This window comes from Suncus etruscus, chromosome 7 (assembly GCF_024139225.1).
Source record: "Suncus etruscus isolate mSunEtr1 chromosome 7, mSunEtr1.pri.cur, whole genome shotgun sequence".
Classification (NCBI taxonomy): domain Eukaryota; kingdom Metazoa; phylum Chordata; class Mammalia; order Eulipotyphla; family Soricidae; genus Suncus; species Suncus etruscus.
The window spans coordinates 21,083,723-21,346,145 of record NC_064854.1 but is presented as its reverse complement, the minus strand read 5'-3'; the positions used below and the strand labels follow the sequence as shown (position 1 = coordinate 21,346,145).

At 45.7% G+C, this 262,423-nt stretch overlaps 7 protein-coding genes, 1 non-coding gene and 1 pseudogene across 9 annotated transcripts; 3 read left to right on the top strand and 6 right to left on the bottom strand.

The window, feature by feature from the left end:
- Nucleotides 1-15,090: 15,090 nt before the first annotated feature.
- Nucleotides 15,091-18,836, bottom strand: MEIG1 (meiosis/spermiogenesis associated 1). The gene is made up of 2 exons (XM_049777835.1): nt 18,699-18,836; nt 15,091-15,219 (listed from the first exon to the last, which is right to left on the bottom strand). The coding sequence occupies exons 1-2, from the start codon at nt 18,834-18,836 to the stop codon at nt 15,091-15,093; spliced, it is 267 nt and encodes an 88-aa protein (XP_049633792.1).
- LOC126014885 (uncharacterized) lies at nt 16,096-16,229 on the bottom strand (annotated as a pseudogene).
- Nucleotides 18,837-19,772: 936 nt separating the features above from the next.
- Nucleotides 19,773-19,879, bottom strand: LOC126015188 (U6 spliceosomal RNA). The gene has a single exon (XR_007498078.1). It is a non-coding gene; the product is annotated as a U6 spliceosomal RNA (small nuclear RNA).
- Nucleotides 19,880-27,204: 7,325 nt separating this feature from the next.
- Nucleotides 27,205-50,822, top strand: DCLRE1C (DNA cross-link repair 1C). The gene is made up of 14 exons (XM_049777776.1): nt 27,205-27,313; nt 30,417-30,468; nt 32,634-32,718; nt 33,923-33,982; nt 37,048-37,103; nt 37,748-37,849; nt 38,603-38,675; nt 38,834-38,974; nt 41,100-41,201; nt 43,255-43,391; nt 44,325-44,379; nt 45,746-45,834; nt 46,914-47,008; nt 49,901-50,822. The coding sequence occupies exons 1-14, from the start codon at nt 27,205-27,207 to the stop codon at nt 50,770-50,772; spliced, it is 2,028 nt and encodes a 675-aa protein (XP_049633733.1). The 3' UTR covers nt 50,773-50,822.
- Nucleotides 50,823-55,377: 4,555 nt separating this feature from the next.
- Nucleotides 55,378-73,753, bottom strand: SUV39H2 (SUV39H2 histone lysine methyltransferase). The gene is made up of 5 exons (XM_049777827.1): nt 73,714-73,753; nt 61,274-61,945; nt 59,131-59,277; nt 56,262-56,391; nt 55,378-56,034 (listed from the first exon to the last, which is right to left on the bottom strand). Exons 2-5 carry the CDS (start codon nt 61,940-61,942, stop codon nt 55,928-55,930), a joined length of 1,053 nt encoding a protein of 350 aa, XP_049633784.1. The 5' UTR covers nt 61,943-61,945; nt 73,714-73,753; the 3' UTR covers nt 55,378-55,927.
- Nucleotides 73,754-78,969: 5,216 nt separating this feature from the next.
- Nucleotides 78,970-101,577, bottom strand: HSPA14 (heat shock protein family A (Hsp70) member 14). Its single transcript, XM_049777795.1, has 14 exons — nt 101,518-101,577; nt 100,681-100,761; nt 100,519-100,601; nt 92,749-92,797; nt 92,521-92,626; nt 91,222-91,312; nt 89,512-89,616; nt 87,117-87,278; nt 85,494-85,649; nt 84,487-84,589; nt 81,894-82,106; nt 81,250-81,423; nt 80,377-80,444; nt 78,970-79,180 (listed from the first exon to the last, which is right to left on the bottom strand). Exons 1-14 carry the CDS (start codon nt 101,572-101,574, stop codon nt 79,102-79,104), a joined length of 1,527 nt encoding a protein of 508 aa, XP_049633752.1. The 5' UTR covers nt 101,575-101,577; the 3' UTR covers nt 78,970-79,101.
- Nucleotides 96,194-100,720, bottom strand: MSANTD7 (Myb/SANT DNA binding domain containing 7). The gene is made up of 4 exons (XM_049777803.1): nt 100,681-100,720; nt 100,519-100,601; nt 97,464-98,222; nt 96,194-97,025 (listed from the first exon to the last, which is right to left on the bottom strand). Exons 3-4 carry the CDS (start codon nt 98,044-98,046, stop codon nt 96,490-96,492), a joined length of 1,119 nt encoding a protein of 372 aa, XP_049633760.1. The 5' UTR covers nt 98,047-98,222; nt 100,519-100,601; nt 100,681-100,720; the 3' UTR covers nt 96,194-96,489.
- A 343-nt stretch (nt 101,578-101,920) lies between the features above and the next one.
- Nucleotides 101,921-117,404, top strand: CDNF (cerebral dopamine neurotrophic factor). Its single transcript, XM_049777831.1, has 4 exons — nt 101,921-102,035; nt 111,605-111,732; nt 113,250-113,391; nt 117,226-117,404. Exons 1-4 carry the CDS (start codon nt 101,921-101,923, stop codon nt 117,402-117,404), a joined length of 564 nt encoding a protein of 187 aa, XP_049633788.1.
- Nucleotides 117,405-135,070: 17,666 nt separating this feature from the next.
- FAM107B (family with sequence similarity 107 member B) lies at nt 135,071-259,891 on the top strand. 2 transcript variants are annotated; one of them, XM_049777812.1, is made up of 7 exons: nt 135,071-135,472; nt 146,146-146,164; nt 190,652-190,678; nt 230,601-230,612; nt 256,752-256,932; nt 257,682-257,832; nt 259,054-259,891. In XM_049777812.1, exons 1-7 carry the CDS (start codon nt 135,071-135,073, stop codon nt 259,168-259,170), a joined length of 909 nt encoding a protein of 302 aa, XP_049633769.1. In that variant the 3' UTR covers nt 259,171-259,891. The 2 variants fall into 2 exon arrangements, with proteins under 2 accessions (XP_049633769.1, XP_049633770.1); XM_049777813.1 differs by lacking the exons at nt 135,071-135,472; nt 146,146-146,164; nt 190,652-190,678; nt 230,601-230,612 and adding an exon at nt 228,004-228,070.
- Nucleotides 259,892-262,423: the final 2,532 nt, after the last annotated feature.

The window sequence follows — 262,423 nt, the reverse complement described above, 5'->3', positions numbered from 1 at the left end:
AATGAAATAAGTTAAAATTATGGAGACTTGTGTAATGTCCATCTAGATCATATAGGAGCATCTTTGGTTTGGTTTCCGTGTTTGGGTCATATCCAACAGTGTGCAAAGCCTGGTTCTGTGCTCAGGGATCACTCCTGGTGAGTTTCAGAGACCCATAAAGGGTGCCAGGGATTGATCCCAGGTTCAGCTTCCTGTAAGGCACATTGTAGGTATTTGCCTGGGGTCTGTGCATTCACAACTTGCTGGTGCCAGCTTTTTGCTAGTCATATTTTCCTGGATATTGGCTTAGATTGTTTATGAAGAAGAAAGGAACAGCTCTGGCTCCTAGAACCCAAACTATATGGAGAGTTAGTATGGTGGGTAAGGAACAAGACCTACCTGGGTTTGATCCCCAGCATCCCATATGGTCCTCTGAGCACCTCCAGGAGTGAATCCTGAGTGCAGCGTCTGAAGTTAGCTTTTTTTTTTTTTTTTGGTTTTGGGCCACACCCGGCAGTGCTCAGGGGTCACTCCTGGCTGTCTGCTCAGAAATAGCTCCTGGCAGGCACGGGGGACCATATGGACACCGGGATTCGAACCAACCACCTTAGGTCCTGGATCGGCTGCTTGCAAGGCAAACACCACTGTGCTATCTCTCCGGGCCCTTTTTTTTTTTTTTTTTTTGGGCCACACCTGGTGATGCTCAGGAGTTACTCCTGGCTATGCGCTCAGAAATCCTAGGGGGACCACATGGGACACCAGGGATCAAACCAGGTCTGTTCTGGATCAGCTGCGTGCAAGGCAAATACCCTACCACTGTGCTATTGCTCCTGTCCCTGAAGCACTGCCAGAACCAAGAATCTGGCCCCCAAATCAAGAATAAATAATACATTAAATTAAATTCAAACTGCCATAAATTATTATCCAATCACATCTGATTCATTCACTAACCCCAAACTCTTAAAGTTAAATTACTTATTGGTCAACTTAGTTGGTATAACTGTTGGATCTTTTAGGAAATTTATTTCTGTGTAGAAATTATTAAAAACAGTACAGTGGGTAAGGTATTTTCTTTTCTTTTTTTAAATCGAAGTAACCTGGGGTAGATTCCTGGCACCTTCTATGATTTCCCTGAGCACTAACTAGAGTAATTCCTGAGCACAGTCAAGAGTAAGTTCTGAGCACCACTGGGTGTGGCTCAAAAACAAAAACAAAAAAGAAAAGAAAGAAAAAAATTAAAATTGTTCTACTCCTGGTGTCAGAGCGGTGGCACAAGTGGTAGGGCATTTGCCTTGCATGTACTAACCTAGGATGGTCCGAGTTTCGATCCCCAAGCCAGGAGCGATTTCTGAATGCATAGCCAGGAGTAACCCCTGAGCATCACCTGGTGTAGCCCCAAAACCAAAAAAAAAAGATTGTTCTAATCCTAACAAATGACAATGTTAACACTATTAAACATGTGACCTCAATTATAGTCATTAAATGTAAAGAAAATATTTGTCCTGAGGGGGCTGTTGGAGGGTAATGGAGTGTTGGAGGGACCAGGAGACAATGGTGGAGGTCGTGGTGGCAGGCATGGGGTTGGTGACAGTATACCTGAAGCACTATTATTAGTAAACAGGTTTGCAAAACACTATTACCTTAAAGAAAACAAATGGAAATAAACTAAAAAATAAGTTCAAAGGATGCCACTCCCTGTTCTAGATAATAGCAAAACACCAAAGTCATAAGACTTACTTTCTTTAGAAATGGGAAAATCAGGGTGGAGATATAGCACAGCTGTTTGGCTTTTGTCTTGCACGCAGCTGGCCCAGTACAGATCTGTGTTTGATTCCTGGCATCCCATATGGTCCCCTGAGCCTGCCGGAAGCTATTTCTAAGCACAGAGCCAGGAAGAAAAGAAAGAAAGAAAGAAAGAAAGAAAGAAAAGAAAGAAAGAAAGAAAGAAAGAAAGAAAGAAAAAGAAAGAAAGAAAGAAAGAAAGAAAGAAGAAAGAAAGAAAGAAAGAAAGAAAGAAAAAAGAAAGAAAGAAAGAAAGAAAGAAAGAAAGAAAGAAAGAAAGAAAGAAAGAAAGAAAGAAAGAAAGAAAGAAAGAAAGAAAGAAAAAAGAAAGAAAGAAAGAAAGAAAGAAAGAAAAAAGAAAGAAAGAAAGAAAGAAAGAAAGAAAGAAAGAAAGAAAGAAAGAAAGAAGAAAGAAAGAAAGAAAGAAAGAAAGAAAGAAAGAAAGAAAGAAAAAGAAAGAGAAATGGGAAAATCCTAGGAGGATTTTTTTGTTCTTTTGTTCTTTGGGTCACTCCTGGTGGTACTCAGGAGTTATTCCTGGCTCTGTACTCAGAAATCACTCTTGGCAGGCTTGGGAGATCATATGGGATGTTAGGAATCAAACCCTGGCTAGCTGTATGCAAGGCAAACACCCTCCCTGGGAGGGATTTTCGAACACCTTTGATTATTGATTACCAAACATTATCATCAATTAGAAACCCATGTTGTGTCTCTGTATTTTCTCTGTATTTGCTGACTGCAAAACTGACCTAAGTCACCATCAACTACCTTCCAGAAGCTCGGATTCATTTGGCCCCACTTGGCAAAATGGATGGAGCCGCCTCCAGCCCAGGGAAAGCAAATCAGTTTGAAAATGGCGTTGGGGATTTGGTATAACAGTTGATAACATCTGTATTCCTAGAAAGAAAATGCACAATCAAGTTAGCATCTGTTCCTGAACTTGAACTCATTCTCTTTCTATCTTTTTTAACAGAAGGACAGATTGTTCAGGTCTGCAGTGATCGTCAGATATGAATGGTCAGGAAAAGTGTTTCATGGAGTGGAAACTTTGATCACTGTTGCCCCAGAGTAAAGGAACGAGAACAGGGAAGAAAAAAATTGAGGGTGGCAGTGATGAAGATGTTTGGAGCCTGTGGCATTATGAATCAGTGGAGGAGTTAATTATTCAAAGCAGAGTCAACAACATAGGAAACAAGAATTTCAAACTCAAACAAGATTTCAAAACTGTCCCTTCAAGGTAACAAGCTGGGGAAAGGTATGAGGTGACCTGGGATCCTTGTGGAGGGAGGGAAGAAGATATGGGTGGAGATAAAAACTGGAAAATGTTTCAGTCTAAAACTGTTTGTCTAAAACCCAACTACAGAGACTTTGGAAATTGTGGAGCTTTAATCAAACTTAAAACAAGAATAAAGGCAAAACAAGCACAAATAAAATGATTTTGCTTGGGCAGTTTAAATATACAAAGTTGAGAGAGAGAAAAAGAGCAAGAAAAAATGAGACAGCTCAGTGGACTGAGCCCAGGCTTTGATGGGTTTGATCCTGGCCTCTCATTATCCCCTAGAGCCACCAACTATGACCCCCAAATTAAATGCCATGTTTTTAGGGATCTCGGCGATATAGTCATGTGTCTCCAGTTAGCACTTGAAATGCTAATTTATTTGTGAATAGAGAATAAAATTCTCATGACATTTGATGCAGTGTAGTAGAGGGTAGGTAGAGGTGTGAAGCTGTGTTCCTTAAATAGCAGGGTTCCACAGAACTGGAAAACAAAAGTAAAATTCTCCAGCTATGCTTTGAGTTATTCTTGACTTACGAGCCTCCACAAGTAAAGATCATGAACACTAAATATTGTCTATTTAGCAACTGAAGACAGAGACAGACAGGTTGTCTCTTGGGGACTGAACGTGCTTTGATTTGGCTCCAGCAAGCAGGAAACAAGGTCAACGTGGGTTGACTCACCTTATGGGTGCCTATCAGGAGCTACTCCTGAACCAGAGCCAGAAGCAAGCACTGGGCACCGCTGGGTGTGGGCCACAGTTAAAAATAAACAAAAAAGGGGGTCAGAGCGATGGTGCAGCAGTAGGTGTTTGCTTTGCAAGAGCTGACCTAGGATGGAGACAGTTCGATCCCCTGGCATCCCAAATGGTCCCCCAAGCCAAGAGAGATTTCTGAGGGCATAGCTGGGAGTAGCTGCTGAGCATCATTGGGTGTGGCCCCAAAACAAAAACAAACAAACAAAAAAAGAAAAAGAAAATTAAAACAATGAACAAAGAAGAAAATGATGTTGACATTTGCCTAAAGTTCCCAGGCAGTTTATTGGCACTCATGTGAGGACAAACTATTGATAAGATGAAATACTCTCTCTCTCACCATGAACAGTTGAGAGGACTGTGAAGTGGCCAGAAGTAGGAATCAACACTAGGAAATATTGGGGGGGTCAGGAGAGATCTGAATCTCTCCTCTACTAATACCAAATGTACCTTCTTTTCTCCTGGTCCTCATAAATGCTCCGGTGAAATTAGGAGCTTTTAACATTGTTCTTGGACATCATCCAGGGTCCCTGGTGCCACCACAATAGCTGACGCTAAAGTCATGATAGCCAGTCCGTTGTGAGACTTGCCTACCCATGGAGGAGGGGAAAATGGGGGAGCACAATGGCTGAGAGACCTTGGGGGGGGCAACTGAGCCACCTACCTGGCTGGCCCAGCTTTGTCTTTTTCCTCCATGCTGTGAAGAAATGGACCTATTCTTGTCAGCCGACTTGGAGTTCAGTCTCTTTTGTCTGGTCCCTTTCTGTTCCACAGCAAACGCGAGAGTTTTCCCGAATGGTTTGACTGTATTTGCTGCTCAAACTCCTGTTCCCAGAAAAAAAGTATCAGGAAGACTGAGAAGTGCTGAATAAATTTGGGGTTCTGTTCCAGAAGACACTCCCACTAACTCAACCTCTGGCCCTTGCCCAGGCTCATGGGCAATCCAAAAATAACATTGACCTGGCATTGGCTTTGATTATTTTTCTTCTTGGTTTTGGGTCACACCCAGCGGCACTCAGGCATTACTCCTGGCTCTGCTCAGAAATCACTCCAAGCAAGCACGGGGGACCAAATAGGATGCCAGGATGGGATTCGAACCACCGTAGGTCCTGAATTGGCTGCATGCAAACTAGATGCCCTACTACTGTGCTCTCTCTCTGGCCCCTTGCATTGGCTTTGCTCACAGCCCACCTGTTTGATCTGCGCATTCCATATGGTCCCCCATGCCCTTGTCAGGACACATTCCTGAGCTCAGAGGCAGAAGTAAGCCCTGAGTACCACCAGGTGTGGCCCCAAATAAAACATGACTGTGATGGTTTTCTAAATAAATGATAGAAGTTGCTATTGTTTCAACCTGGAGGAGGCATTGGAACTTCTGGAGGAGGCCATTACTGTGTCCATGTTCTACTATACACAGAAAATATTCAGAAAGGGGAGGAAGAAACTTGCTCAAAGGTCTGTAGTGTAGAAAGACCCTCATCTCTTTATTGACTAAATAAATTCCTGAAATCCCAAGAGGCTGATGGTATCAAGATCCCAGATCATCCACATGAAACCAGGGAAGGCTCTGTCTCTAGGGCCTCTCCTTACTCCTCTTGGCCCCAGCAAAGAAGAAGCAATCTCTGAAGGGTCATGCATGGCTACCATATATATTCGAGTATAAGCCGAGTTTTTCTGGCACAAATTCGTGGGCACAGAATCAAATGCACGTAGTCTTCAGTCATCTTCTGCCATCTGCTGAGGAGGCGGTGCTTCAGCTCAGTCCACAAGTATTGGCAGAGCTGAAGAAGCAGGTGGCTGAACTGAACTGGATGATGTCACTGAACTATTTAACCCACAATATTCTGCACTTTGTATGAGACCCACAGTAGTGCTAATGATATCTGTGAACTCAGTGATGATGACAATGTCTATGCTGATACCCTCATCAGATACAGCTGAAGCTCTGTTTGGACATACAGATGATCAGGAGGAGGAATCCAGTTTTGAAGGATTTTAACCTTTGTGGGTTAGCTTTACCTGTTAAGCTACAGTTGTCTGCACTTGATTTAAAGTTTGAAAATTATTGTTGCTAGTTTACAGTTTTCCTTTAGCAATAAATGTTGAAAAAACATTTAACCTACTGATTCCTCAATTATTGTAATTGTTTTGGGTATATATTTTATTTTTGAAGCTTACCAGTGGCTACTGCATTTTCCATCTTGGCTTATACTTGAGTCACTAAGTTTTCCCAGTTTTTAGGGTAAAATTAGGGGGTTGGCTTATACTCGGGTCGTCTTATACTCGAGTGTATACACTAGTTGTCTTGCAAGCTGTGGTCATTGAACAGAACTGCAGGAAGCTAGTCACTCATTCACTGGCTTGTGTGAGAGACCTGTTGGTGGCTCCATCAGTGTGGAGAAGTGCAGGTGAAACCGTCTGTACAGCTTTCTGGAAATTCTGTTCAATGACCACAGCCTGCAAGACAACTAACTGGGTATGACCCTTCAGAGGTTGCTTCTTCTTTGTTTACTCCACATGATTGATTACATTCAGGATATAGATCTGGAAGGACTCAGTGTTCTAATCCAGTGTTGCATCATTTATTTCCTTGGGTGAAAATATTGACTATCCTTCAGCCTTTGAAGGCATCTGTTTGATTAATGGCCTCATAGGGGGAGATAGACAGAAGTGGTTTGGTGGAGTCTGTTTAGTTTCACTTTAAGGTAGGCCTGGTATTGCTCAGGAGTTCCATCAGGTTCTGTGTTCAGGGACCATTTCTAGTGGGTTTGGGGGATCATATGAGGTGACCAGGCAGAAAAACAGGTTGGCTGCATGCGAGGATTTGTCTTAATGCCTGACCTCATTCTCTCTCTTTCTCTGTCGCTCTCTCCCTCCCTCTGTCTCCCTCTGTCTCTTTGTCTCTGTCTCTCTGTGTCTCTGTGTCTCTCTGTCTCTGTCTCTCTCTCTCTCCTTCCCTCCCTCCCTCCCTCCCCCCCTGTGAGTAGAGTGAGAATTGAGTAGAAGCAATGTTCACCAGGTAAAGACTTGGTCAATATTTTTTCTTTTTCTTCTTCTTTCTTCTTTCTTTCTTTCTTCTTTCTTTCTTTCTCTTTTCTTCTTTCTTTTTTTCTTTCTTTCTTTCTTTCTTCTTTCTTTCTTCTTTCTTTCTTTCTTTCTCTTTCTTTCTTTCTTTCTTTCTTTCTTCTTTCTCTTTCTTTCTTTCTTCTTTCTTTTTTCTTCTTTCTTTTTCCTTCTCTTCTTTCTTTCTTTCTCTTTCTTTCTTTTCTTTTTTTTTTCTTTCTTTCTTTTTCTTTCTTCTCTTCTTTCTTTCTTTCTTTCTCTTTCTTTCTTTCTTTTCTTTCTTTCTTTCTTTCTTTCTTTCTTCTTTCTTCCTTCCTTCCTTCCTTCCTACCTTCCTTCCTTCCTTCCTTTCATCTTTCCTTCCTTCTGTCCTTCCTTCCTTCCTTCCTTCCTTCCTCACTCTCTCCCTCTTTCTTTCTTTCTTTCTTTTTTTTCTTTCTTCTTTTCTTTCTTTCTTTCTTTCTTTCTTTCTTTCTTTCATCTTTTTTCTTTCTTTTCTTCTTCTTTCTTTCTTTTCTCTTCCTTTCTTCTTTCCTTTTTCTTTCTTTCTTTCTTCCTTCCTCCCTCCTTCCTTCCTTCCTCCCTCCCTCCCTCCTTCCTTCCTTCCTTCGTTTCTCCTTTCTCCCTCCCTCCCTCCCTCCCTTCTTTCTTTCTTTCTTTCTTTCTTTCTTTCTTTCTTTCTTTCTTTCTTTCTTTCTTTCTTTCTTTCTTTCTTTCTTTCTTTCTTTCTTTCTTTCTTTCTTTCTTTCTTTCTTTCTCTTTCTCTCTTTCTCTCACTCTTTCTTTCTTTCTTTCTTTCTTTCTTTCTTTCTTTCTTTCTTTCTTTCTTTCTTTCTTTCTTTCTTTCTTCTTTCTTTTTCTTGTTTTTGGGCCATATCTGGCAATGCTCAGGTATTCTTCCTGACTGTACACAAGAACCACTCCAGGGGGCGTTCAGGAAATCATATGGGATTGAACCTGTGTTAACCATGTGCAAGGCAAGTGCCGTCCCCACTCTAGCCTAACTTGGTGTTTCAGGGAGAGACATAACCCCCACCCACACACAACAAGCAGTTCAATAATGCCCAGCCAATTTCAAGAGAATCCAAAAGAAATGTAGATACAAGCACCTCATCACAAAACCATGTCAAACAAGGCAACAGTATTAAAAGCAGCTATGAGGGCCAGAGAGATAGCACAGTGGTAGGACGTTTGCCTTTCAGGCAGCTAATCCAGGAGAGATGGTGGTTTAAATCCTGACATCCCATATGGTCCCCTGAGCCTGCCAGAAGTGATTTCTGAGCACAGATCTGGGAGTTACCCCTAAGCACCATCAGGTGTGACCCCAAAACCCAAAAAGAAAGAAAGAAAGAAAGAAAGAAAGAAAGAAAGGAAGGAAGGAAGGAAGGAAGGAAGGAAGGAAGGAAGGAAGGAAGGAAGGAAGGAAGGAAGGAAGGAAGGAAGGAAGGAAGGAAGGAAGGAAGGAAGGAAGGAAGGAAGAAAGAAAGAAAGAAAGAAAGAAAGAAAGAAAGAAAGAAAGAAAGAAAGAAAGAAAGAAAGAAAAAAGAAAGAAAGAAAGAAAGAAAGAAAGAAAGTAAAAATAAATTAGTCATGAGCTTTTAAGGTTAAGGATATGAGCAGTCAGGTTGACAGAAAGGTTGAAAGCCAGAAGAAATTCTGAGCATATCTTTAAGGGCTAAATGAAAAAGTGAAGCGATGAAGTCTCCAAACAGCTTCTGAGCACCAGGCCCAGGGCCAGAGAACTTGGCCAGAAGTTATGATCTTTACATTCTGAGCTCTACCAGGTGCTACCCCAATCCATACCCCCCTCCAAAACATACAGCAAAATACAGATATTTTCAGACAAGTGAAAGCTGCTCGGATCAGACTCTTGGAATCTTATGGCCTTGGCACATGTTATGTGAAGGTGAGACTGTGAGACTGAGAAGCTCGAAGCTTTCATGGGTCCTTTCCTTCCTCATAATCTAAAAGGTCAGAGCATTTCCTTCCTCCTTGATAGACAGGGCCTTGCATATACCCACTAGCCCCTTGGCTCTCTCCCCTGCCCCTATTGCTCCTTTGTTTACTTTCTCTTTTTTTTTTTTTTTTTTTTTTGGTTTTTGGGCCACACCCGTTTGACGATGCAGGGGTTCTCCTGGGCTATGTGCTCAGAAATCGCCCCTGGCTTGGGGGGACCATATGGGACACCGGGGGGAGCGACCGCGGTCCCTTCCCTTGGCTAGCGCTTGCAAGGAGACACCTTACCTCCAGCGCCACCCTACCCCGGCCCCTGTTTACTTTCTCTTGAGTCACTTGTGTACAGGGGTAGAGAGGATCTTATTCTTTGAGACTGGCCTATTATTTAGACTTAAGAAGAACAGTGGGTAGAGTGTTTCCCCCTTGCATTGCAGTTGACCCAGGCTTATTCCTTGGCCATCCCATATGGTCTCGAGCCTGCCAGAAATAATATCTGAGCACAGAGCCAGTAGTAACCCATGAGTGCCACCAGGTGTGGCCCCAAAACTAAAAAAAAAAAAAAAAAAAGCTTGCCTTCCAAATAAAAGCATATCCATTTATTCAAAAATAGAAACTTTCATTCAAAGAAGCTGAATAGGATTAGGAACATTTATTCAAGGAACTAAAACTGGGGACAGAAGAAAGCATGTCAATCAGCAGAAGAAAAAAGAAAGTAAAAGCTGAGGGGCCGGGAGAGATAGCAATGGAGGTAAGGCATTTGCCTTCCATGCAGAAGGTTCAGTGGTTCGAAATCCTGGTATTCCATATGGTCCCCAAGTCTGCCAGGGGCAACTTCTGAGCATAAAGCCAGGAGTAACCCCCTGAGCGCTGCTGGGGAACAAAGAAGAAGGAGGAGGAGGAGGAGGAGGAGGAGGAGGAGGAGGAGGACCGACCCAGGACAGACCTGGATTTGATTCCCAGTATCCCATATGGTTCCCTGAGCAACATTAGGCGTGATTTCTGAGTGCAGAGCCAGAAGTAACCCCTGAAGCACTGCCGAGTGTGGCCCCAAAATCAAACTACACTGAAACGAAAATGAAGAGACCTAGTAAACCAAGAGACTTTGATGCTGATGGCTGATTTAAATTTCACAGCATTTTTATCTGCCAGGCAATATAGAATCCAGTGTTGGACCCATGATGAAACTGTTTGACCCACTTCAATTCAACACCCACCTCCCCCACATCTGACCTAGCATTCCCTGGTGGGTCCTCAAAATACCTCCAGGGAGTCCCCACCCAAATGAAGTACCCAACTGCACACTTCAGAAAGGCAATACACCTTTCTATTTTGTGGTTGTTGTTGCTGTTGTTTTTATTTTTTGGCAGTGCTCAGAAGCTTGCACTCAGGATCATACTGGCAGGTTTTGAGAGGATCCACATAGGATGCTGGAAATTTAATCCTGGTTGGTACTACCATGCAGGAAGGCACCCTACCAGCTGACTTACATTTACACTTATACTTATTCCCTCTGAATAGTGCTATTCTCAGGGCACCATAAAGGTGATTTCAGTACTTACCTCCGGGGGGTTCTGGGGTGCAAACTCTGAGATCTTTCTGTAGGTGCCAGGCAAGGTAAGAGAGAAGTAGAGGAGTTCTGAAGAATGAGCTTTAATAACTGCAGAGTCCCAGATGAGGGATGGTGCTTAGTGACGTGAGGCCTTGGAATGGGCCTGACTTATGCTGCAGGGCAATGATGTGAGATGAGCAGCGAGGAAACAGGAGAAGTTCTCTCAGTAGGTGACAGGCAGGAGCCCATCAAGGTTCTGAAACACCTTAGTGAAAGACCAGCTAGATTTGAGCCCAGGTTTCAAGCCAACAGAGTTTGGAGCCTTGGACCCCACTCCCCTTCAGGGGTGGGGTTCTGGGTCTAGACAGAGAAAAGAGTGCTGATATGAGGGTCAATTCCTGTGTGTCTGGGGGGACAAAATCTGTCTCTAAATGACGCAGCTAATAGAGAACGAACTGTGGCTCAGAGCTGAAATCAATGCCTGAAGGGTGGCCTATGTTTGGAAAATGAGGTGATTCCACCCCCAGTTATCAGAAGCTCCTATCTTTTGGGTCCTACCCTTAGAATGAAGGGGTCAGGCCATACTGTTGCTACTTCTAGAAGCTCTGCAGTGTGAAGGCCTCAGACTTAGGCTGTGGAGATAGCCCAGGGATTACGGTGTTGGCCATGAATGTGGCAGACCTGGATTCAGTCCCCGACACCAGAGAGTTCCCAAGTTCCACAAGGAGTGATTCCTGAGTGCAGAGCCAAAAGTAAGCCCTGTGCAAGACCAGGTGACTCCGAAACCAAAAACAACAAATGAAAGGCCATCAGCTAGGACTCAGGGATTGCCTCAGAGCCCCACAGGCCTCTATACCACCTTAGTCATCGTTTGCACTGCCTTCTTCTGAGGGAAGGGGACCCTAACCCTAATCCTAACCCTAACTTCCCAGAGGTACTTGGTTCCAGGCTCTTGCCTGGAAACTAATGTCCAACCCTTTGGACTGTCTTTCTTGTAGCAGGACAGCCCCTGAAGAGGTTGACTGATGGAGGGATGGAGAATGAGGCCCTTTTCTTCCAGCTCGGAGCACGCGTCTGCCACCCTGTCTAGCCCACGGTTCTGAGGTGAAATGGCGGGTAAACAGCTCGCAGACAGTCAGGCTCGTGGAAATATTTGCTTTATTCTGATGGACAAAACTGAAGTCCAAAGACTCAGCTTCAGTTCCAGCCAGCAAAAAAGCCCCTCGCCTTCCACAGACCCTTGCTCTTATACTCCAGAGTCAGGTCCCACCCAATGGTGGGATCAGATACCAACCAATGGTGGAAGCAGAATCAGGTCCTACCCTAGGGTGGGGGCAGAATGCCAGGTCACGCCCTAGGGTAGGGCACAGATTAGGGTGAGCAACATAGTAATCCCCCAAAATATTTACATACACATTGGAAATTTCCAATGAAGTATTTCACTTACAGTTCTGAGGGTCCAGGGTTCAGGTCCCTGTCCGGGCGCCATTATGTAGCAGGACAGCCCCTGAAGAGGTTGACTGATGGAGGGATGGAGAATGAGGCCCTTTTCTTCCAGCTCGGAGCACGCGTCTGCCACCCTGTCTAGCCCACGGTTCTGAGGTGAAACGGCGGGTAAACAGCTCACAGACAGTCAGGCTCGTGGAAATATTTGCTTTATTCTGATGGACAAAACTGAAGTCCAAAGACTCAGCTTCAGTTCCAGCCAGCAAAAAGCCCTCGCCTTCCACAGACCCTTGCTCTTATACTCCAGAGTCAGGTCCCACCCAATGGTGGGATCAGATACCAACCAATGGTGGAAGCAGAATCAGGTCCTACCCTAGGGTGGGGGCAGAATGCCAGGTCACGCCCTAGGGTAGGGCACAGATTAGGGTGAGCAACATAGTAATCCCCCAAAATATTTACATACACAACATTTCTCACCCCTTGGCACTTGATTTTAAAGTAAGGGGGATGGGGAGTACATCGCACAAACAGAACTTAGGCAGTCAAGTAAGAGGCCTGGCCAGTGAGGTTCAGCTAACCTGATTGGCGGCTCAAAGGGAGGGCAGGGCTTCATGCTGCTTGGGTCCTATGGTTTGTGGGACATCTGAACCTCACCCCCCTCACTGTACTGGGGGCCTGCAGATCACCAGGGCGGCATCCAGTGATGCCCAGAGGTCCATATGATACTGGGACTTGAAATACTGAAGTCAAGCCAGGTATCTGCCTTATAGTTGGGGGCAAGTGTATTAAAGTCTGCTGGAATCCCAGTAAAGGAACTTGGGGAAAGGACAGAGCCAGGAGTGGGGAGCAGAGCTAGTAAGGTGGGGGCCAAACTGCTGGCTGGGTGCAGGTCCGGGAGAGGGCAGATTCCACCTCTCTGTGGCCAAGAACAAGATGTCTTTCACGTCTTCTAAGCAACACACATTCCAAGCAGGAATCTCCTGAGGCTTTGAGAATCCAAGCTGCTTTGTGTTCTGCCTGCGTGGTTCTTCCAAAGTTCCCCTGGTTTGACTCCAGAGGCTGCCCAGATGAGCACTGAGGTAGAGAGCTCAGATTGGAAACTGGCTCAGCTGGATAGCACCTGTCTGCACTGTGGAAGGCTGTGGCTTCCATTTCCGGATGAGCGAAGACAGTAAAGTACTTGAACACAGCAAAAACCACTCAACCCTGCCAAAAGTGTGACGGTGAGCAGAGAACAAGTGATGGTTACTGTACCAGGGGCTGGGACTTTGGTAGGGAGGAGCTGCCTCCTTGGTTCTGGGGTCCTATTCTGGGCTGTTTCTGTGCCTTCAATTCTCTCTCCTTGCATTAGGACCAGTCACTGTCCCTGTTTCCAGGGCCCACCTGGAGGAGCCCCCATTTCTAACCTAGGCCACATCACAAGCCAGAGTGAGGATGTCCACGGATCTCCCAGGGGACACAGCCCAGCCTGTCTGGGAGGGGGCTTTCAGAGAGTCCCACAGGGCACTGTGAGAACTTAGCTCTCTGATCAACTCGCTCAACAAGTACAGAAGCAGGCCTGTGACCCAAAGTGAACCAAGTACTCAGGCTTAAAAGAAAAAAAAATATATGTTAGGGGCCTTGAGTAAAGAAGTGCCTCCAAATCCAGGCTGTGGTCTTGCCTATGGATTGGGCCAGGTGTAGACGTTCTAAGGAAGTAATGTGTGGCGGGCTTCTGCACTGCCCCCCACATCATAAAGAAATCTCACATATACTGGGGCCGGAGAGATAGCAGAGTAGGTAGGTTGTTTTCCCTGTATGCGGCTGACCTGGGTTCGATCCCCACCATCCCCAGTGTGCCAGGAGTGATTCCTGAGTACAGAATTGAGAATAACCCTTGAGCATTGCCAGGTGAGGCCCTAAAACAAAAACAAAAACAAAAAAAAAACAAGAATTCTTACATGTCTGTCACTTAGAGCCTGAACTCTACCGGGTACATTTCACTCTATTGTATGAACCATGGATGGAGATTCCAGACAGAAAGAAATGGGCCCTGCTCCCACTTTCCTGGACCTATAAATGGTGAGTTCCTAGCACTCAGGCTGTCATGAATGAACAGAGCTGTTCAGAACTTGCTCTCTGTCCTTCTAAAATCTAGGCACTGAATGAACCATTGGCACCCCACTGGGCTCTTTGAGAATAGTGCTCTGAGGATACTGGAGAAATATTGCAGAAACATGAGACAGCCTGTGAGCCTTGCAGGAAATTACCCCCATTGGGTCTATGAGCATCATGCTGCTGTGCTGGGCCTTAGACTCCGAAGTGCCAGTACAGACACCATCCCATCTTCCACTTCCTGCTAGTTTTCTCCTCCAGGATGAGGGAGAGGACAGATGGGGGGGGCGGGAACAGAACCAGGAGTGGAGAGCAGAGCTGGGAGGGTGGGGGCCAAGCTGCAGGCTGGGTACAAATCCTGGATGGGGCAGATTCAACCTCTCTGTGGCCAAGAACAAGGTGATGGGCAGGGGAGCCAAGCAGAACTTGCCTATGCTTGTTGCCTATCCTTGCATTCCTCCTCATCCAGGGAGCAGCTGTCTGTGATTCCATAGCAGCCCCCAACTCCTGACTTCCAATAGACTGAGAGACTATGCCCAGACACGGCCCCAAGGCCTGAACCAACCGAGTGCAGATGAGCACAGTGTAACTTAGCATTTAAACGCCCACTGTGCACCATCTTCCAAAACAGCCACCTACCCATGAGATCCTGGATGTCCTGACCAGAGCACTAACCAGGAGGGACAAAGCCCAAGGCCAGGGTGTGTGGGGCCTTTCTGCTCATGGGCTCTGCCACCCTTAGCTGACCTTTATTCCAGGCTGGCATCCCTTGGCACGACTGGCCCAGCCCACAAGAGGTAAGAACCCCAAATGCAGGAGAGCCCCAGGCCCTGCAAAGCAGTTCTGGGTGGGTGTAGGTGGGGACAGTCTGTGAGGGGAAACCATTGTGGGGTGCTCATATGGAGGAGCTCGCATGGATACAGGCCTATGAGGAACTCAGTTTCCCCCATGCAGGGAAGTTCCTTGGCCATAGTAAACACAGGGAGAATAGGGTCAGAATGGAAACGACTTTAATGCAACTGCATTGCCCAACAGAGGGAATGGAGGACTGAGACCAAGACGCCCCCTCCCTGCACCCGCCTTCAGAAAAGCCTGTGGCTTGCCTTGTTTTCCTTCAGAGTATTCTGCCTTTCTTTTTTGGGGTGCCACACTTTGGGTCCACTGGAGGTGGCACTCAGGCCCAGGACGGAGCTAATATGCATAGATCTTCACCTTGTGTACTTCTTTATCATCACACTCCCTCTGCTTGTTGTAGTAATAGAACGTGTTGTCCCTTCGCTGAAGTTTTTTCACGTACCCTGTCTCTGGCCAGCGATCTATCTGCACAGTGAAACCCAGAAGACAGAGGCTGTGATGCTGGCTGGACTTGCCTTCAGATCTTGCTGCCAACTAGTGCAAATGCAACATAACATACGTCCCAAAGTTACCGTGAAGGGCTGGAGTGCGAGCACAGAGGGCTAAACAGAGTCTGTGTGTGCAAAGGTCCAGAAGGCACCACCACCAGAAGCCACCCTTCCCTGAGTGGAGAGCTAGGAGTGACCCCTAAGTGCTACTAGGTGGTCCAAGACCAAACCAAAACAGAAAACAAGGTCTTGGACCAGGGATCTGACTCAGCCCAGGGGCCTTAAACATGAGAGGCTCATGTACAAAGTACATGGTTGGTTGGTGGTTCTCCTGGGCTTGATTCCCAGGACTGCAAGTGGGATTCCTGTGGCTAATCTGTGTATCCCCACCCTACTTCCACCAAAAACGGATGTAGCACTATGAAAGGAGGGGGAGTGAGTTCATGCCTGCCTGTCCTTTCCTCCTATTACCATTTCTTGTAGCCGGAAAAGGGACTGTATTCTAGGCTCATTTCTGTTCTCCCTCACAACTAAGTCCACAGTTACTGCCTTCACCTCTATGGCTCTTTCTCTCATTTATCTGTTTGCTTGGCTCTGTGCTTAGGGATTTCAAAAGGACCATATGTAGTGCTAGGGAGCGAACCCCCAGCAGCTGAGTGCATCATAAGTACCCTACCCATTTTACTATTAGTCCAGCCCTTGTTTCTCTTGTATTTTCTGAAGACATCTCCCTTCTCCTAAATTTGGTTTGATCCACACCACAGTGGTGTGGATTGGGTATAGATGGGAAGTTGCCTGGATAATCCCATTGCCTTTACAATTCTGCGACTTTTTTTTTTTAACTTCTATCTTTATTTCAAATTACTCAGTCGAGTTTCCCACATTTGGGGAAATCGCTGGGGTCAGCACATCCGGAGTGCAATGGATAAGCCTCACCCTGGGAAAACCACCTTCGTGATCATGGTATCTCCCCTGCCAGGTATGTCTGGGACTTTTTTTTAAATCCTCACAGTGGCTGGCTGGCTGGCTGGCTGGTTGGTTGGTTGGTTGGTTGGTTGGTTGGTTGGTTAGTTGGCTGGTTGGTTAGTTAGCTGGTTGTTTTGCAGTGCTAGGATAAAATCCAGTTTGCTGCACACTGGCCAGGCATGCTTTCTACCACTATTATTTTCTGTTGTTTTTGTTTTGGGGCCACACCCAGTGGTGCTCAGGGTTTACTCCTGGTTCTGCTCTCAGGAATTACTTCTGGGGGTGCTCTGGGAACCATGTGGGATGCCAGGGTTTAAACCTAGGTCAGCTACATGCAAGGCAAAGATCCCACCTACTGTGCTCTGGCCTGAGTTACATTTTTGATTTACTGTGAAGTGATCAGAGCGTCTCAAGAGCTTAGCAGTGTTGTATGTGTGTGAGATTCTATATTTGGGGTGGTGGAACCCCCAATGTGCTTAGAGATAGCTCCTGGCTCTGCACTCTTGGTGGCTAAAGTGGTCCACAAGGGATGCTGGAGAGCAAACCACAATCAGCTAGGTTCAGGCATCTCTCTGATCTTAATCAGTATTTTTAACTTTTTTCCCCCCTAACCCTATACATGACTGGCTAAGAAATGTGTATCTGCCTCTGATAAATTAATATTAAACCTAAGAGTCGTGTAAATTTTCACTCCCTTCTTTTCTTTTCCTCTCTACTTTTTATAGGAGGGATTCAAGGAAGTTCTGAAAGCACCAAAAGAAGACAAAGAAAGAGTAAACGTCAAACTGAAAACTGAGAAACTCACATATATTAGACACTTGAGGAGAAAGTGAGTTTATGTGACAAATCACATGTGACTTAATAACAAACACTTGTAAGTCCAAACCAAAAAACTAAAATAGCTACAAATATGGCATCACATTCTGATGTTCTTTTTTTTTTTTTTTTTGGTTTTTGGGCCACACCCGGTAACGCTCAGGGGTTACTCCTGGCTATGCGCTCAGAAGTCGCTCCTGGCTTGGGGGACCATATGGGACACCGGGGGATCGAACCGCGGTCCGTCTCCTAGGCTAGCGCAGGTAAGGCAGGCACCTTACCTCCAGCGCCACCACCCGGCCCCCATTCTGAGGTTCTTAAAATACAATTTCCTCATCTCCATTAGATTGTTGAATGTTTAAAAATCACATTATAGGGGTCAGAGTGATAGTAATATAGTGGTAGAGTGTCTGTCTTGCACACTGACGACCCAGGAACTGGGTTTTATCACTGGCATCCCATTTGGTCCCCCGAGTCTGCCAGGAGTGATTTCTGAACGAAGAGCCAGGATTAGCGTTGCTGGGTGTGGCCAAAAAAATCACATTATATAGTGGAGCCTGGGTCTTGGGGCACATCCGCCAGGCAAAGGTTGGAGTACCCAATGATCTGGCTATTGTCTAGGAAACCTGAAATGAACTTAAGTTCAATTCATATCATTTGTGGCCAAAAGTCAAAAGTAAACAGATGGAATAATTACACAGAAAAACTGCATATCCATCATGTAATGGAGCAGAAGCACAATACTTCATGTTTTCCAAGACTTGTTTTCACCCAGCATGTGTGTACAATAAAACCTAGAAAAATATCAGCAATTCCTTACAGTCTTCCCTTGGTATGCCTAAAAATCAGACTAGGGGTAGCTGTCTATGATGGATAAAGTGAGAGATCTGGGGGACCAAGCAAGGAAAACAGTGGGGTTCTCACATATTTGAGGTCCTGATCTGGTCCCCAGGAAATCACAACGACTCCCTGACCTGGCAGCTCTGGCTGTGGCCCTGGTGTCATTCTGAGCTGCCCTTTGAGCAATCTCAAAGAGAATTCTCTTCTGGTTCACTACTTCTTTTCTTTTTTCCTAATTTTTGCTACTTTGTTTTATGAGCAGCGCAAGGGCTTTTTCCAGGCTCTATGTTGATGGTTTACACCTGGCAGAGCCTGGGGTGCTGGAAATTTGAACCAGGATTGATAGTTTGTAAGCCAAGTACCTTCACCTGTTTTATTTCTCCATCTTTGTGTATTTTTTTTTGTATTGGGGGGGTCACACCCGGTGGCTCAAGGGTTACTCCTGGCTCTGCACTCAGAAATTGCTCCTGGCAGGCATGGGGGACCATATGGGATACGAGGATTCAAACCATTGTCTGTCCTGGATCAGCTGCATTCAAGGCAGACATCCTGCTACTGTGCTATCTCTCCGCCCTGCCCCACCCCATGTATTATTTTTAAATTTGCTTTTTTCCAGCCACACATGATGGTTCTCAGGGACTGCTCCTGGCCCTGTGCTTTCTGGGAGGTGGGTATGGGAGAAAATAACTTCTAGTGGAGCTTTACCATAATGCAGTGCCAATGATCAAATTCTGGATTCCTGCATGCAAAACACATTTAGCTATCTCTCTGGTCTGCTTTTATTACATTTTTACCACCTAACTCACATTCAGTCTAGAAAAGGATGTATCTTACCATTGAAACTTGCTTCACTTGTTTGTATTCAATTTCATCCCGATATCCCGCTTGTTGGAATCTATACAGATTTTCTATCTCTTCTGACCATTTTTTGGCACGACTGATCGATTTAGGTTTCACATCACAACTAGCCATGGCTACCGAGATTTTCTTCTGAAAGATGTGAAAACAACAGTCACAGGTCATCCAAGAGTGGAAAATTTGAAAGTCCCTTTAAGAAAAAACAAAACTGGGTGCGGAGTGATAGCATGGCAGGTAGGACATTTGTCTTTAATGCGGCCAAGCTGGGTTCGATCTCTAGCATCCCATATGGTCCCTCGAGCCTGCCAGGAGTGACTTATAAATGGAGAGTTAGGAGTAATGTCTGAGCCCTTTTGGGTGTGAGCCCCCCAAACATAACTGACATGTAAAAAAAAAACTCAGTTTAGAACCCATTAGTGAAAATATAGTCTCAAGATTTAGAAATACTCCATTTCTATGCTGGAAAATACACCAAGAAAGGAATCTATAGAATGAAATTCGGGGAGGGCTTAGTTTCCGGGGGGGGGGGGGGCACACTCAGGAAGCACTGCTGGCAGTGCTTGGTGCCATATGGTATCAGGGATTGAACCTTGGTTGGATGCATGGCAGGCAAGCACATTATCTTCTGTGCTATCTCTTGGGACACTAGAGAATTTCTTCACATAAAAAATTGCCTTCAGAGTTAGAAAGTGATATTCTCCTTTGTAGAGCAGTTCTAGCTAAGGATTTACATCCCCTGACACTTCACACTTATTTCTAACAATTCAGTAGACTGTAAAACCCCCTCAATTTGATATATTCAAAACCACATTTCTCCACTCCCCGCCTAATTATTTGTATGTTTTCTAAAATGACACCAGTCTTTTTTGTTTGTTTGTTTGGAGGGCCACACCCAGCAGTGTTTAGGGGTTACTCCTGGCCCCAACCTCAGAAATCACACCTCTGGCAGGCTCAGAGGGCCATATGGGATGCCAGAAATTGAATCTCGGTTGACTCTGTGCAATGTAAATGCCCTCCTTACTGTGTTGTGAGATGTCTTTTTTTTTTCTTTTATATATGGAATGCTTCACGAATTTGCATGTCACCCTTGTGCAGGGGCCATGCTAATCTTCTCTGTATCATTCAAATTTTAGTATATGTGCTGCCGAAGCAAGCACGTGAAATCTGTCTTATTGCTCTCATCCTTTTCTGCTAGGAAGCAATGGGCTTCTTTTTTTTTTTTTTTTTTTTTTTTTTTTTTTTTTTTTTTTTGGTTTTTGGGCCACACCCTGTGACACTCAGGGGTTACTCCTGGCTATGTGCTCAGAAGTTGCTCCTGGCTTCTTGGGGGACCATATGGGACACCGGGGGATCGAACCGCGGTCCGTCCTAGGCTAGCGCAGGCAAGGCAGGCACCTTACCTCCAGCGCCACCGCCCGGGCCCGCAATGGGCTTCTTTTTGCCTTTTGCAACTGTTTTGGACACCCCAAGCCCTACAGCCCATTGACTCAACTCCCTAGTTGGCACCAGCCTATGTGGTAACCACATCTGAGCCAACAGACCAGCATGACCCGCTGGCATCTACCTTCTCCATCTACCCTTCAAAAACCCCAAGTTCTATAGAGTGAGATGACTTGGAAAGGGAGACAAGCCCTCCTTCTTCTCAGGTCTTGTTTCCTTGCACCAACTCTCTTCTCTAGGACATCATTAGTCTTTGAGAAGCAAGTCACCCTAAGCCAACCCTACTAGATAGATGGTCCATTACCCTTTGTGAGCACAGGTTTCCAAGGCAGTGAAAAGCTGGCACTGGTCTCTAAAATCCTGTCACTTCCCAGAGGTTTTTTTTTGGGGGGGGATGGGGGATTGTCTTCAAGTGAAAAGTCAAAATTGGCCCATAATAGGCATTTGATGGGGTGAGAGTCTGCACCACCACCTTACAGCTCCCAAGCTTAAGTTTTACCTGGCCTTTGTTTCTACTAGGAACTACCAAACTGTGTCTGTCCTTGGGGGCAAAATCTGCCTAAGAAGGGAGAGATGGAGAGAGCTGGGGTTAAGCACCAGAAATGCAGAAAAAGCCTTGCCAGAATGGAGGCCCCCAAAGTTTGGAATAACCGAAAGGCTAAGGAACCGGAAGCAGAAAGACTGTGACCCGAAAGAAAACGGAAGGGGCGGGCCCAGCCGGGTAAGGGGCGGAGCTCGAACTGGGGGCGGAAGTAGCTGAAGGACCAGCGCTGGCTTCTCCAGCATCGCGTCCCATCCCTCGACCTCGGCTCTCAGGGGTTATCCTCACTCGGCTTCCAGCTCAGCCCGGGCGGACCCCGGAACTCGCTGAGAGCGCTGGCTGTGGTGGTAGCGCTCCTTTCGGAGTCCTGAGCGGGAGCAGCCAGACACCCAACTGTCGGCCTTCGGCGCCCCTCAAGTCTCTTAGCAACCACGGCCCGGCCCCGCCCCGCCCCCTGGAGCGGCGCTTTGTGCGCACGCGCGGGGAGAATAAGTGGGCGTGGTCTCAAGGGGCGGGGTCAAAGTTGATCCGCGGAAAGGTCTTGGCCTGGTTTTCTGGACCTCAGGCTTGCTTTGGCCTTGCAGCTTCGGTTCTGGACCGAATTCTGGCTCCTGATTGGAATCACCTCGCGACTGTTCCCCCCCACCCACACCCATACACACACTCCCACCCTCGTCCTCATGTTACTGGAATTAAATACACCAATTGAGGTTAGCCCCTGACACTTTAGTAAGCCGCTAGCTATAGATTTTTATTATTTTTTCCCTACCACTATATATGTATATACATACACACACTTCGTTGGATTTGGAGCCACAATTGGCAGTGCTTGGGCTACCATAAGGTGCCACTATATATGTACACACACACACACACACACACACACACACACACACACACACACACACACAACTTTGTTAGATTTGGAGCCACAATTGGCAGTGCCTGGGCTACCATAAGGTGCCAGCTCAGCAAGGCAAACATCCTGCCCACTGTACTAGCTCTCCTGCCCCTCGTGATGTGTTATTTTGTTTGTTTGGTTGGTTGATTCGTTTTGGTTTTTGGGCCACACTTGGTTGTGCTCAGAGATCATATCTGGTGGTGCTCAGGGGACCAAATGGGATGCCAGAGATAGAACCTGGGTCTGCTGTGTGCAAGGCAAATGCCTTCCCTGTTGTACTATTGTTCAGGGCCCCATTCCTTATTATATCTATTTTTTTCTTTTTTTTTTCTTTTTGGGTCACACCAGTTGTCGTTCAGGGGTTACTCCTGACTATGCGCTCAGAAATCGTTCCTGGTTTGGGGGACCATATGGACTGCTCAGCCCGTTTCCTCAGCTCAGACCTTCTAAACTCTGACTTGTTTTTGTTTTTGTTTTTGGGTCATACCCGGCATTGCTCAGGGGTTACTCCTGGCTCTATGCTCAGAGATCGCTCCTGGCAGGCTCGGGGGACCATATGGGATGCCAGGATTCGAAATTATGACCTTCTGCATGAAAGGAAAACGCCTTACCTCCGTGCTGTCTCTCCGGCCCCTAAACTCTGACTTTTTTATGGTACAAGCCCTTTCTAACCTCAACGTTCTAAGGCTGTATCCCCACAAACCTTCCCCTTTAGTTTCCCTCTTTCAGTAGATGGCCTCTCAGGCCTACTAATTCTCTTGTCCATATTCTCCTATCAGTAAAACTTGTTGGTTTTTATGGCCCCCATCCATCTCTACCTCTGTTATTTACACCCATTCAGGTTATTGCAATAATTCCCAGCAGCTCTTGCTCATCCACTAGGCTCCCTTTACAACACAGTAACTCCAGAGAATCCTTCATAAAGCAGATGACGACAATCCTGCAGTGCTCTCTATCTTCCAGAGTAACCATGACCACAGCCTGCTGAGACTTGGAGACGTCCCTCCACCTTTTGCACCTTTTGTAGCCTGGACTTCTTGCCTTTTTTCATGCAAGAACCTTGGATTCAATTCCTGACACCTTATGGTCCTCTGAGTATTGTGAGCACCACCCAGTGTGGCTTCCAATACAAACAAAACAATCATATTTCACTGTTTGCATCTTAGTATGATTTTATTTCTCATCTGCCTCTGGAGCATGGAATACAGTACATTTGCAAAATAATCATTGATGACAACTTATAAGAATGGGAAAAATTTTAAATGTGGAGTTTTTGTTTGTTTGGGGGCCATCTCTGGCTCTATTCAGGGCTTACTCCTGGCTCTGTGATTCAGGATCAGTCATGATGGAGCTCAGAGGTGCTGAGGATTGAACATAGGTCAGCTATGCAAGGCAAGAACTCTCCCTGCTATCCTATCTCTTCATCCTAAGTTTGTCTTTTTTTTTTTTTTGTATTATTCTGTTTGCAGACCACACTTGGTGTTTTTTTTTTTTCTGGCATACTCTGGCTCTTTGTGCAGAAATCACTCCTGGTGATGCTCAGGGGACCATATGTAGAGCTGGGGATCAAACTGGAGTTGGCCCAAGGCAAGACTCTCCACCTCTGTGCTATCTCTGTGGCCCAAGAAAAGTATAAAGGATAGTAAATTATAGTAATTTCCCAACAAATTCTTTAACTTTGATACAGTAATTAATTTATAAATTTAGCACTTCTTTTGGTCCTTAAGAGAGAAGCAAAGCAAAGACTTGAAGTTCCAAGAGCACTGAATTCCAGGAGAAATATTCCTCAAATCATTGGGCCTGAGGAAGTCGGCCACATCTGAAGTTCCTCACTGGCATTCTCAGGAGGAAATGCCAGGAAATTGGGCTTCTTTTAAAATCTGGCTGTAGGCCTGAGCAATAGGATAGCAGGGAGGATGCTTGCTTTGCACACTGCCAACTCAGGTTTCATCCTTGGCATCCCATAAGATCCCATGAGTCCTCTAGGAGTTATCCCTCAGTGCCAAGAGTCAGTTTTAAGCATTTCTGAGTGTATCCTGTTTCCACTCCTCTCAAAAATCATTTTGTTCTGCAAACAAAAAAACCTGTTTGTATGTACCCTGAGCATTCCACTAGCTATGCTTGTCTTCCTCCAGCAGAGTTTAGTCTTTCCCCACCATCTCAGCATGCCTGTGGCCATGCTTACTGCTTAATTCTTTCACTGTGCTGGTCTCTCTTATGGCTCAGTGCTCTCATGTCTTCCCTCCCTTATAAATAATATCTTATTTGGGGCCAGAGCATTGGCGAAGCAGGGTGGCACAGGAGTAGGACGTTTTCCTTGCTCGGGGCTGACCCAGAATGGATCTCAGTTCAATCCCCTGGCGTCCCATATGGTCCTCTGAGTCAGAAACAATTCTGAGTACACGGCCAGCAGTAACTCCTGAGTGTCACCAGGTGTGGCCCCAAACCCAAAAACAAACAAAACAATAACAACAACAAAACTTTATTTAAGCAGCATGATTACAAACATGTTTTTTTTTTTTTTGTTTTTGTTTTTTTTGTTTTTTGGGCCACACCCTGTGACGCTCAGGGGTTACTCCTGGCTATGCGCTCAGCAGTTGCTCCTGGCTTCTTAGGGGACCATATGGGACGCCGGGGGATCGAACCTCGGTCCGTCCTAGGCTAGCGCAGGCAAGGCAGGCACCTTACCTCCAGCGCCACCGCCCGGCCCCACAAACATGTTTGTAGTTGGGTTTCAGTCATAAAAAGAACACCTCCCTTCACCAGTGCAAAATTCCCACCACCATTGCCCCCCATTTCCCTCCTTCAGCACCCCCTGCCTGTATTCAAGATAGGCATTCTACTTCTCTCACTTATTTACATTGTCATCATAATTGTTAATGTAGTTATTTCTCTAATTGCACTCACCATTCTTTGTGAGCTTCATATCGTGAGCCGGTCCTTCTAGCCTTCATTTCTATTGTCTCTGGGTATTATTACCAAACTGTCTTTTATTTTTCTTAAAACCTTTAGATGAGTAAGACTATTCTGTGCCTCTCTCCCTCTGACTTATTTCACACAATATAATAGTTTCCATGTCCATCCATGTATAGGAAATTTCCATGACTTCATCTCCTGACAACTGCATAATATTCCATTGTGTATATGTACCACAGTTTCTTTAGCCATTCATCTGTTGAAGGGCATCTTGGTTGTTTCCAGAATCTGGCTATTGTAAATAGAGCGGCAATGGATATAGGTGCGAAAAAGGCATTTTTGTATTGTGTTTTTGTGTTCCTAGGGTATATTCCTAGGAGTGGTATAGCTGGATCATATGGTAACACTTCTTCCCTTGATACTTCTGCCTTGCAGCCATTGTGGAAAAAAGAGATCAGTAAGGAACAGATAAGGATGTGGGCATTTGTGCTAAGTTTTCCTAAATTCTTCTAGGGAACACTGGCATCTCCAGATAGCAGGCTGCCTGTGAAGGTAGTCTCTTGGTAGAAAATCTATGCACAGCAAAAAATCTCTTTCCCCTTTATTCTCTGATGGGCCATCCTATGCATACAAATGGGTGGTCCATAGAGCACTTTGCTTAGAGTCATGATACATTTGTCTGGGCTTTCCCCCTCCTTCTTCCCTTCCTCTTCCTCTACCTCCTTTTCTTGCTACTAGGATTTCTTTCTCTTCACCTTTGTTTTCCCACCCTTCTTCTTTTTCTTAACATTTCATTATGATGACATTGATCTTTTTGGGTTTGGTTTGCAGCCATATCTGGTGGTGTTCATGGGGTTATTCCAGGAGTGATCCCTGGCAGCGCTCCAGGAATTGTATGCATACCAGAGATTCGAACCTGGTTTGCCACACCCATATGCAAGGCCAGTAGGTTATTCCTGTCTGTACTAAAGATTTTTCACAGAAGTGAATCCCTTGATTGCAGGAAGCCACTGTTATTCTTTGAGAGTTGCCTGGGTTTTCTGTTTGGTGAGCTGTGCCGGAATTCGAACCCAAGGCCTTCTACATGCAAGGCAGGCACTCCCCTGGCAGGGTGGCCTTCTGATTCCCCATCCCCCTGCTCATAACTCGGTGCTCCTGCTCTTATTCATGTTGTCTGTTTTTTTTTCTTTCCCCAGGAGCCTTATTCATCATATTGTGACCTCCAGATGGACAGAAAAATGCTTGACAGCCACGTCTTAGCTATTTATTTGTACAACTGTTGCAAGTCTTCTGGCTCTTTGCATAATGCAGGATCCAACAAGTTCTTAAATATTTAGGATTAAAACATGGCATTGCCTCTGGAGACTGGCTCAAAGAGGTACTGGCAGTACCCATTGGGCTCTACAAAAGAATGCTGCTCTCCCAGTCAATGGGAAACCATAGGTTTTCTTACTCTGCTACCTGTGGCCCCTGTGGCTTTCCTCTCCGGTATCCTGGAACTACACAGCATGAGGACTGTGTAGACATGTACCAGGATGCATGGAGAATCCCTCCCCTGCAATCACTATGGCTAAGAGTGAGTATTGCCTCTCCAGACCTCCAATATACCCCTATATCCCATCACTACTGCCACAATAGCATAAGACAGAGCCAAAGGGAAAGGAAGAGGAAAGTAAAAACGTTGCTTTGAAGGTTCAGAAATTCCAGGCCCTTGGATGGGAAAGATAAGATAGTAAGGCAGTTGGCTGGTCAACTGTGGTTTGATCCCAGGCACCACATAGGGTATCCTGAATCCTGTCAGAAGGGATCCGTGAGCATACAGCCGGGGTAAACCCTGAGCACAGACAATATATACATATGTTTGCTTGTTTCAGGGCCACACCTGGAGATGCTGAAGAGTTACTCCTGGCTCTGTGCTCAGGAATCACTCTTGGTCGGCTCGGAGGACCCTATATAGTGATGTTTGGAATTGAAACTGGACCAGATGTGTGCAAGGTAAAAGCCCTTCCTGCTCTCCCTGCTGTGCTATCACTCTGGCTGTAGGGGCAATATTTTATAGAAGAAAACACACACACACACACACACACACACACACACACACACACACACACACACACACACACACACACGAATGGAAAGAGTACTGCCAGGGAGGCCCAAGAGGTCCCTCCAAGTCCCCGAAGAGAAATGCAAGCAGAGCCTATATACTTCAGGGCTCTGCAGCTGGGAGTCAGCTACAATCTTCTCCTAACGAATTCCTTGCGATTATCCCGGGAATAAAGATGGGAAAGGGAGGAGGAGGCTGAGCGGGTCGAGTCAGACCTAAGCGAGCTCACAGCTCTGCATCCCGCTCTGCTGGCTGCATGGGTGTTCGGGTCCCGAGTACACGCCTGCAGCAAAGAGCCATCAGTGTGGTTGGTGCCCAGGCCTTCCCGCATCCTTCCCTGCATCCCCGGACCTCCCTCCGCGCCTGCGCTCTCTGAGCATCCCGGCGCTGGGCGGTGCCGAAAGCCGTTCGGCCCCGCCCTCTACACCAGCTCCCCGTCTGTGATTGGAGAAGACCGCGTCCGGCCGGCCAATGGGGAGGCGGCGGTAGTTTTCCGGAAGTGGCAATGTGCATCTCGGTTCCCGGGAGTTTCTGTCTGTCTGTCTGCGGCAGGTTTCGGGGAGCCGGCGCGGGCGCGATGAGCTCTTTCGGCGGCCAGATGGTCGAGTACCCCAACATCTCCATCGACCGCTTCGACAGGGAGAACCTGAGGGCCCGCGCCTACTTCCTGTCGCACTGCCACAAGGGTGAGCCGCGCGGGGTCCGGGGGCCGCAGGACCGAGGGGCACCCACTCCCAGGCGTAGCAGGTGCCGCGCGCGCCTCGGGGGAGCGGGACTGGGGGTGCCGGGGTGCGGGAAGCCGCGTGCGTGCCTGGTCAGGTCGGTGGGGTTGGGAGTCCAGCAGTTTTTGACAGCTTCTTTTTAGCGGGGGGGGGGGCGTCACACCCGGCGGCACTCAGGGGTTACTTCTGGCACTGCGCTCAGAAATCGCCCCTGACATTCTCAGGGGACCATATGGGATGCCGGGATTCGAACCATCATCTTTCTTGGGTTGGCCATTTGCAAGACAAACGCCCTACCTCCATGCTATCTCTCTGCCCCCCTTCCTTTTTTTTGGTTTTTGGGCCACACCCGGTGAAGTTCAGGGGTTATTCCTGGCTCTGCTGCTCAGAAATCGCCCCTGGTTTGGGGGACCATATGGGACGCCGGGGATGGAACCCAGGTCAGCGCGTGCAAGGCAAAAAAAAAAAAAAATAACCGTTGTGTTATTGCCCTGGCCCCCAGGATGCGGAATCTTAAGCTCCAGCTTTGGTCCCCTGATGTCCAGCCCTTTTCCCAGCCCTTATCTCACTTGGTTTTGCTGGGGGTTGGGAAGGAGTCAAGTCTTGCAAGGTGTCACTGGGGGCTGGAGCAGTAGTGGTACAGTTGTTAAGGCACCTAGTGTGCAAGCTGGGTTCAGTCTACAACATTCCATACGGTCCCTCGAGCACCGTGAGTAGTGATTCCTAAGTACAGAGCTCATGTAATTTGGACAGGGGTCTTCCTTGCATGGGATGCAATGAGCACTTGCATTTTAAGCTACCTCCTGGGCCCTGCCAATTAATTAATTAATTAATTAATTTATTTATTTATTTAGGTTTTTTTTGGGCCACACTGGAGGTGCTCAGGGGTTACTTTTGGCTCTGCGCTCAGAAATCGCCCCTGGCTTGGGGGACTGGGACGCCAAGGGATCGAAGCCAGACGTCCATCCTGAGTCAGGATGTGCAAGGCAGAAGCCTTACCCCTTGCGCCATCGCTCCAGCCCCTTTTCACCAGCTTTAAATCGCTGATGTTGGAGGGAAAATACCTGTGCCCTCTTGCTTAGAACTCCCAGTCCTCATTCGAGGCCCATCTGGACCTACCTTGTCTCTGTGTTTGTTCACTGACACTGGAAGGTCCTGGAGCATCTTGATTTTTTCGGTCCAGCTCTGCTGGCAGCCACCCTCAGGCGTGCTCAGGAACTTCTCCCAGCTGAGCTCATGTAGAATTTTTCTAACTGCCTTTTCTGCTACAAAGCGTCCCTCTTAATAGATGGAGCCCTGAGCTATAGAATATCAGTAAGGCGCTTACTTGCATTCAATCAACGCAGCTTGGATTTTTTGCAGCCCATATCGTCCCCCAAACACTGTGGGGAGTAATGCCTGAGCACAGAGCCAGGAGTAACCGCTGAGCACCACCAGGTATGAACTAAAAACTTAAAAAAAAAAAAAAAAAAAGAGGCAGTCTAAACATATGACATGCACAGGCCACCCCAGTTTTATCTCTGGCACCACTTCTGGTCCCCTCAGCAATGGTAGGAGTGGTCCCTGAGTGATCCACACCAAGTGAGGCCCAACACCACTTAGAATTCACCCTTTGCGCTGTCTCCCTAGCATCTATCTCCCCAGCAGGGGCCAAGGATTCCCTTACCCACATCCATGCCAACTCTGGTTATTTAGTTCTTTTTGCTGTGTGCCAGTCTCCCCGATGAGAGGTGGAAAAAAAATCTGTTTTCATTTGCATTTCCCTGAGAGTTAGTTCTGCAGAACATTTTTTCTCGTTCTTACTGACCATCTGTATGTTTCCTTGAGGAAGTTTCTGTTCATCTCGTCTCTGCATTTTTTGGGGGTGGGGTTGATTGTTTTAGTTTCTTGTTCCGGTTTGGTAAGCATTGCCAGTTGATGTTTCTTTTCATGGGTCTCAAGCCCAGAATTCAAGCTTCTTCTTCAGGGCTCAGGGTTCCTGCCCTGGTTGCTCTATTGTAGAAACCTTGACTGACCTCAGCAATTGCTCACTGATACTGGTAGGGGTTCAACTGGTTTTCTCCTCCTGTTCTTTACACGTCACTTCTTCCAAATGTACCAGTGAAAAAAGTGTGACCCTGTTCGGTCCCCATTCTTCATCTCAGCAAAAGAACTCCAGTACTCAAGTGGGCTTTTTCTGCTGCCTCCAACACCCCATTTCCTGTGCAGCCCCAGATGCATATAGGAGCATTCAGGTGCTTAAGTGGGGCATCTGGCTGTCTTAACCCCAAGAGTAGGACTTACCGCTACTTGGAGATTACCATCACCCAAACAGGAAAAGAATCCTGTGGTCAGGGACCTGGTGAAGCCACCTGTTGGTGCCTGTGGTAATTAGGATTAGAAGCCCTGCTGTGAGTAGAGGGCAGTGCTTTCCTCCATTCACTCTTGCCTCCAGTTACACTTGTGTCTACTCACACTTGCCTCAGTCCTCTTCCCTCCAATCATAAGACCCTCCAATCACACACTCTACAGCTTTGTCTTTGGGTGATTTTCTTGCAGCGCTCTCTGATTTCTTTAAATCTTTGGTTGTGCATGGCCTGAATGGCAGCATGACCCACTGGGGCCTAACGGTGGCTGGTCTAGAATTTGAGAAGGCAGTGAAGGAAATTGTTTTGTGCATTTCTGGATGAGAGCCTGACAGTTATTCTGTAGTAACTCTGCCTAAGAGGCTAGGGATGCTTCTCCAAATTGTTGTTGTGGTGTGTGTTGGGGTCATACTTGCAGTGCTTTGGGAGACCATCTGTTTCTGGGACCCTGTGCATGATGGGTACATACTCTGCCCTCTGGGACATCTCTCTGGCCCTTGTGGCTTCTCTTTGTGAGGGACAATCACTTTTCCACCGTGCCTGCCTTCTCTTCTTCAGCCGAATGTAGTGCCACAGTCCAGGTTAATGGTTCCACTTATCAAAGTAAAGTGACTTCCTAAAGTTTCTTTCCAAAAACACTTAAGAAGAACAGATTTCCCAGTTTCCTTGTGCTAAGGAATTCTAAAAAAATAACATTTATGTTATTGATGTACTGTTTTTAGATCATATGAAAGGATTAAGAGCGCCTGCCTTGAAGAGAAGGTTGGAGTGCAGGTATGTTATTCTGGGCTTTGCTGCTGGTGTTGTGTGCAGTGGGGTGGGGGTTGGAAGCTGGAGGGCAGAGACAGCAGTGGTATTGGAGAACACCCTGCCAATAGTTCTCTATCCTGTGTGATTTTGTTTTGTTTTGGTTTGGTTTTGGGCCATATCCAGTGGCACTCAGGGATTACTCCCAGCTCTGCACTTAGAAATAACTCCTGGCAGGCTTGGTGGAACATATGGGATACCAGGGATCAAACTTGAACTCATTGGCCACATGCACGGCAAATGCCCTTCCCACTGTGCTAGCACTCTGCCTCTCCCTTTTTAAATAACCCTGTCAATGAATGAAAACCTTTGTATAGAAAGTAGCTAGAGGGTCAGAGAGAGAGATAGAGTGCAGTGGGAATGGCACTTGCCTTGCATGTGGCTAACCCAGGTTCCATCCTTGGTATCCCATATAGTACCATTAGTGCAGAGTCAGAAGTAAGCTGGGAAAAGAAAAAGTAAGCCAGGAGCACTTCTGGGTGACCTCAAGCCTGCCCCAAACCTAAACGTTCCACCCTCTAAAATAAAACACCTCTAAACCGCACTACCCCTAAAACCGAAAAACCAGAAAAGAGGTGGTATTGCAGGGACCACAACTGTGAAATTCTGAGCCATCCAGATCAGAAGAGGCCAGTATGGGCTTGTGATTCCTTGCATTTGACATTATACTTGAGTCATCTGTGCTGATAACTGCAAGATTAATTTTGTTTTGCTGTGTGTGTGTGTGTGTGTGTGTGTGTGTAGATGGATGTTCTATTAAAACGAATCACATTGCACTGTCACGTTTTTCTGACAGCCGAGCTAGAATGTTCCTACCCATTAGCCATAGCTTAGAACTATTTGCCACTTCTCTTTGTGCGAAGGTTCCACTGATTTGATTTGACTTTGGATTCAGAGGGTGTCAGGCTTCTTGCTACACGAGCCCAGCAGTGCCAATGGGATGGTGGAGTACTGATTAGTACTGATTGAGAGCGCAAATTCTGCCACTGCCAATACCTCAGTCCAGCTGTTTCTTTGAGTGCCCATAGATTTGGGCCTTGGCTGGGAGTGCATTGTAGTAAGTAGCTCAGATGAAAGCCCCTTTGTGCTCAGCCCCCCTACCTCCTCTCAGTATCTGAGAATTTTTGGCATAGATTGTAGTAATGGTTTCTCATTTGCTTGCATACTGAGATGCCAAAAAGGTTAGATTAGTTGGCCAAGTCACGCAGCCTGTCAGGGGAGGACTAAGGAATCTCAGTAGATTTGCCTGATTTTAGAGCCTATGTATCAGTTACTTTGCTGTGTAACAAGTGGTCCCAACTCATAGTGCATAATGCCTTACGTGCCACTAGTCTGGTGTTCTCAAAGTATTTGTGCTTGTGGTGAAGGCGCTGTACCATCTCAACTGCCTGAGAACACTCCAGCTCTTAGGCATAGGGGCACATGGGTCTCTGGGAAGACTCTTCAGTTTGGTAGTTTCAGGAATCACCACGTGTATGTCCTAGGACCTAGGTCACTCGTGTTCTGGGACATGGTCCTCGCTGAGAAGAGGCCATATTGCCCAGAGATGCAGCCCCGTTCCACCCACTCAGGTTGCTGGGGAAGGAGTTTCTGAGGGTTTGCCCAGGTTCACCAGGAGGTTAAAGTAGACCCCTCCTACCCATGGGAGAACTCCCACATCCAGTTTGTACAAAGAGTCTATGTGGGGCGGTGGGGAGGGCCTCGGTCAGTGGGTCTTCCCAGGCACCCACTCTTCCCCACCACGAAATGGTGAGTTTTAAATGTCTCAGGAAAACTATTTCTGCTCCCTGAAAAATGAAGGAAGCAGATGGTAGATGATGGGAAATGGGGGCCTGCCCCCCGACTTCATTCTTCAGAGATAGAGGAGGGTATAGCACCGTATTTCCAGGTGAACTGGCCATATTCAGCCCCCAACAGAACAACACTGAGGGACACAAGGGCAGAGGACTCCCCCTGGCCTGCTTTGTCCCTTCTTCCCACTCCAGAACGTCCGAGCTCACAGGATGTACCTGGGCCCCTCTGTGCCCTCTTTGTCTCTGTGCCACTGACTGCTGCTAGGAGATCCAGTTCCTGGGTCCAATGGCTCATGGGGGCTGTGTGTTTTAGCTCTTACCCTGTATTTTCCTTTCTAGCTTGAAGGTTTACTTATACTGCTCACCGGTTACTAAGGAGTTGTTGCTAACTAGCCCGAAGTACAGATTTTGGGAGAAGCGAATTGTAAGTTTTGTTTTGTGAACAACACTCATTCTCTTTTGGAGTGGGATCTATGTTTGGAGGGAGATGGAAAGTAACCTTGGCATCATGCAAAGCCCAGTTGCTCATGTTAGTTTCTCCTAACCCAGACCCACGCTGGCCTTTAGGTATAGATATGCTGCCTTTTCAGTGTTGCTAATTCAGGTTTCTTGTCCTTTCGCGATCTTGACCCGGGTTCTGTTTGTTTAAGCTCATTGACTCTATTGCTATTAAAATGTTTTGATTTGGGGGCCACACCTAGAATTATTCCTGGCTCTGCTCTCAGGAATTACTCCTGTTGGTGCTTGAAGGACCACAGGGGATGCTGGAGTTCGAACTCGGGTTGGCTACATGCTAGGCAAACAGCCTCCCTACTGTGCTGTCTCTCTGGCCCCTAATTATATTCTTTAAATAGTTATAATATCACCAATAGATCCATCTATATTTGGGGGAAATGAATTGAACTGATGGACTGTCATAAGACAAGAGGAATGCCCAGAATTCTAATTCTAAAATTCTAAAATAATTCATTTATTTTAGAATTCTAAAAGAATCTAATGGAGTAGGGGTTGGAGAGTTGTTCCAAAGGGCCTTGGGCACGGTGTGTCCTCCAAGCACTAAGCTGGTGATGACTTCACAGCATTGACTCAAAAGATACCCCCCTAAAGAAAGGGTAATTCTTTTTTATTGGAGAGTGGGAACAGGGCACACCAGTGGTGCTCAAGCGTTTACTCCTGTCTCTGTGCTCAGGGATCATTCCTGGCAGTGTTTGGTTGACCCCAAGTAGTGCCAGGAATCAAAGTTGTGTCTAACATGTGCAAGACAAACCCCTACCCACTCACTATCTCTTTGGCCCCAGAATGGATCATTTTGAATGTGACAGAATAAAATAGATCTGTTCATTGGCAGCATTTTTTGTGTGGTGCTGAGTTTCACACAAGCAAGCCAAATGCTCTACAGCTGAGCCATAATTGGAAGGTAGATCGTAAAGGAAGAGCAATGCAGGGATGGTTCAGAGAAGACACTAAGGTGGCCCAGGAAAGGCTGTTGGAACTTTGCCATCTTTCCAAGCTGTTGGCACAGTGGTTAGCACTTAGTGAATGGCAGCTAGAACTCAGTTCCTCTCTTTATTTCAGGAAAGTCATGAAGAAGTGATGATTCAGGAGTATCTTTTATTTTATTTTAACAGATATCAATTGAAATTGAAACTCCTACTCAGATATCTTTAATTGATGAAGCATCCGGTGAGGTAACCAAGTATTAAATGCTGTATTTTCCAAAAATATTTACTTAGTACAAAAATGATGATCTTTCTCCTGGACTCTGAGTATTTGTTTTCCTTTGTTCTATTAATTTTCCACTTGAATTTTATTTTCAAAAATATAAATTGATTTTTAACTTAACTTTTATTTGTTGTTGTTGTTTTTTGGTCACATCTGGTTCTGCTCTCAGGAACCACTCCTGGTGGTGCTCGGGGGCCATACAGGATGATGGGGATTGAACCCCAGATGGCCACATGCAAGAATCCTCTCTACTGTACTCTTGCTTTGGCCCCATTTAGTTTATATTTTATTCAAATACATTAATTTTAATTGTACTATTTTACGACATTTTAATTTATGTAACTTTATTTGCTGTCATATTTTACATACTTAGGTTTTACATAATTTTATTATATTAATTCATATATTTAAATTTTATTTATCAAAAATTTTAATTTAGTTATTGAAACTCATTTATTTTATTTTTGGTTTTGGAGGCACATCTGGCAGTGCTCAGAGTTTACTACTGTCAGTGCTCAGGAAACCATATAGGATGCCAGGGATTGAACCCTGGTCAGCCATCTTCAAGGCAAGAGCCCTATTTACTATACTGCCTATTCTGGCCCCTAAAATAAAATAATCCTTAAAATTTAATTTGATCTCTGTATTTCATATAAAATATATTTTCTTTAAAAAGTTATACTTCATTAATTTTATAATTTTATTGGATTTTATTATTGATTTGTTAAGGGCTTTTTTTGTTTGTTTGTTTGTTTGTTTGTTTTTGGGTCATGCCAGGTGTCGCTCAGGGGTTACTCTGGGCTCAGAAATCACTCCTGATAGGCTTGGGGGACCATATGGGATGCTGGGATTCGATCTACCTTCTGTCCTGGATCAGCTGTGTGCAAAGCAAATGCCCTACCGCTCTGCTATCTCTCCGGCCAAGTTATTATTATTTTTTTTTGGTTTTTGGGCCACACCTCGCGGTGCTCAGGGGTTACTCCTGAATGTCTGCTCAGAAATAGCTCCTGGCAGGCACGGGGGACCAAATGGGACACCGGGATTCGAACCAACCACCTTTGGTCCTGAATCGGCTGCTTGCAAGGCAAACGCCGCTGTGCTATCTCTCCGGGTCCTCCGGCCAAGATTTTAATTTTAAAATTAAATTTCATCTTGTATTTTAACTTAATTTTTGTCATTTTTTATTTATTTAATTATATTGAATTATTTAGTTGAATTTATTATTGTACTTTATCATATTGAAATGAGTTAAATTAGTTTGTAATGTTTACTTCATTCCATTCTATATTATTTTCTTTATCATAATTTGTTTAAGTGATCTTTTAATGTATAGGTTTGTTCCTTTTATGTATTTTATTCATTTTACTTTTTTTTTGTTTTGTTTTTTGTTTTTTGGGCCACACCCGTTTGATGCTCAGGGGTTACTCCTGGCTATGTGCTCAGAAATCGCCCCTGGCTTGGGGGGACCATATGGGACGCCGGGGGATCGAACCGCGGTCCTTCCTTGGCTAGCGCTTGCAAGGCAGACACCTTACCTCCAGCGCCACCTACCCGGCCCCTCATTTTACTTTTGAAGTTTATAGCTTCATTTGATTGTGTTTTATATTTAACTTGATTTAATCCACTTTAATCCCATTAATTTGACATCCTATTTAGTTTATAGAATTCATTAATTTTATTTCATTTCTCTTTTTCTTTATTCCCCTGATTCATTTTTACCTGATTCATTTTCTGACCCTGTTCTACTGGCACTCAGGGCCTCCCCAGTTCTTCCTGGCAATGCTGGAGACTGAGTTGGGGTGCCCAGTCCTGGGTCTCCTGCATGCCAAGTTTTCACCCAGGCTCCTGCACTGTCTGTTCATTTTGTTTCATTTTATTTAGCTTAATCTTATGGCTTTTAACTTAATTTGCTTCCTTATTAATTTCTATTTAAAATTCATTTTGTTTAATTATTTCAAAGATTTTAATTTAATTTTACCATTGTGTTTTTTTACCTTAATTTTGTTCATTTTATTTTGATTTTTTTTTTCCTGGTGCAGGGCCGTAATGGACTGTGGTTGGAACTTGCTAGGGTGTCTGACCTCAGCTCCCATCTAGTACATTTCCCGGTCAGTCAGTTGCCGAGCTTCACACAGCGCCCCCCAGTGGTCCTCAGTGCCTCCTACTTGGAATGTTTTCACCTTCCCCAAGAAATCCCACAGCTTTGAGCATTGGTAGTGCCCTGCCGTCGTCAGCCCAAGTTAGCTTCTGTCTTAATGGATTTGCTTCCTTTTTTTTTTTTTTTTTTTTTTTTTTGGTTTTTGGGTCACACCTGGCAGCACTCAGGGGTTACTCCTGGCTCTACGCTCAGAAATCGCTCCTGGCAGGTTCAGGGGATCATATGGGATGCTGGGTTTCGAACCACTGTCCTTCAGCATGCAAGGCAAACACCCTACCTCCATGCTATCTCTCCTACCCCTGTTCTGGAAATTTCTGTCAGGGGAACATTCAGGCTTTGGGCAGGGTCAACCCTTTCCTGGTCTGCCCAGTGCCATGTCTGTGACCCGTCTTCTCCAGTGGCTCATAACGATCCTGTCACTCTTGTTTAGGCTCTTTCTGGTATTTGGCCAGAGCTGTGAACAGTGCCACCAATACTCACCAGATCAGCCCTGCAGATAGATATATTGCCTTGCCTGTCTTTTCCCCAATGCCATTGGAGTTTGATGGCACAAAGTCCTCCCTTTTGCAGGTTAGAGGGAGGCTAAAAGGGAGGAAGACACATCCTACTCATATTACAATTGTATTTGGTGATACAAATACAATATGAGGCAATAATTCCATGGATAAGGCACTTGCCTTGTATGCAGCCTACCCTGGTTTAATCCCCAGCAGCGCATACAGGTTCCTAAAGATCAGGAGTGATCCCTGAACACAGAGTCAGGAGTAAGTTCTGCACACCTCTGGGTATGGCCCTTAAACCAAAACTAAACAACAACAAAAGCATTTTATTTGCTGAGTCCTTGATTACATCTTGTTTTTCTTTTCTTTCCAGAAGGAAGAGGTGGTCGTGACCCTTTTACCAGCTGGTCACTGCCCGGGATCAGTGATGTAAGAGGCTATTTTACCACATTATTATCTCTAAAAGGGTATGAAGGACCTTATTTGTGGAGGAGTCCCTTTTCAGGGGTTAGAAAATATCTAAGGAAGGGCCAGAGCCATAATAGAGTAGAGAGGGCACTTTCCTGGCATGAAGCCAACCTGGAATCCATCCCCAGCTCAAAATGGTCCCCCAAGCAACGCTAGGAGTGATCTCTGAGCACCATTGGAAGTGACCCCGAAAACTGAAAAAGAAAATGTCTACGGACACTTGATTATTTTTCTGGCAATTTCTTTAATCTGTCTCCAAATCATATTTGGGAAATTGAGGCAAGATCATTTGAAATGTGACCTTATTTGGGGGATGGGGGATATGGTGCTGAGGACAAACCTAGCTGTATCTTTTGAGCCCCAGAAAGACTTTTGTCCCCAAAGTCTGTCACAGTGGCTGTCCTGGGCTTTGGCATCTTCCTGTTACCTGGGCTCTCTCTGTCCAGTGTAGTGGGGACTGGTCTCTCCCAGGGCAGCACCCTAGGGGGCACGGGGTACAGCCATTATCCAGGAACCTGTCGACTGGCCGCATGAACGGAAGCATCTAGTGAGGTCCCAGTTCACTTTGAGCCCAGCATGATCACCAAGACACAGTTCCTTTGCAGGTTTCTGTTCCAGGGCAGTCATGGGACCGTCCTGTACACAGGTGACTTCCGACTGGCCAAAGGAGAAGCAGCACGCATGGAGCTTCTGCACTCGGGGGGCAGGTAGGAGGGGTTATACGTGTCAGGCCCAAGTTCAATCCCCAGAGCCATTTGTGGTCCCTGAGCACCACCCATGCTTCCCTGAAGAGGCCCCCTCTCCCACAACTTTCTGGGTGAGCCGGGTAACCAGCGAGTAGAGAACAGCTGCTGCCAGTGAGCAAATTGCCAGGTGTGGGGGAATCCCTTCATAGTCATTCCCCAGATCACCATCTAAAACTGGAAATCAAATTGAGGTGTCATTCAAAACACTCGAAAATGGACATTTTCTTCTTAGAGCCTCTTAGCTGTCTACTACCTAAGGGAGGGATTTATAGGGCTTGGCTGACCTTCATGGAACCATCTTTTGTAATGTTTTACTTTGATTCACTTTTTAGTTTTTGGGCCACACCCAGAGATGTTCAGGTCTTACTCCTGACTGTGCTTAGGGATCATTTCTGGTGGGCTCAGAGGGCCATATGGGATGTCAGGGATTGAACTCAGACACGTACAAGGCAAGCAAATGCTCAATCCACTGCATTATCTCTTAGTAGTCCCCCCAATTTTGATTTTGGTTTTTATTTTTGGTGCCTGGAACCAACCCGACTTTACCACTCAGCTACATCCCTGCCTATAGTTTCCATAGCTTATGAAGCAGAAATCATATCTCGGCAGAGTGGACAGAAACAAAACCTTAAGGAAAATGGAATGCCCCCCAAAAGATCTGACTTAGGGCACTCCGGATGGCATTTATTAATGCCTGTTTCCTCTTGTTTGCAGAGTGAAAGACATCCAGAGTGTATATCTGGATACGACATTCTGTGACCCGAGATTTTATCAGATTCCAAGTCGGGTAGGTGTGTGAGGAGATGGCATGCAGGGCCTGGGCTTGAGTCTATGGAGGTGGCCTTTGGGTCCTCCTGACCCTGCTGGCATTGGTGGCTGAGTCGGAGGAGGGCTTGCAGGGTGCTCTGGGAAGGATGCTTAGGGCCTGGGACTTGCCCTGTACAGGGGGAGTGCCTGAGCGGCATCGTCAAGCTGGTGGGGAGCTGGATCACGCGGAGCCCCTCGCACGTCGTGTGGCTCAACTGCAAGGCCGCCTACGGCTACGAGTATCTGTTCACCAACCTCAGCGAGGAGTTTGGCATGCAGGTACTGCTGGACCACTAACATCTCTGCATTCCCCTTCCAGGACCTGTACGGGCCTTGCTTCCTGTCTCTCTCTCTTTCCATCCATCTCCTCTTCCAGGACCAGTGCGGACCTCTCTTTCCTTCTCTTTCAATCCTCCCCTCCCTGCTGCTGTGTACCCAGCCCCAGAAGCACAAAATGCTGTTTTTTCCAACCAAGGGGCAGGAATTAAGTGCCAGGGGTGAGTCTGAACTAGGAAACACGGATTATGGGTCAGCTCCCACAAAGGGCATCAGACATCCTCGTCCACGCATGTGTCCTGGGTGTTGTGTCACCCACAGTCCCTGCTGGGATTTCTGGTCCAAAATGTGTCAAGATTAATATCTCCGCCAAGGCTTCTGTGGGTCTGCGTGGGCCTGGCTTGGGAAAGCGCTTTCTGCTGCTGGTTCCAGATGGTTCCATCCAGGCTGCCTAGAGCTGGCTTTTTGGGCCTGAAGTAGCATTCCAGAGTGTGTGTGAGGAGGGCTGTCTTGGTGCCCCTTTCCAGAGGGCTCTGTCAACTGGATTTTCTACAAGGTGCTGCTGGGACTGGCTGGCCATTGCAGTTCTCCCTTTTTGGGGGTGTTTTTGGGTTATATCCAGTGGTGCTCAGGAATTATGGCTCTGCACTAAGAAATCACTCCTACATTCAGAAATCACTCCTGGTGGGCTTGGGGGACCATATGGATGCTGGGGTTCGAACCCAGGTTGGCTTTGTGCAAGGCCACTGTGCTATCCCGTTGTGCTATCGCTCCGGCCCCATTTTGTAATTTTTATCATAGATTACCCCTCCCCTCCATGTCCCCACAACAAACTTGTGTCAAGAACTTCAGTTATCTACAACCTCATTTAGTAAATAAAAAGATTTTTCTTTGTATCTGATCTGGGACAAATTCTTTCCCCATCCTTCCCCTCCCTGCTTCCTTTCTTCTGTCTTAATTTTTTGCTTTCTAACCCCTTTCTTTACTCTCTGCCTCCTTTATAAAGTTCAAAAATATTGTATTGTTTGGAGTAAAGCTGCACTTTACTATTTGGTTATGTCATAGCCTCTTGGCAAGATCAAAAGTTACAACCTCTTACTTATTAAACTTTTTATTTTTTTTTTTTTTGGTTTTTGGGCCACACCCGGTGATGCTCAGGGGTTACTCCTGGCTATGCGCTCAGAAGTCGCTCCTGGCTTGGGGGACCATATGGGAAACCGGGGGATCGAACCGTGGTCCATCCAAGGCGAGCACCTTACCTCTAGCGCCACCGCCCGGCCCCAAAACTCTTAATAAAGTTTCATTTATTTTGGGGGTTAGGGGGTGGTTTTTTACCTTACCTGGTAGAATGAAGGGCTCCTGCCTGCCAGGCCTGTACTCCAGCCACATAGGCTCTCTCCCTGATCCAAACAGTGTTTTGTTTTGTTTTGTGGCTATACCAGTGATGCTCAGGGGTTCCTTCTGGCTCTGAGCTCAGGAATCACTCCTGGTAGTGCTGAGGGACCTTGTAAGATACTGGGGTTCAAACTCAGGTTAGCCCCTAACAGAGTGAGAACCCTCCCATTGTACTATCTCTCCAGTCCAGAAGAGAAGTTCTGAGTAAAACTGATGCTCTGGGGCAGGGAACTCGCAGTAAGCCTGCCTAGCAGGGATTTGGGATTCCATCCCTGGCCCTACAGGATACAGCCCTGCTGTCCTGACACTGCGAAGGCTCTTTGCTTAACCACCCTGTTTTGATACATTAAAATGTCTGAACCTTGAAATTGCAGAACAGGCCAGGACTAGAAATTTCTTCCAGGATCCAGATGTTGGGGCTGGAGAGGTACACAGTGGTTAGGCATTTGCCTTGCACGCCAATCCAGTACGAACGGTGATTCAAATCCTGGCATCCCATATAATTCCCTGAGCCTGCCAGGAGTGATTTCTGAGTGCAGAGCCAGGAGTAACACCTGAGCGCTGCTGGGTGTGACTCAAAAACCAAAAAGAAACAAAAACCAAAAAAAAAAAAATGGGATCCAGATGTTGTCTTCTGAGGCAGCAGGACAAGGAAAGGCCTCACTCACCCTGAACCATTACACTGGACTGTTTGTTCCTGGATCCTCATCTCTGTTGGTTGCACCTTCTGCAGGTACACGTGGACAAACTCGATATGTTCCGGAACATGCCTGACATCCTACACCACCTCACCACGGATCCTGGCACCCAGATCCATGCCTGCCGGCACCCGAAGGTACCCGACAGCCAAGATACAAGTGCCAGGCCCACTCTCTGGTGCCCCCAGGATGCCGGGATCCCAGGTAGTGAGGCCCAAGACACAGCTAGCTGCAGATACTAGGCACATTCTGCTCTTAGTAAAATGCATCAGATGCATGAGGTGCAGAATTTTGTTTCTTTCTCTGAGGTATAAGAGTATTTTATTTGTTTGCAATGCTGGAGTATCAAGCCTAGCTCTCATGCATGCATGTGCTCGACCACTGAACCACATTTCCACCCAGTGACAGTCTTGTAAACAATTAAGGCAAGAGTTTGGTTTGGGGTCACAATGGCTCAGGGCTGACTTCTGGCTCTGTGCTTGGGGGACCAAACGTATGCTGTGCTGGGAATTGAGCCTGAGTCACTTGCATTCAAGGCAAGTATTTTATGCCTTTGCCTCCTCAGGAATGTTGTTTTGTTTTGTTTTTTTAAATTTTGATGTGGGTGGGTGAAGTGGGGGTTCCAACAGGGTCAGCAAGTGATTCGAAGCAGGCTTGAGAGTCTCCTAAGCTGTTCATGCAGTACTCAAGGGACAGCGTAGGGCCAGGTATTGAGCCAAGATCAATACCAGATACCAGTATTCTCTTTTCCTGGCTCCCAGAGAGGAATTCTTAGTCACGGCACAGAATGTTTGGCTTGATGTCACTGTGAAAGAAAGGTTATCAAGGGAAGGAACTGTTTTTGATGGTTGGTCAAGTGTAGGGTATAACTTGCACCTAGGAATTTATTCACCACTTTTCATGTGGACATACACATGTGCATTTGAGGAATGTCTGATAGTGTTCAAGTTGACATCCATGTTGGCCCTGAGAGTCAAAGACCACCTCTGATAATGTAAGGTGCAAAAGGGAGTTTATTTGGTTAACCAACGTCCGAGCCTCATTCCACTAGGGGAGTCTTGGCAAGGACCCCGAGTCAAATTTTCAAGCAGTTTATGTAGAAATTACAAGCATTAACAGAACATTAACATTATTTATGTTGATGTCTTAATTAATCACTGATTTTTATGGCTCAACCTTGGTTGTCTAGGGATACTCTTGAACTCATACCTTGGTTGTCAAGGGATAACCTAATACAGAACCTGGTTGTTGTCGGGGGATATTCTGATACAGAACGTGGTTGTCGGGGTGAGGGGATACTCTGATTCAGACCCTGGCTGGCAAGAGTTATTTTGATTCAAACTTTTTTTTTTTTTTTTTTTTTTTTTTTTTATCAATGGAGTCTTTTTCCAAGCTCACCCAACCCCTACTTCCTTACTTTTGGAGGACACCAACTTTGGTTTTATTTCTGAATTAACTCTTGCTCTGCCTTCAGCCAGGAGTGGAAAAGTACTCTTTACTAGGGTTTGGGCTTGTCTTAGTCTAGAGTTCCTTAGGGGGAGAATCTTGGTTCTTACATGGGCTGGTCACAGTTTTGTACTATTAGGAACTCTTTGGTCCTATTTTCTCTGGGGTTTGTAATCTCTCAAGTACTGCAGCCCCTGCCCTCTCCTTGTATTTTAGTGCAGATCAGCCTCAGGCCTCATTTCTTTTTGTTGTGTTTTGGGGCCACACCCAGTGATGCTCAGGGGTGATTCCTGGTAGGAAGGGGAGGGAAGGAGGGTGGCAGGGAGGGAGGAAGGAGAAAGAGAGACTTGAAGGAGGGAGGGGGAGAGGGAGGAAAGGGGAGAGAGCGAGAGAAAGTGAGAGAGAAGGGGCTCAAGAGCCCAGTCCCATCCCAGCATTCCCAAGTGCAGGCTGGAGGTCCCCAAAACACAGAGCATGTAGGGGATACAGCCCCGAGACCCACACAGCCAGACCTTTTGGGTAATGCTGCTTCCTAGGATCTTAGCTCAACCTCCTGAGGACTGCCTGGGAGACCCTCCTCACCAAAAACATCTTTAAAGAGCCGGCACAGGCCGTTGTTCTCTAGAATGTGCCTTGCCCCGGATTCACCAACTGTTCACCAGAGCCGCACGTAGGTGTTTTTGTCCGGGGCCTGCACACAGACAGATGGGAGCACTGATCTGGGCTCCTTGCATCCTTTTTCAGGCGGAGGAGTATTTCCAGTGGAATAAACTCCCCTGCAGCATGACATCCAGAAATAAGACCCTTCTTCACACCATCAGCATTAAGCCTTCCACCATGTGGTTTGGAGAAAGGACAAGAAAAACAAATGTAATTGTGAGGTGAGGAGCCCTTGGGGTGAACCCTGCTTTCAGGTAGATTTATCTGAAGTCGCACTTTGTGGTCTCATTTTATTTAAATGTGCTTTAGCTAAGTTCGAGGATACTGGACTCTTTTGGCTTTTTTTTCTTTTTTGGCTTTTGGTTTTGGGGGTCACACCCGGCAGCCACTCAGGGGTTCCTCCTGACTCTGCGCTCAGAAATCACTCCTGGCAGGCAGGGGGGACCATATGGGATGCCGGGATTCGAACCACCATTCGTCCTGGATCGGCTACGTGCAAGGCAAATGCTCTACCGCTGTGCTGTCTCTCTGGCCCCAGCTTTTGGCTTGATTTTAGTTAAGGGTTACATTGACCATGATCGGGAGGTTTCCAGGCTCTCCGCTCAGGACTCACTCCTGGCCATGCTCAGGGACTATAGGGAACGCCGGGTCGGGGATCCAACCTGAGCAGCCAGGTGCATTTAAACGCCCTCCCAGCTCTGGCCCGAGGAAATACTGTTTAAATGCTGCTAAAAGATGCAGCTTCTGACCTGCTGACTGGTTTCTCCTATGTGGATGGCTAACTGCGAAAGTCTGTCTGCCTTAAGGTCATCACACCCCAGCAATGTTCCTTTCAAGAATGTCTGGCACCTGTGAGGATTCTGCTAAGAAATTCTTTCTGTCCCGAAAAGAATTTTTTGTTGTTGTTTTGTGCCACACCTGGTGATTCTTAGGGGTGACTCCTGGCTCTGCACTCAGAAATCACTCCAGGTGGTATGCAGGGAAGCAAATGGGATGTTGAGGATCAAGACAAGGGCCCTCCCCACTGAACCACTATTATCTCCCCCACTGCATCCCCAAATGTGTGGCAGTTTCCTATGGGAAATGAGAAAGCTGGAAAGAGATAACTTGGTTCTCTGGAACGGCCTCTTGAACATGTTATCCTTTCCCTCTAGGACTGGCGAGAGTTCCTACAGGGCCTGCTTTTCCTTCCACTCCTCCTACAGTGAGGTAAGAAGATGCTTCCATTACCCAGCTAGTCCAGATCCGTCATCTCCCAGGCTGCAGGTTGGTGGTTGGTCCCATTCTGCGGCCTCCAGCGTCTCTTTCCCTGCTGCCATCAGGGAAACATCCCACAGATAACGATGGCTGCAAGGCCACAGGAAACTGCTCTTCCTACACATACTTCTCTGGTTCTAGTCGCTTTGTATGGAAGAATCCCAACTCTGGGCTGGAGAGAGCTCAGTCGTGGGGTGCTTGGATCACATTTGGAAACCCAGACCCCAGTTTCCGGCCCCCACAGTTGACTGCCTGCTGCACAGAGCTGAGCACCGAAGGGGGCCCCCCAGCAGGAAGTACCCCAGGTATACCCCAGGTATAGTCAGTCCATTAGGGCTTGTCTGAAGGCGCTCTTCAAATTTGGATTTTTCCCCAAATTTGTATTATAGCAGTGTTGGAGAACTAGTCTAGAGTGCTTGTTCTGCATGCAGGAACTGAGGGGTTTGATCCCTAGCCCCAGGTCAGGGAGTAGCATCAAGGATACTTTTTTATTTTTTTAATATCTTGACTTTCCCCCCAAAGGGGTATGGGGCAGGACCTCCACAACCATTAAGGTTCCTTGTTTGTTTGTTTGTTTATGTTTTGGGGTAATTCAGTGATGCTCAGGGGTTACTCCTAGCTTTGCACTCAGAAATCGGTTCTGGCTTGGGGGACAATATGGAAGGCAAGGCCCTTCCGCTGAGCTATTGCTCCAGCCCCAAGGTTCTTATTTTTGAGAGCCAGGAGTAGGCCCCGAGCACTCCTCAAATCAACCTCTCCCAGTCCCTTGGGGTTGCTCACTTGGTAGGTCACAAGTACTGCCAGGCTTAGCCTTTCACTTCCTGTAATTGGCTACACTCAGCTGAACTCAAATTAAACAGGATGACCTGTTAAACAGGGGAGTAAAGGTCAGACACTCTTTGAGTCCTGGTTACCAGCGCCCCATCTCTCCGGGCACCTGAAGAATGTTTCAGCATCCTGGTCCCCAGGTCTTAAGCACAGGTCGCCCCTGTTCTCAGTGGCTCCCAGGGATTCTGTGTAAACCCCCTCCTGCTTTTGCTTATTTCCTTTTAACAGATTTATACCTAGATTTTCTTGTTTTCTTTTCTTTTCTTTTTTTTTTTTTTTGTGGTTTTTGGGTCACACCTGGCAGTGCTCAGGGGTTACTCCTGGCTCCATGCTCAGAAATTGCTCCTGGCAGGCATGGGGGACTATATGGGACGCTGGGATTCGAACCGATGACCTCCTGCATGAAAGGCAAACGCCTTACCTCCATGCTATCTCTCCAGCCCTGATTTTCTTGTTTTCTAACCACAGTCAATTCTGCTTTTTCCTCTAGATTAAAGATTTCTTGAGCTACATCTGTCCTGTGAACGTGTTTCCAAATGTCATTCCTTTAGGCAGAACTCTGGATAATGTGAGAGAAATGTGAGTGTTTCCTGCAGCAGGCCAGATGTGTGTGTATGGGGCAGGCAGAACTCTGGATAATGTGAGAGAAAAGTGAGAGGTTCTTGCAGCAGGCCGGTGTGTGTGTGTGTGTGTGTGTGTGTGTGTGTGTGTGTGTGTGTGTGTGTGTGTGTGTGTGTTTGTGTGGCGAGCAGAACTCTGGATAATGTGAGAGAAAAGTGAGAGGTTCTTGCAGCAGGCCGGTGTGTGTGTGTGTGTGTGTGTGTGTGTGTGTGTGTGTGTGTGTGTGTATGGGGGGGGGCAGAACTCTGGATAATGTGAGAGAAAAGTGAGAGGTTCTTGCAGCAGGCCAGTGTGTGTGTGTGTGTGTGTGTGTGTGTATGGGGGGGCCAGAACTCTGGATAATGTGAGAGAAAAGTGAGAGGTTCTTGCAGCAGGCCGGTGTGTATGTGTGTGTGTGTGTGTGTGTGTGTTGGGGGGGCTGACAGTGAGAGGAAAGACCTTCAGATGTGTGTGTGTGTGTGTGTGTGTGTGTGTATTGGGGAGGCTGACAGTGAGAGGAAAGACCTTCAAATCTTCATGGAACTCAACTTGCAGTTGCTAGAAAGACACCAATTTGGTAAGATTCTTGCAAGAGACAGAGCCGAGTGATAGCACAGTTGGGTGAGCATTTGAGCTTACCTGGGTTCAATCCCCAGCATCCCATAGGGTCCCCAGAGCCTGTCAAGAGTGATTTCTGAGTGCAGAGCCAGGAGTAACCTGAGTGCCACTGGGTGTAGCTCTAAACCAAAAAATTAAAAATTAAAATAAATGAGACAAGCTAGTTCCAATGGATGGAGAAGGGGAAGCAACCATGATGTGGCCCCTGTGGCCCACAGGCCTTGGCACTGTGGCTTTGCCTTTTCTCCATCCTTAGGTAGCACCTACTCCAGACTATTTTGGTGCTTTTGTTTAGGACCATTCTAATGAAATAAGCAAAACATTGCTTTCCTGGTTTGAAATGCCATTGTAGAATCTCTTTGGGATAGTTTGTATTTCTAGAAGAGATGCCACCCCATTTTCACCCCATGGAGAAACAAAATTATCTTACGTCATTTCAGCTTGAAGCCATTATGCCGATCTCCACAAAGTATCACGCCCAAGTACAGGCCACTCGGGAAGCTGAAGAGAGCCAGAACCACCTGCCCAGACTCAGGTGAGCACACCATAGTTTCCAGGGCCCGACGTCCCTACAGGCCTGCCCTCCTGTGAGCAGTTACTGGTGAAACCTGTCCCCACTCTTGCTCAGGCTTGTTACAGTCAATGGGAAGTGCCAGCTGGTACCAGATAAAACAGATAAAACCAGAAGAATTTTCTGAAAACGAGGCAATTTCAGCTAGCCTGCAGATTAAGTCAATTGCCTTAAGGTTCATTATTCCTGTTCAGAATCTTGAGGAATGGGTCCTCAGGCTCTCTAGTTGGATATCTACAACTTTGGTACTCTTTTTTGGTGGTGGTGGTGGGGGCACACCTGGCTGTGCTTAGGACTTACTTCTGACTGCACTTAGGGACCACTCCTGTCAGGCTTGGGGGAATCATATGGGATGCCAAGGATTGCACCTGAGCTGGCTGTGTAAAAGGAAAAGACTCCCTGCTGTGCTATCATTGGCCCACAACAGTGACCCCAGTGTACGCTTCTCGGGCAGGACAGGGATTTAAGGCCAGGCTTTCTTCTGGGATAGTATTTTTTTTTTTTTTTTGGTTTTTTGGTTTTTGGGCCACATCCGGCGGTGCTCAGGGGTTACTCCTGGTTATCTGCTCAGAAATAGCTCCTGGCAGGCACGGGGGACCATATGGGACACCGGGATTCGAACCAACCACCTTTGGTCCTGGATCGGCTGCTTGCAAGGCAAACGCCGCTGTGCTATCTCTCAGGGCCCTGGGATAGTATTTTAGTGATGAGACTGCACAGGTATTTATAGGCAGGAAAGCAGCTGGTATCTTTGTACATATAAGCTCCCAAATATACACAGTACTGAACAATAATAAATTTGCATCTCATAATTGAGGTTATTTAGAACTTGTAATTTTTACAAATAAAACGACATGCTTTGTAATGTTTCTCATTATTGTTGGGTGAACTTCAACAGTGGAAGGCAAAATTAGATATTTCTTCCTTTTAGGAAGTTTAGGCCCAATTTACACAGACAGTGTGTAAATGCTATTAAGGATATCACTGTGTATTTTCTCAGGGTTAAATGACTTTTCATCTTCATAAAGATTTTATACTTTTAGGTTCTAACAAGGTATAAATATACTCAGGATAAATCTAATTATAGAATTTTTTTGTGTGGCACACATGTATGTTTATAGCAAAAAAGCTTTTGACAAATTGAAGTATTCTACAGTTGAAACATAACACTGGTATATTTATTGATCACAGGATATGAAAACAGAGATAATGAGAATTTTGGGATTCTAATGAACAAAAAATATCAGTAATCCATAAGTTAGAAACATATTGTAGACATTCATCTTACTGTAGGGGCTGGAGTGGTGGAGCAGTGGTAGGGTATTTGCCTTGCACACAGCTGACCTAGTATGGACCATGGTTCGTTCCTCCGGTGTCACTTATGGTCCCTCAAGCCAGGAGCGATTTCTGAGCACATAGCCTGGAGTAACCCCTGAGCGTCACCCGGATGTGGCCCCAAAACAAAAACAAAACACGCAAAAAAAAAATCTTACTGTAACACCTCTTGTAGAAAAAGTTATGACTACTTAAACAATTATAAATTGGGCTGGAGCAATAGCACAGTGGGAGGGCATATACCTTGCACACAGCTGACCCAGGTTTGATACCTGGCATCCCAAAATGGTCCCTGAGCCTGCCAGGAGTAATTTCTGAGCACAGAGCCAGAAGTAACCCAAGTGCTGTCGAGTATGGCCCCAAAATCAAAACCAAACCAATCATAAATAATTTAACATGTGACAAGGCAGTTAGCATTTTTGGGTTGGTGTGGGGAGGCCTACATCCAGCAGTGCTCAGGGCTCATCTGGCAGAGCTCAGGGTACTCTGTGGGGTATGGGGGATCAATAACATATTGGCCATGTTCAAGGCTATACTATCACTCTGTCCCCTTCATGCTTTTTCATAACAGTATTTAATAAGCTCCTGAATCAAGAGAAAAAGGAATCTTAGTAGCATTTCACTTTTTCAGGCTATGAGAGGGAGAGCATGTTTGTGTTCCCCACCTCTGATTCACCATTTTAAAAATGCAAGTGGCCTAGTACAGTCTCTTTCCAGATGCTGAGGACTGTGAAAAGGGTTCTGCTTACTTTGTTCCTGCCATGGGTGACTGGGTCAGTATTTTGGATCTAGTTGATTTGACAGGTCTCTGTTCTCCAAAGTATGTGACAGAGAGCAGAGAGGGGAACTTGGGCATTCGCAGCTCACAGTTTGGGAAGCCAGGACTATACCTAGCAGATGGACTGTGGGCTGGCTCTCTGGTGTATAGGGGCTACTTTCTACTCACATGTTCCTATGAGGGTATAACTCACCTCAACTCTTAGACTCACCATCTCCCCAAGGTCCACCAGCAGGTGCTAAAGGGACTTGGGCTTCTCTTAGATTTGAGTAAGGGGGGCAGTCTATACTGCGACAAGCAGGTATCAAAAGTGCCCAAAGGAAAGGGAATCTCTTTTCTTTAGTAATTGAACTCCCTCCTTTAGCTCCAGTAGAGAAGTGGGAAATTTCTTCTAATCAGTGGGTTTCCAAACCTGCCTGACTTTAGAACTTAAAAAGTAAAGCCCAGATTGGTGGGTCTGGAGAAACAGAGCTGTGAGGTTAAGGCACTCTGTGGTGCTGAACTCAGGGAACATCTATCTACCTTCTCACTTTAGCTGCATACTTCTAGAAGTTTGAAGTACACCTGATGATTGTTCAGAATATTTCAGGCTTTTCTGGTTGAAGAAGAGTGCTTTTCCTCTCTTTAATCAGAAATGGATGGGGTAAAGCACCTGATTCTGCACTGCAAACCAGAACTCCAAGCCCATCTTGGAATCTCTTTGCAATTCTTGCTGCTCACATACCTGCTTGCTTGTCCTGCAGAGGAGGAAGATGAGCTCTTTGACGATCTCCTGCCAGTTCCTCTGAGGCACAAGGCTCCGGACCAGCCAGCGCTGCAGCTCGCCGACTTCCCGTTGGCTGCAGCAGCTCCTAAGCAACCCAGGAAGCCGGCTGGCAGGAAGCTGGAAGGACGACCGGAAAGCACAGACAACACGCTGGCCTGTCTCGAGGCGAATTTTGTTGACTGTGAGGAATCCAACAGTGAGAGTGAGGAAGAAATACAAGCGTCCCCCTCACTGCAAGGTGTCCCGTGTCACCCACCAACAGCCGAGCTAGACATACCACAATGGGACACCTTCTTTAAGAGAAGTAACGAGACCACAGAGGATGGGCTGGACCACTGCCCGGCATCCCCCAAGCCTTTCAGTGACTCGGATGGGGACTCCACACACATCTCCTCGCAGAATTCCTCTCAGTCCACCCACATCTCCGAGCAGGGAAGCCAAGGTTGGGATAGCCAGTCCGACACCGTCTTGTTGTCCTCCCAAGAGAGAAACAACACAGATGCGACATCCTGGAACAAAGGTGGCCACAGAACCAGAATCAAAGAGAGTTTTCCTGCCTCTTCCAAGGACGCTACGTTGGACGCAAAAATCAGAGAGGAGGATGTAAACAGAGCAGCGAGGGCTGAAGAACTGACAGGTAGTGATGGGAAAAACCGACCTGAGGAGACACCGGCACTACCGCTCATTGCTGTTGCTGCAGATTCACCCAGCTCCTCAGATTTCGAAATACCCTCCACCCCGGAGGCCGAGATTCCCACTCAGGAGCACTTACAGCTCCTCTATGAGAAGCTGGCCACAGGCCAGAGTGTAGTAGTTGAGAAAAGAAAAAGGTCCCTTGCAGATACGTGAAAAAAATTTTTTAGAAACAATGAAACCCATAATAAATGAAATGAAATGGGCATATTGAAATGTTTTTGGTACCTAAAAGGCAGCGGAAGGGCCAACAGAGCAACAAGAAAGAGGGAGAAGTCAGGGGCGGGTGGAACAGTTCCAGCTGCAGGCCTCTATCCAAACACAGTAAGACACTAGAAGAGCCAACAGTGGCCATCTAGAAGCAATGTCCTTCAGGTGATTTCAGGTAGGTTCAGAGAAAAAGATCCACCATAAATGTTCTAAGAAACCTGTCTCTGTTAAATGTTCTAAGAACCTGTCTCTATACATTTTCTCTAAGCCACAGAGACATAATCCAGATATATTGGCACTGAATCCGTCCAAATGTACACAGGGAAACAAGAGAAAGGAGAAAGAGGAGTCATGGGACTCCCATCTTGGGGACAGTTTGGGTCCAGCAGTTACTGGATGAATTGAACACAGCTCCCTACCAGCAGCACCCATGGGACAGGCCCCGGGGGAAGTCAGTGGCTGCGCCACTCCCCCAGATTATGTGACTAGAGTCTATTTACACGTTTGTCACAGCACTCAAAGGGGGCTGGTTATATGGTGGAGAAATGAAAATTGAAACTAGAAAAATCAAAGCCATAGAGAACACGCTTTGACAACGACAGTAGAGGAATGTATTCAGCTGTCGGATGTCGCTAAAGTCCTTAGATGCCAGCGTAAGAGGTCTTATTAACATTGATATGTTGGGGCCGGTGAGGTGGCAGTAGAGGTAAGGTGTCTGCCTTTCATGCGCTATCCAAAGAAGGACCACGGTTTGATCCCTGGCGTCCCATATGGTCCCCACAAGCCAGGGGCGATTTCTGAGTGCTTAGCCAGGAGTAACCCCTGAGCATCAAACGGGTGTGGCCAAAAAAAAAAAATCGATATGCTGAGAGTGAAAAGCTTTAGGAAGCAAAGGCAGGCACATCTCCAATAAGTCTGCAAGGGAGAAATCAAGACAGTTGGCAGGTCATTTAAACTAAACTAAGAATCACCGAGGCTCATGCTAAGGACAACAACAACAAAAAATCTTAGAGCCATAGAAGTAATTCAAATCTGAAAGTGGAGATTAGACTGGATGCTCAGAGCAGCCAATAGCAAAAGGACCCAAGGGTCCACCCTTCCGTAATTCCTGAGCTTCAACCCCCAGTGCCCTTGTATTTTCTGCTTAGACTGTAGCTGTTCACATGTATGTATTCATGGACACTTTAAAGTTTATTACAGTATAGCTTATACTGTACTCAAGCTTTTGTTTTGGGGCCACACCTGGCAGCCATCATGCATTATTCCTGGCAGGCTCTGGGGATGGGACCATATGGGATGCTAGCTATCAAACCTAGGTTGAACATGTGCTGTATAAGGCAAACGCCCGCCCTCCCTGCTGTGCTATCACTTTGGCCCCTATGATCAATGCACGTCTATAAACGTTCTTCTAAATGTATAAGCATTTGATAATCACAGAGTACACACAACCACATTTTCATACATGCTGGTTTAATGAAAGATTTTAAAGAACGGGTTTACAGCATAGATAATAGCTAACATTTGGATATGGTGCATAACCTGACTTTTAATTCCTTCACTTTGAGGTAGATACATTCATTATCGTTGCTCATGGATACAGCCTAAGGCACAGGGAAGTTAGAATTTCCAGGGTTCCCAGGGCTAAAGTTGGGCCTCAGATGCAGGCAGTGTGGCCTCAGAGCTTGAGCCTCACTCACCCCTGCCTGTAATGTGCCTCACACAGTGTAAAAGCCAGCTGGGTGAATTAATACTGGCTACTTGGCTTTTACAAGAATATTTTATTCGAAAAAGTAGAACATTATATATAATTTTCCCCCAAATACCAAGTTATAAAAGAACCAGATCCCTAGAGATTCCAGTTCATCGAATGGTACAGATGCATTATTTTAAAGTTTGCCTGTGGTTAGCCCTTCGCACTTACCCTTGCCACGCCTTTTGGGAGTGAGCACTGGGGTTAAGGACACCAATCTTGAAGCACACGTGCACTTAGGAAGGCCTGACACTTGCTCCAAGAATAGTAGCTCAAATCCTAAAATTCTTCTGCAGTCCAACTGAGTCCTGCACACTATTAATAAGCTTAAGTAATGAGTAGTACCCCAGATGCTCCCATTTCACAATTATTAAGTATGAATTTTACTTTAATAAATGGGTGAATCATGGGGCCCGAGCTATAGATCAGCGTGTAGGGCATTTGTCTTGCATGCAGCTGACCCAGGACGGATGGTGGTTTGAATCCTGGCATCCCATATGGTCCCCAGAGCCTGCCAGGAGTGATTCTGATCACAGAGCCAGGAGTAAACCCTGAGCGCTGCTGGGTGTGACCCAAAAACAAAACTAACAACGAAAAGAGCAAAATAAATGGGTGAACCATGATTATGCTCACTTTTTCATGTAGTCTGGATCGGCTAGAGACCCTGGTTTGAGCCCCAACACTGCCATAATGGCCTCAAAGCCAAAAGGAAAAGTAAAGAAGCAGTCAAAGGAATGGTATATTAATGTTTAGATTATCTCAAAATAATTTATCAGTAATTTTCTGTCATTTGTAGCCTCATTGGAAATGACAGTAAAACTGCAGAAACCAACAGTTATTATGCCACCATCAGCAGAAAGTCAAAATCAGAAACTGTTGAGGGGAAAGGAAATGGCTCAAATGGCAGAGAATATGTAGAGTGGGGGGTGGGGGCAGTTCTGATTTCTGCTCCCTCATCTCCAACTACTGCAGTACTACCAGGTGCAGCTCAGATGACCACAAAAATGCTTGGACCTGAATAGGTGAACTGCACTGCGCTCTTCCACACAGACCCTAAAAAAAGAGGTCAGAGACCAGGTGTGGAACTCAGTCCCACAGCACCCGGCTTGGCTGGGATGCAAGAGGAACAGGGAGGGGAACCCCCACACACACCGAATCCTAAACCAAAACCCCAAATCCTGGCACTGACCATTTGCACAGTGGATCCATTTTCAGTTTAAAAGATCGAAATAGCATCCTTGAGTATTTGCATTCATTGATTCTGACAGTTTAGGAAACTAAAAAGTGATTGATGTGACTAGCCTGGGTTTGATACCCAGCACCCTAGGAGTGGTTCCTGAAGACCCTGTGAATGGCACAAAAACATCAACAAAAGGCAAACTGTTGACTTCAAGTTGCTAGACTTTCATGGAAATGATATCTATTTGCTGTTTTGATTCCATTTTTCGCACAAAGGAAACATTTCAAAATTTCAGTGGCCCATTAAATTTCTATGGATAAACACCCATTTTTCGGCTGCCTTCCAGTTTTACAAAGGTTTTTCATAAAAAGACAAGACAAAGAACAAGTCGTTTGAAAGAGACATCTTGAAGCTCACTCATTTGGCAGTAGGCTGGGGATGACCTGTGAGACATCCACTGCTGGCCCCGGGTGGCTTAAGTTTTCCGAAAGGCAACCTAAGAAGTAGCACTTGTACTGTCATGTCTCCAAATTTGGGTTAGCACACACACCCTCCAAACATGTACAAAGGTCACCCAGGTAGCATATACAAAGAACAAAGTCCTGCTGGGGAAATAAGGAAAAGCAACCTCTCCCTGACATAGGTTGGGGAAGTTTTTCTTAGTAGTACTGCATTTGGGAAGTAGGTTCATTCCACCGAAGCTTGCTTTATATAGGTCATTACACCAAGGGCAGCGAACTTAGGTAACATTCCCTTGGAATACAAAATCAGTTGCAATAACCTTCATGTTGGGCATTATGATTATAAATCCCAGAAAGAGATGAAAACATAGGAAAGTTTTTCCTGATTGAAAGTTTACTGAGGGGGTGGGGCCCCCCAAAAAGGGCAATGAATATATTCCATTTCAGTCTTGAGTTCAAGTATTAAAGGGCCTCCAGAGCCAGGCAAAAAAATTGCCCAAGCTTAGCATTTAAAAGATTCGCATATGGGGCCCGGAAGGTGGCGCCAGAGGTAAGGTGTCTGCCTTGCAAGGGCTAGCATAGGACGGACCGCAGTTCGATCCCCAGGCATCCCATATGGTCCCCCCCCAAGCCAGGAGCAATCGATTTCTGAGTGCATAGCCAGGAGTAACCCCTGAGCATCAAACGGGTGTGGCCCAAAAACCAAAAAAAGAAAAAAAGATTTGCATATGAATTATCAGCTCAGAACTGATTTTTTTTTGTTTTTGAAAAATGGCTCTCAAGGTAATAGAATCAAATCTGGTGAAAAAATGATAAAATTGCTTGAAATGTTAATGTTGAGCAAAGGCTGCAAGTGAATGTTCTATGTGAAAAGCTTGAGTCAGAGCTGAAAGACCACCACCATTCTCATATACCTGAAATCACCCATGCAGACCTGATTCCTGGCAGCCCCTGCAAGTTGTCTGGCCCTCAAGGCTGGCCAAGAACCACCTCGGACCCATCGTTCCAGTATTACTCCCACCCACGGTTCCTGAAGACTTTCCTTCTTTCAGAATTAAGGGCCCGGACATACACACACCCCTTAGTAGTCTGCACTGTTTTAAGCCTGAAATCAAGTTGTGATTTCGTTATTTTTTTTCAAACTGCATTTAATTTCTGTCTAAGGAAACCAATGTTTTCATGAAAGTAAAAATAAGGGTATAAATCAGTAGTGTCTATTTGTCTCAAATATATGCATTGTGAGTAGTAAATGAACAGAAGAACAGTAATGACTGTATCAGCCAAAATTAAACTTGGTTGCTTGCACCAACAAAATGAATTCTGGTTGCTTCAAAGTCATAGTACACCTGAGCACCTGGCATGTCGGAGCAGAGCAACAGCTCAAACACTAATGGAAACTTAGTTCTCTTCACAGACCTCTTGTATGTATTTTTATCTAGAAAATGCTTTCCTTCCAGATTGGAGCACACAAAATACTTCAATTTTAAACTAGACTGGAACCTCATGGGTTGCCCCACCACCACCACTCCAGAAGCATCAGAAATGTATTTGGCATCAGAAATGTATGGAACGGACATGGAGTATCAATTAACATTGTGTATAATCGTGATTATAGGAAGAGTTCCAAATATTCCTTATAAAAAAAAAACAACAAGTTAACATTAGCAAAAATCCCAAACTACAATTCTCTCAATTATATCTCCCGAGAGTTCAGTTGAGGTACCCCCTGCAAGTCACAGCACCACATCGGCACACCGTTCTCATTCTCTTCATAGCTGGGCTTTGGTCGATAGAATCAGAAGATATATCTCCAGACCCTAAACAGAAAAGTAACACAGAAGAAAGGGTTAAGCCAGTTCCGAACGAGTCTCTTAAAGTCCATCAGTTTGACATTTGCAAAGAGGCGCACATACCCAGGAGATGTTTCTAGATTTCAGATCTCAGGCCAGGACAGCCAGTTAGCTCAAGCCATGAAATGCCTTTCACAGGTGTAAAGAAGCAGACTAGCACCCCCGCCCCAGGAAACTCGAGTCGGAAGCCCTACCTTTCATCTGATAATCAAAAGTTAGCTCCTCTCCGGCATTTATGGTTCTCGTGGAAAACAAGGCTATTCTTGGGAGACGAGTATCGAGGTTCTCAATAAATACATTGAAGACCTGGAGATTTGGGTCACACTGAAAAGAAACATTGAAGCTAAGTTAGTCAAACTGACAAACATACACACACACATTCTATGTGTGCCATGACTTTAAAAATGACCTCTCTCTCTCTCTCTCTCTCTCTCTCTCTCTCTCTCTCTCTCTCTCTCTCTCTCTCTCTCTCTCTCTCTCTCACACACACACACACACACCTCTCACATTTCACATATGCCATGACTTTAAAAATGACCAGAAGATTAGATTTTGGGGCAGTTAAGTTGCTTATGGTGTTACTATACCATAAGCAACAATAGGTTTTCCTTGGGGCTGGAGTGATGGCACAGAAGTAGGGCATTTGCCTTGCAGTGCCAAACCTGGAACGGAACTGGATTCAGTCCCTCGAATCCCATGTGGTCAGTCCCCTGAGCCTGCCAGGAGTAACCAGCGCTGCTGGGTGTGGCCCAAACCCCGAACTCCTGCAAAAAAAGATTACTTTTCCTTCCCATACCACATGAAAGAACCTCTGTAAAATAAACCCAAGTATCTGGTTGGTAACTTTAACAGTTATATTTTTGTCTGCCTTGCTCATCTAATATAACTTCTTTTAGGGAGGTGTGGGGACCATACCCAGCTGTGCTCAGGGGTTACTCACAATGGTGTCAGGGATCAAACCTAGACTGACTATAAGGAAGGCAAGCGCCTGACCCACAGTACTATGCCTCTGGCCCTAACTGTAACTTTAACATTTTCTAGAAAAAAATATAATTTTCTGAAGAACCTTAATACAAATCTCAGATATTACCTACCTGTAAATGTTTTTGTAAGTCATTCAACAGAACCAAAATAACAATACTGGCAAAAATTTAGTCAGCACTACAAAACCCAACACTTCATACTGAATAGGACTTTGCTGTTTAACATTGTTTTGAATATCTTGCTATTTTAAGAACTCTTTGCTAAACTGAAAGATAAAAACTGACTTCTCATACTAAATAATCAAAAATACTTAATTGCTCCTAAAAAGGTCTATTTTGAAGAACATATCTGATCTGTTACTAAGGAGAAAAATGTAGAAATGTGTTGAAAAAAAGACACCTCGGGCCCGGAGAGATAGCACAGCGGCGTTTGCCTTGCAAGCAGCCGATCCAGAACCAAAGGTGGTTGGTTCGAATCCCGGTGTCCCATATGGTCCCCCGTGCCTGCCAGGAGCTATTTCTGAGCAGACAGCCAGGAGTAACCCCTGAGCACCGCCGGGTGTGGCCTAAAAACCAAAAACCAAAAAAAAAAAAAAAGACACCTCTAAAAATATGGTACTTTACTAATCAAACTATTTTTTTGTATAAAATTCATCCAATTTAACACAGCCCACTTCTTCACACAGTCAACTATGTAATGTACATTTCCCCTTGTACTTTTTGAAATGGAGACAACATCAAAAATCTAGGCGTTTGCCTTACAAGCAGCTGATCGAGGACCAAAGGTGGTTGGTTCGAATCCCGGTGTCCCATATGGTCCCCAGGAGCTATTTCTGAGCAGACAGCCAGGAGTAACACCTGAGCATCGCCGGGTGTGGCCCAAACCCCCCCCCCCCAAAAAAAATCTAGTGTTGTATTCCCACCTGTTAAGTACTATGCTCCCAGGGGCCAGTACCCTTCCTCATCTTGAACTGGGTGCAGGCACTCTATCAGACATGCAATCCTGGCTCTTGTTCTCTCTCATTTTTGAAATAGGGAGGGTAAAATTCTAAACATTCTAAGTTCTTTCCAAACACGAACACAACCAAGTAAGAGTGCTAATTTGTAGTTTAGAAAAACAAACAAAACCCTGTGTACTTCAACTTTCTACAGTTAAATTTTATGAAAACATATTTAAATTTTGAAACTATACATCCTAAAACCTAGCTATTCTCTAATAGCTCATTATATCTAATATCTCTGATATAGTTGTCATTGGGGGGATCAGTGTCTATTTTGGGGCATGGTGCTTGGGTGACCATTTGAGATGCCAGATCGAACCTGGGTTGGCTACATGCAAGGAAAGTGCCCTTTCTCTGCTGTACTAGCTCTCCAGTTCCATCATTTTTTTTGTGGGGGGAGGGAGACACATTTGGGGTGCTCAGGGCTTCCTTCTGGCTCTGCATACAGGGATTACTCCTGATTGGATTCAGAGCAAAATTTGTGATTTGTGATGCAGGGGATGGAACCCGAACTGGCCCCCTTCAAGGCAAGCACCTTACCCTCTCTTTGTACTAGGGCCATGGTTGTGATTCTCAAACTTAACTCTTTTGTTCATTAATTTCTCCTCTCTGTAAGGATAAATACTTATCTTGTAAAGTTGCTTGCAAATTTAAATATGGCTTAATCCATATGATTCTTTCAGAATATACTTGGTAGACATCTCAAAAAAGTTTCCTAGGGGCTGGAGCAATAGCTCCGTAGTAGGACATTTGTCTTGCATGTGGCTGGCCCAGGACAGACCTCGGTTCAACCCCTGGCGACCCATATGGTCTCTCAAGCCAGGATCGATTGCTGAGCATAGCCAGGAGTAACACCTGAGCATTACCAGTGTGGTCCAAAAACCAAAAAAAAGTTTCCTAATACTGCAATAATTTCAATAACTACAATAAAAAAAGATTTTCAGCTGAAAATACTTCGGAAATGTAAAAAAAAATAAAAATAAAAAAGGTAAGACATCTGAAGACCTTGATTCTGCAACTACAAAAGCCACTATCAATAGCAGTGAATTCAACGATTGTTTCTATTAGTATTTTCTTACACTGTGATTCACAAAATGAGACACATTTCCATATCGAGCTGCATCCACCGTGAATTCATCAGATTCATAGTCCAGGTCAAAGAGGTAAGTAATTCCTCTGTTGTCATACAACTGCCCCCGCCTCTCAGCTTCTTCACTTGTGATCACCTAGAAAGAAACAACTGGAGTATAGTACAGAGCTACTACTAAACTGAGATAGGAGCTCACCCACGGATCTAGGACATTAACATGCACACACTCAGATTCCCACAACTTTCACACAAACGAGAACAGGACAGAGGTGGGGAAGCAAGAGGCAGAAGAATGGTCCGGAAATACTAAGCCAAGGCCCCATCAGGTTCAGACAGTCACTACTTTCATCACCATTCAGAGATCTCCAAAGCAGTGCTGCCAGAGCACACTCTCTGTTGGATGGAACTGGATATAAAGCACTGAAGTGACAAGAGTAAAAGCTCACTTCTAGTGGCAAAGGGACTGGAAAGACCTGGGGGGGGGGGGGCGACAATTAGGAAGTACCTTGTTCCCCCAAAAGAGGGTGTTAGCCCAGGTAAGTTTGGGAACCTCTGCTCAAGCATATTTTACCTTGACATTGTAGGCATAAGCTCATCACAAACACAGGAAAAAAGGTATGTTCAATTTGCAGGTGATAGGGAGGTTTGGTTGTGGAGAACAGGTATTAGTGAAATTCTGTAATTCAGAACCATCACCTATATGTCCTGCCCAAAAGCACACAACTTGACCAAGTGCTCAACTTCGGAAATCCTAAATTAATGGCTAGAGACATAGTACAGGAGTTAAGGTGCTTACCATAAACCTTAGCTGATTGTGGTTTGCTCCCTGGCACCACATGTGGTCCCTTAGATACTTCCAATAGTAACCCCTGAGCACCAATGGGCATGGCCCACAAACCAAACAAGAAATAAAATATTAATGTTTCTCATGGTGTCAATCAAACTTAGCTACTGTTTTATACCCAAAAGGGGGAAATCTCCTTTACTAATACTCAAGAAGGTTCGTTCGATTATATAGGATCTAGAGTCCTGAACAGTGTTTTATATCTTGTCATCTAAAAAATATAAAACTCTTAACAGACCCTGTTTTATCTTAGAATTCTAGAATACTTAGAACCATTCAATTCCCAACACTGTTTATAACCAGTGAGATTGGACAGCCCAGGCGTGCAGCCTTCCTTCCTTGTTCCTATTCACAGGCTGCGCCATCTATTATTTTGTACCAGATTGATTGGGAAGGGCTGATGTGCAGTGATTCTGGAGCCTTGAGTTTGAATTCAGGCTCTTCCATATTCCTGTTACATCCTGGGCAACCTGCTCAATCACTGTGCCTTAGATTCCCTAGGACAGGGACAAATTCGACACAAAGAGCCAAAATTTTAAACTGTGAGAGTCAAAGAGCCACACCACGCAGTGACCTGCCAAAACAGACAAACACTCACACAAAACATCTAATTTTAACAATAATATATTAAACACATAAGAGGCAAAGAGCCACATTCATTTTGGCCAGGAGACGCATGAGGCTCAAGCGCCGCCTGTTCGCCACCCTTGCCCTAGGACATGGGAACAGAGACAGCGGCGCACTTGTGAATTTTACAAGTAAATATATAAAGCACTTAGAAGAGCAATGTGGCACATGATAAAAAGTACTTAGTTAAATTTGGATTTCCTTATGGATAATAGTGGCTTCTATTGCTATCTCACAATGCAGAACCTTTAACAATTTGCTCTATGTGACATTATCTTTCATGGTCAAATATAAAATTGAGTCCTGCCAACTGTATCTAGCCCATCTTGGCTAAATGGCTTCAATGCACTTGAAAAATTTCAGAGTTGGCCAAGTATTTTTCTTAAGATGTTTTATATAAAAACTTCACATACAAAAATGTCAGTGTCAATGAATGTTCAGTGAAAGATGGCTATTACAGGTTTCAATTGTTATTACAGATTTCTTGTTCTATATCTAAACTCTGCAAGAGAGAGAGAGAACCTTTCTCTCAAACCTGCAATTTCTTTAAATTAGCAAATGGTATCAAAATAGGCTACATGTTATTGAGGAGAAGAAAGGGTTCCCCCCCCCCCAAAGCACAAACCCGCACAGGATGTACGCTGCGGTGAGCAGAACGTACCTCTCCCACGTACTCCATGACAAAGCTCATGCGTTTAATTTTCACCAGAGTCTTGACACCCCAACCACAGCCATTGCTAGTTCGGAAAATGCAAAGCGAATACGGTGTGCCTTTCTGGACAATCCTGTTGGGACACTCGGGTCCACACTGACACCGGGAGTTGCACTCGTAAATGGGAGTCCCCGGTGGGATTCTGATTTGGTGCTTTTTATTATACGCCCCAAGGACACCAGCTTCCGCAGGACAACACTTTTCAAAGAAGCAATTGGTGCATGAACAGCCAAAGGTCACTTCGTTGACGAGGCTGATGCCAGGAGCGGGTTTGTACTCATTGATGTAGTAGAAGTCTGTGGGGGGCCCCTCCAAGTCCACGGTGTTTTCCACAAAAATCTTTCCTTTATGATTCCTTCTCCGGTTGAGTTCATCTTGCCACCGCTGCAGAGCTAACCTCTGCTTCGCTTTCCTGACAATATAGTTGGCCAGGGTGGGCATCTGCACAGTTTCACTCCTTTTCAGAGTTAGTCTTTTGTCTCTCTTGACCTGAGAGAAATAACTGCGCCTGTCATCAGAGAACTGCTGAAGGAGTCGTGAACACTTGAGATTTTGCAAAGGTTCCCACGTATTGGTGGAATCTGGCCAGCCTTTCCATTTTACAAGATAGTACGCCATGCCCTTCAAAATATAAAACAGAAAATGCAAATCAGATAGCAGTGACTGATCTAAAATCGCAGCATCTCAAAGTAAGTGCCTGTTATAGCTGTTCTTAATAAAGTGTAGAATAATAGTCACAGGAACTGTGATGAAGAAACAAAAAATAATAAGCATTTTCCCTTCTATATCAGCATAAAATAGGAATAGTATTTAGATGTGAAGAAATACTGTTTCTCATAAGCTCAAGAGCTACATCTGGAGAAAGATAAAGATTCTGGAAATCGAGAGGAAGTTCAATTTTAAGAAGTTTCTTTGCTTGGTCATCCCAGGGCTCTTGAGAGGCCTTACCCATCCAAGACAAGCCTTCATTCTGCTGCTGGGCTGCATGCTGAGACCCCCAAAGATCTATGTACCACGTAGGCCACGGACCCAGCATTGGAGTTCAGCATTCGCTAAGTCCCTACTGGACAATGGGTACAAAGAGAAGCTCGACTTTTTCAGTTTTGCAGGGTTTTCCATCCAGAATGCCCTATAGACACAATCCAGTACAGCCTTTCCTATTGGAATAACGACCACATGGGCTCATTCAAACTCAAGACGGGCTTTAAACTGAACAACACTGAACTTCAAGACAAGCACAAGAATAGAACCATCTCAGAGTAAAGAATATGTCGAAATAGCATTTGGGGATCACCAAGTTCAGGTTACTGAAAGCAACAGCACCTGTTTATTTTACTCTGCTTTACTGTGATCAGCAGGGAAATTCTGACCCACTCTACGAGAATGGGGTGGTGAGTGGTAGCCCACCCCAGGCTTTCAAAACCATGCGTTTTAGCATCAGTCCTGCTGGCCATTGTGGACCTGGAATCGTGTCTTCCTCCCGCTGGACCTCTCACTACGTCTTCCTCTCTTGAGGCCAGGCCATGCCACAGTAAGTTTGTCTCAAGTGTGCGCGTGTGTACAATAGCAAAATTCTAGACCAAAGCCTGTTTTCCCCATCACCTGGGTTAACAGCTTCATGAGCCCTAGGCCAAAATGCCTTCTGAAATCGGCTCGTGACTAACACAGGCTCTAGGTATATTAACGAGACATGCATTTTGTTTTCCCTAATGTTGCATTTTTGATAAAGTAAGGGTTCTTTCATGAAAGCTGTTTCCACGACTCAATATTTATTACAGTCACCTGCGCTGGAAGGTTCAAGTTCTATGGCAGCAATGTTGAGGTCTAGAGACCTGAGCAGCACTAGAGCAAGAGCACGGAGCACGTTGCCTGACTGACAAGCAGACTTATTTTCTCCCCATCTGAGCTGCAACTCACTAAGTAGCCAGAGATAGCACAGCAGGGAGGGCACCTGTGTCACATGGAGCTGACTGGAATTCAATCACGTGACGGGGGATTTCTGAGCAGAGCCAGGAGTAACCTGAGTGCCGGCTGGGGTGATCATCCCCTCCCCCCAAAAAAGTTTCTATTTAAAAAAATATGGGTCCCTGATGGTGTGAGGAAGGGTCTGCCTAAAAATGGTACTTCCATGAATGTGACATATTGGGTCCAACCCCCAAAGCCTCTATACCCCCAAGTATTAGTTCAGTCAGCTCAGATTTAGGATGGATTTCTCCCCCTTGTTGAGAACTACTAGAGCCTGGAATTATTGCTAGTTTTTTGCTTCACAAGGAAATGAACTTATTCAAGTCTAAAGTATCCATTCCCCTTAACTCTAAGGATTTTGATTTTTCTTGATTCCACAGTACAGCTATACAACTCTGCCCCTTTGATTATATTTTATTTTGACCATTATCCGGGCTTACTTCAAAGTCCCCAGTAAATTATCAATAAGCACAATTAAACACTTTGTCTCTAAAGTTTGCTCCCAAAACAATATATTGTATTATTTAATGTGAGTCACTCTCATTCTTAAAGTTCTGTATTAATCACTATAGTCCCTACAGGAGGTAAAAATGCTTATGAAACGTAAGTTTTTTTGCAAACGTGTAGCAACATCAATTTTTCTACCTTGCAGACTTATGTTAAGCTTATTTTACTTTTATCTTTGTTCATTTTCATTCTTTTTTTTTTCTTTTTGGGCCACACCTGTCAGCACTCAAGGCAAATGCTCTGCCCACTGTGCTATCACTCCAGCCCCCTCTTCTTATATTCTATGTGTGTAGGTAGGGATTGAACTCAGGGTTTGCTCATGTTTTATTTTAAAGAGATGGGGACCAGCAAGATAGTATTGAGGTTCAGGTGTTTGTTTTATATGCAACCAAACCCTGTTCAATTTCCAGCACTGTAATATAGTCCGCCAGGGCCACCAGGAGTGACTCCTAAGCATGAAGCCACAATAAAGTCCCAACCACACCCCCTCCTAATTTCTTTCAAAAAGAAAAAAACATTTTACACAGAAAGCTCAATGGCCTTCATGAAGCTCACCACAAAGAGTGATGAGCTTAGTTAGAGAAATGACTACATTGAGAACTACCCTAACAATGAGAATGTATGAGGGAAATAGAAAGCTTGTGTAGAGTACAGGCAGGGGTGGGGTGGGGAGGAGGGAGAATTGGGATATTGGTGATGGGAATGATGCACTGGTGATGGGGAGGTGTTCTTTACATGACAGAAACCCAACCACAATCATGTCTGTAATTAAGGTGTTTAAATAAAATGTAAGAAAGAAAAAGAAAAAGAAAAATCAATGTCTTAATAAATTTAGTATCTGAAAAAAATCAAAGCCTGAAAGGACATGAGCTTCATATATCCACATGTGCGTATTTTTTGAAATGCCATCAACTCTCGATTACCCATAAAAAATGTGATCACATCCCAGATGAGCCCCCAAGAAAAAGAGAAAAAAATAATGTGAGAGGGGCCGCAGAAATAGCATGGAGGTAAGGCATTTGCCTTGCACGTAGGTCGGTGGTTTGAATCCCGGCATCCCATATGGTACCCCAAACCTGCCAGGACTGATTTCTGAGCATAGAGCCAGGAGCAACCCCTGAGCGCTGCCGGGTGTGACCCCCCCCCCCCAAAATGTGGTGAGATGATCCATAAATCACTTCTGTACAATTTGAGATGCATCATAATTTTTCTTAGGGGCCTCCGAGATAGCATGAAGGTAAGGTGTTTGCCTTGCATGCAGAAGGTCAGTGGTTCGAATCGCGGCATCCCATATGGTCCCCCAAACCTGCCACGAGCAATTTCTGAGCATAGAGCCAGGAGTAACCCCTGAGTGCTACCGGGTGGAACCCCCCCAAAAACAAAAAAATTATTTTTCTTAAGACTTTCAACTCCCACTCTGATTGAGTCCTGAAGGGCCAGGACAGGATATAAGTAAGGTACCTACTAGCAGTTAGGAGAGACATTTTCCTGGAAAAAGCATATTGGGAAGCATAACTAGGTAGTCCATTTCTTTTTCTTTTTTTTTTTTTTTTGGGTTTTTCAGGCCATACCCGTTTGATGCTCAGGGGTTACTCCTGGCTAAGCGCTCAGAAATTGCCCCTGGCTTGGGGGGACCATATGGGAGGCTGGGGGATCAAACCGCGGTCCTTCCTTGGCTAGTGCTTGCAAAGCAGACACCTTGCCTCTAGCGCCACCTCTCCGGCCCCTAGGTAGTCCATTTCTAAAGGCCCAAGCGATCCCATAGATTCCTGGGAGGAACTCTGGGTTAGCTGAAAAGGAAGAACCAACCACTTCTAAAAGGCTGCAGGACTGATGAGGCAGAACAATGGAGGTACCTGGAAACTTGAGCAAAAGCTCTAAGCAGAGTCAGAGTGCTTTGAAGTGGCGGAGGTATGGCTGACAGTTCTCAGCTGAGGACAGGAAGCGAGACAGAACTCAAAGCAAGAGCCAACCCCACCAGCTGAGACTTTTCATCCAGCCTGAGATGGGCTTTTTCCCCTGTAGGAAGCTGTTAAGTACTGACATGTTCCACTCCTGGTTCCCTACGGCCAACGTTCTACCTAGTTTCCAGTTGCCAAGACCAATCCCCGGCCACCTCTTAATTTTTCTAACCCCTTGCCCGGGCTCTTTGGTACCAGTTTTCTCTGGTTCCTTCTACATTTTCTGAGCCCAGATCTGACAATATCTCTCTGACAACATACTCAGGCCTCTGCCCCTTTCACCCTAAGCGGTTATATGTTTGGAAATTTTCAAGCTATGAGGTTCACATGTGATATCTGGGACCACTGACAGTTCAGGCCATTTTGATACCAGTTCAGGAGCTGAATAGGTAGGTCAGCAGCATGGCACTTCTGTTTTACATATATGAAGCCCTGAGTTCTTGCCTCAGCACTTTGGTTTTTTGGGGGGGCCACACCACACCCGTTTGATGCTCTGGGGTTACTCCTGGCTATGCGCTCAAAAATCGCTCTTCGCTTGGGGGTACCATATGGGATGCCGAGAGATTGAACCACGGTCCATTCTAGGCTACCGCTTGCAAGGCGGTACCTCTAACACCACCTCTCTGGCCTCTTGCCTCAGCACTTTGGAGGGGGGGAGGGGGGGAGATCCCTCTTAAGAAGCTCTGCAGTGTTCGAAGTGATAGCACAGTAGTTGGGAGGGGGTTGCCTTATAAGTGGACGACCCGGTTTGATCCCTGACATCCATTATGGTTCCAAGCTTGCCATGAGTAACTCATGAGCACCAAGCACTAAAACAAAAACAGAGGGGGAATCGAATTTCCTTTTGGCTTAAGTCTCTCAAAGTCTCCCTGAACTGCCCAAAGAATTAAGTTCTGTTTTCCTGTTGTAAAAAAGTTACTGTATCTTGGATGCTTCTTGGTCTTAGATCATGTCTGGGTCTCTTCACAACAGCCTCAAAGCCTACTGGGTAGTCCAGGAGGACACATCAGGCCTCATCAGCCCTTTTCTGCTCTTTCCATCTACTTGCTGAGGATTTCAGTATCATTTTCTTTGGTTTGCTCAAGGGCCAATTGGTACCAGGTCCTCAGGCAACATGGTGCTTCTTGGGCCTTGAGCCTCCAAGGACACATGAGCAGTCTGAATGTCTGGCATGGGGCTAGCCCAGGGTCGATCCCTGCATCACAAGAATGTAATCCCTGAGCTCACCAGGATGAATCACTACTGTGCAAAGAACATTGTTCCCAGGCCCTTGGGAGAGTCTGAACACAAATGTGAGCTGATGGATTTGTTTCCAAACAAAGAACTGATGGAGAGCAGGACTGTAAGAACTGGGTTAGAACCCAGCACTAACACAGATGAACAGTATTTCCTGGAAAAAGGCCTGTCTTGTGCAGTTTTCAGCAGCTCTAGAATCTAGGCTTCAGTTTAATATATTTTTTCTGGGGGGGGGGGGATGCAAACCAACCTGATGGTGCTCAGGGCTTATTCCTGGCTCTGTACTCAGAAATCACCCCTGGAGGGGCTTGGAACACCACGTGGGGTGCTGGGGATTGAACCTGGGTGAACTGATCATTCTTAATTGAAGAGTCCCAACTACTCACACTTGTGTTTGTTTGTTTTTGGGCCACACCTGGTGACGCTCAGGGGTTACTCCCGGCTCCTGGCTTCGGTGACCAGATGGGATGCTGGGATTCAAACCGCTCCTGGCTTCGGGGACCATTATGGGATGCTGGGATTCAAACCCAGGTCCGTCTTGGGTCAGCTGCGTGCAAAGCAAATGCCCTACCGCTATGCTAACACTCCGGCCCCTTGTCTCTTAAATGGTACCATATGCTTCAAATGCCCTGACTTTCTTTTCCTGTAGCCTGTGTCCTGGTGACATCCCATCACCACACACACTGACTTTTCACTTCTGTTCTTGGGAAACTGCAGTGCCTCTTTTGCCCAGAGCTATGACTCCTCCCACCATCCTTTCTTGTCTTGATTCCTTCCAATTTTCCTAAACAAGTGGACATGTACGTCTTTTCCCTCAGGATTAGTGCCCCTCTTCCTGGACTCTTTGCAGTGATCCCCCAGTGCCACGGAACGGTGGCCAAGTCCCTGCAGTCATCTGGCCTTCTGCATCCCCACTCCCCCTTTGTGAAGCTTCAAAGCAGCCACCACTTCAGCCAGGGCCCAGACCCTGGGATGGCACCAGCCACCGCACCGATCCTCTTTACTGAAGAGGAGGATTTCTGACTGTTTTTTCGCATTGGTCATGAGCGCCTCCAACATAGTCCCTGACACACAAAAGGGACTCGAGCTTTCACGGCAGATGACAGAAAGCAGCAAGGAGTGTTAGTCGCAGAGACTGCTCCAATCGTAGTACAGTTTATGGAGCTAGCCTAGAAGGGCCAGTAAAGCAAGAGAACACAACTTACTGACTACCAGAAAGATACTCACTATATGCCAAGGAGCCATAGTAAGCAAGCCCAAGCACCAGGCCTCAAACAAGTTGTCTAAAAGGGGATGAGACTAGACTAATATCAAGAATGGTGTTAATATGCTGAACATGAAGCAACTAACTTTGTTGGAATTACTGAAGGGAAGGTCATACATTCAAAGAGGTAAGGGAGGGTTTTGCTAAGAAATGAAGCATTTCAGAAAGAAACGGATGAAAAATAAAAAGTACACAGGTTGCTTTGTATTCAAGGAAGTAGAACATAAGCTCCATCTATTTTAACTATTTAAACTTCATTTATTTTTATTAAAACATTGAGATTTATCAAGTTCATAACGTTGCATACAATGTTCCAGCACCAACTCCACCATCAGTTGTGATCTCCTCACCACCACTGCCCCCAGGTTCTCTCCTCCCTCCTGCCTGTCACCTTGGCAAGAGGCATTCAGCAAATTTACTGTATCTTTGTGGCAGCAAACTTTATTAAAGGAATGGCAAAAGGAATGATCAGAAAACAAGTCAATAATTTAATGTGTGATGATATAGATGGCTAGATGATTTTAATCTATGTATATAAATTCAAATCATATAAGGCTATTTCATTCACATAAGTCTTCAACTCAGGCATTTAAAATTTGCATTAAACTTTATTTTGTATGGAGATCTCATTGTAGCAATAATCATCTTGTCATTAAAAAATCTATTTTTTTTTATTTTGTTTGTACACTTCTGGGTTTACATAAAATAGGTAAATCCTACAAATGTAAAACTTATAGTGAAGAGAATTAAGAAAATTTAAAGAGGAAAACCTGGGACCGGAGTGACAGTACATCAGACTAGGCATTTGCTTTTGCACATGGCTGACCTGGGCTCAATTCCTGGAACCCTTTATGGTCCCTGAGCCCACCAGAAGTGATTCTGGAACTAACCTATAAAAACACAAACTTTTATCTTAAGAAAGAAAGGAAATAATGGTTTTGTTAGAAAACATATTTTTCCTTTAAAAAATATTCATTTAAGGCCTGGAGAGATAGCTCAGCAGCGTTTGCCTTGCAAGCAGCCGATCCAGGACCTAAGGTGGTTGGTTCGAATCCCGGTGTCCCATATGGTCCCCCGTGCCTGCCAGGAGCTATTTCTGAGCAGACAGCCAGGAGTAAGTAACCCTGAGCACTGCCAGGTGTGGGCCCCCCCCCCCAATTCATTTAAAATTTTTATTTAGTCACTGTGAATTACAAAGTTATTCATGACTGGGTTTCAGAACAAAATAGAAAACAAATAGATTTAAATGACAGATTTAAAGATTTATACATGGAAAACTATTAAGTCACTACTGAAAGAAATAGGAACACCAGGAAATTAGAAATTAATTGATATTTATGAACTGGAAAAATTATCCTATCCAAAGCATCATACAGATTCAATTCAACCCACCAAAAATTTAATGATATTCTTTGAGGATTTAGAACTAATACCACTAATGCTGGTGTGAAGTCATACAATTTTCTAAATAATCAAAGCAATTCTGAGAAAAAAGATGGGAGATGATGCATTCCTTGACTTTAAATTACCCTACAGGGAGAGATGATAGTACAGTTTAGACATTTGCTTTGCATGCAGCCAATTCCAATTCCAACTGATACCCAGCACAGCACATGGTCACCCCAGTACCTCCGGGAGTGAATTCTGAGCAGTCAATAGGCCCTGACCACCAATGGGTACAGCTCCGAAATCATAAATTATATTATTACAACTTATCAAAATTCTGTGGTACTGAAATTAAGGCAGTTACATCAGACCCACAGAACAGAACTAAGCCCAGAGAATAAGGCTAGAAGTTGGGTGCATAAAGAAAAAAAAAAAAGGAAAGCTCAACATAAAGGGTTGAGAGCTGGATAAATAATAACTACATGCAAAAACTGAAACGATCCGTCTCACATCATACACAAAAATAAATTCCAAGTGAGTTAAAGACCTCAAGATTAAGACCAGAATCCATACAACACATTGAAGAAATAGGTAAGCCTCTCCCAAGATGTAGACCCCAGGGGAATCTTCAATAATTTTGACTCAACTGGCAAAGATAACAAACCCCAATTAAATTAAATTAAAACTTTTTGCATATGAAAAGAAATGGACGAAAATAAAGACATCCTACAAATGAAAGAAAATATTTGCAACTCCTAACATCAAAGAGAGGGCTAAGATTCCAGATATAAAAGAACTCATAAAGCTCAACAGAAGGGAAAAGAAAAATCCTGTCAAAACAAGGGGAGAGGGGTGGGAATGATAGTAAAGGAGGTTGGGCACTTGCCTTGCATGTGGCTGACAAGGGCTGGATCCCCCACATCTTATGAGGTCCTGAGCCCTCCAGGAGTCATACCTCAGCGCCGAGCCAGGAGTAAGTCCTAAGCACACAGGGTGGGGCCTAAAAACAAAATTTGAAAGGTAGTGGAGGAGGGAGATGAAGTAGGTACTTCCACAAGGAACAGGAGTGGTCAGGAGGCATAGGAAAAAAGTGTTCCTCGGCACTCAATTATAGAGAAAAGCTGATCAAAATGGCCATGATAGCATCCCCCACCAACAAGAATGATGTATATCAAAGACTGCAACCATGCTGGACCGTTAGTCCAGGGGTTAAGGCACCTACCTTGCATGCAGCTTACCCCAGTTCAATTTCCCTGAGCACGGGCTGGAACAGTGCCGCTAGGTAGGTGTAGTCCAGCTTTGGTGGGGATGTGGTGAAAAAGCAACTCTCCTTCACCACCATGAAGTGAAGGGAATGGCATCTGGCTCAGCCACTATGGAAAACAGTACAAAGACTTCTAAGAGCCCAGTAGGGCTGCCGGGTAACCCAATCATACCACTGCTTGGCGTCTACCCAAGAATACAACTTCCACTGGAAAACACCTCAGTCTACTTATATTCACTCTGAAATGAGCACAATAGCCGGATGTGGAAACATGTTGAATGTCTACCAACAGGAGCCGGAGAGATAGCATGGAGGTAAGGCGTTTGCCTTGCATGCAGAAGGTCAGTGGTTGGAATCCCGGTATCCCCTATGGTCCCCCAAGCCTGCCAGGAGCGATTTCTGAGCGTAGAGCCAGGAGTAACCCTTGAGCGCTGCCAGGTGGGACCCAAAAACAAACAAACAAACAAATGTCTACCAACAGATGACTAGGTAAAGAAGATATTATGGCCATTAAGCCACTATAAAAGAAGTTGAAGAGGAACCTGAGTAGTAATACAGTGGGTAGGACACTTGTCTGGCATGCAGCTGACCCAGGTTCAATTCCTAGCATCCCCTATAGTACCCCAAGGGATCCCCAGGAGGGATTCCTAAGTGCAGAGACTGGTAGTAATCTCTAAGAGAAGATGAGGAGCTGGAGACAGTACTGGAAGGTACTTGCCTTGCACACAGCCAACCCTCATTCAATCCCCTGAATCACTATGGTCCCCAGAGCACAGCTGGGTCTCCCAAGCACTGATGGCCCCATCCCACCCAAGATGGAATCTTGCAGCTGGCTACCACACATAATGGGATATTACGAAGCCTTAAGAAAAGATGAGGTGCAAAGGTCCTCCCTGGGCTCCTGCACACGGTCTCTACATGTATATCATCTGCATCTTCCCTCCAGGCATGTGGACTTTTCCCACTTTCATGCTGGGCTGTGTACGGGGGTTCTCTTCACCGCATTCTCTTTCCTTCTCAGATGGAGAAAGACAGATAAACTGGATGAGTTCATTCATCTGTGGTGTAGTGACACTGAACACAGAAATAGACAGTACAGAATAAACTTCTAGGTATATGCACAAGAGACATGAAAATGTGCCCTCAAAAGGCTGTACACGAATATTCACAAGAGACTTGGCAGTAACATCCACACAGAAACCACCCAAATGTCCACAAGTATAAGGGATTAAAGGTGGTGATAAGGCCAAATACTGGAACGCTTAGCAAGAAGAAATGACGTTTTGTCATATGCTTCAACAAAGATTAGCCCTTGAACACATTATACTCAGTTAAAGAAACCAATCACGAAAGACCACTTAACGTTTCATCGGCGGCTTCCGTTCTGACTGCCAAAGATGCAGAGAGAAAGCAGATGGCAACTGACTGCAAGGGCTGGGAAGGAGTGGGAGTGATGGCTAAGAAACGCAAAGCTTCCTCTGGGGTTAAGAAAATGTTCTTTGACATTTATTATCAGGATGGCTGTCTAACTCATAGAGTAAACGAACGATACACGGGAGATTTTAGGATACATAAATTAATTTCAATAGTTCTGGGAAGGGGGTTTGGTTAGAGAACCAGTATAAGAGCTAAGGCACTGGCCTTGCACACAGCAAAGCAGGTTTGATCCCTGGCACAACATATAGCTCACCCAGCACTGCCAGGAGTGATCTTTGAGCAGAGTCAGGAATAAATCCCAGGCAGAGCCAGGTGCGGCCCCCAAAGAAAAAGCACACATCAGAAGTAACTGGGAGATGAAACATAAGGAAAATACAGAAAAACCATCAGCTCAAAGATTTCTCCCAGTTAGGAAAGAGCTGAACAAGTTTCTAACTGACAGCAGCAAACAGCAGAAAGGCAGTTCTCTGCAGTCCCCAGTAACAAAGGAGGCCCTGCAGATTAAGCAATGGGAGGATACACAAAGACATGGCCAGGAATAAGCAAGATGTCTTACAAAGCAAGGCATGGTATGCAAACTGCTAACAAGAACGGGAAGGAAGATGAGCAGGAGTCGAGGGGCAAGGATGTGGTGTAGTGATTCAGGGACAGGGTCCCAGTCAGCAGGCTGGAGACTGATTCTGCTGCCATAACCAAAGGTGACCCAGCACCAGCCAAGGGACACAAAAACCAGAGGTCACCCGTGGAAGCAATGACAACAGAAGTGGGCAGGAAGAATGATAAGGTTCAAGACCAATAAAAGGAAAAGGTCTGGATGGAAAATGCCTCTTTAAAAGAAGGCCTGTACGTTGCCAGAGGCTTTTAGGAGGCTAGTGGAGCCAGCGGTAGATGCAAGAACATTGCAAGCTACAAGGAGGTCAGGAAGAGAGTTTGAACTCCAGATCATAATTCCATCATCCAGGAACCTCCGTGAGGGCTAGTGCTGGAGACTCAGTTAATACCAAACCTGAATTTTTAAGTTGCTTTCTGTCAGCAGTGGTGAAACTATGTATCCACTCAGGAAGAAAGGACTGCCAGAAGCCAATCTGAGACAAAGCATTTGCTTTTGGTCATTGCTCTGGTCATTTATGGAGGGATAATCCAGAGTTCGAGGGACAAAAGCACCTTACAATCCTCTCAAGCAAGGCAATTTCGTGCTTCGCAATCCTCTCAAGGGCATTTGGCAATGTAGATGATTAAGGCACGTCAATTATTGAGGGATAGGATTTTAAATAAGGAAGATGTGCTTGTCTGTTTAATTTACACAAACAGGAAACACTGGAATTGAATTGGGTAGGTCTCTTTTTAAGGGACTAGGTATTTGCCTTACCTTTACTACCTTGTAGTCACACAAGTACTCCACCTCATAATTGTTTAGATTCCTTTTGGTGATTCCAATCGATTTACATGTGAGCTTTTCTTTTCTACATAATTCCTGAAGAGTATCAAGTGAAACTAGGCAAGGCACACACCAAGCTACAATAAGAAAATAGAATTCTTTACTAATGAAATAGCTACTTGATTAAAATAAAAACAAACAACGAAAAGGAAAAACTTAAAACCTCTGCGTTGCCACCCTTCAACCGGCAATTTTATAGATCTGATCATTCGTAACAAGCAAATTTAGGCATTAAAACACTGCATTAGTAAAATGGTCTCGAATGTCCTCAGCAGTCTCTAGCGTGTGTTGAACTGGTATTAATTTCTTTTATGCCACTTAAAACAAAATGCTTCAATTTGCAATGAGTAAACTAACTCGGCATAAAATTGTCGAAAGGTCACCAGAATTTTTTGCACTTTTCTATTAGATGCAACACAGAACATAATCGCTATTTTGATTAGATGGAGCTCTTGAAGACATCTTCATTTTCAAATGCAATGGTATGTTGTGAAAAAGAAACTTTCTCTCGTTCTCCTCGCTGAAGCATTAAGAACTGAAATCGACTGGAAATCTAGCACAATACAGGCGCATACATCTCACGTCCTACTTTTATCCCTTCAAAAATGCCGCTTGAAATGCGAGCTCCATTTAACATTGTTATGACTGTAATGAATACAGCCATAACCCCCCCGCCTTTATTATTCCAGACTAGACTGTTAGCAATAGAGTATATTTTCTGATTCTCATTTCCTGTATTGTGTTGAGTCAAAAAAAAAAAAAAAAGTCTGTGTGTTCAACTTACATTAGCCACACACCAAGCATGAACAGAAAAATAGGACCACCTGAGTCCCAGACACCTGTCACCGACCCTGCTGAGGATCCTGCCCTCAAATTCCTATGAAGGAGAGGCCACGGCACGGCGATGACAAGTGAACATAAAAGGATGCTTAGAGACTGGGAAGGTGCTTTGGCTGGATGCCTCGTGCTTCTCCAGCCTCTGCCAAGCTCCCTGGGGAGGCGCTGCCAGGCTGCCTGCCCTCTCTGTGATTCAGATGCACAGGGGGAAAAAGTGGGGTCGGAGCACACGCCCACAAACAAAAACAAAACCTTGCCTAAATCCAGGCTTTCCTAGTAGCTCTCCAAGGTAGCTGGGCCAACATTTTGTGTGCAGATATTTAGATCAGTCTGGGGGTGGGGGGGAGGGCCCCGACTACTCTTGATCAACCTGCAAGCATGAACCCCCAACCCCCACTCCACGTGGCTCAATGCACAAAACGGTACCCACTCCCAAACAAACTGGGGCGCCCTGGAGGCCACTTGCTCTGTGTACAATGGTGAATGGAGGGCCCGAAAGCTTATATATAGCACAGTAAGCGATCCTCCACGACCCTTGGGTATGGAAAAAAAAAGAAAAAGCACAAAAAACTTCAGGACGTTTTGGACCCTGCCACAAGCATGGTTAACATTCCGGGGTAAGGTACAGGCCCCTAAGAACTAGAACCCCAGTCCTGTCTCTTCCCAACCCAAGCATGGCTTATTTGTTGCTGCACGGGGGACTTTGGCTTTAAGATCTAACCCTCTAGGATAAAGTTTTTTTTTTTTTTGGGGGGGGGGATTTGGGGGGGACTTAAAAGGCTAGGTTCTGGCTCTTCCCTAAGGAGGTGGGCGAGGCCAGTAGCAACGTGCACCATGCCAACACACACCCACACACACACACCCACTCAAAAAAAAAAAAGCAAAGCCTTCCTTCCCGCCGCTGGGCCCGGAGGAGGCGGCGCGGGAGAAGTTGGGGGAGCAGAGAATTAGTTCCTAAACTGTGCAAGGGAGGTTTGGGGGGGGGGGCGTGCTGCAAAGCTGCATGCACCTCGCAGGCACGTTCTGGGGTGCACGCGGGGGCGGCCCCCGAAAATCCTCATTGCAAATGTCCAGTGTGCCAAAAATAAAAGGGAGGCCGCGAGCAGGGGGTGGGGCGGGGCGGGGGGCGGCCGTCTCCTCGCTCGCTCCCTGAGGGTGCGTGCAGGCCGGGCCGCCCCCCGCCCCCGGCCCCCCGAGACCCAGCAAGCGCAGCCCCGACCCCAACCCCCGGGGCCCGGTTACCGGGAGCGGCGGCGGCGGGGGCCCGCACTCGGGGGCCTCCTCCACACGGCGGCCAGGCGGGCGGCGGCCTCGGGGCGAGCGAGCAGCGCGCGAGCGGCCACTCTGTGCGCAGGAGGACGACGCGGGGCACCAGCGCCGAGGGCAGCGGCGGGCGCGCGGGCGGCGGGGAGCGGGAGCGGGAGCGGGCGCGGGCGAGGGGCGGCGGCGGCGGCGGCGGGGGCTCGTCCGGCCGCCGGCTCCCGGCCCTCCGGCTCGGCTTCGGCGCCCGGGCCCGCCCGGGGTCCGCCCCCCAGCTCTCAAAGCCTCGCGCCGGGGCCGGGGCCGCCGCCGCCATCTTGAGGCGCTTTCATTCAAACTGGCGCGGCCCGAGCCGATAGCTCAGCTGGCGCCACGCTCCGCCCCTGTCGGCGCGGGCGGCGCGGACTTAGACGTCATAAGAGGCCGACGCGGGCGGCGCGGCCGTGACGTCACAAGAGGCCGACGCGGCGCACGGCGCGGCCGACGACTCGTACGCATGCGCTCCGCGGCGCGGCGCGACGAACGGCCGGTCGAGGGGCGGGGCCTCTAGCGCGACGGGGCGTGGCATTGTCGGCACAAGGGCGGGATTCCGCGGCTAAGGGGGCGTGGCATCGGCGGCGTGGCATTGTTGGCTCAAGGGCGGGGTTACGAGGACAAGGGGGCGTGGCGTTGGCGTCTCAAGGGCGGGGCTCCTCGTCCGATGGGCGTGGCTTTAGCGGCGGAGGGGCGGGGCCTCGCGGCCCGGGGCAGTGAATTGGCGCGGCCTTGTTAACCAACTGGTGCTGGTGGGGAAAGCGGGATTCTGTTCCCAAGGGGCCGTAGCGTTAGTGGCGGGACCGGCGCCCCGAAATCTCCCCACGTTGGTCCCAGCCCAGAAAATCTGTCTTTTCGAGGTGCACAGCTGCTTTGGGCCCTCAGTACGGCGAACCCCGCAACTCTCCGGGATCTCCAAATGGGCCGCTGGCTGCACGGCTCCCCGGGAGAGGTTTTGAACTCACCGCTTAGGCTAGGAGGTGCGTCCGGGCGCGGGAGCTTGAAAACTCGCCCATTGGAGGCTCCAGTGCGGTGATGGTCTGCAACCTGCGGGTCCTGCTAGCGCCCTGCAGCAGCTCACGCTTGCAAAGGCAGGGAAATCCGCCTGGGGTCCTGTTAAAACGCAGAATTTTTTTAATTCTATTTTATTAATTTATTTATTTGGGGTTTTGGTTCACACCCGGCGGCGCTCAGGGGTTACTCCTGGCTCTGCGCTCAGAAATCACTTATGGCAGGCATAGGGGACCATATGGGATTCTGGGGATCATACCACCGTCCCTTGATGCAAGGCAAACGTCCTACCGCTCTGCTATCTCTCTCTCTCTGGCCCTAAACACAGAATTTGAATTGAGGCGTCTGAGACCATACCGATGATGCCTCTCGGGAGGACTTACAGAATTCTCAGGCCCAAGAACTTGGATCTTGGAACTTGGAACCTGACCCATCCAATTCAATGGAAGAATTTATTTATAAACGAAGATTTCAACCATTTATATTTGAGATGCTGCCAAAACAAAGCCAAAGGCCTGGCAAGTTCATTGATATGTTCACCAAAAGTATCTTTGCTTTTTCTCTGGGTGATGTAATACCTACTTTCTATATTTTTTAACAATTATATGTGTCACTGTAGAATCATACAAATATTAAACCTCCTTCAATCTAAAATTAAAAAAAAAACACTAGACAATGTAGTGGACAAAAAATGATTTGTCACCTGAGAATGAAAAAATTTACAAGTTTTCTTTAGGGAACAAAGCACCTTGACCACAATTTGCAATTAGATATATTTGAGGGTTAAAGTCATTTTACAAAATCATCAGCAGTAGTATTCCTTTTCTTTTCTTACTTTCCTTCCTTCCTTCCTTCCTTCCTTCCCTCCTTTTTTTTTTTTATTGTTTGTTTGTTTGTTTTTGGGCCACACCTGGCGGTACTCAGGGGTTACTCCTGGCTGCTCAGAAATAGCTTCTGGCAGACACGGGGGATCTTATGGGACACCGGGATTCGAACCAACCACCTTTGGTCCTGGATCAGCTGCTTGCAAGGCAAATGCCGCTGTGCTATCTCTCCGCCCCCCTCCCTTTTTTTTACTGCAGTGGGAAGCAATCAAGAAAATAGTTTCAAGAATTTAGAAGAAAAGAAAAACAATTTTTTTTTTTTGAGCCACACCTGGTGATGCACTAGGGTTATTCTGAAAGGGGACCATATAGGGTGCCTGGGATCGAAGTTGGGTTGGCCCCATGCAAGACCAGTGCTTTCATCTACTGTACTATCACTTTTGGAACTTTATTTTGCAAAGATTGGTTTTCAAATTTTTTCTTCTCTTGGGCCGGAGCAAATAGCAGTAGTATGGCGTTTGCCTTGCAAGCGGTTGACCCAGGAAAGACCTGGGTTGGGTCCCCGGTGACACATATGGTCCCCCGAGCCAGGAGTGATTTCTGAGCACATAGTCAGAAGTAACCCCTGAGCATCACCGGGTGTGGCTGCCTACTGTGGACAGTCGGTTCCTCTTGTGTAACTGTGATTATCCAATTACCATCTTGACCCACTTGATAGATTCGGGGGAATGTTCTCAGAATGCTATAATAATGTGGCTAGGTAGTTAGCTCCCAAATAAAAGGCTTCTACTCTGAAAAGAAATGTATTTTTTAGAAAGAAAAATGCAACAATAAAAGTATAAAGAGGAAAAGACCTTCCTTCAGCTTCCCTCCACAAAGGGATGTGCTGTTAGGGAATGGGGGTTCGGTGGCCCAGATGACCCCTGCAGGGACCAACCAGATCAATACATAACTGCTCTGCCTATAGTGGGACTTGTTTCTGGGTCATTTTTATAAAAGGTTCTGCAATTGTTTCATTTAATATCAAAAAACCCTCAAATGTTCTCTTACTAAGAACAAAAGCCTTTCAAAATTAGAAGAGAAGCAAAAAAGTTTAGGAGCCATTGTCCAATTTCTAGTAAATCAACTCATATCTTTTCATTTTCGTTTCCTGACAAAACATTCCTTCATTTATTTTCCCACTAATAATGATTTAACTGAAATTAAAAACAGATTGCAAGACTTGTAATGAATTATTTAATAAAAACATAGATTCTACAGTTCATTTAAAAAGTATTTTAATATAAACATCACTTGTAAACAAAACCAGATAATGTTGATAATTTCGTTCTAAAAACTTCAAGCTCCTTTAACACTAAGATGCCACCTCAACTGTGAGTGCTTCACACTTCCCCGTCTCTTGATCTGTGCACATCACGTGTAAAGAGCCATCCCTAAACAAAAAACAAAACACAATAAGTCATATTCTCACTTATAAATACACAAATTTCATAAGAAACCTAGGTCTTGGACTAAATAAGAGAGCATGCAAAAATTTTAATGTAGTTAAGATAAAGAATAAACCTCTTTTTTTTATAGGGTCTCAAGTTTTGTTTTTGCTTTCAGGGGCCAACCCCCACCCCCCACAGTGCTTGGGATCACTCCTAGTGGTGCTCAGAGAGCACTTCTGTGGTGGTAGAAATCTGAGAGGGTTGGTCCTAGTCAGGGCAAGTACCTTAAGCCCTATAATGTCTCTTCAGCAAGTGTCTTTCAGTTTAGTACCATTTACTGTCACTAGGTGACTGTTCTTAAACGTTTCTTCCTGAACCACTTAGATGAAAAGCTGTACTCACTGTCAACCCACAAAGATAAAGTTCTCAAGTGTAAATCAGACTTCGTGGAAGCTCAAGATGCATCATGCCCATTTCAAATAAGGGCAAGCAAGACTCCCCTGTGAGGTCTATATTCTTACTAAGTATGGTGGAGGGAATACGTTAATTCGATGCGACTTACTTCCAAGAGAGTGCTATGGTAATGCAGATTTTTTTCACTGGGTTTTTTTGTTTGTTTGTTTTTGGGTCACACCCAGCAGCGCTCAGGGGTTACTCCTGGCTCTATGCGCAGAAATCGCTCCTGGCGATTGGTCCATATGGGACCAAATGGGTCCATTTGGGACCATATGGGATGCCGGGATTTGAACTACCGTCCTGCATGCAAGGTAAACGCTCTACCTCCATGCTATCTCTCTGACCCCAATGGTAATGCAGATTTTATAGCTCACTTCTTCAGAAAAATTTTTGCAGCAACAGTATGAATAAATGTATCCTTTTTCACAGGACACAGAATAGTGATAGTAATCATTTAAACCTTAGAAAACTGGAATTTAAATTAATCCCCCAATAAAGGCATCAAATTGGTTTGGCCTGGTTGATGACTAATGTAGGCTGAGAAGACCCAAAGTAAGGTCAGTTCAGGAAAAATTTCCAAAAGCAAATGACTTTAGATATCACAGAGTAAAACAGTCATTTTGAAGGGTGAAAGTTCATAAATAATCTTCCCAGAAAGACAATGGGTGGAGAATCGGAAAACTATTCAAACAAGTTGTCTCGAAGTGAATTGTCTTTACCTCGCAAGTAGTTGAATTTCTTACCTTTTCATAGTAAGAACAGCTAAGATATCACGTAATCCACCTTTTTTATCTAAATCCTGAAGTACAACCTATTTAAAGAAAATAGTAGATTATTTAGAACTTTGACCTATCTTAGTGAAATGGTGCGTTAATTATTCTATTGTGCCAAATATTATTACTGAAACAAACTTCTACCATTTCAAAAAAATCTAGAGTATAAAATAAGTTTCTTTAATGAAAATGTCTCCTCTAGGAGGGCATATTAAGAAAGTTAACTTATTTGTCCCTTGAGTATCATGTTCAGATTAAAGGGTTTATTGTCATGAAGTATTATTCCTAAAGTACAGATTACTAATGTCTAATTAAGACATAGCCACCACATGTAATTTATATTCCTGGAAATCTTCTATATGTGCTTCCATAAAAGCTTAGACACCTTCTATTAAAGAAGCAGAGAGCAAATTCTTTTGTACAATGAAGATTTAAATATACAGGGGCTGGAGCAATAGCACAGCAGGAAGGGCATTTGCTTTGCAAGTGGCCAGCCAGGGTTCGATCCCTGGCATTCCATAGGGTCCCCTAAGGCTGCCAGGAGTAACCCCAAGAACACTGCTGGGTATGGCTCAAAAAGAAAAACGTTTATATATACATAAAATTGTTTTTCATGATGCTGGGTCATCACACCCCTGATCTTACCTTAGGACTGTATATATAATGTTCCTGAGTACAGATCTGAGAGTTAGCCCTGGGCACCACTGTGTGTGACCCCAGTAGTGAATGACTACTACTAAAAAGAGTGTTGGAAGTCATATATCCAGGCTAGCATATATAACACTGACTTGTACCCAGAAGACCAAATTCCCTGAAACGAATTCATTGACTGGAGGCAATTACCTGTGCAAACTTGTTTTCCTCCACAGCGGAGCTTTTCCCCTCCGACTCATAGAGTTCAAGGCACACAGAAGAGAGACTTCCAGGGGCCTGTAACGTGTGCTGTCTTCGGGCTGGCAAAGGAGTCCCAGAGGGAAACAGCACAGCGAAACTCTGGGCGCCGGATTCATCCAGCCCCTAAGCAGCAGGACCAGAAAGTGCGTGTTTAGCTTTTCAATTAGAATTAAAAAAAAAGTAACAACTCTTATCATAAATGTCATCTGTGTTTCATCTGTGTTAACAATCTGGAAAGGACCTCATGGCCCAAGAGAAGAGAAGAGAAGGGAACCATGATCCTTAATCCTACCACACTTGACTTTGAAAATAAACTGAAATCTGCTGCTACGGATCTGAAGCTCAGTCAGGAATTTGCAAGTTACATTACTACAAAATTAATTTTAGGTTCGGTAAAAATTCATTATAGGAACTTAAGATAATGGTTCAATGATAAATGATAGAATTGATTTAAGTAAAATGCTAGAATGGAACTGGAAACATCTGCCCACACCCACAACTTTTCCTAGAAAACCCAGTCTGCAGTGCAAATGTGCAGCCGTCAGTCAACACACACTATCCAGGCTGGAAAAGCCAAGTGGGACGGCGCTGACCTTCACTAAGATGTCTTTGGCTGAGCACTCAACCTTCACGCAGTTCTCCAAGAGCAGGTTTTCTTTGCCTATGAGAATTCCTGCTTCCAAGGCAGCGCCGATTGGGGTGACCTCATCAGGCGGGATGGAATTGAGAAGCTCCCCTGTGGGGAAAAGGTCTCGGATCAGCTGCTGTAGCTTGGGGATCCGGGATGACCCTCCACAGAGGACGACCTAGAAGGGTAAGAAGAATTGCAGGGTTGTTCTTGTGGTTTTATTTTGGGGCCACACCAGGCGGTGCTCAGGTTACTCCTGGCTCTGTGCTCAGGAATCACTCCTGGTGATGCTTGGGGTAGCCTATGGGATGCTGGGAATTGAACCCAGATTGGGAACATGCAAGGCAAATGCCCTCCCCACTGTGCTATCACTCAGGTGCCAGGGTTTTCTCTTAGAAGCATGGATGTTTCTCAAAATTGAGCAAATGTAAACAATGAAATGAAAAAAACACAATTGTGGGGGCTGGATAGATAACACAGTGGAGAAGGCACTTGCCTTGCGAGGGCCAGCTGGCTCAATCTCTGGGAATCTCACATGATTTCCCCCTGAGTACCAGGAATGATTCCTGAGTAGAGAGCCAGGAATAACCTCTGAGCACCACCAGGTGTAGCCCCAAAGCCAAAAAAAGAAAATTCTGTTTTTAACATATTCTTGTTATACATGCTGTATAATCTGCATTCATTTATTTTGGGGCCACACCTTGCGATGCTCAGTGCTTACTACAGATTTGTGCTCAGGGATCACCCCTGGTGTTGCTTGGGGATCCCATAGGGTGCTGTGGATTCAACTGCATGCAAATACCCAATCTGCTGTACTATATTGTTCTAGTCCCCTGCATGGATATATTTGACATATTTATATGTATATAAATATATAGATTGGGCCCAAGAGATAAGCTAGTAGGTAAGGCATTTCCCTTGCAAGTTACCAACCTAGGTCCCATCCCTGGGACCTCATGCTCCTGAGCCCCACCAGTGTGGAGCTCCCCCCCAAAACAAAGTACACACACCACGTGTAGATTATATTCTCTGCTCATATGAGCTCTCTCCACATGCAGAAAACAATAGAGAACATACATGTGATTCACAGTTAATACCAGGCCGATGAGACATGATCACCAGAATTCATTCCAGAAAAGAAATACATTATTTAGTTTATCCTGCCTACATAAATCAAACAGCATTTTTCTTCTTTCTTTTGGTTTTTGGGTCACACTTGATGGCGCTCAGGAGTTACTCCTGGCTCTGCGCTCAGAAATCACACCTGGCAGACTCAGGTCGGTCATGTGCAAGGCAAATGCCCTACTGCTGGCTCCAGAAAGAATTTTTCTGATGGCAAAATAAAAATGGCCGGTTTGTCTTTGTGAAACTATCAAATAAGTTTTATCGAAGAATTACTTTTCTTGAGTAAAAAGACATATCGAATTATATGTCAGTATTCTAGAGGCCATGTGATGCTGGCTATGGGGAAGGGTCAGTACATTTGAGGTACTTTGGTTCCTCTTCCCCACTCCAACCTCTCTGGCCATAAACAGATCTATAGAAAACCCCACTATGTAAAGGTTCTCTTTTTATTATCGTTGTTTTTGGTTTCCCCTGAGTAGTTCTCAGGGCTTACTCCTAGCTCTATGCTCAGGGATCACTCCTGGCCATGCTCAGGAAACCACATGTAGTTCTGGGGATGGAACTCTGGCCAACACCAGACAAAGCAAGCACCCTACCTTCTGTCTTATCTCTGAGCCCACTTGTTTAAAGGAATCTGCAAACTATTATTTTTTTAAATGAAGACAAAGGAATCAAGCAAAAATCAGGCCCAAGAACCAGAAGAAACATTCCTCCACATTACTCCTGAAGGATTTCAGGAGTGGCTGGGGGCTGCATGTGACCACTTGAGTGGAAGCTTTGACCGATATTAACTTCCTGAAGTAGAAGGAAAGACGCATGGGGGCTCCCAATCTAGGGGAGGGAATTAGCTTTGATTGCAACATGGACCCCAAGCCAAAGCCAGGAAAGACCTGCTTCTTTCCTGACTATCCCGGCGCAGGGCCCCAAGAGAGTGTGTGGAAAAAACCAACACAGGAGATCTTGGATCCTCTTGGAGCAGGCAGCAAAGTATGTCAACTGCAGGAAACCTCAGAGATATGGGTGTCCAGTCCCAAGGACACCCCCATCAAGAGTCAACAACACCCTATGTTCCCGCTATTAGGTGTATCAGGGAAGGAGAATTAAGTAACCTCCTGGAGCCCCAGAACGGGTCAACTTCAATACCAGCAACCAGGAACTGTTTCCATGCTTAGAGAAAGGGTCTGGCACAGAAACACATTACAGTGTGAGGCTAAGCTGACTAACAAACCCTGAGTCCTTTTTACTAGGGAGTGAAAGATTCCAAACTGTGAGGTCACCAGTGCTCTTAGTAGCTTTCCTCGTTTAACACAAGTTCAGAAAACAGATTAGTACAATATATTCCTCTAGGACCGATGGGCCCTGGACTAAACCACTCTGAAAGTCTAAACCAGTTTGAAAACACTCTTGCAATAAGAAAAATAGATAACTGTTACCTTATTAATATCTTCAGCCGTCAGTCCGCTTTGCTTTAAGAGGTCTCTGATTGCATCGATGCATTTATTAAAAAGTGGAGAACAGAGCAGCTCAAATCTTGCCCTGTATTCACATACAAAACAGAGAGGAATAAGGTATAGGACAAAGACCTAACCTGATTAACTGACATATCCTTTCAAGTTGAAGAGCCAAGTTGGAAACCTGCTTCAAGGGTTTTCTTAAGTTCATTGTAGCTCCAGAGGTAGTACAGTGGATAGGGCGCCTGCCTTGCATGCAGCTGACCTGGGCTTGATCCCTGGCATCCCATAGGGTCCCCTGAGCACTATCAGGAGTGTAGTATGTTTCCAAGTTACTTGCTTGGTTGCTGGTTTTGTGTGGGCCACACAGAAGTCAGAGCTTGGGACTCACTTCTGACAATGCAGGATACTGAAAAGGGACAAGCAGGGGGTCAAGGGCAATGTCTTAGCCTATAAACTCACTCTCTGGCTAGTTGTTGGGGGCTGTGAGTAGGGCTATGGAAAGGTACTTATCACTTTCTCCTTTTGGATTTCTGGGTTAAGACGAAAGCACTAGTGACCTGTATTTACTTATGACAAGGGCACAAGTCTTTTTTTTTTGGGGGGGGGGCACACTTGCAGGGGTTCAGGGTTTATTCCTGGCTAGGTGCTCAGAAATCACTCTTGGCAGGTTCAGGGGATCCAATGGGATACTGGGGACTGAGCCAGGGTTGGCCGTGTGCAAGGCAAATGCCCTCCTTGCTGTGGTATAGCTCTCCCTATCAATTTGGTATATAGTTTTAAAAGGACATTTTTGTCTCTACATATATAATTTTATAATAAAGTATTGGGGGGGTGGCCTGGGGAAACAACCCTGAGGAAGTGCTGGGGAATTATGTTGCACAGGGGGAGCATATCCAGACTCCAACATTCACAGAATGTGCTCCTAGCCCCAATACCTTAAAGACGAAGACATTCTAAACACGAACAATCTGGAACTTCTTACCAACCTGGAAATGTTGCAGTCAAAGTCCTGCCCCTCATAGAGTGAGTCGAGGAAACAGTTGGCACTGCCCAAGGTCGATAAGGAGTGCTTGGCAACCTCAGCGCTGTTCATCAGTTTCATCATGGCACGGCCATTGCCCCTCACGTCATGCCGGAAAGACCTACATTGAAAAATTACTAGGTATTGGGGCCCGGAGAGATAGCGCAGCGGTGTTTGCCTTGCAAGCAGCCAATCCAGAACCAAAGGTGGTTGGTTCGAATCCCGGTGTCCCATATGGTCCCCCGTGCCTGCCAGGAGCTATTTCTGAGCAGACAGCCAGGAGTAACCCCTGAGCAATGCCGGGTGTGGCCCAAAAACCAAAAAAAAAAAAAAAAAAAAAAAATTACTAGGTATTTATAATTTATCTAAACTAAACTTTGGAGAGATTGGGACCAGATTAATAAGGGGTAAAAATTGATCTTTCTACCATATTTTAATATCTGGCTTCCAATCCTCCAAAAATGTTTAAAAAAAAAAATTCCCAGAAATTGAAAGAAGAATCTTTCCAAGAAAAGCGAGTAACAAAAAACGTATTTAAATCTTTGAAGTGCAAGGAACTGGAGCAATAGGACAAGGGGGTGGGCACTTGCTTTGCATAAAGTTTACTCAGATTCAATTGCCATCCCCAGAATCCTATATGAGCCCCACCAGGAGTAATTTCTGAGCTGAGGAATAGCCCCTGAGCACCACAGGGTGTGGCACAAAACCCCAAAACAACAATAAGGCCACTTGAATTGCTTCCTTCCAGAGCCAAACAGACTATTTCGAAGGAAGTAGACCAGTTGTTTCTCCAGGTAAAATAGAGGCCAAAGGAGATATATGTAACTGGGTCAAGTCTCTTGCATTTTGGTTTTGGGCCATACCTAGTGGCACTCAGGTTAATCCTGGCTCTGTGCTCAGGAATCACTTCTGGCAGCACTTGGGGGACCATGAGGGATGCTGGGGATCGAACCCAGGCAGCCAGTGATATGCAAGGCAAATACCCTCCTGGCTGTGCTATTGCTCCAGACCCAGCAATTTTTTTTTTAATTCTAATTTAGTCAAACTGAGGAAAAGGCTGTCTTGATTCTAAGTTGTTTTTTTTTTTGAGAGGCTCTCTGAATGTAACCGACCAATGACTGACTTTTGATATGTCAAATAGGATTTGAATTTTGCCCGAAAAATGATACTCAGGAACTGTGGCAGACTGTTGACTAAATATTCTGATATGAATCCACTTCAATGTGATTCCAATATAAGGTGAACTTTATCAGAACTACATTCCTCAAAGCCCAGATCCTGAGATCCCCCTCACCCAGTTCACAGAACCAGTGTCTTGGTAAACCCCAATACACAGGTGTCAAACCAAGGCCCCCACAAGCTGGATGTGGGCCTGAGTCGGATTCCTGCACCATACACAAATCCAAAAGCAATCATGTCTGGCACCTGGTGCTGGCCACTGGGCTCTGCTACCTAGACTGGACATTTGAGCTCTCGACAGTGCCATGGAAAAAGACCAGGCAGAAGCATTTCAGATGAATCTGCGCGAGAAAATTCCTGAAGAGAAACTTCAGGCCAAGCACCCATCAAGTCCCTGCCTCGGACCCACCTCTGAAACTCAGATGCCAGGTACTGTGCCAGAGTTTCTGTGAAGCGCGCCCCGCCGATGTTGTTGTCCGTGCTCGTGGAAAGAAGGCGGTAGAGGCCACTGTTGACTTCCATGAGACTGATGGACAATGAAGTTCCGCCCAGCTTAAACACCAAGACGTTGCTTCAAAGAAAAATAACAAAGGTATTTAGGAAAACCAGCCCAACACTCTGAAGAACATAAAACAGTAGAAGCCACTTTTGTTATTTTGTGTGTGTGTGTAAGACAAGTAGAAGTCACTTGTTTTAGTGTGTGTGTGTAAGACAGTAGAAGCCACTTGTTTTAGTGTGTGTGTGTGTGTGTGTGTGTGTGTGTGTGTGTGTATGTGTGTACCATAGGGGATGCTAGAGGTCAAACCAGGTCAGCCTTTTTTCAAGGTATGTGCCCTCCCTGCTGTACTCTCTTGAAAGTCACGTAGTTTCATCCCTTTAACTCACAAATGGGGACTGCGAATTTTCTATCAATAGCTTAAGTTCCTGACCATCACTTACGTAGCGATGAATCAAGCCTAGCACCCAGATCTTTTCATTCTGAGTCCAAGTTCTCTTTCAATTAATTTTCCTGGTGAAAGTGTTCGGTTTTTTGTTTTCTAAGTAGCAAGTTCAAAACATTCACTTTACAAAGTAGAGATCTCTGATGAGGGTACATTTTAAGAGAATTTAATGCAGAAATGTTATGCTAATATTACTGGCCTTTGCCCTTATATGCTCTTTTTTTTAATTATCTTTATTTAAACACCGTGATTACAAATATGATTGTAGCTGTATGATTACAGTCATGTAAAGAACACCCCCCTTCACCAGTGTAAGATTCCCACCACCAATTTCCCAGATCTCCCTCCTCCCCACCCTACCCACACCTGTACTCAAGACAGGCTTTCTATTTCCCCTCATTCATTCACATTGTTATGATAGTTTTCAGTGTAGTTATTTCTCTAACTGCACTCATCACTCTATGTGGTGAGCTTCATGTCATGAACTACACCTACATGGGTAGATAGGGGAAAATAAGGGTTGGGATTGAGGCAGTAAAAGATTAGAAATGAGCTTTGTAGGGCAGTATCAAGGTCACAATACAAGATGGATATTATGCATCAATAAACTATATGGATACAATACTATCAATAGGAGACCAAGGAGAAAAAATTTCCAGTGACTGTCCCAACATAAACCAGTGCTAGAACGGCCCGCCTTCCTCCCAAAGTGCATTCCTTTAGTGTAGGGTGAGGTAGGGGGAAAGCCTGATGACCCCTATAGAGTCCACCTGGACTGGTGCCAAGGGAAGGCCTGGAGTCCAGGGGAGAAAGAGGAGGACGGCTGGGAGCCTGCCAAGCCTCCCAGCACTCTCTAGACTAGGGAGAAGGCCTCTGGCATGGGGCCTCCCCAAACCCATACCTGGCAAGAGCTGGCCTCCAGAATCAAAGGGGAAACCGGAAGCCAGATATCTGCCCACCCTCCTCCTTATATGTTCTATAAAAAGCAAATAATCAAAACTAGGAGCTAATTTCCTCTGTATAAAAAGTCATGATCTCAGATATTCTAAGTCTACCTAATTTTTCTAAAAGTAATTTATTTATTTAATTTTTTTTTTGGTTTTTGGGTGACACCCGGCTGCGCTCAGGGGTTACTCCTGGCTCTACACTCAGAAATCACTCATGGCAGGCTCAGGGACCATATGGGATGCCGGGATTCGAACCACCATCCTTCTGCATGCAAGGCAAATACCCTATCTCCATGCTATCTCTCCAGCCCCTAAATGTAATTTTCTAGAGGTATTGTTTGATATTTTTTGTTGTTGTTTTGGGGAGACTCTTGGCCATGCTGCTCAGAGTTAGCCCCAGGCTTAGTGCTCCGGGATCACTCCCGGTGGGGCTCCAGTGGGGATAGAACCTAGATCAACTGCAAGGCAAGCACCTCACTCTTTATTACCACTCTGGCCTCCTAATTTTCTAGTTTCATACATAAAAGTTTAATTGTGAGATAAGACAGATATAAACAATTCGGGAGTTTTGTTCCTAAAGATGCATATACCATGTGTCCATTCTCTTAAGAAATAAAGTTCCTGGCAACTAAATTAGGATCATGTCTTATAATTTTATTACCTGTGCTGGATTTTCCTTCATCTCCTATCAAATGTAATAGAGAAATAAAATGTGAGTGACAAGAACAAAATAGCTCAATCTTCTCCCTGTCAGGCCCTCTCTCCCATTTCCCAGGTTATCTTTCTCCACTATCAGAAAGGTCTTTTTTATTCAGAAAGGCTTTTAACCTTTGCAGGGTGGACCAACTGTTTAAACTGCTATCATCTAACCTGGTTCCTGCAGTGACTAACTAAAAGCTGCCAATGCGATTTTTACCTTTTTCCAGTGGGAGAGTCTTGTCCAATTCCATAAGCCAGTAGAGCGGCGGATGGTTCGTGGATTAACCGCAAAACATTAAAACCAGCTGCTCTGGCTGCGTCCCTGTGGGCAATTTGCTTTCAGTGAATTTAATATTACAGAAAAGCTTGTCTACATTTTTAGAAACGTTCTATTGAAGATTCCATGCAATAGGCAGTAAGATTCCACCAACAGAACAAGTAAGAAGCAAGATATAGGACAAAAGATATGAATGTCACTTTGTATGAACCCATCATTTTTTGTATAAAATAATAATAATAATATTCTGAGTCTATTTTCTCAATAGATGAACAAGTGCTTCTGCTGAATACAGAAAAGAAAGTTCTCAGCGTGTGCAGGCTCACAAAATTTGTAAAGCCTTGAAGACACATTTATAATACATTTTAGTACTTCTAATTTCTCGAATTTAGGGTCATCATTTCTGACATTTCACAAGTTCAAATTCATAAAGGAAGTCTCTGTCCAGGGAGCAATTTAGATGCTTCTCAAAGCCCCCCAGGGTGCCCTGCTGAGAAAGGCGACCATGCCCATGGTCACCAGTTAAAGAAAGCAACTTGCTGTTTGGAAACTGTGAACTAAGGCAGACACTGTGAAGATAATTAACTGAAACTCCATAATTTTTTTTGTTTTGGGGTCACACCTATTGGCACTTGGGTTTGCCCTCAGAAATTGCTTTGCGCTTAGAAATTGGTTCTGGCTGGCTCAGGGGACCATATGGGGTGCTGGGATTTGAACCATGGTCCATTCTGGGTCAGCTGTGTGCAAGGCAAACGCCCTACCACTGTGCTCTCTCCAGTCCAAAATTATTCATTTTTTTGATAGGTAGATAGATTTTTATAGAGACTTAATTTTATTTAGGAAGATGTGAGGAAAGAGAGAGAGAAAAAAAAAGTTTGTTCACGGGCTTCTCCTAAGTGAAAATAAGTAAAGAAAAAGAAGCAAGTGAGAGATACATGTCCATGGGTGTGAGAAAAAAACAAAAGTGGAACTTAATTATCAACTTAACTTGGTAATTAAAAACATTTCAGGGGTCGGAGCAATAGCACAGTGGGTAGGGCATTTGCCTTGCATGCCACTAACCCAGGTTCGATCCCCCAGCATCCTATATGGTCCACCATCCCTGACAAGTCATTGCTGAGTGCTGAGCCAGGAGTAATCCCTGAGAGCCGATGGGTGTGTCCACCCAAAATAAGATTTCCAAACTGGAACACTGGTGAAGGGGTGGGACAATGCTGGAACACTGTATGACAGTTACTCAACCATCAATAACTTTTTAACTCTGTATCTCACAATGATTTAATTAAATAGAATATCAACTTTCAAACCAAAAAAGCTGAGCAAATATCCCCAGTGTGTACTTTTGACATTTCACAAGATAGGAATTAATGGTAATTACCATATAATGATATGTGCAAATATACACATGTACTTACAAATAGTCTTTTTTTTTTTTCTTTTTTAGTAATACTTAAGCACCATGATTACAAACATGTTTGTAATTGGGTTTCGGTCAAAGAAAGTACACTCCCTTCATCAGTACAACCTTCCTACCACCAATGGCCCTCATCTCCCTCCTCCCCCACAAATAGTCTTAACAAATTCAATTTTATCTTTTACAATATATTATGAAATTCGCATGCAATAAGAGAAATCACAAACTAGACTTACCCAAGAGCATTTTTTTGCTTTTCTCCAAAATCAAATGGAACTGTAATCACGACATCATTTGCATCAGAGCCCAAGACTGAATGTGCTGTTTCTTTATATGAAGAAATATAAAAATACATTAATACCAAAAAGAGGTACTGTGTGTGTATTGGTTTTGGGAACAGTGCTACTCAGGGCTAACTCCCAGTCCTAAACTCAGGGATCACTCCTGAGTGTGCTTGAGGACCATATAGGGTATTGGGGATTAAGCTAGGGTTATTAAACATTGTGAAGTTTTTTTTGTTTTGTTTTGTTTTGTTTTTTCAATGTGCGCCATCTCTCTCCTCTCAAGATTTGCCAGTTCACCAGACAGTGGCACCCTGACTTTCTTCTCTTGCTCTCTTTTGTTTGTTTTGGGGCCATACCCAGTGGTGCTCAGGAGTTACTACTGACTCTGCACTCAGGTGTCACGCCTGGTAGGATCTGGGAACCATATGGATGCTGGGGTTCGAACCTGGATTGGCAGTGTGCAAGGCAAATGCCCTACCCACTGTGCTATTGTTCCGGCCCCATCTTGCTCTTAAAAATGTCCTACATCTTGTGGTTGTGGCCAACTATGGGGGCCAGAACTAGGCAGTTTCCAGAGAGCCTGGCTGGCTCTTAGGCATCTACATTTCAACCATTTCCCAGACAACATGGATCTACAGAGAAAATGTTTCTAATGTACCCTTGTGAAGACCAAAGTAATGTTAGTTCAAGAGTTTAAAGGGCTTCTTCCAGCCAACAGATTTGTAACAGCAAGGTACCTTATAATCTACTTCAGAAGTTTCAAAATGGTTCTATAGAAGGCTCCTTGGGTCTTCCCTTGGTGTGGTGAGGAAATCAGCCCTTCTGAGTGTACTGACCAATGCAGCTTCACCAAGCTGGCCTCACATTTTTATCTCAGTAAATCACGAAAACTTTCACCTGCTCTAATCCACTGTCATTACTCCAGAGGAAATCAAAATCTGAGAGTCATGTGACCAAAGTCACAAGGCCAATGAGTGCCTGCCTGGTCAGGAGGAGCCTCTAGTCTCCTCACTGGACATCTGCTGAGTCACCCTGCTTCACCCTAGAGCAAATAACATGTCTTGATTTATTTTTTTGAGGCCTACCTAAAGGTGATTAGAGGTGACATTCGGTAGTACTTTGTGTGTATCAGAACCCAGCTTTAGTAATATGCAAATCATGTGCTCCACCACTGTGCCATAGACCAAGCCATCCCCCTCATCCCCGACTTCTTAAATGTCAATTTTCTAATCCATCTCTTTTGAACTGTACCTTTCATTTTACTGAAAATCAATTTGGCAACATCTTCGGGGTTAACAAATTTTGTTTCTTCTCCAGTATCTATTTCAAATCGCAATTTCCCATTTTTTTCAGTGACCTGTAATGGAAATTATATGCGTGTTACATAAGGAATTCTTTTCATAAAATTGCAGTTTTGAAGCTGTCAAAGTTCATAAGTTCTTTTGATTAATAAGAGAAGTAACCCAAACGCATACTCACTGAACATTTACTTTCCGAGATGTATTTCTGAGCTTGGCGGTCATCAGAGCTGACAAGAGAGAGGGAGAGTTAGATATTAAAACTAGCATACCTGTGAGATAAGGTTTAGAGGATTTGCATTTTCAGATTCACTGAAAAATATACAGAAATTTTATGTTGCTGATAGTAAAAACTTCAACTATTTGACACATAATTCCATTACACATCCATAATTATAGTGTGGGCTTAAAAAGTGCATTACAAAGGTCAGAGTAATTCTATCAAAGTGTCTGCATTCACATCTGACATTAATTTTTAACGTGTTCTGCTCTTGCTACTCACAGATGCTAGGCATTGAGAGTTGATTTAATGTTCTAAGTAAAGCTGTCACATCCGGTTCTGAAAACCCAAACAATGAGATCAAAGGGAAGAGGAGGTAGCAAAGCAAGGACAAGCCAAAATACCAGGCACCATCTTTCTGACTTGGCTTCCCAATATTTCCAAAGATTCCAAATCCCAAAGATCGAGCAGAAGCATGAATATTCTACATGGAAAAGCACATTGTGCGTGTATATGGTCTATTACAATATCCTAAACTATTAGCTACTAAAGAAATGTCTATGGCAATAAAAAATATTAAATACTATGGGTATCACACAGCATAATGCCAACTTATGCCCATGGCAAGTTTCCACATGCACACCCTCCCTGGGTGTCGTTCCAACACCACAGGTGAGTGGTTTACCAGCAACTGGGAGCTAACGGTCCTAGAGGATCAGTGACTAAAAAGCTACTAAGGTGCAGGGCATTTGTGATCCCAGATCGTGTTCATCTGGGACAAAGACCACAAATAGCCTGCACTCCAACCAGGGCTTAAAGCCTGATCCTTGGCGGAATTTGTCTAGAAGCTAAGATCCCCTCATTCCTTAAATTTCTTTTAAGGACTCATTCTTTCCTGCTGAGGCCTGTCTGAATGTGTGATAGGGGAGGTGAGAACTGACAATGCCTGACTCTACAGGAAAGGAGCATGGGAGGGTTGGCTGGAAGGGTAAGACAGAAGAAGGGACTTTACAACACACTCCTGTTTTAGGACTCAAGAACACTCGAGTGCCCTCAGATTTCTTTTTCGCTGCCTGAGAAAGGACAGAAAACAGGTAGTTTGTCCAGCTACACTGGAATCGGGCGTCCCAAACATAGCACCCTACCCACTCACTCTTCCCTTGCCCCACTGTTCTAGTCCTCTGAGGGAGCAATTACTCTCCACACTATAAAACAATGAACCTGCCCATAATTGGTGGTTGTCTAGGCACGCTGTGGGCTGGGCCTGCTCTCTGGAGAAGAGCATCTGGCAACTGAGCAAAGGGGTCCTATTCTGTGCTGGGATCGATGACTCAGACCAGGGCATGGGATGTTTCTTCAGTCTGGCAAGAATGGGGAACACATGTGGCTCAGAGGCCATAATCATGGGAGAGTAGCCAAGGACATAGGTGATAAGTGGTCACGAGTTATAGCCGGAAAGTGGAGCGATCCATGGCCAGAGAGAAAACTTTTATTTAACCACACCAAGATTAGGTGATCGATGTAGCAGACCCAAAGGGTGGCACACATAACACGCACTGCTCCTTCCTGGGGCCAGGCGTCACCCAGATCCTTCCGGCAGCACAAAGTCTCCAGAAGGCCATGGCCAGCGGGGTATTCACAATGTTCTTGGGAGGCAGCTGGACAGGCCAGTGGAGGAGGCCGACTTCCCCTCTCCAAGAGGCAGCTGCCTCTGGGACAGTCTCAGCCTTTGCTTCTCCCTCTGAACCATCCCCTTTAGTCTTAGTCCACACCAAGGACTTGAGCCCCCAGATTCTCACCTCCTTAGTGGAGCCCTGTGCCTTGCCTTAGCAATTCCCTGGCCTTGACTACATCGTGATTTATGCACTTTGTTGCCAGCAAGTCACATTGACAGGCCCACCTGTCCCTGTCTACCCACAGCCCTTCGCAGTCCTAGAAAGTCCAGCTGCAAAGGGGTTACCCAGTGATGTCTACCGCATGCCCTTTTGTGTGATGGTCCCAAATAATAAAGCTGCTTGGATGTCTCTGTATCACACCCCGATAACGTGCCCCCGTCAAGCCTGGCCTGGCCTGTGTGGTGCTGAGGAACCCACAGATATGTGGCTACACAGTCAGACTGGAGACCACATGCGAGTGACAGTCAGCACAGTACATGGTGTCAAAAAATTTCATTTTTGCTTTGTTACTTATCAGAATTTGTTTTAAAGGAAGCTACTGGAAGATAGCTAATCCAAATTCCTTGTTTTCATTTTTTAAAAAGAGAAATCAAGACCACCCCAAAGGACAAATAGTTTACCCAGAGACTGAGTGAATTAGAGCACTGTAGAAATCAGAAGTTCCAAAAAGACAAATAGATTACCCAGAGACTTAGTGGATTAGAACCCTACAGTTGTAAAATTCCAATGCATTTCCATGAGCCTCAGGCTACCTTCCATCCTACTGGGCCTGATATGTCTACTCCTATGGTGGTTGGCACTTTCCACCTTTAACTATTTTCAGTATTTCGGGAAGAACCCAAGTCTGAAAAAGAAACAAAACTTCTCCAAGCTTTTTTTTTTTAAGTCTCTCCATTGGGAAGAAAGCTTTTAAAATTCTAATTTTCCAAATTGTGCTTCCAGAAAATATTAAGGAAACCACTGAAAGCTTTCAAGTTAGTTTAATGATGTCCGGTACTGCCTTCCCTCCCAGAAAGGGAAAACTGCTCCATACTTTCCTACCTCAAAGGGACAGGAAGGGCTGGGGGGTGTGGAGGCATGTCGTGATTGTGGAATTGTGCTTTAAAGGACTTATCTTTGGTGTTTGTATCCATAAAATGTTCAAGTGGCTCTCTCCCACCATCTTAATGCCATTAATATGTAAACTTTTGTCTACTTCAATTTGAGAATAAGTGACTTTTGAGAAAGTTAAGAAGGACAGTCTTTTGAGTGTTCGCCTTTAGGCACAGCCTAACAGACAGTAGCTAACAGAGAAAAAAAATAAACCAAAAGTACATTTCTCAAGCCCTATTTCCTACAGGCCCAAACTATTTCAAATGGCAACCCAAATTAGAATCACACATGTGACCCCTAATAATATGGACTGTAAAGAATTCATTTACACTCACCATCCCAGATTATCAATATGGACTTGGCTGTGGCTGCTTCAGTTTCCAGCCACACTCTCAGAACTAGTAAAATGGGAGAAAACTGGCCTGACTGTTGGGGGCACTCACAGTGGTCATGTTACAGACACAGAAGTGTGTGTGACTGTCAGCGAGAACGGAAGCGCCACACGTTATGTTGAGTCTAAGGAACTACAGATGTGAAAACCAAGGTCCCAAACTTCAGGAAGCGGGAGAAGATTCGACAGCAAGATCCCCACGCGCCTGTCCCAGCTCAGCCCCAACTAATGTGGCCTTGGGAAGGTTCGTGCAAGAAACTGCCATGTGTGAGCTGCTCTATACCCTCAAACCCTTCACAGCTCAGGGTCCCTGGATCCTCACAACAACCCTGTGAGGTGGGTAAGGGGGAAAAGATGCCTGGTTCCATGTTACTGACAAGGAACCTGATGAAAAGAAGAGAAATAAATGGATCCATTCCTAGGACATGCCCAGAGCTGGCCCTCCTGGTCCATGTCTCCCGCAGCATGTGGACACTCCTTCCTACCGCTATAAGCAAGAGGGCTGGAGGGCAGAAGTGGGGGCCCACTCGGGGCTCCCCACAGCTAACTTTTGGCGTTGGAAACAAGCGTCGGCAGCAGCTTCTCCAACCCCAACTGGAAGGTCCTGGTGGCTTGTTCCACAGCAGTGGCCAGGCGCCTAATGGCACTAACCGCATCCCTGCGGAGTGCATTGGCTGCATCCTGTTGGGCGCTGATCTCCTGGCCCAGCGCAATCAGCCTGTCCAACTTTTCTGCCTCCTGCTTCGACAGTTCTCGTGCCAACCTCCTGTTCTCTTCCAGCTCTGCAGTGAGAGTCCTGGCTAGAGATCGCCTTCGTCGCCTTGCCCACGGTGGCGGGGACACTCTGGTCAAAGGTCTGGGTGTCCCAGGAACAAAAGGCACTGTGGAGGCGGCAGGAGTAGTGGAGGGAGGTCGCCGAGCAGTGGACACTTCGGGAGAGGATTGGTCGAGGCTGGTGTGGGGACTAGGCTCTTGGGACAGTCCTAGTCTGGTTAGGGGACTGCTATTTTGGCAGGGGCCTGTGGCCCCTCTGAAAAGGTGGTGAGAGCTGTTGTAGCTGGGGGTCCCTTGAGAGCACCCTGAAAAACAAAGCAACAGGTTTTATTTGTTTTTTTTTCAACAGGTTTTTTTATTTAAAAAAAAAATCACATTGCCAAAGGGAAGGTCTCGAGCCCATGGCAGGTCTGAGCTGATCCTCCCAATGTCCAAAACCCATCTGCAGTCCCTTGGATGGGGAGAGGTCGCTTCTGTCACTTGGGCTTGCTGGCATGTTACCTTAGCTCCCAAATCTAACCCCCTTATTCACTGAACCCCTTTGCCATATAGCTGTGCAACCCACTCCATGGCGCTAAGTGCCCAGAAACCCATTAGAAACAGTGCCAAACTAGTGGGGTTCAGGTATCTATCTCCGCCTCCCACCCATAGGGTTTGAAAACCCAAAGAACCATCCTGGCATTGCCACATTTCGAACCAGCTGCCCTGGGGAACCCCCAACCCTTTCTCCAATTGGGCAATACCTGCACCAGAGGATTCATCCCAGGAGTCTTCTAGGCCGCTGGTCTTTCGAATCTGTTCACTGACGCTCAGGTGACAATCCGCAGTGGATTCCTTGGCTGTTTTCGGGACAGCCTGGGGGTCTGGCTCCTGCATCCCCTTGGTGCTCAGAAGGCAGGGCTCTCCCTCCCCAGAGGCCACTACATCAGGCTTACAGGGCTGGGCCTGAGCTGCTTCTTCCGTCATGTTGCCTGGGCCTAAGTCTGTGTCTGGGTCAACTGCAATCTGATTCCGGAGCAGCCGATCCAGCATATTGTAAAACGGGCAGCGGGTCTGCTCCCCAATACCAGTGCCCTGGGCAACAGCCGCCTTCAAGTACAAGGCCTTGAGCACCTTGAACTTGGAGCGGCACTGGCGCTCGGTGCGGCGGAAGCCCTCCTGTTGCATACGCCTAGACACGGCCTGGTAGACATCAGCATTATGGTGCACGGTCTGCAGGCGTTGGATGTACTTGGCCTCGCCTAGGATGGAGAGAAGCGTGCGCGTCTCCTGCCTGGACCAGCGGATGCCCGCACTGCTGCTGCTGCTGTTGCTGGCCCCGGCCATGCTGGTCTGGGCGAATGGTGGAAGCTCCCGGGCGGTGGGAGAGGTGCCAATCTGAAGGTAGGTGGGGAGTGGGGTTTTGGGGACAGCTCTATTTGGGTTCTCAGTGTCCTTCCAGGTGATTCTTCTCTCTTGGGGCTTAACTGCTCAGAAGCCCAGGCCAGAGGCTGCATTTCTGGCTGCAAGGCCACAGGGGAAGGAGTGTTACAGAGAGGGCTAATGGGTCCGTGCTACCAGGATGGAGGTCGCACACCCAAGCCCAACGATGACAACTGTAGCGGGGGCTAGCGAGAGGGGCACAGGCCCTGGCCAGAGGAGAACTGGATCCTCCACATAGAGCACAGTGTGCCAAGAAAACTACCCATCTGGGGGCTGGAGAGATAGCATGGAGGTAAGGTGTTTGCCTTGCATGCAGAAGGCCGGTGGTTCGAATCCTAGCATCCCACATGGTCCCCCAAGCCTGCCAGGGGTGATTTCTGAAAGTAGAGCCAGGAGTAACCCCTGAGCGCTGCCAGGTATGATCCAAAAACCAAAAAAGAAACAAAAACCCAAAAAACCTACCCATCTAGAAAAGACTGTAGGAAACAGACAGAGCATGAGAGAAAGTCTGAAGTAGCTCATGTGAGCCAGCAAGACCAGGGCAACTGTGTCTGTCCAAAGGGTGCTCGCCTTAGACTCCAGTCCTGATCAGATCACCCATTTGACTGTCTCCTTTACCACCCTGCTGTTAAAAGTTGCCACTTGAGGCTAAAGAAGTAAATGGCTGCTGTTGAGAGGAAGAAAAAGACCACCTTGTTCCTGATGGCCCGCCCTAGTGCAGTGCGAAACAAACTTGCTGGGGCCCAGGTCACTGCAGATGTTTTGTGCCTGAATAGGCCCATGCTGGGCTGGGTCCAATTACTCCCTATTCTGAAAGATGTTACCTACCATTGCAAGAAATCCAGAAAGACACTGGATTGTTCCACTCTCTTTACTCATACCCATATGTGAAGTTACAATTTCAAAACCCCAAACCTCAAAATAAAGATATGTGGGTAGAGCTGTGACAAAAAAAAAAGTGAATTCTCTAATACTCTAGGGTTTTGGCTTTAGCACAAAAATTTATCTTGGGGTTGGTGTGATAGCACAGAATGCAAGGTGTGTGTATTGCATGTGGCCAATCTGGAAACCTGTTCAATTCCCGACATCCCATATAGTCCCCAGGCCTGCCAGGAACGACTTCTGAGGAGCCATCAGGTCCTCTGTGCCAGGAGTAACCCCTGAGTGCCATTGGATATGGCCCAAAACAAAACAAAAACAAACAAAAATTATATCTTAAGAAAAAAAATGAACATCAACTTCAGTGTAACTAAATAGAGACCAAGAAATAATTCAACAAATGTGGGGCCAGAGTTATAAACCCTTTTGAGAGAGGGGGTTTGCCTTGCAGGTGACCAACCTGAATTTGATCCCCAGCAGCCCCTATATACCCTGACTCCAACAGGAGTGATTTCTGCACAAAGAGCCAGGAGTAAGCCCTGAGCACAGCTGGATATAGCCCAGAAAGAAAACAAAAATTCTACTAGTACATAAAAGAAATATTAGTGTTTTAAGTGGCAATCTCTAATCTTAAGACAGATACAAGACCAATTTATATTCTCCATAGAATGAAGTAGAAAGCAAAGAAGCCACAAGCAAGGGTCTGAACTCAACCCGACCTAGCACTCCCCCCGCCAACTAAATTCAGAGGTACCCTAACTTTCAATCTTTTTATCTTCACTCATATCCGGAAGGAAAAAAGTCTACCCTAGCAATCTCCCAGGAATTTAAGAAGATTAAATGCAACAATAGATAGGGAAGCACTCTACTGAAAATTAGACATTATAGCAAGTATTGCTACCCAGTGAAAATAAGAAACCGCAATTACCATGGCAATGTGTAATTTGAGGAGACATAAGTCTGGTAAAGGCAGCTGCTTGAATCTTTTAATTAGCATCTCAGCAGATGATTAACCTAATTCTTCCGTCATTAATTAAGCTATGACTCTAATGATTAAACATGAAAGGCAACCAGAAATCTTCCTTCCTGGCAAGTGTCACAAAAGGGAACCGGAAAGATAATCCATAGCTTTGGTTCTAAATTATGAATCATAATGATAGATTTTTATGAACATCAATACCAAGTTGAGAGAAACGTTCAAATTCCCAGAGTTTTCAACGTTCCCCTCAGTTTAAAATAAAAAAAAAAAAAACACAAGGAGAGTCAAAATGACAACTCAATGAGAAAAAAAAAAATGTTACCAAAACTTAATGCACATTGGTGGATGCTACCAGAACTGTCAGTAAAAGCACAACAAATGTGTAAGTGAACCCTTTTTTTTGGAAATGACATTCTAATCGTCAATGGGAGAAGCTTCATGATGGCCGTTCACATCAACAGAAAGACACCCTCAGCTCAGGGGGTACGAACCCATTCCCAGAAAGTTCTCCTCCTTACCTTCTGCCGAGGATCTGCTTGACTTTCATCACCGTATTCGAGATATTTCTGATTCTACTCTGTTTGGCTGCCAATCCAACCACCTGAAAGACCACCTCTATTATCACCAAGCAGGTCATTTGAACTGATGTGAAGGGCTAAAGAGGGGGAGGAAATGCTTACCTCTTCGTTTTCCGAGTAGGCGACGATAGCTGGGGTCACTCTGTCCCCGGCATCATTGGCGACTACATCAGCCCGGCCATCCTGAGGAACACAAGCATTTCCATGAGGAGCTTCTCCAAGAAGTGAAAGCTACCAGCTTTGATTTAGCTTTGGGTTGGGGAGCAGCGGGGAGGCACATCCAGCAATGCTCAGGGAGTACCTATGGGATGCTGGGGATGAAACCCAGGCCGGTCACATGCAAGGCAAACAAATGCCCTCTCTGCTCACTTATACTAAGGTTCCAGCCCCAGCTACCAACTCCTAAACATTGATACAGGTGTGTGACTTGGGTCAACTCTGCCAGGAAGGGAAAATTTTACTGAAACTTGCAAGTTTCAATAACCAGGACGGATTTCCTGGATTTTGTAGAAGGCCTCTCCAAGTTATTTTGGGGTTCCCAAGCTGCTGTGCAATGAATAACATGCGGCTCCAAAGGCTCCAGCATGCATTTTCCTCCTCCTCCCTGCAAATGCATCCTCCCCTCTCTTCCCTCCCCTCACAACACAGCCTTCTGCACTTTTGGGGACCCTTCCTGGGAGATAATCGTGACTTTGTTCGCCCCTTCTTCCTCCCCTATGATGCAGAAAAGACCTCTCAGGGGCCAGCTGACATGGGTCCAACAAGGCTGATCCAAGAGCACCCAACAAGGAGTCCACTCACTTCCAACGAGGGCGGGCGCGGGCGGGGACCCAGACCCGGACCCCTCGCCTTGCAGCTCCCACAGACCCCCAAGGCCCAGCCACGCAGCCTCTCCCCTGATCTTCCCGGACTCCAGCCGTTCCACAAGCCCCTCCTCACCTTATAGACGGCCACACAGGCCGACGTACAGCCCAGATGCACCCCGATGGCTGCCATGGACTGCAGACACCGCGGCGGCAGCAGTAGGAGCGAGCGGAGGCCCCCAATGGCCACAACTCGGGGACTCCACGTTTCCGCCCCTACTCCCTACACCGCAGCCAATCAGCAAGAAGATCCCGCCTTCCGCCTCCGAGCGCAGCCAATCGTCTTAGAGCGTCTCTCCCCGCCCCCTTAGTCACCACCCCCTGCATGAGTACGCACGCGCAGGACCGGAAGTCGGACCCGGCTGCGGCCTCTTAGCCCCGCCTCTTCCTTTAGAACGAGCCAATGAAAACACTGTGTTGTCTAGAGTCACGTGTGTGCGGAGTTCGGCTGCTTGTGCGTTTGCAGCTTCGTTGTCACCATGCGGCTTGCAGGCCCAGGCGCTCTATTAGCCTTGTGCACCGGCCTTTGGCTCTCGAACCTCGGGCCGGCCGTGGGCCAGGAGGTTGGGGGTCAGCCGGGGCCCGACTGTGAAGGTGAGCGGTGTGAAACCTGCTTGCATGTGGGTGGCACCGCGCTGGGGCCCAGCTTGGTTGACTTTAGCTGCCCCCCTGGCCCTGGTTATAAATAACATTTTCACTCGGACACTGCAGGTCGGAGCCCTAAATAACGATCGCCTTTGCTCAAATGAGGACAAAAGTAGGAACCCTCAATCCAGGGTTCTGTCTGGTCTTGCTGTGATAACAAAAATTAAACCCAAGCCAGATTTGAGTTTGGATTTGGATTTGATTTCTTGCAAATGTAGCTAACTAGATGCCCACGACTCTGGTGTTGAACTGATTCTGCTGCTCTTAACCCACGAGAGTTGCTTTTCTATTTTGCATTAGGTCTACCAAGTCCGAATTAGTTGGACTCACCCAAGGCAAATAAAATATGACAAGATGTTTGTAGTTGACTCGAGTCAGCTCAAATCAGAACCTAGCTAACGTTTGTTAACATGGACACTAAAAGGAATTGAAGGGGCTGGAGCAATAGTACAGCCAGTAGGGCGCTTGCCTTGCACGCAGTTAATGGTCAAGACTCAACGTCCCATATGCTCCCTCAAGTCCCACCAGAAGTGATCCTCTGATTGCAGAGCCAGGAGTAAGGAAGCCCTTGAGCATCGCAGGACGCCCCCCCCCAAAACAAACAAACAAACAAACAAACAAAGAAACAACAAAAGGAAAGTTGAAGGAGGAGGATTGCTTTTCTAGACAACTATGCTGTCCTCAGAATCATATCTGGGTCCCACTATACTTTCTGGCTCTCAAATATTGCTACCTGCAAAATCTTCATGGTAATACCGCCATCCAAGTGTTGGCCAGATCCTAAAGAAGTAGCTCAACAAGCCCCTTCCTGCTTATCTAACACTATTTAGCACTTAGCTCCATGTTTCATCAAATGCAATAATGATATTACTTCTATCCCATGCATCACAAACCTTTCTGTAAGTCAGCTGCTCTATCCCTGCTTAATAGAAATTGTATCTACTGACTAGACTATATTCTCTCTCTCTCTCTCTCTCTCTCTCTCTCTCTCTCTCTCTCTCTCTCTCTCTCTCTCTCTCTCTCTCTCTCTCTCTCTCTCTTTTGGTTTTTGGGTCACACCCGGCAGCGCTCAGGGGTTACTCCTGGCTCTATGCTCAGAAATCACTCCTGGCAGACTTGGGGAACCATATAGGATGCCGGGATTCAAACCACTGTCCTTCTGCATGCCAGGCAAATGCCCTACCTCCATGCTATCTCTCCAGCCCCTAGACAACTATATTCTGTGCTTAGAGCTAAACTAGCAAAGTCCAGTCTTCTCTCAGCCCTCCCAGCATTAAGACTTTTCTCCAGAAATGCCTACTACTGACAGGCTATTATTGTTTTAAACTTTAGCAACAGATATTTATTTAACTAAGCTCCCATTTTGCTTAAAAATCCCATAAAATGCAAGCCTCACTCACACTCCAAGCCCCACCTTAGGGCAGAACTGGTGATTCAGAAAGTATGGATTGATTAATCATTTGGAGGGTCAGTTTCTGCCTAAAAACAATAAAGCAAAGCCAGAGCATCTGGTCATTAGATGGGACGCTTATGAATTGCCCCTTTTCTGAATTTATGACCGCTTATTGTGTTCATTAACAATCAAGTGACTCACCTGGGTGCAAAGTTTTCATTTCTTAAAGAGGTTGCAGGATCACAGGGAAAGAGATAAGTACTTTGGGAGTGGAGCAGTGTTGAGCTAGACCCCAAAGTGCACATGGCTTACACAAGTGTAGCTCTATAGTTAAGAATCACTCCTGCAGTGCTCCAGGGACCAGATGGGACTTAGGGATTGAAACCGGCTGGCCCTATGTGAGACAAGCAACCTCCTTGCTGTACTATAGCTTCAGTCAAGATACTACCTTCAAAACAACTAGAACTAGCTTCTAAATATAGTTTTATGACTATTTTGCAGCCTTCATTTTTTGTGGGGGTCACACCCATTGGTGCTGAGAGGTTACTCCTGACTACTCTGGAGTCACTCCTGGCAGGGATTGGGGGCCGTGTGGGATACCAGAGATTAAACCTTGGTTGGTTGCATGAGAGACAAGTGCCCTACCTTCTGTATTATCACTCTGACCCTTGTTGAAACCCTTTTTGTCTAAGATAACATTAATTCATGCAGGACAGGGACGTGAATAAAGGTATTTATCCCTCACAGTTGACACCCTCGGTTTGATCCCTAGTGCTGCTGTTTATATATACTTAAGTGAAAAAATCCATAAATCTAAGGTAGCTCATTAGCTATCAGCTTGTGACCTTTTTCCCGATATGTATATATTAGGGTCACATATATCAGGGCACATATTCCAGGACAATAAGCTACCTTGGACTTACTGATGTATCTTATTAAGCTCATAAAGCATTTTGAAAACTATTCCAATTAAAGGATTACATTTGGAAATGCATACACTTCTATTAAACAAACCAGGCTCTGGCTTTCCTTGACTGACAAACCAAGTAAGAGGCCAGTAAGTATATTGCAGGAGTAGGTCTTGGCCATGTGGCTGATTTTGGCTGATATTTCAGACCCAGGGCCTCTCATCAGCAAAGGCAAGTGCTCCTTTGTTGAGCCACCTCCTCGGCCTGGCTCCTCCTTTAAGATAGGACAAGTGCTCCCTACCCACCTTCAACTCAGATTTATACTAGTGTTGCTGAGTTCTGGTTTAGTTGAGTGAGGTTTTCTGAAAACAAAACGTGTTCGTTTGTTTGTTTGTTTTTGGGTTACACCTGGCAGCGCTCAGGGTTTACTCCTGGCTCTACACTCAGAAATCGCTCCTGGCAGACTTGGGGGATCATATGGGATGCCAAGATTTGAACCACCATCCTTCTGCATGCAAGGCAAATGCCTTGCCTCTATGCTATCTCTTCGAGCCCTGCAACAGCTTTTTCTTTTCTTTTCTTTTTTTTAATAGAGCTGCTTGTTGGTGGGGAGCACACCAGGTGATGCTCTGGGGTTAAACTTACTCAGCCATGCTCAGGGGACCATGCAAGATACTGGGAATTGAACCAGGTCAGCTGAGTAGGGAACAGAAACATAAGGGGAGAGACAGACAGACAGACAGACAGAGATGTGGGAGGGGGAGGGAGGGAGAAAGAGAGAGAGAGAGAGAGAGAGAGAGAGAGAGAGAGAGAGAGAGAGAGAGAGAGAGAGAGAGAGAGAGAGAGAGAGAGAGAGAGAGAGAATGCAATAGAGTAAGCAAGGTGTAGAATTAAATAATTAGCAATGGTGCTGGATAGAGGTGGATGGATGGAGGGATTTTTCTCTGCCATCCCAGGCCAGGCCACGTGGCTCCGCAATCCCCATTCAGTTGGCGGGTCCCAGGTTTAGGTGAACGGCGGAATCAGACTCATCCAGAGACAAGCATCAGGAAGCATCAACTTTATTCACGACCTATCCACCACATGTGTGGCCTATATCATAACCTTTTAAGCATTCAGCCATTCTTAGCTAGCCCTGCATCTTAACTCCTGTCAGCCATCTTCCCTCTGAGTTAAGTCTGAAATATCCTGGAGCATTTTGTGCAGAGGGAGAGAGAGAAAATGGAGCAGAGTGCATATGGGCTCTGGCTCTCCACTGCTATCTTCCTGCCCACCCCCACAATTGCCAGGCTTCTCCTTTTATACTTGGTCAGTTAGTTGACTATTTTGTCCTAGACCATTGGCCATTACTGGGGGACAGTATTACCCCTTAAAGCTGCATTCACTTTTATACAGCAACCCCTTACAGATAACATTAGCACGCCACATGCAAGGCAGATGCCCCGATCCCTGTACTCCATCTAGTCCCTGTGTATCTAGGGTTTTTAACCTCTTTCAAAGAACAGATAGAGTTGGGATTGTGAGGAAAAGGAAATACTGCAGCCCTATGATGCTCCCACCTCCAGTCTGAGTACCAACTGGGACTGGCTCCCCAGAAAAAAATAAAGGGGCCAGAGATATAAGATAGTGGGCAGTGCACTTGCCTTGCATGCAGCCAACCTGGGTTCTATCCTGGGCACACCATATGGTTTCTCTGGGAGCCATTAATTGCTAAGAGTGACCTCCTGTGTGCAGAGCTGGGAGTAATCCCTGAGCACTGACTGCCTTGTGTGGTCCTAAAACTAAACAAATAAAAAGGGTATCTTTTGGTGAGTTAAAATACCAGCTCGATTTCTGTGAGTCTGTTACTTAGAAGATACAAGGGCAGGTCCAGAGTTGTAGAGAAGCCCTAGGAAGGGTTAATTGTTCCAACATTGGGGCTCTTCCATCAGCATGAGACAAGAGGCTCTCTCCACACACCCTATCTTTGTCGCAGTCTTCCTCTCTTTATCTTTCTCCTCTAATCTCTCTCCTCCCTGTGATTCTCTTTCCTTTTCCTTTCTCCTCTCTCTCTCTCCTTTTCCTCTTCTCTTCTTTTCTCTCTCCTCCTCTGTTCTCCTACTCCTTCTCCCCTTCACTCACCTCTGCATTCTCCAGCCGAAACCACACTCACCGCATTCAAAATTTCCACTCAACTATTCCACAAGTGGATTATTCCGCAGCCATTTGTCTTCGGGGATCTTCCTGGATCCTTGGGGGAAAATCCTGCTGTCTCATGACCCGCTGTGTCCCCCTTTTACTCACTGTCTCCCCTACTTGCTTGTTTCTGTGTAGGAACACTAGAGCAAGAATCCCTTAACCAAAGAGTTTTTCCTCAGGCTTGCTCCAGCTCCCCTCTAATTCCCCAAATCTCTCTGCTTCCAGAGAAATGTCATAATCAGAGAAAAGGCTGAGTCCCACCCAAGAAACAGTGGCCTTAGACAGAGACCAAGTGACAAATGCAAGGCCCCGAGTCAGGCTGCCAGGAACTGGTCTGTAGTGAATAACAACAAAACAGCCCAGTTGGGGGATGCTCCCAGTGGTCTGTCTGCCTCTGAGCTCTAGCCCAGATTCTTCCTTCTCAACATAGTCTTGGAAACTTTCATGTAGGGTAACAGCAAAACTGAAGGTTAAACAATGAAATCCTATATGTAAACAATTGAAAGAAATTCTGGCTAGGGGCCGGAGAGATAGCATGGAGGTAAGGCATTTACCTTGCATGCAGAAGGATGGTGGTTCGAATCCCAGCATCCCATATGGTCCCCTGAGCTTGCCAGGAGCAATTTCTGAGCGTAGAGCCAGGAGTAACCCCTGAGTGCTGCCGGGTGTGACCCAAAAACAAAAACAAATAAAAAAAAAAAAAGAAGAAAAAGAAATTCTGGCCAATCCAGGAGTCTTCACCTTCCGAAACAAGATGCTACTAACCCTGATACCCAATACCAAGAAGACCAATCAGGTGCTTTTTAGTGTTTGTGTCTGTGTCTGTGTTTTGATCTCCAAATTCAAGACCAACACCCCAAAACAGATCATGGCACAATCTCTCCTGTAATAGGGTTCAGCCTACATCTTCTAGAAGATGTAGATAGAACAATTGAATGTAATAGTTCCAAGACTCCAATAATTCAATCATTCCACAAGCCTGGTTTTGAATTGGAGGCAGAAGGAGGACTGGGGCCACACCTGGTGGTACTCAGGGGTTACTCCTAGCTCTGTGCCAGAAATTATTCCTGGCAGCTCAGACATTGAGATGCCAACGATTGAACCTGTGCAAGACAATCACCCTCGCTGATGTGCGATAGCTCCATCCCCTGATTTTAAATATTTTATCCTGATCTTTTTTGAAAAAAAAAAAAAGTTGTAGCTCTTTTCCTGCAGGTGGCATTATTCTATTTTTTAAAACTACAACCACTCCTCTGGGATTCTGACTAATTGTTCCTTAGCTGAACTATAATTTTACTTCACTATCTTCACTTCAAATCTATGCATATTGCCTTTTTATTTTCTGGTGCCAGGGATCAATCCAGGGCTCTACACATAGAAGACTTGAGCTTTAGACCTCTGAGTCACAATTCTAACCCCTAATGCCAAATACAGTGAGAATGTTGGAGATTTTTTGTGAATAAATACTGTGGTGAGTTTAAACAATAACATTTTAAAACTTTTAAACATTTAGAAAAATGGGTGATAACTATTTCCTAGTACCTCATTTCAAGGTAATATGTTGGCCTATTTGATACTGTGTTCTTCAGAAATAGCTGTAGGGGACAGAGTGATAATATAGTAGGAAGGGCATATGCCTGGCATGTAGCTGACCTGGTCCGATCTCTGGCATCCCATGTCCCCTGAGACTGCCGGGAGTAACTTCTGAGCACAGAGCCAGGAGTAAGCCCTTAGCACTGCTGGGTGTCCTCCAAAAATAAACAAAACAAAACAAAACAAAAAATAGTTACATCTCCGATCCAGTTATTTTGTTTTCTCTGATTTTATTCACCCTTAGCACAGGTGGAAAATGCTACTATTCTAAGAACATGTATTGTATAAGAGCTGATCACTTGTCTTGCATGTTGGACCCAAGGTGGTACCACAAAAGGTCCCCTGAGGGTTTCCAGCGGTTTCCTGAGCCCCTCTGCATAGGGTCTACTGCTACCCCCAAATGCATACATCCACAGATAATCGAGGCATTCTTTGTGATCTCTGTAAATTGGACACTGTACATATTGCAACTTTGCCCACTCATCATGACACTAATAACTGTAGCTGAATTTCACTCTGAATGCCCCTATAGAATTCTACTTTCTGAGTGAAGTACAGCTCATTTGTCTGTTCTCTCTTTGAGGGACAGTTAAATTTTTCCCACGTTTAGTTTTTGTTTTGTTTTGGGCCACACCTGGCAGCACACCTGGCTCTGTGCTCAGGAATCATTCCTGACAGGCTCAGGAGGACCATATAAGATGCTGGGGATGGAACCTAGATAGGCCGTGAATAAGATAAACACCTTCTCCTCTGTGCTATTGCACTGGCTTTTGTTTGAATATTCTTTAGTAAGTATGTCTCTCTTGTCACCTGAAAGCATAAATTGTCCTATTTGAGATGATTTATTTGGAAGATTATTTTTTTTTTAGTCTGAACTTCTATGGCATCAATTTAAAAGGGAAAAATGGTTGAGCATTCCTAGGCACTCCCATTCCTAGGCCCCTAGCCCCAAATAACCAATCAATTATTCTGCCTTTGCTTAACACTTCACTGAGCACACAGGTGAGGGATTCTGGTGACACTCATAGTCACTGGCCACATGCAGAGCTGCCTTTTCTTCATGATATGCCTCTTTTTTGGGTCCCAGTCAGTTCAAGTTTCTTCCATCTCACAGTAATGAAAAGTTAAATTACAGTTTTGCCTTCCATGTAATCTTTGATTTATTGTTAACTTTCAGTGCAACTGCCTTATCTTGTTGCATTGCTGATCTCAAATCACTACCCTATGAGATTAGTAGGGAACTTCACTCCTCTGAGCGACTGACTCATTCTAAGAGCTGGGCAGAGATGAAAGGGTCATAAATCATAAAAGTTCTAACTAGAACAGAGGAGCCACATGCTCTGCTGCTTACCCAAGAAGCTGCAGAAGGGGGGTCACAGAAATAATTATTAAATGTCTATTTAGAATTTCAAATAGAACATGGCCCCACAAAGATTCCTACCACCAGGAATTCCAATCAAGTCGCATGATTCTCTGGATGTGTCTTCACGCCTTGACTGCATGGTTTCAATGCAACCAAATGGGAAACTCCATTCTCCTGTCCTTTTCTTTTGGACCCACTCCTCTCCTGTGTTGCCAAAAATTTTCCTGTTTAAGGCACTCTGGATTCCTGTTCACCTCTCATAGTGTCAGGCTGGTAGGTGAGTCAGTGTAATGAAATCTTGGCTTTTTGCCTGAAGATAAACTTGAAGTGCTTGATTAAGCAAAATGTATTACAATTGGAGGTTATTTCTAGCAGAGCTTGGGGGCCCATGTGGAGCCAGAGATGAAGATGAACCCCCTTGCCTTCTTTTTTTTTTTTTTTTGTTTTTTTTTTTTTTTTTTTTTTGGGCCACACCCGGTAACACTCAGGGGTTACTCCTGGCTATGCGCTCAGAAGTTGCTCCTGACTTGGGGGACCATATGGGGCGCCGGGGGATTGAACCGCGGTCCGTCCAAGGCTAGCGCAGGCAAGGCAGGCACCTTACCTCTAGCGCCACCGCCCGACACCCCCCCCCCTGCCATTGCCTTCTAACTTTCCTTTGAGAAGAATGGTTAGGAGCCAAGAGATAGTACAGAGACAGTATAGCTGACTCTGGTTTGATACCCAGAATGACATGGTCCCCAGAGCATCTCAGGATGCACCCCTGAGGGCCCTCAAGCTCTAGCAATGTAGCCTGCATAGTCTCAGGTAATGCATCCTTGGAATCTGAGACCTGCTTAGCCAAGATGGTCAAGAGTGGGTCCTGGAACACCTAAGCTCTGATTAGAAGGCCACTGACACAATGAGAAGGAAGGAAAGGGAAGGGAAAAGATGAGAAGGGCAGGGAAAGGAAGAAAGGGAAGGGGAGGGCATGGAGGGGGAAGAGAGATTGGGAAGGGAAGGGAAGGAAAGAAGAAGGTAGGGGATGGGAAAGAAGGGGAATGGAGGGGAAGAAAAGGGAAAGTAAAGGAGTGGAAAGGGAAGGGGTGGAAGGAAAGGGGATTAGAGGAAAGGGGAAGGAAAGGGATGTGGAGGGAAGGGGAAGGAAAGAGTAGAAGGGATGGGGTGGGAAAGAAGGGGAAGGGAGGGGAAAGAAAGGGATGAGAGGGGAAGGAAGGAGAAGGGAGGGGAAGGAAAAGGGAGGGAGGAGAAGAAAAGGGGAGGGAAGGAGAAGGGCAGGGAGGGAAAGGGAAGGAAAGGGGAAGGGAAGAGGAAGGAAGAGGAAGGGAAGAGAAAGGAAGGGAATGGAAGAGAAGGAAGGGGAAGGGAAGAGAAAGGGAGGGAAGGGAGGGGAAGGAAAACGAAAGGAAGGGAGGGGAAGAGAGGGCAGGAGAGAGGAAGGGATGGGGAGAAGAGGGGAGGAGAAGGAAGGGGAAGGGGAAAGGGTACAGGGGAAAGGAAGGGAAAAGGGGGAATGAAAAGAAAATGGAGATGACAGAAAGGCTGAGTTCACAGCACACATTCAGGATTTTCTTTGTGCTTTTGTTCTTTTATTGTGGTTTTTGTTTTGGAGCCACACCCGGTGAGGATCAGGGCTTGCTGCTGACTCTGCACTCAGGGATCACTCTTGGCTGCCTTTGGGGAACCAAATCAGGTGTCAGGGATGGAACTTTGGGTTAGTGGCAGGCAAGGTGAGCATCTTACCTGCTGTACATCTCTCCAGTGCATTTCCTTTGTGCTGTCAATTCAAGCTATACCAACCATGGTATTTATGGAAAGTTGTATTTTTTTAAGGTCAGCCCAATTTTGGGGTGGGCTCTTTTTTTTTTTTTTTAGTGTGGAAATTGATTGATCAACAAAGATCTGTTGAATGACATAATGAGGTCATGGATCAATAGAAAGTCAGTAACTATGGGTTCGAATTTTCTCACTTGAATCCACTGTCATCAGGCATTGAGGGCTCCTCTTTTGGTGAATGTGACATATGCATAGATGTGGAAGTGGTCATATTGAACATTAATTCATCCTTTTTGGTGCCTTCTAGTTTGTACAGAATTCTTGGGCAGATTCTACAACTCCTTGAGAGCCAGAGAGATCGACTTTGCTCTGGACATCATTGAAAAAGAGTTGATCAGCTTTTGCTTGGATGCCAAAGGGAAAGAGAACCGCCTGGTACGCTACATTTCTGTCCCTATGTTGCCTGTTCTGGGAAAGAGTGTAAAATAATTTCACTTCTCTTTGCATTAATATTCTCCTGTTTTTGAAGCTTGTTACATATACAGCCCATTCATTATAGAGAGAAATGCAACTTTCCAAGAAACAAACTACATAGAATTTTCCCTAGAATTTATTTCTGCCTTCATTTTGTGTCTGAAATATGCCACAGAAAACAACGTCCAGAATTTTTTCCTTGAAAAATAATTACAAAAAGCATTTTGGTTAGGAATGAGGGAAGAGAAAGGGGGAAGGGAAGGTGGGCAGGTGGAGTCTTCAAGGAAATAAAACAATAAAAATAAATAGAAATTATTCTATCCTATTGACAATAGAAATTTCTTTTTTTTTTTTTTTTTTTTTTGGTTTTTGGGCCACACCCGGCGATGCTCAGGGTGTTACTCCTGGCCGTCTGTTCAGAAATAGCTCCTGGCAGGCACGGGGGACCATATGGGACACCGGGACTCGAACCAACCACCTCTGGTCCTGGATCGGCTGCTTGCAAGGCAAACGCCGCTGTGCTATCTCTCCGGGCCCAACAATAAAAATTTCTATTGTGAATTTGTATGCTGATTGCTTCTCGGCCTTTTGGCTAAGATCAAGTGTGAATTTGTATGCTGAGTTCCAAGTGGGTAGATTTTATTTGTATCCAAGACAATGAGTGGAAACCCAGGAGGCCATTTTGATATCATGATTTATGGATAATTAGGGAAAGATTTCTATTTTCTTGGCATGTGTTTGATGACATTTCCTGGGCATCTGAGGGATGACTTAGTTCAATATACATCACCCAAGACAAGATTAGGTCAATTTATTTTGTCTCAAATTGTCATGCAGCCAGTTGTCAGTCATTTGTCACATCTGTTTGTGAAGAGGGGGACAAATGATAGATGGAGTAAAAGAAAAGTAAAGGGCAGCAAAAAGCCCATTTCCTACCACATTAGGAATCTTCTGTTGGCATTGTCTTGGCTCAGAGTGGAGGGAAGTTTGCCCTGTTGATTTTGGTAACCACTGACACATGAAAAATTCTGGTGCCCAGAGTCTGAAGAGTCAAAGGCTTAATGGGGGTATTGATGGAGAAGGTCAAGGCCACAATGGCAGCTTTTTGAGTTCAATCTGCTGTAGGTGTTGGCTATGTAACTGTCAGTGAGTGGGCTTGGAGGCCCACTTCCTTCACAAGACCTCTGTAAGGACAGAATCAGGTCATACCTTTAAAGCCGCCAGAGCAGCAGCTGACACAGTTTGCCAATGTGGACTCTGTGGTTCTCTCTGCATCTGTCCTTAAGCACCAAGCAAATTTCTAGGTGCTTCTAATTAGGATAGTCACAGGGGCAGAGTCATTTGTTTGCTGGCAATTTCCCTAGTGAGGGGCAAGAGTTCACATTTAATAGCTAGGTCAAGAAAACTAGGCCAAGCTTCTCCTAATTTTTCGAAAGGACTGTCTTTTCAGACACTCAGCTCTCTTCACTGTCCTGCAGTGCTATTATCTTGGAGCCACTCCCGACGCTGCCACCAAGATCCTGGGTGAGGTGACACGACCCATGAGTGTGCACATGCCAGCCAGGAAGATTTGTGAGAAGCTCAAGAAGATGGACAGTCAGATCTGTGAGCTGAGATACGGTACAGGGGAGTCCAGACTTCCTCCCATCAATCTTGACTTCCAGATCCCTAGGACCAGGCTTCTAGAAGGCCAGAGGGAAAGCACTAACCTCCTGGGTGACTGAAGAGTGCTGAACTTCTTTGGTTTAAAGCTGAGGAACCTAAGGGAAGTGCTCTTTACATGACTAAAACCCAACTACTATCATATTTGTAATCAAAGTGTTTAAAAAATTAATCAAAAAAGAAAATAAAGCTAAGGAACCAGGGTCTGCTTTCTAAGGTGGGGGGGGGGGGAAATCATCAACAAGGAGCAAAATAGACACTCATGAATCACCAAGGCAACTTAGACTCAATGTCAAGGGAAAAGATATACTGGAAAGGGGCCACAACTTAGGGTGGTTTTGTTCTTGATAAAAAGACAAGAATTCCACCTATCCAGAGATGATATAAAGGGAGCCTGAGATATAATTCAGTGAATTGGGCATGGGTTAAGCATGCAGAAAGGCGAAGTTCATTATTTTTATTTTATTTTATTTGGTTTTGTTTTGGTTTTTGGGGGGTCACACCCAGCAGCACTCAGGGGTTACTCCTGGCTCTGTGCTCAGAAATTGCCCCTGGCAAGCACAGAGGACCAAATGGGATGCTGGGATTTGAACCACTGACCTTCTGCATGAAAGGCAAATGCCTTATCTCCATGCTATCTCTCAGGACCCTTATTTTATATTTTTGAGCATCCTAGAGATGCTCGGGGTCATTCCTGGATCTGTACCAGGAATTGCTCCTGGCAATTTCAGTGGACCATATTGGATGCCAGAGATTAAACCCAGGTCAACCACATGCAAGGCAAGTGCCTTCCACACTGTACTATCTCTCTGACCCCAGGAAGTTGAGGTTCAATCGCTAGCAGGTATGATCCCCAAACTCAACTCCAATCAAAGAGGATGGAAGGAAGTTGTATCACCTGATCCCATCTTCTTCCCAGAGAGAGGCTATCACAGAGACCCCGATCTCTGTCCACCACAACCTGGTTTTAGAAGCAGGTTAGTCACCTTAGATCAGGTGTGGTCTGGTGATAGCACCAAAAATAAACAGTGAGCAAAGCTGGGCGTCCTATTTAGGGCTGTGGCCTTGCGCATTTGCAGATCTATTCTTAAGCTGCAAATTTGTATCTGGGCCAGCCTTTCTGGCTGACCTCATAATAGCTGGGAAATTTATTCAGTTGCTTTTTTAACCCCTGAAATTCCACCCCAATAGAGAACTGCCCATCTTCTTCCCACTTTTTTTTGGCTAAGTTGTCGCTATGGGTCATGTATTCAATGAATGGAGTGTGGTCAGCTATTTAATGATTGTCCAGCTCCAGAAGAGGTGTAAGGTGAGAAGGAACCAAAGAATCTGTTTCTGATGGTGCCCAGGGCAGGCCTTACCTTCTAAGGTAGTGATTATGTGTTACACAGTTCTTTTCATTGGCTTCCTGGTATGGAAGCCTGGGCAGGTCATACTGAGCCTGAGAAACATTATTCACGAAGGGGCAGATTCTCCTGGCCACACATTTCTGCTGTGTCTAAGGTCTCCTGCTAGGTCCTTCAAAAGTGACTGATAAATATTTGTCAGTGCTTTGGTCTGGCTGGCCACTAGAGGCCCTTGGGGAGCCATGGATGAAGATGAGATGAAAAGTCAGTACTTGGGGTATTTATTGACCCTTTTTTCCTTCAGGGGTTGTTGGGCCTCACAGAAGTTTGGCCTCTTTTCAAATTAATGCCAGGCCCCACCTCCTCTAGAAAAAAAAAAGCTCCTGAAAATTGAGATTCTACAGGGCTTTTGAACTAAGATGACTCATTTTGGCTAGAAACAATTTTAATGTTAAAGACCTTTGGTAAAGTTCAACCATGCAGTTCACAAACCAGCTAAGTAGAAAGTGGGATTGTATTCTCAATCAGAAAAGTGTCTAATTTTTTAATATGAAGTGAAGTTTTATTCTCTCTCTCTCTCTCTCTCTCTCTCTCTCTCTCTCTCTCTCTCTCTCTCTCTATCCCCCTTTTGTTTTTTGGCCATGCCTAATGGTACATGGAGCCTAGATGGGGATGTTCCAACCCAGGTTTCCTACATGCAATGCATATACTGAACCCATTGAACTATCTCTCCATCCCTGGTCTTTTTTTCTTATAGAAAAATTGCCTCTTTCCAGAAGAGAAATAAGCATCTTGAGTCTTTTTACAGATGGGTTTAATTTAAATAAAATACAACTTTGGCAATAGTGGTGTTGACCAGTAGATGTTCTGGTGGCTTATCATTGGAGACAGAACTTGTGGGGCTCATGATCTCTGTAGACAATCTATAAACCACGAAAACAGCAGTCTGGCTTGAGGCCTTAGGCTAATGATGAAGAGGATGGCAGAAGCCAGAGAGGCTAACTCATTAACCTTCACCTTGCCAAGAAAAGTGGGGTTTTCCCAAAGGGAAGCAAATTGTAAGTGCTCATTTCCTTGAACAGAGAGGGAAGCAGAGGAATTTGGATTCCAAAACAATTTAGGATCATGAGAATACTCTGAAATTTACTCACATGTATGGATATCTTGAAAAGTTTATTTAAGGTCAGAACAATGGTACAGCAGTGACGGCATTTGCCTTGCATACAGCTGACCTGGGATTGATCCCCAGCATCCTATAGGGTCCCCTGAACTTTTCAGGAGTAATTTCTGAATGCAGAGCCAAGAGTAACCCCTGAGCTCTGCCAGGTGTGGTCCCAAATCAACTTATTTAAAATCTTGAGAGAGCCTTGCCATGTATGTGCTCATCTCTTTGTTTTTTCTTTTTTCTTTTTTTCTTTTTTTTGGCTGGGGAAGGGGCTGTTTTAAACTATACTTGATGATGCTCAGGGGTCCCTCCTGGAGATGTTTTAGGAACCAAGGTGGTACCTAGGACTGACTCTCTGTAGCAAGGATCGTGCTGTATAATCATCTCTGATTACAGAGTGATCTTTGTGTAAAAAGGGGCCAGTGGATGCTGGAGAAGTAATATAGAAGGTAAGGAAGGCTATTGCCTTCCATTCACCCAACTTTGCTTCCATCTGGGCTATCTGGAGTTCCTCAACTCCCTGAGCACAGAATCAGGCATACAACCAGAGCAAAGAATATGCCCCAGATCCCTATTTTCCCTGCTCCCCAAATGGACCATAATGTTCCAGCTGATTCCAGTCTAGGGCTTTCAGTTGGCCATATTGGCAGGGCACCCCAAAGCCTCATCTTCTAGTATCAGTTCTTTTTTCCTTACCTTTGAAGCAATGTTTTGAAAATCTGGTATGGGAGCAAACCCGCAGACATGCCAGGCGTTGCTTGAAACAAGTAGAGTTCCTTGGCAAGAAAGTCTACAAGTGGGAATCAGAGATATAGTAGATACAGTAGAGCAGCATGCAGCTGACTCAGGTTCAACACAGATTCAATCTCCAGCATCCATAGTGTTCCTCAGTGAGCACCACCAGGAGTGATTCCTGACTGCAGAGGCAGGAATAGTCTTGAGCATCACCTGGTGTGAACCCAAAAGAAAGTCTGCTAGAATACAAGAGACCCCAGTCATTTGATAACAAACCTGGGTTTCTTAGAAATTGAAAAGGTGATGGAGCACCTGTCTAGCATGCATGGGAGTCTGGGCTTACTCCCCATCATTTGTAGCCTTGGTGGTGTCCAATCAAACTAGGGAGCTACTCCCCCCCAAAATAAACCAAAAGAAAATTTGAATTGTTTCCTCACTTTGGATCAAAACTAAGGCAGATTTCTACAAGCACCCTGAGAACCCACTTGCCTTTCTCATTTTTTTTTTCCATTCATAAGCCTTGTGTCTTTTCTCATTCACCTTTAGAAAGGAAGTTGGACTTGACCTCGGTGGACTTGCTGAAGATGAGAGTGGCTGAGCTGAAGCAGATTCTGTACCGCTGGGGAGAGGAGTGCAAGGCCTGTGTAGAGAAGTCTGACTATGTGGCACTCATCAAGGAACTGGCTCCCAAACATGCAGCGGTGACCCCCCAGACAGAGCTCTGACCTGGACATGTGGGGTAACTGTGATTCTAATGTGAGAGAATGGAGGGTGTAGCCTCTCTGGCAAAACAAATAAACAAACAAACAAACAAACAACAACAACAACAAAAACCCCTGCACTGGGCCATGCTTTGCTGGTTGGATATGACAACTGCAAAAGGAGTTTCTAAGTAAAACTGTTGATATTAATGAGATCTCACATGTTCTATGTTCCCAGATGCAACTGTGGCTTTCTGAGAGTCTGATAAGCAGTCTGCAAGTTAGCACTGCCCAAGAAATGACCTGTTGAAAAATTGATGGAGGGAACTAAGTCTGAGAAAGAGAATGAGATAATAATAATAATAATAATAATAATAATAAACAATAATAAAAATAAAGGTTTACTTAGAGGACCCTCACTGTGGACCATTTTTTTTTTCATGGGTGAGGATAAAAGAAAACACTTCCAATCCCAAAATACCAATAATGTGGCACTATCAGAAGATTTTGGTGGGGTATACCCAGCTTACTCTGGGCTCTGTGCTCATGGCTCAGATGACTCTATGGATGCTAGGATCAAACCCAGGGTGTTAAATATAAAATGTATAAAGCAGGTGTCCTCCCTGCTGTGCGATGACTCCGGTCTATCAAAGACTTCTTATTAAGTGCCTTTGCTGTGACCACACTCCATTTGCACCTCTTTGAGCTCAGAAGTGAAAGGCAGACACAACTCCTTGAGATGAGTCCTTCATATAGAGAGGAAACATAATGAACTGTCTTAAAGAGAGGGGTAGTACACACAGGAGGAGACTAGCACTGACTCCCATACTCTGATGAACATTTGAGGAACATGAGAAGAATGGGGACACTCATCTCCATAAATCCTGAGTTTGCTTCTTCCAAGATGTGGTGCTTTGATTGAGGGATTAAGACATTGAGATGTGGTTCTGAGATTTAGAATAGCAGGTAACAATCAGCCTGAATGTACTCAAGGCTAGAAGGACATTCACTCTTTTTTGTTTTTGTTTTTGTTTTTGGGCCACACCTGGTGACACTCAAGGATTACTCCTGGTTATGTGCTCAGAAGTCACTCCTGGCTTGGGGGACCATATGGGACTCGGTCCATCCTAGGCTAGCGCTGGCAAGGCAGACACCTTACCTTTAGCGCCACCACGCCGGCCCTGAACATTCACTCTTCAGTGAATTTAGTGAATAGAGGGTATTATTGATGCAAACTTAATCATGTGCTAAACCTATCTGTAGGGTATGCAGAGTTGAGACCATGTTTAGTATTGTAAAAGTTCTTTGCAGACTTTTTTTTTTTTTTTTGCATTTGGAATCAGAGAGATAGTAGAGTGGGTAAAACACTTGCCTTGCATGCACTTGACACAGGTTTGATTCCCTCTGGCCCATATGGTCTCCTGAACCCTCCAGGAGTGATCCTTGAGTACAGAGCCAGGAGCAAGCCCTGAGCATGGCTAGATGTGGCCCAAAAAACAAAAACAAAAAAAGAGATTATTTTTGGGGGGATCACAACAGGGGTTACACCTGGCTCTGCACTCAGAAATCACTCCTGGCAGGCTCAGGGTACCATATAGGATAGTAGGGATTGAACCTGGGTTGGCCATGTGCAAGGTAAATGCCATCACCACTGTACTATTGACCCTGCCTTCAAGATTATTTATTTATTTATTTAATTTTTTTTTTTGCGCTATCCTCTGACTTCTTCTTTTTTTTATTTAAACACCTTGATTACATACATGATAGTGTTTGGGTTTCAGTCATGTAAAGAACACCACCCATCACCAGTGCAACATTCCCATCACCAATGTCCCAAATCTCCCTCCTCCCCACCCAACCCCCGCCTGTACTCTAGACAGGTTTTCCTTTTCCCTCATACATTCTCATTATTAGGACAGTTCAAAATGTAGTTATTTCTCTAACTAAACCCATCACTCTTTGTGGTGAGCTTCCTGAGGTGAGCTGGAACTTCCAGCTCCTTTCACTTTTGTGTCTGAAAATTATAATTGCAAGAATATCTTTCATTTTTCTTAAAACCCATAGATGAGTGAGACCATTCTGCATTTTTCTCTCTCTCTCTGACTTATTTCACTCAGCATAATAGATTCCGTGTAAGGATGATTTATTTTTACTGTTTTGTTTTGGGCCACACTGGCAGGGCTAAGGAAAATAAGTGGTAGGGACTAAACTCAGGCCTTCTCTGTGGCCAGCACACTTTCAGCCCATGGAACGACCTCACTGGGAATTTCTGATTTTGAAAACAGAGAACAGGAATTTGAGCATTACATGCAGTGCCAGCCTCAACATCGCCTTTTTTTTTTTTTTTTGCCTATGAGTGTATCTGCTCATTCCAGGTTGTCACACTCCAAATAGTGCCTCCCCCCAACCCCCAAGCTGTTTGCTGCTTTTCTTTTTCTTTTTTTTTTTTTTTAATTTTTATTTTTAATTATGAGAACAAGGATGCAAAGAAAGAGGACAAGGTAAAGTTACAGTGGAAGGACAATCACCCATAACATAATTCTCAGAAGTCCCCTTGCTGATATCTTAACTTTGAAATTTCAGCCAAAGAACATTAAGATAAATAAGACAGAATCCATGTACAATTACTTTGTCCCTCAAGTCCCCAGATTGTAACCCATTATAATATTTCTTAACAGTACACAAGGCAATCTAAAGCCATAAAACTTACGTAACTCCTTAAACATTACAGGCATAGTATTTTCTTACATTTCCATATACATGCATATTAGCTTAAGTTAATTTTAAGTGAGTTCTTTTTAAGGATTAGAGTCAAAGGAGCACAGTAAAAATGGTGTTAGTGTGGCAATTGTTGTTTGCATAGGCCCACCAAAATATGAGGGACATGGAAAGAAATAACGTTGGCCTAAGTACAAAGAGACCAGACCCCTGAAGTTTCCTGGCACAAGTGCTGCTTTTCTTTTTTTTTTTGGTTTTTGGGCCACACCCGGCGGTGCTCAGGGGTTACTCCTGGCTATGTGCTCAGAAATCGCCCCTGGCTTGGGGGGACCATATGGGACGCCGGGGGATCGAACCGCGGTCCTTCCTTGGCTAGCGCTTGCAAGGCAGACACCTTACCTCCAGCGCCACCTACCCGGCCCCAAGTGCTGCTTTTCTTAATGTAAGCAGTTAAGCCTTTCTTCTTTGTCTATGGTTTGCCAAGTGGTTTGCCACTATTTTTTAATGGGACTTTTCTTTTCAATGACTTCCTCTCATTGTTTGAGTGAGTCTTATCCCAAATCCATAAGAACACAACACTTTGAAACATGACATTCTGAGAATCAGGGAATAAAACTTGGGACCAGAGCAATAGTATAGCGGATAGGGCATTTATCTTGCATGTAGTTGACCCACATTTAATCTCCAATATCCCATATGTTCCCCCAAACTTTGACAGGAATGACTCCTGAGCACAGGGTGTTTTCCAAAAACAAAAAACTTGGGGCCCAAAACTTGCATCTCACCAAGTGGTACTCTGAACAGCTCTTCTGATTTCTGGCCTCTGCTGGATTTGTAAATATCCTAAACCAAAACACCAAAACCCAAACCTAAACACCTTCCAAGGAGATCTTTCTACCTGGGGGGGGGGGGTCATGATGAAATTGCAGCTTGCAAATGGCAACTCTCAGGCTGGAGAGCAAGTTTTGTAGCAAGAGACACAGCCCAAATCCCTGGTATTACACAGTCCCCAGCACTGCTGGGAGGGACCCCCCCCAGCTATGTGCCCCCCCATCTCTGTGCCAGGAGGAGCCCCTGAGCACTGCTGGGTATGACCCACTCACCCAGTCCTACCTCCCACAAATAATAATGTAGCTGCCCTTTGCGTCTGGGTAAATAGTAGTCTATATCAGGATGGGGTGGGGGCACCTTGCATGTATGTGCAAGGATCTGAGTTTGGTTACCTGTACTGCATGGTACTTGGAGCACCTCAGAAATGGCCCTGGATGGCTCCTGAGCACTGCTATGACGAGCTCCATCACAGCGCTGAGCAATTGAACCATCTGATCCAGTTGTGTGAGTATTGCCAGGAATGACCCCTGAGACATGCTGTTCCCTCCAAAAATAAAGTAAGGTGCATGTTTGATACTGAGGGCTTGGGGGAAGCCGCCCTTACCATCTTCCCTAAATCCAGGCCAAGTTGTCAATGAAGGGAGAGTCAGTCTGGTTCTGCTCAAGGACTGAGTAAGCCCTAATTCCTCTCTGATTTGGAAAGCTTGTTGGATTTCTGCGCTCGGCCTTTCCATTTCTCACTTGCGGCTGTGGAATTCTGTGGGCGAAGCCAAGACAGGTGCTATCAATCATTTAATAATATTTAGGGCATCCTTCGAGCAAAGCAGCTCCCACCCCTGCAGACCCATCTTCTGCAGACAGAGCATCTTCCAGACAGCAGGGCCAAAGCAGAGGGGCAGCAAAGGCTCTCCCTCTCCGCGAAGCCTGTCGTGCAAACTCCCAGGGTCTCCCCTAGGAAAGGAACTCCCTTGTCACTTTTTCTTCTTTTGATGGTGGTGGGGGCGCTGCTTCTGTGCAGCCCCCACTCCAGGCCCCAGGCTCTGCATTAGAAAGTTTGCAGGCGTTTTGCGAGCGCCCTTACTGGTCGTTTTTGGAATTGCAGTGTTTACAGTCAGGACCTTGAGTTGTTCAGTCCTTTTTTTTTTTTTTCCTTTTGAATTTTTAAAAACCCATTTTGGAAAGAACAGATCGAATGTTGGAGCCTTCGTGACGGCTCAGCTACAAAGACATTAGCAGGAGCCTGAGCCGTGCAGTTTCTCCCCCGCTGCTGATTTGCTTGCCTTATGCCTCATCTCTATGGACCAGAAGCCACTACCTGGAACGCAGGTGATCTGCCAGCTCAGAAACCCACGGTCAGTCTGATCCTGGATCTCCAGATCTCCCCCATTCCCTCTCACCCCGAAAAGAGCTTGAGCCTGGTCTCTTTGCAAAAGGGCTCCAGAACTTTCCTGTTTCTCTCCCTACATATGTTCTTGGCTTTTTGCAGAAGTTTAGTAGTAAGGGCTCAAGATCGGGTTTAAACTCATATCAATTGGTAGTTCTTTCTCTTGTGCGGTGCAGTTTCTTGATGCAGTTTCTCAGTGCATGTTTCATTCTATTGGACTGGCTCTGGTTTCAAGAATTACTCCTGGCAGGCTCAGGGGACCCTATGGGATGCTGAGGATTGAACCCATGTTGGCTGAATGCAAGGCAAGCACCAACCCTGCTGTGCAATCGCTCCAACCCCACTATTGGAAACTCTATCTTGGTAAAAGAGTCTTAGAGGTTTGAGAGTAAGACGCTTGCCTTACTAGTGGCCAGCCTTTATTCGATCCTCCACATTTGGTCCCCCTGCCTGGGGTCCCTTATGAGCACAGAGCCACGAGTAGTCCCTGAGGACTGCCAGGTGTGGCCCAACCCCAGCCTTCCAATGATCTTGAAGAGCTAAGGACAGAAGTTGAAGCACTTAACTTGGAGCCCTGAGTTGCAGCTTGAATCTGGGGGTTGCCCCAGAGAAGATCCCCTTTTTTCATCACAGGATGTAATACGTGTAACAGGAGAGCTATATAGTAAAATGGAAGTGAAAAACAGCTAAGAGAACCACTTAAAAATCTCAGTGACAAATAAAGGGGGGGAGGTGGAGAAATAGCATGGAGGTAGGGCATTTGCCTGGCATGCAGAAGGACGGTGTTTCGAATCCTGGCATCCCATATGGTCCCCCGAGCCTGCCAGGAGCGATTTCTGAGCATAGAGCCAGGAGGAACCCCTGAGCGTTACCAGGAGTGACACAAAACAAACAAACAAGCAAAAAAAAAGATCCACAGTGAAGCAAAAGAAAGCCTTGAAGCTCTGAGGTTCTGGAGGTTTCCATGGATTCTCAAAACATTCTCAGCCCATTTTATAGACATGCCAGTGAGTAATTTCCCAAGGCCAGACAAAGCAGGGTGTAGTGTAGGGGCTGGGCCATTCAGAAGGTGACTGGGGGGGGGGGGGGGACAGAGCAGTGGCACAGCAGTGGCACAGCAATAGGGCATTTGCTTTGCACATAGTTGACCTAGAATGGACCATGGTTCGATCCCCCTGGAATCCCATATGGTCCCCCAACCCAGAAGAGATTTCTGAGAGCATAGCCAGGAATAATCCCTGAGTATCACTGGGTGTGGCCCCAAAACAAAACAAAACAAAACAAAAAAGGTGACTGGGGTGATGATTTGTAAATGAGGACGCTCAAGTGGTGTTTGGGGAGATGGCTCCTTCACACTTCCTGCCTTTGAATTCTTCAAAGGGGTTCAAGAAAGAGCCCAATAAAATGACTGGGATCTGACAACCTGACTTCTGTGTTCTGGAAGGACACAGGGAGATGGGGTGCGACTGACTCTTAAATGGCTTCTGTATTTCTGGGGCAGCTTTGATCCTTGCCCTCAATGATGTCCCACTTGATGGGTGAAGAATTTAGGTCAACTGTCTTGAGCAACACCAAAAGAAATGCTGAATGAAGAGCATTCATGGTACCTTTATTGCAGCCACTTCTACCTGCTTCCAGGTCACGCCCTGGCAGTGGACATATACTTCAGCACATTTCCAGAATGTCTATGCAATGCCCCAAACCCACTGGTGGTCTCCGCAGAAGGGCTGGTAGAAGGGAGTTCCTTTGGCTCTCTGTTATTTCCCAGACAGCTCCTTTATTAAATCAGAAGGGAAAAAAGTGATAGTGCGATATCTCTGTTGTTTTGTGTGAAAAACTTGCTTTCTCCTTGTCTACATGGCTAGAAAATAGGAGCGTTACTTTTTCTCCCCTTTTTCACGAGTGTCAATTCTTTTCATCTCACCTGTGTTCATCAAAATTCAAGATCCTTCTAGTTTTCCTTGGAGGAAAGTAGAAGACAACCAGACCCTGAGCGCTAGGGAAGGAAACTCATGATAATTCAGGGTTAAATTTGACCAGTGTTTTATGCTTCAAAACTAATTTCTTGGGACCGGAGCAATAGCGCAGTGTAGGGTGTTTGCCTTGCACATGGCTGACCCAGGACAGACCTTGGTTTGATCCTCAACATCTCATATGGTCCCCCAAGCCAGGAGGGATTTCTGAACACAAAGCCAGGAGTAACCCTGAGCAACACCTGGTGTGGCCCAATAAACAAACAAACAAACAAACAAACAAAAAACCTAATTTCTTTCTACTTTATGGTTTTCCTTCCCACAAATGGTTATTAAACTGATAGTTTGGGGGTAGGTGTCCCTACCTTCACTCTTGACTATGGTACTAGCACACTCAGAAATGGGGGTGAGGGGAAACACAGTGTCAAGGATTGAACTCAAGGGCTCCAGCATACTAGATGTGTGCTCCGGCCCCTTGAAGTCATCTCTTGAACCTCCCAACCCCATTCAGTCTCTTTGAATAAGTGTGCTTAAGTGGAGTGGTTGATGTTTTGGTGTGAGTAGATTAGGGGTTGTCTGGGACTAAGGCCCTACAAGGGATCTAAGTGATCTAATTGATTCCAGGCGACAATCTTTCCATGTGGCTAAAGGAATCAAGAGTCTGGCTTTTACAGCAGTCAGGTTTATGAATAAGGACTGTGCACTGAAGCTATGACTGCGCATGAGACGTACTCATTAGGATTCTAATCAGCATTTATGCTGAGCGAGTTTAAGACTATAAATATCTACTACTAGTTTTTCATTAGTCTTTTCACCAATCATCTGGGCATCTACTGAAGCTTCTGGCCAGATCCAATTGTTAGGAAGGTGAAGGGTCACTGAATGGCAGAATCCTGCCTTTCCTGCTGCATCTACCCTAGTGGGTGGAGGGGACTTTCCCCACTCGTGCCAGTCTATTTGCTTTGTCCAGTCTCTTTGTAGCAGTCTGAGTGTATGGATTTCTGTTTTATTGAATGCTAATCCAGTCCCAGTATTCTTTACTCTGATTTAACCTAGAGGTGACAGTCTTTCCAAGGTCCTGGCATTTGTGAACCCCTTTATTCTCAATGCCTTCCTTCCTGTCACAAGAAATTTTAGGCTCATCTGAAACACCTCCTGTCCCCTCCTTGAAACAGCTCCTGAGGTCTAGGATGCTATTTAGAGCTAAAGATTTAGGCATTCAACAGGCTTCCCATGGGGTATGGAGGAAAGACATAGCATAGAGATGGGGAGGTCCTGTATGCAAATCCTCCAAGTACAACCCCGAATCCTGGAGGTTTATTTTTAACCTCCTCCTCCTGCTGGGAAAAGCCTGGCACTTGGGGTCTTCAGTATATCTAAGTGTTTTTTTGGGGGGTGCCCCTAATCTGCAGTCTAGGTGGCCAAGCTCCTGGCTTCTTGAACTCTGCACTTGTCCTGTGAGAGGTCTTGTGTTATTGGTGAGTTCTAGGTTTGAAAGAAGGACCCTGGGCTATCCACGGGGCCTGACCAGCAATGCCAAGAGCACAGGGTACAGAATGCGTGAGCCCTGTGCCAGATGTGCTGGATCTATGGGCGAAGTTCCCATCTCCAAGAGTCCCTGTTTGAGATGCTGCTGGCTGAGAAAGTAGTGCTCCTCATTGGAGTCTGGACCAGAACCTCAGAATCCAGGGCCCGCCCTTACTTGGAGTGGGGCACTGACTCAAAGTGGGAGAATCCAGGGGCCAGAGCCATAGCACAGCGATAGGGCTTGTACGTGGCCGATACAGGACGGACCTTGGTTTGATCCCCAGTGCCCCATATGGTCCTCCAAGCCAGGAGCGATTTCTGAGTGCATAGCCAGGAGTAACGCCTGAGCATCACCGGGTGTGGCCCCCCCAAAAAAGGAAAGAAAAAATGTGGGAGAACTCAGCTAACAGTCTTGGGCTTTAAACCTGGCACCAAATAATTCACCAAGCATTGCTGGATATAGCCCTGGTGGTCCCCAGCTCTGCCAGGAGTGACCCCTGGCAAAAATTACTGGAAAAAAATAACTGGAAGGTTCTGTGTCCTCTGGGCAAGCAGTACTGATGGACTTGGGGAGAGGGGGACGCCAGGGGCTAGTCCATTGTATGGTATCCCTTCCCCAGTTCATGAGGTGGCCAAGCCTGCAGCACGGCCTGCAGATGCCAAGGAAGAAACAAGCTCCAAATGTCCCTCATTCTGAGCTCCAGGAATCAGGTCATGGACATCCTCTTTTGCTGTCCTTATTGTGATGACTGGTGGGGGAAATTGTGCCCTAGCGTTGGAGGTCTGCAAACTTTTCCTCTGTGGGTGCTTGCGTGTGTGGGCGTCTTACACTCATTGTAGCTGAGGAGCCCCAAGAACAGAGCTCTCACACCCACACTTGGCTTGTATGGGTAGCACCAGGAATGGAACTCTTGGCTTTGCGCTTGTAAAATGGGAGCTTTTTGCCTCTAGCCATCTCTCCCTCCCTGCTTTGCAAAAGGACTAAGAATTGCAGAAAATTCAGGGAGCACCCAGAAACAAAGGGAAGATGCTAGAAATCACCTGGCTCCCCGGTAGAGGGACAGAGAGGCACTTCACACTCAGACAAGGTCATGGAGCCTTATTTCTGCACAGGTCTTTGGAGGGGCGGCTCAGGGGTTCCTGACCTTCTCTCCCTGCAGCTGGCAGATAAGGACAAGTCAAGGATGGGCTGCAACCTGGATGATCACTTTCTGATACAGTAGTCCGTCTCAGAGCAGCTTCCTCCTCTCAACCTTCAGCTCTCCTGGCTGTGGTCCAGATTTGGGGGTGGAGGAACCAGGATGAAGCCCATGTTCACTGTAGAAGCTTCTGGAAGGGTAGGAGAGAAAGTGCTCCCGAGAGGGGCTATGATTCTCACACACACACACACACACACACACACACACACACACACACACACACACATTGGCACCCCATCCCCTGTTCTTGAACACTGGCATGAGATCAGCCAGCAAGGGCCCCTGACAAAAGCCACCCCAGGAACCTGGTACGGAGCTGGCAGGGCATGCCTCAGATCTATTTATATATGTTTTTTGGGGGGTTATTTTTTTTGCGCCACAACTGTTAGTGTTCAGGAGTTACTCCTGGCTCTGTCTCTGGGGTCACTCTTGGTGGTCCCTGAAATCAGACTTGAGTCTTTTGTATGCACAGCATTTAGCTGGGAGATAGCTGCAGGTCCTCTCAGGGTTTGGTGCCATCTAAGTAGTGCTTGGGGGGGGACACTCCCGGTGATTTGGGGGGGAGGGGAGTGGGTCACACCTGGTAAGCTCAGGGGACCATATGGACTGCCAAGAATTGAACTTGGGTCAGCCATGTGCAAAGCATGTGCCCTACCTACTGTGCTATTGTTCCAGCCCATAAATTCTTATCTAATCTGGTTTAATGGCTCAGATTTTAGATACAGCTCTGGGAGCCAGCAGGGTCACACACATTAGTGCTCAGGAGCCACGTGGTCTGGATCAACCTGGGCCCCCCCCCCCCCCCACACACACACACACCAGGCACATTCCCCTGGCCACAGAGCTATCTTCCTGACCCTCAGGATTTTTTTTTTTTTTTTTTTTTTTTTTTTGGTTTTTGGGCCACACCCGGTAACGCTCAGGGGTTACTCCTGGCTATGTGCTCAGAAGTTGCTCCTGGCTTGGGGGACCATATGGGACACCGGGGAAACGAACCGAGGTCTGACCAAGGCTAGTGCAGGCAAGGCAGGCACCTTACCCTTAGCGCCACCGCCCGGCCCCAAGGATTTTGTTATTTTTTAAGGAATGAATGTTATCAATGTTCCCCCACTCCCTTGACCATGCCCTTGTTGAAATGACGCCAGAGCTGGCTGTGTTGCTAGTGTGTACGACACTTGCTGCAGCGCTCCTCCGGGGTCTTGTGGTACCGTGGCGCTACACCCCTCAATCTCTCTCTTGGCTGCCATGCTGACCTTCCTTCAGTCATAATAGTTTTAAGGATAAGAAGCTTATTGTAATCTTGGTCACGAGGGGCCACATCTGAAAGGTTTGTTAATGTGTAAGCAGAGATAAGGCAGAAATGCAGGACTGAAACGTGGAACAAGATCTGACAGGGTGAAACCCACAGAAGATGCTGTGCTGAGGAACTTCAGCCCAGAGTCATTTATTCACTCCCTTATGCCTTCATGCATTCACTCACACATTCATTTACTTATTCACTCATTTATTCCCTCATGCATTTATTCACTCATTTATGCATTCATTCACTCACTCATTCCCTCAGGCATTCATTCACTCACTCATTCATTCCCTCATGCATTTATTCATTCATTCACCCATGCACTCACTCATTCATTCCCTCATGCATTCATTTATTTATTCACTCATTTCCTCACCCATTCATGCATTTACTCATTCATTCATGAACTCATTCATTCACACACTTATTCACTTATTTACCTATACACTCACTCATTCGTTTATTTACTTTATTCACTAACTCATTCATTCATTTCTTCTTTTTGGGGGGGGGTTGGGCCACATCCATTTGATGCTCAGGGGTTACTCCTGGCTAAGGGCTCAGAAATTGCCCCTGGCTTGGGGGGGCCATATGGGATGCTGGGGGATCGAACCGAGGTCCTTCCTTGGCTAGTGCTTGCAAGGCAGACACCTTACCTCTAGCGCCACCTCACCGGCCCCTCATTTCTTTTTTTCTATCCATTCATTCATTCTTCCCATTTTCTGGGTTACTTTGATTTGCATAACTGTAAATGTTGGTAGACTTCAGGGGCACAATGTTCTACCATGTTTATCTCCAAATTGTCCTTAACCCTCCATATAGTTCATTGAACACATTCAGCCTTTTTTCCCACCTTGGTAAGCTCTGCTCTATGGTCAGAGTCTATAGGCTTGTTTTTGTAGGATGTTTCCTGTTTCCTCAGTTTGCTCTGTCTCTTTTCTACATGGAGTGGGAAGAAGCAAACCCAACAGTGCTTGGAGAATCAGGTGGGGGGGGGATAAACCCAGGCCTCCCACACATTAGGCACACACAGAGCCCACTGAGTTCTGTTTCCCTTCTCTGTATTGTTTTTTTCCATGAATTATTTCAATTTAATCTGCCTTTAAAAAGGAGAATTAGTTCACCTTTCTTGTGTATTACTAACCTCTTTCCTGTTCTCTTCAGAGTTATGAAGTTAAGTCTTTAAGAGAAAGCTATTACTACGACCTTAATGGTTTCTCAGGAAGCGAAGGACAGAACATGCATGCTTAGAGAGTTTTAGATCTAAAGTGTCCTTCTCCTTCTTTTTAATAGCTGTACACAGTCATTGACTGTTTTTTTTATCGACTAAGATAAGATTATTGCCTGCTGGTGCCAACGAAGGCTGCGTTTCCTGACACGTCTGCCGTGAACACAGCTGCTCCTCCTTCTGTGTACACACACATTTGTGGACAAAATTCCCGGATGTGGAATGTGGCCTGATGGTTGTTGGAAAGTTTCTCTTTGGAACTTGCGTATGGTTCCGAAAAATGATATCATGTCATGGTGAAGTCTAAACTCAGAGACTAGCCTGCATAGGCATAGGGTCATGGTCTGACTTTCCTCCTTGCCCATGCTGTGACCTGGCACAAATGACTTAGGTTACCGGGCTTGGTTTTTCTGATGGGTAAAAATGAGAGGGAAGAAGATCACCTTTCTTCCAGGGTAGTGAAGATGCAGTGAGGGCATCTGCAGAGATGATGGCCTCACAGTCGATTTCTGTCGTCACATCTGGGGGGGCACTGTGGCTAGTGTGTCTGGGCACAGGAGCAACAGAGTGTCCACAGGAATGTGGTATGGAAAGAAAGACTTCTGGAGGGGAGGGAAGGTGGTCCCTCACAAGTCTGAAAGCTCCAGAGGTAGATAAGAGATTCCGTTGACTGTTGTGGTTTTGTGGGTTTTTTGTTTTGTTTTGTTTTGTTTTGTTTGTTTGTTTTGGTTTTTGGGCCACACCTGGCTGTGCTCAGGGGTTACTCCTGGCTATCTGCTCAGAAATAGCTCCTGGTAGGCACGGGGGACCATATGGGACGCCGAGATTCGAACCAATCACCTTAGGTCCTGGATCGACTGCTTGCAAGGCCAAAACCGCTGTGCTATCTCTCTGACCCTGACTGTTGTGGTTTTTACTTCTTTAGTTCTAGTCCATGCTCAGAACATTTTTTATGTTTGGGTTTTTTGTTTGTTTGTTTTTTGCAAGGGAGCACACCAATGATCTCAGGGTTTATTCCTGGCTCTGTGCTCAGGAATTATTCCTGGCAGTGTTCATGGCACCCTTAGGGATGCCAGGATCCAACTTGGGTCAGCTGCATACAAGGCAAATTGCTCCAGCCCTAAGAACATTCTTGAATGAATTCACATTTCCCCTCACCCCACTCTCCAAAATTAGAGTGTTCCTATGAACATAAACATAATGGTATAAGGAGCTAAAATGATGACCATTTTATTTCATGGAAAAATGCCTGTATGTTCCTAGACAAAAAAGAGGGGGAATAAAATAACCCAGCAATAACAAAATTAATACTCAAAAGACCAAAAGCACAAGGTGGCATGCAGGAGGTTAAGACAGCTGTGGAAAGCCACAGTCCAGGGGCTGCAATTTCAGGCTGGAGTTTGACCCTAGGGACACTTTAATTTTACTTGTTTGGGGGCTATAACTGGTGGTGCTCAGATGTTACTTTTGGCTCTGCACCCAGAAATTGTTCCTGATAGATTCAGGAGACCATGTGGGATGCTGGGAATAAAAAGAGGGTTGGTCATGTGCAAGGCAAATGGCCTCCCTGATGTATTATTGCTTCCACCCCTCGGAGGGGCACTTTTGTGGCTGCCAGCCCATGAGCTGACACACTGATTTCACCTTCTGCCTGTGGGCTCAACAGTGGGACTTCTGTCTGGATCTCAGGTTGGAGGAGAATGGTATAAAAGGGCCATTGAAAAGCAGGGTGTCCACAGAGCCTGGCACACATCACAAAGAACAAGAACAATCAGTGCTAGTGGGGATGTGGAGAGAAAGGAACTCTTATCCACTGCTGATGGGAATGTGGGAATGCCGTCTACTCCAACCTCTATGGAAAGCGATGTGGAGATTCCTCCAAAATCTGGAAATTGAGCTCCCATTCGACCCAGCTATTCCACTCCTAGGAATATACCCTAAGAGCACAAGAATACAATACAAAAACCCATTCATCACACATATTTATTGCAGCACTATTCACAATAGCCAGGCTCTGGAAACAACTCAGATGCCCTTCAACAGACGAATGGCTAAAGAAACTGTGGTACATATACACAATGGAATATTATGCAGCCGTCAGGAGAGATGAAGTCATGAAATTTTCCTATTCATGGATGGACATGGAATCTATCATGCTGAGTGAAATAAGTCAGAGGGAGAGAGAGGGACACAGAATAGTCTCACTCATCTATGGGTTTTAAGAAAAATAAAAGTCATTTTTGCAACAATCCTCAGAGACAATGAGAGGAGGGCTGGAACTTTCAGCTCACTTCATGAAGCTCACCACAAAGAGTGGTGAGTGCAGTTATAGAAATAACTACACAGAGAACTACCATAATCATGTGAATAAATGAGGGAACTGGAAAGCCTGTCTGGAGTACAGGTGGGGGTGGGGTGGGATGGAGGGAGATTTGGGACATTGGTGGTGGTAATGTTGCACTGGTGAAGGGGCTGTTCTTTACATGACTGAAACCTAATCACAATCATATATGTAATCAAGATGTTTAAATAAAAAAAAAAGAAAAAGAAAGAAAATGTTAAAAAAAAATAAATTCCTGCCTCGGAGCCAGAGAGATAGCATGGAGGTAAAGCATTTGCCTTTCATGCAGAAAGTCAGTGGTTCAAATCCCAGCATCCCATATGGTCCCCTGAATGTGCCAGAAGCGATTTCTGAGCATAGAGCCAGGAGTAACCCCTGAGTGCTGCCAGGTGTGACCCAAAAATCAATAAAAAATAATCTCTGCCTCACACCTATATTCATTGCAGCACTTTTTACAATAGCCAGACTCTGAAAACAACCAAGATGCCCTTCAACAGATGGGTATGGCTATCAACAGATGAACATAAAGAAACTGTGGTGCATATACACAATGGAATATTATGTAGTCATCAGGAGAGATGAAGTCATGAAATTTTCCTATGCATAGATGGACATGAAAACTATTATGCTGAGTGAAATAAGTCAGAGGGAGAGACACAGACAGAAGAATCTCACTTATCTATGGGTTTTAAGAAAAATTAAAGACATCAAAATAATTCCAGCCCAGAGATGAGGGCTGGAAGGATCAGCTCAAGATCTGAAGCTCACCACAAAGAGTGGTGAGTGCAGTTAGAAAAATAACTATGCTGAGAATTATTATAACAATGTCAGTGAGTGAGAGATGTAGAAAACCTGTCTTGAATACAGGTGGCTGGTAGTGGAGGGAAGAGATAGGGGTATTGGTTATGGGAAAGTTGCATGGGTGAAATAGGATGTTCTTGTTATGATTGAAACTCATTGGCAATTATGTTTGTAATCATGGTGTTTAAATAAAGAAAAAATTTTAAAAAAAAAGAAAGAAAAGTTGGGTGTGCCTATGAAGAAAGCCACAGACAAGGCTTGCCGGAACCATTCTTTCCCTTCTCTCCAAAGCTTGTGGGGGGGACTCCCCCCTCAGGCCTTCAGTGTGGTCCTGTCAAGCCTGTGAGCCTTGTTTGGGAAGGGGCAAGTCTGTGGGAAGGCCGGCAGGCCTGGAAATACTGGCAGAAGCTTCGCCCTGCTGAAATGTGGGTGTCCACAGTATGAGCTGGTCCCATAGAGAAATCTGGACCGCTAGCGTACACCTAGGTCCTGCTTTCAAATTCATTAATTTTTGAGTGAGTTTCAACATTTCATTCTGCATTCACAGTTGAGGAAAAGATAAAAAAAAATGTCCATCTATTTAAACAATTTAAAAAACAAACAAACAAATAAATTGAATCACCTTGAGATATGCAGTTACAAAGCTGTTCATGATTGAGTTGTTTTTGGGGTGTTGTTTGTGGTATTTGTTTGCTTTTTAATAACTAAATTCTTTAATTGAATCAGTGTGATACACAATTACAAAGCTGTTTATGATTGAGTTTCAGTCATACAATGTCCAACAGTCTTTAGGGCACATTTCCTGACACCAAAGCACCAAAGTGCCCAGTTTCCCTCTCCCCTGCCCTCTTCCCTGCCTGCTTCTGGGGCAGACATATTCTCTCTCTCATTCTCTCTCTCTCTCTCTCTCTCTCTCTCTCTCTCTCTCTCTCTCTCTCTCTCTCTCATTTCTCTCCCTCTCCCTCTCTCTCTATCTCTTTCTCATTTCTCTCTCTCCCCCCCTCTCCCACTCCTCTTTGAGACACTGGAAAGTTTCCTGATAGTCTGTCTTTCCAGTCTGCCCTCAGCCATATCTGATTTCTCTTTGGGTTTGACTATTGGGCCTGCAGTCCCAGGATGAGCTCTGTGAGGTCAGATGGCTACTTGTCAGGTGGAGAGACTCAGAGATCAGACCATTAGGCGAGATAGTGGGCTGTGGACTTCCCATCTGCACCACCTCAATCCCAAAACTTTTTCTTTGCAAGACATCCAGGAATGGTTTCTATAAAAGGGGGATTAACGCAGTGGTAGTTACCACCTGTCAGGGTAAAAGGGCACATTTTGAGATTAAATTAGAGAGTGAGTAGATGGACACACAGACCTTGAAATCTTAACCTTTAAGTCACTGAGGATGGTACAATGATTACAATATTATTGTGTCTCTAGCATTCGGGCTGATGGATGGCAAAGGAAAACGCTTGATTTAAAAACACACCTACACACATAGAGAAAACCCCCTCAATTTGGCACCATGGGTAAAAGGCTCTCCTTTCTGTCTTTACCATTCATCTACTATGAGTGTGTTACAAAATCTAAGCTCTGTGTTCCACAGGAAACCAAGAGATAGTGAAAGCACGTGTCTGACAATTGGCTAGCCCAATTAGATCCCTGTCACCATATCTGGTCCCCTACCACCTGTGGGAGGCAGACGTTGGGGTCCTCATTTGTGATGGAGGCACAGAGCAGCTTCTGTTAGGTTTGGTGGAATAAATATTTGAAGGGGGTAACCGGAGATGCCATATAGCCGTTATGATGTTATTGATACACAGACTGACGCTATTATGGTGGCTGCCATCCGGCAACATTATCTTTCTGCCTCCCAGGTAACCCGAAGCCACGGTCATTGCCTGGGCATTCTCTGCCCCTGCCACAGGTAACCCAAGCCAGCCAAGAGCTCAGGGAGCTTCCTGTCTCCACAGACAGCATCAGGGAAGGGAGAGCGTGAGACGCCTGCCTGAGATGGATGTTTCTCCAGAAGCTCAAGAGTGAGTTTAGGGGCTGTTGGGCCTCCTCTTTGTATTCTATTTTGGGGCAAACCACCAGAATGTCCTGTTTGGGCTAGAAAATAGCTTTTTTTTTTTAAAGAAGGTTTTCTACTCTAGGCCACTCAGTTAGAGCTAATTCCTAGCTATGAATATGTTCAGAGCTTATTTCTGGCAGTGCTTAGGGGGCCTAAGGGAGGCTGGGGATCGAATACGGGACAGCAGCGTGCAAGGCAAGAGCCTTTCCCACTGTCCCTCTTTCTTTCTCTGTCCCTCTGAAAACAGTGGGAGGAAATTGGAGGTGATCTGAACACTTGACTGACTTTTGTTCCCCCCGCTCAACTTTGCAAATGTCTCCTTGTAGGCCATGTCCACGTGGAAAGCCAGGCTTGCCAAAAGACTGACCTTCCTGCCTGGAAGGATGCACCCTTTTCCTTGCTCTGCCCTGCTGACTTGTTTTGGGAGCACACAGGACAACCCGCCCTTTGATCAACCCAGCGTAGTGGACACACAAGCCACTGTCTGTGGGCAACCATTGTCCAAAGCCAGCCGGCATGCAGGTTCCACGAAAGGGGCGGAAATTGCTCCAGAGCCCTGGCAAGATTCGGGCTCCCATGTGGAGAAAAATGGTGGTACCAGGAAGAATGCAAGTAACCACAACTCTGCACAGCCTGCCCAGCACCCCCAGGATTTGCCTGGCCCCCTGGATGGAGAAGCAGCTACTTTTCAGACGTCCATTCCCCGACCATCCATCATTGAAATGCCAACGGTGAGTGGGTACCCAGCTCTCAGAGAATGAACAGGGTTGGAGGACAGTTCTAGTCATTTAGAGAAATACCTTCCAGAAATCATCTTGTCATATTAGTGATGGATTAGACACAGAAGAAAGTGGTCATTAGGGAAAGGAAGGATGTAAGGTCTAGAGATGCTCAATGGCACAGGAGGGAGGTTACGTGAAACACTACAAACCAACCCCTCCAAAATGCATTGTTCCCCAAGATGATAGGTTATCTGTGGCCAAGGGTCAGTTCCATGCTCAAGAATCAGCCAGTCTGGGCCAGCATCATTGTTTATCTGCAAGTGAATTTATTTCTCTGAAAAGCCACTCTCTAAAAGCTCTCAAGAAAGGGCCTCTGTTTAGAGAGCACTGTCCCATGAGACAAGACATCCAGAAATTTAAAATTGGTGAGCATTTTATGTTGAGCCAAGAACAAAGAAACTACTTAGAAATCTGCTTGATTTTTTTTGTTTGTTTGTTTTGTTTTGTTTTTGGGTCACACCCGGTGGCATCAGGGGCCACTCCTGGCTCTGCGCTCAGAAATTGCTCCTGGCAGGTTCAGGGGACCATATGGGATGCCGGGATTCAAACCATCGTCCTGGATATATTGTGTGCAAGGCAAACACCCTACTGCTGTGCTATCTCTCCAGCCTCCAGAAATATGCTTCTAATGCAAATGTTTCTGTGACTTCACTGTGACTTCAGGGTGGGAGAGGGTAGTTAATTAATTGGCTAAAAACAGATATTGCTGTTTGAAGAGGCATGCACTTAAATTTTTTATTTTATTCTTTTTGTTTTGTTTTGATTTGGTTTTTAGGTCACACCTGGTGACACTCGGGGGGCTACTCCCAGCTATGTGCTCAGAAATCGCTCCTGGCTTGGGGACCATATGGGACACGGGGGATCGAACTGCAGTCCATCCTAAGTCAGTTGAGTGCAAGGCAAATACCCTACCTCTGCACCACCCTTCCATCTCCTTTATCTTATTCTTTCTTAACATTTTTTTTTCTTACTGTGGGGGCCAGTCCTGGTGTGTTAAGCTGGGTAGAACTTAGGTGTTGCCAAGGCATTGAGTAGGGGAGTATGAAGGTAGAAGCCAGGGTCTCACATGTGCAAAGTTATTCGATTTTTAGTTGATGTTCACAGCTACATGAAGATGCTTTTAGGAGCCCTGCTGAATTTGAGCTGAATGGATCTCAGAGCCAAGTTTGTATTGCTTGCACCCTCAGTGAACTAATGATGCTGAGTTTTAGCAAGCTGAAGTTTAACAAACTAGCAGTTGGAAAGTTTCCAGCAACTGGCAACACGCCCTGCAGGGCCAAGCATTGAGGCACAAAGCGTCCATTCGGTTCTTTCTGTTTGGCATTTGTGAAGCATTAGCTCAATGCTAATTCATGGATTGAAATACGAGAAGCATCAATGGCTACTGTGCATTTGTTAGGAGCAAAGCCAAGCAAAGTGGACTCAGAGGTTGGGCAGGCCTCACTTTACAGGGCCAAGTATGAGGGTCTTAAAGATGGACCTACAGGATCCATTGACTTCTGCCTTATGCGTGCTAGCCTAGGATGGACTGTGGTTCGATTCCCCCAGCATCCAATATGGACCCCCAAGCCAGGAGTGATTTCTGAGCGCATAGCCAGGAGTAACCCCTCAGCATCACCGGGTGTGGCCCAAAAACCAAACCAAAAGAAAAGGGAGGGGCAGAGGAAAGTCATGCTCGGGTTCTATTCCAGGACCTAATATGGTTCCCCAAGGCCCTAGGAGTGATCCCTGAGCACAGCGCCAGTAGTAAACCCTTATGAGCATTGGCAGGTATGGTCCAAAAACGAAAACGCTAACAATAAAACCTGAAACCTAGGAGGCCTGTTTGACTTTGAGGACCAGTTGTCAGGGTTGCTGAACCTGCTGTGGGTTTCCTCTGAAAAAGTGTGCCCAGAAACAGAAAGGGGAGTCTGAACCTAGTGATGAGCAGAGGAAGAGAAGCTTCACTTTATTGTAGGTGATAGCCATAACCCAACATTACCATGTCAGTTTCCAGGACCCAGGGTCTTAGACACATTCAAGTTATGGCTTTCCATTTATGTGTGTGTTTTTTTTCCATTAATTTTAGCAACAGATGGTAAGAAATGTCAGTGTACAAGTCTTTCACCTCTGAGGTTAAATATGCTTAAGTGTTAGTTTTTAAAAATGTGCTGATTAATGAATTGTTTTCTCGATTTCCCTTTCAGCATTTTCATGCTTGTACATAGAAATGTAATTATTATTGTACATGCCTTTTGTATTTTGCAATTTGGCTGGAGTTATTCATTTGAATGGGTATGTATATGTAAGATTGGTTTTCTGCTATAATTATAATCATATCATCTGTGAACAGAGATAATTTTACTTTTCTTTTCCAGCCGGGAGGCCTTTTGTTTATATTTCTTATCTAATTATACTGACTGGAATTTCCAATAAGGTGCAGCAATAGTCTGTTAAATGGAGGAGGCAAAAGTGAGTGTCCTCAGGTTTTTCTTCCTATTAGAAGGGAAGGATATTAGTCCTATCTTTGTCAAATACAATAGTAATGGGGGTGTTAAACACACTATTAAATTATTTGAAGTAGTTTCTCCTTCTATTCCTAGTTTGTTGATTTTTTTTTCAATAAAAGGCACATTATTTTGTTTGGGGGCTACAAATGGTGGTGCTTGGGTGTTACTCTGGACTCTGTGCTTCAAGGAATGCTCCAGTAGGCCTCAGGGGACCATGCAGTGGTGCAGTGCAGGGGATTGAACCCAAAGCTATAGATATGCAAAAGTAAATGCTCTGTTACTAAGTCTCATCCTTGGTCTGCAAGGTCTGACATTTTGTCAATGGTTTTTTTATCTGTATGGACTGATATTTTAATTCCCTTTATCTTGTTAGTATGGTTGTTACATTGATTGATTTGGGGGGAAGTAAGTTGTATCTATCATTCTTGCTTTCACTCGGTCATAGTCATCCTCTTATTACATTATGAAAATCTGTTTGCGAATGGTTTGTTTCAGATTTTCTATGAAAAATCATTAGGGATATGAATCAAGTTGTCATGTCTGTCTACCGTGGCTAACTGGAAATGCTGGGCTCACTGTGTGGATTAGAACATGTTCCTATTTCAATATTTGCAAGGATTTGCCAAGGATTGGTGTTCATGGTTGACCAGACACACAATCTGGCCCCAAGTTTTTCTGTGTTTGAATGGTTTTGATTACTGATGTACTTGTTATTTATAGATCCACCCCAATTTTCTAGTTTTTCAAGATTCATTTGGGGGTAATGGAGGTGCTTTATGATGACTGTTGGAGTTGCTTTGGCTGCCACACGGCCTCTGTACATGGAACTGCTCCCAGCTCTGTGCGTGGGAGTCACTTTAGGTCATGTTTGGGGGAACCATGTGGTACCGGGGATTGAATCGGAGCCTCTTGCATTCATGTCTGTGCCCCCTATTGAGCTGTGTTTCCAGGCCCTAGAGGAAATAGTTGAATAGGATCACCAAGGTGTAATCGCTGGAATCAGAGTAACCACTTACCGAGTGTGGTTGAGAGAGAGTGTGCGTGAGAGAATGAGAAAGCAAGAGAGCCATGCTAAGCACTTCACGTGGCTTATCTCATTTGATGCTTCTAATGTTCTACCAGTGAGAGCTCCTGGCAATACCAAGCACCCCTCTGCTCAAAAGCCTCCTCTGGCTTCCTATTTCTCTCTACTATAAGTCCAGGCCTAACCAGTATCCCTCCCCCATGTCTTATAAAATAAAACATCCCCCTACCCTTCCCTGAACTCTCCTTCTAAATGTCTTCCAGTTAGCTAAGGCACATTCAGCAGAGCTGAGACCCTGATCCATTTCCTCCAAGAATGTTCACATGAGGGCCGGAGAGATAGCACCGTGGTAGGGTGATTGCCTTGCACTCCGACAACCCAGGAGGGATGGTGGTTCAATTCCCGGCATCCTATATGGTCCCCTTAGCTAGGGGTGATTTCTGACTATAGAGCAAGGAGTAACTCCTGAGCACCACCAAGTGTGACCCAAAAACAAAAGCAAAGAAAAAATAGAAAAGAATGTCCACATGAGTGTCCCCGTCATCAGACTAGGAAGTGCGTATTAGTTTATTCCTGTGTCCTGCTTGGGCAGAGCTGAACACGATCCCCAATCACCCCAGTTCTGCTTCACCTAACCCCAGAGTGCTCATTTCTCTGCACTGACACTTTGGACTCAGAGTCCTAAGTCCTGCCATGGCTGAATGAGCTGACTTTCAGCTCCCTTAGCCACTACATTAAGGCCAAGCTCTTTGCAATCAGGCATTGAAGACATTTTCTATGATCAGAAAAGTTCTTGGCCAAATGCTCATCCCAAGAGGTAACTGATCTTGTTCAATCAACCTATTTTTTAATGTCCTAAAATGGTATTGAACTCAAGTTTGGGGTGGGGGGGGGTTTCATCTGTAAACTGCAATGTCAAATGATGTATATTGTCAGTGGTACAAACATCTACCCCACTCCCCCCATGCCATCCAAATCTGCATCTCTCTTATTGAAAGACATATCAGGGAGGTAACTCTGTACTTTTTATTTTCTACAAAAAATCCTGAATTTCATGGTGGGGGGGTGACATGGATAGGGGCCTCCCAAGGGGTACTTAGGGTCCCCAAGGCCCTTTTGGGCTAACCTGGTACTTGTCAAACCTATGTATAATTGCAGGTGCCAGAAGGTGAGATGCGTAATACTTAGGCCCTGCAGTGCCAGGGTTCACCAGGGCCATCACTATGGTGCTCTGGGGACTCTAGGTCTGTACCCAATAATTCTGGGGGGCGTTGTGTGGTTCTGGGGATCAAAGCAGGGTCTACCACATGCAAGGAAGTGCCTGAGCTCCTGTCCTATCTCTCTGGTCTTGGCAACTCTTCTTTAGAATAAAATCTTTAGATTGGAGGATAGTACAAGTAGAGGGACTGGAGTCCTGGCACCCCATGAGTTCCCCACAAGTACTGCTAGATGTGGATCTCTGAGCACAGAGCCAGGAGTAAACCCTGAATACTGCTAAGTCTGACCCCCAAAACCAAAATTTTAAAAAATAGAATGAAATCTCTTTCTTTTTCCTATGGGCCTGCATAGATGATGGCAAAATTTGAAGCTGATTAGAATAACAAATGATTCAATTAATGGACCTCTCTGCTAGACAGACACGTGGACATCAACAGCTTCACAGGAAGCTACTCTGAAATTCCTGCAATTTGAGTTTCATTTCTGAGTTCCTGTACATGATTCCAAATGCAATCACTGGCTACCCTTTTTCTGGTAAAGAGGAAATTGCCACCTGCAGGAAACCCTGTGTTCCTGAGTAGCCCCTGTGTTCCCAGTGTGAAGCTTCATCTGTCAAAAAATGAGAAACAGGGACCAGAGTGACAGCACAGTGGTAGGGCGTTTGCCTTGCACATGGCTGACCTGTGATGAATCTGGGTTTGATCCCCGACATCCCATATGGTCCCCAAGCCTTTTAGGAGTGATTTCTGATCACAGAGCCAGGAGTAACCCCTAAGTTCTGCCGGGTGTGGCCCCAAAACAAACAAACAAAAGATGAGAAATAGAAACAGTGGGTTCTAATAGTGTCTATTCTCCCAGAACTCCTCTGGCAGAAATTTCCAGTCCAGAGATTTGATTATATCCCAACTAGAAAAGAGAGATGAGAGAAAGAGGTGATAGAGAGACAGAGAGGAGAGTGAGAGACAGAGAGAAAAAGAGAGACAGAGACAGAGTGACAGAGGAGAAAGAAAGCTTCTCTTAGAATGAGAAAAAAGACATTTCCTCACCAAACCGTGAGTGTTTATATATATAGTCTTTACCTCTGAACTCACCCACAGGGCCCTGCAGAAGACAAACTTCCAGCCATTAGAGCTCAGACACTCACAGACCCCAGACTGAGAAAGGCAGAGGCAGGTCTGTGGACTCAGCATCTGTTTCTGGTTCATCAGAGGTAATCTGGCAACTGGCCCATGACCCACTGGATCCTTTGTCCTCTTCATCACAGGTGGTGGTCAAAGAACAGTTTGCCTGGGGTCATACGACCCAAGTGTAATCAGGAGTGTGGAACCCAGGAGCCAAGGGGAAGGTGCCAAATTCATTGACAAAACCCAGAGTGCTGGCCTGGCTGACCTCTTCATTATATAACATGGGATTGTATTTCAATATAAAAAAAAACCCCAACAACCATCTAAAATTCCAGGATTTCATTGCATGGGCATGCTGGCAACATTTGTATTATTTCTCTGCAGGCACCGCTGGTGTGGCTAGGATCAATGAACTGGGTCAGTTTTGGGAATCTGGAGGCTTGTCTCCAGAGCTAGGCTGTGCTAATAGGAGCTGATCTGCCTGGAGTTTAGCACTCTGGGTTCCTCAGCTCCAAGGAAAACAGTCCAGAAAATTTGCGCTTTTTTTTTTCCACGATTAGATCCACACACTTGGTTCTGTAATTCCACCCAAGGCAAAGAGCGCATTTGGAAATTTGGGGGTAATTTGAGGAGGAGGGAAGTCTGTAAAAATAGGGGTGTCAGAATAGCTTTGGGGAGCACTTATGATGTGATGGGGAAACCGGTCTGTGGGGTTTCTCATGTTCAGCCAATGGAAAATGGCCACAATGCATCTTGGAACTCCTAGACACAGACACCGTTTGGTCACATGTAGCAAAGGAAGAATTTCTCTCCAACGGCCACATGCTTAAGGATAGTCCATGTAAGCAGCTTAAAACTTAAATTGTGGGAGCAGAGCCAGAGAACAGTGGGGAAGGCTCTTTCTTTGCATGTAGCCCACCTACGTTCAATCCTCAGCATCCGTATAGTCTCCAAAGTCCTGCCAAAAGTGATCCCTGAGTGTAAAGCTAGGAGTAAGCCCTAATTGCTGCCATTGGTGGCCCAAAAACAGCCACCACAAAACCCCTAAATAAATGAAATAAAATATATTATTCAGACTTAAAAAAAAAAAAAAGAAGGCAATTCTGTCATGGGAAAGTAGGGATGAAGGTGGAGACACACATACTGCATGATTTCAGTTACAAGTGGAATCTTAAAAAAGTCCTACTCATAGGTAACAGCTGTTGCTAGAAACTTGGGAGGCAGGTGAGGGGGCCAGGGTTGTCCATTGTGTAAAGAGGCCTCGACTTCTTTCTCCACTCAATGGATGGTGGACGGTTATGCCATTTCCATATCTGAATTTGTAGAGTATTTTAGAGGAGATCCTCACTAGCAGAGTTGGACAAAGGAGAAAAAGGGATGAGAGCCCCACAAACCAGGTGATGGGATGCATCCACTCAGTGAGTCAGGTGATCTCATAGCCATCTCCAAGGCTACCTCATTCTCTGCTCAACTGCCTCCATGTAGCAAGCCGCAAGCCACAGAAAACCCGATGTTGACTGTCTGCAGAATTAGATCACTTGAAAACAAGCCCTAAACAGTTGTGAGGAAAAATGAAGTCAGGAAATTTGCTTATTCCTGAATTGATATGGAAAGAATTATGCTGAGCTAAATGAGTCAGAGGGAGAGGAATAGACATAGAATGATCAGATTCACAAAAAGATAGTATGGTAATAATATCCAGAGACAACAGAGACAAGGACCAGGAGGACCAATCTACGGTAGGAAGCTTGTCACAAAGAGTGGAGGAGTGCTGTTAGGGGAGAGAAGGGACTACTATGACAATAATAGTTGGAAATGATCGCTCTGGACAGAATCTGGGTGCAGAAAAGAGGTAAAGTGATGCATGATACCCCTTTTCTAACAATATTGCAAACCACAGGGGAAAAAAGGAAGAGAAAGATTAAGAGAGATAGACAGAGGTAAAATGTCTGCCCTAGAGGCAGGCAGGGGAGGGATGGGGGAAGGAGAAAAACGGGGGAAATTGGTGACAGGAAATGTGCACTGGTGAAGGGTGTTGTACATCATATGACAGAAACTCAATCATGAATAGCTTGGTATATCTCATGGTAATTTAATCAAATAATTTAGTTATTCACAACAACAACAATTGTAAAAAAATACTTCCGAGACAGGGCACCACTAGCATTGTTTGCTTCATCCTGTCACAGATGTCACAGTCTTTTAGCCATCCCTAATCTCGCCACCTTTGACAAGTGACATCCTTGGCAGTTATGAAATGATGTTGATAGCAGTTGACTCTTTGCTCTTGCGTCCCCTCTTATCCCCCCACCCCAAATCCCATTTTGAGTAGTTCTTGAGACTCTCCTGTTCTGACACCATCTTGTACCCTGGACTGGCCAGATCTCAGGTGACCAACTTCCAAGCGCTTGGCCAGCCCAGGCCAGCCCAGTGCAGGATAGTTGGTTTGTCTTTTGCTTTCTTCTGTCTCTTCTCAACCAGAAATCATGCAGCCTCCTTGTGGGTCCCCAGGGTAGTCATAGGTCACAGGTACAAGTCATGTTAATGACACTGGGGGTGCCCCAGGAAGGAAGTGAGGTTGGAAGGGGCCATGGCTGGGAAAGGCGATGTCTCAGAGCTCCAGCCCTCTTGGGGGAAGAAGCCAAAGATTTGTGCTGTGGCTTTTGTTCCTTGATCTTGGTGTTGCTTCCTGACTTCTCAGGTGGCTCATCCCTCCCAGGAAGATGAGCTGGAACCATGCCCTGGCTCTCTAGTCTTCTCTAGGGCTGCTAGATCTTTTGGTTCACAAAGGTCTGACCAGGTTTATTTTTACACCTCACTTTGAGGAAAGGCAGGACTGAAATCCAGGCCAACTGGCATTTGAACAAGGTCACACAGTCCCTTCAGGACTTGCTGAGCCTTGGTTGTTCTCGGCACATTTACCTGGTTTCCTTTGTGGTACATGTAGGTCAGTAAATATGGTTCCTTTGGAACCTCTGGGTGTTCTAAAGAGGTAGAGTAGCTACCAGCAACAGAAGTGAACTGGTTGATCAAAATACAGGTGGTCAAAGGATACCTGGGAGGTCTATAGAATCCCCAGGAGAAAACAGACTTGGGCTGTGGGTTATAGCACCCCAACCTTGCTGCAGAAGTGTAGAGAGTTCCACAGCCCTGCTAAACATCAACAATGCATGAGAACCTGAGGCTGACTAATTCTGGAAACTGGACATAGCTACTGACACAGATTTTGTGGTTCTGAAAAGGGGGCAATTCTCATAATGTCCATGGTGGTTGCTTCCCAAACTATACAGTAAGGCCTTCCCAGGGAATGGCTGGGGTTAATAGGCAATACAGATAAGATGGGAGTGTGGACAATTGTCATGCTCCCTTTGGAGTGGGAGGCAGGCAAGAACTTTCCTATATGTTTGAACAGGGTTCAGATACTGGTGTGAGAAAAATAATGACACAGACATGACCCTCAGACAGCTTTTCTCACTGTGTCTGCAGCCTCAGCCTGAAGACATTCATTCACTCAACATACTTTGGCAAAATACTTGGGAAGAGTCAAGGATTGGAGTTCCTTCTAGGGTGAGAGTGTAGAGGAGCAGGTCTAGAGATAAAGGAGAAAAACCTTCTCAAGGCTAGGAGGAAAGGTAGAAAATAAGACCAAACACAAAATAAAAGGTGAGGTTGGGGCTGCAGTGCCAGGAAGTACTTCCAGGCAGAACCAGAGAAGGTGCCACATAAATGGAATTGGAATCTTGGATGACAAGAGGCAGTTGTTAGCCAAAGGTGGTAGAAGGTGTTAGAGGGAGGGAATCTTCACATGGTTGTAAGGAGGTGCTTGCTGGGCATTGGGGTGGGTGGACAGATAGGCAGACATAAATCCTAAGAGCTTTGCATGCCTTACTGAGGAGTTTGAATTTTGTATAGAGAGCATGGTCACCTTAGGGAATCTTAAGGAAAATTGTTTTATGGGACTGAGACAATCACCCCAGGAGTGATTCCTGAGTATAGAGCCAGGAGTAAGCTCTGAACATCCCTAGGTGTAGACTCGTTCCCTCCCGTCCACCCCTGACAAAGGAAACTCATTTTAGAAGCATCACTTTGTCATGGAAAATTAATTGCAAGGGAGAAGATTAAAGGTCAAGAGGCCCCCAGGGAAGTTCCTGGGGGAATCTAGGAGAGAAATAATGACAGAGATTCAAGGAGGACAAAGTTGAGGAGAGGCCTGGGAGGTAGAAGTGACAGAATTTGATTAACACACTGACACAGTGTGACTCACAGGTCATTCACACAGGAATGGGGTTTAATTAACACTCATTGCAGTGCAGCATTGATATACTTACATATGGGGCTTATTAGAGAAGTGGATTGTCTTCTAGCCTCATGGGCTGGGCAGATACGGGGAAGTGATGGATTTCGAGGTGGAGAGACAGTGTGTTTGATTTTGGACAAGCTGACTTGGGACAATTTGAAGGTGATGGATTGTTCACATTGCTGGGAAGCAGTGGAAATATGGGGTTTAGGAAAGGACGAAATGTGGGGTTCAGGAAAAGCAGGTCAAACTGACAAGTGTCAGATGCCAGCACCATTTTGGTAATTACTGAGCCCAGAAGTGACTGAAGTCACATGAGGAGAACCTCCAATAAGACAGTGAAAGGGACCCTGCACAGACATGGGTCAACCCATGTGCTTGACAAACTGCATGCTAGAGGAACAGAAGAACACAAGATGCAAAGGTGGGAATAAAGCCAGAAGAGGGAGGAGGAAGTCAAAGAAAGAGAGGAGGAAGAAGGAAGAGAAAGTAGAAAGATCAAGCAAGAGACACAGGACTTCAAAGGGCCTTTGATTTGGGCATAAAGACATCACCAGTGACCTTTATGTTTCCATGGTGCGGTGGCTCTGAAGGTCACAGGGAGCCTGAGAGAGAAGGGAGTGAGACGTGTCTAACAGTTTTCTACAAGTTGGATTATGCAAGAGCAGGAAATAGATCAGGCCAGAGCTCAGGGATAAGGACCCTGAGGAATATGCTCACTTCTTAACTCTCTTTCCAGAATTTCATTACTGAGCCTCATGCTGACCTTTGAGTGCCTATAATCTACTGCCATCCCCATTTTTTATGTCCTCTCAGCCAATTGGCACAGAACGATCTAGTTGAGTGGCCCAGGGAGGGACTAATTTTAGGCACAAATGATGTCAAGTGATGTCACCAAAACTGTCTTGTTCTTTTCTTCATCCAGCTCCCTTTCCTCAGGATCTGTACAGGGATTTGCCTTGTGGTAGTACTCAATAGCTTTAGGGTTACTATTCTACAACTGTCTATTGTTAGGAGGGTCCCCATTCCCAAGTCATCCTAAAGAAATCCTACATTTTACACCTTGTGCATCCTAGTTGTTTCTAGGTTTGATTGCCTGTGTTCAGAGGAATGAACTTCCTTCCTTCCTGTCTTCCTTCCTTCCTTCCTTCTTTCTTTCCTTCCTTCCTTCTTCCTCCCTTCCTCTCTTCCTCCCTTCCTCTCTTCCTCCCTTCCTCTCTTCCTCCCTCCCTCCCTCTCACCCTCCCTTCCTTCCTCCTTTCCTCCTTTCTTTCCTCCCTCCCTCCCTCTGTTCCTCCCTCCGTTCCTCCCTCCCTCCCTCCCTCCCTTCTTCCCTTCCTTCCTCCCTCCCTCCTTCCTTCCCTTCTTGCCATCCTTCCTTCCTCCCTCCCTACCTTCCTCCCTTCCTTCCTTCCTCCCTTCCTTTCTTCATTCCTTCCTTCCTTTCTTCCCTCCTTCCTTTCCCTCTTTCTCTTCTTTCCTTCTTAAGCCTACTTTGCTTCAGTCAATATCCTAGGTACTGTTGATTGGTCAGACCTAAATCAATAAGAAAGTTAGCAGAGAGAAAAGAATGAAGAAGGATGAAACTAGGTGTCCAGTCCATCCTTTCTCTCAAACATTATGACCTGAGGGGTGTCAGTGGCTCTGAGCACTGTGGCCACAAGAAAGTAAAACTGGATCATGGATACTGGGCAGGAAACACTAAGGTGAGTGTTTCCGGAGCCTGCTCTACCAAGAGGCCACAGTACTTTCCCCCAACACCACAGTGACCTGATCTCTTTCTAGCCCAGTGCTGAGGTGGAGCAGATGGATCTTCAGCCTCTGAGAATTCAGGGCCTCTGTCTCCTCCCTTTGACTCTCTCTGTGTTGGCTTTGATGGGCAGTAAGATGAAACATGATTCTGGTGTTCCCTCTAAGAGGTTCGATAACTTTTCTTAGTCTTTGGAAGCCACCCACCATGTTGGAACCAGAACACCCAAGACCATCATTCTGGAAAAAATGAGCCCAAGGAAAGGAGAAGCTGTGTGGAAAGAGGCCTCAGAGGTCTCAGGGAATGCTTTCCAGTCCCAGCCACCCAGGTAGATATAGCCCAAGAGAGTCATTCCCAAGTAGCAGATCCATGACATTGTGAGCCCAATCAAATAGTTGCTTTCAGTCAGGAGTTTGGGGTTGCTTATTATGCAGCAATAACAACAACAACAATCTCTAGAACAGTCATCGAATAGCACAACAATGTACTCAACTGGAATGTAGCACCCCAACCTATTAAGCCCCATCCATGAGTTTATGTTTGTAGTAGGCTGTTGTTTCAGAGACCATCCTGAGGGTGCTGTTGGCCTCATTCTGTGTTGACTCATTTAGCTTCCTTTTTCAAATGGCCTGTAACATGCTTCAGGCAACCCAGAAATAGGATTTCCCCTGGGAATCCTGAGGGAAGGTTTTGGAACTGAAAGAGTCCCAAGAAAGCTTCTAATTTTACAGAAATTATTTGGAAAGAGAGATAGAGAGACAGAGACAGAGAGAAGAGGAGGTGACGAGCCAGGGCTGTGGTCAGGCAAAGCACCTGGGTCTAGAACCTGCATGATCATTGCTTTCATCACTGTCCAAGGACATTTCTCTGTACAAAGGCATGTACAAAGGCATGCTTTGGATACTTCCAATTTTTCTCTGAAATTCACTTCATTTTTGCCCACCATTCCACTCCAAAACAATTGCTGTTGCACTTGTTTTATTCATCTACTTGAAGATTCTTTTCAAGCCAGCCTGAACTATGGAGCCTTGAGCTTCATTTATTATCTTGGCAAAAAGTGATTTTGATTTTGTTTTTGTTTTTGTTTTTGGGTCACACCCAGCAGTGCTTAGGAGTTACTCCTGGCTCTAGGCTCAAAAATCACCTCTGGCAGGCACAGGGGACCATATGGGATGTCAGGATTTGAACCACTGTCCTTCTGCATGAAAGGCAAATGCCTTACCTCCATGCTATCTCTCCGGCCCTGTGATTTTGATTTTTTAAATTATTTTATTTATTTATATTTTGGTTTTTGGGTCACACCTGGTGGTGCTCAGGGGTTACTCCTGGCTCTGTGCTCAGAAGTCACTCCTGGCAGGCTCGGGGGACCATATGGGATGCTGGGATTCAAACCAGGGTCCGTCCTGTATTGGCTGCATGCAAGGCAAATACCTTATCACTGTGCTATAGCTCTGACCCCTGATTTTGATTTTTTGAGTTTCCACTTCCTATGTTGTAGTACAGACACACCACTCTGGTTGCTGTCCATGTGTGCGTATAAATATTATTCCATTTTACCAGGTTCTATACAAAGCTACATAGGTTCCCCATGGTGAATAAGTCACAGCTGAGAGACAGAGGAAGGAAATACCTAGAAAGAAGCTTTTATCCAGAGACAGGGTTTTTTTCTTCCCAAGATGCTTAGCACATTTTTCAGCATCAGTCAGTGGGAGAAAGTACTCTTAAAGATGGAGTAAACAAACAAAAAAAGATGGAGTAAACAGAAGATGAAAGAGAGAGAGAGAGAAAGAGTTCATAAACAGAAAGTGTGTGTGTGAGTGTATGTGTGTGTGTGTGTGTGTGTGTGTGTGTGTGTGTGTGTGTGTGAGAGAGAGAGAGAGAGAGAGAGAGAGAGAGAGAGAGAGAGAGAGAGAGAGAGAGAGAGAGAGAGAGAGAGAGTTTAGCCTGATAAGCCAGGATAGACCTGGCCCCTCAACCTGGTGAGCATTTTCAGAGTTTCCTCTAATAGGGGCAGGTGTATTTGTCTTAGAACTTTCCCCTAAGTGGACATAAACTGCTTTTTTGCTCCCTGCTGAATGGAAATGCTTTTCTTCATTCTCCTTAGATCTCTCCTCATTCCCTTTTCTCCTCATTTCATTTTGGCTATTTCATTTTATTTAGGAGCAAGCAGAGAACAGAAAAATCGGGTCCACTGCACAGCAGAGAAGAATGGGATGTCTTTTGCAAATGCAATGCCTGGACAAGACCTTGAGACCTTGGCTTCATTCTGCTCTGGAAATTCTTTGGGGCTCCTGGGTTTTCTCTTCCTTCTTAACTTCTCCCCTCACTTCACTTCTGGCTTCTGATGGTTCCTAGAGTTTCACACTCTTTTCTCGGCAATCAGCATGTCCCCCGCTGTCTTGGTCTTGTCGCCTGTTGCCTCAAGTGCATGCAGAGCAGTAATGATGAGGGTGAGAATGAACTCAGCAAAGTTCCAGAAAATTCCACCACTGCTTACACTTTCCCCCACCTTTGCTCTGCCTTCCTTGGACAAACTTTCCTGTCACTTTCATTGAACATCTAATTTTAGATGACACTTTCCAAGCCCCTGACTTGGCTGTCTTAAAATTACTGTACATACTTGTGAGTGGCCATAAATCCCAGTAATAGTTACCCTTGGCTGGAGTTAAAGTAAATTTTTGGAATTCAATAGTCAATGATTTATGATGTTTATACTTAAGAAAAGATTTTTAGTGTGTCTTGGACTTAGGAAATGGCATTGATTTGTAGAGTCAGTGGAAGAGAATTGAGTGATAATGGGGTTTGCTTTTGTTTCTCTTTCTTCTTTTTTTTTTGTAGCAGATTTATAGTGCTTATATTAAACATTGTTCAAGGAGTATAAGAGGAAGTTGAAGAATATATAAAAGAATAGGTTTAAAGTTTAAAAGTATTAAAGTTCATAAGAAATTTATCCCAAAGGGTTAGATATATTCCTTAAACTAAGGAGTAGGGGGCCAGAGAAAAAACTTCTCATATCATCACAGAACTATTCATACCTACTAAAAGCAACTTGGTGAGTTTTTAATTATTATTATTATTATTGTCTTTGGGCCACACTTGATTGCATTCAAGTTTACTCCTTGCTCTGCATCCAGGGTTATCACTCCTAGCAGCCTCAGGGGACCATATGGGATGCTGGGGATCAAATCTGGGTCAGCCGCGTGCAAGGCAAATGCCCTCTCATGCTATCTATCACTCCTGCCCTAAATTGGCAAGTTTATATAACTTGAGAAGCAGTACAGAGTAAGCCTTGACTATTGAGCTATGTCACCAACCCCATAATATCATTTTATTGCTGAATAATAGTCACTGCATTATAGTAGCATCCTTGGGTACTCCACTCACTAGCTGATAAGACATTTGGATTATGACATACAACAGTACCATCTTGCAGAGAATCCCTTTAGATTATCTGAAACATCAGGTTTGTATGAAATGATGATGTTCTGGGGACCAAAATGCCTTCAGGAATCTGTGAATGAGGCTGAAAAAATCAACAGGAGATGGGATACAGCAGGGTCAATTCCATCTCCATCAACTTGACCTGGGGCTCTTGGGGAAAGACACATATTCTCTTTGGTGAAATGTTAGTATAGAGGCTGTGAACATTTGAAACAGTCCTCTATGCACTTCAAGCAATTATCTGGTTCCTAAAAAAGCAAATATTTTATTATATATCATACAATTATAATTCCCATGATTTTCAGAAACAAAATTATAGCATGCAGAATATTTATTTTTTGGGGGGTATGCCGTATCTGGTGGTGCTCAGGGCTTACTCCCAGTTCTGGAGTGACCCCTGGTGATATTTGGGGACCATATGCAGTGATGAGGTAGAACTGGGGTCAACCATAGTCAAGGCAAACACCTTACCCCCAAACTATCTCTCAAAACTAAAACTATAAAACAAAACAAAAACAAAAACTATAAAGCAGGGGCTAGAGAACTAGTACAGCAGGTAAGGCATCTGCCTTGCATATAATTGACCTGGGATTCAATCACCAACATCCTGTATGATTTTCCCTGAACAATGAATCATTCCTAAGCCCAGAGCCAGGAGGAACCCCTCGGTTCCTGGCTTCCAAACCAAAGATAAAATAAAATTAAAAAAACTGTTTGGGAGTTATTGTATTCATGGTATCATGTTGTCTTCTCTCTTAGAGAGACCATCTTCCTTTTATAAGGTTAGAGATCCTGCATTTACTTATTTCTGCCACAAGTAAATGAGTTCAGGTAGCTGTGACAGTCCCCGGTTTGGAGAGGGAAATGTGCATCAGGGAGATAGCTATGAAGGGACATTCTGTGCTGGTGAGAATCACCCTTGCTCTGCGGACTCCTCGTGAGATACAATTTCCCTGACTGGTTGGTTAATGGTCTTTTCTAGGAGACACCGGGCCAACAATGCTGACCAATGTTGGGGCTACTTCCTCGTTCTTGCTTAGGGTGTTGGGGATTTAATATCCACTCAGCGGTGATAGTAAGGAAATGAACACAGAAAATCAATAATTTGATGAAGATGAGAGGAAGACAGAGGGCAGTTAAGGGGTGGGGTAGCTGCATGATTTTCCATGGCAACGGCGGGCACTTTGAAGGGGGAGAGGTGTTGTGATTAATTATTTACGGTGGGACAAGGTAAGTACTGTGCCCAGGAAAGTGCCTTAAGAAATCAAGGGTCCAATGAGAAGATGCAAAGATAGGAAAGTATTACGCTGTAATTTTCTTGATGGGGATTCCAATTATTATTATTTTTCCTTTGGTTTTTGGGACACATCTGGTGATGCTTTGAGCTTACTTCTGCCATTGTGCTCAGAAATTACTCCTGGAAGTGCTCAGGGGACCATTTGGTGTACTAGGAATCAAATCCTGGTTGGCTGGTGTAAGGCAAATGCCATCCACACTGAACTATCACTCCAGCCCCCCAAGGACGCCCAATATTGATCCCCTTTCTCTCTCCCATAGGGCTGACAACCTACCTCTCCACCACCCAATGCCCTGCACCTAATAGGTACTCAATAAGTGTGAGTCAGTGAATCAACTATTAGGGGGCCATTTCCACATGTTGGATTTTGTCTTAGGTAACTGAGAGTGAGCAGAGTTCAAGCAATATCAATAATATCTGCTGTCTCGGTCAATTTAATTCCAGTTATTGAAACAAACCACCATAGACCAAGAGATTGAAATCACAGGCATGTCCCACCCAGTTCTGAACCTGGATCATTAAGTTGGAAGTGCTGATAGACCTCCTGTCTGGTGAAAACCTGTTTCCTGTCATGTGGTTGTTTTCTTGGGGTACTGTGTCCTCATGCTGGGAGGAATGAACAAGCTCTTCTGGGGGCTCTTCGAAGGACCCCAATCCCATTAATAGGGGCATATCTAGTTTGGCATCTGGGATCCCTAAAGATCCAGCCCAGAATTTAGACACGGTTCATACCCTGATTATGCATGAATATGAGTCATTTATAGGTCGACTAGGCACTTTAGCTATGTCCTCTGAGGATTGCCCAGGGAGCTTGTTTGTGATTCAGAAATTTGCAAATATGTGGGCATAATGGTTGGGATTCCTGACCTATTCCAAGTTGATTGAAATAATGTGGGTTATGAGGAAGGTGCTGACAAACAGAGGAAAAAATAATTCTTGACGCCCTTAAAGAGGAGCCAACTAGAAATCAAAACCATGGGGTTTGGTCTCTTCCTTCTTCTCCTTCATTTCTACTTAGTGTGCTTTAGTTTTCTACTGACTGCCAAATTATGACCTCAACCACTCAACAATGAAAAATAACACACATATATGTTCACATATACGCATACACACATGCATGCATGCACAAATGAGCACACATACACACACCAAATCACCAAAGAAATAGCCAAAAAGGGAGTCTAATTATTCTATTCTCTCTTAACCAAGAAAGTTTATGAATTGGAATTAGTTTTCATTAAGGGGAAGTCTTTGACTAAGGAAAATGTGAATGCAATTGATTGCAAAGATTCAAATAATAGCCAGTCGTGGCCTTGATCCCAGACTCAGACCACCCAGTCATTCCCAAATGATGAATTGGTTGGACAATTCCTTCTAGTTAGGATATTTGTTTGCTTTATATATCTATGAAGGTGGGTGGCAGATAGTGTATGTGTGTGTGTCTGAGAGAGAGAGAGAGAGAGAGAGAGAGAGAGAGAGAATAAGATGAAGAGAATAAGATGAGAGAGAGAATAAGATGATTGAGGTGGTCAGTGACTCTAATTTGGGGGATTTAAGAATTTGCTAAAGGATATTTCACTATTGTAGATCAACTTAGGGCTTTAAGAAAGTATCTGCTTAGAGCCTTTATATTTCTCCCAAAAGTCCTAAAATCACTTTCTAAGTTTCTTACTTAAAACCAGGAAGTAGGTGGGTAGTTAAGACCTGGAGATTTAGGTAAGTATGCTAGTGGGTATTTTAGGGTGAGTTTCCCCCAGAAACTTCAGTAAGTTAACAGGAAAGTGATTCAAAAAAAAAAAAAAATCCAAAGTCAGCTCCTATGTCTGACAACCAGTGTTGAATCCCACCAGGTTTCAACTAGAATTAGATTAAAATTAGATTCCCACTAGAAATTCTTGTCTGAGCATGATCTGGCCTGAGGGCTGAGGGATTAATGCATTGAAGCCTCTTTTCTGAGATGTTTATTGCCTAGTACTTCCTACCTGCTGAGTCCCGGTAGCAACCAAGAGACACGGCTTACTTAGTTCAGGTGGGCACAGAGCCAACAGTTATGATCCGAGAGCCTGATCTCAACATTCAAAATAAGTTACTGTTACTTCTAGAACAATCTAGAACAATCCCAATACAGATCTGATTTTGAAGATCTGAGACTGAATCAGAATTTAAAAAGAGCCTTGAGTTGGGGAAAAGCATCATAGAGCAGCTGAGCTGAAAATTTGGGAAGCACGGAAGAGCTGTTTCATCTGCCTTGCTCTTTTGGCCACCTAATCAGGTGCAGGTTCCAACCATTTGCAGAAGGTTGACTTTGTACTTTTCCGGTTGACATGTCTCTCGCTGTGACTCTTAGTAGGGTACTGTGGCGCTGTTGTTCTTCATTCTGGAAGAAGACCCATTTTACCCCCTAGACCCAGAAAGTAGGTGAAAGACTTTTTGGCAGGACGCCATGTTACCTGAGGCAATGTCGTTTTTCTTCTCATTCTGGCCTCCTCACCCAACATGATGACTCTGCAGGGAGCATGGATACACCTGATGATCCCATTCCCCCCCTCCCCACAGGGCTGGTAGTTTACAAGTGTTGAGTGTCGGGGCCGGAGAGATAACATGGATGTAAGGCGTTTGCCTTGCATTCAGAAGGTTGGTGGTTCAAATCCCAGCATCCCGTATGGTTCCCTGAGCCTGCCAGGAGTGATTTCTGAGCGTAGAGCCAGGAGTAACCCCTGTGCACTGCCGGGTATGACCCGAAAAACAAAAACAAAACAAACAAAACAAAAACAAAAAACAAGTGTTGTCACCGAACACTGCACCTGCAAAAAGACATTGGCCCTTCAGAGCATCCTCCAACCCCATCTCCGAGGAACTGAGAGATGGGGTTCTTTGCTTGGGACACCAAATTATCCAAGACTGTTTCCAGGACACCCACTTTTACCCTTGCTGCCTTCTGAAGTTCTAGAAGGAGCCTTGTGGGGGGAATCCTGCCCCTGTTGCTGTTGCTATCTTTCTTGCTGAAATCAGCTCTAGATAACCAGAAAGGCTTGGTTCTCTCCCAGTTGAAGACCCTAGTAGGGAGGAGGCTGGAGTGAACCCTATGGTGTATGAGTGTGTGTGTGTGTGTGTGTGTGTGAGAGAGAGAGAGAGAGAGAGAGAGAGAGAGAGAGAGAGAGAGAGAGAGAGAGAGAGAGAGAGAGAGAGAGAGAGAGAAAGGGGGCCAAGGGCTGGGCTTATCTGCTGTAGAGCTGGCAGAGTCCTTCAAAGCCTCCTGTTCCCCCCACCTCCTTCCCCATGGTCTGTCCCGAAGCTGTAGAGAGGATACTATGGGCTGATTTATTCTGAAATGCTCTGGACTCAGTGGCACCTTATCCTGGAAAGAACATGGGGGTGCAGTTTCTAGAGTGATTCCCTATATTCCTGGGGAACCAGGTCTGTACTACAAACCACTTTGAGCTCAGAGCCTACAAATTGGATTGTAACTATCTGCTCACCCATGGTCTAAGTTTTGAAATGAATTAGAGCAGGCCATTTTCCTCCTGTCACTGGCTGACGTAATCTGATGTTTAGGTCCTCATCCTTTACACACATTTGCTGAAAACCTAATACTGCAGAGGGTGGTGTAAGCCGTTGAGTGTGGAGCAGGTCACCAGGTCTTTGTGGAGTGGGTGCTCCTACAAAGGACATCCCAGAAGAGCTAAGGTCTTTCTTCCACCATCTAGAAATCTGTGTCCTGGAATAGAAAGTCATTCTGGCACCCCAGACTTCCAGCCTCCAGAATGGTAATATTTGTTTTTTTATCTATTAGCCAGCCACGATATTTAGTTCTAGCAGTCTGAACTGAAGATAATGTTTAGAAGGGAAAAAATACACCCTTTGGGGGCTGGAGTGATAGCACAGCGGGCAGGGTATTTGCCTTGCAGGTGGCCAACCCGGGTTCCATCTCCAGCATTCCATATGGTCCCCCAAGCCTACCAGAAATAATTTTTGAGAACAGAGCCTGATAACCCCTAATCACTACCAGGTGTGGCCCCAAAACTAACAAACAAAAATTGTTCTGATGATAATATATTTGAGGGTAGCAGAATCCATTTTATGGGATCAAGCTTAGTGGCAAGGTGGGTGGTTTCCTTCCATAGATGCCACTGACTGGGGTGATGGGTGAGGCTTTGGTACTGACTGTGTGTGTTTAGCACCCCTAAACCTCTGCCAGCCCAGATAGGAACTAAGGGCCTAAAAGAGCCCTGAAGATTTTCATAAGCAGTCCTGTGGAGGGACAAGCTTCTGGGGACCTCTCTGTTGGTCTCCCCATCACACAATAGCCCCTGGCTGCTGAAGGGATGGGGGTCCACTGATTCAGGAGTCTCTGGCCCATGATAATTCTTGGGAAATGGGGCAAGAGGAGAGCAGTGATTTGTCTCTGCCACAAAGGTCAGGAAAGTTTCAGCTCACATGTTCCAAAGTGAATAGCATCAAGAACCCCACTGTCAGAGACAAAGAGACAGGATAAGGGGCCGGGGAGAAAGAATAACATCTGCTCATAGGGTCTGAGTTGGATTCCCCAGGCCACTACCTTCTCCCCCATCCCCAACCAGTCCTTCATATGTGACCCTTGACACCCCAACCTCACAGTGCCAAGTCCAAGCATGAAAAACATTGGACCTGAAAACTGCTGGGAAGCTCCCCAAGATTACAAAAAGAGGCAAAATAGACAACAATTTGGAAATGTATTACCCCTAGGAACATCCCTTCTATCCCCCACCCCCAGCCCTCAGAAACTTGGGGAACCCATCTTGTGGAAAAGGGATTATTATGTGTGAGTGAGGAATTATTCCCTTCAGGGCAGGAAAAGTATCTCCATATTTCTACATAATACAATTAAGAAACATTCTTTCTAATCTAGTGCCTTATTTTTCTATTATTCCTCAGATTTAAAAAATGTATTTATTTATTATGTATTTATTTATTTAGGTTTTTGGGACATAGCAGTGTTCAGGTTACTCTTGACTCTGCACTCAGAAATGACTCCTGTCAGGCTTGGGAGACCTAATGGGCTGCCAGGGATAGGACCCAGGTTGGCCACGTGCAAGGCAAACACCCTCCCCACTGTGCTGTTACTCCAGTCCTGTTTTTATATTTTTTTGAGGGGGCCACACCCGGCGGTGCTCAGGGGTTACTCCTGGCTGTCTGCTCAGAAATAGCTCCTGGCAGGCATGAGGGACCATATGGGACACTGGGATTCAAACCAACCACCTTTGGTCCTAGATCGGCTGCTTGCAAGGCAAACACCACTGTGCTATCTCTCCGGGCCCCTGTTTTTATATTTTTTAAGCTAGAAATAATGCAGGAGATAAAGTGAAAATGCTGTCCCTCTGGACTCTCCAAGTGCCTTCCAGTGATCTCACTTTGTGTCTGACTTGACCTTTCCACCCATGGCGTAGACCTGGTTGAATATTTGATAGAACTCCGTAAACAAAAGTGGTGCTGGTCGCTGCTTTTCTCATTGCCACAGGCCTTCCTGTGGCTGCTGCTAAAGGGCTGAATGTTCTCCAGAGCCACAAGCCAAGTCACCTGGGCCAAGGAAATAGGCACTGAGAGTGCGTAGCAAGCCTGCTAATACTAATGGCGCTAATAGTTGAGGTCAACAGTTATTTTCTACTGGGCCTCTGCCCAGGTATTAGAGACTTGACAACTTCTGAGGTGAATAATTCTGGATCGTTCTACAGAGAAGGAAATGGAAGATCATTTGCTCCAGATTGTACAGCCCATCAAGGATGCCTTGGTTCCCCCCCCCCCCCCCCACCTTCCACTAACTCAGAAAGAGAAACAAATGCCAACTGGAACACAGGAAGGAAAAGGCCAAGTTGACATCTGGGATAAATAAAGCACAGGTTGTACTTGAGCACACGACTGTCTTCTTGGCTAGCCTTTTGAGTTTGGGGGTAAATGCTTTGTACATTTACAGACCTAAGTTTCTAAGTACCATTTCCAGCAACTTAACTGCTTTATGCCATCTGAGGAATGAGCTAGTTGAGTAGGAAGTGATCACATGGGGCTTCTGTTGACTGTCATTTCCATAGAATCTAGTGTATGAAAGAAAAATTACAGAGAATAGTAGAGACGCAAAGACCTCGGGGTTACAGCAAAAAGTCAAAAATGTATTTTCTTATGTCAAAATCACTCAACAAGTTGGAAGTACAGGGAACCCCAGAGCCTGATGAAGAGCATGGCTGACAGACACTAAACGTGAATGAGAGATTTCTCTTGCAGACCAGAAATCAGTCAAGGATGCCTTTTCTTGCTGTCTCTGTTTAACATTGTGCTGAAGGCTTTTGATAGGGCAGTGAGGACAGAAAAGGGGGTGAAAGGCACCAAGGTTGGAAAGCTAGGGGTTGAATTCTTTCTGTAGATGCCATGATGGTGTAAGAAACTCATTAGTAACAAAGATTCCCAACAATAAAAGCCATTCAGAACAGATCAGAAAGACATTGAACTTAATTGAAGGCCATGAGATAAACAGAAAAGTCAGTTGCCTTTCTTTATCCTAACAATTGATACTCCACATAAAAAGAAACTAAATAAAACATTTTCATGTATAATAGTATCAAGACAAATAAAATGCTTAGGAATATCTTTTTTTTTTCCTTTGATTTTTTTGGTGGGGAGGCACAGCTGGTGGCTCTCAGGTTGTTTCTGGCTCTACAATCAAAAATTACTCTTGGAAGGCTCAAGGAATAGGGGATGCTGGAGATCGAATCCGGGTCAGCCCTGTGCAAGATAAGTGCCCCCCCCCCCCCGCTGTGCTATCACTCTGGCCCCAGTTTAGGAATACATTTAGCAGAGGAGAAAAATCTTCACTTACTGGATTAGACCATAGTTTCTTGGATGAGACATCAACAAGATGAGCAATGTATGAAGAAAAAAATATTAGATTTTATCAAAATAAACTTGGGCTCATCCAAAAATATTATCAAGAAATTGAAAATATAAGAGCTTAAACAATAGTACAGTGAGTCGAGTGCTTGCCTTGCATGTTGCCAACCCAGGCCCAATCTCTAGCATTCTATATGGTTCCTGAATACTGCCAGGAGTGATTCCTGAGTGAAGAGCCAGGAGTAACCTCTGAGCATTGCTGGGGATGCTACAAAAAGAAACTGGAAATATAATGCATAAATGGGAGGAAAATATTTGCAAATTATATATCTGATAAGGAACTTGTAGCAATAAAAGGGACAGAAAAACTGATTTTCAAATAGGTGAGTGGAGCCTGAATATAGTAAAGTGGGAAGGTATTTGCCTTGCACAAGGCCTACCTGGATTCAATTCCAGTCACCATAAGTGATCTGCTAAGCTACCCCTAAGTGCAGAACCAAGAGTTAGCTATGAGTACAGTTGGTGTGGCCCTAAAACCATTCAAAACAAACAGGGCAAATAAATTTGCTGGAACCTTCTCCAAAGTAGACATAAAAGGGGCCAAAAAACACATAAAAGTACAGTCCATATATTAGTCATTGGGGGAAATACATATCTAAAACATACAGAGAAATCCAGGATCTCATATTCCTGAGTCCACCAGGAGTGATTCCTAGATACAGAGCCAGGAGCAACCCCCAAGTAACATCGGTATAGCCTCAAAACAAACAAACAAACAAACAAAAAGCACCCAAAACCAAAAATGACTATTTCTAGAAGCCAAATAAAGGGGAACCTCATTCTTTGCTGGTGAGGATGTTGAATAGTGCAGTGACTTTGGAAAACAAATGGAAAATTCTACAAAACATCAAACGTAGATTTGCCATATGACCCAGCAATTCTATTCATGGGTATCTTTGTACAAAACTGTACAGGAATGTTTGTAACCACATTATCCATAATAGCCCCAAAGTGGAAGCCGCCCCAGGATTATCAACTGAGAACTCAATAGTCTGTGACTTCTCCACACAAGGGCATGTTTGAGTTGGCTGTTGCAAGGAATTAGGTCCTGACACAAACCACAGCTTCATGTAAATGAATTTAAAAAACCTCCTGCCAAGGAAAGAAGCCAGTCATGAAGACCACACAGTATCTGATATCTTTGAAGCATAAAGATATCAGATGCACAAAGTGGATAACAGTAATAGAGTCAAAAAGTAGATTCATATCTGTTGGAGGCTGGGGGGGGGGAGAAAGGGAAGGAGAAGGAGGGGTGTATATATTGAGGCTATGAATGGGGTGTGGAGTTTTTTCTCAGGAGATAAAAATATTCTGGAATTAGTTGTGATGTTTACACAACTTTGTGAATACGTAAAAAAAAAAAACCACCAATTGTACACTTTTGAGATAAAATTTGAATGGGTGTGGTCTAAAAAGCCCTTAAGTATTCCCAGGGAGAGGGGAAGGATGGTACAAAGAATATTTGTCATGAACCCAAATTCTTTGGCTCTTTGTGCAATGCTGAAGCCCTTTTGGATTTGTTTAAGGCATCCAGTAGAATGACGATGGGAATCGTCTATTTTCATTTTCCCACCTAAATGAGTCCTTCAGTAGGTTGAGGAACTGAAACTGATAAGAATGCAACAATTTCTTCATTTCTTCACTCAATTTCTTCACTCAAAATATCTTAGGAATACAGATTAGATGTCTTTTACCAGAGTTTGTCAACTGCCTAATTGACAGGAATTACTCATTTTAGTTTCTTTTGTTGTTGCTGAACAAAAACATTGTTATAGAGAATCAAGATGGGACACTCACTACCTGGAGGGGGTGGGCTCAATATTCAAAACAAGAATTGATATGAGAAAATGGGTTTATTTGGGGGGGGCTGGCATTCTGAGAAGATAACAGAATCAAAAAAAAATAGCCTTATCTTGCATTGCTACAGAAGACAGTTTTATGGGAAAAGAGAGCCTGGAAGCACATTTATTAGAGGATGGGCTACAGACATAGGGACGCCAGGGTGACTAGGAAATCCTCCTGGGGCTGAACCCCCTAGAGCACACTTTCCATGCAGCTGCAGATAAAGATTTCGAATGAGGGTTTCTGTTCTCTAATCCTTTAGGACAAGATAAGGGGAACATTCTCATCATGTTCAACCATTTTGGGTCAGATGAGTTTTCTAGTTTCTATTATAGAATTCGACTCTTCCTTTCTTTGCTTTGGTTTCCATTTCATTTGCAGAAAAGAAAACCAACATCCAAAAAAAATGTGATTATCTTATGGCCTCCTGTCTAGTTAGAAGAGGGACTCGCCCAACACAGGTCATGGACCCTCCATTGTCTTCTCTGTTGGGGACTCCATCTTGGTGAAGTACATTGATCTGGCAATGAATCTCTGCCTCATTGGCTGGCAATTGTCAAGTGGAGCCTCTATAGTACTGCATGGTAGGTGTCACCCCCTAAAAAAACAAAACTGTAGATGAAGGTTTAAGTACTGAACAGCCCCTGGGTTCAATGAAGTCACCTGCCACTAGCAGTCACAGGAAGCAGATTCTATGTTTGGGGTGAGCAGGACCCAGGGCAGAAGTGGTTTAAGTAGAGCTGAGAAGACCGAGGGCTCAGAGGGCGAGTTTGGTCCCTAGGAACTGCACCAGCTTCATGGAAAACAGTCTCAGGAATGCTGCCTGGAGCCGACAACCAGGGTCAGAAATACCCTGGCCTCTCTCTGCCCCTCCAAGCCTCTGGGACCTCCATTGGTCCAGCAGGAAGCCAGCGCACAGGGGACCCTGGGAAATGTGCGTGGGAGACGTGGAGACTAAATCTGAGCGAAGGAAGCAAAGGACTTGGGTGAATTCCCAGAGCAAATGACTAGCATTCTTGCAGCCTTCAGGCACCAGAAAATGTGGACGTTAATTGAAATAATATGAATGAATTTTGTTGCAATTCTCAAGAAGAAAAACAAACCAGCAGCATTAACGTCAAGGGTATGATTAGATTCTATTTCTAATTTGAAAATGTCTGTTTCTTCTCTGATGGTGGCATAAGGGAGGAGGGTAAAAGTCTTATGGGTGGGGGGGGGGACAGAGATGCATTGGTCTTGCATGTATGCATGGATCCCAGTAAACCCCCGCCCCCATCTTAATTTAGAGGCTGTTAATTCAGACTAAGAGAGGCCAATGGCTGACTGGTTGAGGGATCAGTGACCCACACAATTCTAAGGGAACAGTGCTGGACCTGGAGCAGGTTTCTTCTGTCACTCTCATCTCTGTGGCCATAACCATCTTAGGAAGAACCTTCAGCTTTCTTAAGTGTCTGATTCACCTGGACAACTGGGAAAATATACTTTCGTTTTGTTTTGTTTTTTGGGTCACACCCGGCAGCGCTCAGGGGTTACTCCTAGCTGTCTGCTCAGAAATAGCTCCTGGCAGGCACAGGGGACCATATGGGACAACGGGATTTGAACCAACCACCTTAGGTCCTGCAACGGCTGCTTGCAAGGCAAACGTCACTGTGCTATCTTTCCAGCCCTGAAAATATACTTTCAAGACTTCCCATTTTCCCAGGTTGTGGAGAGTAGAAATGAGGTGTTCATGGGGGGTTCAAGAAATCCCAACTAACCGATCTAAATCAGCATCATTGATAATGAACTTTCTCTGATGCTAGAACCAATATGGCGGCACCCAGACACCAACCTGCCTTCCAGGGCACCCTAAGATCATGTTTCCAAGGTCAGGGGGTGGTAAGCAGGGACTCAGTTCATAGACAGAAGCCCACAGGATAGCAATATAGACAGAAAGAAGCCTGTTTGGTGGCTTCTTTTGCTCTTCACCAACTTGTGCTGATAGCGACCCTGCTGTGAGCCTAAAGCAGCCATGTCTCTTCAGAGTTTGGCAAAGATCTTCCTAGAACTAAAAATCCAAACACAACCTTTCATGGTCTGAAGAGTTCCCTTCTGAACTGTGAGACTCAGATACCAGCTGGGTTTTCTGGGCTTGAAGCAAGATGCCTATCATCATACCTGGTGTCCCAACAGCTTGGCTTCTTGGCACTGAGGATGGCAGGAGTGGACTTAGTGGTCTGTAAGTTCTGAAGAACTTTCTGTAGCCTTCTTGTTTGAACCTAAGCCATCTTCACCTTTATTGTACATACTGTGATTGGCTGGAAACCTGCCCTGGGAAATTGCCTCAAGCAGTCTTTGCTCCTTTGGATCAGCACAAACATGGCAGCACCCAGGTCAACCCCATTTTACAGAGGAGGTGACCAAGGGGAGATAAACTGCTTCTGAAGAGGAGGAACTCAGATTTAGGCACAAAATTTTAAGCCATCTGAATCTGTGTTCTTCCCTCTTCACTGTGCCCCAGCCCACGCCCCCTGCACGCCCTTCCCTTCCCTGAGCCCTTTCTTCACTCCTCACTGTGTAAACTTCATGACTCACTAGGGCAAATGGAGCCTGAGGTGACTTGATATGAGCCTGAAGTACCTCCTCTAGCAGTCCAGGTCCCAGATCACTGCTCTGGAGGAAGCTGGAGCCAGTCTGGGCAGGGGAGGCCCTGGGGCAAGGAACTGGTCCTCCAGTTTGCTGTGGGGAAACAGTTACAGTGAGGAGATGGCCTGATACTGGATGCAGGTCTAGGTTTAGGTGACACCCCCCCCCCAACCTTGACAGCACCAAGTCAGTCACTCAGTTTAGTGCTACACACACACACACACACACACACACACACACACACACACACACACACACACACTTCCTGTAAGCTACTACCTTGGGGGGTCACTTGTCATAGTTGGAGAGAACTAATCCATGCCCCTAAATCCATCTCATTTTTTTTTGCTGGTTTCTGTCATGCTTGGCTTTGTTTTACATAATGGGAAATTCTTTCTTTCTTTCTTTCTTTCTTTCTTTCTTTCTTTCTTTCTTTCTTTCTTTCTTTCTTTCTTTCTTTCTTTCTTTCTTTCTTTCTTTCTTTCTTTCTTTCTTTCTTTCTTTCTTTCTTTCTCTCTTCTCTTTCTTTCCTTTCTCTCTCTCTCTTTCTTTCTTTCTTTCTTTCTTTCTTTCTTTCTTTCTTTCTTTCTTTCTTTCTTTCTTTCTCTCTCTCTCTCTCTCTCTTTCTTTCTTTCTTTCTTTCTTTCTTTCTCTCTTCTCTTTCTTTCCTTTCTCTCTTTCTCTCTTTCTTTCTTTCTTTCTTTCTTTCTCTCTCTCTTTCTTTCTTTCTTTCTTTCTTTCTTTCTTTCTTTCTTTCTTTCTTTCTTTCTTTCTTTCTTTCTTTCTTTCTTTCTTTCTTTCTTTCTTTCTCTTTCTCTCTCTCTCTCTCTTTCTTTCTTTCTTTCTTTCTTTCTTTCTTTCTTTCTTTCTTTCTTTCTTTCTTTCTTTCTTTCTTTCTTTCTCTCTCTTTCTCTCTCTCTCTTTCTTTCTCTCTCTCTTTCTTTCTTTCTTTCTTTCTTTCTTTCTTTCTTTCTTTCTTTTTTTTTCCAGTTTTATAATTTTTTATTATGAATTATGAGAACAAAAGATGCAAAGAAAGAGGATAAGGTAAAGTTACAGTGGAAGGACAATCACCCATAACATAATTATCAGAAGAAGTCCCCTTGCTGATATCTTAACTTTGAACTTTCACCAAAGAAAGTTAAGATAAATAAAACAGAATCCATGTGCAATTACTTTGTCCCTCAAGTCCCCAGATTGTAGCACATTATAATATTTCTTAACAGCACACAAGGCAATCTAAAGCCATCAAACTTACATAACTCCTTAAACATTAGAGGCATAGTATATTTTACATTTCCATGTACATGCATATTAGCTTAAGTTAACCTCAAATTTTAAGTGGGTGTGTTTTAAGGATTAGAGTCAAAGGAGCACAGTAAAAACGGTGTTAGAGTGGCAATTGTTGTTTGCATAGGCCCACCAAAATATGAGAGGCATGGAAAGGAATAGCCTTGGCCTAAATACAAAGAGATCCTACCCCTGAAGTTTCCTGGCATAAGACCAGCTCTAGGCCTCAGGAAAGTTATCGTTCGTTCCAAGACATTGTCCGTAGCGCCAACACACTTATCACACAGTCTCTGTTGTCGGTCTCATGTTTCTGTATTAAAGATTCTGGAATCTGCATGTCCTACATTGAAGTCATGATGTGGAGTGCCTTCTCGTTTCACCTCACCATGAAAGGGGAATGCAGGAAGCCCTGTCCTGTAAGCAGGTTGTTGTTGTTAAGTCTTCTCAGTGTTAAGGGAAGTCTCTTTTGAGCAGGACGATGTCTGAGCAGTGGTAGGGTCTTCCGTGGTAGAGGATTGCTTCCAGGTGATGTTATAGACAAACCTCACCATAAAGGGGCAATACAGCAAGCCCTGTCCAGTAAGCAGGCCATTGTTCTTGTTGTCTTCTCAGTGTTAAGGGATGTCTCTTTTGAGTAGATCGATGTCAGAGCAGCTGTAGGGTCGTCCCTGGTACAAGAATGCCTCCGGGTGATGTTATATACAACCCTGGATGTTTTGTAAATGTCTTCTGTAGATCAAGGGGTAAATGGAGAATGCCCATTCTTCTGAGGCCTGTGCCAGGTCTTTATGTCAATGTTCAGGGTGTAAGGTCTCATTGCACTACAAGATTTGTGTGTTCCCATTTCTATTAGATAAGAACTTATTAGTGTGTATAGTATTTTCCCATGTTAGTGTGCCTACGCAAACAAGTAATAAAGCCACGTGGTGCTATCAGATATATGGGGGCATAAGAACATTTCCAACAAGACCCATGACTTGGTTCAAAACATAAGTATTAAACTGAGGGATTCTTTCACACCAAATTCCATATTGAGCAGTTCACAAAGAGAAGATAAAAAACATGGGGGGGGGGATCATCACTGTATAAGAAAGTATTTAGCAAAAGTTATAGCCGTCAAAGAAAACACCCATAAAATGTTGAAAAGATATGCGTCATTTTTATGCCTTTTAAAATAGTTGGGTGGGTGTTAACTCTAGGGCAACACTTTGGTATGTGAATTAGGACTCAATATTACTTAAGTCAGAAAGGGTAAAAAAGGAGTAATGATGATAGGAGATAAAGAAGTTAAAGAGAACTATGAACTTATGAAGGGGTATGTAAAAGGGCAGAGTACAAAATGGACATTCTGCATACATAAAAACATAATTCAATGATAGTGAGTACTATTAATGTTTCTTGTGAGAGTACGATTAATGTTTCTTGTGCGCGGGGGCAATAGCCCCCGCGCGATTTTGAGAATGTAGACTGGACAGAGATTACCAGTGCCAGCCAAACCTCCTCCTGCTAGACTCCCGGCTCCCAGGAAGGAGAGATCCTTCAAGAAGCTGGGAGACCAGAGGTTCAGAGCCCCACCCAGACCCTCCCTAAGGAGCCGCATGGATAGTGGGGGAAGGCCTAGGGTACCTTCAAGCTCCACCAAGGGACCCAACTCACCGGCTTGCCCAGGCGTGTGGCCCGGGAAAGCCCTGGAGATCTGGAGCAAGGCGGCAGAGGGGTGCTGGGGTTACCCAAGTCCCGCACCCCCCCCCTAGGCCTGGCCAAGCAGGCCTCCGGCATGGCGTGGGCTTGCCAAGCCTCCTCCTGCTAGACTCCCGGCTCCCAGGAAGGAGAGATCCTTCAAGAAGCTGGGAGACCAGAGGTTCAGAGCCCCACCCAGACCCTCCCTAAGGAGCCGCATGGATAGTGGGGGAAGGCCTAGGGTACCTTCAAGCTCCACCAAGGGACCCAACTCACCAGCTTGCCCAGGCGTGTGGCCCGGGAAAGCCCTGGAGATCTGGAGCAAGGCGGCAGAGGGGTGCTGGGGTTACCCAAGTCCCGCACCCCCCCTAGGCCTGGCCAAGCAGGCCTCCGGCATGGCGTGGGCTTGCCAAGCCTCCTCCTGCTAGACTCCCGGCTCCCAGGAAGGAGAGATCCTTCAAGAAGCTGGGAGACCAGAGGTTCAGAGCCCCACCCAGACCCTCCCTAAGGAGCCGCATGGATAGTGGGGGAAGGCCTAGGGTACCTTCAAGCTCCACCAAGGGACCCAACTCACCGGCTTGCCCAGGCGTGTGGCCCGGGAAAGCCCTGGAGATCTGGAGCAAGGCGGCAGAGGGGTGCTGGGGTTACCCAAGTCCCGCACCCCCCCTAGGCCTGGCCAAGCAGGCCTCCGGCATGGCGTGGGCTTGCCAAGCCTCCTCCTGCTAGACTCCCGGCTCCCAGGAAGGAGAGATCCTTCAAGAAGCTGGGAGACCAGAGGTTCAGAGCCCCACCCAGACCCTCCCTAAGGAGCCGCATGGATAGTGGGGGAAGGCCTAGGGTACCTTCAAGCTCCACCAAGGGACCCAACTCACCGGCTTGCCCAGGCGTGTGGCCCGGGAAAGCCCTGGAGATCTGGAGCAAGGCGGCAGAGGGGTGCTGGGGTTACCCAAGTCCCGCACCCCCCCTAGGCCTGGCCAAGCAGGCCTCCGGCATGGCGTGGGCTTGCCAAGCCTCCTCCTGCTAGACTCCCGGCTCCCAGGAAGGAGAGACTCTTTCTTTCTTTCTTGATCACACCTGGCATCGCTCAGGGGTTACTCCTGGCTCTATGCTCAGAAATCACTCATGGCAGGCTCGAGGGACCATATGGGATGCTAGGATTCAAACCACCATCCTTCTGCAAACGCCCCACCTCCATGCCATCTCTCCAGCCCCCTCTTTTTCTTTTTTTTCTTTCTTTTTTTCTTTTTGGTCTTATCCAGTGGCTGTCAGGGTTTCTCCTGGCTCTGTGCTCAGAAATCGCTCCTGGCAGGCACGGGAGACCATATAAGGATGCCAGGATTTGAACCACGGTCCTCTTGGATCAGCTGCATGCAAGGCAAATGCCCTAGCACTGTGCTATCTCTCTGGCTCCCTCTTTAGTCTTTACAAGACTATCCTACTTATAATTTCTTAAGAGTCCCTTTCCTTTCCTTCTCTTTCTTTTTTCCCTTTTCTCTTCACTTCTCTTCCTTCCCCTTTTCTTCTCTTTCCTTTTCCTCTCTTTCCTTCCCTCTCCTTCCAATTTCCCTTTCCTTCCCCTTTCCCCTCCCTTTCCCTTCTTTCTCCCCCACCAAGAAATAAGCATTTTGCTTAAGCATATTTTATTTAATGCACTTATTTGTGGCATAGTCATAATTTTGCATCTATTTAGTGTAATCTCTATTTGATAAGAAAATAAGACGTTTTTGTCTTGCAATATTGTGGGGGGGGTCTGCTGTCCCCCACAATGTGATCTCTTGCTGTTTCAAGTCTGAGCGAATCAGTGAGGCTGAGCTGTTGTTCTCTGCTCTTAGGGGAAGAAACACTTACTTGGCTTTTGCCCTCTCCTGCTTGGCTGAGCTCAAATAGAGGACAGATCTGCTGAGCTCCTGAAGGTCAACACTGAACACCTCACAGCCCCCTTCCTTCAGCCCTTCCCTAGGAATGTTCCCCGGGGCCAGGCATGCCTGGTCTGTCTGGTTTCTCTCCTGGGCAGTGTAACCTGAGTGGGTTGACCAGAAAGCCAAAGAATGAAAGGAATTGCCCTCTGGCATTCTTTCCCCTTCCCACACAGAGGATTGTGAGAGGCAGGTATGGGCTGGAGCTGCTGTTACAGTTTTTCAAGGGAGGATTTGGCCTTTCATGCTTTTTAAAAATGTAAACTGGTCCATGGTAGGAAGCTTGTCACAAAGAGCAGAGGATACAGTGAGGGCAGAGAAAAGACTGCTGTGACAATGAGAGTTGGAAACAATCACTCTGGACAAGAACTGGATGCTGAAAGGAGGGAAAGTGTTATGTGTCATACTCCTTTATTAGCAATATTGCAAATGAGAGAGAGTGAGAGAGAGAGAGGAGAGAGAGAGAAGGGTGTTTGCATAGGAAACAGAAGGGTAGTTGTGAGGGGCAGGAGGGAAACTGAGAATGTTGGTGGCAGGAAACTTGCCTTGGTGAAGGGTGTTGGACATTGTATGAGTGAATACATATATATGTATATGTATATATATATATATAGCATATTTGCCGGCGTATAAGACAACTGGGTGTATAAGACGACCCCCTAATTTTGCAGTTAAAACATAGGTTTGGGCCTATTTTCACTGTATCAGACAGAACGTTCCTGTGCTGCATGTGTTCCTGTGCTTATGTACCACAGTGAGCCAATCACAACAAGCAAAGGTTCAGAGGTTATACTGTACTAGACTTCCTCTCTGACTCTGGCCAATCTGAGCAGGCTTTTGACAGTGTAGATTCGGGTCCAGAACACTGTCTAATTTGCATGCATCAAAAGCCTGCTTGGATTGGCTGAGTTAGAGAGGCGGTCCGAGTAGCCTGGCAGTGATTGGTGCAGGATCGAGTTGGAAAATTCGTTTTGTGGCAATATTCAGACAATTTTTGTTTAGCGGCATATTGAAACAGTTTTCGGGATATACTCGGCGTATAAGACGACTCCCGATTTTCGGTTGACTTTTTTTTTGTTTCAAAAGTCATCTTATACGCCGGAAAATACGGTATATATAGACTCACTCAGGAACAACTTTGTAGTGTGTATCTCACGGTGACCTAATTAAAATTTATAATAAAATATAAACATTTGAAAGGAAAAAAGTAAGCTAGTTATAGAGACAACCGAAGACAAAGACTGTACTAAGTTCTGAGTTCTGAGAGCAGAGGAGGCTAGATTAGGACATTAAGAAACATCATTTTTTTTTTTTTTTTTGGTATATATGGGGCTGCCAGGCTGTGCTCAGGGGGTGGGAATATGTGTGTGTGTGTGTGTGTGTGTGTGTGTGTGTGTGTGTGTGTGTGCCTGTGGGGGGGGGGGCGAGAGTGACCACGTTTTTATTTTGGTTTGCTTGTTTTTGTTTTTTGCTCTTTTGTTTCTGGGACACTCCCAGCGGCACTCAGGGGTTACTCCTGGCTCTATGCTCAGAAATCACTCCTGGCAGGCTCAGGGGACCATAGGAGATACCAGGAATCCAACTTGGGTCTGCTGTGCCAAGGGCAAGGCAAACACCCTCTCCTCTGTGTTGTTGCTGGCTAGGGCCCTAGCTTTGTGGTTCTCAACTAAATATGCTGCAGAATGGAGTGCCACAGCACAGAGGCCACAGGCCAGATCAAGGTTTTTCCAGTGGCTGAGATCAAATCCCTCTCTTAGCTGGCTCCCTGTCCCCCAACCGGCCTTTCTGACAGAAGTGGCTTAGAACCAGCCAATCCAATGACTTCCTACATGAGAGAAATGTATGAGTGGGATTCACTTCCCACTTTGGCCTGGCCCAGGGAGTCAGCTGGGCCAGTTAAGTGGCCAAGGGAGCTGTGAGAAGGCGATGCACATTGCCTGTGTGTCTGTGGGTACATTACTGCAGGTCCCCAGCCCTGTGCACCCCGGCACCCAGATGGAGCTTACCAGTGGGCCCCCAACTAAACGATGTGTCTCCTTGTTTCTTCTGAGTGTGGCATCCAAGTGGCCTGCTGGGCTTATGGTCCGAGCACTAAGATGGTCGTGCTTTGCAAATAACCTCGCTGCGGCCAGGTTGCCCCAGGAAAGCCGAGCTGGTGGCCTGGATGGCATCTGGCGGGCAGCAGAGTGTCACCGGGGAGGGAGAACAGCTGATGGATGCCCTGGCACGGGAATGCTCAGGGTATCAGGGAGACAGAGCAGGGCCCAGGCTGGGCGTGTGATTGTCGCTTGGGAATCCAAACATCTGTCTTTTGCTTGTCTCGCTTCTGCTGTGTCGCATGAATGACTCTCCGCAGCTCATTGTGTGCAAACACGAGGATGCCCCCCACCCCAGACTGACACATGGGCTTGCGTTCTGAGAATTACCCACATATGGGAGAGGGTGCGGGCCAGCTCCCCACCTTGTCGGGTGTGTGGGGGGCCCAGAAGATGTAAGCTTGGAGGTTATTGTTGTGATTGGTCAGCCCTTCCACTTCAGGCAGTGCCCACCAGAAATGGCGTTCTTACAAGCACTGTCTTTGTGTAGAGGGTTTCTGGACCCTTCATTCCTGCCCTCACCCCTGCTGCATTTTGCTTGCTACTTTTTCTGCCACTCCATTGTTATTATTAATATTAATATTATTATTATTATTGCATTGGGGGGGCACAGCTCAGGGGTAACTCCTGGCTCCATGCTCAGAAATTGCTCCTGGCAAGCTCAGGGGACCATATGGGATGCTGGGATTCAAACCACTGTCCTTCTGCATGCAAAGCAAACTCACTACCTCCATGCTATCTCTCTGGCCCCTACTATTACGTTTTTAATTTTTTTTAATATTCTTTTAATTCTCTAGCCCCTGTCTCTTTTTTGTGTGTGGAATACACACCTGTTTGTGCTCAGGGGTTACTCCTACCTCTGCATTCAGGGATCATTCCTAGCAGTGCTCCAGGGGGACCATATAGGGTACCTGGATTGAACTAGGGTCTATTGCTTACAAGGCCAACTCCTTCCCTGATGTGCTATCACTCTGACCCTTAGGGTGTTTTTTTTTTTTTTTTTACTTGTCCCACACTTTTAACACTATGCCACGAGGCTTGGCCCATTCCCGCTACCCTCAAAGGCCCTGTTTCCCACTAGAACCTTTTGCACCCACCCCTATTCCCTGCCAGTCCTTAGACTGTCCCCTGAGGCTGCCAGCACCACTCCTTGGCCCTCTCCACCCACTCACAGAGCACCCCATGTCAGACTCAGACCCATTCTGGCATCAAGCTTTTCCTCCTGCAGAAAGAGGAGGCTTCTTTCCCTATCCACCCTCCCCAAGCATCTTTCCAGAACTCCTTCCTCTTGCCATTGATTTTGTTTCTGAGCCTCAGCGAGAGCAGGGAAATACTCACTGAGTTTGGGACTGTGACAACTGTCTGTCAGCAGGACAGTCAGCTAGAAGCCAGGCTTGTGGGGTGTTAGGACTCAGTTGTCTGATTTGGTCATCATAGGATGCTCAAGTGAGCACAAAAGGGTGAGCAGTACTTGGTGACTGGGGTTTAATATTCGCAAGTTGGCTTCTATAAGCTATAGGTGTGTGTGCAAAGTGGGTAGGTTGTTTGCCTTGCATTCGGCTGACCTGGGTTCGATCCCCAGCATCTCTGTGCACCGCCAGGAATGAGCCCTGAACGTAGAGCCAAAAGTAAGCCCTGAGCATCTGAGTACCAGCCCTGTGGGCCTAAAACAGTAAACAATCCCAAAGCTCTTGGATTCTGCTTCAGAGTTCACCAGTCTGTATACCAGCTACACCCACACTGAATTAACCCTTTAAGAGGCTCCCCAAGTATGAAAAGGAAAGAAAAAAACCTAGATTTGTGGCTCTTCTGTGGCAAATTCACCCTGATTCACCCATATTGGCTAAAGGAGTGCCCAGATAACCTGTTTTGTTCTCATGTGTTGGAGAATTGCTAAATCCAGGGCATGCTTTTTAATGTTGGCACACATTTTTCATGTTTCAGGATCCAAAGGTGAGCTGGATTTGGACCGATGTATGAGTGAGTGTTTCCAATGCAGTAAAGGATCCAAAGAAGTGTAAGGAGAGACATTTCACACATGTGGTGGCAGGCAAAGGGGAAGCTACAGCTGCTTAAAAGAAAATCACAGGCAATCACAAAAGAGCTGTGGGGGGCTCCTTAAAAGCAAAGATATTGGGAAATGGCTGTTTTTGTTTTGTTTTTGCCCCATTTTTGATATTCCTGAGTCTGCTGTAAGAGGTTGAGAGATGAATTTTCTGGAACATTGGAGCTGATGAACTGTTGGCACCCAATTTGTGCTTTGTCTTCGACCCATTGGCAGAGAGTCCCATTCTGCGTAGGACAGATCTACGTTCCAGTGTCATAAATTCCAAGTACTGGGTTATTGCAAAAACTGGTGGTGCTTGGCTGGGAATAACCCCAGTTTCCAGGCCATAGCACTTGGGGAGGTTCTGCCATTTCTGGGAGTCAGAAGGGGTTGAGGATGAGAATTCTTGGGCATGCACAGAGGAAGGAACAGAGGAGGGAACACCTGGACAAGGAGTTGAGCTCAGTACCCATGACCTCATTTGGAAGCCAAGAACATGGCTGGTTGGGGCCGGAGAGATAGAGCATCAGTAGGATATTTTCATTGCTCGTGGCTGACTCAGGACTGACAGGGCTTTGATCCCCCAGCATTCCATATGGTCCCCTTAGCCAGGAGTGATTTTTGAGCTCATAGCCAGGAGTAATCCCTGAGTGTCACTGGGTGTGGCCCCAAAACAAAACAAAAAGAACTAGGCTGGCTTCCATCTGGGGTTGGGAGCAAAGATTCGGCAGCTTCCTTTGATTCCTTTGGGCCCTATTCCTGTTCTGTGTGTGTGTGTGTGTGTGTGTGTGTGTGTGTGTGTGTGTGTGTCTCCCCCTCTGTCTCTCTCTCTCTCTGTCTTTGTCTCTGTCTCTGTCTCTCTCTGTCTCTCTCTGTCTCTCTGTCTCTCTGTCTCTGTCTCTCTCTCTCTCTCTCCTCTCTCTCTCTCTTCCCTCCTCTGGACCATAAGTGGCTCTGAATAAAATGTTCAGGCTTAGCGGAGTGGTAGATAGGGAGATGTTCTTGAGTTGGGAAGTAGGGGTTCCCCAGGACAAACTAAAACTCAGACAGAGTTTTAACTAAAACTGCAGAGTCACTGACACACACATATCCCTAGGACATATCCTGTATCTCAGCCCTGGATCCTGGGTGAGTGCCATGCTCCTCCATTCTTGGTGAAGTCTCTGGTGACCCATATACAGATCCCGTGGGGGTCCAGGCCCCTCTTAACCTTCAGAGGTGCCTGGGCACTGGGGTTCCCAGTGTTGTTACAGTAAAGTTAGGCAAAGATATAGGGGTGCAGGCAGTAGTTCAAAGCCCATTGGAGGAGGAAAGGCCAATGTAAGGTGATTGCACACAGACCAACCCTATGGAATAGGGTTGTTTGTGTTCCTGGACTCAGATCATGTGTCTATTGTGGATTGAGTTTTGGGGGTTCTCAAAAAAACAGAGGGGGAAATGACAGCCTTCGGAGCCTTGTGGATGGCTCTTGAAGTCCCCAAGTGCTAAGTGAGGTCTCAGGGCTGGTTCTGGCCTTTAGTTCTCCAGCTCTGCTTAATGCCTGCTTGTTATACTCAGAGATACCTCTGAACCTATATTTTATTCTCACTTGGCACCTAAAGAGTCAGATGGCTCAATAACTGGGGCCCAGGGCAGCAAAATGACTCCCAGTCACAGACTAAGGGTCCATGAAGTGCAGAACCACCATCTTGTCTTCCTTTCTTTGATTAATTAGATCCAGCCAGGGCAGGGTAATCATTTTGCACCAGCCTCGGTGAGGAATGATGTGAGGAGTGATGCTTTCAAAAATCACTCTGGCTGGGGCTGGAGCGGTAGCACAGCGGGTAGGGTGCTTACTTTGCTTACAGCCAACCCAGGTTTGATTCCCAGCATCCTGTATGGTTCCCTGAGCACAGACAAGAGTAATTCCTGAGTAGAGAGCCAAGAGTAGACTGGGGTAATTAGCTGGGTGTGGCCAAAAAAAAAAAAAAAAACACTCTAACATGAAAGGCATAAACTTTGATATAGAGTGCTTTGTGATTAGGGAGAAAGGAAAATGGTTCTTTTTAATGAGTTTCAACAGGTCTTAAATCTGTGTTTTGGGGGATTTATAGGACACTTCATTTATTAGCACTTGGATTGCCTGCCACTTTCAAAAGCCCTCCCTGTTCAGGAGGGTGGCCTTGTACCCCAAAGAAGCAACTGGTGAGGCTGCTGGGCCCCTATGATGCCAGTCACACATAGAACACCCCTTACATGCCCAGTGTCCTGCCCATTGCTTCTGAAGACTCCCAAACCTGTACTACCCCTCAAAGCCACTGTTATTATATTGCAAAACTCTGGTGTACCCCAGGAGTGCATCTTGTTTGACTTGTTTTTTCCGATCCAGAATGAATTGTTTACTGAGGCTTAATTATGCCCTCTAAGACCCTGATGGGGCTCCCAGGAATCTTGGTTTTCCAGCTAATTCCTCACTGAGTGCCTTAATAACAGAGGAAATCCAGAATTACAAGGGCTCGATTCACTTCCAAACCTGTGATTGCCTTTAATTCTCCAGAGTTAATGCTGGTCTTAGCTGGGGATCATCTCTACCTAGAAGCAACCAGGCAGTAAAATAGTTCCAGATACAGTAGTTCAACTGTATCTCCAAAATACAGGAAGCTGGAATTTCCCAAAACTAGTATAATGTGTAGTATTTATTTATTTTAAACTTTATTGATTGATTGGTTTTTGAGCTACACCCAGCAGCACGCAGAGGTTACCCCTGGATCTGCACTCAGAAATCACCCCTGGCAGGCTGGAGGACCATATAGGATGCTGGGAATCAAACCAGATCCCTCCCAGGTCAGCCATATGCAAGGCAAATGCCCTACTGCTGTGCTATCTCTTTGGTCCCAGTGTGTAGTATTTAAAATTGTGTTTGTGCTGTGAAACAGTATTTCCCATTTGCCATAAAAGTTGTACCACTTGTTTATAATGCCTATGTTTCCATGGAAACCAATGAGATATGGCACTTTCACACAAACCTACAAAGGGACTAGACCAGTGCAGATGTGTGAACTACCACAACTACCATCACCACAAGCTGCCTCCTCTCTCTGAAAAGCCAAAATTTCTATATGTATTTTCTTAGGGTTTTCAAGAAAATCAATTCCATTTGGTACTTGCCTGGCTCCAAGTATACCTCTGTATTGACACTAGTGAACATTTTATTCTAGAACAGTGGATTTGGGGATGGAGTAGGCCAGCATGGAGTCTGCAGGCCCCAGGTCTCAGGTCACTGGCTCATGTGCTGGGTTTTTTTTCCACGTACTTTTCTTTCCTAGATCTGGACTTCGGAGGACGAAGTCAGACTAGAGTAGAAACTTCAAAAGAAGTCATCTCCCCCATTGATATTGAGATAATTTTTCCAAAACCAAAGTATCATGGGGTTCTTCCAAGAAGTTTTATGGGTTCAGGGCCCCTCCTGGAGATCTGTGGCTGACCTGGCCAGACAATTTCATGATGCTTGGATTCAGCAGTGCTAAGAGCCAACAAAGCCACTTCTGGCAGTGATCAAGAGGTCTCCAACCTATACCTGGGTGGCGGGAGGAATGTTAGGAGGTACTAGGTCCAATTCAGGGTTTTCAGTATGCAAGGCTTGTGCTCCAACCCTTCCAACTATATCTATTGCCAGCTGAGATTATATTTAATGAAGGTTAAATTGTGCATAAGAGATGGCACTGTGAATAGGGCATTTGCCTTGCACTTGGCTGACCCGAGTTAAATCCCTAGCATCTCATATGATTCTACAAGCACCGCCAGGACTAATTTCTGAGTGAAGAGCCAGGAGAAACCCCTAAACATTGTCACATGTGGCCCCCCAAACCCAAAATAAATCAATAAAATATGCATCTTGCAAAAAAAATATGGTGACTGTCACAGAGTCATAAAATCTATGCAGTGTGATTTCTTGACCTGCTATATTTGTTAACTATAAACAGTTGATGGGTAAATGAACAAATGAGCACGTGATACACACATATATACACACATATATGTCCGTTTATACATCCTGCTTGCCTTGATGTATTTGCTAGTTGTTCTGTCAGCCCAGGCCCCAACAGGAAACAGATGGCCTTCGAATCAGAATAGTTCAAGAAGATTTTCAGAAAGTCATGTTGATGAAAGCGTAGGAGGGTGGGGAGAGAGCCCCAGGGATCCTAGTAGCGGGGGAAGCTGGCATTGTGCCTATGCCAGAGGAAGGGCACTCAAAGGACAGCCCACTGGAGTGCTGAATACAAGAACATTTTCTAAGATGCTCTGCAAAGAGAGACAGTGACTCTCTGCACCACAACATAAGTGCTCCTATGGGCACCCTCATGGCCTTTAGCCTTACCAAAAGGGTCATTTAGAAAAGAGAAGGTTCTGGATTCAAAATACCCTATGGTGTCAGGCATGTATGTATGCACAGAAGGTAGAATATGGGCATGCAAGGCATGAACTCACACGAAACACTTCCAACCTCTAGCTAATATATATATATAATATATTTCTTTATAATCTATATATTTGTTTGTTTTGAGTAGTACAGTTGGTGGTGCTCAGAGCTTACTCCTGGCTCTGTGCTCAGTGATCCACTCCTGCCAGGGCTCAAGGGACCATAGAGGGTACTGGGGTCTAAACTAGAGTCGCTATGTATAAAGCAAGTCCCAGATTTACAGATTCTGGCTAGAACTCACTTCCTGGTTCACTGCTGCATAGGCTGACTTTATGCCACTGAGAGCCTCTTTGATAAGAAGTAATCTTGATCTGGAGGTCTCAGCCCTCCTGTCACCCTAAATACCATCCCCTTGATATCATCACTCTGACACATGAATCTGAGACTACTATCATCAGGATGGGGCCCCTGCTTCCCTCTTTCCATGGCCCCGCAGTTTGAAAGTTTATTTCAAAGAAACCATGCTTGTAATCATTAAATAACTTGAAACTTTGGACCAAAGTGTTAGATTGTGACCATGAAGCTGAGATCAACCTTTTCTGGGCTCCTGCAATTTTCTCCACGTGATCAAGCTGGTTTGTTCTGTGGTTTTCTTGGCCCGAGACTCCATAGGCCCTAAAAATCACACAGAAGCTTGTCTTGAAAAGGACCCTTTGGGGGGCTGGAGAAATAGCACAGCAGTAGAGCATTTGTCTTGCTTGCAGCTGATCCAGGACAGACAGTGGTTCAAATCCCACCATCCCATATGGTCCCCCAAGCCTGCTGGGAGCCATTGCTGAGCACAGAGACAGGAGTAACCTCTCAGCGCCACCGGATATGACCCCAAAACAAAAGCAAAGTAAATATATAAAAGAAAAAAAAGGACCCTTTGCTCTAGAAGAAACAAGTGCCTTTGTTAAACTAGATTTCATTACCTCTGAGTTCCCTTTGGCCAGTTCTTCCCTGACAAAGGACTGTCTTATCATCCCCACCCCCATGATATTTTCTGGGGCCAAAAAGAGCTCCCAGAGGCTGAAGCATACTCTGTATGGAGGAGCTGCAGGTCAGTCCCTGGCAATATGGTTCTGCCATAGTGCTGTAGCACTCTGCTCTGTGGCTCAAAAACCAACAAGAATGATGATGCTTTTCTAGAATATAAAGAACACCCACAGGGGGCGGGGTGAAAGTAGGCACTGTAGAATGGCAGGGAGATCAAAGATCTGTGCCAGGTGGATGCTGTGAATTCTGGCCCCCCACTAGAGCAAAGTATGTACGCCTCCAAGGGTCCCCTACAATATGCTTCAGTATTCACAGGAATCCCTGTGCTCCCTTTCCGCAGAGTCCACTGTTACTTCTAACATTTAAGCTTTTCTTTCTGTTGTTTTAGACCACACCTATAATGCTCAGGGCTTATTCCTGACTCTGCACTCAGGAATTCCTTTTGGAGGGCTCAAGTGGACCCTATGGGATGCCACGGGAAACGTGGGTTGGCCATGTGCAAGGCAAGCGCCCTTCTTGCTGAATTATTCCAACAGCCCAATGTGGATGTTTTTCTGACCTTTTGTGTTGTGGCTGGGTTTGTTCCAACATACATGTGACATTCTCCCTCTGCACTGGCGCTTCCAGAGAAGCGACCTTTATCCGACTAGCGCACTTTTGTAGAATATGCAGGAAGAGTAAATTCCAGGCTGTAACTATTTCAGAAGGGTGCTTGTTAAGATGTTACTCAGCGCTTGAAAGCAGGCAGGCTGAGATCTGATGGGAAAGTTCCAGAGAAATCTGCCAAGTTCGGGGAGCCTACAAAGGAACACGAAAGACTCACCTAGCACCCACCACAGTCAACTCAATCCTCAGACACCAACTTTAGTAATGCCATGGAGCGATAGAACCATGATTTCAATTTGACCTGTGCTGATCTAAGTCTTGATAATTCCATTTGCCTTTGTGTTGTTAACAAACACTATGAAATAAATTTGTTTGTGTTTACAAGGGGCCAGGCTGGGGTAGAGTAGGATATTGGGGACACTGGTGAAGGGAAAGTTACATTGGTAATGGAATTGGTGTTAGAATAGTAAATGCCTGAAATGACGATATTAAGAACTACTTGGTAAATCACGGTGTTATAATAAAAATTAGAATAAATAAAAAAGAAAATAAGCATGGTTTGGAGAGGTATGCATTTGTTTTTGTTTGGAACCATACCTGGCAGCACTCAGGGCTAACTCTTTTTGTTTTGTTTTGTTTTGTTTTGTTTTTGGGCACACCCGGCAATGCTCAGGTTTTACTCCTGGCTGTCTGCTCAGAAATAGCTCCTGGCAGGCACAGGGGACCATATGGGACACCGGGATTCGAACCAACCACCTTTGGTCCTGGATCAGCTGCTTGCAAGGCAAACGCCTCTGTGCTATCTCTCCGGGCCCAGGGCTAACTCTTGACTCTCTGCTCTGGGTTCACTTCCAGTGGAGTCCATAGAACCATATTGGTGTCTGGATTGGAACTGGGATCAACCATGTGCTAACAAACTGACACAGGTTTCTATCTGGGATAAGCATTGGGTCAATGTGGCCAGACAGGAGGCAAGTGAGATTCAGAGCACTGTATTATTAATCTTTTCAGAGCAATGAGGACACTCAGCACACCTGAGGGGCCACGTGGGGAGGCTCTTGAGGGGGAAGCATATAGACCCAAGGGCAAGGGAGACAGGGAGGGGAAATAGTTTCATTTGAATAATTCTTTGGACTTTGAGCATGTCAGCACCCTGTTGCCTGACACCTGACTCTCCACTCGTTAATGCAGAGAAATAATAACCACATCTGGGGTGTGTGGGGCCAATGAAGGAAGCCTGTATGGAAGCTTAGTTCTCTTATTAGAGACCCAAGGTGGGAGGTCCCAGTGCTCTCTATAAGTTGGCTAGCCAAAAAGACTTTGTTTTCTGATGTCAAAACATCATCCTATAAAGTTTAAAATATTTATAGTATACTATAGTAACTCACAGCTGGAGTGTTTACAGCAAATTCAACTTAGTTTTGGGAACAAGTCCGGTTAAAAGACACACTGTTGAAAAATGTATTTTTAACTTAGGCTGGGGTACATACATGGCTTAAGTGGTAGAGCATATTCCTGGCATGTGTCAGGCTCTGCATTGGCTCCCCACCATCCTACATGCCCCCATGTACCTCAGCACTGCTGGAGTGGCCTCTCTGATTAAGAGAGAAATATTGAGGGGCCAAAGTGATAGTACAGTGGGCAGGGCACTTGCTTTGCATGAGGCTAACACAGGTCGATCTCCAGCATCCCACATGGTTCCCTGAGCCTGAAAGGAGTTATTCCTGTGCACAGAGCTAGGAGTAACCCCTAAGCATAGTTGGTTGTGGCCCCAAAACAAAAAAAATTGAGACATGAATATAACTGTCTCTTTAAGTCATTGTCATCAACATCTAGAAACAAGAAACAAGTTTCTTGGGAAGAGATACAACATTTTTGACCTCCAGGAGGTCTGTTCCATTTGTTTGCATCCTTTGCAGAGACCCCAGAAACCATGACTACCACGACTTCATTCAGACAATTGGCTTCGCCTGAAGTCCAGATACTAGCGCGTAGGACACTTGTCTTGCATTCTGCCGGCCCCAGTTCCTTCCTTGGAACCATATAGAGTCCCCCCCACCAAGCCCTGCCAGGACTAATTCCAGAGCACAGAGCCAGGAGGAATTCCTGAGCACCACCAAGTGTGGCCCCCAAATAACAAAAACAAACAAGGGCAGAAAACCTGACAAATAAATTTGTTCAAAATGATATGATATTTTTCATTATAAAAACATCTGAACTGACTTTGGCTCCAAAGTCCAAGGTTCCCCTTGCTTCAGGAATGACTGGTTTTGATACCACCAGGATTCTGTCTCAATCCATCTCTTGACTCTGCCATCCTGGCTGTAGGTTTTGGTCTGAGACACAGGTGACAACAGTCAGGCCAACACTCAGAATTGTCTTCAGGTTTCAGGCCACATGTGTTAAAATAGGAGTCGAGATTCCTGAAATTTCAGAGGGTCACGTGAGAACAGATCCAATCACAGGGAAGTATAGTCAAGGCCTTGGGGTCACATGACCACCCTGCACCAATGACAGGGATTGAAAGCCAATGGCGTCAACTGTAGTTAGGGCTGCCCCTATACTATTGTGAAGGATCATAGGGTGATGAGTTGGTTTCAAAGGAATCAGAGCTCATTGACAATGGAAAAGGATTTTCCATTGAAACCTTTCCATAGAAAGGTTTAAGAAGGAAATCAGGACATGGTGACTACATAGAGTGAATGTCAGGCAACAAACTCAACAGATGGTTACTACACTTGTACTATTCTTATCCCATGGTTCTGGGAGAAAAATCAGTGTAAAGCAACTTCAGCAAATCACAGACTTGAGCTGAAGAGAAGGAATTCGAGCATGGAAGAATCTCAGTCTTTTTCTGGAAATAGAACAGAGTTTATACTATGGGAGACAGATGCTTGTTTATTCTATGCTGAGCGCTCTCAGTGAAAAAAGATTCCAAATATTCTTCCATCTGCAGATCTTTCCAGGCTTGGCTTTTTTTTTTTACACTAGTTAATGGGAAAATCTGGGGTGAGGCAGTTTGAGATGAAGTCATAAATATGTTTCGAAGAAAACTAAAGGGTGAGGTTATTTCACAATTCTGGAATCCAGAGCAATAAAAGAGTAAACAAGCCTTATTGGCTGAATGGGAGACGCCTTTCATCTAAGAAACAACTTGGAGATATTTTGGCATCTGGAAACTTTCCTTGGGGCTGTATTCTAAACCCATGTCTCATGTTTTCATTATAGACTGTCCTGCTGGCTCTTGTAAAATCAAAAACGATGTGCATTGAATCGCAGTGTGATAAGCTCATCACGAATTTACACATCCTCCCATATGCAATGAATCTGCAGCCTTTTCAGAGATGTTATTCTAGAAGCAATTTTCATTAGAATGCCTTATAATTTAAATTTGAGATGATTTGTCCAAATTGCCCATGCCAATCCCCATTTCCTGGGCAACATTGTGGAATTGGATCCCAGTGATGAATAATTTGAAAATGATTTTGATCTGTGAAGAGCATTTGTTTCTTATATGGGAGAAAATCAATTGCCTCAGGAGTTGGTATTGAAGCTGAGTGAATGAAACTCATCTTCGAGAACTGACAAGAAGACATTATTTTCATTTTGCTGAGTCAGTTTGAGGATCTGTTGGCTTTTTATCCCAATATGGTATCACCCAGAAACCACCAACTGAGAGCACTTGAGGGAGTACAATGGTTATTGCTCCATTCTGACTGTAGTAATGCCTCCTTTGCAGAGTTCCAAACCATATGCTTTAAGATGGTTCAGATCAGATTCCTATTGGGCCAACCTCTTAGGTAGAACAAACAGAAAGTGTGTCTGTTCCAGGGGCAGCTGATTGGGACAACTGGCTATAATTTCACTCTAGGGACATCCTAAAGGGTCTACCTGAAGATTCAGCTCCTACTGAAACTGCATAGCCCACTAAACAACTAGCATTTCTTTAAAGTTACTACCAGTAAGTCAGTAGAAAGTCACTTAGTGGACAAGCTTCAAAAAACTTTATGTCAATATTCTTTTTTGTTTGTTTGTTTTTGGGCCACACCCGGCGTTGCTCAGGGGTTACTCCTGGCTGTCTGCTCAGAAATAGCTCCTGGCAGGCACGGGGGACCATATGGGACACCGGGATTCGAACCAACCACCTTAGGTCCTGGATCGGCTGCTTGCAAGGCAAACGCCGCTGTGCTATTTCTCCGGGCCCTATGTCAATATTCTTAATCTTCCTCACTCCTAGAGGGCCAACTTTACCAATACGCCAGTCATCCTGGCTGATATAAAAGACTATTGTATGAGAATCAGAAGAAAAAAAAAACCTGGTCCTTCTACCTTCCAGACAGACATAACTAGGTGCTGTGAGAGATATTTCTAGTGCATGAAGACAGCTGCTTGAATCATGAAAAAGTAAAATGTAGTTCTCTGACTATGCCACTGTAAGCAAAGCTAGAACTTGAAGTTTTCCATAAATTGGAAGTGAAGGGCATTGTGTTCAGATTAGTCAGAGGCTGCAGGTTCGATCCAAGGTGATCTCACGCATCTGCAGACTAGAGTGAGAGACACAACGCAAGAGCGTTTACAGTAACAATTGCTGACAACCCCTCCATCTTGGATTACAAAACTGAGGTGTCTGAGCAATGAAGGGAGGATGTAGGGGAGAAGGAAGAGGTGGACAGGTGATAGACAAACAGCAGTGGAAGATCTTGGGCTCTTTGGTGTGAAAAGATGTTGTAATGGTGCATGTGGGAACCATTCAGGTTAGCACTGTTGTTAACAAGCTGTTTCAAAGACAGCAACATTGAAAATGCGAAAATAAAATAGAATGTTATTCTCTTGCTCCACTGTGCAGCAGACCCGTATCTTTTGGAGAAAGCTGTGCACCCAACTCATCTTAACCTTAAATGTGTTAAGATGGAGGGAGACTCCCTTGGGGAGCATAACTTGGAGGGTAGCTTTACATCTGCTTCCCTCGGGGCACCATCCTGTAGTCTATGACCTGCACACCCCATGATCATGCTCCTTTATTCAGCCTCTATTGTGGGCTTTGTTGCTGGCCCCAACCTCTTTTCTTAAGGATTTGGTTTATTAATTTATTTTGGTTTTAACTCTTGGTCTTATATCAATGAATGGATTTGCAAGGAGTGTGGACTTTCAATAAAAGTGTAATTTTTACTCTCTCTCTCTCTCTCTCTCTCTCCCCCTATTTGTATCATTTATTGACCTGGAACTCAGGAAGCGGAGGGACCCCAAGAAGAAACTCCAGGCCTGGCAGCAGGACAGAAGACAGAAGCAGGTAGAGCCCCTCCATGTTGATCCTTTCTGAGTTGGGACTCCCAAACTCATGGGGTCCTCAGCATTATGGGTTACATGTCCCATGATGAATCTGTATGCTCCAAAAATACTGGAAATGTGGCTAGAAATGAGTCTTCTAGTGCATTGGAGGATTTGGTCTCAATATGGGAAAAAGCCTTTCTCTTTCTTTTGATTGATTCTTGGTCTTGATGAGCCAAAGACTTGCAATAAAATTGATGATGATGATGAAGATGACATAGTACATTCAAATTGAGTCATGCAGAAACAAGCAGTCTAGATACTGATAGAAGGCTTAGAACTACTGAGGAAAATATGGTTGGGGTGTATTTTCTGACTGGAGGGGCTAGTGAGCATATTGTTCAATATGTGACTTTGCTCATGTCCAGAATAATTAGACTCTCCTGTGAAATGATGTGAGAGAGACATCAGAGAAGCAAATCTCTGACCTGTTTTGCTTCTTAGTTTGGGGCTCAAACATGGTGAGTATTCCTGGCTCTGAGCTCATGAATCACTCCTGGCAGGCTTGGGTAGCCATATGGAATGTCAGGGACCAAACCCAGATCAGCCTCAGGCCAGGCAAATGCCCTCCCCATTCTGCTATTGCTCTGGTCCCAAATCTGTGACAATTTCTGCCCAGGATTAGCGATGAGAATGAGATGTGGGGATGCTAAATACTGTCAATTGGGTGGGTACAACATTAGAAGAAGGAAAAATCTTAAGACTCTGTGCTGCTATTTTCTGACAGCTTTGCATTGGGTATTTTTTATAGGATCAGGGCTTCACAAAGGCATCAGGTGTGTCTGCTGTGGGCAGAAATGTGTGTTCTTGTCACTTAATGGAAATCAGAGAGCAGAATAAAGATGCTTGATGTGGTAGCGAGAAGAAGATGCAGAATGAGGCGGCAATGGTAGTGGCCTGTTCTGCTGGGGGAGGAGAGAGAGAAGTAGTTGCTAAGGGGAGCTCCCCTTCACTGCATCTCCCCCACAGTGCTGTCCCAACACCAACAAAAGTGCAGTGATGGGCCGGGCGGTGGCGCAAGAGGTAAGGTGCTTGCCTTGCCTGTGCTAGCCTTGGACGGACCGAGGTTCGATCCCCCGGCGTCCCATATGGTCCCCCAAGCCAGGAGCAACTTCTGAGCGCATAGCCAGGAGTAACCCCTGAGCGTTACCGGGTGTGGCCCAAAAACCAAAAAAAAAAAAAAAAAAAGTGCAGTGATTAGTCTTCTTCCTGGAGCACCTTCCTCTGCAGACGCTGGTTCCTCCTCACTCTTCAAGTCTCCTCCCAGATTTCTAGCCTAATATTTATCCTAATGACCCTATTTACCTTCCCTGATTTCTTTTTATTTTTCAACCCACATTAGCATTTAAACCTCTCTTGGGTTGCCCCCCTCAGAGTGTAGAGCCTGACCTCTCTTCTCGGCTATTCCCAGCACCTTGGACAGTGCTCAGCACATAGTAGTTCTTCAATTAGTCCTTATTATAGACCTACATATTCACTTAATGTTTGGGTGGTGGTGGTGGTGGTGTGGGCCTCACTGGGTAGTGCCCAGGGTTTACTCCTGGCTTTGCACTCAGGGATCACTCCTGGAAAACCCTTGAGATTATATGGGATGCTGGGAATTGAACCTAGGTCTGCCCCATGCAAGGCAAATGCCCTCCATGCTGTACTATCACTCCAGCCCTCACATATTCACTCAATATGATGCGTTCTTTTTTTGTTTGTTTGTTTGTTTGTTTGTTTGGGGGCCACACTGGTGGTGCTCAGAGGTTGCTCCTGAAGCTGTGCTCAGAAATTACTCCTGGGGAACCATGTTGGATGCTGGAAATTAAACCCAAGTTAGCTTCATAAAGGCAAATGCTCTATCTGCTGTGATATCACTCTGGCCCCTCTTCTATTTTTGATGTTTTTGTTTTGTTTTGTTTTGTTTTGTGGTGGTGGTTTTGAGGCCAGACACCAGTGGTGCTTGGGGTTTACTCTCGGCTCTGGGATCACTCCTGGAGGGGGTCTCTGGTGACTCTATGGCTGACCTTATGCCTTAGCCCCATGCATTGTTTATTCTTTTTTCTACTGAAGATGAGAATGGAGAGGGTTGGACTTGGGATCTGCCACATAAAAACCAATAAACCATGAACATGCCTCATAAAAATAACTATGTCTAAAAGAGAGACAGTGCAGAACATGAGGTCTCAGAGGAGGGAAGCTCGTTGTGCAGCTAGTGAGTAAACCCCAAGTCACAGAAGTCCAAGGCCTGCTTAGAATCAGGGAGCTTTCCTGCTGGACCTCAGTTCAGGTTGGATCATACCTTTGCTACTTCATTCCTTCTTTCTCTTGTGAGCCTGCAGGACTCAGCTCTGCATTCACAAGAGAATTCTTTATTATTTGATTATTTGGTTACCTGGGCATTAGTTTACAATTTAATGGAATTTGAGCTTTTAGCCTCACACCACAACCTGTGTGAGGTTGTCACCACACCCGCCACCAAAGTTCTAGCACCTCCCCTCTACCAGAAAGACCCTCTACTCTTGCCCCTAACCCTGGCCCCTTTCCTTTAGAATGTATAATTTTTTTTACTGGATCTAGAAGCTAGTTTTTCTCTTTTCCTGAAAGCTCATATTTGCTTAGGCGTTCTTTTGCTGCATCTGAAGGAAACTATTCAGTAATGGTCTTTAATTCCTTGATCCTTCTCACTCAGTATGATCACGCTAAGATCCATTTATTTTGCTCCAAACATTATGATTTCTTTGGCTTTCTTTTTAGCCCTTAGGTAATATCTAGTGGTGTTTGGAAGTTACTCCCTGCAAAGTGGAGTGTTCAAGGGGTCATTCTAAGAGGGGCCTGGGGAGATGGCATATGACTCAAACCAGGGGCTGGGGTATGCAAAGCAGGCCGTCCAGTCTTTCCCACCACCTCCCTGGCCCTCATGCCTTTTACATGGCAGAACCATGTTTCATTATATGCGTGGATCATAAGTCCTGTATCTGGTCACCTATGGGGATATTTCTGGGTGGGGTGTTTGTCTTTTGATTCCTGTGAACAGGCTGCTGTGGATATAGGATACAAAGACTAAGGCTTTCCAAATCCTTCAAATGCATACCCAGAGGTCACTGGGTCATATGGAATTTCCATTTTTAGCTTTTAAAGACTCTTTGGAAACTAGAGAGACAATAACTGGGCATGGAAGACTGCCCTGTGCACTCTGGTATCTGAGTTTGAACCCTGGCTCTTCATAGACCACTAGTATCTCCCGGTGAGGCCCTGTTGGCCAACTGTGGCTCATTGTAAAATAAGTACCAAGTTGTGAAATCATACCAGGTGGATGGATCTGATGCAGGTATCCATGAAGGATTAATAAGACAAGCCAGTCAGGAAAGAATCATGGGGTCAGTTTCTACTTGCCTTGTGGTATCACTCCCTTGCCAAAGCCAAACAGCTCTTTCTTTATTCTCAGTACCAATTCAACTGGGGAGTGTAGAGTAAGATTCAGATGGACCTCCCTTATATCTATATTATCTATCTATCTATCTATCTATCTATCTATCTATCTATCTATCTATCTATCTATCTATATCTCAAAGGATGAGGTTTAAAGGAAAGAGGAAGATGAGTGAATGCCTTTGTTTTGGGTTAATAGAAAGTGTCATCTTACAGCCCCCAAGACTTCAGGTACCTCCTGCAAAAGAATCTCCAAACCATCTTTCCATATAGGTTGCATCAATGTATAGTCTCACCAACAGTTTTTTCCCTTTGATGCTATTTTTTTAATTTTATTTTTGTTTTTGTTTGGGGCCACACTTCGTGATGCTCAAGGGTTACTCCTGGCTATGTGCTCAGAAACTGTTTCTGGCTTGGGGGACCATATGGGACACCGGGGATCGAATCCAGGACCATCCTGGGTCAGCTGCATGCAAGGCAAGCCCCCTACCACTGTGCTATTGCTCAGCCCCATTATTTTATTTTTTTACAAGTAATCTTTCATTGAATCACTGTGAGATTACAGTGAGACACATGGTTACAAAGTTGTTAATGATTGAGTTTCCATCACATCATATTCAACACCCATCACCAGTTCACATTTCTTGTAGTCAATGTCCTCAGTTGCCCTCTTGCCCTGCCCTCTCCCGTGTCTGCTTCTATGGTTGACTTTTCTTCTCTCGCTCTCCACTCTCTCCATTTTACCCTTTTCATACTACAAAGTTCTTTTCTTGGGGGGGGGGCACACCCGTTTGATGCACAGGGGTTACTCCTGGCTAAGCGCTCAGAAATTGCCCCTGGGTTGGGGGACCATATGGGACGCTGGGGGATCGAACCGCGGTCCTTCCTTGGCTAGCGCTTGCAAGGCAGACACCTTACCTCTAGCGCCACCTCTCTGGCCCCCAAAGTTCTTTTTTGAGACAAGTCTTGTTTTCTCTGCTGGACACCATACCTGAACCTCCATGTATGTGGCCAATGCTCTACTTCTGAGCTACAAACCCAGTCTGTGAGCAAATCAGCTTCAAAACAAAATGAATTGGATCCCTGCTAGTGGCTGTTTAAAACAAACAGAAAAGCACCAGTGCGGTGTTTCTGAAGTGTTGGCCTGTGCTGTGTGTTTGGGTCACACCCGATGAATCTGAGGGGTTACTTCTGGCTCTGATTTAGTGATTTAGAAATCACTCTTGATGGTGTTTAGAAGATCATAGGGGATGCTGGAGATGGAACCCTGTTGATTTCATGTAAGCCCTCCCTGCTCTACCCTTATTCTTTTATTCTGAATTTTGTTCCAATTTTTACTGGGGGCAGGAGGCCAACCACACCCTGAGCTGCTCAGGGGATATTCCTGGCTCTGTGCTTTAGTGACTGTCTGCAGTGCAGGGGACCAAGCTGAGTTTAGCCGGGCACTATTTGCAGAGTGTGGGAGGTAGAACTGGATCTGTAGTCTGCAGAGGCTGGGCCTGGGTCCAAACACATGCTGCACAAGTGTTCTAGCTACTGAGCCACATCCAGAAGTCACACCAAAAGTGTCTGAGGACTGATATTTCTGAGCTTTAGGCATGTCAGCCCCTCTGGCATGTGTGTCCACCACAGGTCAGTTACCGGTTAAGAAGAAGGAGGAAAAGGATTTTTCTACATCTGAGTGAACTCTGACAAAACCTCAGAGATTCTGTGTTTGGATTCGGTTTTAAACCTACTGTGCTGAGTCTCAGCAAAGACTGGAATTATGAAACCATTTGTTTTGGAGCCCAAATGTGGATCTAAAGTTAAACCTGATTGCTGGTGGAGCTGCGAGGGCTCGAATCCTCCTCCATCTACTTCTGAGCCTGTAATCTGAAAGAAGCCCAGTTGAGAAAAGGGTGTCTCTGGCTTGGTTCTCACCTTCATTAGAGACCAGGATATAGCCTCAGGATGCCCTCAAAGCACTTTCTGGCTGTGGCTGAGGGTTAATGATGGGTCTATAGGTCACACACAGGTGCCAAGGACCTACTGTATTTTTTGCTCTATTAAACACACTTGACCATAAGATGCACATAGTTTTTAGATGCTCTCCTCCCCTGAATTTAGACTTCAACTCCAGGTGGCATTCCTCCCATAAGCAGCACTTTTGAGGGGGAAAGTGTGTCTTATGGTATGAAAAATACAGTAATTCTGAAACCCCCCAAAGGTAATTTAAAAAAAAAAGGCCTGAGACTCAAGCCGGTATAATTTGACTCACAGATGGGTTTTATTTGTCCTGTTGCCTTTAACATATTTCTTTTTTTTTTTTTTTTTTTGTGGTTTTTGGGTCACACCCGGCAGTGCTCAGGGGGTTATTCCTGGCTCCAGGCTCAGAAATTGCTCCTGGCAGGCACGGGAGGACCATATATGGGACGCCGGGATTCGAACCGATGACCTCCTGCATGAGAGGCAAACGCCTTACCTCCATGCTATCTCTCCGGCCCCGCCTTTAACATATTTCAAAAAAAAAAAAAAAATCCACCAGTTGCTACTGTTTAAAAGATAAAATGTCTCATGTAACAAACCTAAGCTCTGATTTCCTCTGAGAAGTTCCTCAAACTGGCCAAACGGGGCCTGCATTCCCAAGTGTGTCGGGAAATAAGAAGTAAATCCACTGAGCTGTGGCCTAGAGAGGTTCATTTGGTCTTTCCAGGGTCTGAGCAGCAGGTAAGAATGGGGGGGGGGGTGTAATAATGGGGGTTGCTATGGAAATGGGCAGAGCGATCTAGAATCAAGCTGGCCAGCCCTTCTTTGCCCTGGCCATGGTTACTCTTTTCAAGTACTTGTCCATCTGGATTCCAATTTGTTCTGTGCAAGAGGCCAAGCCTTTCCTTCTCTGAGGACATTTATGATACCCAGGATAGAGGATTATGATGGAAGATTATGGCTGCCAAGAATGGAACAAGTGTGGCCTTTGTCTAGAAGTGTGCGGGACTAACTCGCTTCTTCAAGTTCAAGGACACTGGAGGTTTCCAGAAAATCCACATGACCCTAAGATGTGCCTCTAGGGATTCCACGAAGAAAACACTTGACTCCCCAAAACCTGCAGCGTCCTTCCCAGTAGGGCCGTGATCAAGAATGTGTTTCTGCTCTTTCCCTAAGTCTCAGGAAAAATCCAACCTGCCAATTGGGGCTCATCTGGCTGTGTGCCTGGCACCTTGGCAAAGAGTTTTTGCTCAATTGTGACAGTGCTGTGTATAGTAATCATGAGGCATTACAGTGTCCTCACTCAAGGAGAAAGGGACAGAAGGGACAAGCTGTCTTGACTTGGCTGAAAGTCACAGTAGTAGAACAGATCAAAGGTATGAACAGGGGCCAGCCTATGGGGCCTCTGTACAAAGTCCTGAGGGCTGCCCAGTTCATGCAACCAGTGTGGGGGCTCCTGTGCCCTGTGCCAGGCAGAATGGGGCCTTCTGTCTGTCTTCTAGGTTTTCTTTTATGTTCAGTGACTGCTCTCAGACAATGGCCATGCTTCCAGAAGCTTCTGAGTCTCATCTTTTTTTCAGGGGGGCCCACAATCAGCTGTACTCAGGGGTGGTTACTCCTGATTCTGTGCACAGAAATCACTCCTGGAGGCTCTGGGGACCCTAAGGGATGCCAGGCATCTAACCAGGGTCCTTGACATGCAAGGCAAATGCCCTCCCCACTATGCTATTGTTTTGGCCCTCATTCTTTGTTTATTTTGGCTCTTCAGCTACACCTGGTGATGCTCAGAGTTTACTCCTAGTTTTGGTCTCAGTGATCACTCCTGGTAAGCTCCAGAGACCCTATGGAATGCTGGAGATCCAATCTGGGTCAGCTGCATGCAAGCCAACACCCATTCCCACTGTGCTTTCTAGCTGGCCTGATTCCATTCTCTTCTAGGTGGGATTTCTTTCCATAGCTGTCGTGCTTAGAGAGGGTTGATAGTACCACATTCACTCTTCTTAGCTACTTGGAAGGCTTCAGGGAAATGAAACCTGGCGTGGATTCCTTCTGAGCATGGCAACTTTCTCCCACTGATCATGGCAGGAATTGATCTGGTTCCCCGTTGTCCTGCTGTGATCTGAGCAGCACTGCACAATGTTATTGTTATCTGAGATCAAAAACAAGAGAATGAAGTGATTGTGGCCGCCCTGCTTGTCCTTCAGTAATGCTGACACTAATCAAGTGCTGGGCACACATATTCTATGGGGTTGGTGCTTTCCATGACGGGGCCATTCTGACCTGTGTTAACAGGCCTCTGACTGTGATTTTTTTAAACTTTATTTAAGAAATACATCACATAATTGACATAGCTGATCATAATGCATTGCTTCCAGATGTGTGAGAGCAAAGTTTATTTTTAAAAAATAATAAAAATAAAAATAAAAAGAGGGGCTGGAGAGATAGCATGGAGGGTAAAGATGTATGCCTTTCATGCAGAAGGTCATTGGTTTCGAATCCAACATCCCATATGGTCCCTCGAGCCTGCCAGGAGCAATTTCTGAGCATAAAGCCAGGAGTAACCCCCTGAGCACTGCCGGGTGTGACCCAACAACCATAAAAAAAAAAAAAGAAAGAAAGAAGGGAAGAAAGAAAGAAAAGAGAGAAAAAGAAAAAAGAAACCTTTTTAAAAAGAAAAAATACAGCGGCAAACACATTTGTGGAAAATGATTGTATCTCCATTAAAGTCATTGATATAATGGCAGATAGTTTTTGTTGTTAGCTGTCCATTCTGTTAAATTCTGTTTCTATAGGGATGCCAGCACCAAAACAAAGAAGTTGTGCAGGAATTCAAAGGAACTATTACTAATACTGGTGGTTTTTGTGGGATGTGTTCTCAGCTAGCAAGGCCTCCTGGAAGGAGGAAGAAGCTGGGGGAAAGGTATCCACACTAGCTCCAAATAAATAAATAAATAAATAAAAGTCCAAATACTGCATACCTGAAGTTTTGGTCAAAATTGGGTCCCCAAAAGAGAATTGTAGAGGAGTGGTGAGGCAGGGCCATAGACAAATCGGTGATTGTGAAGTGATGGATACAACAGGTGTGACTTTAGTAAAGCATGGGGTTGACCCACCCTTTCCTCCTGAGATCCTACCAGGATATTTTAGATATTTTAGAATCACTTTTAAAACAAATTTTGCATCAAGTCACCATTGTTTATTAAAGCTGCTCATATCAGAATTTCAGCACATGAGAATGAAGGAGGGAAATAGAAAGCCTGTCTAGAGTACAGGCGGAGGTTGGAGGTGGGGTGGGTGAGGAGGGAGATTTGGGACAATGGGGATGGGAATGTTGCACTGGTGAAGGGGGGTGTTCTTTATGTGACTGAAAACCCAACCATAATCATGTTTGTAATCAATATGTTTAAATAAAGATATTAATTAAAAAAGAGAATTTCAGCACACTGTGTTCCAACACCCAACCCCATCACCAGTGTCAACTCCCCTTTTACCAAATGTCCCTAGATACCCCCTTCCCTCAGCCTGCTTCTGTGACAAACACTATTTTTAGTTTGCTATGTTGTGCTTTGGGCCTCCTGTTTGCATGTAGTTTAGGTATATACACATCCCTCATCTCTATTCCACTAATGTGCACCCAGTTTCTATCTCTTTTTTTTTTTTTACCTTCCCACTGACCTCTTCTTACTTTCCCCTTGATTTCTTTCTAGAATCCTCACTTTCTTCCAACTTATGCTGATGGAGCCCAGAAATCTATTAGCTATTTCAGTAGCTCTGCAATAATCATTCAACAGAACTGAGTTTCAGGAAGTCTAGACTGATTTTCTAGAACTAGTGAGAAATGGCTGGCCATGGCATCCTGGGATTTGACACCAATGCATGATGGGACATACACAGATACTTCTTATTGGCTTCCCAAACCTTTCTGCTGGTGAATGCTACTCTAAAACACCCAACTGGTCTTTGCCAGAAAAAGTTCCTTGCCTCTGTTCTAGGAGAAGGAAGTGCCAGGGTAGGTGAATTCTTAGAATTTGTTCTGGGCATATGAACTCTTGTGGGTTTGTTTGTTTTGTTTTGTTTTGCTTTTTGGGCTACACCTGGTAACGCTCAGAGGTTACTCCTGGCTCTGTACTCAGAAATCGCTTCTGGCTTGGGGGACCATATAGGACAACAGGGATTGAACCTATGTCCGTGCTAACTCCCTATGGGGCTACGCCACCGCTCCAGCCCCATAAACTCTTATTTTAATTGAGATGAAATATAGAAAGGAGTTTTTTCTTTTTATTTTGAAGATTAGATAAAGTTAAATATTTGTGTTTAGAAATATTCATTTGCCATAGCAGAACCCTCTATTTGATTGTGGTGGAATCAGAAAGAGTAACCAGGCCTATCCATACTTGCCTCATCCCTGGGAAGGAATTTCTATCATGCAATTCCCTCCCTCCCTGCCTTTCAGCTTCAGGTCACCTGGGACCCCTCAAAGTCAACTTCTTGATTCCTTTGCAAACTGACTCATGCTTATTCTCATCTTACTAGGTAAACTCCAGCTTAGGTTACTATCCCTCCTACCTAAACTCTTTTTAATAAAAGGGCTTTCTGCCTCCAGATTTACTTTTGCCTCTTGCCATCCTCCACAACAGTGTCTGTTCACCTACTAAACTCACCCCCCAGATTTGAGGAGCCTAGTCAAATTCCATCATCTCGGGCCCGGAGAGGAGATAGCACAGCAGTGTTTGCCTTGCAAGTAGCCGATCCAGGACCAAAGGTGGTTGGTTCGAATCCCCGGTGTCCCATATGGTCCCCCGTGCCTGCCAGGAGCTATTTCTGAGCAGACAGCCAGGAGTAACCCCTGAGCACCGCTGGGGTGTGGCCCAAAAACCAAAAAATTCCATCATCAACCACAGGACACTGCAAGAAGTCATATCTCTGCACTATCTTGCTAATAGCCATCATTTATAATGATATGCATGGTGACAAGTATATTCTCAGTTTAGCCAAAAGCCAACCTATCTCACCACATTTCCCAAGGTCCTTTCTCAAGGATCAGGGGATGTTACTTCCAGAAGAAAATCCTGAGATGAAGAATTTAATGAGTATTTTTTTGGGGGGGTCACACCCGGCAGCACTCAGGGGTTACTCCTGGCTCTATGCTCAGAAATTGCTCCTGGCAGACTCAGGGGACCATATGGGTTGCCAGGATTAGAACCACTGTCCTTCTGCATTGCAAGGGCAAACACCCTACCTCTCTCCAGCCCCTTTAATGAGTATTTTTATGTTGGTGGCAATAGTGGGTGGTGGAGAGGGGATGAGAAACAAGGCCAGAGCCAATCTATGTAGGTAACTAAGGATCAAACACTGTGGTACATGGGACTTCAGTCCATTCATTGGATGCCTGGCAAGTAAGTGCCAGTCATTTCAAGATGACAAAGTGTTATATTAAAGGGGTTTGAGCAAAAAAATAGGACTGGAGTTTCATTTTTTGGGGGGCCACACCCAGCGTTGCTCAGGGGTTACTCCTGGCTGTCTGCTCAGAAATAGCTCCTGGCAGGCACGGGGGACAATATGGGACACCGGGATTCGAACCAACCACCTTTGGTCCTGGATCGGCTGCTTGCAAGGCAAACACCACTGTGCTATCTCTTTGGGCCCTGGGGTTTCATTTTTAAGACTGTCTTCATTATAGCAATGGCAGGTCCTCTGTTCTCAGAAAACCTGAGTGAAGGTAGCTATTTCCCATAAATCCTCTGGACCCCTCAAATTTACCCAGCATTCCTTATCAAAATCACATTCCGAAATGAGACATTCATTGCCATAGGTGAGACATCACCATCACTCAATGTTCACTGTGGCCTTAGGGTTTATTTTGGCTATAGAGAGATTATGGGTTTGGACGAGTGTCTAAGGCTACATATCTATTGTTATGGTGCCAGGAAATCTTCACTCCTCTTTGTCTATCCATGCTGTCCTCTACTCTGAAGTTTGGTTAATCTCTCTAGGCTGGTCAGTTACCCTGGAAACCACTGATATTTACTCAGTCTCTGTAGTTTTGCCTTTTCCAGAATCTCTAGAGTCCAGAACCATCCAATATGGTGGCCCCCACATTGGTGCCTTTCAGTTAATTATGTGCATTTAAGTCTCCTCCATGTCATTAGTTTTTTCTTTTTTTTTGGTGCTATTGAATAGTAGTCCTCTGTCTGAACCACAATTTAATTATAGATTTACCTACTGTAGGATCTTATTTTGGCAGTAATGGATAAAGCTGCTATAAAGTCCCACAGGCAGTTGGTCAAGAAGTATTCATTTTTATTGGGTAACTATCAAGAAATGTGATTATAGTAAAATGTATTGAGTGTCAGAGATAACTCAATGGACTGAATGCATGCTCTTGAGTAAATGCAGGAGGTATGATTTGGAGCACTGAAATCTTATGGTTTCCTGAGCATGGTTGGGGATAACCCCCATGCTCTAAACTGAAAGCAGTCCCTGAGCATCACTCTTTAAACGACCATGTTTGGTTTTATAACAACTGCTCAACTATCTTTATAGCTGTACCATTTTGCATTCCCATGAATGAGAGCCCTACTATATCATCTCCTTATTGGATGTGCATGCTGATGTTGATTTTAATGTTGACCTGGACATGGGCCTATAGTGATGGCTCATCATTGGTTTATGTTGGCTGTGGAATTTTTGTTCACTTGTCTGGTTTGGAGTGTTGAAAATTGTAACCTGATGGTGAGTAGGGGACTATTCTAACTCTGTTCTTAGGGGGTCCACTCCCAGCAGTGCTGAATGACTATGTGATACCAGGGATCAAACCCAGGTTTGATTAAACCCTGCATGCAAAGCATGTGTTCAATCTTCAAATCTTCTCTCCAGACCTTGACAGTTACTTTAAGTAAAACTTGAAGGATAACTCATAGCAAGCATTCTTAAAAATGGGGCTGGATGGCCCGGAGAGTAGCACAATGGCATTTGCCTTGCAAGCAGCCGATCCAGGACAAAGGTGGTTGGTTCGAATCCCTGTGTCCCATATGGTCCCCCGTGCCTGCCAGGAGCTATGTTCTGAGCAGACAGCCAGGAGTAACACCTGAGCATCACCGGGTGTGGCCCAAAAACCAAAAAAAAAAAAAAAAAGGGGGGGGGCTGGAAGAGATAGCATGGAGGTTAAGACATTTGCCTTGCATGCAGAAGGTCATTGGTTTGAATCCCGGCATCCCATATGGTCCCCTGAGCCTGCCAGGAGCAATTTCTGAGCGTGAAGCCAGGGAGGACCCTGAGCGCTGCCGGGTATGACCTCCCCCCCACAAAAAAAAAAAAAGTTCTTAAAATGTAGTAAAATGGAGGAAAAGGCTACTATTTATATTAGCATAACACGGGGTAGGGGTAAAATATTACTTACTATTGAGGCTAGAGTGATAGTATAGCAGTCAGGTTGCTTGCCTTGCATGGTGGATGACCCAGTTTTGGCCTCAGCATCCTATATGGTCCACTAAGCACTTCTTTTTATTTTATTATTTCTTTATTTATTTTTTGTTTTTTGGGCCACACCCGTTTGATGCTCAGGGGTTACTCCTGGCTAAGCGCCTCAGAAATTGCCCCTGGCTTGGGAGAAGATATGAGACGCCAGGGGATCAAACCGCTGGTCCTTCCTTGGCTAGCGCTTGGCAAGGCAGACACATACCTCTAGTGCCACCTCACCGGCCCCCCCACTAAGCACTTCTTAGAGTAGCTCCTGAGCATTAGTAATTCCTGAGTGACTCATCACCTGAGAATCACCTGATGTGGCCCCCACGCAAACAGTCAATAAGATGACTTAATATCATTGCAACCACAACACTAATGCATACTTTTACAAAACAGAGAAGAAACTAAAACAAGTGCCTATTAGAATGCTTACAGCAGTAACCCATCATCAAAGCCCTAGCTTTGAGCACAGCCAGGAGCATGGCTCTGCTATGCAACTGATATTTATTGCCCTTAAGCAAATATAGCTAAGAGAAAATTAATTTCTGAATCTGTTGAAATGACATGTCTTAAGTTTCTGAGGCATCTGCACCAATTCCACTGAGGGGAGACATTTTATACTACCAAGCAATTCCCAGACACTTGCCACATGTCCTAGAGTTCAATTCAGCTCTGACACTGGATCCAGCTGCAAATCCAGATGGTCCCTGCATTTGTGAATGAGCACCTGTGAAGTAGGGACCTCATCAAAACCTCTTTGAATTCTTTCATTGGCCAGGATAGCACAAGAACTCAGAGAAATACCTTGCTTTCTGGTTGACCAGTTGACCAGTTGACTATAGAAGGTATCATTGAGGAAGAGCCGGAAGTAAGAGACACACATGGCCAGGGAAAGGCTTGGAGTTTCCAAACACTGCATGTTTGCCCAAACATAAACTGGAAAGGTCTCCTAATTCTTTAGGGATGTATGGACTTCATTACCTAGGCATAATAGACTCCATTTTTAGCCAAATTCCTTTTTCAAGAACACGAGGGAGGAAGACTGAAAATTTTAAGTTTCACACCATGAATGTGTCTTTCCTATGAGTACCTTCTTCCCCAGGAGCCCAAGAACCCTGTGCCAGAAATGGGAACAAAGGCCTATATATGCTTTCTATTATTTCACAGTTTTGTAATGAAAATGATTATAACCCCAAAAAGAGGGACACAGGGGGAAGGAACTTTTATGCAGCTTCTAGAAACTTCAGATATGCATCTACTACTGTGTGACTTCTAGGAAAGTTCTCCCCTTTTGTCTGAATCATAAGTGGGGCATCATGGCTACCACCTTTGACTACTAGAAAACTTGAAGAATAAAACCACATGTTGGAGAAGGTGGAGGAAAAGTACTGGTGAATCCAGAGTCCCTGGTGAGCTGGATCACAATTGCCTATGTAAACTCTTCCCTGCACACGTTGTTTTACTACAAGAAGGCAACACCAAAACTCCTCTCTCAGCTGCCACCAGTCATTAATCTCCAACTTAATTCTGACTTTTGAAAGAGACACAAGTCTTCAAGAGGGGAGGGTTGTTATCTGTGCATCTTTGACTCCACTTCTGGGCACTCCCCACAGGTGGGCAACAGCCAAAATCCTCCATGACTGTGGCCCAAAGGAAAGTCAAGTCCACAGAGTCTCCTTCTCTGTGAAATGGGCGACATGGTGATGTGGGGCAACTGAAGACAGTTGCAACATGTGTGAGCATAACCCCTATGTCTGCCATTATCATGCCCGGGTAGAGGAGAGAGAGAAAGGAGGGCTGCCCTCTAGTCTGACAGGTAGTTTTGATTCTCCTCTTGTTCTCCCAGCATCTTTGCTCTGCCTGGTGAGGACGCTAGGCCTTGCCTGGTGTTTTGCTATGACGTCTGAGCTTTGAGAGCAGTTTCCTTCCTCCTGAGCCCCCAGAATAGTGAGGTTTGAATAGCTTGGGTTTTACTGTGTAGAACACAGAGGAAATGGTTTTCCTAGCAACTGTGCTTCTGAGCGCCTCTTCGGGGCGCAGGCCCACCCGCTCACTTCCTCTCCTGCCATGTCTCCTATCTGTGAGTTTAACGCTGTTGCACCCTGCTCTAAATTGGGTGTAGCCGGTTAGCCCCCCCCACCCCCACATCACGGTTTCCTCGCTTGGAAGATCTGTTGTTCCTCTTTGGTCAAGGCATCTTTGTGAGGTCTGGGGGTCTGTGTCCCATGAGATGTCCATGATTACCTCAGATCATACTTCCTCTTTTTGTTGCTCGGAATCTAACCAGGTTGAGAAAATACTGAGGTGCCTGAAGAAAATCTGAATACATTTATTTTTTGCTTTAAGATGAGGTTTTTGCCCATTTTTTTTCCGATGTGCTAACGCTCTTAGAAAAAAAAATGCAGTCGTCCATTTTTTTCCTCAGGCATTTGTTCTCACCCATCTTAACTTGATTTTCCACAGAAGCACAACAAATTCCTCATTCTTGTGTGTGTCTGCCTCTCGCCTTTAGAACAAAATATGCAGGCTGGTTGAGGGGGGAAAAATTCAGAGTATCAAGAAAAATCAAGAACCAAGACTCAATGTGAAAGACACCACCCTTCCTGGAGGGCATCTATCTCCTTGGTGTCTGTTTTAGAATATGTGAGTTTGCACAGAACAGAGGAACAGAGTTTTAGGCAAGCTCACAGCTGCTTACCAGAAAAAACGTTTGGTGGGGGTGGGGGATATTACACCCAGCAGTACTCAGGACCTTACTCCTTGCTCTATACTCAGAGACGACAACATGGTGGACTTTATGTAAGGGGTGCCAAGGTTCAAACCCATGGTTGGTTGCATGCAAGGCAAGTGACCTAGTTCACTGTACTATCACTGAGCTTTCCTTTTGTTGTGGTTGTTGTGTTTTTCAGGGCCTAATCTATACTTACTTGGAAGAGCTCATAGTTTAATCTTGGCACTATGCGTTAAGGATAACTCTTGATGGGGATTTGGGGGGAATTTATCATATTTTTGAAAATGAAGTATGGCTAAGAATAGGGTATTGTGTTCTAGTGACAAAACCCCATGCACATCTCCAGAGAATTAGGAGGACCCTTCCGGAGGGTGTGTATGGGGTGTGTATGTGGTGGTACCAACAGAAATGCATCCAGGGAAATGTATGGAAGCTTCATGCCTTTCCCTGGTCCTGTGTGTCTTTTTCCCTCCGGACACCTCCTTACTGACATCCTATGTAGTCAACCAGTCAATCTGAAATCAAGGTATTTGCTCTGAGTCCTGTGAGCTGTCCTGGTCAAAGAGAGGAACTCATGGAGACTTTGGTAAGGATCTCGTGTTTCACAAGTGCAGGACCCTCTGGGTTGTAGCTGGAGCCAGTGGTAGAGCTGAGTTGAACCCTAGGACAAGTGGCTGTTGGTCAGAGGTTGTTGGGTAATAGAATGGTCTCCCTTCAGTGAAATTTAAGTATAGATACTTACGAAACTTACTGCCATAAGTTAGTATCATAAATTTATTGCTCATGAGAGCAAATCTGGAAATTAATTTGCCTCTTATTAAAATGAAAGCTCCTGGAATCTCCCTCTATGCCTTTTAAAAACATTTTCAGTTTATTTATTTTTTTTTTTTTTAAATCTTTTTTTTTTTTTTTTTAATTTTTTTTTTATTTAAACACCTTGATTACATACATGATTGTGTTTGGGTTTCAGTCATAAAAGGAACACCACCCATCACCAGTGCAACATTCCCATCACCCAAGTCCCAAATCACCCTCCTCCCCACCCAACCCCCGCCTGTACCCTAAACAGGCTCTACATTTCCCTCATACATTCTCAATATTAGGACAGTTCAAAATGTAGTTATTTCTCTAACTAAACTCATCACTCTTTGTGGTGAGCTTCCTGAGGTGAGCTGGAACTTCCAGCTCTTTTCTCTTTTGTGTCTGAAAATTATTATTACAAGGGTGTCTTTCATTTTTCTTAAAACCCATAGATGAGTGAGACCATTCTGCGTTTTTCTCTCTCTCTCTGACTTATTTCACTCAGCATAATAGATTCCATGTACATCCATGTATAGGAAAATTTCATGACTTCATCTCTCCTGACAGCTGCATAATATTCCATTGTGTATATGTACCACAGTTTCTTTAGCCATTCATCTGTTGAAGGGCATCTTGGTTGTTTCCAGAGTCTTGCTATGGTAAATAGAGCTGCAATGAATATAGGTGTAAGGAAGGGGTTTTTGTATTGTATTTTTGTGTTCCTAGGGTATATTCCTAGGAGTGGTATAGCTGGATCGTATGGGAGCTGATTTCCAGTTTTTGGAGGAATCTCCATATCGCTTTCCATAAAGGTTGAACTAGACAGCATTCCCACCAGCAGTGGATAAGAGTTCCTTTCTCTCCACATCCCCGCCAACACTGTTTATTCTCATTCTTTGTGATGTGTGCCATTCTCTGGGGTGTGAGGTGGTATCTCATCGTTGTTTTGATTTGCATCTCCCTGATGATTAGTGATGTGGAACATTTTTTCATGTGTCTTTTGGCCATGCGTATTTCTTCTTTGTCAAAGTGTCTGTTCATTTCTTCTCCCCATTTTTTGATGGGGTTAGATGTTTTTTTCTTGTAAAGTTCTGTCAGTGCCTTGTATATTTTGGAGATTAGCCCCTTATCTGATGGGTATTGGGTGAATAGTTTCTCCCACTCAGTGGGTGGCTCTTGTATCCTGGGCACTATTTCCTTTGAGGTGCAGAAGCTTCTCAGCTTAATATATTCCCATCTGTTAATCTCTGCTTTCACTTGCTTGGAGAGTGCAGTTTCCTCCTTGAAGATGCCTGTAATGTCCTGTAGTGTTTTGCCTATGTGCTGTTCTATATATCTTATGGTTTTGGGGCTGATATCGAGGTCTTTAATCCATTTGGATTTTACCTTTGTACATGATGTTAGCTGGGGGTCTAAGTTTAATTTTTTGCAAGTGGCTATCCAATTGTGCCAACACCACTTGTTGAAGAGGCTTTCCCTGCTCCATTTAGGATTTCCTGCTCCTTTATCAAAAATTAGATGGTTGTATCTCTGGGGAACATTTTCTGAGTATTCAAGCCTATTCCACTGATCTGAGGACCTATCCTTATTCCAATACCATGCTGTTTTGATAACTGTTGCTTTGTAGTACAGTTTAAAGTTGGGAAAAGTAATTCCTCCCATATTCTTTTTCCCAATGATTGCTTTAGCTATTCGAGGGTGTTTATTGTTCCAAATGAATTTCAAAAGTGTCTGATCCACTTCTTTGAAGAATGTCATGGGTATCTTTAGAGGGATGGCATTAAATCTGTATAATGCCTTGGGGAGTATTGACATTTTGATGATGTTAATCCTGCCAATCCATGAGCAGGGTATGTGTTTCCATTTCCGTGTGTCCTCTCTTATTTCTTGGAGCAGAGTTTTATAGTTTTCTTTGTATAGGTCCTTCACATATTTAGTCAAGTTGATTCCAAGATATTTGAGTTTGTGTGGTACTATTGTGAATGGGGTTGTTTTCTTAATGTCCATTTCTTCTTTATTACTGTTGGTGTATAGAAAGGCCATTGATTTTTGTGTGTTAATTTTGTAGCCTGCCACCTTGCTATATGAGTCTATTGTTTCTAGAAGCTTTTTGATAGAGTCTTTAGGGTTTTCTAAGTAGAGTATCATGTCATCTGCAAACAGTGAGAGCTTGACTTCTTCCTTTCCTATCTGGATTCCCTTGATATCCTTTTCTTGCCTAATCGCTATAGCAAGTACTTCCAGTGCTATGTTGAATAGGAGTGGTGAGAGAGGACAGCCTTGTCTTGTGCCAGAATTTAGAGGGAAGGCTTTCAGTTTTTCTCCATTGAGGATAATATTTGCCACTGGCTTGTGGTAGATGGCCTTCACTATATTGAGAAAGGTTCCCTCCATTCCCATCTTGCTGAGAGTTTTGATCAAGAATGGGTGTTGGACCTTATCAAATGCTTTCTCTGCATCTATTGATATGATCATGTGGTTTTTATTTTTCTTGTTATTGATGTTGTGTATTATGTTGATAGATTTACGGATGTTAAACCAGCCTTGCATTCCTGGGATGAAACCTACTTGATCGTAGTGGATGATCTTCTTAATGAGGCATTGAATCCTATTTGCCAGGATACATTTTCAGTTTAATTCAAGTACCAAATAATTATATTTGATATGTCTTATATGGAATATGAATACTATTATTTTACTTGTTTTTGTATATTTTTACATTTATTTATTTATTCATTTATTTAGGTTTTTGGGTCACACCCGGCAATACTCGGGGATTACTCCTGGCTCTGGGCTCAGATCGCTCCTGGCAGGCTCGGGGTACCATGTAAGATCCAGGAATCAAACTAGTTCTGCCACATGCAAGGCAAACGTTCTATCGCTCCAGTCCCTGTTTTTATTATTATTTTTATTAATTTATTTTTGGTTTTGGGGGTCTCACCTGGCCATGCTCAGGGGTTACTCCTGGCTTTTTGCTCTGGAATTCACTCGTGGTGGTGCTCAGAGGCCCATATGGATGCCAGGGATTGAACCCAGACTGGCTCTATACAAGGCAAGCATCTTACCTGCTGTCCTATCTCTGTAGTCAATAAATACTATTTCTCTGTGGCAGGGGAGGGAGACCATGAGTGAGACCAGGTGTTACCTTAAGGAGGTTCCCTTGGGGAGCAGAGAGAACAGTGTACTGGAGAACAGAGACAGGCTGACGTGGTTTTGGTCCCCTGCAGTACAGCCTTCTATGCATCACTTGGGGGCATCACTGGGGTGACTGAGAATGGTTCCCAGAGTCCCAGAGCATCACTCGCAAGTTCCTGCACTTCACCAAATAATTAAAAGAAGAGGAAGGAAGCTATGCACCCATGTAATTACCAGCAAGATCTAAAGCCACACACAAATAAAGCTTGCGATTAACTGGGCCTTTCATCAGCCCTTCTGCAAAGGGATACACACAGTATGTCACCCTTCTAAGCCATCACGTACAGTGAGAATGAGTTCCATTCTGGAGACAGACAGAGGAACTGGGTCCCCAGGATAAGCCCTCCAGCTGATTAATCATCCTTAATGATGAATTCTCTTGCTCCTCCCCCACTGACTCTTTGTTTGGGGGGCCATACCCTGCAAGTGCTCAGGGCTTTCTTCTGGTTCTACACTTGGGAATCACTCCTGGAGGGCCCGGAAGACCACATGGGATGCTGGGGATCAAACCCAGGTTGGCTGTTTGCAAAACAAGCACCCTTCCCACTATGCTATCACACCAGCCCCAACCACGGGCTATTTTTAATCAACACTAAGAGCATGACACATGTCAGCCAAAATGACAGATAGCAGAAACCAGGAAGGGAATTTATCTGGGAAAAGTGAAACATAAATTTCCCCTGGCTTAGGGCAACTGCAAGAGTCACTGCTGATCGCCTTTTTCCACCCAGGCATTATTTTCCACTGGTAAATGAGAAAGGAAGAAATATGCCTGGCAGTTGCCAAACCCTTGGGGATCCATGACTCCTCGTCCAAGGCTAGTTCCACCCCTGTTCTGCACCCACCCCCACCCCAGGATCTCTGCAATAGTGTGTTTGATCATGACCACTATTACAGTTAAGAAGAAGAAAAAGAAAAGCCAAGTTATAAATTCATGTAACTCTAGAGAAGAAAGTCCAGGCTGACGAAGACAGTTTTGGGGTATAGTTTATTCTTTCTCAACTGGCAGAAACTGAAGGGGACTGAAATCTAACCTTCATTTTCTATATCCAGGTGACAAGCTTCTCAGGCTTGTCCCCATTAGAGTATTCCTCAGTGACACACCAATGCAGAAAGTACCGGCAATTGCATCGCTGTTTACTAATGTCTGCCCAATGCCACTGTGATTCACTCTCTGGGATGACTTGTGGTTTGTTTGCAAGGACAATTCAGCTGCCAGGACCTGACAATCCATCATCAGAAACTCACCTCCCCTGACTCTGCATCTATTGGTCCCAGCTACGTCTAGCGCTCAGGGGAATTGGCTGGTATTTTTCCAAGCTGCCATTGACTTGAATGTCCTCAGAAATCTCACGTGGCAAACGAGTCTTAATATCTCCCAAATGTGCTTTATCTGCTTCTCTTCCCATAGCTATGGTCATGGAAGTCTTTAGAAATGAACAAACTGGGGCTGGAGAGATAGCATGGAGGTAAAGCGTTTGCCTTTCATGCAAGAGGTCATCGGTTCGAATCCCAGCATCCCATATGGTCCCCTGTGCCTGCCAGGAGCAATTTCTGAGCATGGAGCCAGGAGTAACCCCTGAGCACTGCCGGGTGTGACCCAAAAACCACAAAAAAAAAAAAAAAAAAAAAAAAAAAAAAGAAATGAACAAACTGGGGCTGGAGTGATAGCACAGTGGGTAGGGTATTTGCCTTGCACATGGCCAAACCAGGTTCAATCCTCAGCATCCCATATGGTCTGCTAAGCCTGCCCAGAGTGATTCCTGAGTGTAGAGCTCAGGAGTAAGTCCCTGAGCATGGCCAGGAGTGATTAAAAAAACGAAATGAAATCAATCATTTGGATGAAAAGAACCAACTTGGTTATTTATGTCCCTAAGAGGAAGTCCAGGCGGTTCAATAAGCAAAGGGAGGAGGTAAGTTTTGGTTTCTGATCAGTTATATTCCCTGAAAAAAATACATTGGGTAAAAGCACATTTCCCCCTTCTGCTGCTGCTGCTGCTGCTGCTGCTGAGGAGAATGTGTCTCTCATCTGTAAGACAAAAGAGCAGCCAGTCAAACAAGCCTTCAGCATCCTCTGGAGTTAAGCCCACTTGGCAGTGCAGGCAAATTCAGCATGATAAAGGGTGAAATCATTGCAATTGGATCAACCACTCCTCTAAGACACGTTTTTTTTTTTTGTTTTTTTTTTTTTTTTTTTTTTTTTGGTTTTTGGGCCACACCCGTTTGACGCTCAGGGGTTACTCCTGGCTATGTGCTCAGAAATCGCCCCTGGCTTGGGTGGACCATATGGGACGCCGGGGGATCGAACCGCGGTCCTTCCTTGGCTAGCGCTTGCAAGGCAGACACCTTACCTCCAGCGCCACCTACCCGGCCCCTAAGACACGTTTTTAATGTTTATTTTTCCAAGAAAAAGAAATGGAGGGAATGTCCAAATTGGGGGAGGTGAGCATTACTCTTAGAGAAAAAGAATGCCCCCGTAGATTCTGGAATATTTTAGCTCCTCTCCCCTCCAGCGAGGGGCATATCACTAATGAGCTGTGTGGTCCCATCAGATGGATTACTCAGCGGATCTGAGCCTGCGTCTTTGTCAGTGAATCTGAAGATTGGCATGCGCCATCTATGAGGCCCTTTCAGTATTACGATTCTGTATTGCTGGCAAAGAATTATGCACCATGCCATCTTTGAAAATCCAGCAAACGGGCCGGGCGGTGGCGCTCGAGGTAAGGTGCCTGCCTTACCTGCGCTAGCCTAGGAGACGGACCGCGGTTCGATCCCCCGGCGTCCCATATGGTCCCCCAAGCCAGGAGCGACTTCTGAGCGCATAGCCAGGAGTAACCCCTGAGCGTCACCGGGTGTGGCCCAAAAACCAAAAAAAAAAAAAAAAAAGAAAATCCAGCAAACAAGATTCAAAAAGAAACAACTCAATTTTTAAATTTGTTTTTGTTTTGGGTCCATATCTGGCAGCAGTCAGCGGTTACTCTTGGTTCTGCACTTAGAAATCACTTCTGGCAGTCTTAGGGGACCATATGGGCTGCTAGAATCGAACATGGGTTGTCTGCATGCAAGACAGACACCCTCCCCATTGTGCAATCGTTCTGACCTCTTCAATTTTTTATTATAATATAATGTTTAAAATAAATTCAAAGTGAATCACTGTGAGATAGTTACAAAGTTGTTCATTGTTATGTATGTAAATATTTTAGGGGATTATTATGTTACTGACCCTAACCTGATCGGTGATTGTGCCCTACCCTAGGGTGTGACCTGGCATTCTGCCCCCACCCTAGGGTAGTACCTGATTCTGCTTCCACCATTTGGGTGGTATCTGATCCCACCATTGGGTGGTACCTGATTCTGGGGGATAAAAACAAGGGTCTGTGGAAGGCAAGAGGCTTTTGGCTGGAACTGATGCTGAGGCTTTGGACTTCAGTCTTGTCCACCGAATAAAGCTAATATTTCCACAAGCCTGACTGTCTGTGAGCTGTTTACCCGCCGTTTCACCTCAGAACCATCAGCTAGACAGGGTGGCAGACGAGTGCTTCGAGCTGAAGGGGAAAGACCTCATCCTCCATCCCTTCATCAGTCAACCTCTTCAGAGGTTACTTGCAACAGTTCATGATTGAGTTTCAGTCATCAATGTCCAACATCCTTCACCAGGGTTCATTTCCTGCCACCAATATTCTCAGTTTCCATCCATCCTGCCCTCTCTCCTGCCCATCTCTATGGCAGACACCACTCTCTCTCTCTCTCTCTCTCTCTCTCTCTCTCACTCTCTTTCTCACTGTGGTTAGCAGTGTTGTTACTGAAGGGGTATCATGTCTATCACTTTCCCTCCTTTCAGCACCCAGTTCTTGTCCAGAGTGATTATATTTCCAATTCTCATCGACTTAGTGGTTCCTATTTTGTCTTCCATGCACACTTGCAAACAAGATTTTAGCTCATGTGAAAGAAAAAAACACATCTTTAGTAGGAATTAAATGCTCCTAGGCAGGTAGCCAGATATTTTGGGGTTCAGGGCTTTCTTGAGCCAAATTTAGTCATTCGTCTGCCTGATTTTCAAGAGAACTAGTGCTAATGGGAACAGCACTGAGGGATGTGGGTACATGGCAAATTCAACAGAAGATGCGCATCTGAATATCAAAGACAAATGAAAAGGAAAAGTCCACCAATCCCCTCCTCCCTTCTGGAGAAATTCATGTGCCCCCACACTCAGTTAACCCCTTCTTCCTAAGATCTAGAAGGATGCTCTGGGTTCAAGCCACAATCCTACCGCATAGGTTCTCTGTGATATTGCAAAAAAAAAGACCTCACATTTCTATTTCTTCACCAAGGCTGATTGGGAGGAACAAATGAGTTTATTAGGCTTTGTTATTACATTGAGTGTAATGTATGGCTATGACTATACAAATGACTTAATAATTGTAGATAATAGATAATATCAATAACTGAGCCCAACATATGTCTGTGTAGAAGTGTAATATGAACCATGGCCAAACTACACACATGAGAACTCAGAGCTGGTCTCACTATGGACAAGACACCAGGCCTTCTGGTGGGATAGCAGCAGGAAAGATCCATTATTATTCCAGCTGTCCCTCAATGTTGAGATCACCTTTTGTCTGATACAGAAAGAAGGTTCTTTCCAGCAGCATGAGAGGTGTCAGCTGAAGCAAAAATGTGTGAATCCTTCTTGCTATATGGAAATACAGGGAATAGCTGGGTTTTAGGAGACATGCCATAAGGGTGATCTGGAAGAAGAGATGAGCTCATTCAGACACTATAGGTTTGATAGGCAAAACTCCATACCAGGAAAATGTTTGTAGTGGAAAATGTCACCACCAATAAGCCCTCCAGATGGGAGACAGCTTGTTGGGAAAGAAGGTTGGAAGTGGAATTAGAAAGGAAAGCAAGGGTAGAGCAAGGACTTGGATCCAGCATCTGGTGGCAGGGAAAAGGAATCTTGTCATTCTTTACATATCTCATAATCCTCACTCCAAAGTGCCTTTGAATACTTTTTGTTGTTGTTGTTTGTTTGTTTTGGGATCACACCCAGTAACGCTCAGGGGCTACTCCTGGCTCTTTGCTCAGAAATCATTCCTGGCAGGCTCCGGAGACCATATGGAATGCTAGGATTAGAAATAGGGGCCGTCCTGTGTTGGCCGTGTGCAAGGCAAATGCCTTACTTCAGGTATCATATTTTTGCCCCTATCCTTTCCAAGATATTGAACAATAACCATATGGAGAACTATTCTCCCAGCAATGATGCACAGGCCTGAAGCCAAGCATGACAGTTCCAAGCCCTAAGGATTGAGTTTGAGTGCAAAAGAGGCACATATTTCAGACTTGTTTGCCAGTTTTCCCAATTTTGAACCCTAAGTTTATAATTTGAAATAATTTTAAAAACTGTTTTATATGATTGTCGGGTTTTTTTTTGGGGGGGGTTCATATATGGCATCGCTCAGGGGTTACTCCTGGCTCTATGCTCAGAAATTGACCCCAGCAGATCAGGGGACCATATGGGATGCCGGGATTTGAACCACCGTCCTTCTGCATGCAAGGCAAACACCCTACATCCATGCTATCTCTTTGGACCCTGTTTTAAATGATTTTTAAAATCAATAATAATTTTTTGAAACTCAGTTACAGAGAAGATCACACCTCCCACCTGGAGGCACAAAGGGATGCTGCTGCCATTGTTCCTTTCTTCTTGTAATGGGAGATAAGGCTTATTTATTTTTTAATTTACTTTATTTTAAAGAGCATGTATCACAGAGTTGACATAGTTGATAATAATATATTTGTTTCCAGATAAATGGGAGCAAGATTATAAAAATAGAGAAGAAAGAAAAAAAGAAAAAGAAGTACAGTGATGAGCAAACTTGTGAAAATTATTGTATCTCCAATAATGACAATAAGTCATTGTCAGAAGACTTAGTAAGTTCTTATTGCTAACTGACCAGTCTGTTACTTCATTTGCTTCTGAAAATTAAGTGACTTCAGCTACACATTGAAGCAACACATTGGCATCTAAAGTGGTGTGTTCCACTTGGGGATGACAGTATTATACAAAAATGGAGTTGTCACACAGTCACAAATGCAGCTGCGTGGTCCAGGAATTCCAAGCATTATTGCTGATATTGTGGCTTTTGTGGGATGTGGTTTTGGCTGCCAGGTCTGGAAGTAAGAAAAGGTTGGGGAGGGTTGGAAAGAGTGCCCAAACTCTCCAAAAAAAATCCTGGTGATGTCTACTCAAATACATGGAGTTTTGGTCAGAGTGGTGTCTCTGCAGAGTAGCAGATGAGTTGTGAAGCAGGACCATAGGCGAAGCGACAATTATGGGTGAGGAGTGCAACATTCGTGGCTCTGGCAGGGTGGATAGTTGGCCTGCCCTCTCATCTGGAGATGGTCAATGATGCTTAGTTTTATTGCTTATTTACTTTCTTCCTTGAATTTTATTTGTCATCCACTCTAGGAGATCGATTGATAGGGAATGTTTGAAATTCCTCACTATGAGAGTAGTAGAAGAAACATGTGTCAAATGTTTAACATGAGTTTTTTTGACCACCTTTGGAGAACAAAATTTATCAAGATTTTTCCATTTTCAAATGGAAATCTTTTAACTTTGAAACCTGGGCATTCACAGGAATTGTATCTGCCTTTATCCATCATTTATCTGCTCAACAAATACTTGTTAGAATTTCATTATAAATTATTTAATTTTAGTTATTTTATAACAGCCAATTTAGTAATTTAGGGGTTAGCAAGTTCTTGGTGCACTCATGCATTCATTAGTTGGCAATGTCATTTATTTTGTGAATTTAATTAACAAGATAATTTATCAGAAAAGTTCCAGGGTCAGAGAGATAGCATGGAGGTAAGGCGTTTGCCTTTCATGCAGAAGGTCCTTGGTTCAAATCCCAGCATCCCATATGGTCCCCCAAGCCTGCCAGGAGCAATTTCTGAGTGTGAAGCCAGGAGTAACCTCTGAGCATTGCTGAGTGTGACCCCAAAAAAAAACAAAAAAAAAAAAAAAAGAAAGAAAGAAAGAAAGAAAAGAAAGAAAAGTTCCATTGGTTCAGTAAGAAGAAAAAGAAAGAAAGAAAAGAAAGAAAAGTTCCATTGGTTCAGTAAGAACTTGAAATGCATTAGCATTACTAATCAGTGTTGCTCAGGTGCAACATAGCATCAGTTATGTCTTATCAAAGGTCTATTGAAACCTGGAGTCCATGTATAGAATTTTCATCGATTCTCTTACACTACTCTCTCTCTCTCTCTCTTTTTTTTTTTTGGTTTTTGGGCCACACCCGGCTGTGCTCAGGGGTTACTCCTGGCTGTCTGCTCAGAAATAGCTCTTGGCAGGCACGGGGGACCATGTGGGACACCGGGATTTGAACCAACCACCTTTGGTCCTAGATCGGCTACTTGCAAGGCAAACGCTGCTGTGCTATCTCTCCAGGCCCTACTCTCTTTTTTGTTTTAGTCTCATCGAGACTATGATTTTAAGATTTCTAAATCCCCACGAAGGTGATTCTGACCTTATTATTTTCCTCTTTTCAGTTTTTGGGCCATACCCGTGGTACTCAGGGGCCATTCCTGGGTGTGCATTTAGGATTGACCCCCTGGAGGTGCTTAGGAAACTACATGTGGTGCCAGGGATTCAAACCAGGGTCCTTGGGATGCAAGCTAATCCCTGTACTATCTTTCCAACCTTAACTCTGATGTTTTCATGTGATGGATCAAAAAAAAATCAAAAGAATCCAGAAAAGCGTGGGGGAAATAGCTCCAATGGCAGAACACATACCTAATATCAGAAAGGCCCTGAATTTGATTCTTGCATGGTGAGGCTCCCCATCTGCCACTAGTGTCCCCCTAGGGGGCTTGAAACATTGCCATCCACAGTGGTTGCACTCTGCTGGGATCATTTCCATTTAAAAGAAAAAGAATTTCGGAGGGGCCACACTCAGTGTTGGTGAGTTACTCTTTAGGGGTTACTCCTGGATCTGCACTCAGAAATTACTCCTGGCAGGCTTGAGAGACCTTATGCGATGCTGGAGATGGAACCAGGATCAGTCACACGCAAGGTGAATGTTCTCCCAGCAGTTCTTTCACTCCAGCCCCTGAAGAAGAATTTTTAAAACACTAATGAGTAGGGCCCGGAGAGATGGCACAGCGGCGTTTGCCTTGCAAGCAGCTGATACAGGACCAAAGGTGGTTGGTTCAAATCCCGGTGTCCCATATGGTCCCCCGTGCCTGCCAGGAGCTATTTCTGAGCAGACAGCCAGGAGTAACCCCTGAGCACCGCTGGGTGTGACCCAAAAAGTAAAAATCAAAACAAAACAAAACAAAACAAAAACCACTAATGAGTAGTCTAAGAAGATGGTGTTTTCTTACAAAGGTCCTGGGCCCTAGAGGAAAAACACAGGTTTTCCTATGTGAGAAGGGAACATAGAAAAGCATGGAAGATAATTGCAAACTGTTCTGGAAAATGTTTGCCCCATGACTCTCAATAGAAAGGTCTTTGTGATGCTTTGCACAATAGAGATGGGAGATTCCTGTCTCTTTGCTTGCCTTGTGTTTCTTATTTGTTGGCTTGCAATAAACAGAAAACAATAATCAAGGGGCATCAGCAAAATCATTTCAAATGGAATAGATTCCATTGTTTCTGCAAAAAATTTCCAACCATGGTACTTGAAGCACCTTTGTTGAAATTCTTTCTCTTAAGACAGTGAGTTGGTTTCTTGGGAGAAGAGTTAAATTTCAAACATGGCTTTGGAAATGGAGCCTGATGTGTTTTTTTGTCTTGTGTCAAAGGCAGCTCTGCCTCCACCCGCTGTTGTATGTCTTTGTTTGGCATCTAGGGCAAATGCTGGACTTTGTAGGCAGCCCTGGATTTCAATAGTGACAACAATGCTCACTGATGTAATTTAGATATTTTTCTGCAAGTTTTTTTTTTAACCCAGAGACAAGTAAGTGATGATGTTTTGAACCCAGTCACCAAGCTAACTTCAATACCAGCTGCAGAAGTCAGCTTAGAAATCCATTTTGCAGGTTTTCATGAAAATCTTGATGAAATTGCAGAGCTTGATCTAGGGGGGACAGGAAATTCTGCAGCCAAGGAAACCCCTATGCATCCACTGTATCCTGAGGAAGGATATTAGTTCCATCAAAGGCTTTTGCCGCCATACTGCTTCTTTGCAGTGGAGTCTCACAGAACACATGTATTTGGGAGGAAGGGTTTGGGGCTACGCCTGGCTCTGCTCAGGATTTACTACATGTTTTCTGATCAGGGCTTACTGACAGTGCTCAAGAGGGTCAGTTTGCAGTCCCTTAACACCTGGACTATCTCTCTTATCTTCCCAACTCAGTACTTTTCACGTGAAAAAGGAAAAGGTAAGAAGATTATATTTCTGTGACTTATACGTTTTTAAAAGTAATGTTTTAGTCATGAATTTTCCAGGTTTGTTGTTGTTGTTGTTGTTGTAGTTTTTGTGAGGGAAGACATTCCACAGTGCTCTGGGCTTACTCCTGGTTCTGTGCTTAGAAATCACTCCTGGCAGTGCTTAGGGAAACTATATGGGATGCTCAGAAGTCAAGGTTAGCCTAAACCCTGTATTTTTTCTCTCGCTGGCTCCTGGCCTATCCTGCTTTTAAATGTTATTTTACTATATATGCCAAAACATTTTAAAAATTACTTTAAAGGTCTTTATTTAATCTTTCTTCCTTTCTAAAATTTAAACTCCTCTAAATATCTCAAAATTATTATTTATATGCACTTGATCTATTTAGCTTTAATTCTAAATCCTTCAGTTGTCACTCATACTAAAGGATCCCTCTAACTTAAGTGATAGGAATTGAATGTAGAAATTATACTTATAGCCCAAATTCTCTATATAAAAATAACTATTTATAAGCTGAGCTTTTGCCTTACCAACCTGAAAGTATTCTAAACCACTTTTTCAAGACAATACAAAGCACACCAAAGTGAACACATATTTAACACAAAATTATAGATGTTATGACTTACACTACTTAATCATCCTTCCACTTAGCTTTAAGCTTGCCTAGGGTTAAAGTAAATATACCCACCCAGGAACCAATGGCCAGATCCCATATTAATTTCATTTTCCTTTCCCACTGCATTTGGGGACACTATTCTACGGAATGAGAACTTTCATTCCAGCAGAGATAGAAAACATGAGAACCAGAGACTAATCTGAGTGAAAACCACAGTGACAACATCTGCATCGTTTTCTTTCCTTTTTATTTTCCTTTGTAACCAAAAGATTAACTTATTGAACCTTTTTGTTTTGAGTCAGAGGGTTTGGGCCACACCCAGCAGCACTCGTGGGTTATTTCTGGCTCTGCACTCAGGAATCACTCCCAGCGGACGGACTCGGGACCATATAGGATGCTAGGGATTGACTCTGGGTTGCCCATGTGTGAGGCAAACACCCTCCCCACTGTGCTACTATTTTGGGCCCCTTAAACTTTTTTTTAAAGTGAGATTCAGGTAATGTAAAATGAACCATTTTATTATTTTGGGGGGATGGGTTTGGGTCACCCTTAACTGTGCTCAAGGCTATTCCTGACCCTGTGCTCTGGGATCACCCCTGGATATGCTCAGGGGATAATATATGATGCTAGGGACCAAACTGGGATTAGGTACATGCAAAACAAACACCTTAATCTCTACTATCTATCCTGCCTCCAATAGGACCATATTAAAAATTAAAAAATCAGTGGCACTTTGATACATCCACAGTGCATGTCCTATTCTTGTTATGCATAGCCAAAACATTACCATACCTCCAAACTAATACCCTTTACCCATGAAGCAGCAATTCTCCCAACTTGATTTCTAAATAGTTCATGAAAGTAGACTTTCATATAATATTCCTTTTTTTTTTTTTTTTTTGCCATCTGCCTTCTTTTAGCATGTCTTTGAGACCCATTCAAGTTGCAGTGGGAATCAGTTCTCAATGTTTTTTTTATGAATGAATAATCTTGCATTGTACCAAGAGACCGCAGTAAGAATATATATTTTCATCACCCGCAGGCATGGATTCTTCTCTCTTGGCTAAGTGAGTAGCGCAGTTCTGTGCATGCCTGTACTGGAACTTTCCAGAACACCTGCTTTCAGTTCTTTCCAGTATGTGCTCAGGAATGCTGCTGCTGGTGGTGGTGGTGGTGGTGGTGTGTGTGTGTGTGTGTGTGTGTGTGTGTGATTGGTATTACTTTTGCTTTTTTTTTTTTTTTTTTTGGTTTTTGGTTTTTGGGCCACACCCAGCGTTGCTCAGGGGTTACTCCTGGTTGTCTGCTCAGAAATAGCTCCTGGCAGGAGGCACGGGGACCAAATGGGACACCGGGATTCGAACCAACCACCTTAGGTCCTGGATTGGCTGCTTGCAAGGCAATGCTGTGCTATCTCTCCGGGCCCTACTTTTGCTTTTTACTATGGGAGTATTGGACAGTTTCAGCAGCAGTTGAATCATTCAGCATTCTTTCTCATAATGGAAATGTGGCCCAATTTATGGTCATCCTTGTTATGTGCAAATAAATTTTAAAATTTTTTATTTTATTTTGTGGGTGTGAAGTGGTACCTCAGGATGGTTTTGACTTTACATTTCCTGAAGGACTAATGATGTTGGAGACTTTTGTGTGTTTTGCTTCTGCCAACAGGGAATTCTAAGTGCTGTCTTCACTTCCAGACTAGTTCCCTAAATTCTAGTTTATTCTTTTCTAATTACTCTCAATTGTGTCCTTTGATTAGGGCAAATTGGATCATATGGCCTTCTGAAATCTGTTCCCTTTCTTTGTGCCACACCAAGTTGGATTCAACCCATCTATATGGGTAGAAAACCTTTAGATTTTGCCTCGCTCTGCTTCTGCCCTATGGCTCTTCTAGAATTGTTTTAATTATGGTTCAGAGTGATAGCACAGCATTAGGGCATTTACCTTGCACACAGTCTACCTGGGACAGACCTAGGTTCAATCCCCAGCATTCCATATGGTCCCCCAGTTTGCAAAGAACGACTTCTGAGTGTAGAGCCAGGAGCAACCCCTGAGCACTGCTGTGTGTGGCCCAAAAACAAACAAACAAAAATTGCTTTAATTATAATCACCTAAGCATTTGACATATGGAAAGGTAGAACGTTTGGGGAAGGGAAGCCTGGAGTGGGAACTCCAAATGATGCTCAGTCAGCCTGGAGGGCTAGAGAGGAAACTCTAGGCTGTGATTAAGGCAGGCTTGGGTCAAATCAGAAGGCGAAGCTTCGAGAATGAATAAACCTTCATTGAGGAAAATTTCCTTTGGAATCCCGCGATCACAATTAGCCCTGTTGAAGCCTGTGACAGTTTTTGGAAATTGTCTTGGTGGTAATTGGTGCCTGTGAGGAACATACTCCCCATCCCCCCAATTATAACTAGGGGGTCTAAAGCTTGCCTTCGGGCTGGGTTCTATCTAAGGAGGATTATTGTGGGAGAGCGAGATGCTAATAGGGAAGGGGCAGCCAAGCTTCTTGATGTAGAAAAAAAATATGAATAATCAATCAGGATTATAATGTGGAGAGAGCACTCCACTCCCCTGGGAGAACAGATCAGAAACGAATTCTGGAATCCTGCTCATGTGCTCAAAAATACTGTTTACAAATGGCAACACTTACAAGACACCTACAGCTATAAAAGACGCCCTCTCAAGTGCCACACACAACCGATTTCCACCAAGGCCAGGCAGGTCCTGTGACTCCAGAGGAGAAATCAGAGAAGCGAAGCTTAGGTGAAGAAAGGCTCAATTCCAAACATACCTGCCCCTAGATGGGTGGACAACTCTGCATTGCATTGTGGTCTAAAACAGCATTGTTTGTTTGCACAACTTCATCAGTGAATTGCATAGTCAACACAGAGGAGAGGAGTGGGGACTGTTCACTCATGTGACAAGGACAGGCTTGTGTCAATCCAAGGCCACCCAGGGACTGGCAGTGACCAGCAGAGACCAGCCCTCAGAAAATGAAATGAAGTCATCTCTGGTACCGGATATGACATTTCTCTGTTCTTCTGCTTTGCTGGTTTCTAAGCACCTCCTGTCTTGAAGGGGAAAAAAAAAAGCCCCAAATGCACATTGGGGGTATTGCCCCCTCTCCTGGGCTCTTGCTAGGAAGAAGGATGTGGCTGGCTTTGATGTCCAGCTGTTTCCTAACAGAGAAGGCAAGCGATAAGGTTCTATAGGCCTCCTTTGAAACCGTAATTATTCCCCAGCCACATGGAAATGAGCTGCTCATTTAGCCCTGAGCAGCTGCAAGCAGCATTGGTTTTGTCTCACAGAGCGGGACTGTGTAAAAGCGCTGCTGCATATTCTGGGGCTCAGTGATTCCTCTGTGGCCTCTTCCCTACCCCTGCTTTATTCTCTGCCATAGCGCTAGATTTTGTGACCGCTAGCTAGCATCTCACCCAGAAAAATAAACCAGAAATTTGATCCAGATGGCAGACCGCAGCTCGGGCCTACCAGGAGCCCCTGAAGGTTCTGCTTCTTTGGTCCATCTTTCTTCCACGCACCGTTAATGCCAATCTTGGCACATCCCATCTCAGCTGCCAGGCCAGCCTGGCCCTCCTGGGGCCCTGCTGAATGCTCCTCCATTGGGCTGCCAGAAGATTCAGTCTATGATGGTCGGAACCTGACTGCAAAGGGATTATATTCAAGAGCAGTGAATAAGTCCTGCTTGTGGTCCTAAAAGGTTTGTAGCCCCCCAGCACCACCTCCCCACCTACCAGTTCTGCATACAGGCACCAGAAATGGCATTCCCATCCACAGACTGAATATCTTTCATCAAGGTCCCCCCAGCACAGGAAATGTGTTTCTGACATTTGAAAATTTACCACTGGAGACAAATAATTTTCCTAGGGCTGTGCTTAGGGATTCTGAAACCACCTATGAGATCCGAGAACACTCCCTCCCAACCAATTCTCTCCCCCATTTACCCCATCTTTAAAAGGGGGCAATATTTTTGGTGTCATTTTATTATGTTTTGATTTTGGTCTTAGGGCCACACTTGGCAGTGCTCAGGGGTTACTCTTGGCTCAGAAATCACTCCTAACAAGCTCCGGAGAATATAAGGGATACTGGGGATCGAACCTGAGTCTGCTGCATACACGGCAGCAATGTTATTGCTCTGGCCCCAAAAGGGGACAACTTTTGACACCCAAGTCTAGAAGCAACCCAGGAGCCTCTGACTAGCCAGATGTTGACCTTACTTTCTTTTACTGTGTGATGAAGCAAGTCAGACAAAAGCCTAGACTTCTGGGAATGGGGTCCCCTATTTCTCTGCCAACCTTTTCATGCTGTGCCCAAAACTCTCCACCCAACTTCTGGCTTTGTTAGGGGTACTAGATTCCTTGCCTCTCATTATTATTTATGTGCCTTTTTTTGAAGGGTCCTTTGGCCTCACCTGCCAAATCTTTCAATAGCTAGGCAGGTTGGGGTCAGGTCCCTTGGTGGATGATGTCACAAACCAGCAGCAGGTTTCATGATGGCTGATGTTAGAGACCGGTGACAGTCTCAAGGTAGCTGATGTCACAGATAAGTGGCATTCGGCAAGGCTTTGTTACTCAATGGAAGTTCTAGAGCTGACATGGGAAAATTCATGAAAATCCTGGTGTCATCAGCAGCAATGTTTTAAAGGTGATGTTTGGGCAGTGAGTTTGACACCTTTGCGAACTGGCCCAATTGATTTGAATTCCAATAAGATGCTGACAGAAAAAGATGTCTGGACTCTCCATACTCTGGTACCCTGGGAAGACTGTGCACCCGTTCCTCTATAATTTGTGCTCTATACTTATCTGCACTGTCTGTACCTTTTTTTCTGTAGCTGCTGTCCCCTCCCTGCCTCTGGGGACATGCTAAAGTCTCTGTAGCAGGGGCTGGCAAGATAGCAGGGAAAGCTCTTATTTTGCATGTGGCCTACTTGGGTTTATTCCTTGGCACCTCCTTGGATTCTCCAAATAGTGCCAGGAGTAATTCCTGAGCATGGAGACAGGAGTAAGCACTGAGCACTGGGTGTGGTCTCCAATACACAACACAAATAATGAGGTTTCCCTCACAGGTGAAGTCCCAAGGTATGCCCTGCTTGGGCAGTGGACAGGATATTCTTTGTCTTCCTCTGCCTCTACTGACCAAGTGGCTTGATAGGAGATGCCTTGGCTTCTGGATTATTCCACCAGTTGTCACTGAACTTCGGTAACATAATGTCCAAGGTCCAAGTCAACAAACTCCCAGAGCCTAAGAACACCGGGCGGGCCTAGTGCTTTGAAATACATGAAGCTAAAACAGAAATTTCTGTCCAGGGAGATGTGAGCCAAGGGCAGGATGAAATGTTCTAGCAATTGCATAAGAATTCTGTAATTATTTATGAGATGAAGAAGTGGTAAAAATCAAGGAGTTTTTTTTTTCCCCACTTGTATGGCTTTGTAATACTCTCGTGTTCTTGCTCCTATTTAGAGAAACAAACTGGAAATGTGCAGGTGAGAAATACATGGTGGGGGGCATGAGCACAGGAAAGGGAGTAAGGAAACACCACCAGGAAGCTTTGTCCCAACTATCAAGTGGACCTAGAAGCACAGGCCAGGTGCCTGTGTGCAATCAGTGTTCAAGCAGAGATTGCTTGGATTTAATTTTCCCATCAAAGTTAACTGCCAGCCATAGGAGTTTAGAGTCAGAGAAGATTTCTTTTTTTTTTTTTTTTTTTTTTTTTTTTTGGTTTTTGGGCCACACCCGGTAACGCTCAGGGGTTACTCCTGGCTATGAGCTCAGAAGTTGCTCCTGGCTTGGGGGACCATATGGGACACCGGGGGATCGAACCGAAGTCCGACCAAGGCTAGCGCAGGCAAGGCAGGCACCTTACCTTTAGCGCCACCGCCCGGCCCCGAGAAGATTTCTAATGTACGAAGCTTGAATTGATTTCTTAGGGGCCGTCTCCTCCAGGCAATGCTCCATGATTTTACCCTCCAGCCAGGATTAAGATGGCTCCCTCAATCATTGTTCAAGCATAGATATTATGACAGAGTAAAATCTGTCTCTCTCTCTCTACTGGTCTGTGAGCATGCCAAGGGCAGTGAACTTATTCTCACTGATTCTGAACCACTGCCTGGTTCTGCATGGTCATGATCAAATATGAAAGACAGATTTCATTAAAGGAATTGACAAAAAAAACAAGCAAATAATAAATGGAGCCCTCATGATATTACAGCAGGTAAGGTGCTCACCTTCCATACAACCAACCCAGATTTGTCACAAGGTACCACATAGGGTCTTTCCAAGCCCCACCAGGAGTGATCCCTGAGCTCAGAGCTCAGAGGGCTAAGCTCTGAGCATCCACCGGGTATGACCCCCAAACCAACACTTAAAGATAAAATAAAATAAACAACAAATGCCTACTTTATGGAATAACTTTATTGGCATACTAGATGTTTCTTTGGTATTTAAGAAAGACATATAGAGTTTTATGGAGAAGGTAAAAGGTGACTACAAACACCTATCTTTGTTTGCTATGGGTCACACCATGGTGGCACTCCGGGGTATACTCCTGGCTCTTGCACTCAGAAATTGCTCCTGGCAGGACAGGGGACCATATGGGATTCGAAACCACCTCATTCATACCTGAAATCGACTATCGCAATGCAAGGCAAAATAGCCCTATCCCCTAAAAACATCCATTTTTTTAAATATTTGTGTTTTTGTCATGACGAATCACCCACCAGCAAGATATTTTATCTGTCATTTTCTAGCTTTCCCCTTCCTGTTCTCTTTTGCATTCTGTATCCTACTATCTGGTTTCCAAAAGGCAATTCGTGCGGACCAACCCCCAAGAATCTGATCTCGTCTCTTCTCCTTCCTCTCTTCTTTCCTAACCTCAAACCAACATATGCTCCAGTCTGGGAAGTTCTCAAGGCCACGTTTCCTGTTTCCTTGAATAAACTCACAGACTCACTAAGCGAAGCCTTTGGCTTCTCTTTCCTCCTCTCCCCTCCCGATTCCTCCAGCTTCACTCTTTAATCAGCGATCTGCTTTCATGCTCCCTTGCCTGTGGCAGTGGATTTCCGTCTAGCCGCAGAAAATGTTCCATGTCAAGTAGGTTTCAATAACCATCCACAAGAGGAAATCATTTCTCCAAAGCGAGCATTGTCCCTGGGAACTCTTGGGGTGTGTGTTTGTGTGGAGAACCAAATCCTCTACCAAACAAAGGAGCTGGTTGAAGAACACCAAAGACCCAGGCACAGGGGAACCTGGAACATGTTTCAGTAAGTCCAGGAGACAGACATTTTGCGTGTGCTGCTTTGGAAATGTTTGCCTGTGAGAATAAATGTCATTTCTCTCACCTGCCTCTCTTCCTCAAGAGTTTTCTGGGGGGGTTGGGGGGGAAGGGGAATAACTCAAACTTAAAAGAGTGTCTGGGCCAGGGAGATGGGTTAGAGGATTTGCATGCAGGATCCAATTTCCCTAGCAGGGATCCCCAGACTGGTGGGCAAACCTAGGTGTCCTCACAGCCAGGCTACTTCTGAGCAGTGAATGCCCTTCACTTCTTGCTTCTGGTGTGAGCTGAAAATCCTCCATGCTTCTTGGCTTACATATTCATGGTGCCAATCTCTGCTCCAGTTGCTAAAATAACCATTTTCTGTCATTTCTGGACTCTTCCCTTTTTCTTAAAGGACGCCAGAGCTGCTGACTGATTGTTCTTTCTCTCCTGCGATCGCATCTTAATTACTTCTACCTACAACCACTTTGCTTCCAAAGAAGGTTCAGGTTAGAATTTCAACATATCGGTTTTTTGTGCTGTGGGAGTCCATTCACAGCTCATAGCAGGTGCCAAGTCCTTCTCTTATCTTAACACACAATAATGGTTTAGAGGTTGCAGGAGAATCACTCACAGGCTTCCACAGGAAGGTTGGTTTCCTGAGTCTTTCATTCACAGTGAAAACTGGGTCATAACCTTCCCAAAGAAAAAAATCTTAAAATATCACAGGGTCTCTCTCCCAGAGTATTTCCTTTTCCTTCCCAGCCACTTTTTGCTGTTTCCTCTTTTTCCTGCCCACTCAATTCTTCCTGTCACCCTCCTCCCTGTCTTCTTTCTTTTCTGTCTTTTTCTATTTTTTCCTCTTCCTTCCCTTCTTCATTACTCACCTACCTACCCAAAGACTCGAGATACCATTCTGTCTTACTGTTAGCAAAGTTGAGGAATTCTCCCAGGAGACTAGAAGAGACTTAGCCACAAACTTGCCCACTAGCTACTTGACTGAGTCTGGCCACTGTTTGATCCCAGGTAGATCAAGATTAAACAATAAAAGCTATTATCTACTGCTTGGTAGATTCTTACTTATGCTTATATATATGTATATATATGTATATATATATATATATCATTAGTGGGTCACTGCACTGACTCTAAGTCACTGGAAAAGCATTGAGAATTGTGGGAGTTCCTGTAAAAATAATCAGAGTCCCCTGGTCTATTCATTATTCCCAATAATCTTGGAAATGCAAACTTCTGGTCACACCCCAGAACCTTAATCAGATTTTCTTTCTGTATGTTAAATGGAGTCTGCTGGACAATTGAAACCAGCAAATGGAAGATGGGCCTCAAGCTCAGGTACATTATTCAATTTTTTCATATAGAACCTTGGTTCTGCCTTACCCAAGGCAGATATTAGAATGACTTTATTTTCCCAGTTTGGGGGCCATATCCCGCTGTGCTCAAAGATCAATTACTTCTGGAGGTACTTGGGGGACCCTAGGTGTTGTTAGGGATTTAACTTGGATCTGGTTCTGTGCAAGGCAAATATCTTACTCACTGTATGATGCCTCAAAGGTTAAATCACCTTCCTTTTGTGGTTATTAAAATGATGGTTCTGCAAAATGCTGAAAGGAATCCATAATTAAGTGTCTTGTGATGAGTTCATGCTGTTGGGAAGAAATACAGTGAAATAATTCCATCATGCTGATCTTCAATAGAATTGAATAGTCATCCCCCTGGGGCTTCCTATAAAGCTGCCCACCAGAAAGGTTTTGGATACCTGGACATTGAATCCACTATTCAAGTGTGCATTTTCACAGGCAAGTCTTCATTTTCAATCAGTTTTTTGACTTGTTTTTTTGAGTGTGTGTATATGTGTATGTGTATATATATATATATATATATATGAGAGAGATTATCAGCAGAGATTTATTGGTTGTAATTTTATTAGTCTGTCCAAGGAAAAGAGTATTGCTAATCCATCTTTGCCTCTTCTTTCAAAAGTAAGTATTTAAAGTAGTGGCATTTGCTCTGGTGAAGGGGAACATGTGGCTTACGCAGTTGTAAGAAAAAATTTGTGGAAAGCAGGTGCTGGATCAAGTCTTTTCTGCAGTGAATCTCAGCTGTTCTGTGCAGAGGGAGGCCATTGGATCAGCTGGAGTGGGGACAAGGCAGGTTGTTCTGGGCAAGAATTAAGCTGAATGAGGATGACAAGGCATCTCTAGACTCTGACTGTCACTCGCTAGCTGTTTGAGAAGGACTTAAGCCTTTCTCTCTCTCTCTCTCTCTCTCTCTCTCTCTCTCTCTCTCTCTCTCTCTCTCATTCCTCCTAAGTTCAAATTTTGGGGCTAGAGCTATAGTACAGTGAGCAGAGCATTTGCTTGCATGCAGTCAACCATATTCAATCCCCAGCATCCCATATGGTTCCCAGAGTCCCATCAGGAGTAAATCCTGAGCACAGAGACAGGAGTAAACCCTAAAACCAACTTTGGTCCCAAAACAACAACAACAACAACAACAACAGCAGCAGCCAAAATTCCAGTCGTTGTCAATGTAAACATTATTCAGCCAAAGTTGACATGAGTTAGCACCTTAGTTCATGTTCAATTTTGGTGAAACAACTGGAAAAATATTATAATTGGAAAAACTTTTTTTGTGGGGAGAGGGTGGCTTCCAAGCCATATAGGGACCATATAGAACACTGGGGATGGAACTGAGGTCCATCTTGCAGCGGCAGTGTGCAAGGCATAAATGCCCTACTGCTGTACTATCTATTGCTCTGGCCCCAGAGGGCTTTTTTTAAAGCTCAGTAATCATTAGCACTTCCAATGGGTAGAGCTCTCCATTCTCTAGGCAGGGTTAACAAGCAAGTTTTCTTTTGCAAGATTTAATGTTAACTGAAGATTAAGTGAAAGTGTCAAGTGGATGAAATGCCTCCCCCCCATTTTGAGCCAAGTCTGAGTGGACAAGAGATTCCGTAGTACCATCAATTTTGTCTGAGAGAGACATATGGGCAGACGGGTAGTATAAGGATGAGTGTCTTATAGACACAAATATTCCATCTTTAGTCAAAAATCACAAAACTACATTTCTTTGGACGCAGGTCTTGACTTCATTCCACTCTTCAATACACATGTTTTATTTCTTGGCGTAAAAAATAGGATCTATGGGATCCTATTAACCAATGACTAATACACTAACATTTTCATTGTTGTTGTTGTTTGGGTCACATGTGGTAGCACTCAGGGGTTACTTCTGGCTCTGCACTCAGCAATCCCTCCTAGCAGGCTCAGGGGACCATATGAGATGCAAGAAAAGAAACCTGGGTCAACCACATGTAAGGCAAATGCCCTCCCTGCTGTGGTCCCCAACACCAACATTTTAAGGTCCAGGAATCCCTGCCCTTATTCACAATTTTACCTTCTGTGGTTTCAGTGTTAGCCACAGTGACAGTCTGAAAAAAAATTTCTGTTCAATCAGATACCTTGAGATGGAAAGAAAGATCAAGTTCAATATATACTTGGATTGCATATCATCTTAAGAGTTCTATTTTTATTACTGTTCATCTCTCACTGTGCTTAACTGACAAACAAAACTTGTTCATAGGTCTGTATGTTTTGAAAAATTCTGGTGTTTATATATATATATCCATTCTCAAGAATGTATTTGCTACAGAGGCCCCTTGTGTTTGCAAATGTGGTTACGATGATAGCCATGTCCTGGGACCCAGACCCCCTTGACATGTGACTATCACTTCTTCCTTCAAAGCATCCCTTCCATTTCCCCAAGCCTGGGACTGTGGGATCTATTGATAGAACACAGCAGCATGGCCCCAAGGCCTCGTCTCAAGAGATCTGGCACTTTCCACTTCCCTCTCTCAACCTCTGCTGCTCTGTGAGAAAGTCCCAGCCTGCAGAGGGACTCATAAAGGGCATGAGACACCATGCAGATGGCCCTAGTCAAGGTCAACGTCTGGGCTTGGATGCCGCCCTGAACAAACTGGGTCCTGGCTGACCTCCTCACTGCTGGCTCTGGCCAGAGGGAACAGAAGAGCCATGCAGTCTAACCCTCCCCAGCCCCAGCACAGAGGAACAAAACATTCCCTTTTATTTGAAGCTGCTCTTTGGAACAATTTCTGCTATGACAATAGATCATGAATGCAGAAGTTGAAAGCAGTGACTTTAAACATATTTGAATGGATGAGTTGGTACTTCCAATGTTGACAAACACACACAATGAACTACTGAACTTGTTTACAAAAGGGGGGATCTGGAGACACGCGTCCATGGATGTGATCCTGGTGCCACAAATGTGGGAGCAGCACATGGCCTGGTGATAACATTAATGAGGGAAGAGGGAATGCAAGGACGAGTCCAAGGAGGGTCCTCAGGAAAATAAATTTTTCCTCCTCTAGGTCACTTTCAAGTATCTCTCGAGTGACTTGTTGCCCTTCAGTGGATGGATGGGGAAGAAGTAAGAACTTCAAGATTGTAAATGTGTATGTATGCATGTGTGTACCAAAGTAGCAGATAAAGAAACAACACATGTTTGGGTCAGAGCGATAGTGCAGCATGTAGGGCTTTTGCTTTGTGCGTGGCCAACTCCTTTTTCCCCTATGGAACCCCACGCCTGCTGTGGGCTGTTTCAGAACCTCAGACCTTTATTTCTCATCTTGTACCCAAGATCGAGGTGCTGGCATGGTTGGTTTCTAGGGGAGACTAGCTCCAATCACACAGATAACAAAGAAGAAACTCTGGGGTCACTTCTTCTGATGCCCCACTCTGCTGACCTCACCACACCTTTATGTTTCCCCAACTATGACTATGGAGAGGGTGAGGTGAGCTTGCACATTTGAATTTGGGGAAGGGGATCGCTTCAGAAAATACTCTTAGCTGCCAGACCCCACTGTGGGAATGAGGGTGGGAAGGGAACTGTATTTATCCGCACACATGCTGTGCTCTAGTGGTGCCTAGAATCTTGACAGAGTCCAGGTATTTCCTATCTTCTGCTGGACCTGTGGTTGGGAGCTGCAGCCCCAGTTTTAGGGGTGCAAGAAAGGAAAGACTTTCAGTGGGGATCTGGATCTCAGAGAGGAGAGAAGAATAATTTTTTCTTGGGCAGAGGTGGTAGAGAACTGGACCCCTATGAGAGTTTATTTATATAGTTTTAAAATTTAGTTATTTATTTTGCCATGCCCAGGGATTGAACTGGCTTGGCAGCATAGGAGGCAAGTGCATTTACCCCTGTTCTATTCGCATTTGTTGTCCTCTTGAAACAAGTGTTTTAAGCCCAGAAGGAAGAAGGGATGCACTTGGAAAGTTCCTTGGGACAACAGCAAGGATGAAAAGGACAAAGTGAGACTGGAGACAGGACACTTGAGGGGGTGGTGGGTGAGTAGGGATGACAATGACAATTCCCCCCAAACTAACAGCAGGGTAGGAAGCCATGCTGGTGGAAGAAACAGTGAAGCTGGGTCCCTGGTCCGAGTCTGGTGGCTTGGCCCACCCCTTCTGGGGTCAGCATCTTTGGGGCGATAAAGGTGGTACAATTCATGGTACACATAACTTTTACATTTTTGTTTGTTTGGGGGGGGGCAACACCAAACAACTCAGGAAGTACTCCTGGCTCTGTGATCCAGGATCACTCTGGTGGAGATCAGGGGGACATAAGGGGTGTTGGAGATTGAATTTGGGTCAACCACATGCAAGGCAAGTGCCTTTTGGATGTACTAGCTCCCTGGGTTGGGCACCCCACTTTCCTGGGAGAACCTGGCTCAAGCTGTTTTTGTGAGAAATGCTTCCCAATATCCACAGCCTTGTCTGTTGGCTGCCAAGAAAATAAAAAAAACTCTTTGATCTTAGGAATCCATTAAGCCACTGTGGTGAGCCTGTGTACCCTGAAACGGATCCCCCATTTCGGTAATCAGTATGATTCAGTGAGATAGTAATCTGAGGGCAGGAGCTGGGCAAAGGCAGTCTGCTGGAGGAGAGCTGGGGAAATAGCAAAACAGCCTGAAATGCCAAGTGCAGAGAGGGCAAGGGGGCAAGCAAGTGCTGCAGGCAACCCTGTGGAGTCTCTGAGTACCCTGTGTCCCTGTTGGTGGCATCTGGACATGGACACAAACCTGCTTCCTTTGCTTCCTTTTCCTCTGAGCACCTCTTAGGGTTCCCCTTCCCTGATATAGGGCTTGATTTCAAGGGGAATACCTGGGCTGGAATCACAGAGGTAGAGAGTGAAGGCAAGTGGTTTGAAGGGGGAGGGAAAGAAGAAAAGGAAGGAGAGAGAGAGAGAGAGAGAGAGAGAGAGAGAGAGAGAGAGAGAGAGAGAGATGGATAGACAGAAATAGAGACAGGAGAGAGGAGAGAAGAAAAGAGAGTGGGAAGAGAAAGGAGAGAGCAAAGAGAGACAGGAGACAGAAGAGAGGAGAGAGGGAAGAGAGACACACGGATGCATGAATAGACAGATGGACAGTCAGAGACAGAGAGGAGAGAAAAGAGAGTGGGAAGAGAGAGGAGAGAGCAAAGAGAGAGATAGAAGAGAGAGATGGGAGACAGAAGAGAGTAGAGAGGGAAAAGAGACACACGGATGATGGACAGACAGATGGTTAGACAGAGAGACAGAAGAAAGGAGAGAAGAAAGAGTGGGAAGAGAGAGGAGAAAGCAAAGAGAGAGACAGGAGAGAGATGGGAGACAGAAGAGAGGAAAGACACGGATGGATGGACAGACAGAGAGAGAGAGACAGAGAGACAGGAGACAGAGAGAGGAGAGAGAGATCTCCAGCTTTCTCTCATTGTGGCCTTGCCCTGATCTGCCCGGCCACCCTCCACCTCCCACCTCCCTTCCGCACTGCCTCCCCTTCCAACTCGCCCTGTGCTCTCCGGAGCGTCCCTGAAACCAACCAGTGATCTTGGGCGAACCTTCGAAGGGCTCCGGCCCCGCCCACCATACCCGGGGGACTCCGCCGGGTGGGCGTGGCCAGACCAGAGGGGCGTGGCGTGGGAGTGACAGATGCAAATAAGAAGGCGTGTCCTCCCCGCGGCCCCGCCCCTCCCCGCCCCGCGCCTTAACTCGGACGCGCGGGGCTGCGGGTGTGCAAGAGCCGCCCCGCGCCGCACCCGCCGCCGCCGCTGATCCCGGGGCCGCCTCTCGCCCGAAGCGGAGCGCCTCTCCCCGCCAAAGCGCCGGATCTCGGGGGGCGCCGCTCGCTCGGAGCGCCTGCCGGGCCAAGGGAGCCCCGCGCCTTTGTGCGGGCGCGCGGGAGCGAGCGTGCGAGGTAGGTTCTGCTCCCGCACTTACTTTGCACACAAAGACCGAGCGCCCGTGGGGGGAGGCAGGCGGGCAGGCAGGCGGGGAGTGATGCGGGGGACCCCCGCGCTGGAAGGGCCTTAGGGTGTAGGGTTGGAGTGGGGGGGAGGCCGGTCCACGGTCCCCGCGTGCGTGATCTGGCTTTTGGGGGGCGTGCGGGAGCTCGATCGAGCACCCCGAGGAGGGCCCCGGGGCGCAGGGGCGTGGCGGGGGGCCGGCGCCGGGGAGATCGAGGGGTCCCCGGGTCGAGGGGCGCTGCGGGGAGAGGCGAGGAGGCGGGCGGGCCGCTCCCGCTCTGCTCCGTTTATTGTTGCTTCTTCGGGGCCTGCACGCGGGCAGCCTCTCTTGTCCACCCGCAACCCCTGATCGAGCCCCCGTCTGCCCCGCACACTGCACCCCAGCACCCCGCAGCATCCTGAGCTCACTCCGCCTGGCTGGGCCCACAAACAAAGGAGGGGCCGCAGGGGGGTTTGCACCCGCAGGCTGGTGCAAAGGTGACCCCGGGCAGGTTTCCAGACAGCCTGCCAGGAACTTTTCTATTTGGGGGTTCCGTGAACCCCACATCTAGGGGGTGTCTCTCTGCACTCCGCATGCCCCTGGACTTGGAATCCCCTGATCCCCTCTGTCCCAAGTGCTGCTTCAGGTGCCCCGGAGGTCCTGGGGTTTCCCTGGAGCCCTATAAAGCCTTGTTGGGTGAGTGCCTGCTAAAGCTGGAACTTCAGAATGTGGGGTGTTGCTGATCTGGTTCATTCTGGGGGTGCTCACCTTTCTTTCCCCCCCATTCTGAGGAATACTTGTTAGCTGGGGGCGTTGATTTCCTCTTCCTGGTCTCTTTTGGAGACTGTCCCGAGTTGGCACGGGGTGGCAATAGAAGCTGGAATTATGCTTAGAGTAGCTACTTGCCTGCTTGACATTTGTCCTGCAAAATCCGACGTGAGCTTTAGAAAATTAAACACAGGTGGGGACTGACTGGAGCCCAAAGTACAGCGGGGAGGGCATTTTTTACCTTTCACATGACATGACTGATCCGGGTTCAATACCGGGCATCCTGTATGGCTCCTTGGAGTCCCTGCCAGGGGTAATTTCTGATCACAGAGCCAGGAGTAAGCCCTGAGCCTTACTAGGTGTAGCCCATGAACAAAACAAAACAAAATAACAATAAAAGATGAACCCCAGAGCAGACACTTGTCACTCAAGTACTACCCTCCAGCCCCACACATCTTTGCGTGATTTAACTTGCTAGGTATGTAGTTGTTTATTTGTGTGTGTATGTGAGAAAGAGAGAGAGCCAGAGTCTAATTTTTTTTTTATCAGTCACAGCTGATCAAATATATGCAAAGACCCACAAACGAACCTTGTGAAACCAGGTAGTTTTTGTCTGTCCTCTTTGCACCAGATGAAAAGCAAATTCTGAGGTGCTTTTTTGATAGCCTTTCTGGGAACCACCTGTTTCGGAGCGGGAGGAAAAACAGGGTCATCTTCATTTCCTTGGTAGCACAGACAGACAGACAGACCTTTTCTTTTGGTTTCAGTTGATGGGTTTGGGAGCTTTGAGCTTACCTAGCTGTAAAAGTCTGAGATCTGAATGCAGAGCAAGAGAGAGAGAGCCACGGGGCTTGTGGGCCTGAGTTCTCTCTCTGCTTGCTTCAGAGAGACCGGCCAGTGAGGAAGTTTAAGAAGGATTTCCCAACCGACAGCAAGCGGTTTGGGGACACGTGTGTTGTGTAAAAAAAAGAATGGGGCAACACGTATCCCCCAGCTTCAGCCACAGATGCTTTTGTCATCTCGTACTTTTATTTTCCACTTGTAAAAGTGCTTGGCTGTTGTCTCATTCCAATATTGAAGGCGACCAGAGGTTTTCACCAAAACTCTCTGGCCATGTGATCCTTTCTTGCAGTTAGAAGAGCAAGAGCGAGCGCCTGGGGAGGAAGTTGTGGCCTGCATATCAGGTGCAGGCTTGTTCCTGTCCCTAATTTGGGGCATCTATCTGCAGGCACTCTGGGGTGCTCTGCCAAGTGGCTGCCAAGTTTTGATGGTGGTGGTGGGGGGTCGGTTTTCAGCTGTGGTGATCTCTGGTTCTGCAGAAAGAACACACAAATTCAGAAGAGGTACCCGTGAGAGTGGAAAGAGACCCAGAGAGAGGGAAGCGAAGCCTCTTACCCTCACTAGAAAATGGGGTTTCTTCATTTCCTGAGGATGGGGTTCTGGGGGAGTGTCTTCCGCCAGCCCAGGCTGGATGGACCTGAGAGTCAGAGTTGAGAGGCCCTGCCGTGCTCTGTTATTCTCTGGCAGGCCCCTTCCTGCCCGTGTTCTCTGTCCCTTCCTGTCATGCAGAGAGGTAGGCTTGGTTCATGCTCAGGAGCAGGGCCATGAGGGCCTATCTCTGATCTGGAATGGGGGTATAGGTGGCTGGTTCATTCATTCATTTTGTTATCTTTTTGTTTGTTTGGGGGCCACACCTGATGGTGCTGAGGGGTTAATCCTGGCTCTGCATTCAGAAATCACTCCTGGTGGTGCTTGGGGGCCATATGGAATGCCAGGGATTGAACCTGGGTCACCTGCATGCAAGTCAAATGCCCTCCAGGCTGTGCAGTTGCTCTAGCCCCAGTGGTACATGTTTGCCTTCATTTCGGGGCCATATTTGGTGATGCTGAGCATAAAAAAGTGAATCCTGCTGGCAGGTTCAAGGGGACCCTATGGGATACCGGAGATCAAACCCAGGCCGGCCATGTGCAAGACAAGTGCCTTCCCTGCTGAACTATCATTTCAACCCCTTATTTTATTTCCTAATGGTTGAACAGCTCACAGGTTAGGGGAGCGAGTTTTTAGGTCTTTCTGTAGGAGAGGACGGGGTGGGGGATGGGGACCTAGAAGGGGTTGGAAAGTGGTGGGTCAGTGTTTTGGACCCACATTATGATTAACCTGCCAGCTCCTCCCTCACCGTGCTCTGTGCCACAGAATGGAAAAGGTCAGCAGATTTGGTCGAGTGAGACCAAGATTCCAGGCATTTCTCCACCTCCATAAAAGCTTGGAGCTTCAGCTAGCAGTAAGCAGCTGCCCACTGGCATCTCATCTTGGACCTCGCATGGCCCTGGGCAGGCTGAGTTCATACAGGTTGGCCGTCCTGGGGGCATCCTTTAGCTAACCTGGCCCTTTCTTTTCTTTTGTGGGGACCCCTCTCCTTTCCTTTTCCGGGCCTTTGTTTGTTTGTTTTTTGTTTTGGGATCATATTGGGCAGTGCTCAAGGGTTTTTTCTGGCTCTGCACTCAGAAATCGCTCCTGGCAGGCTCTGGGGACCATACAGAATGCCAGGATTTGAACCACCATCCGTCCTGAACCGACTTCATGCAAAGCAATCTCCCTACCACTGTGCTACCTCTTGGCCCACAGACCCTTTTCTTGATGGTTTTTTATTTTGTTTTGGGGCCACATCCAGCAGTGCTCAGGGGTTATTTATGGCTCTATGCTAAAAAAAAAAATTATGCCTGGCATGCTTGGGAGACCATATAGGATGCCGAGGATTGAACCAGGGTCACCTGCGTGTAAGATAAATGTCTTCCGGCTGTGTGCTATGGCTCAGATCCCTTCCTTCCCTTTTTTTTTTATTTGGTTTTTTTGGGTCACACCCGGCAGCACTCAGGGGTTACTCCTGGCTCCATGCTCAGAAATCGCCCTTGGCAGGCACAGGGGACCATGTGGGATGCCGGGATTCGAACCACCGTCCTTCTGCATGAAAGGCAAATGCCTTATCTCCATGCTATCTCTCCGGCCCCATCACTTTTTATTTTTTCTAGAAGGAGTTTGGGGCCACACTGGGAGGTTTCAGGGCATTCTCTTGGCTCTGTGCTCAGGGCTCATTTCTGGCAGGAGACCCCTGGCAGTGGTTGCTGTGGCTCAAACAAGGGTGGTTGGCCCTATGCAAACCCTTCCTTTCGCTCCAGTCCCTCCCTCCCTCTCTCCACCGCTTCATCAGCGTTGGTCTTGCTGGAACTTTAGGGAGCAAGTTCTGGCCCAGCACTGACTTTCCTAAAGTGGACAGGATATGACAATTGATCGCAAATACAGCCTGAGCACTGGGATGGGGAGACTGCAGTGCTATTCCTGCTCCCATCCCTGACCTCCACTGGCCTGATCTTCTACCTCCAGGGTTTATTGAGTCTTTGCTAGAAATTGCAGGCATGGACCAAAGGCCTGTTGGAGCCTTTTACATCTGGCTTTGCTCATTCACGGAATGTTCTGGATGCTCAGCTATCTGCTCTCCAACGGAGCTTCTGAGCTTCCGCTGCTTCTGTCCAGGTGACTCTCATTTCCATGAAGTGTAGTTAGGGGGGCGGTGTTAAAGGTAATAAATGTGGTGCTTCCTGGTTCTTTATTTCCACTGATCTTACAGAGAAGTAGTTGAGAGTGCTGCCTGCTTTGGGATGTTGGGATAGTTGCTTTGAGTTCCACTGGGGTTTTTTTCTTCAGGCTTAGATTTCCAGGAAGACATTGCTTGTTGTCTTCTGAGAAGAGCTGGGAGGCCACAGAAGTGGAGGACGTTGTGGTTTGAAGGGATGAGAACTATTGCCCTCGGGACAGAGCTGGGCTCAGACTCAGACCCTCTCTCCAGACTGAGCCACCTGAGGGTCAGGTCTCTGCCAGTCTGTACCCAGCATCTAGCGAGCCTTGAGGCTTTGATTTGGGCAAGTTCTGGGTCGGGACTGGAAGCATTGGCCAGGCCTGATCATCCTTTGTAGGGTGGATCTTTGACTTTTTGCATTTTGATTCATTCAAAGCAACGGTTTTAGAAGGGATGTTTGTTTTAGTTTTGGAGCCACACCTGACTGTGCTCAGGGCTTACTCCTAGCTGGAATAACTCTTGGCAGAGCTCAGGAGATCCTATGTACTACTGGAGATTAATTTTGGGGCAACCACTCTGTCTGCTGCTACACAATCTGTGGACTCAAAAGTTCCATTTCCCATTTGGGGGAGGGCACATCCAGCAATGCTCAGGGGTTACTCCTGGCTCTGCACTCAGGAATCACTTCTAGTGGCCCCAGGGTACCATATGGGATGCTGAGAATCGAACCTGGGTCGACCATATATAAGGCAAAAGCCCTCTCCACCATCACTCCAGCAACCCCAATAGTTGCTTTATAGGTTTCACATGAAGATGGGGCCCAATTGGAAGCACGTGATCAAGTCATTTAGTCAGAGCTTGTGTCCCTTGAGTTTATTCTAGAAAATGCTAATTTTGCATAAAGCATCCTAAGACTGTTGCTTTGTTATTGAGGGATTGATATATTTTCTTTGAGCATGCACGGGACATGTGTTTGCAGAATTAGTTTGTGTTTTTAGAATTCTCTTACTCATTCGTACATTTCCTTCTCTTCCTGCCATTTCTGTGTTCAAACACCATCACTCCCTTCTTTGCCCATGTTTCCTACACAAGGGAAATTCCACCCTTGCTTCCTTTTCTTTTAGGTGGTAGTCCCTGTGCTCATTTTGGTAGTAGTGTGTATTGGGGTGGGGAAAACCGCTACTGGGCTGTTTGTTGAAGATTTCACACTTGTTGGGTGGACATCTCAGTGTGGGGTCCATGCTGGGGGCATGTGTGTGTCTTCATGTCTTTATACTTGCAAGGACACACTGTTGCCACTCAGCTGCCCCTGAGGACCTAGAAAGGAGTTCCTTGTGTAATGTATTGTGAAAAAATGGGGGCATTTGTTATGTGATATTTTTAGTTTAGAAAAGTTAGCAAAGGGACTGGAGCAATAACACAGGGGTGGGGGAGGATGTTTGTTTTGCATGTAGCTGTCCTGGGTTCAATCCCTGGCATCCCATATAGTATCATATAGTCCAAATCTTCCAGGAGTAATTTCTGAGCACAAGAGTTAGGAGTTTTGTGGCCCAATAATTAAACAAAAAAGAACAAAGAAGAGTTAGCAACAAGTGTGCAAAGAACGTGTCATGGGGTTTCTGCTGGGTTAAGCACTAATCCTTCGATGTCAGGACCCGCTTACACTGGGAAGGGACCCCTTCCTGAAGAGAATATCTCTTCAGGGGTTTCCTGGAACCCACTTCCTACACTAAAATAGCAGTAGCAGTGAATGAACTCAAATTTCAAGTTCAGTGTCTCTTGGAGTTGGGTGATGGGAGGATTTCAGATCATAGCCATGTGCACAAGAATTTTAACCAAACCTTCTTTTTCTTTTTTTAACACTTAGCACACTTGGTCATCAAGAGGACAGAATGAGCAGCATTAAACTGTGGTCAGAAAAGACCAACTTAGGGGCCAGAGTGACAGTACAGTGAGAAGGTGCCTTCCTTGCACTGGCTAACCCTGGTTCAATCCGTAGCACTTCCTGAGTTCCCCATCACTGATGCCTGAACACTGCAGGTTGTGGCCCCCAAACAAACAAGCTATTCTCTGTTCTGCAGAAAATCAGCCCATGCATTGCTAGGTTGGGGCCTACTGGAAGTAGAGGGGAGAGATCTGGTGGCTTGGCTTGGGAGGGGGTTTGTGACAGGGTTGGGACAGCTGATGGCCCCACATCTGTGTCCTTTGCTGTTATCTTTGCCTATCACTCCCTTGCACAGGCCGGCGCACCGGCCTTGATGAGAGAGAGGCTGTGATGATAGGCAGAGCGAGTGACTGTGGTCTGGTGGGACAGTGGACAGCCAGGTGGCTTCTGTTCATAGGTAGTTGGGCCCTCCTCCTCCTCTTCTGGCCCTTGCATTCTGCTTGCTTCCAAGTCTGATGATCTCCCTCTGTGGAGCGATGTTCTAATTTCATACCTATTAGAAAACTCTGATCAGGTACTGGGAAAACACCCAAACATTAGCAGGAATGGAAGGTTGGGAACTCGTAGCTGGGGAGAGATGATAAGACCAGGGGATTGGTGGGGCTCAGTGCAGGCCAAGGACCTCCGTGATTTCAGCTTGCTCTGAGAAAGGCCAGTCCTTGGAAGATGCAGCAACTTGAGGTTTGGTAGCGAGGAACTTGGCCAACTTGGAACTTAGCATCAGTGACTCCATTTTGGCTCCCTCTTCTTTTTTCTGACAAGGCAACTAGGTTTTCTGGCACGGTGTGGAGTTGTTAGAAACTGCCGGTAGAGCTGTGGGCATCTAAACCCCTGGGCTTCCTCTCCTGGGGCCCAGTCTCTGCATCTTGATCACAAATCATCTTCCTGTACCACTTCCCCTTCCTGCAGGGGGAGGGGAGACTGGGTGTGGCCCCCACAGTCACCTCTAGCCCAGCTTTTGGGCACCGCCCAGAAGTTACCGCCCTTTTTTTTCCTTAGCTTGATATCTGGGACCACACCCTTCGAAGCTCAGGGGGCTACTCCTGGTTCTGAGCTCAGAGATCACTTTTGGGGGTGCTCAGATTTGCAATATGCTGTCTTGGGGACCAAAGGGGTGTCAGCCTCATGCCTGGTTAAGTGCTTTCACCCCTCGCCTGTCCTATCTTTACCTTTTCAGCTAGGGTGTGGTTTTGAACACAGTTGCACAACTTCAGATGCTTTGAGATGAGGGGCAGCTCAGGAGCCCTCAGGCCCATCACACACACCCCTACACCCCTGTCTCTTCAGTATTGCTGTCACTTTTTGTGAAAAACTTCCATTTGGTTTCTTTCAAACTAGTTTGAGAATGAGGTCCCCACAGTGGTGGTTACTAACAGGCTTGGATATATTTATTTTCACCTGGGTTTTTCTTTCTTTTTTTGTTTTTTCGTTTTTTGTTTTTTTGTTTTCGTTTTTTTTTTTTTTTTTTTTTTTGGTAACACCTGCAACGCTCAGTGGCTACTCCTGGCTCTGCGCTCACAAGTCGCTCTCGGCAGGCTCCAGGGACCATATGGGATGGCGGGATTTGAACCGAGTTCTTCCTGTGTTGGCCATGTGCAAGGCAAATGTCTTACCACTGTGCTATCGCTGTGGCCCCATCACCTGGATTTTTCCACCTCTCTTGCCTACCCGCTTTTGTGGAAGGAAAGAGGCCTCTGCTTAAACTACCACCTCCTGTGCTGGATCTGACCAATTGTGTTCTCTTAAGTTCGGTGCACTGTGTGTCTAGTGCGACACTAAAGATGAACAGAGATAGTGAAACTTGAATCTTGTTTGTGGGAGCAGATGCGTCTGTAGGGGTTGTTTATGGTTCAGTTCATTCATGCTCCACTATCTGTTTTTCTGTTCCATGGCCTTAATTTCTCAATTCTGATTTGTGTGTTTCTAATATTGTGTGCATGTCTATTTTTTTTTATCTCAAACCTTGAGCCACATTATTTAGCCCTATCACTTGCTTTTTACTGACCCCCTCCAAATCGCCCTTGAAAAGAACTAGAGAATGACAATCCCCCCAACCCCACCCCGATCCTTTCCACTACTCCTCCCCTCTCCTCCAATCTCTTATAGGAGGTCTTGAGTCTCCAACTGCTTTTGAAATTTTCCTACCATGGTGTGATTTTCCTTGGGAGATGCCAAGAGATTTTTCCTCTGCTTGCTGAGGCAGGATTTCCAGTTGATAAGTCGGGGGTGGAGTGGGGGGGGGCAACATTCAGGTTAAATGCCAGCCCAGCTGGGCCGGCACTGGTAAAGGAGCAAAGTGTAATTTTGGGGCGGACTGGGCAGTTTGATCTGGTACAGATTCATTGGGAGATTTATGGTTACTTGGCATTTAAGATGCATTGCAACCAGGAGGTGCTGTTTAGGGTTGCCAGGGCACTGGGCTCCAAGTATTATACGAGAGTTTCTTAAGCATCCTCATTGCAGAAGGCTGTGTTTGGTTGGGTGCACTGGCCTTGTATTCTGGTCTCTCCCATCAGACAAAGTTTCTGCTTCTGAGCTGGGCCCCAGGCCAGACCTTGAACTTTTTCCTTCCCTAACTTAGCGCCTTGCTGATCTGTGGCTATTTGCAAATGCTGCTGCTTCAGCCTCTGAACTGACATTGGGGAAGCAGAACATTCCACTAAGTCAGTTTTCATAATGAGCCTGCTAGACTAGTACCTCCTCTGTATGCACAGTGGGGAGGGCACTTGCCATGTATGTGGCCAACCTGGGTTTGAACCCCAACATGAGCACCACTAGGAAATTCCTGAGTATCATTGAGTGTGGCTCCCAAACAAACAAAATATAGAAAACATCTTTTCCTGAGCACATCAAGCGCAATAACCCTGACTTTGGGGCCTGAGAGATAGCACAGCAGCAGGGCATTTGCCTTGCATGTGGCTGACCCAGGATGAACTCGGATTTGATTCCCGGCATCCTATATGGTTCCCCAAACCTGCCAGGAGTGACTTCTGAGTGTAGAGCCAGGAGTAACCCCTGAACACTACTGGGTTTGATCCATAAGAAAACAACAACAAGGCCCTGGAGAGATAGCACAGCGGTGTTTGCCTTGCAAGCAGCCGATCCAGGACCTAAGGTGATTGGTTCGAATCCCGGTGTCCCATATGGTCCCCCATGCCTGCCTGGAGCTATTTCTGAGCAGACAGCCAGGAGTAACCCCTGAGCACCACCGAGTGTGGCCCAAAAACTAAAAAAAAAAAAAAAAGAAAAGAAAACAACAACAACCCTGATTTTGCTTACAGTAATGTTGCAGGTTTTGATGGGGATGGCCATTTTCGGGGTGTTCCTCATTGGAATTTTCTCAAGAGACCTGCAGAGTTGAACCAAAGCTGTGTTTTCCTGTAGGCGGTTATTTTGGCAGTTTCTGAATGAATCGTGTGAACCAGGCTCTCATTTTCAGCATGTGTTAGCATGAAAATATTCTACCCTTGGCCAGGGAGTCTGCAAAGCTTTGAAATGCTCCATTGCATATTGCAGGGTGAATTGAATCTCCCAAGTTCCCTTTTTTTAATCTCCACAATTTTTTTTGCAGGGACCCACCCATGTCGTGGGGCCATGAGTGAATTCCCATGAACTAAACCCGCAGATGTTGTTTGGGTCCTCAATGCCAGATTGCCCAGCCACCTGGGTCAGGCTCAGGACCCACAGGGCTACCTCTGGGGGGAACTCAGGGGCATGTGTGGTGCTGTGTTCTGACCAGGGCTGGCCTTCCTGTACCATCTCCTTGGCCCATCTTGCTCTGTCGTTTGTTTTCAAAGCTTCTGAGTCACTCATGCTTTTCTCATCCTCAGTAAGTCCTCGTCCTTCCATGGTCCTGTGATCCTTGCTCATCCACCCTGAGTGACGTTGTCTGCATCTAAACAACTCCCAAAGGAGCTCTCATTTGTTTAGGGTTCCCCTCTCCTGACCAACCGAAGACAGTCGGCTGAAGGATCCCTGTCTCAAAGTGTGTTTGTGTGTATGTGCGTGTGACTGCTTCAGTTTGGTGCCAGTAGAAGCCCAATAGCCAGCACCTTGTACTGTCACACACCCAGAACTTCTAGGGCTGTTGTGTCACTGGGGAAGAGCCACTTACTCTTGTGCAAAACATTTTATGTCAACAGAGAGACAGTTGGATGGAGCTGGAGTGACTCAGCTGTATGTTGACAATCCTGTTGTCTGACTCTCTGTCTCTCTGTCTCGGTCTGTCTGTCTCTCTGTCTGTCTGTCTCTCTGTCTGTCTGTCTGTCTCTCTCTCTCTCTCTCTCTCTCTCTCTCCCTCTCTCTCTCTCTCTCTCTCTCTCTCTCTCTCTCTCTCTCTCTCTCTCTCTCTCTCTCTCTCTCTCTCTCTCTCTCTCTCTCGCCAGACCCAGAAGGATAGGGCCTACAGCACTTCTGGGCACACAGAAGATCCATTCTGTGCCCTGCTTGCCTGGCATTGTGGGCATTCCATGTCGCCTGCAACTAATGCGACTCTTTCTTTTTTTTTTTTTTTTTTTTTTTTTTGGTTTTTGGGCCACACCCGGTGACGCTCAGGGGTTACTCCTGGCTATGCGCTCAGAAGTCGCTCCTGGCTTGGGGGACCATATGGGACGCCGGGGGATCGAACCGCGGTCCGTCTCCTAGGCTAGCGCAGGTAAGGCTTACCTTACCTCCAGCGCCACCGCCCGGCCCCTAATGCGACTCTTTCTCTGCCCTCAGAGGCAGCCCCCAAGGTGCCTTGTTTTAGCAAAGAGGTCCTGGGCCCAGAATGGGTGCTGAGACAGATCAAGGCATAGCAGGGTTTTGACTCCTCCCCAGAGAGGGACTTCCATGTCTTGTCCCCAGTGGGCCTGGCTTGCAGAATTAGAGGGTACATGTAGTAGTGCTGGCCTAGCTACTCACCCATGGCGCGTGTGTTGCGGCTCCCCATCAGAGAAGTTTCTGGGCCCTGCTTGGTAACTCCTAGAGGAGTGAGAACAGGCCCAGGCCTGTGTATAGACATGCATGTCGTCACCTCCTTACTGAGGGCCTGATTTGCAGGCCCAGTGTGGCTGTCACAGGAGGGGACACCAGCCCCTTGTGGCTTGGAGTGATGTTCCATGCACAACTGGGCTCCGCCCTGGTGCTGGGGGACATTGTGTCCTCTGGGCTGGCCGGTCCCCAGTGGTGCCAGTTGGCGCTTTGTTTTGCATTGTTGGTGCTGCCGAGGGTGCCTGGGGAGGCCAAGCAAACCTCTTGCTCCTTCCTCGCTTCTGTCTTGCCCTTGGAGCCATCTCTGGCTGTTTTGCTGCCCACATGGGTATTGGGGGGTATGGGGATGTTTTTCTTCAGCATGAGACACAAGGGGCCTTTAAATGACTGAGGAGCAGTGGATAGATTCTCCGAGGTAAGCCTTCCAACCCCACAACCCTGTTTCTCAGCCTATGTCTTCCCGAAGCCCTTTTAACCTTGGCTCCCCAAGCACTTCATGAACATGATTTACCACCTGTGACCTTTTGGAATGCCCTGAGGTCCAACTTGGGGCATATAAGGCCCCCCAGGGGCTTAATTGACCTCTCCCCAATGTTAAATGGAAATGATCCCTTACCCCATAGTGTTGCTGGAAGTATTGTGGAGAGCAAAAGTAATTTGGGGGTTATTAAGGACACCTTTTATCTGTTTGAAGTAGGAGGGTTTGGGGGGCTCTGGGGGGCTATTAAATGTACCTGTGGTTGACCAGGTCAGTGTGGTTAACCAGGCCAACTTTGTTCCCCAGAGGCAGATTCATGGGAACTTTGACCTTCCCCAACTGTAGCTGGGACATGCAATTGAAAGTCTGCAGAAAGCACAAGCTAAAGCCCTTCTCCTGGTTTGCTTGGTAATTAAGTCCAGCCAATGTGTAAACTTGACCTTGCAGGCTTAAACAAATGCCCCATCTCCCCAGACTAAATATGGGCCATGTCTCCAGGACAGTGGACAAAGCGCCAGCCCAGGAGGGAACTGTCAGAAACGAATGTTCTCCAAAGAGCTTCCAAAGGCCACCGCTGTCACTCTTTGGATCGGATGTCCTTGGCTTACCTTAGAGAAAAATGTTTGTTTTTTTTTTAACATGCAGTAACTTTTATCTCTGTTTGTGTGCGTTCATTCTGCCTGGAGTCACTAGTGCTGAAGGCTTCCTGGGTCTGTGCTCAGGGGTGACTCGGCAGGGCTCTTGGGATCCTTTTCATGCTGGCTGGAACCTGGTTGGTCACATGCCAGAGGGGGCCTCCATGTCTCTGTTATGTCTCTGGCCCCCTTATAACCATTATGTTTTCTGTGATTTGAGATCTGGGATCTTGGTGGAGAAATGGGCATTTTTCTCTAAAGATAATAACTTCCTTGCAAACACGAACATTCACATCAGCAAAATAGCCCTTGAGTTGAGAGATGTTGGACCATAGCTTTCACCCTTTCTCTGGTGGTGGATGTGCTAACAACCCCCAAATGCTGTGCAAGGCTCTGAGCTCAAATCACTGCTACTGATTCTTGTGGGGGTGAGTTGGGGGTGCTGGGACCGAGTTCAGGCTCACATACGTGCTTTTCCATGAAGCTATTCCCTGGGTCCTCATCTACATATTATCCCTTACTTGGCATTAGAGGAGAGATGTTTCTAGTATGCCTATTAGGGAAGCAATATTTTTAGGTTTTATTAATACCTGTAGAATAAGAGAAGGGATTGAAATGTTCTTTTTTTGTGGGAGTGTGTGTGTGCTTTGTAAGTTATTTCTTCATGCTCTGGCCCAGCCTAGCTGTGCACAAATAATTTGGTAACAACTTAATGTTGCCCAAGACTCAGGATGCTTACACTCTATTTCATTCTATTTCAAAACGGCAAAATTTACCTTAGGAGTCAGAGCATGAAGAAATATGAAGATGGCACAGTGGGGAGAGAGTTTGCTTTTTATATGGACGACCCAGGTTTGATCCCCGGCATTCCATATAGTCCCCCAAGCCTGCCAGGATTAATTTCTAGCCAGGAGTAACCCCTAAGCTAGCACTGCCATAAAACAAAAACAAATTTACTTTAAAATACATTTCTGGGGCCAGAGTGATAGCACAGTGGTAAGGTGTTTGCCTTGCACATGGCTAACCCAGGACGGTCCTGGGTTTCATTCCTGGTATCCCATATGGTCTCCTGAGCCTGCCAGGAGTGATTTCTGAGCACTGAACCAGGAGTAACCATTGAATGCCTTTGGGTGTGGCCCAAAACAAAAACATAAAATACATTTCTGATTCCTTAACAGTGAATGTCTGCCTGGGATCATGTAAAGACAGACAGACAGACAGACAGACAGACAAAACACACACACACACACACACACACACACACACACACACACAAATTCTGGAGCTTGGAAATGTTTCCCCCTTTTTTTTTTCTTTCTTCAGCATCAACCCAAGTCTTTATATCAAATAGCAGTTCCAGTGAGTTAAAATCTGTATTTTTTGTCCCTAGACATGGATGAAGACACCAGTGCCCCTTTCTTTGCTCAGGAACATAGCAGTGGGTATGAGTCAGTGCCAGGACAGGAGGCTGATGCCCCTAGCTGACAGATGTCCTGGGGTTGGTGTTGGGACCTACCCCACACCCTAGTCTTTCAGTCATTACTGCCATGTCCTGCTCTTCTCCTTATGGTCATTTTAAATTGCTCTTGGAGGCCTCCCAAGCAGTGTTCAGGGAGCCTTGTGGGTGATGAGACTCATGAGTGATGGAGGGAGTGGACAGTGTTAGGGCCAGTGGCTCTGGAACTCCCCAGGGACCTGCTTAGTACTCTCAGGGTCACTTCTTCAGTGTTTGGGAGGCTGCTGCGTGGTGCCTGGATTCAAGTTTGGGGTCCAGATCATCACAGGGCTGTCCCCAGGCCTCCTCCTTGCTGTTGAATGTCCCGAAGGGTCTGAGCCACTCCCACTTGCCTCTCTGCCCTACAAAGAACCCATATTCAGAAAGGATGTTTGGGGACATGGGATTGTCCTTGAGGGCCTGCTGCTCTTGTCTGTGGACAAGCCTCCAGATCCACTGGAGTTTTTCTATAAAATAACACAGAGCTTTTCTAAAAAGACATTCCTAAAAAGACATCAGTCTTCACGCTCCTGATGGTCTGATTAAGTGGTTGCTTATCTGGTGCCAGCACTGCAGCATCCCTGAACCAGAGAATAGAGGTAAGACTATTTCACACTAAAGGACCATTCTGGACCCTGCTTCCAAATATGGACCCTCTTCTTGCTGCACCCCTAAAGATTTAGATCGCTGTGATGTAGGGAAACCATTGTATTTCTATTGAGTGTGGAGGAAGCTGGGGTATGCTTCCTGGTGGCTACATTTCAGAAAGGTGCTGCACTCTTTGTGTGTCTTTAATGTGGGGGGTTGAGGGTACAGGGAGGCCAGTATGGACTAGAAGGAATTCATGGCTCTGGATGGAAAAAAGAGAGTGAGTGTCAGAGCTGGGGTCCCTCCTATTTATGTCCCCCTCTGCCCCTACCTGATGTTGCCTTTCTGTACCCCAGGAACGGGCCACACAAGGGCAGGTCTTTGATTTTGTGGCTGCCAGTTCTGCCCCCAGTGAGATTCTGAGTTCATGGAGGGTTGTTCGTGGGATAATGGACCCATGTGTATGTGTTTGTAAATGTATGTCTTTCTGTGAGTGTCCATGTCTGTTTTGTGTGTGTGTGTGTGTGTGTGTGTGTGTGTGTGTGTATGTGTGTGTGTGTGTGTGTGTGTGTGTGTATGTGTCTATGTCTATCTCAGCAGTGGGAGACTTTCCTGCTGTCCAGACTTTCTTTCCCATTTAGCCTTTGACAGCTATTTTGGCAGCTACATTCAGGCTCCCTGCGCACATTTTCATTCTACCTGGAGAACATATTATTATGTTGTGAAAATGCTTTTGAAAATGGAGCAACTAAAAAGATGCAGGTAGTCCCGAGCTCCAGACACAGGGTGCCCATTTCCCTACCCCACTTTCCACCTTGCCCTGATTGCTCTTGAGAACAACTTAAACCTTTGGGGCCCCAAACTTGGAATGGAGGATGGGAGTTACAGTACAGAAAACTGGAATTGGGGTAGAGAGGTGATACAGCAAGCAGGGTGCTTGTCCTGTATGCAACCCATCTGAGTTTGATCCCTGATACCCCGAGGGTCCCCTGAGCACTTCCAGGAGTGAGCCCTGAGTGCGGCTTAGTTGTCCCCCCAAAACATAGAAAATTGGGATTAAGTTAGTAGCTACCTGTTGGCCCGTCTATCTAATATGCTTCCTAGGCATTTCTTGAACTTCCGTTCCAGTTTCTGTCTTAAATAATACAACTCTAGGGGCTAGAACAATAGCACAGTGGGGAAGGTGCTTGCCTTGAACACAGCTGATCCAGGTTGAACCCTTGACATCTCATATAGTTCCTTAAGCTTGCCAGGAATGATTGTTGAGAATAGAGCCAGGAGTAACTCCTGAGTGCCACCAGGTGTGGCCCTGAAACCAAAGGGGAAAAATAAATGAAATAATCCAACTGTCTTGGGACCAGAGCAATAGCATAGTAGGGAGGGTCCTTGGCTTTCCTCATATATGGCTGACCCAGATTTGATCCCTGGCACCCCTCAGGGTCCCCCAAGCCTACCAGGAGTGATCCCTTAGCACAGACACATGAGTCAGCCCTGATGATAGGCTGGTGTGGTCCCCCAGCCCTTCTTCCCCTCCCTTACCCCATCCAACTTTACACCCTTAGCCAACAGCCTTTTAAATGTTTGCCTTTGAACTTATGAGACTCAGTCCTTGTTTGCCTTTGACACCTCAGGGTGGAATATTAGCACTAGGTGACTGGGTTCCCTCTGGACTTGAAAGACCTGGAGACCAGCAGTGGGGAGGGCCAGTAGGGAAGGGTGCTGGGCCTTGGTGATAGGTGAGTTTACAGAATCTCAGAGCAGCTGGGCACGCAGACTGGGAGGGAATAGCCTGTCCTGAGTGGAACCTGCCAGAGGAGTATTGATGTCTTTTCTTGTAAAATTGCAGAAAAAGTTCATTTGCTTGAACAGGAAGACTCAGCCCTTCTACTTTCTCTTTCCTCTGGGGTTACAACAGCAAGAAGAGAGGTCACTGGCCAAGAGGTCACCCCATTCTGATAGCCGAAGAGAGGTCAGTGGCCAAGGGAGCCCCCACTTTCATAGCTGGTCCAATTGACTGGGCACCTGACAGCTACCTGGCATCGACATGGCTATGGACAGTTTGCTAAGGCTCACCTGGCCCGAGACTGATAGTTTGTTCTTTAGGAACTAGAACAGCAGTATTGGCAGTAGGCAGTGAGCTGGCATGAGAAGGAGGGGTGTGTCTTAGATTATTGGGGTTCACCCACTGATGATGCATCCTACAGTGGTCCTCAAACTATGGCCCGCGGGCCACATATTGTATTTGTATCTGTTTTATTTCTTCACTGCAAAATAAGATATATGCAGTGTGCATAAGAATTCGTTCATAAGTTTTGTTTTTACTATAGTCAGACCCTCCAATGGTCTGAGGGACAGTGAACTGGCCCCCTGTTTAAAATGTTTGAGGACCCCTGCTCTAGGACAAATATCTTAATAGTCTTTTAAAACTTTCATCTTCATTAGGGAGGCTGCAGAGTACAGAGACTCAAAGGGCTGGTATGTAGTAGGGAGAAAGAGGATGCAGAGAAATGAATTTTGCCTGAGACCAGTGAAGTGAACCATATTTGAAAAAAGTTTTTGTTTTGTTTTGTTTTGTATTTTAGGTCACACCCGGTAGTGCTCAGGGGTTACTCCTGGCTCTGCACTCAGGAATTACTCCTGGCAGGCTCTGGGGATTATACTGGGTCTTGAACTTGAGTCAGCTGTGTGCAAGGCAAATGCCCTTCTTGCTGTGCTATCACTCCTGCCCCTAAAAAACTTTTTTTGGGGGGATATAGCTCTTAGTGAACATACTATTTTATTTCATGCTGCTTTTCACTGTTCCCTTCCCCTTTTCTACCATTGTGATGAGGGAGGGCATATATGTGATTGTGGTGCTCTCTGCGAGCTGTAATATTGCATTGCTTGACACTGAGCTATGTGCCTGGGACCACATTTGCTGTTGTAGTGGGAGGTGGTGGGTGGCAAGAATCCTGATAGCAAAGCTACTGGGACTGCATGGCACATGTGGGCAGCACTAGGGATCCAACTCACAGCTTCGTTCATGTTGCAAGGCTGGTGCTTTTGGCCTCTGAGCCATCCCTGGTCCCTCCGTTGAGAACTAATATTTTGGCCTTTTTAGGATTGATTTTTCTCTTTTTTTTGGTTTTTGGGCCACACCCGGTGTTGCTCAGGGGTTACTCCTGGCTGTCTGCTCAGAAATAGCTCCTGGCAGGCATGGGGGACCATATGGGACACCGGGATTCGAACCAACCACCTTAGGTCCTGGATGGGCTGCTTGCAAGGCAAACACTGCTGTGATATCTCTCCGGGCCCAGGATTGATTTTTCTAACAAACTTTGTCTTTTCTCCTCCCCCCAAGCATCACTGCAGGCATTGAATCACTTTCTTTTCTTTTCTTTTTCTTTTTTTTTTTTGGTTTTTGGTTTTTGGGCCACACCCGGTAATGCTCAGGGGTTACTCCTGGCTATGTGCTCAGAAGTTGCTCCTGGCTTGGGGGACCATATGGGACACCGGGGGATCGAACCGTGGTCCAAGGCTAGCGCAGGCAAGGCAGGCACCTTACCTTTAGCGCCACTGCCCGGCCCCAAATCACTTTCATGATAATAATGGAACAGTGGGTATAGTGTAACCTTCGGGGAGAAAAGTGAATGCTCTGAAGAGACACCATCCAGGTACACATGTAGGAGCTCAATGTGCCTGTAACATAGGACACAGATCCAGGGTCCACTGCATGTAGCATATGAGTTGGAGGAGAGATGTGGAGGTGCAGATGGACCCTGTGATGGTGGAAGATGCAGTGAGAACCCCTCAGGAGGACAGTGGGGCAAGTGACCTGGGTTCAGTCCCCTACACTACCTCTTTTTCCCAATTCTGCCAGCACTAGAACAAGCCAGGGGGGACCCTTGACATCCCTGGGGGTGACCAGAAAATAAAAAAATCGAATCACAAGTGTTAATCAGACTGGCAAGTAATGAGAACCAGTGATCTGAGAGTAAAATACCTCCCTGTGTTCCGGGTGGCCTAGCGGAAGGCGGCCTGGGCCCAGACCTTGGGAGTCCCCTGACAAAGCCATGGTGGCCCGTTAATTGCAAAAGGAAATGTTCTGTAATAAGGAAGTAAATCAGGCTCAGCGGTTCCAAATCACTAACATGAACCTTTTTTTTTTTTTAATCTGTGCCGTGAACCATTTTACATACCCTGCATGGTATGTAACGAGATGGGAACAGATATTTTACAAAACGAGTGAGGCAGTATCAAACCAGCTTCAAGACAGAAAGGAAAGGCTGGTCTAGGAGACTTTGGGGGTGTTGTTTCTAATCAGTCATTCAGTTATTCTGCCCGTGGGAGCACCTCGGTGATTTCCAAGTTCATAATGTCGCTGGTGCTTTAATTAAAATAATAGTGGCATTAAGCAAATCCACCGTTGGATTATTATTGTTCAATTCGGTAGCTGCTTTCATCATCCTTTTTCCACATCCCCCAGGATTATAAACCGACAGGGTATTGCCTCACGATAGGAACGCCTTTATGAATACCAGTGTTCTGGTCCTTGAAGACTTGTTCAGTTTGGTTGATGTCCTTAAAGCCTGTGGTTGCTTTTTACCAAGTGTGAGACTGATGGGCTGGGTTTCCCCTTGGGCTTGGCAAAGCTAGTGATTGTGGAAGACTTGGAAGGGGATTTCTACCCCACTTCGTGGTACATAGAAAATGCCAGACAAAACCTCTGCTGCTAAACACCATCTCAGCAGGCTTTCTGACCCCCACATATAGCTCCAGCCTAACAGTCTGGCTGATCCTTCAAGGCTGCGCATACTCACATGGCCCCTGGCTCTGTAATTAGCTGAAGACGCCTTGTCTGCCTGTCCTTCCTCCCCTACCAGTTCAATGAACTTGGCTGATGTCTTTGGGTTATTTCCATTTACCAGCCCCCATGGCCTTGGGGGATGCCCCCCACTTGTTTTAGGAGGAAGTAGAAGGGTTGAGGCAAAGTTGTTTGCCTGCTAGTGAGACCAGAGAGAAAGGGATCTTGACTCTCTTTTGAAAAGTATGTCACACCTATTAGCTAGCCACTTGGTACCTCCTGTTTTCTGAATACAGGCAAGGGGGAGGTGCCCCCCTCTTGGGTGAGATGGTTTCTTGCCTCCAGCAGAATTCCTGGCATATTTGAGAGGCCTAGCCCCTCTCTTTGCTGCTAGATCTACCAAGCCAGACCCCATCTATATCCCCCTACTTTTCAATCTACCTTGGGGTAAAGAGGTTTTTGAGTAAGTTTTACCTAAGGAGTGTTCCAGCATCTCTGCTCTCTCTGGCTCCCTGCCTGGCATTCTGTGAGCTTCCAATGAAGCCAGCCAGATAACTCTGCTCTGCCTGGATATCTACCTCCCTTCCCTTCAAAAGCACCCTCAGGCATGTGGCAGTTACTCACCAACCCCACAGTCCTCAGGAAACCAGTGGGGAGAGGAGCAAAGACAGTGTGATTGTTGGGTGAGCTCCCATGGACCTCTGCTGGTGACAGCCACCCTGGGCTTGACCTGGCATGGATTCTGGTCTCCCCAGAACTCACCCCAGCACCACCCCTATCCCCAGTGGCTGAACATTTAGGATGCAGTCTGGGCTTGCCAGTAATTTGAAGTTTTATTGTTGTTGTTGTTATTATTCTTTTGGGCCACACCTAGGTCTGTACTAAGAAATCACTCCTGGCAGGCTTGGGGATCATATGAGATGCCAGAGATTGAACCCAGGTCAGCCATGTGACAGGCAAATGCCCTCCCCACTGTGCTATTGCTCTGGCCCCCATTTTCATTCTTGTGCTGAAATCTCATGCTCCCTCAAGCCAGAACTGGGCTTAAGTTGCTCAGGTGCTGATTTACATCGGGCCCACCCTGCCTTCTTGATTGCAGTTTCTCCCAGACTCAAACTCAAGCTTTGCATGTGGGTGTTCTGGGTTCAGTTCAGGGCACCATTTGGTCCCTCTGAGTTGGGAGGTATCCCCTGGCACTGGTGGGTGTTGTCTCCCCTCCACACACCCCCCCCCCAAAAAAAACAACCCAATGACATACCTCACTGTTCTCTGTCCTGTTTTCCTTGTAATGGAGCCCCATGGTCTCTGTTTCCAAGATCCAGGCTGGTCCCCCTCTCCTGTTGCAAGTTATAATGCTTACGTTCCTGGAATTTGCTCTGCTTAAACATGTCCTTTTGGGGGACTGGAGAGTAACTGGATCTTTTGTAACTTTTTTTTTTCATTTTATGAATTGATATCCTATATCCATTTAGAGAAATGATTGAATGAAAGGACAAAAAAAAAACTTTAATGTGATAAAGGTGTTTCTCCATCACCTCTGTCCCTTCTCCACAGTCCTTAGAGGTGAGGGAAAAACTGCTTTGAACTCCAAGCAAAGACTATTAATCCTCTTAGTTATCTTCCTTTATTTAGTCATGTTCAGTGATGGTTATTTAACAGAGTTAGAACAATTAGAAGAGATGTTGGCTTTCAGCAACTTTAGTTCCATCGGACTTTGAAAAGCTGGTGGTTTGCAAGAGTTTCCCTGGTGGAAGAGAGGTTGGCACACGGCTCCTGCCCCCACTGGCATTTGTGGGATGGTCTCAGGTGCGCAATCTAGTTGGGACTGTGGCCAAGTGTCAGTGGCAAGTTGAAATGAATTCAGGGTAGGAATTTGCAAACTGTGTCCATTAGTCATGTTGTAAAATCAGCCTAATGGGGCCCAGCAGGCATTTCAAAAATGGGAAACAGTGAAAATGGCAGCATAGACCATTGTAGGGGAGGCTGCAAGTTGCTTCAAGAAGCTGTGAGTTGAGGCCAGAGTGGTGACGCAAGTGGTAGGGCATTTGCTTTGCACGCACTAACCTAGGACAGACCTCAGTTTGATCCCTGGCATTCCATATGGTTCCCAAAACCAGGAGCGATTTCTGAGCACATAGCCAGGAGTAACCCCTGAGCACCACTGGGTGTAATCCAAAAAAAAAAAGAAGGAAGAAGTTGTGAGGCTGTGACTTGAGCTAATTTGAGAGGGAGAAAGAGAGAGGGAAAGGGAGAGAGAAGGAATGAAGGGAGGGGAGAGGAGAGGGAGGGAGAGATGGAGGGAGAAAAGGTGGGAGAGAAGGGGAGAGAGAGAGAGAGAGAGAGAGAGAGAGAGAGAGAGAGAGAGAGAGAGAGAGAGAGAGAGAACTGGGTCTCTGGCTGTCGGAAAGACATGTCTATGTCAGAGCAAGCATGATGGTACTTGAATTTGGAAGGGTCTGAGCTCTGGAACCTGGGACTGTTTGCTGCTGTCAGACTTAAGTGAAACTTAGAAATGACACCTATACCCCCTTCTCCAGAGCATGAATTCATTTTACAAATGAACACTAAGATTTCTGACTTTAATTCTAAAGAGCCATTGATGCATTTTGGAAAATAAAGTATACTCTGTATAGATTTCGTCCTTTAAATCTGAGTTTAAACATCTTTGGTAACTTGTGCTCCCTACTTCTAGGAATTGTGTACTCAACTTGCTATTTGTAAGCTTGCAAATCAAAGAACTGAGAATTTATTTCCAGCTTGTATTTGAATTGCCTGGAAAAACTTTGCACAGCCCTCCAAAGTTCTGTGGCCTTTTGGCAGTGTTCTGCCATGAAGACTTAGTGTATTTAAGGCCATAACACTTTCCCTAGCTAATTAAGCTGTTCAGGTTTGGCCTTTTAAACAATCAAAAGGGAAGTAGTTAGCTATTGTGAGATACATCTGTAGTTCCTTGTTAGAGAATTATTTTATAATTGTTCTTCTGGAAGCAATGAGTGATTTCCTTTATAGTCAGCTGCAAGGCAAGCTCATATTTTTATTATGAACGTGTTGACATTTTTGCTCTTAGTCTTCTCATGGAATGAAATCAACCCATAATTTCTCTTGGTGTGAATTTGAAAGCAGCTAACTTTTTGAAACTCCTGAACATTGGGCCAAGAGCTCAAAAGAACCAAAGGTGAGAGGGAGCATGGGAAAATTTTGGATACATATTTTTGAGAGTAATGAATCCAGTTCGATTTTAATCTTAGGTAACCTGAAGGAGAGGAAGCAAAGTTCTCCATGTCCCGTGGAACCTGTGACAAGTAAAGCAAATTTCTAAATTACTCTTTCGCTTCCCTATCATGCATGGTGATTGCTGCTCTAAGATTAAGTAGCTTGATGATGTGGTAAGCCAGGGGCACATTATTAGATTCTAGAATTACTGAGTAGTAACAAATTGGATGGACATGTCAGAAGGATTAGCTTGAACATAGCTTGCTGGGGACAAAAACTCTTCAACCCTGAGAGCCCAGGATTAGGGAGCCGCAGACACAGTCAGAGATGATTTGAATTCTTGCTTGGAGAGCTTGAGCGGTTCCAGCATTGAGATAAAGAATGAGAGAATGAGAATTTTACATTTCGGATAGAAGCTACAAAGCAAGTGGGAGATTACTGCAGTTGTCATAAATTAACCTTAAAAAGCATCCTGTTGGGAGACCGATGAATGAAACCACTCAGCTTCTATGGAATCTGGATGATGACGGATGTCTGTTTCTCATCACAAAATGAAATGATTATTTCTCCAGAGCCTCTTTTTTCCTCCAGAAATGGGAGAATTGTGGAAACCATGAGTCTTTTCCACAGCACGAAGCCCCTTCCCCTCTGGAGAAGTAAGATGGCGGGTCTGCCTTCTGAGTCTGGTGGGCACAGATATTCAGACCATCCTCGCAGTCTATTTGTCAGCAAGCTCTGTTTCAGGGCTTGCAAATGCCCAAGAGTCCAAGGTAGTAGTCCAAATAGTAGTGCTGGTAAGTAACCAGCCTCTGGGTGCCTTATTTTTGTCATTGCAGCAAGACAGTCCTTGGGAAAAAGGGGTGGGTGGGGGTGTCCTGTCTCCAGAGAGAATTGAATGAGCTCTGAGTTGCAGCAGAGAAAGTCAGAGGCGAGCAGTTGACACTGCCTCTGTTCCGGTCGCTCACACCCACTGCAAATGTGTTTATGTTTGAACGGTTGCCAAACCCCCTTCCTTTAAGAAGGGAGGTTTTGTGCGGCTGGAGACGCTAGGGCTAAAAGGGTTTCCATTAGAAAAGCCGCCCTTCCTTTGTTGCTTTCTGCAACTCATCATTATGGATGCTTCGAGGGCCGAGCCTGGCTCAGAAAGTGGCCAGACTGCAGTTTGCCATTCATCATGGAGCTGAGGTTTGAGGGTAGCTAAGTGAGCGCCCCTGAGGGGGTCCCTTGTCGGCCAAGGGGACTTTGAAAATGATGGAATTGAATGTCTTATCTTAGCTCTGGCAGCCAGAATGCCACAGGAGGTGAGGTGGGTAAGGGGGCCGCAACAAGACAGTCCTCTCAGGGCCTTTTAGAAGGACCTTACTGGGCCCTAATCCCCTCTTCTAATCTCCCCTTCCATTGGAAAGGACTTGGGCTGTTGGATTTCAGGGGTTCCAGAGTCAGCCCCATTTATGCACATGACAGCTGCACCAGCTGCCATGTTTTGGCTTGCATGCAGAACACCAGCTTCTGGTTTCCCAGTAGCCTTTGTGGCCTGGCAGTCATGGTCAAAGAGATGGGAAGACGCTGGCGGCCATTTTTCTCCTTGAGATCCCAGAGGTCCAATGGCCCCTGTGAATGTGGGCTAGGAGCTACACAGACTGTGACCCTTGGAGGTACTCAGTCACAGGTGCATGGCTTCTGCCCAAAGTCCTAATTAGGTAGGGACCACGTCCATGGTCTGGATCTTTCTAGATCCTTCTAGACTTTTGTGCCCTGGATCCTTCTAAGTCCTTCTAGACCTTTGTGCCCACCAGCTTTACCCATCCACATCTTTCTAGACTCTTTTGGGCCATGCATCTATCTGCCCCTGAAGAGGAGAGCAATCTCTCTCTGTCTCCCTCCCTTTCTTCCTCTCCCTTCTTTCCTTCTCTCCTTCTCCCTCTTTTATTGGGCCCACACCCAATGGGAATCAGGTTGGATGAGGAAACCATGTGAGGTCCTGGGGACAGGTAGACCCCAGCTCCAGTCTCGGGGTTGGGACTTGCTGTTCTTAGGAAAGCCCCAGGGAGAAGGGTGCATGAGGTCCTCCTCCAGAAACACCCCTCCCATGCCCATTCATGGTTTAACGGAGGGGCGTCTTTGTGAGTAGGAGCAGTGACAGCCAGGAAACATTGCTGTCCTCCCACAGTGCCTTATCCCTACCAAAAAGCCTGGCCTCAACACAGCTAAGACACCAGGGTCAGCCTGCTGAGCGTCATGTATGTATATATATATATGTGTATATATATGTATATACATATATACATATGTATGTATGTACGTAGGAATGTGCAGCCTCCTATATTGACCTCCCCAGCGTCTCTTACTCCACATCATAGCAGAAATTTGTGCTCCTATGGCTTGCAGCCATTCATTGACTTTGCACCATTTCACTTTGCATCATTCCAGGCACCAAGACTAATCTCTCCATCTCAAGGTACTTCCCACACCCCGATGTAAATGTGTGTAAGAGGTCAGATTGCTCAGGGTGGTGGTAGTGGATTTGTAAAGCTATTTGAGAGGAAGGAGAAAGCCAGTTAGCACCGGAAAGAATTGTGGTTTGTTTAATGAACTCACCTTCGCTAAAGTGAACTTTGGGAAGAAACCAACATCTAGTGAGAGTTCCCAGGTAAATAATGAAACAGAGTCTCCTGGAGAAGCCCTTCTCGCACCCCCATTTCCTTCAGCCCTTAACTCTTTACCATGGGATGCTGAGGGGAGGGAAGGTGAACTCTACCCCCCCCCATCGGTTTTATTTCTTTTACACCCCAACTTGATACCAAAAAAAGAAAAAAAAACTATGACAGCATCTTAGTAAAGTCTTAGTGGTGTCTAACTGTTTTCTGGAAGAACATTTCTTGTAGTGATACTAAAAGTTGCACTTAGAAAGCTCTCCTGCTTCCAGAACTTTCTTCTGTGACCTCTTCCCACCAAGCATCTTTCTGGGATTCTATGCTAGGACCTACCTGCCTTCCTTGTACCTGGGCTGCCTTGTCTGCTCCAACAACTCAGGGTGCCCTCTATTGGTAGTTTTTGTATGCAACACTTGAGTAGACATCAATCCCTAGTAGACCCAGTGTGAACTCATACCAGAACACACAGCATCTCCTGGCTGTTTCCAGGTCAGAGAGCAAAAGCACACCCAGAAAATGAAGGCCTGGCCCCACTTGACATCTCTGGGAGCTGAGTCACCTCTTAGCTGCCCAGTATGTCTCACAGCCTCTCCTGATGATGCCTCTCCTCTGTCCTGCCCGAGGCTCCTCCTCAGAAGTGCTCACTCGGGCTGCCCTCTTCCTGCCCAGCCTTTCCTCCTGCCTGTTCCCTTTATCTCTCCAGAGAATATGCCACTTCAAGCCACAGATGTGTCACACTTTCTCTATACCCAGCAATACTTTGTGACATCAGCTGTTCAGTTCAATTCTGTCACCTGGAGATAGTGTAACATTCCACAGGGGAAGGGTTTGTGTCAACGGAACTCTCCCTTTCCTTTTTAGTGCCAGCTGAAAGTCCAGATTGCCACCTCTGACCTAGTGATCTCCTCCTCCTTGCAGAACTGGGGACATATTTAAGTTTTGGGATTTGTTTATGTTTTGTTTTGGGGCCACACCTGGTGATACTCAAGGCTTACTCATGACTCTGTGCTCAGGAATTACTCCTGGTGGTGCTCAGGGGACCATATGGGGTGCCGGGGATTGAACCCGGTAGACAAGGACCTTGCACACTATACTATACTATACTATACTATACTATACTATACTATACTATACTATACTATACTATACTATACTATACTATACTATCACCTGCCCCTAGGTTTCTATTAAAGAGTGTTCTCAGGAAGGAAAGCCAAATCAGAGACCTGCCCTACCCTCAATAGGCCCATTTACTGAGCTTTGAAAGGGAATCTAGGCACCTCAGGCTAGGAACTGGGCGGGGAGGCCAGAGCTAAATCCTTATCTCCCAGTAGAAAAGCATCAGTCAGATCTTAGCTCAGCCCCTGAAGGACTTTCCATTGTCAGCCTTAGAGGCTCTCAGGAACCTACCTGGAGTCTCTCAGACCCACTGACTTCCTGCAGCCACTCCCTGTAGCCACGCCTGTCTGCTGTTCCCAGCCCTCTGGCCTAGCCCTGGAGCTAGATCTGTTTTGATTTGGTGTCTAGGTGACATCAGAGTTTAGGGGCCCTAGCACATCCTTTTATGGTTGTGGACTGAAGCACTTGTCTATTGATTAACCGGACTGAAACCATCCTGACTTTGAAAGGCAGCCAGCCTGCCTCACTGTTGCTTGGTGTCTGCCCTGTTTGCAGATGCAATAGGAGGTGGCCTCTGGACACAGGATGGGGTCTGCAGTGTGGCTGGCTGACAAGGGTCCCCAGGCTCACGGTGCTCGAGGTTTGGCCTCTTCCATCTGGAAGCTTCCAGGTGTTGCTGAGGGTGCTTCCTTCACATTCACACCGTCTGTTATGCGGGTTTATCTTGGAGAACTTGAGCCTCACTCAAGTGATTTTAAGCCCTATGGACTGGGGGACACCATGACAGGTTGGCAACCTACTTGATTTCTAGTCTTTGTATTTTCTGCCTGTCTTATTCCCACCTTTGCAAGAATGATACTGTGTGGATGGAGTGCTGTTTGGGATCTGAGGGCATTGTTTGAAGTTCCTCTTCACTTTTCTAACGTGGGTGGATTCTTTGGTGGGTCCCCTTTACTGTCAGCAGAGGAAAGGTGCCAGGGTTTCTGTTCAGAGATTTGCTGCTGAGACCTGCTGGGGTCACACCCTTGGATCTAGAGGGCTGGGGGCTATTGACTGCACCAGGAACCTTGTGGCCTAAGAGGAGACTGGGAGAGGGTTAGGACTCAGCAAATCAGCCTCTATTTCCTTTTCCTTTAAGAATCACTTGACACCATCCATCTCTCCTGCTAGACACCATCCATCTCTCCTGCTAGAAGTAACCACCCAATTTTCCTTTTAGTCCACACCCTACACACAACCTGTTAGTTCTCTGGGCAGAAATGTTATGGGACAGGCCCACTGTATTGTAGCCTGGCACAGGTAGAGAAGGCTCTGCTTTCTGCTGAATGCTAAGATCGTGCTCAACTGGTAGTCCTTGGCTGGTGCTCCTCAGCTGGTGATCTTCAACTGGTGTTCCACTGCTGGTGCTCTTTAGTTGGTGCTCTGCATCGGACACTTTGCTGCCCCAGGGAGCTGGCCTGCTTCTAGAAGTAGGTCTCGCTGTTGGTCAGAATAGAAGTGACCTATGATGACCCTGGTTAGGCTGTGACCCCTCCATGCATTCTGCAAGTCTGGACAGTTGGGAGTCCAGGGCCTGCATTTCCCTGGTCTGGGACTGGGCCAAGGGTTCCCCTGGACAGTATGGTAGGCCGAGCATGATTCTGGGCTAGAGAGTGAGGCCATCTTGCAAAATCAGGGAAGCAGCGCATGGCCCCCGCAGCATCTGGAATATGCCTGACATACTGGGGTACAGGGGTTGGTTCCCCAAGATGTGTTCGCAGCAGTTGGAGGCTCATTCTTGGGTTCTTCCACTTCTTCCTTAGGATGCTCAGCATGACTTTACAGGGTCCCACAGCGGATTCGGGAGGGAGAGGGGAACAGATATACACCCAAGGAAGTGCAGACTTATCTCTCTTTCTCGCATCACAGCTGGGGTTCAGGGCTGGGTGCATGGGGACTTCCTTATCTGCTGAGCTCACCCTCTCTTGACCCAGAGATTGAAAACATAGATGGGCTTTTGCTGCATGTTTGGGGGGGTTCAACAGAGAAATGTGAGGCACAGTGGGGGCAGGTTGTAATGGGGTTAAGAGGTGATTTTCGAGTGAAGGTCTAAAGGGCTATGAGCAGGCTCTGCCTTCAGGGGACTGGGATCCACCAAAAGGGGTGAATGCACCTGCTGGAAGCTTTTGGCATGGTCAGTGTACATCCTGGCTGGTCAGTGAAAGTGCAAAAGATCTTGGGCCCAGAGTGGACTGAGGTGTCTCTAGACAAGGAGGGGAATATGTAAGTGACAGCAGTGTTGGACTTGGGGTGGTGACTCCTAGGTGGTGGGTGGTCCCAGGCAGCAGAGGCAGGCAGCCTGGCTCTCTCCCCCATGTTCTGGGGTCCCAGGAGCCCTAAAAATGTGTGCCAGACCACACCCCCCCATGCATCTCCTGCATCTCTTGCAGACAGCCTACGTGAGAATTCTGACCCAAAGGACACACATCTCCCGAAAAGTGTCATGGCCGAGCCAGGCTATCTGGAGGATGACAATCCCGAGCTCATCCGGCCCCAGAAGTTAGTCAATCCCGTCAAGACATCCCGGAACCACCAGGATCTGCATCGAGAGCTTCTCATGAATCAGAAGAGGTGGGTGGCATCCATCTCGCCCTGTGCCCCACGATTGCCACTCTGGCCCCGAGAACTCCCTTAGTCCTTCCTGAAACCTTGAGCCAGTGGACCAGGGTTCCAACCTACCTGCCTTTCTGCCAGCCTGGCCCTCTTCTCAAATGACACTGTTAAATTTGGATGAAGGATAGAAAGTATAAAAGAGCGGTACATTCTTTGCCCAGTCTGTAGCCTCTGATTTTCTCCTTTTATGGGGAAATGCGGAACCCTCATAAGGCGTTGCTTGCTCTCCATCAAGTACAGATATTTTAGATACATTTGGACTTACCCAAAGGGCAAGAACCCCCTTTTTTAGTTTCAGGGTGTGTTTTGTTTTTGAAATAGAAAGTCTAAGGGGAAAGAGCAGGAAAAATCCCTAGCTGGGAGGGAACTAACTTAGTATAGGTCTAAGTTATTAAAGTTCTTTAAATTATTACTGGCATTGTTTCCAGATTTTTTTATTTTTAGGGCGGCAAAACATTTGCCTTCTGTATTCTCTAGAATCCTGGGTTAGCACCATTTATGCTTTGAGAAGTTCAGACCGATGGTGCAGGAAGAAGGCTTTTTCCTTTTCTGCCCTCTGCATTCTTCTAGGGCCTTTCACTCAGAGGGTCCCGTATCCACCTGCCTTTGACTTGTGAACCAGAGGAAACTCAGCGGACAGTTTCTGGTCATGAAAGACTCAAAAATTCGGTGCTGTTTTGGCAATTTCTTTATTTATTGTTTTGCAGGGGTCTTGCCCCGCAGAATAAGCCAGAGCTACAGAAGGTGATGGAAAAGAGAAAACGGGACCAAGTGATGAAGCAGAAAGAGGAAGCAGCGCAAAAGAAGAAATCAGACCTGGAACTGGAGCTGCTCAAGCGACAGCAGAAGCTGGAGCAGGTGAGTGATGGTTGAGGGTCTGCAGGGGTGCAGCTGTTGTGTTCAGGTGCAATTCCCCCATACAGACAGGAGGGGCAGGTTTGTAGGGACATCTGGGGCCACCTCATGGCATCACACCATCCTTGCTCTGAACACACTGGAGCCATGAATAGTGGCTCTCTATGAGCCTGGCATGCTCTGCCACATATCATATCTCGGGGTTCATCTCTGACCCTCTAGAAGCACCTCGGCTGTGACCTCCTCTCCCCACGCTTCAGCGCCCCCACTCCCAGCTCACCTGCTCTTACCAGCAGATTTCTCAGTTTCCTCTCAAAAATGATAGTGTTTGGGCCCAGAGAGATAGCACAGCGGTGTTTGCCTTGCAAGCAGCCTATTCAGGACCAAAGGTGGTTGGTTCGAATCCCTGTGTCCCATATGGTCCCCCGTGCCTGCCAGGAGCTATTTCTGAGCAGACAGCCAGGAGTAACCCCTGAGCACCGCTGGGTGTGGCCCAAAAACAAACAAAACAAACAAAAAATGATAGTGTTTGTCTTGTGTTGATTTATCTTGAGGGCTGCCCCCCCTTTATTTTTGGTTTTGAGGTCACATCCAGCAGCGCTCAGGGGTTCCTCCTGGCTCTACACTCAGAAATCACTCCTGGCAGGCTCAGGGGAACCATATGGGATGCCAGGATTCAAACCACCGTCCTTCTGCATGAAAGGCAAATGCCCTACCTCCATGCTATCTCTCGGCCCTATTTTTTAACTTTTTGTGACAGGGATCAGAGCCAGCACCTTAGTCATCCAAGGTTCATTCTCTCCTCAGTTGCATCCTCAGCCCCAATAGCCCTCTTTGCGTATAGGAAAGTATAGAATTTTCCAGATGGTTCTGCTGCCACAGCAGGAAAGTGGAAGACCTTGTTGTCAATAGGTGGGCTAAATTCCACTCAGGGAAAGAAGGGGTTGCCACATTTCTCTTGGGGACTACAGAGAGATTCAGGACAATGGAAAACAGGAGTAGGTCCCAGTGCTCATGCGCTGTTCATTGGCACTAAAGCTCACCCAGGTTCCAGGGCAGGGCCAGAGAGATTGGACATGCATGTAGTGACCAGGGTCAATGTGAGGGCCCCAGCACCCCCTTTGGTTTCTTGAGGGCAGAACCAGGAGTACACTCTAGCACTGCTAGGTTTTGACCCCAACACCTCCAAAATCAACATTTTTTTTTCTTGTCCTCCATGCGTAGGTTGAACTGGAGAAGCAGAAGATGTTAGAAGAGCAGGAAAATGCACCCGAGTTTGTGAAGGTCAAAGGCAATCTCAGGAGGACAGGCCAGGAGGTGGCGCCGGTACAGGAGTCATAGGCATGAGGGCAGAGTGTCGGGGCCTGCACCCAGCTCAGCCTGCCCCGCCAGCGCTCTGGGACTCGAGCAAGGACTGGCGCCCTTCCCTCCGCTCCGGTGGACCTGTCACTGTTTTCCTATTCGCCAAATGCACAACAGTGACCAGCGCATATGCTGGGACAACCCACCTGTGCCAGGCCGTAGAGGAGAAGGACCTGGAATCTATGCCCGTGAGGTGGCCGAGCTTAGCAGGACACTTTCTCCGCTGGAGCCTAAGCCTGGTCGCATTACTTCCCTCTTACTGTACATCATTCAATAGGTCCTTTGGGTGTGTTCTTTAGGCCACATCCGGTATTTGCTGATTGCCGGTGGAAGATTCTAGAATGTTTCCATCTTACATCTGCTGTCACCCACATTAGGGTGAATTCACCCACGCATAACTGGGGCACACAGCCAGGCCCCGGGATACCTTGGGCAACAGCAGTAGATCTGATAGATCTGAAGGGTCAAATATTTGGAAATTGAGTGGGCATCTTATTGGTTTTATTTCCACTCGTTTCAGCTGCAAATGTCTCATCTTCACCGGCTTTACACGGTGCCTGATTCTATTCCAGGAAAGACCCTCCAGTACTTTGCTCACTGTTATGAGCTCTTATTTTGCTTGACCTCAAAATTTCTTGCTGAGCTATGAAAAGGTCTCCCTGTTGTTGAAGGGGAAATAAAGTCGAATCTGTGCAGCCCAGTGTCAGCATCCAAAGTAGAGGCTTTGGATTCTTGATTTCTCCAAGAGCAGTGTGGAGACTGAGCTCTTCTTCTTGGGTGGGAGGGTTTATTGGGACCATATATGGCAGGGCATTGCCTGCTCCTGAGTCTGCTTGGGGGTTGTTCCCAGGGGTGCTCAGAAAACCAGGTAACCAGCGCTGAACTGGGTTCAGCTGCATGCAAGACAATTAATTGTCTGTGCTGCCTGCCCGCCCTCATTCTCTTCTCTCTGATGCCCCTCTGAGATTTAATGTGAAGCACATGGGAGGCCAGTCACTAGGTCTCCTGGTCGAGGATGATAGTGTTGGTTCGTTCCGATTCTGATTTTGACTCCAAGCTTTGACAGCTCTGATGAATGATCGCATGATACTGGCCCTTTGCTGCCTCCTCACCACCTCAGGATGTTCTGCTGGGCCAAGTCTCTGGAAAGGACTGGGGGAGGGAGAGAAGGCCCCACTGGACACTGCTCTTGCATTACCCAAAAAAGCCCAATGAGGGCTACAAATTCTTCATGCAAAAATCCACTTTCCACTACTGGGAGTGGCAGAGCAGTGTGAAAGCACCTGAGGTCTCAGACAGTATTCTGTACTACAGATAGGTCAACTTGGGGTTTCTGTACCCAGAAGCTCCCTCTGCCCCTCCCAAGACTCGCAGAGAGTTGGGTTTGGGCATCAGAAGCCAGAATATTAGCTGTCTCCAGAAATGCTTTACTTTCCACAGCTGACAACTAGGCTCACTAAACCTCAGAGTTGAGATGAGCAAATAGAGGGAGTGTAGAGAGAAAAAGAGAGCACAGCAAAATGGAGATATGCAGCACCAAGGAGTGTTTGCAGTCCAAGAGGCTAGTATATGACTTTGCTTTTGAAGGTTAATGTGTGACCATTTATTTCCATCTTCCATTTCTTGCATTCTATTTTTTTTTAAGTTTGGGACACACCCTGTGACGCTCAGGAGTTACTCCTGGCTATATGCTTAGAAATTGCTCCTGGCTTGGGGAACCATATGGGACACTGAGGATTGAAGTGCAGTCTGTCCTGGGTCAGCCGCTTGCAAAGCAAATGCCCTACCGCTGCACCATTGCTCTGGTCCTTGCCTTTTTTTTTTTTTTTTATAGTTATTTATGAGGCTCACTGAGAAGTACATTAGGTGATAATTTAGTCAACTGGGCAGAACTGAGTTCAATACAAGGATCTTAGAAGATAAGGTGCTCTTTGGGCTTTGCTCTGATAAGGATCACCAGAAGACATCAGGCAGTGCTTAGCAATCCCGAGGGCCACAACTCCTGGTGAGTTCAGGGACCTCCAGTGTTGACTTCAAAATACTGGGTGAGCAGGTGTTAACAGGGGACATAGCAATATGAACTTTATGCAAAACTTGACACTAAAACAGTTGTCTTCTGCCCTTAACATTTCTTTACCTGATAGCATGTTTTGGGGATTAGGAAAGGAGACTTAAAAACTTTTCATCACTGACAATCTTCTACAGATTCAGATATGAGGATGATGAAAATTACAGTTTCATCATAGATAATAGTTTTGGTGTTCTTTGGTATGTCCTTTATAAAAATATTTCAGAGTCTTAATTGCAACTTGTAGTTCCAATCCTCATAAGATAAATGGTCCTTGATTTTTCTGGCAGTAATAGAACATCCTATATTTTTATTTATTTATTTTTTTGGTTTTAGGGCCACACCTGCTGACGCTCAGGGGTTACTCCTGGCTCTGTGCTCAGAAATCGCTCCTGGCTTGGGGCTGGTCTGTCCTAGGTCAGCCGCATGCAAGGCAAACGCCCTACTGCTGTGCTTTGGTCCCAGAACGTCCAATTTTTAGCCATATTTTATATTCTATGGAATCTGGGAAATATTTAAAAGTTTCGTATAAATGATATTTTGGAATAAATAGTACCTCCACTACAGTTTTACAACTGGCAGAATATTTCATGGGTTCATTGGTTAAACAGCACAATACTCCTATTACTGCCCATTGATCAGGTAGTCTTTGTAAAATATTTCATTATCTTTCTCCTCTGACTCCCAGTGTGTTTGGTCAATTCCCAGACCTGGCTGTGATCTTTGAAGCTTTCCATGCCTGAAATAATTGCATAAATTCCTTCAGGTTCCTCACCTTCTTCATTTCATCTACCGAGTTTCTCAGTCTTGTTCTTTCAGTTTGGAGTTTTTTTGATTTCTATCTTTGTGGTCTGTTTAGCTCGATCTATGCTTTTTTTGAGTTGTATGAACATCCTCCATATTTCTACTCTAAACTCCTTATCTGCAGGGCTAACTTGGTACTTCTTGGGTCATCAGAGCTGCCTTCTTCCTATTTTACACATGCTGTTTCCCCATTGGCATGCTTGTAGTGTGGTGGAGTTCAAGAGCTAGAAGATGCACGTGGCTGCAGAGCGAAGTGGAGTAGCCACAATCTTCTGGCTCCACCCTTTGTGGGCAGAGACAGCCTACCTTTGTGATGGACCCTGAAGAGATGATGTTCGCTATGGTCTTCTTTGGCTGCCT

Excerpts from the sequence above, each read along its gene's own strand:
- MEIG1 (XM_049777835.1), bottom strand. The coding sequence starts at position 18,836 with ATGGCTAGTTGTGATGTGAAACCTAAATCGATCAGTCGTGCCAAAAAA. Across the intron at positions 15,220-18,698 it reads AAGTGAAGCAAGTTTCAATG|ATAGATCGCTGGCCAGAGAC; the intron begins GTAAGATACATC and ends TTCACTGTGCAG.
- DCLRE1C (XM_049777776.1), top strand. The coding sequence starts at position 27,205 with ATGAGCTCTTTCGGCGGCCAGATGGTCGAGTACCCCAACATCTCCATC. Across the intron at positions 37,850-38,602 it reads CTTCTGCACTCGGGGGGCAG|AGTGAAAGACATCCAGAGTG; the intron begins GTAGGAGGGGTT and ends TCTTGTTTGCAG. Across the intron at positions 47,009-49,900 it reads AACCACCTGCCCAGACTCAG|AGGAGGAAGATGAGCTCTTT; the intron begins GTGAGCACACCA and ends CTTGTCCTGCAG.
- SUV39H2 (XM_049777827.1), bottom strand. The coding sequence starts at position 61,942 with ATGGCGTACTATCTTGTAAAATGGAAAGGCTGGCCAGATTCCACCAAT. Across the intron at positions 59,278-61,273 it reads TCATGGAGTACGTGGGAGAG|GTGATCACAAGTGAAGAAGC; the intron begins GTACGTTCTGCT and ends GTTTCTTTCTAG. Across the intron at positions 56,392-59,130 it reads CTCATTTTGTGAATCACAGT|TGTGACCCAAATCTCCAGGT; the intron begins GTAAGAAAATAC and ends GTTTCTTTTCAG.
- MSANTD7 (XM_049777803.1), bottom strand. The coding sequence starts at position 98,046 with ATGGCCGGGGCCAGCAACAGCAGCAGCAGCAGTGCGGGCATCCGCTGG. Across the intron at positions 97,026-97,463 it reads GGATGAATCCTCTGGTGCAG|GGTGCTCTCAAGGGACCCCC; the intron begins GTATTGCCCAAT and ends TTTGTTTTTCAG.
- HSPA14 (XM_049777795.1), bottom strand. The coding sequence starts at position 101,574 with ATGGCAGCCATCGGGGTGCATCTGGGCTGTACGTCGGCCTGTGTGGCC. Across the intron at positions 100,762-101,517 it reads CCTGTGTGGCCGTCTATAAG|GATGGCCGGGCTGATGTAGT; the intron begins GTGAGGAGGGGC and ends TGTGTTCCTCAG. Across the intron at positions 89,617-91,221 it reads AAGCAAAAAAATGCTCTTGG|GGACGCAGCCAGAGCAGCTG; the intron begins GTAAGTCTAGTT and ends AATTGCCCACAG.
- CDNF (XM_049777831.1), top strand. The coding sequence starts at position 101,921 with ATGCGGCTTGCAGGCCCAGGCGCTCTATTAGCCTTGTGCACCGGCCTT. Across the intron at positions 102,036-111,604 it reads GCCGGGGCCCGACTGTGAAG|TTTGTACAGAATTCTTGGGC; the intron begins GTGAGCGGTGTG and ends GGTGCCTTCTAG. Across the intron at positions 111,733-113,249 it reads AAGGGAAAGAGAACCGCCTG|TGCTATTATCTTGGAGCCAC; the intron begins GTACGCTACATT and ends ACTGTCCTGCAG.
- FAM107B (XM_049777812.1), top strand. The coding sequence starts at position 135,071 with ATGTCCACGTGGAAAGCCAGGCTTGCCAAAAGACTGACCTTCCTGCCT. Across the intron at positions 256,933-257,681 it reads CTTCTCATGAATCAGAAGAG|GGGTCTTGCCCCGCAGAATA; the intron begins GTGGGTGGCATC and ends ATTGTTTTGCAG. Across the intron at positions 257,833-259,053 it reads GACAGCAGAAGCTGGAGCAG|GTTGAACTGGAGAAGCAGAA; the intron begins GTGAGTGATGGT and ends CTCCATGCGTAG.